Here is a 260,123-nt window from a genome sequence, read left to right on the forward strand (position 1 = left end):
TGAAATAAGAAATCACAGGAAGGACAAAAGTGCAGGCTGAATTCCCAAAGAACAAGTCCCCCTGTAGCAGATCAAGATGTGGAAAACTTAGCGATTACACTACATGTGAACAACATATAATCAATTTTTTTTCTTTCCTTTTAATCAGTTCTCATTTAAAAGATTCAATTTTGGCAGCACTAGATAGTATAGAAACAGGGAAATTCTAAGTTGCACTGAATTAAAATGTCTTTTTTTTTTAATTGCAGAGCATGCAAATCTAAATTGAAGCAAGACCCACTAAATAAAGAAAACCAAAAGCACTAAGTTATAAACCTATGGACTTGTTTATCATATCATAATTTTAGGTGCCTTTATTCAAAAGCTGTTTAGGATTCAGGGTCATGTTTTTTCTATAGCAAAGGAGCGTGGAATTATAGGCAAGCAGTCTCAGACAAGTCATTAATGTAAAACGACTTTGTTTGCTTTCCTATGCCAGAAGACATTACAAAATACAGCTGACACACGATACAATCATAGAATAAATAAATAACATGATTTTACAAAACAGCCTTAGATATATTCCTCTGTAAAATATAATTCAAAATTGAAAGAAGATTTTTTTTTAGTCTCATTGAGAAGTAGTTTCCCACTGATGTGACTTAGTTGACTCTATATACAATACAGGAACTGTACATGCACTTATAATAGAAACTTAACAAATAATCTTTTTTTAGTTGTGAGTATTTATTTTCCCAAATAGTCTAAACTTATTCTTGTTCACAGACTGCCACACTACCTTGGTGGATCAGTTAAACATCTTGCAGATTTAGCCAGAGATGAGACCTTCTGTGTGCATCATCTGCTTTTCAATTCAGATTTCATTTGCCTGAGTTGGATAAAAAAAAAATTTAATATTTATTGATAATACTGGGATAGCTGCCTCAGGCATTTAAAGCATACAGAGAAGCCAAAAATTATTTACAGCACCCAGAGATTTCATAAAAAGACTATTTACCACCTAAGCATTATAATCTACAAAATGTCCAGAAAGAGTAGTGCAGTTATTTTCATGCTTTAGGCTTATTCTGTTTCCAATAAAATCAACAAAATATTTTTGTAACTAATCAGAGAAATCCAACAGAGTATTAAGTCTCACATCCCAAAAAGCACATTATTCCTGGGCTATCCTCCTCAAATCCATGAAGTTACATAAAAGATCTGGCTCATTGAATTCCAGCTTAGAAGGGACCTCAGGGTCCCATCTTTATTTTGTACAAAATCCACATACCTATAATTTTCTGTTCAAACTGCATGATTCCTATCAAACTACCCACATCAGGGATCACAGTGGAGATCACAGTTCTCATTAAGGAAACTAGGGAAATACTTTCAAAGCACATTCAGAACTTCTAAAACCTGCATTTGAAAATCTTTTGAGCATTAGAGCAAAAAAGGCAGCTTCCAGGATTTTAAGCACGTAACAGCATTGCTTCTCTCAAGCCATTAGCAATAAAATTAACATTCAGGGGTTATTTATTGCAAGTGTCAAGCAGCAGCAGCAGTGATATCTCTTAGCCAGCAGGTTTGCAAAGTGCGTTCCTGTTCCAGCCAGCATTGAAAGTTCTTGACTAAGGAGCCCACCTGCCCATCAGAAGCATCATTTAACTCTCTCTTCAGGGTATGGCACAGAGTGCTTCCTCCTGCGGGAGGAAAGGATTCTCTAACGCAATATTCTTCATCACAACAAATATGTGAGCCTGAACAAATTTTCTCAGCCACAGCTGCTTCTAGGGTATCTTGGCATTTGAGTAGATGATTTGCAGAAATTCCACTGGGAAGGAGGTACTTTAAAGGCTGCCAGGGAGTGTGATAGGGCCAGAAGAAGAGTGAAGAGGCACAGCTGTGACAGCTGAAAGCAGGATAAGCTGCCACTGATCTGTTTCTATGCTTATCACAACACCCATTAATCAATTCCAATCACAGCAGGCCCACCAACTAAACTATACCGCACCTCTCAAAAACTGACTACTCAGCCTTGTAATCTTCCTGAAAAATTGTTCATCTGAAAAAATGTCACAGGAGTACTGTATTATTTATTTTCAAAAACCTATTATATTTACTTTTTTTTTAATTGAGCAACAGTCAAAACATCCACAGGCCTTGCTTATCAAAACGGTTCAAAATTTTACTTGCATTATTTTGGTGTGCAATTTTAAATTAAAATAATTTCCCTTTTGCTTTCTCTAAGTTATACCGTAGATGTGAATTTTAGTAAACTTGAGATCAACAGTAGACCTACAGTACTGTATCCTTAAAACAACCTAGAATATAACCAGTTTTTACCTTATCTTTTAAAAATAATCTCTTTGCATATATAGTTCTTCATGAAAAATAAAACAAAATTACATTAAAAATGCAGAATACATAAGTTGGTAGAATGTACCAAATTTCACTAATTGAAATATAAGTTTCTATATTTTGATTCATGGTAGATTTCCTATTATTTTTATAATTTGCTTTAATAAGTTTACTTCCCATTGACATTATTGCTACCATGAATTTGAGTTTTATTCTAAGTTGAGGCCTGAGGGGACCCCACTGACCACAGTTTGTAGATATCTCCAGTTCTGAGAGACCCGATGAGCAAATTCTGCAAGTTTTGAAGGAGTAGGGAGCAGTCTAGTTTGTTCAGTACCTAAATTGCAGTAATATTTGTTCACTAGACCAAGTGAGCAGGCAGTTCTCCAATTCGCTTGCTTGTTCACCCATTTTCTACTCCTTGCTGCATTTAGTTCGTGCTTTTGTCAGCCTCAGGCCTGTTCACACAAAAAGCTGCAGTTTCAGATGTCAAAACATCAGTGAATTAAAAGCAGAACAAGGAAAATTGCAAGTTCCCCACCATGTTAAAGGATAACAAAGGAGGACATTTCCACAGATTTTGGAAATCTCCCTGTGAAGGTGCTGATGAGAGCTGTGGGAGGAGGAGTGGCCGCAGCCCGCGGTGTCACACAGCCCGCGGTGACAGGCTGCAAGTGCTGAACTCGACTTTGCCTCAAAGCAAGCACTTCAGCACCAGCCTGCCTACTTCAAGTAACCACTTGGAAGGATTAAGTGCACTTTGTGTATCTCTTTGCAGTGACAGTTTCAACACTGCAAGGAAGTTTTCAGAATAAACAAATAGATTTAGGAGCCAGAGTCCCTTTACTATCTAATGGTATTTATGCACCCACAGAACATGGCAGGTTTTGCAAACCCTCCCATTATGATACACCATTTCAGCAGCTTTCATATTAATGCAGCTGTCACATCATTAAATATCTGTATTCTCTTATAAAGAGCTGTGTATTTTAATAGTGGTATGAGTTTACCAGAACTAGGTGTAAAATTTTCTAATTTCCACAGAATGGCACTGCTATTTCCAAGATTACATTACAAATGCATGTGGTTTATAGGGCTTCAAAATGTGTATTTGCCCAGAGTTACTGTTATTTACACAGCATCAACAGTTTTAAAGTTGATCCACAAGCAAAAGAAAGAGCTTAGCATAATTACTATATTACAATGCAGAACATCAAACAGCACAATTTATACTACTCATTTAAGTAGTAATTCACAATTACCACTGGCATGGAACTTGCTTTTTAATTCTACCCTTTATTTAATAGGACAACATCAACTATTGAAATGTCAAGGAAAGTCTTTCGTGCCCATTTAAAATCTCTTTTATTACCAGAATTCTGAGAGTTCCTATATGGTGTTTGCGTGACTCATGTTATCATGTTATATCATAAGATCTATTTTTAGGTTTGTTTGTTTAGGGTTTTTTTTGGCAAATAGATGGCTATGCTGTATTTTCATTACAGAATAGACAAAGTAACATGCTGTGAAAATTCTGAATTTAGAATAAAATCATGTAAATCCTATGATACTTTTAACTAAAATTGCTATTTATTTTAATATGCATTATCTTCCTACCTTTTGTCATATTCATCGTTTTGGAGATTTAAGGATTTTTTTTCCCTCCCTTCAAAACAGATAGAACTCATTCTTCTTCTAGATGGCATTTCTAGGAACAATAGCAATATTTAAAAATAGTATCTGTATAAATAAAAAAAATAATTCTCAGACCTTGAAATATTTTTCAAATTCAATCCCTCCTCTTCTCCCCTATGTTTTCAGTTCTTAAGTCCTTGGGAAATAAATTTCCTCTAAAATGGGAAACTGCCTACCAAATAATGAGCATTTATAAAATCTAAATAATAACAAATGTCTTTACCTAAGCAAATTCCTGATGCAGCCTCTGCATTAGTCAACTAAAAAAGCTTCACCTTCTTCAAACTCTTACAGTCTGATTTTGCATTTACATTATAATAGAAAAGTCAATACATTTCTCATGTAAAAATTAACAAGAAAGTCAAGGGGTAAAAATCAGCTTCCAGTGGATAAAGTACAGGTTAAGTACATACAGGCACCATCAACTTATAACAAAACATCCCATGAAGATGGAATATACTGGTGTGCTCTGGATATACTGACATTTAAGAATACAGAAATAACAGAAAACAAATATGTGCACACCCGTAAAAATGTGTTTACTGTTCATTTATAAAAGCATACTAGCACAGAAATCCATCACTGGCCATAGTTAGAAAAACAGAACGGGAAGCTAACAACTTGGTCCTAAACCACTGCTCTTAAATGAATATCATTTTAGTGACTTCTTTTGGTCATAAAAAGAGCACTAAGACTATCAAAAGAAATGGACATAACTCCCAATTTGTGCAAACAAATACTTAAATGTTACAATCAGTACATGTGACTGCCAAAACAAAGTTATCTTATTCAACACAAAAGCCAACTTTGTACATTCAAAGTTATATTTTCAATTCCACAGTGACAAAAGTACATCCTATTGTGACTGTACAGCCCACAAAGAAATGGGAAATGGACCTGGCACACTGCACTGCCTATGAATTAATTTCCTGTTGAAAATCCCTAGCAGATGCCTCCTTTCTTACAAAAGACATAGGCAATTAAGACATTTCATAATGGGAATTTCTGCAAAGCAGTAATCACGTCAAGTAACTGTAAAAGATATCAGCATTCTGCTACAATACATGGTTCCCACATTCTAATATTTAGACAAGGCAGAGAAATATTTCAGTCCCGTTACACCTTAGCCTCAAAGAAACTTTGCAATTTAAGCCACAAGAACATCTAGGCTTATCTGTTTATATTCAATGTTTGATGTTGCCAAAATACTGTGATGAATTTCAATACTGTTTACAAACCAGTTTTCTAGATACTGTGAACAACAAATTCTCTCAAGGATTTCTTTTTCCATATTTAGAATCCTATTTTCCTCTGAAAGCCCCAATGATCTGAGAGTTGAGAACTGTTGGCTGGATGCTGTTGGCTAACACACAGTGTTTGTGAAGAACATGTCACTGATGTCTTCACTTCTCTGAGCAGAGAATGCTGTAAATGCCCTCTCAGGACAGCAGCTCTGCCTTAAAGCACAGAGCAGAGAATGATCTTTATTCCCTGGACAGCAGAGCCTACAAATAGAGGGTTGCCAGTGCAATGTGTCAGAAATGTGTTTTATGTATTGTATATCTTAGTGAAGCCTCATCTTTCCTGGACCACAGCTGTAAACTAATAGCATGGAAGTCTAGTCTCAAGCACAGAGAAAAGAGACCATTAAATGTCAGATTCAAAAGCAGGTCCCACAAGAGTTCTAGGTACTGTAAGAACAGTCACACGTGTTCATCTAATGTTAATATTAAAAAGCATGGGCAGGCAAAACTGCAGGGCTGAGCTTAGGCAGCACTCCTAAGCTCAAGGGATAAAGCCTACTTTCCCTGTTACTTTATACCAGGATGTCTGTCTGTACCCAGGCTGTAGTTCACAAAGTTCCTTTACAGAGCTGCAACTCTGTATCTATGCCAAGGGTGCACTATATTTGAAGTCTTAAAACAACTTATACATAGTCTATTCCCTAGAAGTTAAAGAATACCACCTCAGCTAAGCAGATCTCCACAAATCTAAGAATCTATTTCTTCAATAAGATCTGTTCATAAGCAGATCACTCATTTGCTCGGCAACTGAGCAACAGGAACCACCAATTCAAACACTTTCTCCTCCATCTGTTGAATGACAAAAAGTTCCTCACCTTTTCAAAGCACTTTGATATCTACTAGATGAGGAACACTGTAGATTTTCATGCAGTTGCAGCTGCAGAACAGGAGATAGTTGTAGCATGACTCAATTGCATCAGAAGTGGAGAGGTCAAGCTGTAGCTATTATGGTCCAAGTATACTAATACTCTGCTAAGAGAAATCCTCTCTTTAAAATATATCTATTATGAAAAGTAGCTACTTCTGGCTTTCTAAAAATCAAAACCAAACAAAAACAAAATAAAAAAATTTCTAAAAAATCCCCCCCACAACTTGACTGCAAGATTTGATATATACATCAGGAGATGTATCCAATGTTGGTCTTACTAATCTGTCTGCAAAACACATCATATTTAATAATGCTTATTATTTGAAAAACAAATTGAGTTTTAGGTTGGTTGGTTTGGGTATCCTTTTAGAGATGAGACAGCTCTAAAACAATTGCTTTAATTCCACAGGTACTTGTGGAATGGGCTAACTCCTTTATTCCACTACAATGCCACTAAAATGCAGACAAAACAACTCTGGAAGAATTCTATGCTATTAAGACAAAGTTAATAAAATAGTTACTAAAGCTGTGGTCTAAGTTTTGTAAGGACAATAATTGTCAGGTTGGTCAATTTTTATGTTTTTATTGAAAAGGTGAGATTGCTCATTAAACAAAGACTCTTTCAAAAAAAAAAATTCCTCCTCTCCATCTGATTTACAATCTCATTCTCATAAGGTGCATAGTCAGGGCTGGAGGAAAGACAAGTACAATTTATCTCAGATCTTCTTAGACTTGCCAACAAGCACTGGGGATTATTTTAAACAGGGGACAGAAAAGTTAGTAAATAAATAATTCTTAAGTATTGAGTTTCTCTGCAGACATAAGAGGTTTTCCCAATAATACATCTCATTCTCAATGCAAACATAAACACTAAGAAACCTTGGTTTTGCAATTTGAACACATTTACAACAATTCTATTTACCAACCTTACCAGTTAAAACCAAAAAGATTTTAAGATATTTCTTACCTACCAATTACAACAGGAAATTGCAAGTCAGAATTTCCAAAATCATAATTTCGGAGTTCCCTTTTGAATTTCATTCTCGACCCATTATGTGACTTGTGGAAGGCACAAGGGGGAATAAAGGAATCGCCCAAGCCCCTCTATAGAAAAACATTAGTGTATTTATAGGCATTTTGGTAATTAGAAGTGGCTTCAGAATGAAGTTAAACTGGCATAAAAGTTGCTTTACTAGCCGCCATGTCTCCTAGCTTTACATATCCCAGTATTAAACCTGAGCTTTTTTTTTCTGTGTTATTCATGTAAACATGATGGGAAACACTATTCCTTAAGATTGCTTATAGAGTTAGGCACGCCATTTTCGAAATTTACTCCTGATTTTGATAAAAATTATTATTGTACTGTATTATGCACAAGCAAAATTAGATTTTTTTTTCCTTAACAGCAACTTTAAAAAAAAAGAAAATTCTAAACCAACAACATGAAAAATAAGTGTGAGATAACAGATATTTTTACATTCATTACAGCGATGCTTCAAGCTGTCAGCCAGTTAATTAAGGGGCTATATGCAGGGAAGTTGCTCTCGGGGGCGCAGGAGCGCTCGGCAGCGCGGGTTTCCCGCCCGGCGCCGGCAGCAGCGGCCTCGCCTTGGGCAGCAGCGCCATCCAGCGGCGCTGCGGGAACAGCGCAGCCCCGGCTCCATCCCAACCGCTCCTGCAGCTCCCGAGCCGGGCAGGGAAAAACCGCAGCAAATCCCATGCTTCCTGGGAAAGACACAAGGCATAGCCAGCAGAACTTTTCTAAACTAAAAGGGAAAAAATCCACACATTTTCTCTACCGTCCATGTTTTTCTGAGAATGTTGTTCAGGTACGGTGCTGGCAAGCCGCAGAATGAACATTGCCAAGAGAATTATAAAGTGTTAGTAAATGGGAAACGGTTGTGGATAGAGAGTTCCACAATCAGCCCTGGCAGTGGGACTTTCCCCAGTTGCTATGGGAGTATTTCATCAGCATCATCATCCTGGCTGGGTGCCCCAGCACAGAATCCCACTAGGACAGAGGTGAGCCACTCTAGCTCACTTTGAAGATACCTGAAGGAACATTTTTTTATGTTGTTTGTGGCACCTGCTGTTGATGAAGCATTAGCTCAGAAGATCTCCATTTTGTCCTGTTTTCACTGTAATAACCAAATCATATGAATATTGATTAGATTACATAAACTGTCTCCTGTCCTAGAAGCCAATGCTACTCATGAACATAAACATACTAAGACAACAAAACAAACAAACAAAACTGGGACAGGAAAAAAATTCAAGAACAACCAAATCTTGTTACATGTACCAATTCCAGGTCATAAAAAGAGCATAAAACAAAGAAAAGTTGGCAATTGTTGGGGTTTTTTTTAGTGCAGAAAAATTAAAAATCAAGACTTAAAAAAAAAAAAAGTACAGTTCTTTCTGGGGAAAGGGCATAAGCCTCTCAGACCCTACCAAAAGCTAGGAAGGGAATTAAAGTACTGTCCTAAAATAATAATATAAAAAACCTCAAAATTTAACAAAGCAAAAACCTACCTTGAAATCATAAGAGCTGCAAAACATACAAAAGTGACAGGACTCATCAAATCAGAGTATTTTCACATAAATGAAGAATGAGAAAAAATTTCCTGTCTGAAAATAACAGGTTGTCTTTGCAGAGGTAAAGCAGATGTAGTCTCCTCTTCTTCCTGCAGATGCCATTACTGGATCAAATTAAATCTAAACTGCAGCTTGCTGTTTTCATTCACCTAGAATTTTCAAGCAAGTACTAGAAGAGTTTATCCATCATTTCTAAGACTGATACACATTCTTTAAAAAGCATAGCTAGAGTGCACTTTCTTCTAAAAGCTCATTTACACACAATGTGTCTCAATAAAGATAGGCTAACACTGGTACTCTCAGAATCCTTATGCCTTTTTATTAATTAACACTGTTTTTAAAATAAAGTATGGAACTGAATAACTATTTCTTATTCATGTCTTAAAATGACTTCTATTGTAAACAGAATGTATTTAATTGGTTAGATTTTTCTTAGTTTTACATTTTCAAATTAAACTAAGGTACAGCAGTCTGTCCCGGTCTCCCCACTTTACATTCCAATTAAAACAAAACCCCCTTCCTTTTATGTCAGTCATTAAAACCCGTAGGTCAAGTACCTATAGTTCCAATTACTTTTTACCTGAAAGCTGACTGAAGAATAATTTCCTGAAGGAAAAAGAGAAGAAAAATCAACCAAAAAGAAAAAAAGAGAAAAAAAAATCAAAAAAGCAACCCAAACAAAACCCCCACACCAACACAGCAACACACCAATCACAGATTACATCAATACATTTAACAAAGTAAATTCATCACTACTGCAGAAAACAATACATCTCAGTCAGGTGTCTAAACATTTCTTCATAGCACTTCCCACTCCTCCCACGTTCCTGACTGTTCACTCACAGTTCCTTTCAGTGTCATGGAGCTAAAGGCTGTAGATTTGAGAACCCCAAAGCCTTTGGAGACCACATTCAGTGCTTTTAGAAAAGCCTGACTTCAGCTGCTGAGTAAGTTTCAGCCTGAACTATAAAAGTTCTGTCTGTGTAAGTGTGTGTGAATGGTTCTATGGGTACCTGTGGCTGTGGATGAAGAAGTGGTAGCTAGAACACAGCAGCCAAAAAGAGGCAATGTACATGGTGATGTGCCACCTCAGAGTCAGAAGCTCACAACTGTCACTCCAGCCTTGTAGCCATGAGTGATTTTTATGTGTGGCTGCAAGTGTGAAGGAGTAAGTGAATGTACTGTGTGAACAGTTACCTGCTGGAAGTAAACATATTAATTCCATCAATAACAGTGAATGAAAGGTGTTTGAATAAATATTGGTTGTGATGACAGTTCTTTGGCATTGATAGTTTCTAGGTACACCACCTACAGGTATAAATCCACCTTACCTTATGGTATGTCACATCCACAGCTGGCTGGGCCTCAGCCAGGTGTGCTGATGTGTTAATGCAGCACAGTGTGAGAGCTCTGGCTCACTGCTGATCTATGGGCACCGCATGGATCCTGAGAATGAGGCTCTTCAGCCATGTGTAACTGCAACACGGGCACCAAGCTGGAGAAAACACTTGCAGAAGTAGGTTTTGGCAACATCTTACTCTAAAATAGTGCATTAACAGTGGGAGTAAGAGAGGGATTGATTAGACAGGGTTGGTTAGCACAAAGATGAAAAAGCAAACAAAAAAAAAAGAAACAAAACCCCAAAACAACAAACCCCAACTGAGCAGAGGGAAGCTATTGGCACATTGTCATTTATCCTGCAAAAGCTAAATTTCATTATTAAGATGGCTTTCCAATACTTCAGTTAAAAGTCTATCAAAAACACACTAATTTTCATGGTCACTTCCCGAGTTTCCAAAATGCAAAAAACTCAAAGTAATTTTGAGCTTTAAGTTTGAAAGTGAAAAACTTGGTTTTCAGTTATAGAAAGGGGAAAAAAATCTCATAACAATACACAGAGCTACAAATCTTAATGTTTTCTGAGCAATGCTTCTCATTAAATGCAAGAACAAAAGCTAACATGATTAATCATGTGAGCAGGTGGAATATCACTAACACTTGAATATAATTTTGCAATGAACACTTGACACAATACCACAATCTTGACAAGCAGATATTGAAAGGAATTGACATTAATAGGCATAGATTAGTTCATGAGCACTCAGTCAATGGACGTGTGCTGTTAGTTGAGGGAAGTTAATGTGTCTTGGCAGAAGAAAGAAATTTTACATAAGTGAAGAAATTTTCTGGCTTGTTTCTCTTGTGAGCTACAGAAAAAGCCTCTTACTAATATTTAATATTTTGACACTACAATATTATGAGTGAGAAAGCAATACTCTCGGTGACAAAGGAAGGTCTCAAAATCAACTGAAGAAAATAAACAAGAAATTTACATTTGAAGTTGTAAAAATCAGTGATCAGGTACATGATGTAGTTTTACTCTTTACATTTCCCATGCTTAGATACACAACACAAAAGAACCAGTTACATTTTAAAACCTTCAGGCAAATACAAAATAACACTTTTACACAAATAGAAATATATCAGGCTTCTCTTCATTTTTAAAGCATAAAAATCTGAACAACTGAATATAAATTCTTAACCCTTGAGCAAAATTTGCAAGGGCCTTTACAGTAAGAAAGCAATTAAGCATCACACTTCACGTGAGAGAGAAATTATTAGCCACAAAAAAAAGTGCTGTGTGTTTTTGGTGGCAGGACTGCACTGCTAGACATTTTCTGGGAAAGTACTACAGTGTACTAGTCTTTAGGAAATACAAATGTGGGTTACTGGAGCAGCATAATTACCTTCCCCATTTCCTCTGCATCATATCACTGAATAACAGCATCAATTATAACTAAAATTTTCAAAAGAAAATGACAAATAATTCTACTGCAGTCTTTTCATATAAGAGTTCCAAGAGCCTGACTTGTCCTCAAAGACTGAAAGTCTCAAGATGTTGAACATTTTCCTCCTGAAGGAGAGATTACAGCCATGAATATCCACCTTGGAAGCTGCACTGGTTTTGGCTTAGGTAAGGTTAGTTTTTTTCAAGATAGCTTGTATAGGACAATTGTTTGGATTTGTGCTGAACACAATGATGATAAAATAGAGGGTTTTTTTGTTGTTTTTTTTTTTAATTGCTGAGCAGAAGTTACAAAAGCCAAGGCCTTTTCTGCTTCTTGTACTGCCATACTGAGGAAGAAGCTGGAGGTGCTTGGGAAGTGGGGAGGACGGACCATGTGACATCGTGTTCAGTATACAGAGGGGAAGAAGGAGGAATGTGGGAACATTTGGAATGATGGCATTTGCTTTCCCAAGTAACCAATACATGTGATGGTGCCCTGCTTTCCTGGGGATGGCTGAACACCTGTCTGGTCAAGGGAAGTAGTGAATTGATTTCTTGTTTTGTTTGGCATGCATGCATAATTTTTTGGTTTTCCTATTAAACTATCTTTATCTCAGCCCCTGATTTTTTCCCGTTTTTACTCTTCCAATTCTCTCCCAAATCCCACTAGGAGGCAGTGAGCATGCAGCTGTGTAGGGCTGAGTTACCACCTCAGGTTAAACCACAACAGCTCCTTTTGATGCCCAAAAGAGCTCAGAAGGTTCAAGATAAGAGCTTTGATTGGAATGTGTTAGATGGAATTTATAGCTGTTGTTGCTCTTTGGCTGCGCCTGTGCTTGCCCTGGGCTTGATGCCTTACAGTACATCAGTGCAGTGCTCATCTGTGGCTGCTTTTTGCTTTCCCTCTGTGGTGCTGCTGATCCCCTCACTCTGCTGTGCTTGAGGACATTTTGAGGACAGCCATGGTGCTGCACAGGGACTGGCACATGGCCAGGGCATCGCTGCTGTTTCTGTGCTGCTGCACTGGACGTGCTGGAAATCCAGAGTGAACACAAGTCAGAGACTGGGAACTGTGGGTGAACCCATGTGGAAGCAGAGATCCACAGGCATGGAGGAGCCCACACTGGCACAGGTGGGCCTGATGGAGGGAAAGCCAGGGCAGGCCAATGATGCCACAGGCTCCTAGCAGGGACTGTGGACACATGGAAAAAGGAGCCCATGGTGGAACAGGTTTGTTGGCAAGACTTGTAACTCTGAGGGGACCCAAACTGGAGCAGGCTGCTCCTGAAGGACTGCACCCCATGGAAGGGACCCACACTGGAGCAGTTCATGAGGAACTGCAGTCTGTGGGAAGGACCCACAACCCCATGCTGAAGTAGGGGAGATGCTCCAGGCATGGGAGCAGAGATTCCCCTGCAGCCCGTGGCAAAGACCATGGGAAGCAGTGAATGAATTCCTTGTTTTGCTTTGCTTGTGTGTGTGGCTTCTGCTTCCCCTATTAAACTGTTTATATTTCAAGCCAGGAATTTTCTCACTTTTGCCCTTCTGATTCTCCCCCACTGATGGGGGAGCAAGGAAGTGGCTTTGTGGTGCTTCCAGCTGGGCATAAACCACAACAGATGCATTGATGTATAGGAAAAAAACCTTAGCTTTTACCTTCTGAATTTCTCAACACTGTTGGCTTGTTTAGCAATGACTACAAGCTCAAGGAAATTGGGAAGCTCTCTACAACCTGGGATCATTTATATGTAGGAACAGATATGCTTCTATTACAATATGAATAGTAGAGAAAATTATTTCAGTAATCAAAAGATAACTCACCAGCAACAAACCCAACATAAACTTACTTCAGATTACTTTGAACAGCATCATTTATACTTTAAGTGCAGTTTCTTCAATGAACTAAAAACCACTTTAAAAAACGTTCATCAAATAAGGCTGTAAAGTAGTTTGACTAACTTGTATTTTCCTCTACATAAATAAATACAAAGTTTTTGCTCTGCTTAAAAAAGGCATAAAAGACACTTTCAAGTTGCAGTAGCATTACTAGATTATAATGCAGCTGAGGTGAAGCAAAAATTCAAAAAAATAAAATTATTTTTTATAAAATTAGGTAGTAATAGACTTCAATTAAAACAAAAGGAATAATATTTTGAAGTTTGACAGCCTCTTTAGGAATGTTTTTTCTCTTTGGTGAAATATAGGGTACTTAGACAAACATGGCATTTTACTGTCCCACCACTCACTCACTAATAATATTAGCAATAAATTGTAGCTTTTTCTGATATGTTGCAATAGGAAGGAGTTCTCTTTAATTTCTTGATAATAACATTTTATACCCATTCTATCCTACCAGCTGAAAGCTCTGGAGTCTGTGTGCATTCTGGAATCCCATCCTGTTTCCAAGCAAATTCAACCTGACCTGTTTCAACCTGTCCTCCTCGAGTCTCAGCAGTTTCATTACAAATAATTTGAGATTGCAGTGATGGCTGTCTTTGCTCAAGTTCAAAATTCATAATAAGGGAATCAACCAGGGAGTCCAATTCATCCAGGTTCGTAAAAGGCACGTGCATTTTCTGGATAGGGTTGTTCGCAGAAGACAAGGCAAATAAACTGAAATAGTTGTTAAAATATCCAGCAATGACAGAAATATTTTCTGCAAAGCTCCTGAGAGGGCTGGTGTTTCTGTATAAACCTATAAGAAATAGAAACAAAAAGAATCAACTGCAGCATTTTGCAGGTACCAAAGAGCCCTCTCCCTTTGCAAGTCTCCTGTAGCCTGTAGGTTACAGGTGGTAACTCAGCCAATACCTTGGAACATGGAAGACACAATTTGACAGACTTCAGTCAGGCACTGCTCCAATTCCAAATACTTCACTGCAATCTTAGTGCTCTTCCTTATTTCTCGGTATAGAGACTCTTCTTCTGGCAGCTGAGATTCTGTTTCCTTCTGTATTAATAAAGAGCAATTTCAATAGAATCAAATACAACACAGTGTATTAACTACTAAACATGCCTATTATGGTTTCAGTCACATAGATCAAGCCAATGCTGAAACACAAAATCAAATCAGTGTCATGTCATATAAGACAGCACTGAAAAGAATGCACAACTGCACATGGTTGACAGGGTTAGGAAAAGAAGAAAAGAGCAAATGACATGAAAATCCAGGAATTGCTTAGCTCTGAGAGGCTAAATCATCTATACTGGCTTTTAATTCAAAATACCAGTAACTATGGAAATAAACTATGGCAGTAGTTATAAAATTACACCAGCAAAGTTGATCTTTCAACTTAAAAAAAACCACAACAGGTAGTTAGCCTGTTCAAGATCAGCACAAAAAGGAAGATACAAGTACCTCCAGAAATCCTTTATCTTAAGTAAAATTAAAATAAGTGAGTTTTGAGTGGAAATGCAGCAGCAAGGAAAGTTAGTTTTCCAGTCACAGGAATGCTGCTGTGACAGGAGGTGTTAGCATGCAATCAGAAATATACAGTATGCATGCATGTATATATATATATATATATATATATATATATATATATATACAGTCCTCTTCTTAGATAAATGCATCCTTAAAATTTAAATACCAGACTCAAAGCACACATTTTGGGAAAGATTTCTCTTACCTTTCTGCAGTAAGACATGTTATTCTCAAGGAATCTGGCTAATGCCACCACGTTATCCTTTATTCGATTTTGAATCTACAAAGAAACTTTTCATTATATTGTACACTTCATTCAAGTCAAGGTACATTAAAAGAAAAAGACCAAACACTGACATACTAAAGAGAGAAATACCCAAAGAAATAGAATTTTCTGCAACTTAACATGCAATTCTTCAAATAAAACATTACCTGGTAGAAAACATTAATTACATCTGCAGGGTTTTAAACCCCTTCCTAGGGGAAGATCAAATGAACATATTTAAATATTCACTACAGAAAGGTTGTCCTGTAACTTTGTATCTCTGTCATTCTAAGTGGCAGGGGTAGCTCTGGCATTTTCTTTCCATCCTTACAGTAGCTGCTCCAGAGACAGGCATGTACAGCAGATACTTCAGAATTAGCTGCAAGTGAACAGCATTATTTGGAAAGCAGAGTGCTCAGTTCCATTTGCTGGATACCCAAAGCATTTGGGAGTTAAGCAAAAGACATTGAAATAAAGTATATTGGATTTTTTCACTACTATCTGTAGGATTAAGAACGACAACAGTGTAAACCTGAGTAGGCAGAAAATTTTGCTGTCCTTGAGAGGAACAATTTATCACTCAGAAGATTTCACTCTTTCTCAAGTATTTTCTTGGAATTCAGCCAGGCTCTCTGTCAAAAGGGCTTACCCACTATGAAAGTGGTGTGCTCCAAGGGGTACCCAAACTTCCCTACTGGAATTTTCAAACAGCTGCAGAAATATTTTTACCTATGGTGCTTACTCTTTATACTTTATTCTCTACTTTGTGTAACTCCCTACAGCATCATCCTCATGACTTAAAATACAAGCACAAGAAACAAAACATGATCAAGTGCCTCCAAGATATAGTAGCAGTTTTTAATCTTCATTTCATCTCACCTCACTTTGTGGACATTGTTTCACAAGTTCTTTCTGTACTATTCTTGCTTTCTCCTGTACAGCATCAATGAGACACTCCAGTCCTGAGCCTACTCCATCATAAATGGCAAGTACAAATTCCTTTTAAAACAAAGGTTCCAAATGCAATGGTTAAAGAAACTAATGTGGTCTTGAATTAAAACAATTTTTCTACAGTAGACTAGAAATAAGTTTGTTTTGAGCAAATTATTCAGTGCAAGTCTATTCAGACACATCTTCCTTGGACCACAGGAGCTCAGGTCAGATTTTTGTATATTCAGTGTGGTACTTGGATACAGATTACTAAAATATAAGTAGTGAAACAGATAGACTTGTATCACCTCAATGTATCATCTCAGTGCAGGTACATTCCTAAAAGCACCATACTCTTATTTCTCTTCATAGGTTTAACTTAAACAGATTCCAAGGATGTGTTTTTTAAGGAAAAAAAATCAAGGGTATTAATACATGCATTTTCACCCTAAATTTGAAGTATTAGATAAACTCTAAATATACTTAATTTGGTTGATGAAGTTGCTATATGGGACAATTTGCTCCAGAGTTCAGTTACCAATAGTAAGTGTGACCTCAACACTAGAATTACTATTCATAATCAGTATTTCTAAGAAACATTTCTTCACCTGTAAACTAGAGGCAGGAATGTTGTTCTCTTCAGGAAATGAAATATCAGTTGTTGTGACTACTGCCAAGTGTCCTATGTACTTCATTGTTTGTTTCACTGTTTGGTTCACTTTGCTCCATGCTTCTGTTACCATCGAGGATATATCTGAATAACACCCCTGGGAAACAAAGGCACATTTTCACTGATGCCAGAAAGCACCTCTGGTCAAAGAATACACACCTTCTGTACAGCAAGAGTTCCTAGCACACAGTACTCAGGCATTTGCAGCTTTACACCTGCCTATTTCCAATGACTTATTTGGAACAGCTAAAAAATCATGCCTTGCAACCACAGAGAAACCATACCATTATACTACATAGTTTAAAAGGAATAGATTCATAAGGCGGTAGTGTGCACAAAAATAATATTCACTGGCCACTGGTTTATGAGGTTATAAACAGCAGCACTTCATAGCCTAAACTATCATTTGCTGTTATTGCATGTTTCATTTTACCATTTTATCAGTAAGAACCAAAGCTTTTGTCAGGGCCTGGGCACAGGAAATCTGCATTACTCTACACTAGCACATGGAACTACAAGCTTAGCCAGAAAAAAATGCAGCCTTGGCTATTTATCTTCCTTAGGTGCATTTTTTTGTAATTGCACACACTGGACATGTAAGTGCTTTTAGTAAGTCTATAATAAATACTACATTAATGCAGAGAAGTTTTCTATACACAGATGAATTCTTTAATATGCTTTACCTGCAACAGCAACTGTAAATAACCTCCCAAGTTCTTTATTTCCTGTTTCATTTCTTCATCAACTTTTCTAGATCCAGGACACTTTTGGACATTATTAAGCCAGAGTTTACTTATAACCACAATCTGGTCAAAAGCAGAGACAATTCTGATGCTGTAGGACTGAGCAGCACGATCAAAAGAGAAAACTACAAGAGAAAGAAATGAAAATTGAATTCCTGCAAATGAACAGAGGAACATTAATTCTTGTGACTGACAAACACATAAATGCTTGTGCATCTGAAAGACAAGTCATTAGAAATGTTTAAACCACTATGAAAATGAGACTTACAGTTTTCCTGACATTCTTCATCTTGCTGTTCATAGGCTTTGGAAATGGCAGATGCTCCAGAAAAAATTATTAACAAATTAGTAAGGAGACTATCTGCTATGCTTTTTCCTCCTTCATGATTCTGTTCCAGCAAATCTAAAGCTGAACTTAGAGATTCCTTGCAAATTCCAGGAAGAAACAATTCAGAAATGCTTGAGCACATGCTGGACTTGTTCAATGAACCTGTACAAGTTAAAAGCAAAAAATAAATGCATGAAACTCTTCATAGGAGTTTGCAGTCCATGTGTCTTTTTAATGACTTTTCTAAAGACATTGACTTACTCATGTGTAAAATGTTCTAACAGCTTATAAGTTCTGTTAGTACAAAGAGAAATTCCATAGTGAAATTCCTTAGCATGAATACATTTGTTTCAACAATCAAAGCTACAGAGAAATAAAAAAATAAAATCCAACCAACCTAAAATAACTGAATGCATTCAAATATTTGGAAGACTAAAGCATCTTATACTTCAGGAAAACAAAGGTTGTAAAACCTGGCCAAAAGCTTGGGGAAACCTTAGCAATTGAATTAATAACAACTCAAGCAAATGAAGTCTCTATATTACTGTTTCAGGATTCAGCCTCTTTCTCCAATTAACCCACACAGTTAAGCAAAGTAATGTTTTAGATAAATTTCTTAAATTAGGCCTATAAAGTGCTGGTCAGGAAGGTTTTGCCCTAAAAAAGGATTATGAAAAATACAGAGACCCCTACTGTGAACAGCTTGACATTACATATTTGAAGGTATCATAAACAGGATATTTTTTATTTTGCTTTCCAACCCATAATTTTCAAACAACCATCAGGAGCATCCACGATTTATGCATGTGGTAGGTTCAAATTCTGAGTATGAAATGAAATGTGTTCTGCTATTTAGAAAGTACCTGATACATAGGAAGTCTGTTTATTTTGAATAGATTGCAATTTTATCTCAGACAAACATCCAGAAATTCTCTTGTTCTTCATGAAGCTTCTACTTCTAGGAAAGGATGACAAAAGAACATGAAAAACCTTGAAAAGAAAAGCATTTCTCCTCATCAAGCATTTCCATGATGAGCTACAGATTGCACAAATGTGTGAGTCAGTTATAAATACTGTTATAAGGCTAAAACGTCAAATGCAAGGTCCCAGACCATATGCAATTTACTCCTTAAAAACACTGCTTTGACAGTATACAAGTGGGAAGGAAACATTAAAAACTACACATTTCACTCTGCACTGATGCTTTGGAAAGCTCTACATGCAACTTTTGCTCCTTTTATTTGTCCATGGAGGAAATCCAAGAGAATGAGTGAATACAAGAGAAGACTCACCAGATGAAAGTAAGACAGAGGAACAGAAGTATATTTATATATACACAATATATCTATACAAGATATATTTAGATAGCTACACAATTTTTTGCTTTGTTTTAAGCATAGCAGAGTAGCTACAAATTACTTTTACCTTCTTCTGGAAAGCGAGGAAATGGAGCTGTCTGAAAGGTCAGGTTCCCACTCATCAGCAGGATCATAAAACACATCAACAACAGCTTTATTTCTATCATTACTCTGAAAAAATAAAGGAAACACAGGAGTTAAACAGAAAAAGCGACAAAGTAGTCAACATATGGATAAATAGAACATAACATATGGATAAAAAGAACATAAATAGAACATAAATAGAACAAAGCAGTCCTTGCTTTACTGCTTCTTACTCTACTCAAAATGACCCAAATTAAGTAATTTGTTTTTATTGTATTCTTTTTGTTTAATAGACAAATGCATCTGCATGTTTTTAGTGAGAAGTAGTCATGTATCTTGCTGTTTAAAATATACAACCCAAAAAAATCACCAAGATTTTCCTCCTGTATGCATTATCAAAACCTTATCTTTGACAAAATATTACTGATTACTAGTGGTTCTTCTTCAATTGTTACTGACCTCATAGAGTTCTTTCATTGCTGCTAGTTTGCATTCAAATTTCTCTAGGCTCCAAAAAGTTGTTATTCCCAGTTTGATGTTACGAACCTGCACCTGAATAGAAGACATTGTTCCTGTTTTGTCATCTATTTTGTCATGCCTAAGAATTGGAGAAAGTTAAAAAAAAAAAGAAGACAAAAATCAAGACAAAAATTAATATTACAAAAATAAATAAGATACCGGTAGGTAGGATTATACAGAAACTAAAAACGTGACCCACACACAAAAATTTCTTCAGACATCATGCATCTCAGTTACTGTGCTTTAGGACCACTTTAATAAGTGAACCAAAGTAAGGTGGACATGGGCATCAAAAGATTCACCTCCAAAGCACACTAAATTCAAAGTCAATTGTCTATAGCATACCTTTAAAGTTTTGATCAAATTGGACATTCCCATTTCAAAATACCAAGGCTCAGCTACACACCTAACTAACAATAGTTTGGAAAAGAAATTTATCATGTTCAATTGCACAAGACTGTTAAAAGAAACACCAACAGCTCACTGCACATCCTGAATCCATCCCCAAATATATACATAAATATTACACAACTATTACATATACACATTATAATTAAGTAACTCAGATACTGACCTGCAGAAAACGGTGTTTTTCCCTAGTGCAGTGCTAATGGCATTAGCCTCTTTAATCATCACAGACAGCTTCAGAGACTTCCAGTTCAGTGGAACTAATAAAGAATATAGAACATACTGATTTTCTGAACCAAACAATGTGATGCAACAACTTTGGGGTTTAAAAACTAAAAGGCAGAAAAGAAACCACAATCCAAAAGCAAAAAAGTAATTTTCTTGGAACAATAGTTCCAAGAATTCTCAACACACTGGGAAAACATTACCCTTCCAGGCAAGATAACTCTTTTAAATGGTTGGGTAAAGGGTATTTCAGAAATAGAGGCATAAGACTAGACACTATATTATTATTATTATTATTAATCCAAGATAAGAAACTGAAGAAAATTAATTCTGTTACTCAGTTTCCCCAATGAATTAATGCCTGACCAGTGGAGACAGACAGGAAACAACTTTTAAGTAACTGGAATAAATACAGACTACAGGTATGTTCCCCTAACCACCCTGAGTGGGATTAAACAGAGCTTTTAAAGCAGTCCATACATACAGCTGATGAATAGAAAGGATTGCAGCAACCAGAAGGCTGTTCTTGGTCAGGATCACTGGAGAAGTATCAGTGGAACAGAAAAGGTTCCTGTATCAATACCCATCACCCATGCCCACTGAGAAAAGAGAAGCCAGCATTGCCTTTGTAGCACCATGCATTACATACCCATCACTGATTTATTCCCACTGCCATGGTTCTTCTGAAGGGCATGAATTTCCTCAGCAATCTTCTGCTTCTCAGCTTCCAGAGCTTCCACTATCTTTGCATGATGAATAGTGTGGTCTTCTAGAGCCTGGGGGAAAATGGGCAGTAGTAAAAAAAAAAAATCTCAACTCTTAATACTGTTTGTTGAAGCTAAATTTTCTGTTCCTGGCATTTTAAAGACTCACAAAATGAATTTTATACTGGACATCTGCTATGCTAATATAAAATAATTCATTTTCAAACTGACAGTTCTCTGGGTTTGCTTACACATTGCCATGCTCAAAAAAAACCCTGGAATTAAAGAGGAACAGCTTTTTTAAAAGGTTGTACTTGTTGCAGCAGTCAGATATATATAAACACCAGCCAAGACTCAGACATTACTTACATTAATGCCTGGAGTAATAACTTTTGGCAAAGGCAACAGTTGCTAAATTTTGGTGCAGGAACAAAACCATCCACATTATTTAAGAAATGAGGTCAGCATTAGCTAATCCCCAACATTAATACATTAGCATACTCAGGTTGCAAACAAAACATCAGTTCTTCTGCATAAAATCATTTCCTTTACAATAATTGATTTTCAAAAAAATAATTTTAAAAAGTGCCCCAACCAAACCAGAGTTTATTGCCTTAAAAGGTTTTTTTTTCAATCACCTGCTTGGTAGCTAAGGTCTCCATTTCTAAACGCTTCTTATTGAAGTGGAGTTCTAGCTCAAGGCTTTTCTTTGCCTTCTCCAGCTCCTGTATTTTGGTTGTGGCTTTTTGGTTATTCAGTTCTTGGATTTGCTTCTTACGAGATTCTTCTCTCTAATATCAAAAAGGAAAAGTAAAAGGAGGAATACTCCTACAGAATTTCTGACCCATCCTTCAGGCAGATATTCCATACATTTTAAATGTTCAGCCTCTGACCTACACAGCCCAAGGTCAGCAATGGTTTTATCCCAGTTCACAAGCATCACTTTAGGTCTTCTATAGACTATGTAAGATATGAGATACATCATTATTTTTTTACCACAATATACCAAATTTTATGTCAACTTATGCATGTTGCAACTGCACTGAAAAAAAACAATTACAAAGCAGCGTGCAAGCTTGGAAAGACAAAACTGTATTAATCAACCCAGTATAGTGAATTAAAAGCCTCATACAATAAAGGTAGATTCTGTAGGTATTTTTCTTTGCTTACAAGTTACAATTCCTGGAGTAACTCTGAAGAGGATAACAACTTTACAACTTCTTCTGTTACTAAGGCTGACTTTTTTTCAAGAATGAGGTTTTGCATTCTCTAACATGCTGCTAAAATATGCAAAAGAGAACCAAAGCCACACAAAGCAAGGCCAAGCAAGCACTGAAAAAACAGATACCACATGCTACAGTTTCTGGTTTACATGATTGATATATTTCATGTAATGATGCAATGACAACTTACCACCTCTGCTTCCAGGGATTTTATTTTGCTCTCATACGCTTCTTTTTGTGAGGTCAGTTCTTGCTGAACCATCTCTTTTGCTATCTGGACGCTTTGCATCATTTCTTCCTTGGCTTTGAGTCGTGCCTCTTCAATTTCTGATTCAAGCCTACAAGTGTCATACATTTAGATTGCTGCTGTTTGTCTCTTATAAGATGCATACAGATTATAATCTTTTTTTTCTCTCATAAGGGTTTAATTTTTTTTTAACAAAAAACTTACATACTTTACATGGTTTCAAATTCATGGACAAAATGTAGACACTTCCAAAGTAAATATGAAAGACATTCAAGACATTCCAGAATTTCAAATCCACTCAATTTCCACATTTATTTTATTACATCATTTTCACAAATTTAAAGACTGTGACGGAAATTCACTAAATCACATTCAGACACAAAATTAAATTTTAAATCAATGAGTCCTCTGGTTTAATAACACCCCATAATGAAGTAAGTACAAATAACATTTCACTGTCTCTCAAATTCTCCATCATAGAAGACCTAAGGCTATTACTTTGGGTTCTTCTCATTTTCCTAAGGCATTTACTTATCAGATTTTCCATCTCTTTAAAACATCAAAAGTCATTTTCAGACTCATCACATGCTTGGAGAGAAACATAATTAAAGAGATAAACAGTACTCTGAGGACCCCTGGAGCTCAGGGTTTCTCTAATAGTGGTCTAGATTGTTGGTATCTGGGTTAGCTTGTGGTGATTGAACCTTAGAGGTGTACATCATTCCAGGCAAGTCTGTGACTTCCATTACAAATGGAGTTGCTACTTCCCCCCTTGTGAAATAATCTTCAGTTACTTCTAAAACTAATTGCACAGTTGAATTAACAACTGAATTTATTTTCAGAACAAGAAGAATCAATACTTACTGTGTTCGCTGTGCAATCAGTAGCTCATTCTTTGCAAATTCAAAATCTTTTGGACCATCATGCAAAGACAAAGTCCCACAAGAAGGTGTTTTAACTTTCTGAACCTCTGCTGGATGATTAAACCTGAAATAATGGTCTCCCCCAAGAATCACTCGATCACCCTATTGGGAGAAAAAAAATTCTGCTGAAACTTTCAGATTTATAAGCAAATTTTCAGTTCTTAAAACATGCAGGTGAAGCTAGAAATCAAAGAGAAAAGACAAATATTTATGGTTACAAAGCATTCTCAGAAAACCTGCAGTCTGAAGCTGGGATATTAACAAAGCAAAGAAACCCACACATGCACAAATTACTATTACCAGATCAATTACTTACATGATGCAGAATTGTTGGGTCCAAAATGCATTTCCCATTTACATATGTCTTGGCTTCTCTAAGTGGAATAATACTTACTTTGCCAACAGTATTTTTAATAACACTGAAAACAAGAAACATTTGCAGTATTAGTAGCTCATGATAATTGCAAGTGATGCTTCTTAATAGACTAAAATTCAAGCTTTAGATGCTATTGTTTTCCTAGGTGTGTATTGTCTTCATACTACTTAGGTACAACACAACTACTGAATGACAACCTATATTTTGGTAGAGAACCTATATTTATATCTAGGAATCCACTGCTAGAAACTTACTGCAATACCCTGCCATCTGAGAATTTCTTTGATAATGTGACTTGCATGTTTTTAGTAACTGATTAGTTACATTTCTTACAGCATTTTTTGGGGGACCAGTTGCAGGGAATGCACTTTGAGCAATATTTCTCCAGAACAGCCAAGCTGCTGTTTTTTATTAAATTAAAACTGTCAAGGCATTTCACTTTTCCACTGAACTTAATGTAACATTTATCTATCACACAGCATCATTTGATCAGGTCTGATTCTATAGAAATGCTGCAGAAGAAACCTTTGCTACATGAATGCAATAAACAAAGAAACTAAACTACATCAGTTCACAGATTTCTAGAGGGAACAGAGGGTAGCTGCCTTAATCCTTGAGCAGTACAAAACATATCCCTACATAGTACTGTCTTGGCTAGAAGACTATATTTTGTTACTGCCAGAAGGAAGAGTGACTCCAAAAGAAAGGGAAGGGTAAGAAGAAATTTAAAATATAAAAACAACACTACAAACCAATGGTCATCAGCAATCAGCACTCCAGAAAGCTGGATGTCATGTTTTGAATTTGGTGTACACCTTCCAACTGTAGTTTCTCCTTCTTTGATCATATATAACAGCACCTCAGAAAGCTGAGGATCTTCATTGAGATTGACAAGGTTTGGTAAATAATTGTCCATTTTGAATGCAATTCCAGCTTTCTAGATAAAAAAGAGCTCTGCATTAAAAAACAATTTACTTTATGCATTCATAAAGCAACGAATATCTACATTAAATTTTTCAAACAAGTCACAGCAATCTGTTGCAAGGTGAGTATTAGGGAAACCAAATCTTACGCTGTTCTCATTCTTCCGCAAGGTTGCTGAGGTTATATTTTCTGCTTTATGTCCTATAGAAAAAAAAGTACCTGTAATTCTTTTATGTCTTCCAATTTCCTTTTTTCTGCTTGTTCAAGTTTTTCTTTCCAGGCCCTTAATATATGGAAAAAATAACATATTAAGAGAAAATTACAGCATACAAATTTTACCATTTTCATTTTAAATTAAGACATTAATGAGTGCCTGACCTTTGCATTTCTGCCATGTTTCTCTCCTGTTGGTGTAATTCTACCCTCAGAGATGTTATTTCCTGCAAATAACGCCGGTATTTTTCACGATCAGTGTTCAGAGCATTTTTCTGAGCTGCCCTCAGTTTTTCAATTTCAGCTTTTAATTCTACATGAGACAAACCAGACATACAGTACATGTAAAAAATAAAGGCAAAATACACTTCAGTACAACAGTACAAAATAAATCCTGTTATTTATTTTAAAAGAAAACATCTTTCTCTATTTCTGGTTCTCAAGTGTAGCCTAAGATCTCACTTGCATTTTGGAAAATAAAAAAGCTCACAAAGAACAATAATATTAAAAGGAAGACATCCAAAGCTGTATTAGTCTAGTTGACAAGAGATCAGTCAACACAACAGAATATTAGCAGTAACAACTCTTATAAGAAATAAGCTAAACACACATGCAAATGACAACCCTGAAAGACTGCTGAAAGGTCAGGCTCACCTCTGATTAGTTTGACATTGACATCTTCATTTACTTTAGCAATGTTGATAATTGAACAAGCCTGTTTGGCATAGCGAAGGGTGCTGAGCGTCTCCTCCGTGCTGCTGGCAGCTGGGCTCACTGTGGCTATCATGGTTGTTTGGGAATTGCCACCAAGACTCTCCTTTAGCAGCCTTCATTGGACAGGACAATACCAGTCAATCCCTGGCCCTCACACTGACAGAAAATTCAAAACTTCCCAATCGGAACAGATTAAATACAAAATACCCAGGGTTTTGCTACTTATTTGGAGGGACTGTTAGCTGCTTAAAACACAAACCAAGCTTCTGTTTGGTCTTTATCTGATGCAACAGGCAAATTCTGCCCTCCACAGGTCATAAGAGAAAGAGGGAGAGAAAGGATGGGAAGAGATGCATCATGAATAGATGAGAAAACCACAACCTGAGAGAGCCTTAATCGCTATAGAATGTACGTACCAGGTAAGGACAGATTCCCGGTAAGGAATGAAAGTTTTCTTTCCATTTTCAGACTGTTTGGACAGGGCAGAAATAACCCTTCCAAGGGTCAATAGTGATTTATTGATACTCACACCTTCCTACACAAAGCAAAAATACAAATATTTATGATACAGTTGCAGTTTCATGTGTGATGTTAACAACTATATTGTTGATTAATTATGTTTGTTCAACATATGCTACAGCTGTACCACGTTAAATGTCCCCAGTTATTAAAAAACAATAAGATGGAAGAGCATCTTCATTTTGAAAGAACAAAGACCCTGCCCTTAAAAACAAGTAGTGTTAAGAGTCATCAAACTTACAAAGGCAGCTTGAAATAAAGTCTCTTACTAGAAAAATCTAAGAAGGGGCAAGCATCAACTCCATGTGATATTGGTTTCATGATTTCCAAAGTCATATAAATAGTTCCCCCTCCCTCCTTCTGCAGGATCATTAGACCTACATAACATGAGGAGAGGTGTTCTAAGCAAGATCTGCCACATTGCACAGTTCAAGAGCTTCTTCAGGCCACCCACTCTCACTGGCAAAATGTGATGTAATACTGGCAAGCATAAGGGCTATATGCATCCTTTTATAGCTACAGTTCCTGCTCAGAAGTCCTGCTGAGCATGCTTTGGAGTTTAAGCATGTTCTTCCAAATCAAGCCTTTTCCACAGATTTTCACTCTTGATTTACCTTCAGCCTTTCTCCAGTGGTCTGAGCCTTTGTACAGCATTCACTGCCAGCTAGATCAATGAGATTTATGTAACTGGTGAGCCTGCGATCACACTGTTCTTCATTCACAAATTCTACCTGGAAAGAAAGGGAGAAGCTGGCATTCAAACCAAAATAAAAACCCTGAGGAGGAGCAGAAATCAGACAAGCTGTTCAAATTAAATACATAAAAATTCATGCTGCCATTTAATTTTTGACAGGATACTCTTGTGTATATCCCTTGAAGGAGATTAAGCTCAGATTTATAACCATAGTATCAGTTAGCTGGGGCTGAATAACTGCACAAGCATAAACTGCAAACCCAACAGATTACCAAACCAGGGGTTTGGCTCTGAAGTGTGCATGATAATTGCAGTCAATCCAATTGCAGTTATCCAATAAACATGCAAATCAGTAAGCTGTTACTGACTTAGACCAATGAAGATGAGTTAACGAGTCAGTGGAAAAACTCAGGAACAGCTGAGATAGAGAAAAATCAATAATAGTGGTGAGACTGGCAAGGGCATGAAGAAAGGAGAAAATTCAGGAAACTGGGACAAAATATTAAACCAATCAAGACCAGAATGCCCCAGCCAACAAGTCATTTGTCGATGGAGAAAACTGACAGTCTGTAAACTCCTGAGGAGCTCTACCTATTCCATTTCTGTCTTCAGGCTCATGTCACTAAGTCAGGTTTTGTCTTTTAAGCATGTGTAAATCAGATGAGCAGTTGTAGTCCCTATATCCTGGAGACACTTGGGGAAGAAGCATCCTGAAGCAAGAAAACATTTATTTAGTGAAGTGTGTTGAAACTGAGCAGAAATTGCATCTCCTACCAGTGCCCCAGTTTGTTGCCTGCAGGAACTCAGCACAGCCACATACCTCACACAGACCAACCTTCTTAGAAGCTAAGATGTGTTGGCAGCAGTGTGAAATTCAATCTAGCCTCAATTAGGATTCCTGTTACATCTCAAAACTCACACTGAGAAGCTTGGAACTACTCCTAGATCTGTCAGCCTAGACATATTTATACTGCTGCTATAAATATACTTAGCACAAAAGCATCAGAATCTACTCAAAGCATGTAAAATAAAACAAGTTCTGTGCTGTAGAAAGCCACGTTAAAATGTCCTGTGCTTTAACTCAAAGATCTTCAAGTATATTCTCACAATTTTGTAGGCTGTACACACAAAAGAACTTTCTACTACCAGATTTGAACAGATACACAAAACCCCCAGAATACCTTGGTTTGTGTCATGACAAGGGTGAAGACAGAATGAGATCTAGAGCTCTTGTCATTCATTACTGTAGCAGCTGTTGCTCTCTGCTTATTACCTAGTTCAAGCCAACTCTGTAAAAGAGAAAAATCAGGACATGAAACCAAACCCTACTTTGGATGGTTAACTGAAGATTAAAATTTTGCAAATACATTTATTAAGACAAATTATGACTATAAGAGAAGACTTAAAAGCTAAATTTTAGAAATAACAATGTGAACAGTGATACTTGACTGTACAAATCTATTCAGCTCCATTATACAGGACTAGTTTACATCACTTTTTCACAAAATCAGCTGAAATATCATAGACTACTGGACAGTCTGTTAAACATTTTCTTTCCATCCATGGAATTTATTTTTCAGCAGTAAGCAGAAAAGGAGAAGGCAAAAATATTTGTATTCCATTTTAGTAACCAAAAAACTCTTACCTGAATATCAGAGTAAGAACGGACAACGTTCCTAGAGCGGGGGGAAAAATTTAAAAGTTTGGGTTCAGTTTTCTTTCTATAGGTTTCCCTGCCTGAGTTCTGAACCATTTTCCCAGTTACAAACAAAATACAAATACATAATGAAAGCTGCAGTTGTCTTGGGACTTCTACACTTTTAGATTTCACTAAGGCAATTAAGAAAATATATCAAGCTATTCATGGGTATGCATTTCTCTAATACTACATAACACTAGGATCTTGCTTAATTTACTGGTGAGTACACAAGCTTTCATAGAGCCCTCAAGATATCCTTTTTCAGGATTACACCATACATCTGTTAAAATAAGTACAGATAACAAACAGTTAACAAATAAGTTCAGACTTACACTGTCAGGCCTTCCACATATGGTCCTAACACTGGATGTTCTCTTACACGAAGCTGATGAGAATAATTTCAAAATAAAAATTATTAGGAGTGCATTAGTTCGATCTAGTACTCAGGAATATCTTAATAAAAGATTCTACAACATAAATCTATTATGATTCTAAGTAGCTAACCCCAAAATCACCAACAAAACTCAGAGTGAAAGCACTTCTGCTTTAGACAAGACAGTAGTCTTCATTTCTTTATAAGAAGTCCATCTAAGCTTAGGCTAAAGGACTTACTTCAACAGCAAGGTGGATGTTGCATATCAACTTTTGCATACCATCTGTTTCATCTATTATAAACTAATATTTAATTTACACACAAGTGGCCAGGATAGTGCTCAATGTCAAAGCACAGAAAGTACTTTTTTTTGATAAATCAGACATAATAATTCCTTCCTTACATACACTACTTAAGACAAATTTCTTTAATTTACAGTTCTACATATTTTAATACACAACCACTAAACACTAGCTAAACTGGTTTAACTAGTGATACTTAACTAGTTAATCAGTCCAGTCTTGTTTCTTTCCCCCTCCTTCAGCTCCTTAAGAGACAACCAGGTTAAAAAAAAACCTCCATCTAAATTACAAGATTATAACTCAAGTTATATTGTACAGAAGATTGTTATTATAAGCTGGAGATTTAGATATATCCTAGGAGGCTTTTTATAAAGGCTTATAAGATCATCTTCATTTTGTATATAAGGGGAGATTTTAACTTTTTTGATGGATTCTACTGAATCATTTTGTTTGTATTTCAGCATTGCTCAGCATTTGTCCAGTGACAAGCTTTTTGCTTTAAGTCATCTGGTGATATTTTGATATTTTTATTTGTTTTTTTACTTGAATCCCATAGTTCACAACTAATGTACGTAGATTAAAGACAATGATCACTTGTCATTAGTGCATTTTTGTTTCAGAATAATTGTCACTCCTTAAAGGTTATGCAGATAACTTGATTCTGTGAGCAACTTACTTGTTGTTTCTTCTGTCCATTTTCAGCTTTAAAGACAAGCAAATCATGAATTTTCTCATTGTATACTTCAAAGAAGCTCATTTCAAGATGATACAAAACCTAATAAAATTAAAGATAGTCAGTCATTACAGACACAAACAACCACTCAAAAAATGAAAGTGAGGGTAGTTATTTTTGTTTCAGCTAGAATACTGAGCTGGAATACTAGAAGTGGAATACTATTACAGTGCATTTTGCTTTGATACATGATGTTTAACAATAAATTCATATTTTTGAGCTCTATTTTACAGCCTTCACTGAAAGTATGGAGCCCACTGGGATTTTGTTTTTGCCTTTCCTTACATATATCTTAAAATGTAAGACATGCAATACAGAGGAAAGAATCCTTGTCTAGTGACAACAAAAATATCATGCCCATATTTCTTCCTCACATTACTGCCATTAAGGAAGCAAAACAATGTTGATTTTAACTGTTTAGGGAACACCATGAATCAGAGCTATCAACACAAATAAGATTTGAATCAGCAGAAGAATATGAACACTAATAAAGGGATCAGCACTAAATATCACTTTCCCCACAGTCCAATGGCACAAGCATATCACCTGTTCCTTGTCCATTTGTGCTATTTGATTGAAAAGATCTTCACAAAGTCTTGGAATTATTCCTCGGTCTTCATCAAATCCCATCATCCTGCAGTCACAAAAATCCTGCTGGTTTAGTTTTGTGACTCTCCATAGACAGTTTTAACATTAACTGTACAGCTCTACAGTTGCCATGCCACTCACATCTAAGTTATACAACAACAAGCAACAGAAATTAACCTGATCTAAATTGGTGCTTGTCTAAGTCTGGAGTGGGACAAGGTGATATCCAGAGGTATTTTCTATTTCATCCATTGAGAAATAGTTTGAAAACCCAAGTAAAACTAAGACTCTACAGCAGCTGAAGAGTCTAAACCTACAGATGTCCAGTATCTCACCATGCCTCCATTTCATATTCTCTGCACACTTCCAGTGCAACTTAAGCCTGTCTCCAGCTCTGGTGCAGTTTGCTGCTGTTGAGTTTTGCCACAGCAGCACACCAGTGCACTGCACTAATCCCCTGCAGTCTGGAGACACACAGTGCTGCACAGCACAAATCTGTTGGGTAAACTCGACCAGAGGACCCCAATACTAATTTCAGTCTTGTTCAAAACACAAAGGTAAGTTATTGTTTAAGTAAAAGAAAAAAATCCAAATACAACACAACAAACCTACAAACAGGATAACAGCTGCAACCCTGAGTTTATCTTTCTTTTAGACCAAGGTAAAAACAGCAGTATAAGTAAAAACTGAGTTCATCGACTTAAAATCAAAGTTCACCCACTTGAGAGGGAACTTACTTCTGTCTAAGTTCTATATTTATTGTAAATTGAACAAAAACATTTCTGGTCCTCAACTACCTTTATAAAAAATCGATAGCACCTGATAGGAATTATAAAACTCAAACTAATTTTAATAGATGCATGTTTGGAAACCAAACAGCTCACTAGGCATTCTATTTCAAAAATATAAATAAGGTATACACAATTGGCTATAAACCCTAAAAATGTTACTTATCTGGGATTATTTTGTGCAAAGATTTGATTTCAAATAAGCAGCGCCACAAACATCTGGATTTATTTAAAGTTCTGAAGCATAAGGACCCTAATTATAATGATCTCTTAAATGTCTTTTCCAAAAAACTTGCTATACTTTACTATGCCACTTCATGCACAAAATAACAAACACTGGTGAAAAACACCACTGGGAGAGTCTGACAAGCTCTCTGCATTAATAAAGGGGTTTTTTCCCTAAAATCTCAGAAAAGTTTTTATTTTCTCCATTAAAAATAGAAAGAAGTCAGGGTCACATACACAAAAATATTCTAAAGTTAACTTTTGTTTAATTGCTATAAATACTGATATAATTATTTTTAAAATACACAATAACATTTTGACACAATTCATTCACTCTGAATTCTATTCCATTCCATCTCTTTCATGACTTAACACTGCATAACAATTGGCAGAATTTTAACAATTATTATTAGCAACTTACGTGTATGATTTTCCAGAGCCAGTCTGCCCATAAGCAAAAAGACAAGCATTGTATCCCTCAAAAGCTCTTTCAAGGAGTGGCAGTGCCAGAGTTTCATAAATCATAGCTTGGCTTGCAAAATTAGGATGACTCTTATCAAAAGACCAGAAGGAGAAGTCATAACTGAAACTGTAAACTTGGTTTGTGGATGGATTTTGTACAATTGTCTCTGAACCACTCATGGAGACCACAGGGAATGAGTCTTCAGTTTTCTCTCTGAATGGAAAAAGTGGGAAAATAAAAAAAAATATATAAGCTGTATGCTTTAAGTTAGTGATTTCACTGTCTAATGGAAAATTTAAAAATCAATGATCATTGCTAAAAACATCCATCAAATAAACATACAGAGTATTAAGGTTCAAAACACTTTTGTTAATGAATATGTAAAAAACAGACCCAAACACCAATAAAATCAATTCAGTTTCTCAATAAAATCTTAGTGTTACATGAAGTATCAGGTAATTACCAGGTATGTATTATATCCTTCTTGGATCAATGATGAAATAACTCAACAAGAACAAAGTAGAACTCAACACACAGCACCAGAAATAAGCCCAGCACACAAACCTGTTACTGAAGGGCCGCACCCGCACAGCTACAATCACTTTGCTGTTTTTCACCTTGAAAACATCTGCCCCGGCACTGCTGCTCTCAGCTAAACCTTCTGGGTTCCCTTTTGTTTCTGAACTGGTGCTCACAGGAAGAGAGCTGGAGACATTGGGGAATTTCTTGGCTAAAACTTGCAGATGAGGTTTTTGTTCATTTGAGGCCGGCTTGAGAGATGGTTGGTCTTGAGAAGTGCTGCTCTTTGGTGTAAGTGCAAATCTTTCTGTTAAAACCTTTGCTGGTGTCCTTGGTCTTTCCAAGCTGATGTGTTTTATCAAGTGCTGTACCTTTTGCTTTCCAGCCAGCTTATTTATATTGCCTTTTTCATTCAGCTGCTCTCCTGACAGACTATTAGCATATTTTGAGGTAATGAACCGTTCTGATTTAGGAGCTTCATCTTGAAACTTTATGTCAGCAGTGCTTGTCTTATCTTTTAAACACGTGTTGATAGCATTTTCACAGACACCACCAACTAAACCAAAGGCATCCTTGCTGTTCAGGTTGTGCTGCAACTTGGTACTTGACTGACCCTCAGTTAACTTTAGGTTTGGTTTAACACCATCTGTACCCTTAATATTTTGTGGAAGTGCAATCTTGTCATTTCCTTGTGCATCAAAGTCATCATTTCCTTTTCTAGGCACAATATTCTGATTAATTTTACTCCTCTCTGTGGAGCCAGTCCTCACACGCCTGCGCAGAGTCAGTCTTTTCTCTGTTTGGAGCTCCTCTGTACTCTGTGCTGTGTCACTACCAGACACTGATTTTTTGCTTGCTCCAGTTCTCCTCTGGAGTGTTAATCTGCCCTCCAGTTTAAAAGAAGTTGACACATCAGTCACTTTTGCACAAGCTGAAATCACATAGGTCCTATTTACTTCCTCAGTCTTCCTCTGAGGACATGAAGGCAGCCCATCCTTTTCTCCCAGTGCCTGTGACCTCAGCTGCTGCCCAGATGCTTTACTGCTGGCCAGGGTACTGTGTGAGGAAGGTTTCTGCAAGGTGGCTGTGCATCTTGGCCCAGCAGGGCTCCTGGCAGGAACTGTGTAAATAGGCATCTTCTCTTCCAGCTAATTAAAACCCAAATGTTGAAAAGTACAGCACTTTCCTAAAGGATTATTTCTAGTTGTTGCTTCATGAGGAATCTAGGGAGACAAAGCAAATAAATTTTTATGATGTTGATGTGCAGTGTAAGTGATGGTTTGCTGCATGGGGAGCTCCTTAGACACACTGCAGTACATGTTCCCAAACATTAAGAACAACTAGTATCCTGTTTTACCTCTGGTATTTAAAAAAAATAATTCTTTTATATCTGAATGACTGCTTCCAACAAAAGGCTATTTGACTTGATTTATTAACTTCTATGATTTGTTTCAGTAAGCAAACCAAGCATCAGAAAGAGCACCAGTTGGTAAAAAGAACAATCTAACTATTTAGCAAAAAGATGACCATGGATATTTCTTCCAAATGATCTACCATGATTTCCAAACTGAGGACATGCCAGATCATGTCTCCATTCACTCACATCTATTTACACTCTTTGTATTTCATAGCTAACAGACTCCAGCAGAACAACAAAATTAACATTGAATAGGAAGTCTGTAAACATGGAAGGAAGATTTTTACCAGGATTTTGATATGCAATATATAACCCAGTATCGGAACAGGAAATAAAGATGACTATTAGTAGTAACTTTGGACGTTATTTTAGTTCACTCTGGTACAAATAGCAAAACAAAAGATACCTGGCCTAGGGGATAAAAGAAAACTGTAAAGTATACTCCCCGTCCTTTCTACATGTAAATCTTTTCAAAGCTCTATATATATAATCTGTATAGGAAAGCATGTTCTCCCTGTTGCATCTGCATCATAGTTATTGGGTTGCATCAGGTTTGATATTAATACACACTGCAGACTTGTCAACTGCATTTAATGCATAGTTACAAGCCAACAAGAAGTCACCTACCTTTGATCCATTAAAAGCTGCAGTGTCATTAACAACAGCAGTAGATGGTCAGGAAAAAAAAAAAGGCAAGCGAGATGAGAGCAAGTGATGTAGAAGAAATCATTTAGCCACTGCTCCAACAGAAGTTTCCTTTAATGTTACACTTTAAGTAGTAGCTTTCAGAGTACTGTCAGAATTTATGCAATTACATCCACTTACACATGTCATGACTGTACAGTTTTCATAGCTCACAACTTTTGAGGACAATGTCAACGTTTCAGAGCAGTGTATTTATTGCTCAGTCCAGTTTCAGACAGGAAAGTATGTTACGTGACTAGTAAAATACAAGCTTTGTGGTTCCCTCTAGCAGTCAGTAAATAGAGAAACACGGATGTAAGCTATGAATGGTGTGTTTTCTGGAAAGACCATCCTTTAACATAAATCTTGTAAGTTCTCCCCTCCTCTCGCCACAGCTGTGCCTTATGAATAATAACAAAGTCTTTCTGGAGAAAAGTGAAACTCCCCATTAAAGCCTACTTCGTTCTACAATAATGAATGAGGTTCAGTTCTTGAGAACTGAACTCAGAATGAGAAATATGCTCATTCCCCTCTTTTAAAGAATTACAACCACTAACTAGATAGGAAACGCAAGCGCTCAAAGCTGGAGCAACCGGCAGCTCTGTTACCCCTCAGCAAAGCTCCCCTCCGTCCCTCCCTCCCTGGCCGAGCCCCGGCAGACGCCGCACGGCCACGGGCCCGCCCTCAGGGAGAGGGCGCGGAGGTGGCGGCAGCTGCACCTCCGGACGCGTCGCCGCCCCCCACGACCCACAGCCCCGCGGCTGCCCAGAGCACGGCCCGCGGAGGGGAAGCCCCGCCGGGACGCGGAAGGGTGGGTGGGTGGGTGGGTGGGTCGGTCCGTCCCTCACCTGAGCGCGCCCCTCCTCAACCGCCGCCCCGCAGCGCCCAACTCCGCTCGGGCCGCGGCGCCGCCCCCGCCCCGTTTGAACGTGCCGGGCGCGCTTGATTGGCTGCGCCAGGCTCCGCCCAGGCCCGGCCCCCGGCAGCGGCTGCGCCGCCAGAGGGCGCCCCGGCGGGCCGGGTGTGAGGGCCGGGGCGCGGAGCGGTGACCGAGCACAGCCCCGGCGGGCCGGGTGTGAGGGCCGGGGCGCGGAGCGGTGGCCGAGCACAGCCCCGGCGGGCCGGGTGTGAGGGCCGGGGCGCGGAGCGGTGACCGAGCACAGCCCCGGCGGGCCGGGTGTGAGGGCCGGGGCGCGGAGCGGTGACCGAACACAGTCCCGGTGCCCCGGGAGCGCTGCGGGCCCGCCCGCATTCCAGCCAGGGCCCCCCGATCCGAACGGGCACAGTGGGTACCGAGCCTGCACCGCACTGCCGTGTATAGCCAAAGCACCAGTGAAAAGGGGAGAAAAATTGGTGCGAAAGGAATTAAAAGAACACACGATGGCTGTGACGCTTCCGTAACTTTGGCACTCCAGCACCAGGGGAAGAAATAAAAACAGAGTGCTGGAATCAATGGATATATGCACCCATGAAAGACACATTGATAATAAAAATATATTATGCGAAACCATCTAAACCCAGTAACAATGAGAAAGCTTGCTTGAGAAAGCTTGCTACAAGCTTACTGAACCGGGTTGCTGATACAATTTTCCCTTGACACAACCTGTACTTGCACTTAGTTCCTGGGACAAACGTGGGGTTAATCTGTTGTTTGATTTCATGATTGTTTAACACGATTTGTGGGAGTTTGGTACAGCAGGGGTTCCCGTGCTTCTGAACATACCAATGCCTAAATTAGTCTGCAGGAGAGTTACACAAAAACATTTTATAGGCAGGAGTGGATTATTTCAAATTAACAAATTCCATCTCCACAGAAGACATCATTTTGATTAAATAAAATCAAAATTATAGGTTGTATCTTATTTCTCTTCCATAAACTTACACTAATAACAAACTATTTTTTTTATTGCAAAGTCCTTCAACAGAACTTGCAGCTGGTACACAGGCACTAATAGAGTTTCAGTATGTTTACAAACAAAACTTATATATGTTCTTAATAAACCCCAAGAGAGCATACTGAGGACTTGGAGAAACATTTTCCAGTGGGAGACTTTACTTAAGGTAATAGGAAAGGATTTTCAGAGGCTAATCTGCCATTAATTTTTTTTCCTTGCCAGCAAGACCAAGGACTACTGGTTTTGAAAAAGGGTTCCAGAGTACTTTTACTAGGTACTATAGTAATTCAAGCACACAATAGCCAGTATTTCAAAATAAAGATGAGATAAAAAGGAGACTTCTTAAAAACTGTACAAATTTCTTTTTAAAATGCAATATCCAAGACAACATTTCGTATTTATTTTTAATCATACTTTTATTGTAATTACATAAATATGCCTTTATTACCTCTGAGAATTATTTTTGTTGTGTTTTTTAATAATGTCCATAATATTGTCTCCTGTTACAAGGTTATTATGTAACTGTTTAAGTCTCTGTTGTTCCCTTCTCTTCTGGTCATGCAGATATGGGGAATTAAGCAGCTGTGGGGGAAGAATGGTGCCTGTGGGTTTCACTCTCTTCACAACATCCCAAAAGAGCTTCTTGCTGTTGTTATTGATAAAAGTAATTGCAGTTCCATTGTGACCCAATCTCCCTGCTCTTCCAACCTGAAAAAGCATATATTCATTTTAAGTTAGCAATATTACATGGAAGTCCTTCTAGTTGTCTCAGAAGTTTATTTTCTTATTATAGAACAGCAAGTAAACATAAGTGACAGGACCAAATCTCTCTCATCCTCTAAGCTTCCTGAATTCTCAGGATGTGTAGATCTGAAGATGTAGCTGAAATGCATTTAAAATTATGACTTGTTTATGTGACATACCAGAAGTCTGATATTGTATTGAGATATGAAGCAAAGGCTTACAGTAAATCTGATCCAAACAAAAGGTTTTAAAAAATACTAAAGATGCCAAATACTTATACTTCGTATCAAGCACAATATGTGTCAGCATGGCCACAAAAATGCCCTTTACTTTCAATGTCCTAGTAACTTTAAATTATTCACCAATATTCTCTAAAATGCTTGAAAAATTAGAATAGAGTCTACAACGACTCTCTATTCAGAAACAGCTAACATGTTGATATTGGTACAGTTTTGATGCTAGAAAAAGAGCATCTTTATTTACTTAATACATGCTTGAAACTTTAGCAGAAAGATATTTAAAAACAAGAGGGGAATTTTGCAGTTAACAACACAGGCTACTTGAGGAGTTCATGACAGTGGATAACTTCCAGAGGTCCTCCCCATCTGTTTGGAACCAGTTTTACTTCAAAGTCAGATCAGCTCCCTCAGGGCTTTGTTTCCAGTGTCTGAAGCACAAAGGATTTTCAGGCAGTATGGGACCTTTCTCCCTGCTATGAGGCCACAATTTCCCTTGCAGAAAGCTACAACTGCTGGCTCTTGTCCTTTCCCTGGGCATCCTCAAGGCCAGTCTGGCTCTGTCTCCTCTGTAATCACCCGAATGTAGACAGCAATTAAGTCTCCAGAGCAGCCCAAACAAGCCCAGTTGAGCCTGTCCTGAAGTGTCACGTGTGCCAGCCCCTGACTTCACCTGGACTGCCTCCAGTTTGCTGCCCTTTCCCACAGCTGATGTTCCCAGAACTGCACACAGTAGCACTGTGTCTTCCTCATGCCACAAAGAGGGCAAGAATGAGTTCTCTTGATGTGCCAGCTGAAGTAGGGCTGGGGACTGTGCACATAAACGCACACACACGTGAAACTCACGGGCCATCTCTTCTAAAGCACCGAAATCCATAGAAAAAAATATCTTGACTAGAAAGAGGGGAAGAAATCAAGTTCATGACTGCTGTCCTGACTATTAATGCATATCCCACACTGCAGATGAGCTGCACCTGCAAGAGGGGCATTTGGCCAATCTTCATACAATAAAAAAATGGTAAACTTTGTTTTCTATAGACACAAAATGATATAAGAGAGTACAAAACAGAAAGAAATACACTGCAAAAGTAAGTAAAGATATTCTTCTAGGTTTTAGTAACTTATATAGAAGATAATAGGAACAGTATTCTAGATTTGAGTAATTTACATAAGAGACTTACAGAAGAGACATCCAGCATCATTGTTCCTTTCCTATAAAAATAATTCTGAAGAGGAAAATTATCTTTCTGTTTATATTTACATTTCCATAGCTGGATGTCATATTTCAATATACTTTTCAAGTAAATCATTAGCAATTTATTTATTTATTTACCTGGTGTACATATTCATCCATACTTGAAGGCATATCAAAATTCACCACCAGTTTGACATTGACAAGGTCAAGCCCTCGTCCAAGGACTCCAGTACTTACTATAACTTCATACTTCTCTTGAAGTAATCCCTGGCAAGGAGGGAACAACCTACAATTAATTCTTCTTTCCTTATTTGTATTTTGAACCTTTCCAAGCATGGGTTAACATCTGGTGTAAGATCACACCCAGTGGGATTATTCTATTGTAGAAAAGAGAATGGCTCCCTGTATTCTTGATTTAAACAGGAATGTAATTCAGAGAGATAACCAAAGAGAGAACTAACCCACAATTTTAATTGCAAACATTATTTGAAATGGGAATTTAAATAAGCATTTAATTGTAACTGATAATCTGAGAAACAGTCTCTGTATTTATCTACATTTAAAACAGGATTATTATCTACAGTTTTGCTTAGTCCTGTCTGTCTCTATCTCCCCCAGCAATACCTCAGGTATTACTGCAGAAAAGCAGTCCATTATGACTTCAGTCATTCAAATGAAGCCACATTTTAAAAAAGGCCATTTGAAATTTACCAGACACCCTGAACTAGAGTAGGCACAAACCTGTAATATGTCTGTTCTTTCCACCTGAGACTTTTCAGAATGCATAGCTGTGCACTGCAATCCTGTAATCTTATGAACAGCATCACTCAACAGATCTGCTCCTAGTTTACAGTCCACAAACACCAACACTGGAGGCTTGAAGAGCTTGTTATCCTGTAAAATTAAAGTGTTTATTTAAAAAGGGATTACAACAACTGGCTGTTCATCATCAGCATGGATTCATTTTGTCCTGATCATGAGATGAAAACCTGACAGAGATTTGGAAAGATATGAATCATTTTATAAATTGCTCTTATGAGAAAAATATTAAACTTACATTTAGTATTTCAAACAGCTTTTTCTTTTTAGATGGTTCTTCTACCCACAAGATAATTTGCCGAACATTGGAACATGGCAGATTCTTGTCTCCAATTGTTATTCTGACAAAATTGTGCAGAAGCTGATTTGCCAAGTGCTCAATGCCCACTGGAATCGTGGCTGACACCAGGATGGTTTGATGATCATGAGAGATGTTTTCCAAAATATCCAACACCTGCTGCTGGAAACCCATTTTTAGCATGGTATCCACCTAAATGAAAAATATTACAGTTGTACCACTTTTTTTTCCATGAACAGCAGGATTCCAAACTTAAATTGACAAAAGAATCATAATGTAACATGTAACAATCCAAATGCAGGAGCATTTACAGTCAGAAGAAAAGCTAAGTCAGAAAATTAAAAACAAATGGTTCACACTGGCTCAACAGTATTATCCTGTACCTAACTTTACAGCAATAAAACTTTTGTTGTTTAAACACATTTCAAACTGTGTCAAAAAATAAAACTGTCTCTTAAGAAATATATTCTATTTTTATATAAAACACTCTGTATGTTTAATAAGTGAGATTAGCCACTCACATTACTCTGCCAGGACCCCTGTGTAGGTAATAGAGATCTGATAAATACTTACTTCATCCACCACTACAATTTTTATGCCATGCAGTTGAACAGAACTTTGCTTTAAAATCTCAAGAAGTCTTCCAGGTGTTGCTATTATCACCTGAAAAAAAAAAAAAAAGAGGGAGGAAAAAACCCCATGGGAGTAAGAAATTCCATGAAAGGACAGAGGATCATCCTAGAAAAACCATAAAATTCCATCACATACATAACAATGGCAGTAATGAATGAAATTACTTGCACTCAAGTAAGTAATAAAACTTCTAGAAAACTTATAAATTATGAAGCGCTAAGACGAAATGGACCTATCAAAACTTTAATGGAGATAAGTTACAAGAAATAAAATCTGCATGAAAAACAATTACAACTCCTTGTGTAAAATACTGGCATATTTCAGTCTTTGAAAGCAGCAATATCAGAATGTAACTTTTTAAAAACAAACAAACAAAAAAGCTATTAGATGTTTAACGAGAAGTGAAAAAGCTTTTTAAAAATTGTGCAACTAAATTTTCAGGCGGTAACAAATGTTTCAGTAGCTCAGGCTTAGGAGAAAGCCATCTCCGTGTGTTCATAGGTGCCAGCAGTAACATTTCTGTTTCCTGTGAATGTTGACAGCGTGGCTCTGCACTCTGGGTCAGAGCTCACCTTGACACTCTGCCTGAGGCGGTGCAGCTGCGGGGGCAGGGGCAAACCTCCCACCAGCAGAGCTGTCCTCATGTTGGGTAACCCGGCCATCAGCTCCTTCGCTTGGCGCTCAATCTGAATTGCCAACTCCCTCGTTGGTGCCAAAATAAGGGCACATGGAGTTTCTGTCTAGAAAGAAGAGGTAAAATCTGATTAATTTGGAATTGCTTTATTATTTAGATAAAAAGCTTTCAAATTTCCCGATCTTTTGCATTAAAAATGAGAATTATTTTAAGCAGCAAAATAAAATTACTTCTCAATATATACATTAACTTGTACAGTGACCTGAAGATGAAGCATGGAAAAGATTGTATACAGATGCATTTTTCACTGAGACCCCAATTTTGCACATATTGCTATAAACATGTATCTGTCTTGCAGACTTTAATGATAATCAGACAGAGGAACTGCTGGAGTGTATACACCTTTTCTTACCTACTTCTACATAATGCTTTTGTTCTTAAACTAGAGTTTAGGAGTTGCTAAAGTACTTCAAAGAATAAAAGAGTTACTTAAATAATCTTTCAATTATTCATTTGAAAAAAGTTATACACGTTTGTGTGTATATACATTCTGTAAAAGTATCTAAACAGTGCAAAGCATCAGTAGAATCATGTCCCAAATTCTCTAATACATCCAATATATATCCAATATATATGCATCCCTTTTTGAATAAATCCCGTAAAGCAGAAAACAGTTCTGAACCACACACAAGGTACAGAATACTCATTGCCATTGCTTCTAATCATACATTCATGTCCTTACAAAGCAGTTTTCTTGATTTTTTTTCCCACAGTATAAAAGTGGAGACTGTGTAACTACAGGATTTCAGAAATTTTTTTACCCCAATTTCCTGCAATTATCTGACAGTCAACCAAATATATTGCAAGAGAAATTACTCTGTGAAGCCATACAAATTCCAACAAATCCCTTTGAGCCATTTGATACATGAAGATACAGGAAGAACTTAGAGAGGACCTGGAGTTATTTTCACTTTCTATTTTAAGTAATTTAGGAAGTCTACCACAGAATTTAATTAACTTCTCAACAAGCAGGAACTGTGTAATAGGTAATATTGATAGAGTTGCTTCATCTCCTGACCAAAGTGAAAAAATATTCAATTTAATTAAAAATAATTAGCACCTCCCCCCTCCAAGAACCAAATGATTGACCAATCAAAAGTCAAATGATCACTGAATGTTAATGAAAAACACTGCAATCACATTCTCCATTACATTGGGAATCCAACAGACAAAGCTGCAAACTGCTTTCTCTAACTATCTGAAGTTTCATTACCTCTTTCAAAACCTTCATAATAACAGGAAGCAGGAAAGCTGCTGTTTTTCCAGAGCCCGTGTCAGCACTAGCCAGAATATCCCTCCCTGACAGTCCAACAGGGATCATTTGCATTTGAATGGGAGTTGGGACTTCATAGCCAGAATTCTTTAAATTATCGTTTAAAGTTTCAGGAAAACCACAGTGTTCAAACTCTACAATAGGTCTTGGAACTTGCTGGCCCTGGACAGCAATACCCAGCTGCAGTTTAAGGTTCTCAACCTGTTCCTCTTGCAAACCTAAAATAAAGGAATGGTCTTTGTAGAAATAAGGTGTATTAAGCAGATGAGCTTCTGCTTGAGAATCTGCAGCTTGATCAGATGTAAGCTGCTTTTCCTTTGCTTGAGTTTGTAGAAGGTGCTTGGCTTTACATTCCAAACTACAAACATCTTCATCTGTTTCATCGCAGATGTACTCCCCGTAGCGGCCACACACAACACACACGGGTTCTCCAGGCTCCGCCCAGCGCTGGGACTTGCTGAAGGATTTGATGGGTTCTTCCAGAGAGCCATCATCCTCGGTATTTTGGCTGTCCTGTGCCAATGGTGTATTAACAACACCAAGGTCTGCAGCTGCAGGTTCTGCGTGTTCTTGTACAATTTCACTTGAATTGTCTGTTGAAGCAGAAGTTTCTGTTCTAACTGACTTACAGTCCTGGAACTCTGTGGTCTCCTCTAGTGAAGATCCTCCAGAAGACAGTTTACTTTTCTTAGTTGTACAACTTTTGTCCTCATCAGCAGTCCTCTTGACTTTAACAGATCGTGGTAAAAACATGCTTCAGCAGGCTAGAAAGAAAATGGTTACAGTTGTTAGAAACTACTACTACTGAAAAAGGTACATTTTACTTTGTTACCACCAAAAAAAAAAATCTAGCAAGTATTGGCAAACACAGAAACCAACTGTCAATCTCTGAAAAGATCTATAATATGTCTTGTTTAAAAATTATCTTGATTGTGACAATGTTAATGCAAATGTGAAGAAGAATATATAGAATACAGTTAATTATTGTCAGTATTCAGCCTTTGCAGCTGAGTGAGAACTTTGCTTTTCATCATGCGGAAATTTATCAATTTTGCAAGCCAGTCATATTTAAATCCTTGGAGAGTTCACCTTTTTCTAAGATGAAACCACAGATGCAAACATTCTTCAAAGGTATGGAAAAAACCCACCCAACCTAAACTAAATAAAACTACCAGTTTTGGAAAGGATGTCAAATCCAATACAGGATCCATCCAAGATCACTCTTTTAATTGCTCTTTTTAAAGTCCACTTAAAATTAAGCGCAAACTTTTGAGATTTCTTTAGAGTTCAGCTCTGCTTGTTCAATGTCCAGAAACAAGCAAAGACTCACACCATCAGTTTGCCAAACATACACTGTAAGACATATTGTTAAAACATAACCATATTTTATATTCTGAAACTTTCAGTATTTGTCTTCAAAAGCATCAGATATGCTCACCAATCGTTTGCTATTGTACAATCAGTAAAAAACTACACAAAACACGGCAATTTTATTCTGAGAAAATTGCACTGTGCCTACTAATCTCTACGAACTTCTTCTCACACTATCTTTTTTAAGCACCCCAAGCTATGTCAGCGTGCACAGTCAGCTGTGTTTATGTAACCGGGAGCAGTCCGAGGACGCAGCAGCAGCGCCGGCCCGCAGAGCTCCGCGGCCGGACCGCGGTTCCGGGGCCGCAGATCCGCCGCGCTCCCGGACCAGAACCCAAATATCACCATTGGATTTTCGCGCCTAATGGGAATCTCCAGCAACGAACCTCTCCGCACGCCCAGCAGCCTCTCGGCGAGGGCAGCGCTGACGCAGAGTGCAGGGCTGGCGGACGCTGCTCGGGACCCGGGCAGCCTCTCCCAGCCCTGTTACCCGGCAAGCGCCACACACCGCACGGGAGAACAGAGCGGCGCGAGGGCTTTCCAGCCCGACAGCCGTGCCCGCTGCCGCGGGCGGAGTGCGGCCCCGGCCCCCCCGGCTCACGAACCGCTGCCGCCGGGCCGCGCGCCGCCTCCCGCACAAAATGGCGGCGGCCGCACGGGGCCGCTCCCGCCCACAGCTCCCGGCGGGCAGGGCAGGGCAGCGGCCGGGGCGGGTCCCGCGGCCGGGGCGGCCGGGCCTGCGCGCTCCGTCGGGCGGGGCCGGGCCGCGACTGCCGGGCTCGGCCTGCGATGGGGGCCGCAGGGGCGGTTGTTACCCACTAAAATCGCCTTCGCTGCCCAGCGTGCAGCAAGGCAATAATTACACATTCGAGACATTGATTATTTATCTCAGAGTTGCGCAAGCCTGTGTGCGCGGTGGTACTCCACAAACCAAGCGCGCCAATTATCGGAACTTTTTACTATTTATACATTCTAGCCGACAAAGAAATTCGTGTTCATTGGCTACAAGTTACACGGTTCTCTTAATTATCTGAATTCTATTTCTGTTATTAATGATTCCCTCATTTCTCGTGCTAATTAGTCTGCATGCTCAGTCTTTCTCTTTTGGGTTGGTGGGCCATGAGACTGTTAACTCAGCACAGTCCTGAGTTGTCTTTATTAGTTTCTTCCTTATCTTGGGAATTCTGGCGAATCCTGCATTCTTTGTGTCCAGTGTCAGTGAACATCCTTCTTCCCAGGCCTTGCCAGCCTTCCGATAGGTGTGAGGTCAGTGGAACATGTCAAGCCCTACCCCGTGACAAGGTAATTCTACCAACAAGTAATTTGTTTTTCTAACACCTGGACATCACTTAGAGCTTGTTTGTTAGCTGCTCTTTGTTCCATTAATTAAATTTCCCTTCTTGTTGATTAGGCTTGAAAGTATACAGAGATCAAACAAAGAATTGAAAAGAATTGAAAAGATTATTGAACATTTGGAAAGTGGGCATCACTAGACTTAAAAATTTGCAGGCACCTTCCACCCACACTCCATACATTCCTGTGAAAATCCCCACCTTTCTCTGATTCAGCCTTTGTCATTCCCCTTTGTTTGCACTAACTTTCTTTCCTTCATTTTCCCTCCCTAACAGAAGCAAATTTCCTTTTCTTACTTCCATTTTTACAAGGTCATTTCCTGGAATTCAAAACATCATTTGCTAAACAAAGACCAGTATTTCAACAATATTTAATAGTATAAGAGATGTTTCATACCCTATACAGTCCATGCACCAAAACGCAAACATCTTATATATATCAGCTTTTTCTAATTTTTTCAGTGTGCAACAGCAGTAAGAAAAAACTAAGGTAGGAAATTCTTCTCTTGAGTGAGAAAGACTACAGTAGAAATTGAAAAAATTTTTAGAAAAGCACTCTGTGGATATTCAAAAGCATGAAAGGGCTTCCATGCAAGAAACAACTATGTAGACTCAACAGTCTGAAAAAGAGATTACTAATAACAGGTAACAATAGAGCTACTGTGCCTTGAGTGGCTTGTAAAGGCTGGACAGCTATTGATAGTTCATTATTTCTTCTAACAAAAATTATAACATGCTTTATAAAAGGTGCTCACTGCTCACAGAATGTAGTAGGTTATTGTTTATTTACATGGAGAAGTTAATCAGTATAGATGTAACAAAACCTCTTCTGAAACAGATATTTTACTTTGTGAGCTCACTGAATAAATATTTTTTTCCTGGACTAAAGCATAAACATTCTGGTTCAGTCACTTGCCTAAGTTTTCTTTCAGAACGATGAAAAATGTAAGAGTAAGAGATGCCTTGGGGAATTTAATTCCCATCCTCTCAGCTCTTGATGCTGCTAATCAGATCTGAGGTGAATGGCATTTTAATAGGATTTTTGAATTCCAATTTTTGTACCTTTAGACTACATTACATGTCCCAGACAAGATGCTCTCAGATATGCTACAAAGGGGTTTGTCTTCGTATTTTTCCTCTTAAAAACTAGTTAGTTCAAGCACTGGCTGAATAAAGGTGGATTTAAGTCCTGCTAGAAATCCATGAGCAATTATGGACAGTAATTTTTGCTCATTCTGGACAATTTATCTGGGGGTGTCATAAAGGAAAGTGTTAAAGTTATTTAATTGAGTTGGTAAAACTCAAAGACTTTAAATATTCCCATCTTGCCCACACTCATGTGTACAATAGCTGCTCAGGAAGGTATCCCATATTGTTATTAGAAACCCCTGCACAAACATAGTCCTTATATAATTAAAGTGTCTCTTCAGAGTAACTTCTAAAGTAAATATTAAGAGCTACAGAAATGTAACAAAGCACACACAACCCCACATGTACAAAAAGACCCATACATACTGACAGATTTACTACATAAATATATAGCAACAGATTATTTCAATTTTATGCACATTTCTGTTAGAATAACGAAGACAGCAACTATTGATTAAAAGTCAAAAGAAATAATGAAAACCATAACAAAGATTATTAATAGTAAGTATCCCACTTCTATTTTAAATTATATAAAGATTTTTTCATGTTCACTCAAGGTTTGTGTATCAAATATACAGAAAGGATTCCTGCCCGCAGTTTAAAGACAGGCATTTGCCCTATAACATCTCACAGCCTTTCTTTTGAAGCATGAACCAATCTTTCCCAGCACTTGCAAATAATAAATAATTCAGTAAAACAAGACTGGATTAAAGCAGGAGACTGAAATCCCTCTACTCCCAGGCCAAGTAAATCCATAAGAAACAGGCATTCCATGCACTAATTCAGAGGCAGCATCAGAAGCACTGCAAAGAGCTGCCTGACCACAGCCATGCACCCCACAGCGATACCACCCACAGTGACCCCGTTAATTCCAACCTGAACCAAACTGCCCCAGAACCAAACCTCTGTGCACCTCCTCACATCTGCAGCCAAGGTCAAGTTCCACACAGGGGTTTGAGGAACAGATAAAACCATCCCAAAGGGGAACTGTCCAAAACATTTTAATACAGAGCATTTCAAGTTTCCTTTGTAGCCAAAATATCTTCACACAATGTGAGAGTTTTCCACCTTGAGTGAGCTCCCAGCACGTGCAAATCTGCTGAGAGTGGACTCAAACTGGAGTCCCACCAGCACCTGTGCATCACTCCCTCAAGTGGCAAGTGCCAGGACTGACAGATCTGACAATTAAAATGTGTCTAAAATCACATCCAGAGGAACAGCTTTGGGTTTTCTTTAAGCTATTAATTCCTTCAAATATCTCAATATGTATCCCATGTTACATTATTCTAAACTAGAAATTCCAGAGCCTTGCTGCTGCTGTTCAATAACATTATAACAAAGAACATTAAGTTTATGAAGACGTCAATTAAAGAATGAAAAAATTATTCTCTGTGGGTTTTTTTTTCAAGTATGCCACACTTCAATACATATAATTAGAGTTAACAAAATATCCACTGCTTGGGTGGAAAGGAGGGAGAATGTCTTTCCATTCAGGAGGCATGGAAGCCACAGTATGTTTACTTGGGAACTGGTGTCTGTGTCTGCTCCACCTGATGCCATAAAACTAAATATTGTTCTTGTTAAATATTTTTCTGTTTATTTAATGCTTGGGGATTTTGAAGCCACTCAGCATATTTTTTAGGTAGGTAATCAACTGCAGCTCTAACCCAAAGTGTATTTAATGAATAGTTCTTTGATTGAAGGAACCAGTGAGTGAATTACTCCACTGGTTTCTGAATTGTAGCTTTTAAGGAACCACACAGGAAAAATCCAGATAATCTAAAAACAAATAATTGTGGCTAACCATTAACTAGACAATTAATATTCTTGTGAAAATGTCCTGATTGTACAGGTATTACATGCAGTATTCTTATTCTGAGGCCTAGTTTTTCTAATTTCATTTAATCTAAACAGGCAAATCCTTCATTTTTGAAAGTAAATAATCAGTAAAAAAGTATTTGAACTAATTTTTTCAGGCTTCCTGAGCATTCTGTTTGAAGAGCCACATTCTAAGGAAACATTGGCCAATATTAAGTTTCTGCAGAAATCCACAGTGAAATTTGAACTTAAAAAATAATCTAATTAAATCTGAGTTCTTAAAGCATATTACTGAGAAGGTATAATTTTGTCGTTTCTAAAGAAAAAAAAAATATAAAACTGCAAATAACAGCAATCCTGCCCTGAAGCTTCAGCATTAAATGCCAATAGTCCATAGGGAAATAACTCTATAGGGCAATTTATGAAAAAATTATGAACATAATTAATGCATGTGATTATACGCTCAAGTACTGCACATAATATTTACTTTGAAAACTGTTGGACTTCCTAATTCAGTATCATCATATTGTTAGCACAGTTATAAAAACAACAGTGACTACAATTCCCAACCTTTGTGTACAAGATAGTCTAGCTTCTTGCAATTAAAAGGAATGATTTTAGGGTATGAGAATCATTTAAACTAATTTAAACTTATAAACCTCTGTTAGGTCTCTGAGACTTAGAGAGCAAGGATTTGATCAAAAGATTGCAAACACAATTGTCAGATTCCAGGGACTTCAGTAGGCAGCAAACTATAACCCAGACTGTTGGAGAATTCAGGTGGAAATTAACAAGATTAAATAAATCTTGAAATATAATGTAATTAGAATTAAGAATTAAAAGTTCTCTTCTTTTCTGTTAATCTGTTTTTCTTTCTGAGAGGATATATTTGTGTTCCAATTAGTAAGTCTGTTTGGAGGCAAAAGAGATTGGCATCTGTTCTAACAGTAAGATAACATTCACACAACATGCACTTACTGAAAGTAAACCTTTTTTTCCTCCTCCTTTGGGGTCTCACACAAAAGGATGGGAGAGAAAAAAAGAAATTCCACAAGAGACAAGAGGAATCATCCAGTTCCAGCTTGTCAGATGACCTGTGTCCAATGTGTGTTGCCACCTGCTCATCAATAAACTCTCATTTCAATTATGTAACTTAAGAGATTAGGACTTTTCTAATTAATCAGCAAGTATGACAAATATAATAGGTACATTGCATTCATAGGGAGTGAAGGAAACAGAGTCAAAATCCAATACTATGACAAACTGAAGACAAGATTAATGGCATAAACCTTTCGAGTAAATGGCTAACAAATTTTTCTTTCCACCACTAAAGCTCCTACCAGCACTGCTGGTTTTGGCAGCAGAAACCACTGCATGAAAGGCCTAGAATACATGCAAGAGAGCTGCTACAAACCAGACTTTTTATCAGTTCTCTTGTTAAAATTGATGCCAGTACTAACCAACTGGTTTAGCCTTCATGCTTCCCTACATTACATTTAGTGCTCCTTGTGTCTCAATTAAATTGCCCTAGTTGAATCCCTCACCAAAAAATCACTGAAGGGCACAGAAAGGCTGTAACTACAATTTTTTAATCACACACTCAAGGATCTCAGACTGCCAAAGTGAGACCAACAGGTTTGTCCTTCTGTAATTGTTACTTTCCTTAACTTTGTTTGTTTTGAGAACATGCAGATAATGCATTAGCTCAACTTGATAAAGCACAATGGCTATTAAAAACAAAATAAACCTGAAAAATGCAACATATTTCTCAGTATCATCCTTGAATAACTGCTTCCCATGCTTTTTATTAAGAAGATTCAAAGATGCCAGTAACCTTACAGCTGGTAACTGTAATAGCAGAGGGTAACAAGACAGAAATAATGAATGCCTCCTTGTTAAGCCGTGTTGTTTGTGCTGTTCCAAGAGAGATCTGCCAAGAACTTTTCATGCAAACCTTATTTTTCTGGGATCTGTAACTTGGCGGCAAAAAATTCCAGCATGATACCCTGTTCAAAAGAATTCAGATTACAAGCTTTAAAAGACATTTTTGAGTTTTGGACTAAATTAAATTTACACTAAACAAGGTAAACAATTTAGCACTGCATGTATTTCTCTTGCTTTATTGATAGAAAATTTGTGTTTATCAAGTTTGCACCCCAGATAATTTTATGTTTTCTAACTCTTGGATATTAAATAAGTCTCAAGTACTGCAGTGTGAAAGGAGACTTTATGCTGTATGGTCAAGATTTCACTGAAGTGTGTTTTCTTTTTAAGGAAGACTTTATGAAATACACATGAAACATTCCTTATTTTATATGCCAAACAATTCAGTGGAATAAATCTGTGCTAATTCTTAATACAACTCAGCTGACCTGGGTATAATGCCAGGTTGTGAAAAAACCTGGCTATTTAACATTTAGCCCAGAATTTAAATGTTAAATTATGTCAGGTTGTTTTTGTTTTGAACAAATGATTCAAAGCTTTGAGCCACACAAAAGTCTAATTTCAGCATACCCATTTCATTTTTGCCTCTTGACCCATTACAACCAGGTCATTTTGTAGAGTTCCTGACCAAAGCAATATTCTTTCCTGTGGCAACTAGCAAGATATACAGAAATTAGATTTCAGGCACAAAATAGATTTCAGCCCCAGCTAAGGAAGTTTTCTATCAGGTAATAGCCAGGTGTCAAGAAACAAGAAGGCTACAAGACTGATTTGACTGAGACTGGAAAGGAATTGGTGGCTTAGGCTTACACCTATGAGGAATAAACCTCCCAGCAATTCAAAACTAAAAGGAGATAATCAAAACATATAAATATAATCAATATCAATATATTATAAACTTTTCTTAATATATATGGTGAGGTCATTTCAAAAGAAACACTAGAAAGAACAGGGCCAGAAAAAAAACCAAGAGACAGTGTATCTTAAATAAGTTTCTGCTGATTTTCCTAACTTGGTTTTTTCTCCCCTAGATCACATTATCCCCCAAAATATCTCTACCTACCTTACAGTTCAAGACAAATCAAAACTACAGAAGTCTATGAAACCACAGTTGCTTTGAGATTATTTGCAATTCAGCTAACATGCTGGGTGTATAAAGACATTACCATTCTTGGAGCGTTTGCATGAACTGGAACTTGTCTAAAAAGGCAAGGCTGCCAAAAGGCTTCTGTCTTACTGCCACTGTCTGCTCTGCAAGGAGCCACAAAGGGAGGCAGCAGTTACAAGAGGGTGTTGGCCCTGGGAAGCATGATATGTCATCCTTTAATGATTAAAGAGCCAGCAGAAGCCCAGGCACACCATCTCCATTCAGATGGCTCCTAACCTGCTGGTGATACACAAGGAACTTGTTCTCTAGCTGCAGTGAGGATATTTCTGTGGGACTGGGCTCTCTTAGATAACAAAATCAGAGCAATTTAGTAATCAAAGCCTTTTTTTGTTATCCTTTGCCTAGTCTTACAATATCTAACACCTGTATTATTCTCACTCTGAACTACAATGGTTCATCAGTTTGTTCAGCATGTGCACCACGGTATCTTTGACTAGAAGTCCTATGATGTGCTACAACATAAATACCATGTGGTTTGGGTGTTTTTTCTGTTTCCACTGAACTATTGCATCTCCAGTTCATCTCTTTACACAAAAAAAGTCAAGTTTTATTCCTAATTATACCAGTACAATACCCCTTAGGACCTTGGTGGTAAAAGAGAATAAAGCCCTCTATGTGCCCTCTACCTTGAACACGCTTTCTTACTGAGACTGTTTTTGCTTCCCCAACACTTTGGGGACCATGACTTACTGCTTTTCCCACTTCTGAAAGTGCAGACTACCAACTGCAACAGAGACTTTCAAATACTCCATTTCAACAGTTGCCCAGTGCATAGCAAAATACTCACTCATCTGAACCAGCTGGATCTCTATCACACACTGGCACATTGCAGTGAAATCTGTTCTGTTGCCCTACATTCTCCAATCTGGCACTTGCTTCATTTCTGTTACGAACAAATAAAAAAGGAAGAAAGAGTTTGACACAAATACAGAGACTTGCCAGATCAAAGGTAATAGGTATAAATCCCAGCAAGTTTCCCTCCTTGTATAAAATCTCCAGGTGTTATTTTTGTTTTTTCATGGAATGATCCCTTGATTCAACCCAGTGCCTGCTAGCATCCTCTCCCCCAGGGTGATTCTCCACTCCTTTAGTAAATTACCATCCGTAAGAACTGAACTGTGGCTGTGAGAACAAACCCTGGATTAGGGGAGACTTTCTGACTGTGCTGAACTGGGGGTCCCAGGGGTACTTTGTCTGTCTCAGGCTGCTTCCAGGGCAGTGGCCATCACACCTGGGGCTCACACACACCCTGAGCAGCAAGGCCGGGGCCTCCTTCCTTCATCCACATTCAACCAGACTGGTGATCAGAGAGTTTCCAACAACCATGAAAATGATGGACATATCTTTTCTTTGTGCCACCAAGTGGAACAGAGACTGCCCCCTGCCCAGGTGAGATAGCAGAGATAACTCTCCAGGCTTTAATGGAGCCATGTGTATTGTAGGGCAAGAATACCACAGGAGGACAGAATAACCAGAGATGTGCAAATTTTTGTACTTCATTTCTCTTTTGAAACTTTCCACAAGAAAGAGACCACCTCGGTTGTTTTCTTCAATTACAAATAAACTGCATGACACCTTTAATCCAGAAAACCAATTATATATACACTTATATTTAATCATGTCTGTAGCACCAGTGATTTCAAATGGGAGCAACACATAGGATTAACCTGAACTTAAAATAAATCTTTGTTGGAGCCAAGATTTTATTGCTAAATATATATATACACACACATTTGGTTTAAGGCTAGTATTGAAATAATTGTTGTTCTTTCCATGTTTCTCATATATCTTAAAATTGGGGAGTATTGAAATGAAATTGTTCTGTACATGGCTTAGATATCCCATACATTTTTCTATCTTTAACATGTTTTCAAATGAATCATAAGGCAAACACTCTGTAAAGCTACTGAGAAAGTATTATAAACAAATTAAGTTATGCCAAAAGAGAATTAAATGTAACAGAGTTCTACACACTCAGGTTGTGATGACCTTACTGAGCATGCATAAATGGTTACAATAATAATCTTTGATATACACTTTCCAGGGCTGATTTTTAAACAGTTACCAGCCATGTACAGCAGCTCCCTAAAGTAACAAAAAAAATCCTCAATAACATGCAATTTCTTAGTAATTTAAGGGAAACGGAAACTCCCTAAAAGTATCAGAGAAAATTTGGATTATGATGTTTCAAAGACAAAAAAAAAAAAAAAACCAAACCAACTTCACTGGATAGTCTTCCATGCTATTCCCTTGCTTTCCCTTCCTCATTCATCTTCTTTAGCATCTCTTCGGGAAAAAGAAAGAATTTCAGTGCAATGAAATGATACCAGAAATTTACCGTTCAAACATAGCATTCTCTTTACTGCTGCTCTCCTTCAGACACACATGAGCTTCAGTGAAAACTGGAAGCAGGGCCAAAACATGGGAAACTGAAGTCTATTCATGTTCTTCTAATAAATTATGTATATGCTCAAAACAAATGAGCTTTTATGAATGTTCAGATCTTTCTTCACATGTGGAAGCAGCACAAAAGAAGCCAGTCACAGCACGAAGAAGTGCACAATTTTGTATTCACTCTCATTCAGACTTAGTGAAAAAGTTTTACTAACTGATTTAAACTTCTTTTACCTGAATGTACAGTTTGAAAACTAGAGTCATGTCCATTTTCCTCTAAACTGGGATGCAAATAAAGCATTACCTAACAACAATAATAACATAGTGCTTTATTTTTGTACAAAGTATTTTTCTGAACACAAGTTTCCCACCATACATCTATTTTACAGTGCAGCCAAGCCATTTAAAGATTATATTCATTAAAAATCACCCTCAGAATTTTCCATAGAAAACATGTCAGGCAGTAGGTGGTCATAAAGATATAGAGCAGATCTTTCACTTAATGAAGGAAGTAGGATCTTTTCCATATGTTTTAAAGTTTATAGTAAAAAATACAAGTTATAGCAGGGTATTTTTTTCATCACAGACAACCTGGCAATGGTGGAATGTCAAGAAGAAGAAAGCCCTGGAATTAGGGAGTATTGCACAGCATATGTGGGAAGACAGCTCATATAAAACCCCCTAGAACAAGAGCAATTCCACCAGATGGGAAGAACACAAAAGAAGCCAGTGGAAATCTGGAAATCAGATTTTAAAAATCAGAAGCAAAATTTAAAATCTCAGAAAAGAAGACACCAAAGTAAACAGAGAAAAAGACAAAAGAAACCAGGCAGTCCTGAGTGTTGAGGGAGATCAGAGGTTTTGAAGAGCTACATTAGGTCAAAGTCAGGTTGAGGAAATGAAACCAGTAGTGTCCAAGTAATAAGAGAAGTGACTGTTGGGTACCACACCTGATTTTCATTGAGCAGCTTTTTCATTGTGCAGATTTCAGTAGCAGTAATGTGCTAAAGTAGCTATTACTCCAATTTTCCTTCTTTTACTTTTAATTGTATCAAAAATCACAGATGATTCAAGTAAAATGTCATACAAACCTTTATTTTCCCTTTGGCTCATGACTACTGTAATGTATAAAGTTGGTAAACTGTTTTCTTCCCTCAGGACTTTCTGATCACAAAATAATAGAAGAATTTGAAAGACAGTAATTATGTAACTGTTCTTGTACTTTTGTTTCATCCTGAAACAGGAAGAGCACATTCCCTTCCAAAATATGCTCTGAGAAAACTCCTAGCTTGCAGAAACGGCATATATGCATGTTAGTAATAATGGCAAAGCACTTTAATCATTCAGCTAATCATTCAAATAATTATAACAAATAGCCTGGGTTGGATGGGACCTTAAAGATCATCTAGTTTTAAGAAAAATATTTTTAAGAGCTGCTGGCTCTGGTCAGCTTCTTTATCCCTATGGACAGTTTTCCAGGGAATCTTATTCACCAACTCCTAAACAACTGGAAGTCTGTTCCTTCAAAGTTTGGGGTCCCAATTTAGCTCCTTGCCAGGCTCACAGTCCTCACAATCTCCACCAGGGAGTGGTCACTGCAGTCCCGGCTTTCACCAATCTTGGCCCCTCTAATGAGCTCATCTGCATTGGTAAGCACCAGCACCCATAATCCTTCTCTTCTGTAATGCCTGGACCAGGAAAATGTCTCTACATACTCCAGGAGTCTCCTAGATTGCTTATAGCCACTGGATTGCTATTTAAAAATAAAATTTCTTAACTCTTACAGTTTTAACACTACCTGTAAATAAATATATTTAATGAAGAGGGTGGAATATCAATAGGTCTATTTCATAAGTCATCCTTTGGCTGTAATAATCTCACACAATGATTTATAGATTACCTGTTTAACTTCATATATGTAACACAAAACCTGCTGAAGTCAACAAGCACATTCCTCAGGGATCCCACTGGGACATGACTGGTTCTTGGTTTGCACACTGACAGCACCACATCAAGTCATGCACGCAGCCTCACTGCAGAGGTTACAGGCCACAGGGTGCACCCCTCCCCTCAGCCAAACCACTTTATCATGACTGATATCCTCTAAGCTCAGGAAAACAGATGGGATCATCTTAATTAGGCAAATTTGATAACAGCAATTAAAGATAATATGCCCACAGTGTTATTCCAAGTCTGTTTCCAACCTCAAAAGTGAAGCATTACTCAGCAGAATAGTTACTGTGAACTGCTGTGTTTGTGGATTTGCCCTAATATAGCTAAACTGAAGTGGGAATGTTTTTGCTATCCTCCATAGGCAGCCTGATAAACTGGCTGTTCACTAGCACCCAGTCAGGCTACAGACAGTGCCTCTGCAAAAACAGCCAAGGTATTTCTAACTTAACACATTTTACTTTGCCTTTATCATCAAGTGTTGCAAAGGAAGAAACTATGCATGAAATGTTATTCCAGACTGAACACTGGAATAACTCAGAGTTCAGTATAACTTCAGTACTCTAGTGCTGGCCTGAAATTAGCCTACAGGCTCTATTCTACACATAGCCTCTTGAGAAGCTAAGTGAATCTTAAAACAAGTGGAAAAAATGTATGAAATTGTTAGTCAGGACTCGTTCCACTATCTCCAAAGGTTAGAACTATTAGAACTTCCATCCACACCATTATTCACAGCTTCATGGTCATATTGGTTCCTTTGCCTGATGCTCACTTCAGGCTCGGTACACCCACTGTGAAAATGGCCAGACACATGACAGTGAACAATCAGGCTTATGATGTAATCACGGGCTAAAACGAGTCAAATGGGATTCTAATTCGGGGCAGAGGGAGGCGAAGGGAGAAAGAAGGTAAAAAATAAAAATCTCTGAGATGCTTGTTTTAATACTTTGCCTTTCTGCTCAGAATTAACGCTAAAGTATAGAACGCTGTGCAGCAGAAAGCTTGCATACAGGAAAGTATCACTATTTAAAATATTTCAAGATGTATAAACAGGATCAGAGCAGAAAGGGATGACTCCTCATTCAGTTTTCCTGTTTATTTACTCTGAGCAATTAGAGCAGTTTTTAATCATTTTCCATTTTGGCTGTTGATATCTTTGACAATGCAATAAGCAAGATGGCATTTTGGCATGTTCGCAAAAGTAGAAGAACTGGCACAGGCACTCCAGCAACTGGTGGTAATGTCTTCTTTTGCACTTATATTAGATTTTATATTCATGCATTCTCTTTTAAGAGAACTAAGCAAGTGAAACCCCACTTTGATTGCAGTTACTCCACTTTGATTGATGATGAAACTCTGAACAGGTTTCATCAGCACAAGTGCTGCACCCACAAAAAACTCCATTACAGCTAAATAATGGCCCTACAGTGTTTCTAAACATGTTTTCCTACAGACTGATCTAATTCTGAGGTATTTTCTCAGTCATACAACAAATTAATTTGGATCTGGAACATAATTATTTTTTTCTTCTTAGCACAAATCATTTGACATTTTAAAGCTTAAGAATTTCAGGTGTTTGTTATTAATTATGCGGAAGAATTTTTTTAAAATTTCTATTGGCAGTGTAAAAAATAGTTAAAATAATGTGAAGTGTCTAATGTTACTTGTTTCCAGAGTACGCATAAAAAATAATTTAGGAAAATGTGCAAATATTAATTGTTGAAAACTAAGCATATAATCTTTCTTAATAGAGAACCTTTTCCAAGTGCACCTGTATATTAATTTGGCATTATTATTACTATTTCTGCTGCAGAGGATCTGGGAATTTCAGTCCTTAGCCTGCTAAAGCAAGGATTTCTCAACTTTCCTCCTCCCCTCCATTCTGCTGAGTACTGCCCACAGCAGCTCCTGGTTTTGTAGCTAGGTATGCACCACTTATGAGTGGTATGCATGACAATTTGGGAATCCCATCCCAGAGAGTGTATGGGGAATACTCAGCTACAATTTCTTCAAATGTTGACCTCCACAACCCCTTCATTACTCATTACTAATTAATATAGCTACATGTCAGTAAAACTGTAAAGTATTCTTGTCTCATAATCCTGATGTTTGTCTCCCTGAGCACCCGAAGTGCTAGAAGCACACACAGACACAGACCAATGGAAAAATCTGTGCAGATCAATTCACAGTCCACTCGAACCACAAGAAATACAGTCTGGCCGGAATATTATTTGAAAACTTACAACGTCATGCTTAGACTTTGTCTAATTATTCTTTAGGGGAAGAAGGGCAGACTTAGACATTACTCCAAACCATACATATGGTTTTTATATACATATATACATGTAGATATACACATTTATACACACATACAATAACAATATATCCACAATAGGCTACAATAACTATTTGCTGCCCAGACGTGGCGATTCCGCCCTGTGGCGCCGCGGGTCACCGATGACACACACAATGCCCGTGCCGAGGCAGGCATAGCCTCCGCCGGGCTCCCGTCACAGCACGGCCGCACCCTCAGCCCCGCAGTCGGAAGCCGCCAACCCATCCAGTTCTGTTTGAGTCATTAATCACGCAGTCGCTGCTTCCTCCCGTGACTAATGTTCCCTCCACGCAGCCACTGTTACAGGGGTTCTGTGAGCGCCCCAAAAAAGCCCAGGTACGTGTGAGCCCAGGAGATGGTCTCTAGCGCAAATCGCTACTCTTGCTGCTATTACAGTGGTTACGTGACCAGGCCCTCAACAATTTTAAAGGCTTTGTCATTTTTTCACCCGAGTATTCTTAAAGTTATATATAGACCCGATTTAAAATTGGAGTGACAAATGCACGGGGCGGGAGATGCTCAGCCCGCCTCCTCGGCAGCGCTCCGTGCTCCGGTCATCGCGACCCCGGCCGGCGGGGCTCCCCTGCATGCGGGCGGCTCCTCAGCCCCCTCACAGACGAGACACGCGGAGCTGATCCCGACCTTCCCCAGCGACACCGCAGCGGGCCCGTCCGGCCACGCAGTGGAGAGCGGGGACGCCGGGGCGGGTGGACCCGCGGCCGAGGGACACCGCCCTTTCCCAGCCTTTCCCAGCGCCGCCGGCGCCCCCTGACCGCGGGAAACGCTCCCCCCCGCCTCCTCCTCCCGCTGCCGCCGGGCTAAGGCTGGGCTGGGCTGGGCCTGTCCGCGCTCCCGAGGCCGCCCCACCCCAGGCCGGACCCACCTCGAGCGACCCCGCCTGACGCGGCGCCCGCAGCCCCCGTGGGGAGGGGGCGGCCCGGGCCCGCCCCGGCGCTGCCCCTCGGGCTCCCGCCCCGCCCGGGCGGGGAGGCGCTGGCGGCACATGCGCAGCCGCCTTCGCCCATCCAGTGCGGCAGCCGCGGGTGGAGAACCGCAGCGGCATCGCCGAGCGGCGCGGGCAGCGGGGGCCGGCCGGGGGCCGCCGGGCAGCGTTAGGGAGCCGGCTCTGCTCCCGGCCCGCAGAGGCCGCCGCTGGGACGGTGCGGGGCCGTGCGGCGTTTTGGGGCTGGACCCCGGCATTTTGACATCCCGGCGCTGGGAAGGGCCGCGTCCCGGCCTGAGGCGGCTGCGGGGGCCCTGCCGGCGGCTCCCGCCCCGGGCCGGGGCACTGGCGGCCGCCTGGGGCGCCCAGCCCTGGCCGCGGGGTCTCCCCAGGGAACGCGGGGCCGGGGCCGCCGGGGGCATTTCTTCGGAGGCGGAGGGACGGCGGCGTGAGTGAATTGAGACAAAGAGCGAGGAGGAGGAGGAGGAAGAAGAGGACACTCGGACTCGGCTACATTCCTGTGCAGAGAAAGGCGGGAGGCGGTGTTAGCCCTTTACGGACAGCTGGGTCCGGCGCTGCTCTCAGCTGCTGTCGGCGTATTTACAGCCGGCTCTCCCGGCCGTGGGAGGAGGAGGAGGACGGAGAAACAACCATGTAAGTTCCCAATTGCCGGGGGTCCTGTGAGAAGATGGGGGATGCCGCAGACGCCAAGGAGATGAGGAAGACTTTCATTGTTCCTGCCATCAAACCCTTTGACCATTATGATTTCTCCCGAGCGAAAATCGCCTGTAATCTGGCCTGGCTGGTGGCCAAAGCCTTTGGGACAGGTAGGTGGCGTCTCCTTCTTCCCTTTCTTTGATGCTGGTTCCTGCTTGGTTGCTTCGCTACTGAGGACGTGAGAGCCATTCCCTGAGGAGCGGAGAAGGGGGGGAGATGTGTGGGAAATGCTTTTGGTCTGTTCCCTTATCCTTAAGATCTCTTACCCCTTGTGAGATGTTTTCTTTTTCCTTAATAACACTTAGTCTTTTTGGAATAGTCCCACTGTTTCCATCAGTAAGTAAATTTTGTGTATTGGCACTCATATTGTTTTCCTTGAGTGAATCGATCTCTGTAAATAGTATTTTATTTATTACTCTGGTCACATTTCTACAATGTGAAAAAAACCCAGCAATCCACGTCTGTCATCTTGAAAATTTTCCTGGTATTGCTTAGGAGCAGAATTGGGGACTAGCAATGGAAATGGGTTCTGACATGTGTGACAGTAGCCTGTAGCCATTTGAGTGGTTCAGCAATAAGAAGGGTTTCAGGGAAAAGAGCATTTAGTGCCAGGTTTCGGCCTGCACAATACAGAAGGCTCTCCTTGTCTGTAAGTGTAAATGGAATCGATTTGTAATGCCTCCAAAAGGCATCAGTGCTCTGTCGTTGAAAACCTTGGACCTTGAGGAATACCAGACCTATTATTCTGTGCCTGAAATATTATTGGGCCTTGAGGAATACCAGACTTGCAGAGGTCTTCTGAGGGAAGCATTTTGAAAATTTACTAAGCTGGGGGATTTTTGTTTGGGTTTTGTTTGTTTGTTTTGGATTTTTTTTTTTTTTAGTTTTTTTTTAATATATTTTTTTAGCTTTTGGGGGGGAGTTGGGGTTGTTTGCTTATTGTTTGTGGGTTTTGGCTTTAGTATAGCTGTAGTGTTGTAATAATTTAATATTCTGTTCATTAAAAATAATGGGGTTTTTTGAAAGGTAAGGTAGATATCAACAATCATTACTTTTGCCCTTGTTTATTTAAAAAATAACAGGAAAAGGTTCCTTCTTATGGAGTACTGCACCTTTTACATTTAGGGCCAGGGTGCTGTTATGTATTTAGCCAGGGTTAGGATGTATTTAGCATGTCTTTGTGGGACACATTTCTGGGAACTCATATTTGATGCAATGCTTCCAAAAAGTCACTTTTAAAGTGCTTGAATCTAGTGAAATTTCAGTGAGTGCATCACTTTAAAAAGAAAGAAAATATCAAAATATTGTTTCCATATAAAGATTTGTCAGTAAACTCTACTTGCTTTTCTTTGTGAAATCTGGACCAATAATATTTTGATATATGGCTTTATTAGCTATGCAGGTATGAGAGGTAAAACAGTAGGGAAAATTCTTGGAAGTACCTAATTGAACATTTTCAGAGATCATTATATTTTTAGGTAGCTTGGTTCCATAGGGTTTACTCATAGGATTCTGAGTGTACAATGCTTGTGCAATTATATAACCCAGCCTTCTAACCTGAAAACTTTTTTCTACTGGAGTTTGACAGATTCCCAACTTATGGTTGAAATGTCTTGATTCATACTGGTTGAGTTTCTATTGCATGTGTAAAGCCACTTGCAGGGAACTTTTCTGCTACTTTTTATAAGAAGTGTCATCCAAAACAAATTCCTTGACTCTTTCATGACTGGGATTGTTCTGAGATGCTCAAATAAAACATGATCAGGGGGAATAATTGCTCCATCTGCTCTCTAATCACTGCAGTAATGTAACAGTAGGAAGAGAGGTAAGCACACACATTTGTAGTGTGTGGTCCCAATTCATTGTAGTGTTTCTGGTCCCAGTTCTTCCACTAGGTTAATGTAACTAGAAATGTCAAAGAAAAGTTTGGCTGAAGTAGGGAAAGACAGTATTCAGGACTTGCATGTCTGCAGTACAAAAGCTTCCTTTATCCTTGGAGTGAAACAGAAGAACTGACCTTCACCTTTTCCAAGAAGGAAGGAAGTTTGGGTTGGTTAAATTATTTTATTTCTTAGGAATAAATCACAGCCTCAGTGATGTCTTCTAACTATTGCTATATACATTTGTACAGAGAAACACAAAGGATGATTAGTGTGTTTATGGGTGCCACATTTTATTTCTTTTTTTATGCTTGAAGTATTGAAGTTCCCTAAGCCTGCAGGGGAAGATGAAGGGTTTTTCCCTATGAAACAAAGTAATGCAGTTCACTTTCATTAAGGAAAAGCATAGGTTGTTACAATCATGTATCCATTAAAGAAATCCAACTCTATGTATCAAAGGGTGCATCTTTCAGTGGATGGCTTTCACAGTCTTAAAACCATATTTCAATACAATCAGAGTTGTGGATACAGCTTGACTATGTGTTGTGCATTTGCTTTGAAAAATACTTAGAATAGGTACTGTTCATTACCATTAATAATGACTTCTGGAGTTTCATTGATACCTGGGTCCAAAAACTCAGAGAAAAATTGTCTCTTGCTATTGTCCTTGGTTAAACTGCAAGTGTAGAGTTTGACCCACAACACAAGCAGGTCAAAAGAACTTGTCATATTAGTGAGGTGTCATAGGAGAGTAAGAATGTATTAACAGTCATGTTGGTGGCATCTTGTATGAAGAATTGGTTAAGAAATACTAATTGAAGAAGGAGTTCATATTTAAATGTTGAGGGTGTAGGATTTTATATCAGTGTTAGGACATGTCAGATTAAATGTTTTGTAATAATCAAATTGTTTAAGTGACACAACTTGCAGTAACTGAAAGGGAGAAAATTAACAAGTGTGAAGTATAAAAGGGGGAATGTTTGACTTTAGAAATTAAATCTGTAAATACTTAATTTCAGCCTTGTCTCCCAATGCTGGCAGTTAACTTTTTCAGTATAGAAAAATTTCTTCCCAAAGAACTGCGTGAACTGTATAGACACTATAACCTTCAACTTAAAACTATGATGGGACTTACTTCATAGAAATAAGTTGAAAAATGTCTTGATGTTGTGGTAGTCTGTGCTCTTTTTATTTCTAAAGGATGAGAATTGTGTTTCACTGTTTTGGAATGTGAAGTTTTTGCCTTCTCAGTCTGCTGTGGTAATAGAAAATGTGCCTGAAAAATTTGTTATTCATCCATGTTCCTAAAGACAGGCTGAACTAAATATACATCATTCCTGACAGATGTTTGTTTAGCCTGTTTTTTGAAAATCACTAATTATAGACTTTCAACGGCATGTCTTTTAGTCAGTTTGGACCTTATTTATTTTTAGATGTTTGAGCAGAATCTTGATGTCTTTTGCTCCCTTGTTAAGCCATTACTTGCCCTCTTCCTGGTGCTTTTGAGAATGGTGGGCATGTTACATTTTTATAACCCCTTTCATACAATAAAAGCAATGTCTGTTATATTGCTTAGACAAAACAGACTTTTTTTCTTTTTGGTAGGTCAAACTTTTTTTGCTCTCTGTGTTTATTAGGGGTTTGGGGTTGTTTGTTTTGGGTTTTTTTTTTGCTTGGTTGGTTTTTTGTATAATTTTTTCCTGTGGTTGGTTTACATGAGCTCTGTACTTAAATCTAGATCTGTTGGTCTAGCTAAACCGTTACTAATACAAGGTAAATTTGAAAAATTATTTCATGTTTCCAACCTATAATACTCTGATTTATTCACTAAAATATGATGTTTGCCATTTCTGCCTCAGCCTAGAATTGTTGACTCATGCAGTCTGTGATTCACTGTAGCTCTCTATCTTTCTCTGCAGAGCTGCTGCCTACTCAGTTGTTCCCATCTTATAATTGTACTGTTGTAGGTTCCTGCTTTGCAGCTATACTTACATAACTGCATCCTATTTCCAAACCACTCCTTCCACTTATCAAAATTATCTTGAATTATAATTTTGTCCTCCAAGGTGCTCCCAATCCTTCTGTAGCTTGGAATCACTTCTCCACAACCTTGTCTAGTGTGAAGAAAGATGTGAGCTCTTGAACCTGGAAGTACATGTTCTTCCCATTTGGTGGGAGACATCTGAGTACTCTTGGAAAATGGTTTTTCAAACAGCTTTTCATCCAACTTTTAATTACGAAGTTAAGAATATATCTGTGTCTGATTTTCAGAAAAATAGGGGAACAGTTTTAAATCAAGTTAAAGCTGTTGCTACTTTACTATCCATACAATATATTATTCTGTTTCAGTAATACATTTAACTGGTTAGCATGAGATTTTTATTTTTATTTTTAGACAAGAATAAACTAAAAGCAAAATAAAAACTACAAAAGTCTGAGCAATTGCCATAAACATTTTTGTGTTTTCTAAAGTAAAAATAAGATAGTCTGTATACCTTTAACCTTAAATTTAACATTAAATATATCCTTTATGGGTGTTTGAAGAAATAGCTTACAATTGCATAATCTGCAAGTAAATATTACCCAAGAAACCTAAAATAGCTTTCTCCTGATGATTAATGTTTTCAGGACTGGTATGTGGCTACTTACTGCTCTTTGCCCATGTTGCCAGCAGAGCCATGAAGGGAGGAAATGAACACTGTGTATCTGACAGAAACAAATTGTAGCTAAATACTCTCATCTGTTGGATGTTGCAGGCCAGAGCAAACTTTAATCTTTTTCTAGCAGAAGTAATTTCTTCACTTGTATTCAGTCTGGCAAAACCTTGTAGAAAGGTTTGAAGTTCAAAAACAAATGTTTGAGATTCTTGTGAGAGTTTTTTTATGTAGATTTCATTACCTTTCTGAAATAGTTGCTGACAAATTGATACTTCAGTCGGTCCTACTACAATCAGTGGATTAGACAGATCATCTACTGAGATCTTTTACTTGGAAGGTGGTTGTATCACTTCTTTCTGTAGAGCACATTTGTAATGTAGTTTGAGTGTAGATCACTTTTTTTGAAGTAAATACATAAAATTGTATGAACTTCTGGATCTGTTGGGTTTGACAGAGGCCTCTGAAGTTCTGTGCGTGTACAAGTGTAAAGGAAGGTGATCAGTGAGGGGACAGTTGCAGGATTGGCAGCTGACAATGGACCTCCTTTGGGGTATGGAATCTGTTCTTTCAATGAGCCTTTGAGCCTGTTTGCCTTTTCCACTCTGAGTGCTTGTCTGCAGAATGTAACAGATCTGACAGAGACTGTAGCCAAACACTCACTGATTTCAGGTGATGAGATTAAATATATTTCTTCTCCCTATACCTGATTTCTCTTTATATTTTTTGAACCACCATTGCACTTACTACTGAAAATATAGTTTAGAATTTTCCCCTTCACCCTATGATTTATGGTCATCTCTTGTGTTGCTTGATTGACTCCATGTTTGAGGGTGGCTCTCATTCATACTTGAAGAGTATTTGTATGCTGTTGATCAGGAATGTGTCACTTTTTCAATAAGATTTTTTAATGTAATTAATTTCCATTCTACAGTTAGCACAACTGGATACAATTCCAGTCCTGAAATGAGTAACTTTCAATACTTGCTCTGCTAAACTGAGAACTCTGAATGATTGTTTTTGCTGATCATTCTGGAAAATGAGGATATAAGTGAAAAATTCTCAAGACTTCATAAGAAAAGTAGAGTGAATTCTTCCTCCTCTCCCTTCCTTTTTATTTTGTGCAATTGGACAATACATTATTACTGCATCAGGTGGTAATAATAACCATTTCTGCTACAGAGTTGAAATGTAACGTTTGAAATCTATTTGCCAAATATTAGATTTGTATAGTTCTAGCTGTTTCCTGCATGTTTTCTTTTATTCAGTCAAAAGCAGTCTTACACTAAGAGAAGCTGTAAGCTACACACCAAAGATGGTGTGTCCATTCACATCTACTTATGGCTGGCAAAAACTTTTCTTTGGCTTAATGAAGTCTAGTAGTAAGTTAAGAAATGTTTTCTCTAATTTTCTGAAGCAGCTTTTTCCCTACTCCATAGGATATTTAAGTCATGACTTGTCTATAATAGTCAGCAAGGTGCTAGCTGGGTGAGATAGGATTATAATTATAGTATTATCTTTACATTTCTCATAACTTGCCTCTCCCAAAAATAAGTTCTGAAGGCATTTATGTTAATGAAAATTGATCCCCTTATTGGCAGGGTTAATTCTAAGTAATTCTTTTGTTTATTAAACCTGAATCAATACACAGGTTTTAGTAAATTAGATGCTAATCTTCCCATTTTAATAAGAAATGCCAGTACCAGACACATTCTGTAGGTTCTGTGAGGAGCACTTCCTGTTGTGCTGCTGAAGGCAGAATATTGGATGGGATAGGCACTTACTGTGACAATTAATAGAGCATTTCTTCTGTGATTTGCAGTGTTCAAAGAACAACTGAAGTCTGGTTAGGCTATGAAAGTAGAGCTGTGCTTGTTTATTCCTTGAATGTTTTGGGGTTGGTTTGTGTTTGGATTTTGGGGGATTCTTTAGGATTTTGTTTGGGTTTTGTTTTTTTATTGTTTTAGTTTGAGGGGTTTTTGTTTGTTTATTTTTTGTTTGTTTCCTTTTTTTGAATGAGGAATCTCTTTTAAGTGCAGAACAGCTGTTGAAGCAGTGGATAATGCTCTATTTTTGTAGCATCTAGAGGCAGGAGGGTAAGATCTGTTTATTCATAGTACTTCTGTGATGCTAAATTCAAGAATCTCTTGAGTTCATCTTAGCAAGGTGGACAAAGCTAAGAATGGTTATACTAAGGCTGAGTGTGCCATCAATTGAATGTTGGCCTTTCAGATACTTGTCTCTAGACAGAAGTACACCTGCAGCCTGCTAGCCAAGAGCAATGGAAGTGGCAGATTGATTGAACAAACCAAAAAATAAAAATTATTTTGTCATCTCTGCTCTCTCATTTTGTTTTCCGCTTCCTGATTAAGAGTCTTATTTCTTGATAGTGTCTCCAAAATAAAATAGTAAATTGAAATGTCTCCCTCTTCTATTGAGTCCACTAAAAAAAAACTCACTAGAAGTTGAATAATATAATTCTGTCTGCTCTGACCTGTTTTCAATTCTTGGACTCTTGACTTCTGTGCAAGCTCTGCTGTCTTGTGCCCAGATTGTGAATATGGCACCAGAATCCTCGTTGGCAAGTGGGAGTCTGAATGAGGTAACTTGACACAGCCATTTCCTGGCAAAAGCACACCTTTGCTGAGCTGCAGAACACCAGCAAGTCCATTAAGATTTGGCATACATTCATCTGCTGGTTTGCACTAGGAGATGGTTAAAGGTATTAGAATTTTCATTAAACAACTCTGTATTATATCTCAGTCTTCTACAAATATTTTTTTCTTCTCAATGTCTTTGTGCATTGATGTCAGTAACCTGTAGAGAGGAAGTTTTCTAGACTGAGGCTTAATGTGGCCTTGTGGTTCCCAAAAGTGATGGCATCATTTAAATAGAAAGCCCATGGCAAAATATTTTAACTTGTTTTATTGTCCTCAGGAATTAAAAAAAGGCAAAACAAACAAACAACATGGAGACCTTGTTGACAAAGACTTCTGAGCTTTTGGGCATTCTTAAGGGAAGCATTCATAAATCTGAAATTGTTCACTGGTATAAAGTTGAAAAACTCAATAGTTGTTCAAAGGATTGTATTCATCTCTGTGGAAGCATGGAAACTTTACAAAAAACCCAATTTGTTTTTAAAGAAAATGTAGACTTTTCATGTTAAGCAGTTTTTTTCCAAAGAACAAATTCACACTGTCTTCCAAGGAGTAATTCATACCTATCTGAGCAGGGAGGTTTTCTTATAAAGCAACTTTTAAAGGTAAATTAAGTAGTGTTATGCATGAATTAATTTTAGACCATTCCTTTCCTTTAAAATGGTCTGATGAAATGGAAAGTTAAGTTGCATTTCTGTCTCACAGTGGGGAGTTCTGGTTTTGTCTGGAATAGAGTGAATTTTCTTGCTGGTAGCTGGTGCAGGGCTGTGTTTTGGATTCAGAGTGGGGGCACTGTTGCTAACACTCTGGGGTTTCAGTGGTTGCTCACTGGTGCTGTCTCTAAGCCAAGGACTTCTCTGTGCTCGTGGCAGCCAGGAGGTGCAGGAGGAGCTGTGAGGGAGCGTGGCCAGGACAGCTGAGCTGAGCTGGCCCCAGGGCCAGGGCAAACCATGGCTGCTGTGCCCAGCATGGGCTGGGGGAGCTGCCTGGGAGGGGCTGGGAGCTGCTTGGAAATGGGCTGTCTCTCTTTTTCCCTTCCATTGTTATTATTGTTATAATGTTTTACTTTATTTCAGTTATTAAACTGTTTTTATCTCAGCCTGCAGGATCTACCTTTTTCCAGCTTTCCTCTCTATCCTCCCATCCCAGCAGGGAGAGTGGGGTAAAGAGCAAGCAGCTGGGCAGCTTAGTTGGAACTGGGGTTAAATCGCAACAGGGAGCAATGATTATCCTGCATTTGTTTTAAAACTTTGAATAAGCTCTTAAGTTTTTCTTTCTTCTCTAGAAAGAGCATTTACAGGACTTTTCATTCATTGATCATTTATGAAAAATCACCTGAAGATACATTGATTACTTTTTTGAAGTTAGCTTGGTGGTTAAATTTGAGTCACAGACTTGGGCTAATGTGGTATTATTTCTTTTTTGTTCTTTTCTCTGTGTCTTGAACTTGCCCATTAGCTGCATTTAGTCTCTTCATAGTACAATATTTACAAATTTCAAAATGTCAAAATGATTTCCAAAGCTGTGGTCCTGCTCACAATTCTAGGAAAAAATAGGGTGGTCATCTAGTTCAGCTTCCTTCTCCAGGAAGGGCCAGCCTCAAAGTTAGAGAGGTTTCCCAGGGCCTTGTTTTGAGAGTCCTTGTGGATGGCACTTTCACAGCTGGGTCCCCAGGCAACCTGCACCTATGCTCTTGGTCTCTTGAAAAGCTTTTCCCTTGCATGGGCCCATGAGCCCTGCCTTTATCCAGGTTTCCAAGGCCTGTTGGTACTGGCAGAGTGCAGGCAGATCCTGCCCCTTGTCTCCAGCACTGTCCCCCGTCTCCTGTGTCACCTGCATTGCTTGTGTTAGCACTCAGTGTCCCCATACACCCCTCTGACATAATTACCAGGCATTTCAAGGTCAGTTGGTGTTTTATGGCAATATGTGCAACAAGGTGTTTCTGTTAAAATGGGTCATTTGCCTTAGAGTTTAATCTTGAATGATTCTTCTTTTTCAGCTGGGCGAAGGAAGGCTGGTAAAATGCACGCATTGCAGATTAGTGTTAAGATTCTTCTCTGCCTAGCAGAGCCTGTGTAACAATCTCTAGTCCTGACAGAATTGTTAATAAAGGCTCTTGACCCTGCTGATTGTGCTGGTAATCTGCTGGGAACTGATGGAGCCTTGAAATTCCCTGCCACAGGACTCCAGAGGCAGCACATGCCAATTCTGGAAGGACTTCTATCTGAGATAGGTAACAGACAGAAAACTATCTGCTGTGGGGGTTTTTGTTTCCTTTTTCAACTCTAACATGAGAGCACAGCTTGAATCTTCTATCAAGAGCTATTCTGATATCAAACACTTTAATATATGTTCTGAAGTGGGGGAAAGTGCCATGTTTCTGCCTGTGCAGAGGGAAGTCTGACAGGAATTTTTGTAAATAATTCTGATCTTGTTGCACCAAAGATCTTGTTTGTGTGCTTTCACATTTTTTATACATTCAGAATATGCCTGTAGCCACAGCTTCTCTTCCTAGCCCTTTGTTTCCTTATTTTATTTTTCTAATAAATTTATTTTTCTGGTTTTATTTTTATGAAGACCAATAAGTTTCTTTTCCAGATTTATTTTTGTGTATGCCAATGAAGTAAAAGAAATGGCATACATGTCATTTTGTCTTTTTCTGTCTTTTCAGAAGCAGAACTAAGCTTTATAAATAATTCTATTTGCCTTTGCTAGTCATCATGTTGATTTTTTTTTTTTTAGCTCTATTGAGTTTTAATTACAAAATCCCAGCAGCGGATGTCATTCTTTAATGATAAATGTATTTATTGCATCTTGTCGCTTTTGTATGTGCTTCAGTGATACAGAAGAAGAGAATTAACAGGCATTGGGTTTGTTATTTACTGTCTTGAGATTTCTGGCTCAAATTTTCAGGCTTGAGATCTGTCTTTGTCTTCAGTGAATCTGAACCACAGAGTATGTGACTTCTGTTTGAGTGTAGCTAAGTACTCCTGCCTCAAGAGGGTTTTTTCATATAGGAATGAGGCTTTTTAAAGTCTTCTAAGAAATTAAATTTGTCTTTATCTGTTCCTCCCTGCTTCCCCTCATCCCCATTGAAATTGTCATCTGCTTCAAAAAAGGGTGTGTGGATTTTGGTTTGGGTTTTTATTTGGTTGGTTGGGTTGGGTTTTTGTTGTGGGTTTTTTTGTTTTTTTTTGTCTCTTTCAAAAGCAAAATCTGCTGCCTGTGCAATGTGAGATATTTACAAAAAATGTTTTCTAATCCTCTCTAGCTTGAAGAAGTAGCATAAAGAGAGCTGGCATTTGGAATTGTAGAGGGTAAAGTCCTGGTGAGAATTGAGCTCCTGATACTGGAGATGGATCATTAGGGACTTCAGAAATAACAAGTTTAATATTTAAATAGAGTGTAGTCAAACAGGGAAAAGAAAGAAGGTCAGGTAGAATTAAGATAGATGAAAACAATACCTGGGGAAACAGGTATCTAGCAGCTCTGAGATCCTCAATTAGAAATGCTTTGTGTTGGACTGGGTGACTCTGGATCATCATCCGGATCACAGTCAGCTGGGAAGTGGAAGAGAAGATGGAAATATCTCCTGACACCAGTAGATATTTTTGTTAGCAGTTTTATTATCATCTTGTAAAAAAGTAGGGCTTCTTTACAAGATGATAATAAAAGGATTAGATTTGTGTTTTAAAGGGCAGAGTAGTTGTGCTGATGGTATATTTTGGTCTCTATTCTAAAGCAGAGCTGTCAGTTTTCTTGCCAAATTTAGGTTCATGGTTTAAGCAAGTGACAAACTATGTCTCTTTCCCTTGATACTCTGATTTGGCAAAAGAAGCAGCAATATCTTACCCTCTCCTACCACCCTTCCAGCATTTAAAGCATGTGTTAATATTTCTTTCACTTCTTGCACTCTGCAAAGCATGTCTTCCCTCACAACTAGAAGGCAGCTGGCACCTTGCAGAGCCCATCATGGCAGCACATGAACTGCAATAGAATATGTATGAGGAAGAAGATAATCTGTCATTATCTTGTGATGGCATGTTCTGTTTTTTCTCTCTCTTCTCCTGCTCCACCCTCGCTGGGCTGTTTACTCCAGACTGATTCAAACCTTGCCTGTTTAGCCATTTATCCAGCTGAAGGCAAAGGGAATAGAAACTTGAGTTGCATCACTGCTTTCCTACGCACTTATTTTTTCTTCTAGCAATTAAATAGGGTTTTTACATTTGGACTCAGGAAAAGAATCACATGCTCTTTATCCCATAAATGTTGTTGGCTTAACTAATTTTACAACAATAGAGAATGAAATTCTTCCAGGAGGAAAATGAAGCATCTTGCAGTGTGTATGCCTGAAAATTTGAAAGTTATTTTCCACTTGACTCATGATTTAATTTAATTTCATCTAATACCATATTTAATTAATATATAGTTGCTACATTTGTGGTAGACAATTATAGTCTGCCTGTATTGTGTTGTGTACAGTCTTTGAAAAAATTGTTGATTGTCTTGGAATGATAATTTTGGAGTTAAAAATCTCAGCATAGATTTGCGTAGCTTTCTGTGGGTGCTAAGCCAGCTTGCTGAAAAAGGATTAAAACCAGAATTTTAAGGGAAGTCAGTAACATAACAAGGCAAATAAGAACTCAGTATTTTGTCAGAGAGAAAGTGATCATATTTTTTATTCTTTCTCCATTCCTCTGATTTCAGTCAAAAGCCCATATATTTATGCTTAACTGCTGAATTGTCATCATTCTGTGATGCATGACCTTTGAAATAAACAGTATAGTAATCAAAATTCTCCTGCATATACAGAAACTAGAAGGCTGCTGTTTGTCTTGAATTTTTCTGTGCTGAAACATAATGTTTCACTTCCATTTTGTTATTGTAATAGAGTCCAGGGTTTGTGTTTAAATGGTGTTGTTCTGCCTTTTTATGTCTGACCTATATAATATGATGCCAAAGGAAATGAGAATGTTTGGGCATGTATTTGGAGAAGCCAAGAAATTTTAATGTAATGATGATGTAAACCACAGGTTGGTCTTCTGTTGTGGCCTTTGCAATGGGAGACACTTTGAATTTTTCTCAAGTTTCTATTTATGGTTCAAATATTACCTTTGTATGAAATTTTCCCCAGAATTTTATAACATAATTGCTGACATAGACTTTGGCCTCTCCCCTGGGTTAAGCTTTTTTCAACATAATTTTGAGTTCACATATAGTTGTAAAAAATCCCTTAATAGTCTAACTGTCCTTTCTGATACTGACTTGTGCTCTGTTTTGTAGAGAATGTTCCAGAAGAGCTCCGAGAGCCGTTTTACACAGACCAGTATGACCAGGAGCACATTAAACCACCTGTTGTGAACTTGCTGCTGTCTGCCGAGCTCTACTGTCGTGCTGGAAGCCTTATTCTCAAGAGTGATGCTGCAAAACCACTTCTAGGTCATGATGCTGTTATACAAGCCCTGGCACAAAAAGGCCTTTATGTCACTGACCAAGAAAAGTTGGTGACCGAACGAGATCTTCACAAAAAACCAATTCAGATGGTGAGTGTTCCAAGCTTGTGTGTTCCATCTCTTCTCTCCATCTGTGTACTCCCAATACCTGCAGATCTGTATTTTAAAATGCATCATTATGTTGAAGTATTTTTCACGGGAGTTCAATGGGATTCATTACTGGGAAGTTTATAATTGTTTTGGTTTAGGAGTTTTTTTGTGTCATTAGCTGTCAGTGCAGGTGTATTTTTTCTGTATTAATGCTAGAATACACCCATTATCTTCCTACTTAGTTAAAATGTTACATTTTTAAATATAGCAGTGACAGTATGATCACCTGGATTTCAGATTTACAGTGCTGACTCTAAGTTAATATTTCTGTGTTGGAAAAGTTTGAAAACATTATTCTTGGGCAGAAATCTTTGGTTAAAAGCTTGAAAAAGAAGTTTTAATGGCAGGCAATTCAGCCTAATAACTTTGAAGAGTCACCTGTTGCACATTAAGTCAATGTAAAACACACAACAAAAATATGTCTTTGCTTTATATAACTGCTAATTAAAGCATTAGTTCAAGTGATGAATGATTCTATTAGTAGGCTTCTAAGTCATGGGGTTTCTGCTTGGTTTGGAGTCGAGTTATAAAAAATTACCTGTAAAAAGGATGTCTACAAATGTTTGTTTAGCAAATGGCAGTATGATAGAATAAGATGCTAATTCACTTAAAGTGAAATATTTAAAATGTTCACCTTTTTATATTTGTATTTAATATAGAGAATAAATTAAGTAAACAAAGTATTTGTGGTCAGTGACCTGTAGCTGCCTCTAGAATGAAGGTGTGTGGTAATGAGTATACTATGGTGATCTTGGAGGTGTTTTCCAATCTAAATAATTCCATGTTTCAAGTGATGAAAAAATTTGGAGGATACTTGCAATATTTGTGGGTAGTTAGGAGTGTTCCTGATGTTCACAGAAGTCAAAGTATTTAAGAAACAAACTTTTTGACTGTTTATGTTTTTGCAGAACTTAATTCTGTTCTTGCTTCTGAGGGAAAATAAGGTTAATGACTTGCCTTTATGAGCCTCTGGTTACTCCATTTGATTCTTTTAATGTGATCCCTGTCTAGAATAGTTGTAAGAGTCATTTCTTCCCAGAGTTCTCAGTTGAAAAAAAAGGTGTTAGTATTATCTAGTTTGGTTTGCTGATGTTTGATTTTGTAATTCATATTGCTTAAAATGCACTTCAGTAGTCATTTTCTATTTCCCCATGCCTATGGGGCTGTTTGTGTGTTTTCCCAGTGTTGTTCAGGTACAGTCAGCAGGAAGTTATTGACACATGAACATCATAAGAGTTGATGTCCCCAGGTTCCTGCTGTGCCCAGGGCACTGGTCCCCACTCCAGCACCAGGAACAGATGGGTTCACTGTTGCTGTTGTCAGTTCACAGCTGGGCTGTGGCAAGGACAGGGAACACAACTGGCTTGGGCAGAAACAGCCTTGTCCAAAACAACTGCTGCTAAAGAAGTGGCTGAGAAGTTGGAGTCTCCATACTAATGTCCCAAGCCCAGGAGTTTTACTTTGTTAAACCATGCTCTTGTTCCTATGCAAGTTCCTAGCAGCAGCATTCTATTTTAATTGGAAAGCCTCAACCTTTTTCCTTATTATGCTATTAGTAAAGTTGGCAGAGAACTTCAAATCTGGCTGTTGCAGTATTGACAGTCTTTTCCCTTGATGCATTCCAATACTCTTTCCTATTATTCCATATGTCAGTTTCTACAAGTCTTACAAATTTAAATGTATATCCTGTTTTAGAGCATGGGATATTTTTTCTTTTTCAATTATGTAGAACAGAAAGTTTTCATTTGTAATTAACACATATGTTCCTCTAGTAGACCAGATTGTGTTAAACGCATGTAAAATGTACTTTTGAGTAATTTAATAGAACATAGTATGGTTGTCATTCCTTTTGCTAGCCTGTCTTCCCCAGGAATAGGGGAAAGATGTTAGTGGATATTTCTTATCTTCTTAGATGTACTGTACTTTCTCTAGCTGAAAAGGGGTGAGCTACAATACAAAATGGAACTATGGAAAGAGATTGGAGTATGGAATGTTTTAATTTTGCACGTGTATTATACCGTGTGTAGCTGTGGCCAACAGACTTGGAATTCCTTGGGCTGGATGTTTGCACAGTGACGTCTGTGGGGATTAATTGTTGACTTAGTTCCCATGTGAGCCTTTAATGAAGCAGGCATTTTGGTCCTCTCTCTCTCTTAAGTGGAACTTTTCTTGGAAGGACCTTACATATTTAAGTTTGCAAAGTGTAGCAAATGGATGTGCTGCTTTTGCTGGGGTCAGCATAGATGACACTTGGCTCGTCAGTCCCAGCTGACTTGGCTGCATTAGTGTCTAACTTGAGAGGCTGCAGATGCCGTGTTTGTGTTCTCTGTGTGTGTACATACATGGTGTATGCATGTATACAAATCAGTGCCCTGGTGGAATGGGGTAGGAAAGAGGCACTGGTGAAATTAACCCATGGCAGCAAAGGCTTCTCTTAAAGCCTCCCCTCTGTGGTTTGATTCATTCTTTTACTATTTCTCATGTTTGCTTTGTTCACATCTCCTATTCCATTTCTGGTGAAACCAAAAGCTGGGTTATTCAGTGGTATCTCAATTTCTGTTCTCCATGTATTGCAAGATACTAAAATTTAATTCTATGTTTATTTTTGTTAACTCTGTGTTTCATAGGATCATCCTGTTTTTAATTTTGGTAGAGGAGCAAAAGAACCAAAGAGCACGTTATTTCTCTTCTGGTTGACATGTATGTGGTCTTGGCTCTGCTCTGCTAGACTTCAAACAGTGCAGAAATAGTCTGGAGCTTGGAACTGAAAGTGTTGAAGCAAGAAGCAGAGTATTTTTCTCCTGGAAATTATACTTCTGTATGAAAGGAATTATCTGATGTTTCAAAAGTTTACAGAAGCTACGCTGTAAGAAACTTTGCAAAGATATTTATGTCAGTTGGCAAGTTCCAACTGCATTAAAAGAAAAAAAAAAAATCTGTCTTCAGCAGGCGTCCCCATATGGAAATGCGAGATTTTTTGACCTGCTATAGAAATCAGAAATAGCATAAGAATTCAGCATGATTCTGATAATAATGCAGTAGTTTTCTAATGCTTATGCATAGATCAGTATTCAAGTGAAGCTTAACTTTGTTTTCCTCTGCTATTTATTTTTTAAAATTTTGTATTTCCTTCATAACCCAAATTGATGTAAGCCATCAAATATCAGATACACAAGAGGAAGGCAATTTGGATTTTTTTAATGTTTTTTCTCATATAAGCATTTTATCTCTTTGTTTTAAAAACATATATATATTGCAGGATAAGTCAGAGGAGACTTTTATACAAATTTATCCATTACAACAAGAATTTTGTATTAACTGAGTAATTTATTTTCCATGTCAAATCATTTTACAAGAATTCTGATTTTTAATCAGGCTGGTCACTTGGTATTCATATAGTCTCTTTCAATTTGCTTCAAGTGCAGGGAAGAATAAACTGATTGAGAGAGGAATTAAGAAATGCTTTCCTTCCCTTATATCCCTGCAATGCACTTCTGCCATGTGGGGAAAGGAATAAAAAAGTCAGCATCTCAGTTCACTTTGCAGGGAAACTGAAGTTGAATAACTACCCCAGCAGTTTCCTAATGTGACAGGGCCAAAACAATCTGATTTTCTAGCTTGAGGAGTAGTAATGTCAAATAATGAATACTTGTTTAAAACCATTGTTGTTAGGGGGCGTAGAGATACAGTGATATTACAGACTTTTTCCAAATTTGCATCAGAAAAATCTATTTGCCTAAGCTTATTATTGTATATTGATGAAACATTCTTAGCTGACTACAAAAAATAGTTATTAAATTGCAAGGCATTTGAAAATATTTAGTTCTTAAATAAAATTTAGTGACTCAAAAATGGTTGGTGAATACCCTGTGTATAAATATCCAAGAAAGTATGCCATACAAATATTTTTTATATTTTCAGTGCGGGAAAGTATAAAAGCCATGCTAAACCTAATATAATCAAAAAGCATTACTTTTGTCAAGAGTTGAATTCTCAATTTAGAAAAATAGTGTTGCAAGAAAGTCAACCAGCTGAGCAGCTAGTTTAAACTTACACCCATGTATAATTACTGTCATTAATCAAGTAACACCTAAATTCTTCGTAAAATTCTACCATTTTCAGCCAAGATAGAAAGGGAATGAGAGGCTCCTGCAAGACCCCAGCAGTAAGTCCATAATAGTTGATAGGAATAAAAATTGCTGCTTTCTTAATTCTGAGCTATTATTTGTGTGTATGGGGTTTAAATATAAAAAGTAGTGTGCTGTCATGCAAGTTGTATATCCATTTAGCTGCAAATTGCCTTCTTCCTTGAAGACATCTTGTGAGGAATTCTGGCAGTAATTTCTCTGTAGCAGTTTGTCAATCTGGACTGTAACTGAGGTGTAATTATGTGTGCCTGTATTAGCTGGTTAGTAGTCATCAGGAGTGCATGTTTGGGGCAAACACCTGTATTTCTTCCAGTCACTGCTCTCGTGGTTTGCAGTGTGGGGCTGTTTCAGAGAGCACAAATGCATTTTTTTGAGCTTGTAACCTGGAAGTTGGGCTCTAGGATCACACCTGTGGTAGCCCACTTGCCAAGCCCATTTCCCAGGACTGGAGCACAGCTGGCTGAAGTGAATCCCCTGAGGAGGGAGCAGAGGTGAGCCCAGGGACCTTTGCACCAGTTTTGTTTTTCTGTTGTGCAGAACTGATTGTGGAGTTAATCCAATCCAGTGAAACTGCTGTGGAAGGCAGAAGGAGTGGGGATTGATAGTGCTAGGTGTGTATGTACCACAGCCAGAGCCTGGCTCTCTTTCTGGATGAGATAACAGACAGTAAGTGGTTAACTCATCCTGCAATCCAGACTTTTGGTCTCCCTGGCAGACTGCATTCACTGGAAATGACAGTGCCTTTCATCAGCAGTGTGTTTCTCCTTGAGGAAGGGCTGCAGCAGCTCACCCTGTTACTTGCAGCTACATGCTGCAGTCTCTGCACTCCCAGGCTGTGCAGCTCCTTTAACTCTGCTCTGGAAAGCAGCACAACATGTACTAAGCACTTCACAGAACAAAGTAAGATGTGGTTTCTGCCCTGAAGAATATTTTTTTCTGGTTTTCAGCATGATGCAACAAGTTTCCATTCCATGCTATTGTAAATTAGGTATTAGATGAAGACATATAAAAAGAATTTGCAGTTACTTGACTTGAACCCGTAGTTACCATAATTTGTTAGTTAAAGCACCAGATTCTAACTGCCTTGTGATATATCTTTGATAGTAGTATGTTTTATAGAAGATTAAAATAATAAGCAAATGTAGTGGTGAAATAGAACCTGAGTTCAGTGAGTCTGATGTGCTGTGTAGAACCAGTCTGCGGGGAGTTTGGGCTGGGAAAATGTAATCTTTAGAGGTTCCATATTCTTTGTTCCATTTCTAGTCTCATCTCTTCACATGCATTCCTCATAAGGTTCTCATTTGCTTGAAAATAGGGATCCAGTATTTTTGCTGGATTTCCTGTGTCAAATACGCCATCCCACTCCAGTCAGCCCTGCACTAACTCCTGTTTGCCCCAGCAGTGTTGAACCAGGCTCCCTCACACACAGGGTGCCAGTGCACTCTGGGCCACAGGAACTGCTGCAGCTCTCCCAGAGTTCATTCAGCTTGTACCATTTTAACACAGGACTTCATGTCCTATTAGCTTTTTTTCAAGCAATTTTTGTAGACTCATAGCCTGGGTATTTTGTTTTGCTTGCTGCTTGTATTTAATTATGTTTTTCTTGTATGTAGAAAATGCTTTTTTTTGTGTCTTGGGCAGTGTCTTGGGATGTTCTCTGCAGTATGTTTGTCTAGAATTTAGTGAGTGCCAAACATGCTGGTTGTCAATATGAATTATAGTAGGGTTTGTTGTACGTCTGTATATCAGTATCAGAAATTTGTGGAAGACTTAGATAACCACAAAGGCCTCTGCAACATTCTTTGGGTGTTCATGGAATGCTGTCTGCTCAACTTGTGCACCAAATGTGGCAACTAATGTGGAAGGTAGCAAAGCTACTGACACCAAAGTTGTTTCTATAAAGAATACAAGGGAGGGATGCTTTCCTGGTCCTTTCCAGAAGCTCTAATGCTAAAAACCCTAAGGCTTTCTATGATTTCTCTATGTTTAGTTTTAGTTGTTGTTGTGTTGTGTGTGTGTGGTTTTGTTTTTGTTTTTTTTTTCCCAGCATCCTTAATTTCAGTACAAAAATCTTTGTAGTATTTTGATCTTAGGGTTCCAGCACTGTAGCTGGCATTTCAAACTTGGATTACTAAGAATTCTTGCCTAGAAGGTAACTAAATCTGATTGTTCTTTTTGACAGCTCTTGTAGGGTTTATTTCAGTTGTGCAGAGCTATTGAATAAACTATGCTCCTTGTATTGCCTTGAAAGTGCCTTCTCAGAGCCACCATAAAATCCCTGATGGATACAGATGTTTACAGAGCTGTCCTTATACTGGCCTTTGCCAGCTGAAAGTAGTAGGAAATATTTAGAAATAGCAGCACATCATGCTTAGTCTAATGTAAAACTGTGGTAACTACATTTAATCTTTTACTAAAATGAGAAGAGAATATTGCAATATTCTCTTCCAAACGAGATACATTATCTACTAAATCAAACTGCTGCTTTTGGAAATAATGACAGGAAATTAAATGAACCTCAAGAGAATGTAGTACCTCCCAAAGTCAAGCCTCATGCCTCTCATGAGAAAATAATGCAGTGCATTATTATTGTCTCTTGCCTATCTTGTTCACTTCCTTGCAAAATAGTTGTTCTTCTGCATTGAACAAACTCAAGATTTAAATCAAAGAGCTTCTGATTGTGTTCTTAGTTATTATTCCATCTTGTGACGCTTTTAACCTGCGGGAGAGGGAGAAGTGGAGAAGAAGGGGGTGATGGTGGTGATTTAATTTTAAAAACCCAAAGCAACCACCTGAGAGCATACCAAAATCCACTCCTGAAGCACAAAAAGAAAACCAGTTAAAAGGAGGAATAAATTATGAAAAAAATATGTCATGAATTAAGCCCATAAAGAAAGCCAGATACTATGTATAAAATGCTTTCTAAAAAGGTCAGGAAGTATTTTCATTAACCTTGAAAGAAGGTCTATTTTGTTAAACACAGTTTAAGAACATTTTCTTCCTGTTTCAATAGCACTGTTACGTAGTGTGGTTTGGTTTTTGGCTGTTGGTTTGCTGCTGTGAACTTTCTTTGTATCTTTAAATATGTGAAAAGGTTTATTTAAATAAATGTTTAGGAATGGTCTTACTTCTGCTGGGTTAAGTATATTTTGGAGCACACTAACTGAGCTATTAGGAAAAGATGTATCTGTGAATTGTTTTACAGACTACCTAGAAGGAATTTCTTCAACAGTTTGTTTGAATCATGGTAAGGAAGAGAAATCCCTTATACTGGCTAGCACAAAGCTAAAAATCTTACATGGTTGTAGCAGGCAGTGGAAGAGCACTGCTTTCTTCCTATTATGGAAAATAGTGAGCAGCTTTTAGCAGGAGGTGTGGGTCAGTCATGTAAACATAAGGAGAGCTTCACTACCAGCTCTGTGTAGTACATACACACAGCAACAAGGGGACAAAACCACACTGACTGTTGAAGGAATACAGTTTGTACTCCCCAAAATGCAGCAGCTGCTCCAGTCTAGTACAAAAGAACATAGAGAGTCTGCATTTGTTAATCTGCACACATAATCCTGGCAATCTGCCTGCCTTTATCAGCAGAGAACACACTCTGTCATCACAGTAGATGTATCATAACAAAATCTTTGTTCTTACAAACTCCATGGAATTTAACATTATGAGATTTTCTTTTCCTGAGGTTGAATGAACAAAATATCTTAAGGTCTCCATAGTATATCTATTCTTCTTGTGTGACAGTTAGGGAAATGCTGTAAATAGCCATGTATGTCCATTGTTTATAGGAACTGGTAGGTTTATATGAATAAGTAAAAAATTGTCTTGCCTTGCAGACACGTATCTCCCAATCAGCCAAAGCAAAATCCAGTAGAATTTGTCCTATGTAAATAAACAAGATTTACATTAAAAGGTTACCTGATAACTGGTTGAATAGTTTAAGTTTTTAATTGACTGTAATACTGCTCTGTAGGAAAATGACTATGTAGTATAAATGTAGGCGATGTTCATTTTTTTCCTCATGTATCAGATGATCATGAGGAAGGATATCTCCCAGTATACTTCTTTTCTTTCTCAAACCACGAATCTTAGACCAGTGGAAAAATTAGTAAAGTGTGTGTTAGAGAGAAATCCTGCAGCTTTATGATTTTAGAATAATGGAAAAAGTTATCTTTAGCACAATTTATATAATCATCTAGCAGTAGCCAGAGATCCAAATCATCAGCTGTCAAGACTGATGACATCCCTCTAAAGCTGAAATGGCAAGAGCTTTCATAAGATCTAAGTGGGGTGTTTGGAATACAATTTAGAAAACACAGCAATCAATATTTATAAGTATATATATAATGTGAAGTGTGTGTTGAAATTCTTTTAATTGTTTGGTTTCATGAAGTGGCAGGCTAAAAATATTTTGGCCTTTAAAAGAAGAAAATTACAAGAAAAGCAGAGAGAATATGTAGATATTGGGTAAGCATGTAATGGGCCAACAGATTAAGTTTACATGATGCAATTATTAAATATGTATAGTATGTAATATGCAATCTCATTATATAAAACATGTTTCTTAAATATGAAACTGATGTATCTGCTACATTATTAAAGGATACTCATATATTGAAGTACAGTGTAGTAAGTAGTATTTAGGCAACAAATCACTGCAGTAGGTGCCAATTAAGTGCTGTTGAAGGATAGATGGCATTTTCTCCCTGTTTGTCAACAGCATTTATTCAAAGGTGTAGTTACAGAAGTTGTACCACCTCAGCCTCTTTTTACTGATGCTGGCCTGCTGATGTGCAAATTATAAAGTAAATGGGGCTCTGGGGTAAGAGGGGCTTTATTTTGCCATATCAGCTGTCAGAAGAACTCTGCCATCAGAAAGAAATAGGAAAAGGAGACTTTCTAAAATCTATTATGTAGTATCAACTCCTTAATTTCTACTGTGCCTGTGTGAGCATGAGCAGTTTATTCCCTTCCTCCTCGTAGCAGCTCTTTTACGTGTGGGCAGGTAAAGTCTCTCAGGCCCTTTGTTCCCCAAACCTTTTCTTCATTCCAAGCACCCCCCATTTCATGGCTTTCTTGCCAGGTTGTGCTGGAAACTGGGCCCAGGATTCCAGCTGACCTTGTCAAGGCTTGTAGGGCACGTGGCTTGTGGGGTGTTTTTGTGAGCAGGAGCCTGCAGGTGACCTGTGTGTGTCAGCTGCCTGTCCTGCAGTGACATTGCCTGTTCAGGTGGTGACAATCTCTAACCTCAGACTGTGCCTACTGACCAGCAATTCACTTATGTGTTCTCTCCTCCAGTGCAAAAGGTTAATACACACTTTTTTCTGACTCTCCTCTCCGTCATCTGAAGATTAATTTGGAACTGATTATACCATATGTTGCTGAAACAGGCTTTGGTGGAAAATACCCTGCACTTGAGTTCCCTTCTTAAGGGCACTCTGTGAGGTAATAAACATTTGTAAAAGCTTCCTGGTCTATTACACAGACAGAATTGTGTAAATCCCACTGGTATGTTTCTGGGGCATTGTCTTGCCAAGACAGCCAATTCACTTTGAAGCCTGGACTGAAAAAAAAAGTTAGAGCAAATTACAGAAATTACAGGACTCTGCCAGTTACATCCTATTATATAAAAGGGAAACAGTGAAATGGACAGAAGGTTGATGGAAAGAAAATTCACTTAACAATTATAAATGTTTTACTTTTTTGTTTGTTTCTTTTCCTAACCCCTGTTCTTAACTTCCCTGCTCCCAAAAGCAAACCCAAACCATCTAGTGATACTTAGAATTCACTGTAAAGAGAGCTGTGTGTATGTGAGGTTAAAAATAATGATGTGACTGCCTATAGAAAGATTGGAAATTAATGTAGTTCAGTATATCATTTTGTCAGGGAAGTCTCATAACTTCTGTGTTGATAAATTCTTTATGATAAGATGTATCTTATAAGGTAGATAAATAATTGCAAAGGATGAACTCATTCCAACTCCTGCTTTTAGCTTTTCTCTAGCAACAGGAAGAAATACAAAGAACACTCAACTTATGCATAGCATGGTAATACTGAAGTGATAAAGAAATATGTATACATGCTACCAAAGAGCTGCTGGAGAGAAGCAAATCCTGATTCTCAAAGTATGATGCATATGTATGAAGATTCTTATTTTTCCAGGTCAAAGCTTTGGGAGAAAAAAACCCCAATCCTCCTGAAGTACTATGTCCTTTCAGCAACAGCAGCAAAAATACTCATATGCCTCTAAGCACTGAAGAATAACTTATCTGGTTTTCCCAGAACATTGGGAACTGAGAACTTATGTAACAGGCTACATGTACATAAGTATTACATGTACCTTGGTATTACTGGCTTGTACTGCTTGTGGGAGAAGGAGAAGGATAATGCAGCCTTGCTTGTTCTAACATCTAATGACTTAACACATTTATGCTCTTATCATATCTAGTGTCAATTAATTTAGGTTCCTTTTCTTTAACAACTTTAAAATTTCCTTTATTTCCTATTAGAGAAGGCAGTACCTTTCTGATTCTTGTAGCTTGCCTTTTTTGAGTTAAGGTGAGATCTGCCATTTCTGTGGGACTTATTTCTCTTCTTACCCTCCCAAATTTAGAGGAGGAACTGATTATTCCTGTCATTCATCATTGTCCCACAAATTTTGCCTTCTCTTTAACCCTGATCAGTGATGAGTTTTCCTTCCAGGCCACTGGTAAAAATATTAAGAGATGGTGAGCTGATAACTCATTCATGTGATGTTTCTTGAAAAATTCACCAATTCATCACTGATTCTATGCTCAGGGCTGCACTCTACATCAGTTTAATGTATCCAGCATTAAGAAGTCTCTTTAATCAGAATGCATTAGTATCAAGTTAGATGCCTTACACTCATAATAAGTCTTTCACTTTCCACTTATATTTATACGTGAATTTAGAGAGTGGATTATATTCTGTTAGTTCATGTTTAAATTGGCATGTGTTCATTTATCATACATAAATCAAGCTGCTTGTTGACTCTGAAATTATTTTACATGAGAAGTATTTGGGGCATTAAAATTATTTGTATTGTCTGTTGACTTTCAAAAAAAACCAATCTGTTGTTTCGTGTCTTCTAATCTTTTGGAATGTCCCCAGTGTTCTTACACTTATTGGAAGAATAGCTCAATGTGTACAGATTACTCCTCTTTAATCCTTTTGTAGTTTTAAAAGCATGGCATTTTTTCCTTTCCTTGTTTGCTCTACACTGAGATGAAGATTTAGGTTAAGCATGAAATTGGCAGACTTGCAGTTAATCCAAAGACTATAAAAAATTAACATATTTTCTAGAAGACTGAATTAGAACTCTTTTAAAAAAGGGAAATGCACAACTAGTGTGAGCTTGCAGGTCAGTATGTTAACTCCTAACAGAATTGAGATATTTCTCTGTAGGCCAGTATTTCCCACCTTGTCTTCAGTCATCAAAGAAAGGAGCTACAAGCTGGCTTTTTAAGGCTGAAACCTTGCACAGCAGCACAAAAGCCTGTCAGCACTTAGGTGGTTTAAAAATGTGCTGTGTTTAATGGTATAACTGCATGTCTCTCCTGCCACTTAGATCACTTTTTCCCTGTATGAACAAGCTCTTGGTTCATATTTACTTTTAACTAATGTAAGCTGCCATCTTGACTAAATTAAGGAATAAATCATGCAAGACTGCTTTCATATTACTCTAAAATATATTCTGTTTTGACCATATTGTCCCTTGTGTTGTCTTGTCCAAATCATAGTCTTCTAAATGGTGGTTTGTGGTTTTCTCCTGGCAGTTATTTTATCTGGAAAAATACCTACCATTTTTCCAGTTCAGGTTACATCCTATGAAACCTGGCTGATTTTTCCTGTTTAGTTTTCCTGATGGTATATACTGCTGATTTTTCATTTTTTGCATTGCTTCTGTACCTTTCCCAAATCTTCTTTGAAAAGAATTTAAACTATGATCTGAATTTGCAAGTTTAATCCTAATTCAATGACGTTTTGGTTTTGTCTTTTGTTCTGCTTGGGGATGGCCTATATCTCTCTTCAGCTGGTTATTTATTTTACAAATTCTTTTTTGTACAAGTTCTTACAAGCATATTGGAGATAGCTGCTGGACTAGAGGGGAGTGAGCCAAATTCACTCCTTTGCCAAAGGGAAGGCTGAAGTGCAGACCAAATAGCTGTGGACTCTGATGAGCTTCCTTCCTGAGGCATCACATACTGAGAATTGTTCAAGGAGGCCTTCAGGATGCAGGTCTGAGGAAAAAATGTGAGAGATTAGAGGGGGGAGGAACTGGATTTCAAGGGGACTTGGAGTGATGGCTGGGTGAGAGAGGAAGGAAGTTTCTCCAGAGGCTGGAGCTCAGAGTTCATCAATTCACAAAGCATCGCTGATACAGAGCAACTTTAGCTTCTTCCCACTCTGCACCTTCTTGTTACTAAAAGATAATCACAGCCAAGTGCTTGGAGGTGTTTCCCCAAAGTGCTTCTGTTATTCTTTAAAAAGGACATCATCAATCTGTGACAATCCCAACAAAGCAGAGACTTCCAGATCTGTGTGTAGGCAAGATGTGATAAAGCCTTATTGCTGGGAATATCTTCTTCCAGAATGGGGATAATTTTTTCTCCCACAGTGTAACTCCCACCACTCTTCCTCTGCTTCTTGCAACAGCATCAGGATACATGTGCTTTACAGATTAAAATAATACACTGTTAATTTGTTGGCAACTAGACATGCCATTATCTGCTACTTTTTTGTCAAAATTTCTGGGACCAAAATAATGGATTAATATTGGAGCAGGAAAAAACTGAAGAAAAGTATGGGAACAACACTGAACTTTTAATTGAACTTTTTATATGATTTCATTTCAGTACTTGCTGCTGTGAAAAAGCATGTTACAGTAGGCTTATATTTACAGAAATTGTTTTGCATTCTTTTACGTATTTCAGACGCCTTTTTAGTGGATGCAATTAATTGCATTTGCATAAGCAGTTTGAACATATATATATAAAGATTAATGAGGGTTTGAGGTGAAAGTCACTTGTTTTCCCCTGTCATGAGTGTCAGAATGCAGTACATAGTGCTTAAGGTAGGGTTGCTTACTATTTCAGTGAAATGTTTATTAAATTAATCAAATGCAGGATAAAATGTGGAGGCTGAGTGAGAAGACTATAAAACCAGGTCTATATATGTATCTATTAATTATTTATTTACATGAGAGAATTGTTTGTCTTTATCTCACCTAGCAGCATGTTTTATCATAAGTATATAGAATTATATTTGTATATATGAATGCATTCAGTACATTCTTTATCAGTAATTAGAAGGGAATTTAACTTGTTTCATCCAGTGTCTTATTGAAATACCAGGATGAAATGGCAACTTTTAATGTTGGATCAGGGCAACAGAGGAATGAAAAGATCATAATATATATACATAAAATATAAAGAGCTGAACAGGACTTGTTAAGCAAATGGCTGGTGTTTGTTAGGGTTGATTTTTCTATAAAACTGATCTGTTTAAAAACCTGATTTTTAATACTGATATTAGTATCTATAGAAACAGCATTGAAGATAATATATTTAACTGTGCATGAACAAAAGTTTTAAAAAATTACTGGTGGTGCCAAACACTGTAAAGCTAGGAAAAACTAAAGTGGCATCTTCATTTGGAGTCTTGGAACTCTGGCAAAAGCATGGCATTAGTCTCTAAATGTGACAGGCTGTCTTGTTCATATCTCAAAGGGATAATGCTGTTTGAATGACTGATTCATTCTCATTAGGGCCTGTTGCAAACATCATTTGCTGTGTGCATTGAAAGCCACTCTAACACCTCATTCCTATAGACATATTGGTGTGTAAATGTGGGTATGTAAACAAACGTGAACATTACTGAGCCAGACCTACAAGAAGGGAAATAAGACATTTACAATGTAGAGTTAAGATGAAGGCAGCATTCAAAATAACTTCTCTAGTCAGTCATTGATAAAGCTCACATTGCCAAAAGAATCTGTAGTTTATGTAAAGAGAATCCCAGTGTAGTCAGTTAGGGATTAATTCAGAAGTCATTGCAAAGGTCATGTTAATCAATGATAGAAGTATTTTAAAGAGTACCCAAGTAAAAGAAGAATCACTATTACCATGCCCTTTCTTTATTTTGCATAATTTCATCGTTGTGACTTTCAGGTAGTGTGGTATTCACATTCTTTGAGCACAGAGAGACATAATTCTCTCTCCCAGGATTTTCCCTGGGAAGGGCAGTGAGAACCTCAGAGAAGAAGAGAAAACAATTCTTACCTCTACTCGCTGCTCCTGTTGTTTGGCACATGTGGAATGTGTTATGGAGATTGTTTACTGAGAGTGATGTGTTAATTGGACAGGGTTGATTGGATTGATTGGGTCGAAGCTGTCCTGACTCTCCAGACAGTCATGGGTTTTTCAGTAGTATCTCTTTAGTATGGTTATAATTTAGTATTAGTGTGATATAATATAGCTTAATAAAGCATTTGTTCATCCTCCTGAATCACGGAGTCAGAGCACTGAGTTATTCCCAGGCTGGAGGTGCCCTGCATTGATAAGGTAGGTCAGTGTGGCTCTGGAATGGGGGTCTGAGCAGCCCCTCTCTTCCCAGGGCCTCTCCTCCCAGCAGCCTGTGCCAGCAGCCTGTGCTGCTCAGCCTGCCTGAGGCACGGAGCTGGGAGCCACCTTCCTGCTGGGGGCTGCACATCCTGCCGTGGCACACGGGGCTTGCAGGCTGTAATGGAAGGAAAGGAGTGAGGGGTGTTCATGTTCCTCTTGTCTGTAGTAGCTGCTCTGGTTGAGCCTCTCTGTGCTTCTCTCTGGACATGCAAAACTGATTTTGTTTTGTCTTCGTTTTTCTTCAGTATGGGTAACTTGTATTAAGCATTTCCTTTGGTTTGGATTTGATAATGCCTTTTGAACTATCCAAATGATGTAAGTATTACACCATACACTCTTTGGTTAGTATTTGTTTTGCATCCAAGTGCAAGGAGGATGAATGGGAAGAGTTCCAGACACAACAGAAAGTATGGGTACTAATGTGAATATTCTTGACAGTTTATCCTAATAGTTTTTGTATTTGTCCTTTTTCTTTGCAGCAATGTAAACATATAAAATTGTCTTTCTGAAGTGAAACTTTATTTAAGTGAGGATTACAGGTGCATGTGTGATTGTTCTCCGTGAATTACTATAAGATTGTGCAGTAGTTCTTCACTCATGAGATATCCCAGATCTATACCCACACCTTTAATCTGTCATGGGGTAATAAAATAATGAATTAAATCAATATATCCACTGTACCTGCGTTATATACACAGAGTACACATTATTTACTGGAAGCTAAAATACCACAGAGCCATTTGTTCAGGGAGAACCCATGTGTACATTCTCCTGTAGCCTTGGCAATCTTCTGGCCTGGGTTCATTCTTGGGCTTTTCTAGTACCTCTTGCCTTGCTTGATGTGTGTCCATATGTATCCAACACAGAACTTGAAATAATCATAATTTGGAATACATCGGAAAATAGCAACTGTTCTGTGTCTAAGTAGGAATAATTAACATTTCTAAGCAAACCCTAAATTATCTAATTTATGTTTTGAAGTGCATTTTAAAATATTGACAAATTTTCATGTTTAATATAAAGTTTTGCACGGTCTTTCATATCTGTAATGTGATAATGTGTACTGTAAGAATTTTCATTGGCAAAATTGCTTACTGATTTGGATCTGTCATATGTCTGGATGATCAGGTAGAAACTGAAATATATCCTGCCTGTTGGCTGTGACCAATAGTACATGTCTTGTGATATTTCTTCTTCAGTGAGAACTGCATACCAGCTTTTCTAATAGTGCCCATTCCATCTTGTTCTATCACAGTATTGATTTTCTTTTTCAAATACTACAGATTGACTTGCCTATTCAGACAGCCAACTTTTTATGTTTGATAAAATTTTCCTTTGGGTATTTTAGGTAACATAAGTTACAGATACTGCCTGCAATTCTGAAATAACACACTTGAAGCCAATGATTTTAAATTGATTGCTGAAATGTCCCATAATGTGTCTCACGTGTAGTTCAGCCAAGTTTCTCAGTAATCGTCCTTTCCCATTTACGGATTATGGGATTTCAGAGTTTGGATGCTTGAAAAGAAAGAACAGATGTCAAGCAATTTCTAATTTTACTGAGAAGGAGGTTTGGAAAAAACCCAAACAACCCACAGACATGAAACACAGAGCAAAATAAGGCATTTAGAAATTAAGAAAAAAATGGAAAACAACAATTTCTACTTTTCTTTGCTTTACTCAGTCCAGTCGGAAAAACCATCAATTAAGTCCTTGCAGCAGTACCTCTCCAGGGATTTTGGCCTGGCTTGATGTCATTCCTCAATCCTTATACCAGCTTCTTTTCCACCTCATCAAAAAAACCCCTGTTTTCAGTTCCTCCGAATGTTCAACAGCCAGACTGCCCAGCAGAGATATTTGTTCAGTGGTTTTACACATTTGGCTGATGAAACAATGCTGAGAATCAGTGGAACTGCCTGAATCTTGCACAGGGCCTGCACTGATCCTTGTGTGGCACGGTGGGTACTATTTATGTTTCTAGTTGGTGGTCTCTGAATCCATTGTTTAAGGACAGCTATAAAATACTTCGCAGCTCCTTCCCTCCATTCATCTTCTCCCTTCTTTCCAATTCACAAGGTGAGGTTCATGTATGGGGCTCACTGCTTTTGCCAAAGGAAAGGTTTCATCTTGTGAAGGGCTTGTGTGGTTTCTGGCCAGCATGCAATGACATATCTTGTGCTTGTAGCACAAGGTTTCAAATAATACTGTTGGTATTTATTGGTATTGTTGTTAGCAAAAAAAATACTTACCATCTAGTTATTGCCATCTTAAGTAATTATTTGGAAAATAAAAGGATAGGAGTTAGCAGTTTTCCCATTTCTGCCTTGTGATTTTCTCTTCAGCTGGTTTCTCTGTTTTGTTTCATTTATCACCATGCTCTTTTACTCAGCTTGTCTTAGTTGGGGAGAATAGGGGGAGGGATATTTTGCCTAAGAAAATGGTTGTTTACTACAATGTGAATAAGTTACTGCTGCAGCTGACTTCACTGTTTCAAGAGCTACTAATTATGCAACAGGTCCTGGAATAATAACATTATAAACCAAAAATGCATGAGGTATGAGAACATGATTGTGTGGTTTATTGCTTTAATCTTTTAAAAGACTTATGAACTGGCAGTTACTTCATTACCAAAGAGAGGTGGAGGAAGGAGACTTTCCAATTCATTTCCATACCCTGAAAAGTGCTGGTTCACAAACAGATGCTTGTGAAGGATGAGAGTGGGCACTGTTTTACCTTGCTCACCAGTTAACTAAGAAGTAGTTCACAGTGGTCTCCTGTTCTATCTTAATTCTTTAGGCAAAACATTTTCATATTTTCTGTGCATAGGCTAGAAGCTAATTTCCTATTTAATTTTTCAAAAGAAAGTTTTCTTTAAGAAATTGTACCTGAAGATGATATATTGATAACCACTTTTCATGCCTTTACCAAAGAAACTTTCAAGAAAAGCTTTAGTTACTATGTCATCAACCTTCCCAATTTTGTGAAGCACTGATAGAACGACAATCCACTGCCTTATTAGCATGCTGCTTGAATTCCAGATTTTTTTTAAAGTAGTGATAGTTGACAACTGCAGTCCTTCTTGTAGGTATGCTGTCCTCAACACAACTCTTTCCTGGGCACCAATCTGCTCCTGTTGGTCTGCAGCAGTTCCTGGTGCAGACAGAGCCTGGCTATGACCCTGTGCTTAGCAGAAGCTTATGTGATGGAGACTGCTGCCAGATGTCCTGCAAAAATCTGCTGCAGTAGATGAAGTGGACATCCTTGGCCCAAGTAATCTATTAAAAAGGATTATTGGTACAGCATGATCTCTATGAGGGCACACAGATTGCTCTTTCTTAAGAATCAGCTGTATTCCTTAGTACAGTTGCTTTGAATAATTAAAGAACAGATCTTAAAGTTTACAGTAAAGCAATTGTTTTACACCTGTGTGTGCATATGTAAGAATCTTTCTCTGAAGAACCCATACTCTACTTCAGAGGTTCAAAGTCTGACCTAAAGTTTGGTGTTTAGTCCAGATTAACCAAACAAGTGGAAATACTTTTGAATATGTTTATTGAAACAACCATGAAGTACCTTTCCTACTTCTGCTATAACATCACTGTAGGCCATATCCTTGTTTAGCAGCCACTGTTGGGGCTGGCCTGTCCTAATCCTTTAATAAGTAGATGAAAAAATGTTGGTCAGCTGTCTGATTTAGTAATGCTATTAGTCAGCCACTTGTCACTTGCAAGGTTTTACTACATTAACAGCTGTAGAGAAACAGATTTCTTGTGATCAGTATAATTTTGTGTGTCTGTTTTAATTATTTAACACTGCTGATAGGCTTCATTTAAAGGAGTAGACTAGGTAATTTCTTTTGACCTTGGCTGTTATTTTAGCAGAAAATTTTTGTCTGGGTCAGTTTCCCTCTCATGTCTTCTTGTGCTGTGTTATGGTCTATACATGTGGTATTCTTAAAAACCTTTGAAAAAAGGTTTGAAAAAAAAGCCAAATAACTCCTTTCCTTAATGTAATTGCCATTACAGTAATGAATGTGATGACCTTATTTCTTTGCCCTTGTATGGTCAATGAAGAAACAGCAAGGAAATTATCAGGAGCCTGTTCATATGCAAATGCAGGAAGATTTCATATTATGTTCTCACATAAAAATTGAAAGTAGTTTTTTTCTTTTTGAAGATAGCACGTTGAAATGAACATGCATGTTTTGATTTCTTAAGCCAATATTTTGCTAGATTACCAAAGAAAGCTAAGCCTAACAAAGATTCTAATGTTTAAAATAGATTTTTGTGTATCAGCAATTTAACAAAAACCACAGAAGCTTTTTGGAGGTTGGACAGCAGTTTTGTAAATATACGGTTGTATTTGACATGAGAGAATGAAGCTGTCCCTAGGTCTTGGATGCTTACATGTCAGAGGCATTAGGCCTCTTCAATACTACATTTTTTTTTTCTGTATCTAAGGTGAATAATACACATTTCCTCCATACATTATAACAATACAAATTTAGACCAAGAAGGATGGTAACTCTCAAAAACAAAGATGGTTTTTGCAACAAAACACCCCAAATATCTTGTTTATAACTGAAGTTGTTCTTAAAATGCCTTCCTGGAGAATTTAAGTCTGTATTTCCAGTTTTATATTGTGATAAGTCTCACACAAGTTCCAGCTGGGAGGCACATTTCCTGAGGAAACTGAGTAGAATGTGGCAGTTAAAAACATACCCTGGCCGGCCAGCCCCAGAACTGTGTGGAATTCAATTGGAGATTCACATTGATAATTTGGCCCTACTTTGATCCTCATTTAGTTTGAGAAATAAGGGAAGAACCCCAGATAACATCATCTCCTCTCTTGTAGAAAAGCAGTAATTTTTGTTTACCTTTTTTACAAGCATAATGATATTGAGAATTCAGTTTCTGAAACAGATTAATTGAACAAAACTGATTAATTGAACAAACCTGTATATTGTACTATTCATCACTGCAATTAAAGTATCATTAGTACTATATGCAGAAAAGCTCATTATTACCATTCAGTTCATCAGAAACCAAGGCTCTAGATTTAATAAATGTTGAGAATTATGTGAAATACCATGCTCTGTATTACTATAGGTGTTTTTTTAGTAAATTACTATTGTAGTATCTAGTTGATTGCATGCCTTTTATCAAATGGGCATTTTACATTCATTCAAGTCTTTAAACCTTCTAAGGATTGTGAGATAAAGGCTGTGGTATCAGTTACCTGGGCTAAAAAGCTGCCATTCAGAACTGGCTGTCAAACAGATGAACTAGCAGTGTGTGCTGTAAAGTTTCAGACAAAGTCCTTTCTGACCCCAGGCTGAGCTGTGGCACAGGGAGGCTTTGCCACTGGGGCTTGCAGGATGCTGAGGCTCAGGGCTTCATGCACTGGAGAAGACATCCCTGTTTCCATTTCCAGTCTCATCTCCATGGATTAATGCCTCAGCACTACACATTAATTTTATTTTGGGGCCTCTGCCTCTTTGTCTATTTGCCGAACTTCCCCTCTTACGTACTTCTATACAATAGAACCCAACCTGTCACCCAACCCTGAACCCTTCACCCCAAGTTCTATAGAAATCTGCCTTGTCTTACCACTCCTCCTTGTCCATGAGGCAGTGGTAGTTCTCCGGCACTCCTAGGGCTGGGTTCCTCCAGCAGATGTTCTGAGGTGAATGTGCTTTGATGCCTCCTGGTGATAAGTGCCCCTGCAGGTGTTAGCTGAGCTGCCAGAGAAGTCAAACCGGTGGTTTTAATGTTATTCCTATGCAGGTATGAGTGAGTCAGGAAGAGGGAACTACTTTTTTTTTTATATATGGGTAAGACAAAGCCTTGTTTTTCTTTTTTCCCACTTCTGTGTTCTTCAAAGAGTAGTGGAGCTTGCTGTGAAAATAAGAAATTCAGATTATATTTAATACAAATACTGCTTTTTCTTGGTTTGAACCAGCATAAGAGCAAGGAGACAATGCACATAAGTCATTTTTGTAAGAGATTTTTGAGTTGTTTTATCTGGACAGGATTTGACAATATGTTCTAGGAAAATCCCCAATTATCTGCAAAAACAAAGTCCTCTGGGAAATTTGAGGCTCTTGCTATTTACTTGTTGAAATGTGTATAACTGTCTTACCAGTTATACTGTGTTACTTTCTTACTTTAGTTTAAACTGTCTAACTATCAGTATTTATCTTTAAAACTTGGAGTACTTAGCATACACCGAAGTGCCTTTGTGGTTTTTACCATTAGACTCTTGGTTCTTCCAGTAAATAAGAACAGGCAACTTGCAATTGCTAAGTATATGTAAAAATTTGAAAGTAGGTCATGTGAAACTGTAAAATAAGTCAAAATTCAAATAATGAGATGAACACCATTTGCTGGTTCTTGATTCCAGTGTGTGTTGTGCAGGTACTTTGTTTCACTATGCCCTGGAGTAGGTCAAAGTCTTGTTTGGTTATGTCATCCAGAAAATCTGGGAATCTCTGTTAGGTGTTGAGATAGGATTGAGTTAGTAAATCAAATAGGAAGCTCCCTAACGAGCATTATGAGGAAATCTTAGGTCAAGCTTATAAGTGCTATCAAAATGCTTAGCACAGCCAATATCTGTACCTGAGAAATCCTTTTTCTATAAATGAATTATGTTTCCTGTGCCAGATGTGTATAGTCATCCCAACAATGATTTCTTAATATATATGTTCATATAATAGGTTACTAAATTTTAAAGGTTAACCAAATAGAGAAGGCTATAAAAATACTGAAAGCAAAAGCCATTCCTTCTGTGTTGCTGAACCTGTCTCAAGGAGCTTAGCATGACTCAGTAAAGCCTGTTCTTGCTGAGTAAGCATCCTGTGAGAGTCAAGCCCTTGTGGCAATGCAGCAAGGAGGTAATTCAGCATGATCATTCCCTTGCAGGACAAGACTAACTAGACAGTTCAGCTTATTTTAGGGTTGTGCTAAGTACTGTGTGAGGCTAGAGAAGAATTGTATCCAAAAATCATCAAACAGAGCAGAACTGACTACTTCAGACTACTCCATTTTGTTGTTTGAAATACTTTAGAACTTGTTTCCTTTTTAGTATCAAAATTGTCTTTGTTTTGTTGTAAAAATGATGGTCAAATGAAGTAATAACTTTGAAATTTGTAATAGAGTTATCACCTATTGGCGCTGCTCATTAATTCCTTCCTCACCTGCAGTATTTAGGCATTGGCCTCTACTTTCCCTGAGCTGGAATTCTGTGATTTTTAATTGAGATATATCCCTGTGGCAGCAGATTGATTTGAGATTTGGATTATCTGGGGGAGGGTCTCTGGGAAAGGGGCCTGGAGGCTTAAGCTAGCCAGGCTGCCCGAACTGTTGTTCACAGAACCTGCAAGGAAGCTGGGTGCACAGATGTGGGTCAGAGTGGTGTGTAGGGAGATCCTGGCAGTGCTTTGGGCACTGCTTTCCTGTGTGTTTTAGCTCATACTCACCTGCTATTACTCTCTTTCTTTTACCATGGATATGAGCAAGTCTTGTTTTTACCTTTTCTCCTAAAGTATGTGTCCTACAGTGATTATTCCATCTGTATTCTTGATAATCAGAGTAATTTCCATGAAGCCCTTGGAATTACTGTTTTTTTACTGGAATGTGAAAAGTACCTGGATCCAAAGCTCTGTTTTCAGAAGGCAGAAGAAGTTGGTTACATGCTAACTACTAATGCAAGGGAGATATCAGCTCTTTACATTTAGCTGGGAGAATTTTTATGTCTTGTGTTCTTTGCTCAAGTGCCTGATGCAGTTGAGGCAAAATCTTTAGTGAATTCAGCTAGAAATATATGTATTTGTTGTGCAATATGTATTTCTGTTTACAAAAGCCAGCCTGTCCAAGATCAAATCTCTTCTCCAAAGCATAGTGAGTGTAGGGGACTTGTATTACAAGAAAAATATCCAGAAAAGAGTGAACCAATTATTTATTTCTATTTAGCATGAGGGTAACAATTATATCCTCTGTTTTCTTTCTTCCTTCCCCTTTTTTCAAGTACTGTAGTGGGAAATGAGTTTGTCTATACCTTTTCTAAAGAGGGAGTTCAAAAGGGAGCTCCTGGCCTGAGTATCATTTAATGGAATATAAGAAATATCCTTAGTAGCAGGTAACAATGTAGGAGCTGTCTGTAATTTGTGTGTTTATCCCTAAGTATCTGTGTGTACAGTATCATATACACCTTTTGCTTATACACTTTTCATGAAGTTATTTTCAGTTCTTCAATGGAGGTGAAGAAAGCTGTCTAATCAAATGTTAGGCAGACAGGAAAGCATTAGCAGCCATGCTCAGAATAATTTTTCTTCTGCAGTTCAGTAAGCTTCTTATTGAACTATTTAGCAGTAGAATGAAAAGCTGTGGAACCTACATTACAGGTTAGAAACTAACCGGTAATTACATGAGATTGTTAAGATTAGTAAGTTAAAACTCTTGTGTTCTTTGCAGGCTGTAGCTGGGGAAGACAAAAGCACATTTGTGTCTTAGAAAATAAAATACCTCTAAGAATCTAGTATTTTGTATTCTTTAATGTATCTTTGTGTTCTATTTAAGGCTTTATTACTTTGCACCATTGTATTGAAGCAATCAAGGGAAAAAACGGTTTTTAGAATTGGCATAAACCAAATCTCTACATTACACTTTTCCCATAAGTGTATTATTTCCTGTATTGTTCACTGCTGCTGTGTTGATCATGACTTTTTAAAAATATATTTCTCTAATGGTTTTGTATAATTTTGTTACCGTGTGGGGGGTTTTAAAATTCTTTCTCTAAAATTATTTTTCTTTTTTGGAATTGTATATCTTTATTTATGCCTTGCTGCAATTCTGGATGTGGGAGGTATGTGACAGCATGAAAATCCTGCTTGGGTTTTTTAGGCTGTGTATCTGAATGGTACCACCTCAGAGAAAATACCAAAAATTAATGTACTGTGCTGATCCCAGTTGTCAGCTGCTCCTGGGCACTTCCTTCAGGCATCGTGTCCAGGTTTGTCTGGAGAAAGAGGACATTGCTGAGCGGGTGCTCCCAGTTTCTGCCCAGCTCAGAGTGGTTTCTGGTTCTCCCTCAGATATGAAATGTTGCCTCCTTGCATAATTCACTCATAAATGCAGATCTGACTAGCAAAAGTGAACTTTCCCTCTTGATTTTTTTAGCTCTACCTAAAATATGCTGTTCAGTGAGAGAGCCAAAAAAAAAAAAAATCAGAACATTTATTACTATCAACAGAATTTCTTAAAACTTGGTTATTTTTACAGCACTTCAGCAGTTATGTTAATAAAACCTGTATTTGGAAGAGCAGGATGCTATTTTTATAGAGCAGTTTTTAGTTTACTCTTTCTTATTGAGCACAGTGAACGATGATATGTAAAAGAATGCAGTTTGTCTGCTCTTCCCAGAATAAATGGAAGAAAACCAGTAGGGCTTTATGTGCAATTAAATAGTTTCGTTGTTCTTTTGGTAATTCCTTTAAAAAGCAACCCAGCAAACAAACCAAACTAAACAAACAGCTATTTTAGATATTAGTTATCCTATATGTTTATTTGGTTGCTTGCAATTTTCTAGGGGAACAAATCCATACATGTTACTAGTTTTAAATATTTTCAGTAGTAAAGAAACTATTTATTAAATCAAAAGTTTGATTTTTGCTAGCTAAAAAAAGTAGCAATTAATTGTTTGTTTCTCAGAATACTAGTCATTCTTCTTTTCATTATTTACTGGTTTTTAAAAGTCTTCTGAGTGTCCTGCCTGGATTATAAACAAAATAACTTGGAGTCACTTCTGAGACTGAAGATACTTGTATTTGATTGCTTGTATGTAAGCAATAAAGATTGTAACATGGATCACAGTGTTGCTAAAAGTTTATTACACTTAGTTTTGATAGTACAAATTATTATCTAAGGTCATTCTTCCCTCTGTTTGTTTAAGTAGTTTGCACTTCATTAATGATTCACTAGAAGCATTGAAAATGAGACCCAGTTAACTAATTGTAAATAATTTACTTTTTATAATGTATTTATAATGTATTGAGCATATTGTCAGTTCTAACAACACTTCAGTGGCTTTCTCTCTCCACTGGCAATCCACTTAGTAGGATTTTAGAGGAAAACACTTTGTGTTTTCCAGAGGAGCTGATGATCCAGCAGGGGAGGTGAAGGTTGCTAAGTTCCCTCAGGGGAGTTCAGTGCTGGTTTTTCCTGCAGGCTGGTCTCAGAGCACAGGTGTAGTAGCCAGGGCACTACTCATGGATCAACAGCTGGGCAGGAAGATGCTGCTTTCACACCTCTGCGAGCTCCCTTGGTTGTCAGAGCTCACATGGAAGGCAGTGTCGTTCCCACAGGCAGGGAGTAAAGGGTGGAAAGCATTCCCTTGTGCAGCAGGCAGTGATCAGCCTCAATGGCTCCTAGCAGTAGCATTCTCTATGAAGCACTCTCCTGTCTGGCTGGAAAACACATTTCTGTGCGCTACCTCCTCTTAAAAAGCAAATCCAGCATTTTCTTGCTGTTTTAATGTCTCCTTTTTATTTTTGGGGGAAGGCTCTGAAAATAGCACAAGGTTTTAACCAAGATGCCATTCAGACTAGACAAGCTGTAGCAAGGAAAGATTATTAGAGCAGGGACCCCAGGTGTCAGAGATGATCCAAATCTTCCTTTTGCTGTGTGTTGCTTATGCTGAAGTACCTTTCACCAATCTGCTGGGAGCTCCTACCAGAGCTGCATGGGTTTGTATGGCTGTTCCAAGCTCTGCAATCCCCCACAAGGATTTGGGGGGCTGTACTCACAGTTTGTGATGCTTGATTTGGAGCCCCCTCTTCACTGCACTGCACTGCTGGGCCAGCAGAGGAGCAGCTCCTGCATCCCTGTAGAGCATTGCTGCTCTGCACCCTGGGCTGCAGGCTCCTCATGAGGCTGCACACCCTTTCCCTTCTGAAATACTTGCAGTGGCAAGATTCAGCTGCCCAGCAAGTGCCCTCATTCACCTAGGAGCTTGTATCAGTGTTTGTCCATAAAGGCTGCAGATAAGCTCCTAAAGGCATAAAAGCAGTGGTGGAAGGAGTTTATTCAGTCCATCAGTGGTGGCAGCAGGGGGGAGGTGTGATTCCTTGCCCAGCTGTGCTGCTGCTGGGAGCAGAGATGGACTCTGTGGCAGACAGGGCTCTCAGGCCATACCCAGGGTCCAGGCTTGTCCCAGGAATGTTGGCTGTCAGCTTCAGTTTTGTGAATGTCTTATAAGTGTAGTTTGCCTTCTTTGTGAAACAAAGCAATTTACCTGCTGTAAAAAAAAGCAGTACATGCTGCTGCCTGCTTCTGAGGTCAGCATGATCACGTTCATTGGTGACAAAAACACTAAGAGCAGCACAGAGTCTGGATCTGTTCCTTCTGCTGGGAATTCTGGAATAAGTGATGTGCATGAGCTACCTTAACTGTGATGATTAGATAGCATATTGCTGTGACTCATGTTGTTCATTGCTGTTGCCGTGGCTGTTACAGCTACTTTGTGAGATGTTTATATGAATATTTTTTATAGTATTCAAGTGGTGGTGTTAACAAGTGTTGGGGATCTTTGTGAGCTTTGAAGAAAGTGTTTTAAAAATACTGTCTTTAGTAATTGTTCTGATCCATGGGAAATCTTGCTTAATACTTTGCTGTTTCTGTTTTTCTTATCATGAAGCAGAAGGAAATATGTTTAGCTGTAGGCACTGCCTCTAAAAGCCACCATCATTTTGTTATTCAATCACAAGAATCTAGTGTAAATCCTTGTTATCCTTTTTTTTTTTTTTTTTGGTTATTGTGTTGGGTTTGGGGGGGGATTCTTTGATTTTGAACTATTACAAACTGTGAAACAGCCATTGTCTTTCAATATATAACCCCAGAAGAAATGTAGCTTCTCTTTTATACAGCAGATACATTATTTTAAACCTAGCTGTGTACCTATAGCTGTGGCACCTACCTTACATCTGCATAACATAACTACTTTACTGGAAGAAAAAGAGATGTTTTTCTATCATTTTGTTGGGTTTTTACTAAAGATTAGTATAATCACATCTTCTTCCTGGATTAAGACTTTAAATATAGATGAACTTTCACATATTAATGCAGCATTTTCATGACAATGAAGATGGTTTAGCAATCCCCAAGTTCCAGCTTTTATTTCCAGTACAAATAACATTGATCAGACAGGGAGGTTTGGTTTTGCTATGGTGACAAATTTAAAAGATCTCTTTAGCTCTCTTAAAAGTGATGTGATGTTTGAATCATTCAATAAACTTCCTTATTCTGTTCACTTTTAATTCTTTAAGTTTGGTGGGGTTTTTTTACAGAAATTATTTTTATTTTCAATTTAATCTGTGTTCCCAAGTCTGTTATATATGTTTTAATTTGCTTTTCATTTAAAACTGAACAACCAGACAGAAAACTTATAGCATTCACAGTTTTGGTCTTTCCATGCATGTGGTTATGTTCAGAAGCAGTGCATAAGAAAGATGTGTTGATTTGCAGCCTGATCAGTGTTGGTGTTTGTCACTGCAGAGTGCTCACTTGGCCATGATCGACACGCTCATGATGGCCTACACTGTGGAGATGATCAGCGTGGAGAAAGTCATCGCATGCACCCAGCAGTACTCCACCTTCTTCCAGCCTGCAGAGGTACCCTATGACATTGAGGATGCTGTCATGTACTGGATAAACAAGGTATGAGTGCTGGAAAAGCAAGCTGGGGTTTTCTTTGTTATCTGTGTGATTCAATTAGAGATGAGAGGCCAGGATGTGTATTTGTGTATGTATATGTATATATACCTATCAGGACTGTTCTGATACAGACTGTTCCTACATCTGCTGTTTATGGACTAGAAAAAGAAAAGCATGCAGAAATAAGTTAAACATGTGTGGACCAAATAAATGGGAAGTCTAAATTAATGCTGGGATATATATACTACATGTGACATCTCAGGTGTCACTGTCATGTTGAGATGCCACAGTGCCTGCTCAAGGGTCTCTTTTTGGCTCTTTATAAGTTGTCATCTTATTGTGTACTTTGTCATGATTTAAACCCAAAGCTATTCTGTTTGTTTGAACACATCTTGCTTGAAGTGATCTACCTTCACTGCATAATCAAATCAGGTGACAAGGATACCCTGTTAATCAAATGTGACTGAGCATAATAAGGGACAGGTTATTTTGTACAATGTAGAGCTAACAGGCAGTGACCTTAGACTGCATCCAAGACTGACATTTGCTTCAGGGCTATAGTCTGAAATGTTTGGTTTATCTCTTTAGTTCTGTCTTCGTGATTTATAGACCTTTTGAAGAACTTCTAATTTCTGTGACTTGTTTCTTAGAACAGACAACTAAATGAACTATTTTGTCCCTAGGTAAATGAGCATTTGAAAGACATCATGGAACAGGAACAAAAACTAAAAGAGCATCACAGTGCAGAATCTGCAGGAGGTCAAAAGGTAGGTGGAGGAGTTAAAATGTTTTAAGCAAGAATGAGCATTTATCTGTAAACAGACATTGAACTATTCACTGCTTGTTATAGAAAGCAAACTTGTAGTATTAATTTTGTTATTATTTTATCACTTTCATGAAAATACACATTTGAAAATAAAACTAACAGAGTTGCACTTTTTATAGCCAGTTGTCCTTTCTGACAAATAAATCTTTGATAGTGGGGAAACATCTTTTACATTAGTGCTAAGGAATTTAAGAATAATGACTACTTTTGAGTGAATTAAAATCCCTGATAGATCTGATATGAAAAAGACCAGAACTTTTTTTCATGGTTTTTAATAGGTTTTTTCCTTGTGTGTTGCGTGAATGTCAAAAGAGAGATGTGTATGTGGTATCATGGGAAGGATTGCTCTGGCCATGATCCAAAATACTGGTTGATTACAGGTTTTATTACCTATAAAATAAAAACATATTATGCTTGCTTCCCTTTCCTAACAGGATTTTTTTTTTCTTTTATTTACATAGCTCAGTTAATTAAGTAGCATTATATGGCCATCCAAATACATAGGGATAGCAGACAGTTCCAGAGTATGTAAAATTCCTTGCTTCAGAAAGATCCTTTACCCTATTGTGATAGAACTATTACTGGAGAACTGGTAATCAGTGTGAACACCTTTGGTATTATCCCTGCCCATGAATGCAGAGCAGATTTCCAAGCTGCTGCAAGGCTGTAATCCTCCTTCCCAGCCTGGCCTGCTCTCACGTAAGCTGCTGCCTCCTTTTCAGTGCCACTCTGAGGGGGTGGCAGGTTACCAGCCTGGATTCAATGCTCAGCTTCAAAAAACATGAGGGTAGTGAAGATCTTAAGTAAGGAATGCCAATGAAGGCTAACGTGACTCAGCAAAAGAAATGGTGGTTGTAACAATAATAGTGTGACCCTGGTGCATATACCCTGCCATGGAAAATTTAAACTGTGTTCAGTAGTGATAGTAGCATAGAAATCTGGAGAATAAAATGTTCTTGGCAAGTTCATTTCTCAAATTTAGATAAAATAAAGTAAACAGAGGCTAGAGAGATAACCTGTGTTCCTCTGTCCTCTAGTGGTTTCTCTTTTTCCCGAAAATAATAGTAGGATGTTTTATGTGGTTTGTAGGTCACTTGGAAAGATGAGAGCAATTTTGAAAATCAAAACTGCATGAGAGTCTTAGTATGATAAACAAATATATATCAAAGTGAAAACTATTATCAGACCAATTCCATAAAATTATGTTTTTTAAAAATTCAGTAATATTTATTTTCACTTATAGTTTGCAACTTATATTAGGAGTAAAAGGATAAAATTTTTAGTTTATAATTTATCTTCACTGTCAACATTTTGAAATCAATTTTTGAAAGATTTATATAGTCTGTAACTGATCCCATAAATGGATGTAGGGGAATAACACATTTACCTAAAAACTGGTATTGTGGTGTTTTGGATGAATTGTGAAGCTGTAACAGAATAGAAGAGCCAGGTTTTGTTGGCCAAGGTACAAATGCATTGGCAAAATAACAAAATGAAACAGTTGCCCAGTCACTGAAAAAATGTATATTTAAAGCCTTCTCTTCTGTACACTGAATTTTCATACTATTCTCCCAGGTATATGTTATGTTTTTTGTCTCACTAGGGAATCAGCTGCATAAATCACTTTGTCAAGGAAGATATTCTGTGCTTGGGGGCTGTATTAGCATGAGGATTATTTAACTCCAGGTTTTCTTTTCAACTGATGGTTAATTTACTGCTCTGGTATCTCAGCTTTTCTTTTAGTCATGTCTCACAGTATTTTTCAGGTTTCCACTAAAGGTAATGGTCACTGCATGCATGCACACATCTGAGGTTTAGAAACACATGAAACATCCCAACTAAACCCTGAATATCTTAACTGAGGGTTGTACTGAATGCTGGCTTTACAAGGAAAACTAATGCAGATGCATTGGATGAGTCCATTGCATGCAATCAGATTTAAATTCTCAATGCCCCTTCTGCTGATTAGAGATGGCCAAGCAAACATGGGAATACATAATTTTAGTCAACAGGGAAGGCTCTTCTTTATGTTTAATATCTGGCCAAGAAGCAGGAAAATTAGGTACCTATAAGGTGAAACAAAGTTAACATGTAATTTAAAATAATTTCATAATTTCGTACAGTTACACATTTGTAAATTAATCAGTTGTGAAAAATAATTGAGTTGCCCTCAAGCCTGCCAAACTGTGTTACTGTGTTGTTACAGAACTGTGGTGAATCTTTTCAACAAAGAGTAAATTTCTACATTTACAAAAGGTTTAAACATCAAATACAGATTATTGGATACTCCAAGATATACCTGTTTTCTATGTCTGGATAGATAAAATCAGTGTTAACAGATTATCAGGTTGCTTTTGTTTTCTTTCCCTGTCTTCTGCTACTAGCTGTCTGTAGAAGATGAGAGAGGAAGGAGTGTGTATGATTTTTAGTTCCAGGTAGTCCTCTTTGGACCTTGATCAGCTGGTGATTTGTGGTAACCTCATCTTTTTCTGGTAGAGTCTCTGCATCTCTTTTCAGAATTAGGATTTCAAGTTTTGTAGTAAATAGCTTTGATTTTCAGGCTTCCACTGAATAATATGTAGTGAATGTACAGTTGCACTGGTTAAATTGCTGGTGTTCAGTGTAGTTGGAGCTTTCCCAAAAACATGTTGTTCTTCTGTCTGCTTCTGTGGTTTAGACTGAATCTGTCTTAACAGATTTAAGTCAAATGTAAATCCTGTGAGAGAAACAAATGCAACTTCAGTTAAGTACCTGAATTCTTCAAACTTTCTGTAAGATCGGTTTAAACAGTGCAACCTCTTGTGTGAAGGTAAACCACTAACACTGTAGTTCCACTTTCCACTAGAATTTAATGTTTCATAAATCCACACTGCTACCAAAAGCTAACCTGTCAAGAAGAAAAGTTTGCAGCAGAATCGGCTTCTTGATCCAATCAGTGCTCAGCTGCATGAACACAAATGATGGTGCAAGGAAGAGAGCAGAAACAAGCAGTTCATGAAAAGCATGACTATTGTGTTTTGGCACCATAAGATGAGTTTATGTGGAAATAAATTTATCATAGCCATGTTTCAAACTTTTTGTTAGGGGTGATAAATCATAGTCTAAAATCATAGGCTCTCAACCTGAGAGACAATTTTGTTCTTTCAGCTTTTTTTTTTTTTTTTTGGTTGGTTGGTTGTTTTGTGAGATTTTATTTTGGTGGTGGTGTTGTTTTTAACATTGGGAAGAAGTCAGCCAGGATTCTCTGCTTAGTTTGTTTCATAGTGACTGATTCTTGTGAAGTTCCAGGGCAAAAAAGTTTATTCTTGCTGATCTGAAGTGACAGTTCAACAGCCACTGAATTCCCAGGTTGTCCAAGAGACTTCAGCTTTTCTTTCATCTCTTTTCCTTTATGTGGCCTTAGAAAATGTATACTTATAAATCTTAGGGTATGTTTGAATTTAAATTTTAAAAGTCTTTTACCCCTTTGAAGCATATTCATAGTCATCTCAATCACAGTTTCAATCAGGTGAATAAATAAAAATATATATTGGATTACTAGTTTGAGGTGTTACTGTTAGGGAGATCTAGTCTTCAGAATTGAAACAAATGTGTGCTTTTTTCCAAAGAGTACTTCTTCACCCTAGCATTACATAGACATTGGTAGAGTTTTTGAGTTCCAGGTGTGAAATACACTGCACTTTGATAAATGCAACAACAATGTTCCTGTCAGTGTTAAATAGAATAAAAGGCAGCCTAGGTCTGATCTCAGCCAATTTAGCCAAAAGCTTGCTTTATAATAGGTTTTAGGATTCCTGATTGTAGTTGAAAATTAAGATAATTTGTTTTCAAATTTCCATGGTTTTCCACACACTGACTATTTTTCAGTGAGATTAAGAGAAACTGAATCCTGTGTAAAGGGTATAACAGAAATGTCCAGAGCCACACACTGACATGCATCTTGTAGTTGATTTCTTCTAAGTGCCTTTGGGATTCTTTCCTACTGCAATCCAGTGAAATGGAAGAGAGGGATGTTGAGAATAGCTGTGTTACTGCTGCACACCCATTAGTGGACAATAGCTTTTTTCCATAAAAGCTCTCTATCATTGCTAGTTGTCTTCAAGTTTTTGTAAAAGCACAGTATTTTAACAATAAAATAATAAAATAATTAGGTTCCATAGCAGTTTGTTCCATGGTAGTTTTAAACTGCATTTTTACCATTTCCAGAAAATATTTATCTTCATTAAAAACAAAATAAGTTGTTTCCTGCACTTTGGTAGTGGTTTTGATTTTTTTTTTAATTTTTCTGCAATGAAATTGATGAAGTGGTGACATTTTCTGTGTGTATTTATAGTACTGGTACATAATATTTTTTTTCTTAATACTAGAAGTATTATGCCAGAGTAGAAAAAATCAGTGTGCTTCAGATTTTTCTGGTTGTGTAGGAGTTTAGAGGTTTATGTATTAGTTCTGATAATTCCTCTGCCAGTAGTCAAAACTCCATCTACATTTCAGGTCATTGCACATCATGCAGCTGATGCTAATGTGATTTGTCATTGTAAAAATATAACTGCCTGTACCTCTTGTTGTCCTGAAAACTGTCATATGATTGTTTAAAAATATTGTTGAATGTTACTGTTTGGCTTGAAGAAACTAACACAAGCTTCACTGCAGTTGGGTGTACTGTACTACAGTGTGTTTATTCCTTTTTTCATTGCTTTAGCTTCCCTACTTCCCCATGTGTGCTGCTGGAGTTCATTTTGATACTTGTGATATCATGACTTCAAGTCTCAAATGAATTCTTCAGTCGGATTGCATATGTAGAGTACAATTAGATGTGTGAAAGCATTTCATAAAACTGCATTGATCTGACAATCTTAGCTGTTCACGTGGGAAAATTATAATGTTGATCTACAAAGAGTGCAGACATATTTCTCCAGTGTTATTGCTGCTAATTAGCTCAATATGCAGAGGTTACAGTGCACTTATGCTTGCCATTAAATTACAACTCACTGTTATACAAAACTGAGAATGTTAAAGAAAATTGCTTTATAAAAGTAATTTATGAAATCTGATAAAATGTTCCTTTTTTTTTTTTTTTTCCTTTGCTTTTTGCTTTTATCCTTTTTTCCTACTGCTTCCTCTGAAGTCTCCTACCAAATGGTTTTGGAAACTGGTTCCTGTAAGTTTGCCCAACTGCTTCACTTTGATCAATTGCTTATTTTGGGAATGGCTTTGTCCATGTCATGCTGGTCTAATCATTCATTTCATTTATCTGTGTGAGATAATTTTATGAGATTGCCCTGCAAAGGAGTGCATACCTGCAGAAGCCTGTTTTGCAAGGTAATCTGTGCAAAAGAAATGTGAGATATGATGATGGATAAGGAATTACTTTTCAAGCAGTCAATGGGTTTGTACAAGGCAGTGCTACCTGTTATTAACTCATGTCCAATGAACATTTATAAATTACTTTTTCATAAACTTTCAGTAAACACATGCTATTTGATATCAGTTGTCTTCTCAAAAGAGACTTGCAGAAGTAGCTTTTAATTGTTGATGCTACATGCAAGCTGAAATCTTATTTATTCTAAGCATATGCAATCATTACACCATTCATCTAGAATTCCCCATTTTTTCAGCTGATTTAAGACTGCTGTTAATTTCTCCCCACACAAAATGACCCAAAGCAGCCTACTTTTAGTGAAACTATAATTTCACTAAAAATAATAAAAAATACTTTTGCATATCTGCAGCAATATAAAGTTTGTTTTCTCTGTGCTGTGTCACCTTGGGGTTATCATTACTTTCCTCTATCATGTAGCAATTCACACTTGATGTGCATTCAGGTTGTTTATTTGGCTAGGTTTGGCTGGGAACAGCTCTTAAGGTATATGCAGAATTGCATACTTCTGATCTGAGTTCCAAAGAACTAATTCCCATCTATCATTGCTCTAAAGATTACCAAATAATTGATCTAGCTGTCCCTCAGATGTTTGTTGCCATAACTAATGAAACACTGTTCTTACATTGCAAAGAAATTGAAAATAACAAGGCAGTTGCATGTAGGCAGCAAGAAAAATTACTCTGTGTCTGGAAAAGTAATTTAAAGGTCCTGTCTCCAGCAGGCTGAGCAGTGTTCAGACTCCTGACAGTCTCTGTAAAGGTATCTATTACAGTTGTTACACACACAGATACTCTGCTCTTCACAGTACAGCCCATTAATTTTGTTTTGGAGTTAAGGGAGTGTAATTGGAGGGAATAATGCAGAAAAAAATATCAGATGGACCATGATATCACAAATTTTTTTCTTATTTTGTCAAAGTAAGGCTACTTGAAAACAGTTTCAGAATGTCTGTGTTCTGTTTTTGTCTGTGGTGTTGGTTTTACTAGTATCTTCCTTTGCATAAAAATGATATTCAACTCTAAAATACTCGATCTGTTGAGAAGCTAACTCCAGTTTGCCTGCCAGTTATCTGTAAACAACTTGAATTAGTGGTATTTATGTTACTTTGTGTTGTTAGCTCAGTAGAGATGCAGTTAAACCCCAAGTGCTACTGATAACACTCAGGCTGCTCTATCATTTGAGCCACTCTTCTGTCTCTCCCCTTTGGAACAGAGCACATTTCACAGTAACAGATATTCCTGAGCATAGAGGCAGCTAAAAACTCTGATAAGTACATTTATAACATGTTATCCACTGTATGGTAAATGTGTAAGAGCATTCATTCTTAATGATTAGCTCTGAATACACGCAAGCACTTATGAGAGAGTAGCTGGTGTGCTGTTCTTTAACTGACCTTGTTTCTAGGCAAGTGTCTTGACTACACCTAGACTAGGTTAAGTGAAATAAGCTCAAAGATGCTAAATCAGAATGATTTAGGATCTCAGAAACAAGATGCCTGTATTAGCATTTATGTTTCAATTGACTCTAGAGCTTTATAATGTAGAAGTTCATCTTTTGTATTATTGCATATATATATGTATTTAGTAGCAAACACTGCAGCTGATGAGAAGAGTTTCTTCAAATGGAAGTTTATTTAAAATGCAGTGCAATTACCAACTATTTCGTTTTTTCAGTATGATTTCTTTTATCTTTTCAACCAAAATGAAACATGATGCCTGCTATACAGTAATGAACCTAGCAGATCAGGTTTTATGAGTTTATCTTTCCTGAAGTAATGTGCCTGGCATTCTCTACAATGGCTTAAATCCTCTATGTCCACTTCAAAGATATGACACAGTTTCTAGCATGGGTGGGCACTGTTCATGAGGCCAGTGAAGGCATCATCAAAGTGCAGTGTACTTTTTCACAGGATTTACTGTGCAGCACCACTAGATTGTCAGTTTCAAATATTTTTGAATACTCCATTAAAAGATACTATTCAAAAGAATTTATGAATTAAACAGAGCTTGTAGAATCATGATGTTCAGTCCATCTATACCTGTATCTGTTACTATTATTGATGCTTAATCATAATTAAATTGTGGTATTTCATAGACTTAATTTCAGTCATGTTGAGGAGGACATACATGGACATTGTAACATGGAATTTGAAACTTAGAGCTTTTTCATCATAGTGGGTCACTGGATTGCCATAGAGTGAGAGAGATTAAACTTTCACTGCAATTATAATTGACCTATTTCATTATATATACTAGGGAGTATTAAGAACATGAAGAAAAGAATATGAATAATGCATAACAGGAACATGGTTTTTGTTTGGTGTTAATGTTTCCTCTAGCACACAGAAATGGGATTTTCATTTTTATAAAGCATATTTGGCACACAAATACGACTACACTAAAAGCATGAAGTGACAACTAAGTCTCAGGGGGTTTTTTTAAATATTAATTGGTTGAGGTATAAGTTCTCTGGGCCAAGCACAAGCCCTTTATTTTTCTAGAACTGATGTGGCTGCTGTTGCCAGACTAGGCTTTTAGTTCTTAGGCCAGTTAGAGGACACTGACATTCACTAAAATAATGCCATGTGATCCTTGACAGAAATCCAGTGACAGTAAGTACAGCCCTCAGGGTTAGTCTGGTTCCACAGACCTTTTTGCATGCACAAACAATTCCTGCCCCTCCATAAAACCTCCATCCCTGCTCATGCCCTCATTCACTGCAGAAACACAGGAGAAGGGAGTTGCTGTAGCTGGGGCAATGGTTTGGGTCCAGTCCCATCAGTAATTGCTCCAGCACAGCCAAAAGGAGGAGAGTGGGAGGTAAGAACAGTCAGTTTTAGCCTTGCCATGAAGAGTGATTTCCACAGACTTCTGAGAGTCCCTGCAGGGAGATTGCAGTTCAGTGGGTATAGATGCATTTAAATAGCATAAGATTAGCTCTGAAACACTCTGCTGCTTGTAGGTAGTTCTGTGGTGTGAGTACAGCAGTAACCCTTCACTACTGTTTTAAAAAGGTCTTGGTAAATAATACTAACAAATTAAAATCTATGCCACTTTCTTCCACCTCTGTTTGTTTTCCCAGGAAGAAGTGAAAAAAAATAGGAATGATGTTAAGTCCATTTTTTTCAGTAAGGCCTCCTCTCTTACAACAAAAAACACCCACAACCCATTGAAAATATATTCACTGCAGATAAATGCCATATTAACATTCTAACCCAAGGATCTCTTTATATGCTGACTGGATTTTTGAAATATTTCTATTTATTTCTGGATCACGGCATGGTCATAACTGTTGACCATTAATATTTCTCTATGTTTATGACTGCTTACACATGCTAGTAATAAAAATTGAGTTGATCAAAGGCAGATTTCCTTGTTTCTGAATTTGTCATTAAGTCAGTTGTATGAATAAGATTTTGGGCGAAATACTTAGGTGTGTTAACTTCAGAGCCATGTGACTTGCCACGAAACTGAAGTTGCAGTAGCTGAGGACTTGTCTCACTGTGTTTGCACACAGATCATTTTTGATTGTATAATAATGACTGTTAAATTTTAATTAAGGGATAGAATGTTATTTAGTTTAGTGTGCTATAGAGAGATCATCAAAACTTGGTAGTTTTGAAGGCTAAGCTCAGTATTAGCATTGTTCCTTTCCTCTTGGATATTATTAAGATAATTATTAGATATTAGAATATTAGATACTATATTATCCTGTTCAAAATTGTAGCATGGCATGAATAGTTGTAGGAAATAGAATACTGAGAATATTCAGCTATTTCTTGAATACTGCTTTTTCACTAACAGTGTAAAACCTACACTATGACTCTGTTTCTTCATATGTGTCAGAGCCTTTGTTTCTCTGAGTGTGTCCATTTCACATTGCAGGCTCGTTACCGGAAGGAGCAGACGTTGCTGAAGCAGCTGCCCTGCATTCCCTTGGTGGAGAATCTGCTGAAGGATGGTACAGATGGCTGTGCTCTGGCAGCCCTCATCCACTTCTACTGCCCAGATATCATTAAACTGGAGGGTATGTCTGGCCTGTTTCTCAACTTGTATACATGGCCATAAAAGTTTAAATGTTTGTGTTGGGAGCTGTGTGAAGCAAGGTGCTTAAATGCAGTATACAGCAGGCATCATTTGAATATGGTAGGTTTAATATAAATTTTCTTTTTCTAATATAAATGGCCATTTCTTTTTACATTTAAATAAAAGGAGCCCAGATGTCCTTCCTGGTGTGCTTGCTTTTATGCTGCTACACTAAAATAAACATACTTGAAACTACCTGCAAAACTCTTACTCTTGAAGCTGCATAAGTTCTTTTTTTCATCGGAGCAGTTACAGATATAAAACTTAGAGAAGTTTAGAGCTGGGCTCTGCACAGCTTCACTGCATGGCAAATAGTTGCTGTGTATTCTGAGCTTTTAGTTCACCTGGGACCTATCTGAATCATTTATAGAGTAACCAAAAATGTATAGTGTAGAATGTATTGCTGTCATGCTGTTCTATAATAGCAATTGTCTGTGATGATGAGCAGCTTCATCTCATTCTTTTGCTCAGAAGCCTGGTAAAGTTATACCTTCCTCTTGGCAACTAAGAGCTGTAGAATGTCTTGGCAGCTAACACCCATCATTTTCTGCCTGTGTTCTTTCTATGATACCTTTGATGTCGTGGGAACACTTAGACAGAAACATCCTGAGAAATTCAGGAATATGAAGAAGGGTTTAGAGCTTGCTAAGGACTGAAATCTGGAATTCATATTCACAACCACTTTATAGGGAGCTTTCAGCACAGGAGGCATTGAAGATAAAAGGCACAATGATGCATTCATTCACCTTTCTTCTGCAGCTTGAGAATTTTGATAAATAGAACTTACAATTTACATAAATATTGCAGCCAAATGCATACTATCATATGAGATTAGGGAAGAGTTAGAATTTGGGTGGGATTGACTGTGGTAACACCTGGTGCCTCTGTCCTGTTCCAGCAAGCTGAGATCCAAGATCCCACTCTGAAAGGCCTTGTGTGCCTTGCCTGACCAGCACCTTCCTCCAGCATCTACCTTTGAGCAGGGCAAGGCACATGTCAGCTTTGGAACTTCAGTTTTAATATTCTTTTAGGTGTCCTGACATCATCTTCCCTAAAGATACAAATGTGCATGTCATTGTCTCAGAAGTAAATTCAAAGGGACTCCAAAGCAACTGGAAACACTTTAATAAGATTTTGCTCATCTTCCCTGTATTTAGGTAATGCAGGTTTTGATGCATGTTGAATTTTACTGAGATTTGGTTCTGTACTGAAACTGAAGAAGGCAGGTAATAAAAATACATATGCAAAAATGCCTAAAAATGCATTAACAAAAAAGAAAATTGTATTCTAGGGTTCTCTGTAGTCTGAAATAGATAAATTCTTCTCATTAAGTCTTCATTTCACTTTCAAATCTAGGTTTCCTTGAAGGAATAGAGAACTAGAAAGGACTCCCACTGAGTCATGAAGTTGACTTATACAAAATTATATAATCCCTTTCTTGAATTTATCTTGTTCTATCTTAAAACTGCCAAACTGTTTAAAACATGTACTCTTCTTACCCACTGTTCCTTTTTTTTACATGATTTTAAATTTCATTCTTGGTTTTTACCAACCTATTCTTGGTTTTTACGTAAGCTGTCTTATGTGCCTTTGTTGTTCCTGCAGCAGTATCCTTAGGTTTGAATAGTTTCTAATCTGATGTTCACATTTCTGATTTGTTTTCTTCCTCTTGGTTTAGCCCAGGCTACTGAACCAAGCCTTTTCATCCTCCCTTGCTGAAGTGGATTTCCATTCTCATTGTTATCCTCAATAGTCTTCCTCTGCAGCTTGTCTAGTTTGGGTTTACTGTTCTTGACTGTAGAGGGTTGTAATCATATAGCAAAATCCAGACTGACATCCCATTCCTGCTTTGTTTAGTGCTCCTCTGTCACTGCTGGAAATGAATTTTCTGATAGTTTTTAGCATCATGTTTGTTTTTTTCATCACTGCATGATGCCAAAGGCACACACTGGCTAATGTGTGATATGTAATATGTGCTAACTCCCTGCTCCGTATCACCTTCAGTCAGTGAATCACATTAGAATTTTATTAGATTCAAATGTGTGACTTCACATTAATCTCATTTCAGTCAGTTTAGTCAAACATTTTTTCCTATTGATCATCATCTGTGGATTTGGAATTATGGACTATGTCTGATTTTCTTCAGTGTGGGAGTCCTTATCCTGCTGGGATCAAAGTAGATTTCTTTTATGAAGAAACCTTTTATCCTTAACAATTCAAAACTTATGTGGACTTCTGTCATACATTGTTGCTTTAGCAATAAAATCTGATGCATGCTCTGGAAGTATATTTAATTATTTTCTTCAGTCCTTTTTTTTAAGAGGACTGTGTTTTTTTCATGGGACTTATTATTCCAAGCAGCAATTATAAAAAGAACAACAGAGAGTATCTGGGCTTAAATACTAGTCAGAGAATACTACACAAGTGTGCTCACAACCACCATTTCTTTGCCTTTAAATAGCACTTTTAGAGAGTGATAATTTATATAACAGTCTTCAGCTCCTTGGAAAATCTCATCTCAAACATCTCAATCCACAGACATGAATACCTAAGACCAGGCTGGTTGTTTGTGAAGATTCAGGCTTATTGATGCTAAAATGTGTTCTTGTTTAAAGACAAAGAACTAATATGTACAGAGAAATAGGCAAAAACGTGCCTATTTCTTACTGCCTTTGTTTTATAGAAAACCTAATTATAAAAAAAAAATTAAATTAGTGATTAGATATATTTTTTTCATTACATGGAAATAGTTGGGTTGAGAGAATAACTTAGATTTTCACAAAAGGCAAAACAGAAACAAATTAACTTTGCAACAGTGAAAAACAAAATTAATTTTTACAAAAGATCTAAATATTTAGAAATTCAAAGATAAAATGTAAATTAATAATTTATTTCATTTCTGAATTAGAAAAATAAAAGTTTCTAGTGGGGAGGAGTGGGGCAGAAATGATATCTGAAATTATTCAGTAAATGCTCCTGAATCAGTAAAAGCCAAAATGCTATTTTTGGGAATTTGGAGTTGTATCTAATCTTTGCTTATTTTCTTCCTTTTTAGATATTTGTTTGAAAGATACAATGTCTTTGGCTGACAGCCTGTATAATCTACAGCTGATCCAAGAATTTTGTCAGGAATACCTCAACCAGTGTTGCCATTTCAGTCTTGAGGATATGCTCTATGCAGCTTCTTCAATAAAGGTAAAAATAAAATAATTAAACAAAAATGCAAGCAACTATTTTGTTAATGATATGTTTAGTCTTTTACAGTCTGCTGCTGTATGGCTTCTCTTGTGGCATAGCATGCAAGACACAAATTTCAGCAGAATGAAAAACCACCTTCTTTTGGCCATTATGTTTTCCTAGTAATTTCCAAGTATTTTTTTAAAAGCCTTTGTGAAAGGCTTTGTAAAAACTTTGATTTTGTGCAAAACTATTTCCCACTTTAGCTTCTTTCTTATTAATTAATAGTTGAAGTCTGTAATCTGCAATATTTCTGTTGAAATGTAATAGTGATCTGCATTAGTTTAAATGTATCAAGGCCTTAACAAAGGGTGGAAATATTGAGGACTTGTTTATGGAATTACTACTCACTGTTCTTACTCATTTCTGTATACATAATTTCTTGGGATTTAATCTTAAAGCTCTTTTACTTTTGTAAAAGTATAAATTTCTGAGTTAAATTTTTTGAACAACCAATGACTTGATGCCCCAAATACAAGCAGCAGCACAATTCCAACAAATACAGTTGTTTGAATAAGCAATTAAGTGTATTCCATCAATCTAAGATTTTGCTGTTTTAGAAAGAGGAAAATAAAACATTATTCTGTAATTCTTTAAGCCTATGCAGAAAGAAAAGGAGCAACTGAATGATTTCTTGCCTAATTTTAATTTTAATTTTTCATTATTATGTTTCACCAAGACTTTCTTCTATATAAAACACACTTCATTTGCTTAAGATTCTTATTGGCTTGCCTTTAGGGAATGAAATACTATTTTTCTGAAGTCAGCATATCCATTGCAGATGGGATGTAATTGGTTTCTAAATATCTGGGTCATTTCACTGCTTTTATGATTTTCTAGCAATCTCACAAGCAGAGTCACAGAGGCCAGAGCTTGAATACAGCTTTGTTGTCTCCTGTAGGGTTGAACCCAACCCTTTCCAAATAAGTAATGAGCTGCCAGGGTGAGTAAGGGCAGCAGGACCTAAGTCTAGACTCCTTGGCTGTTGATGGTTTATTTTGTGTATGCAGAGCTGTGCAGTGAGTGCTTTCAGGCAGCGTTTTGGTGCTGTTAAATTTCACATGCAGTGCTCTACCTCTGCTGCATTGCAGTCTGCCTTGGCTGCACTCCTGTCCTATAGCCACACTCAGGGGGCTCCAGCAGGACTCCTGCACTGCACTTTGATGGTTTCTCTCTGCTTACAGATATATGAAATATATGTATCTGTAAGCAGGGAGAATTAGTTATTCTTGTTTTGATTCCTGACAATTAGTCATACCGTTTTTATAGTAATGGCTTGAATTATTTCTCAAACCAGTATGCACTAGGAAGCTTCAATTACAAAAAACCTAACTATAGTAAATATTTTGTCAATATCCCAATGCATCAGACTTTACACTTAGTGATTTTGCTATTTCTGAACACTGATTTTAGACAGGATTTAGAGTTCTTTCAAAGAGTTAGAGTATTTCTAGATCTGAGAGAGCCCTTTTGTGATCATGTTTTTACAAGTTGTTGTGGCATGGATGCTTATTTAGATGTAAATGCTACAAAGCAAGCCTGCCAAGTTTTTCTTCTAAAACTTGGCATGGAAACTTCAGCTAGTGCTGTAAACTCTGTTTTTCCAGTGTTAAGAGCTAATTTGCTTGGAAAATAAATTCATTGTTAAAAGAGTTCCTCCTTAGTTTTCCAGTGCATCTGAGTAGAGTAAGTTTTAATAAATGCTTTTATTCTCCAATGAATTTTATTGTCACTTAAAAAAAACTTGTATTGTGAATGGATATTTTAAATATTGCACATTGAGTTACACTGGTTTGTGGAAGCTACTCATCTCAGCCTACAAAATGGACATAGTATGAAGTCTTACTATTTGTAAAGGTTTGTGTTTGTTAATCAGCAGAAATTCCTGTCTGTTTTCAGAGGAGCTCATACTGCACAGTAGGTGCCACTGTGCTTTTGGCTTACAAACCTCTTACCTACATAGTAGTGACAGAAAAAGTAAAAAATACCAACTGCTGATATCTTACTGGAAAAAGCCTCAAGAAAGAAATATGTGCAGAGTTTTTGGAATTACAGTGCTGTGCCTTGTGTGGTCCTAGAAATTCTAGTAGGTATCCTGGCTTGCTGCTGGTTCTTGAGAAGGAAGAGAGCAGAACCTCTCCTTAAGAGATCCAGCACAAACCACATACCTTACATTCTTCCCAGGGCACCCTGCACTGTCCTGGTACATTAAATCAAGGGAAGTTAGAGATAGAATATGATGCAGAAATTTAGTGCAGCACTTGACCAAGGTGATTTCAGTTTTCCCATCAAAATGCACAGAAACACTGACTTCACTTAAGCATCCTAAGTCTTTGATAGAGACTCTGAGATTTCCCAGCAGATGAAACTGTTGGCTTAATTCTGGTTTAGCACAGAGCAGAAATAAGCTCTGTCTGGATTTCTGGACAGCTTTAATATGTCATAATCAAAGGAAGCAGAAAGTTTTGTTGCTCTTTATTGCCCATTTCTTCTCCTCTAAGAAAAATACATTTGTAAAGTTCTTCATAAGATGTTTACTAATGCAGGGCTACTGATATTAAAGAAAAAATATTTCAATACATTCCATGGATGCTTGAGGCACCAACAGGGGACCATACTGGTTCCTGGTTGTTATCCTTTGAGACAGACAAACACAAGTCAAGAGCGATTACATAAAAATAATCACAAAGTTTTCTGAATCCTCCCTGCATATTTAACAAGCAGAAATAATAGAAATCTTGAGTCTGTCTTCTCTGGCTGCTCTGTGCTGAGATCTGGAGAGTCTGCTCACCCAAGCTCATGCAGAAGGCATATTTGTTGGAATGAAAGCTTTCAGAATGTGAAATGACGCAAATGTGAGAGATGATTGCTGTGTCTTGGCTGAAAGGGCGTTCCTCTGACCTAGATGTGGGCCACACTCCAAACTCTGCAGATTCACAACTAAGCACATAGAATAGGTACCTTATTTTTGCACCTGATTACTAACCAGAGTGGCAGAAAAAACATTTGCACTGTCAAATCTTTTTTGATTCAGATACAGAACTTCTTTTTTTTTTTCCTGCTGCTGAACTGAACAGGAGTATATGATATCTGAAGTGTTGATGATCTTGAAGGTCTCTTCCAACCTAGTCATTCTGTGATTTATATTAAAAGATATTTATTGCACTTGAGCAGTTTTGAATACTTGTACTTTCTGATGTAATATTGATGGTGTTTATTTGTAAATAACATAAGCAGAATAGTGTTCAAGTATATTGCATAGATAAATCCTGGAAATTCAGGGCTGCACAATGTCCACACATGTTGCACAGCTTCCCCTCCCACTGCCAGCCAGGCTGCTCACCTAAGCCTGAACTGGCAACTGGAACCCCTTAAGGACCTGGGAGAGCAGCTGGCTCTGCTTGGTGAGGCACTTATTATGTATGGTGGGAGTCAGTTCAGCCATTTCATTCCCATCTGGCTGGGTTAAAACGATTGAGGATCAGGAATTAAAAGTAAGATTCAACCAGGGAACAGTTTTTTGAGGCAGTTTCTCCCTGAGAGGGACCAAATGTTCCTGACTCATTATTTAAAGAGAAGCAGTGTGGTTTGCTTTCACTGATGTTAATCGGCCTCTCTTCCCTCTCAGTTCTGGTCTGAAACAAGGCAGAGTGGATTTGAAAACTGACTTGTTGTGGCATTTATTAGCCTGTGGCAGGACAGAGGACAAACTGGTAGTGCTTAGATCATACACAGCTGTAGTCTGGCCTTCTCAAGACAGTTTGTGACACTCCAGTTTCTGCAGTCTTGAAGCATTTACCTTGGCACTTGTATGACAGAAAAGCTGTGGATTTGCACTGGACAGGACCTTTCCTGACCCACTGAACAGAGATTTGAATGTGCATCATGGCAAAAATTTCACAGTGTATTTTATGTTCATTTTGAAAAAAATTCTAAAAGCATTCTAAAAGAATTCTAAAAGCTTCTGCGGCTGCTCTCACATCCAATTTTAGTGGATGCAAGCCTGGTGACAAATTATATGTATCATTTGTATGTATGACATTGTGGTTATTCTCTAAATATGCAGATCTAAAACCTGTAGGTGTTAGGAGGGTATAATTTATTTGAAGTATTCGAAATTAAATGAGATTAAATGAAATGAAATTAAATGAGAATGTTTAGCTAACAATGATCTCTGAAGCTGCAAGTCTGCCATCTGCTGTTCAGGGGGCTTGAGCCAGCCTGGACTGCTCAGAGCTTCCTTAGTTTTTAATAACTGTTAAAATATTGTTGTGTGTAAGTGCATCTGATAATCATATGGCAAGCTGTTAGAATTTCTGGCACCATAATTAAGGCAGAAATCTATGGAAATCATATGTACATTCTTTTGAGTTCTGAATAGCAACATTACTACAGACCCACTGCTAGTTTTTCCAAAAAAAATTGTTACTGATCATCAGTCTTTCCCTTCGATCGTTCTGACTAAAAATAACCTGTGAGAAAACGTGATTTCCATCCTGATGGCTCACCATCAGACATCTAAATAGCCTCTGTTCTCAGTGGGCTGTGCAGCACTTTCATTTTTAGTTCAGTAAATACTGCTTTGGTGGCTTTAGAAAAACAAACTGTCTTGCAGCAGTTCAGCACTGCATAGAAGATATTCTCAGAAGGAATATTTGTCCTTCATAAAATAGTCACACTGTTGTGTGTCTATTTTTTGTTGAAATGCAGCATTTCAACATAAACATGAGAAATTGGAGTATCTAAATGCAATATTATTTTGGATGGAGACAAAGCTATGATTAGAATATTTTATGATTTAAGTTTTTACTTAAAATCAAGTAAAAAATATGAAAGTTTAAGGAGAGGGAAGGGAAAGGGGAAGATATTCAGAGAGAATTCATAATATTTTGAAATTGTAGTATTAAAAATCATATTCATCTGAGAAGTACATCTGGTTTTTTCTTGGTCTAAGCTTCCTAATGAATTCAGTGTGTGGTACTGAAATGCTGTGCTTGACATGAACTTGAATGGAAAAGATTCTGCTATGCACTTTTCCTCATTCAGTTCTGTCAAGCTGAATAAACAGCGATGGGGTTTTTCCTATTCTATTTATAACTTGTGTGTAATAGCTGTGCTACGTCTGCCTGATCCCTTCACCACATAGTGCAGTGTAGGAGTAGCTTTTGGTCTGAATATCCCTTTGCTGAAGTATAGGCTTATCAATGTTAGAAATCTTCAGGAAAAAGAAATATGAAGCAAAAGTGTGAAACAGATACTCAAAATTATATTTTCAAATATACTGATGCAGAATTTAAATTATCTCATTTATTATCAAAGGTTTTTTAGTAAATATTTTGTTTATTTTAAAATTACTTTCTTACCCTTAATGCCTGTGGTTTGTTTTTGAATTAGAATGACATTTTTGTCTCAAATTTTTGAAAGAAACTCTTTGAAACAAAAAGTTGTTTAATTGTAGCTTCCCAGTTTAATGTATAAGCATTGTTTACATCTTCAGACTTTGTAAGACTGTGGCAAAGGTCTGTGCACCTGTTTGAGCCAGCTCAGACCCGGATATTTGCTGATCTCCTTCAGCTGATGTTTCTAGATATGAAGTGGTACTGAAGATGCAGAACCTTTGGCCTCTGAATTCTTTGGCCTCCACAGTCAACAATCTTCTGGGCTTTTTGCACTCCTCATATGTTCTTGCAGCAGAAACAACTGCTCCTGCCTGGCTTTCCTCTATTGATTTTTGTTGTTGTTGTTGTTGATGCAGTTTGTCACCAGTTGTTTTTTTTTTCCTTTTTGTCTGTTTTTCCCCTCGTGTTTTATCTGGGGCTCCCACACTGTGTGTTTCATAGCTGTGTAATGGGAACATACAGTAGGGACATAAATATCAGCAGTGCATAAACCTTTGGAGCTAAAACCTTGTTCTAACCTGCAGCCAAGAAACTCTGCTGATGTTTTTTGATTTGTATTAAAGGCTTGTAAATTTGGGTAGAACTTCACAAGTATGACAAATGCACATACTTAACACAAAAGCCAAAATCAGTTTCTAACTTCTAAAACAAGGGACTACCATGCTTTTTAATATTAAAAATCTCTGGAAAAAGTGTTATCTGCCCTTGCAGTGGGCTTTTCAGTGCTATTTTTTAATGGAAATGGCTGATCTTTGGCAGGCATTTTTTTCCACCCATCCTGCTCCTCTCTGCCCTCCCTGCAAGACATCAGGCTTGAGCATATGCTTGTTATGAAACATTTCAACCCAATTGGTTGCAATCTGGTCAAGTTATGTATTGGTGCTTCAGATCAGTTGTACTGGTCTCTATTTCTGAAAAATACAGTGGGGATTCTATAAAATAAATGGAGATTGTAAACTGGCTGAAACACAGAGTCATCTCCCAAATGCTGCTTAATGTGTTTACTTGCAGGCTTGTGTTCTAACATCAATTTCTCTCCATCTTTTTTTTTATTTCATGTAGAGCAATTACATGGTGTTCATGGCAGAATTGTTCTGGTGGTTTGAAGTGGTGAAGCCATCATTTGTACAGCCCCGTGTTGTTGTGCATCCCCAAGGTAATTATGTTATGGATTGGCCTTAATATGCATGTTTTGATATGTATGTGTACAGATTGCCATTGTGTTCACAGATGCAGTGAACATTTTACTTAACAGGATTTGGCAGTGTACAACCCCCTTAAAGAAGGAAAAGAGTTCTCTTTCTTAATTGTAAATCTTCATCTCATCTCATAAATCATAATTAGATTTTCTTTCTGTTACCAAAAACTCATTTAAATTGTTGTGGTATAATCACTTGCAAATTTTCCTGACCTAAACAAGCCTTGAATCCATTTATGCCCATGCAAGAATTACAAACATAATAAGAAACCAAGAACAGAATTTAGCCTGAAGAGCTTGTGTTGCTGAGAAGATACCAACAGAAAGAATCATAAATCTGGGCAAAGTGAATAGAGAGCTAATTGTAAAATTTCATTTTGTACCAAGTGCAAAGGCACCATCTTCCATCAGCAATTCTCAAATTTAAAAATGCACCTTTCAGATAGATCTAGACATCTGTTAATGACTACTTTCAGGTAAATAACATTTCAGGTAACTGACATGTTCACACAGCACTGCTGTGGTTGGCTTTCCATGCACTAGGAAGAGATTTTCATTGGGTGGCTGTTATACCTTTTCTTCATTTTTATGCTTTACAGCACATACAAACCTGACATAAATCTTTAAATGCTAACTGGTTTAGGGTGGGACAAAAAGCCTTTTTTCTAGTCGGTCTAAGGGTTGGGGGAGAAATTGTATCAGAAACACTTCTTTAAGAATAACTTTTACTAAAACTGTTTCCTTTTAATTTTGTGGCTCTTTTTTAGTTTGTTTTTCTGTATTTTTACTTTCCTTGATTTTTCTAGTCTATTTTGTCAGTCTCCATTTCTGTAATTAGTGCCAGTACAGGAGCTTTGGAGGACATAAAGATGAAAAGGAAGTGACAGTTTTACTCTAAATCATGGAATCAATGAAAATTCTTTAAATCTTTGAAAATAATTTTTTCATATTATTTTGGACAGCTTTTCTACTATGTACTGAATACTAAACTATAATAACTTAAACTTTTTCTTCCTGGCAGCTGAACCTGCAAAAGATGCAGCTTCTGCTCACAGCTTGAATGCTAACAGAAGAAATTATGTGGATGGTCCCTCTGGTTCTGACTTTGTAGCCAGGTAATGTCAGAGAATCACTAGCATTGTTTCACAATCTCCTTCTCTCTGTTCAAAATCAAACAAATTTTTTAATTTTTTTTTGCCTTTTTGTAAACTCAGTGATTGAGTTACCAGATACAATTTGGAATTTTGTGCAATAACCCATAGTTCAGCCCTCTCTCCCTGCTGCATGGCAGGCTGCTTGTTCATGTTTGTACACTTGGACAGTGCTGTTCTCTTAGCAGTGTCCAAAACAAGCCTCAGCATTCAGCACAGAAGTGTCACATGGCCTTGTCCTCTTCAATTTCCAGTGCAGCTGCTGACCAGGTCTGCTCTGGAGAAGCTGCTTTTCTGGAATCCACAGCAAATTTTCCAAAAGTTATAACAAAACTAAACTGAGGTAACAGCAAGGAAAACCCTGAGTGATGGATTTAGTTTGATTTGGTTATGTTAGTATAGTACCATAAAATTCAAATAGGTAAAAATAAATACTTATGGTGTGATTAATTTCCCCACCCCAACTGCCTCCTGATGAGGAGGAGAATTGGAAAGAAAGTGTAAACCTCACAAGATAAGAACAATAAGAACAGTTTAATAATTTGAAACAAAATAAAATATGATGATGATAATAATTATAATTGTAATGAAAAGGCGGGGGGGGGAGTAACCCCCAGAAGAACAAGTGCAGCACAGTGCAATTGCTGCCTCCAGCAGCTCCCAGCCCCTCCCAGGCAGCTCCCCCAGCCCATGCTGGGCACAGCAGCCATGGTTTGCCCTGGCCCTGGGGCCAGCTCAGCTCAGCTGTCCTGGCCACGCTCCCTCACAGCTCCTCCTGCACCTCCTGGCTGCCACGAGCACAGAGAAGTCCTTGGCTTAGAGACAGCACCAGTGAGCAACCACTGAAACCCCAGAGTGTTAGCAACAGTGCCCCCACTCTGAATCCAAAACACAGCCCTGCACCAGCTACCAGCAGGAAAATTCACTCTATTCCAGACAAAACCAAGACCATGTCAAACATTATTTTTGTTGTTACTGGTACAGATTTGGAAGCAATATAGAAACATCCTGTTTGTCTAATGTTCTGTAGCTGCTCATACATTAATTTCTCAAGGGAGACCTAATCACTCTCCACAACTACCTGAAAGAAGGCTGTAGACAGGTGGACATTGGTCTCCTATCCCAAGGAAAAAGTGATAGGAGAAGAGGAAACAGCCTCCATTTCCACTAGAAAAGGTTTAGATTGCATATTAGCAAAACTTTTGTCACCAAAACCAGCTGTCAAGCATTGGAACGGGCTGCCTGGAGAGTGATGGAGCCTCCATCCCTGGAAGTATTTAAGATGTGTACATGTGGCACTTATGAACATGGTTTAGTGGTGGCCTTGGCAGGGTTAACAGCTGGATTTCATGATCTTAAAAGTCTTTTCCCACCTATTCTTTCTGTGATAAGGGACATAAATTGTACTTTAGGCCTTCTTATTAATCTTTCTTTTGTCAAGGTAAAGAAAGCCTTCCAGTGGTCTGATCTGGACCTAGTGAATGAGCATTACAGTACATTAATAATTTTGGGGGTTTTATTTTGGTTTATTGAATGTCTCTAAACTGGCACAGAGGAGAAGGATAAAATTAGCATTTTAACTGGATATTTAGCAAATGTTTGATTTCCAACCCAGATAATCCTTCAGGGTCTTTTGGAGAGAGAGGTGAGGGTTTGGTTGGGTTTGAGATTTAAGGTTCCTAAGTATATTTTTGGGTGTTTCAGAAGCTATGCTGACTTTAATAACAGAGTAATATTTCCTACTACCATTAAATGCTGGGATTCCAAATCCTTTTCCTGTATGTGTCCAAAGCATGTTCCTCTTGTAGACAATGATTTTATTTTCATGTAGACTGAGCATATAAACCAGGAGAACAAGAGCCAGTATTTTTGAATATATCCTTTGAAGCAGGGGTTCCCAAGGCCATTTGCTGTAACTCTCCTCATAAACCAGGGTAATTCATCCAACCTGATGACACATCACTGCAGGACAAAGGAGGGGCTCAAAAAGCATTTCAGATGGTTGGAATCCCATACACAGGCTGCAGGTTCCCTGACTGCAGGATGTTGTGTCCTGGCCTTCCTCCCTGTGCATTCCTGTCCTCTTCAGTGTTTGAGTTCCATTTCAGCATACAAAGACAGAAAAAAGGACCCCAGTTGGAAAAAGTGAATGTTCTGCTGCCTTAGCCTGGTGGAGTGACTCAGAGCATGGGCTGGAGAGGCAGAGCCAGCACAGAGGAGGGAGTGGGACTGTGGCAGTGTTACAGTGTCTGAGGTTGCCATGGAGCCCAGGCTTGGTGCCAGAATCAGTCTCTTTCCTAAGCAAAATTAAGTGTATAGATTCTCTTCATGGTAGCAAATTTTCACAGGCTGTGGGGTTAAATTTGGAAAGTATGCTTTTCTTTTAACATAACTTACAGACATTAGGATTTTATAATTTTCACAGAAATCTTGAATGCCATTTAAAACAGACATGTCATGTAGCTAGCATGTAGTGTTATTGACACAAAAAAATCAGGAATTTAAGGGAACCTATATTGAATAATTTAATAAATAGTTGTGAAAGATGCTCTTGTAGATGGTGTGTTTCTTAAATTGATGTGAGTATCCTTCTTGCAAATATTATTTAGAAACATTTCTACACTATACAGTATATATAATAACACTAGACAAATATTCTGAAAAATGTGAGTTTGGGAGTGTCCTATTCAATTCAGTGGACAAAATTCAAACCATGAAAGGATTTAATCCAGCTTGTGTTTGAAGTCTGGCTTCTCTAGAAGTGTTTTACATACAAATCCATCTGTCTTTATGCATGTGTCTTTGTTCTGATCATGAAAAAGCACCTTGATCAAAACATTGAATTATGTTAATCCCATCCTGGATTAACACAGCTACTCAATTACAGACCTTCTCTCTAAACCAAATAAAGTATCTGTATAAGTAGAAACAGAGGAAATCTCTATAATTACTCCTTTAGTAGTGAATGTATTTTTTTATTTATAAAGTCATGTCTATCACAAAGTCTTCTTTATCCACTTCTAGTGCATGTTGGAGTCCAGACACAAAGCAGAAGTTTTGAACTAAGCAACTGAAAATAGAAATGTATGGAAAGTATGTGATATTGGCTGCAGTCACTCAGTTTTGAGGCCAGTAGAAGCTGCCTCATTTTGCTCATGTCTGTTTTGACTTTTTACTGAAATCAAGCCTAAAAAATGGAACCTTCTAATAGAGGCATTTACATGAAATAAATCAGGAGACAAGTACATTAACAAAACTTATGCTGCAGGTCTGTACAGCTGTCTGTGTACAAAAAATACCTTTTTGACTTTTTGGTCCACCTGCATTAGTCCCAGTCCAAAGTTATTACTGTGTTCTCTTTTTAATTGATAAATTAATATTTCCGGAAGAGAACTACACCTCACTTTCCTTCTCATCACAAAAAAATAAAAAAGAATCTTGTCTTTGTCTTGGCCAACAACAGGGTGACTGGTTGGCCTTTGTATTGTGGCTTTTGATGTATTAATTCTAAGTTAATGTCTCTTGCTTTATAGATTGGGAAGTCCAGCTTACACACCCCCTCACCAACTGCATACACCCCAGCAGCCTTATTCATCTGTTCCAGGTAACAATTCACAAAGGGCTGGGAGAGGCAGTGAGACAGGTGTCATCTTCTGAGTAAATTGCTATCCTGCTTGTATTTATTCAAACATCATTTATGCAGAAATAGGGGGACACCTTTACATGGAAAAGTAATTCATTTACATAATTGACTTCTGTAATTTATAAAATGTACAAGTGGGAAGATTGTGTTTGTACCAAATGCATTGTGTGTGGTTTTTTAATTTGACTTCTGTTTTGATTATGTGGAAGATGGCTTACAACAAGTATTTGTGGCATATTTTAGTAGGATTTGTATAATATTTTGCACATTAGTAAGTTCTTTGAGGGATGAGGGGTAAAATATATATTCAGGATGAAATTGGTTTTAGTTGTGTTTTCAATATATAAACACTTTTCTGCCATTGCCTGTTCTGAGTAGGTAAGCAGATCAATTTCTTAAAGCAACAGAAAGTGATGTTAAAATCATTTTTCACAGTAGTTACAGTGGGTCCTGTTTTTGTTTCACTTAGGAGTCATCAGAAGGTCCACATCAATGTCTTATGTAGATGGGCAAGTAGGGACGTGGCCTAAAGAGAAAAGGTAAGGAGTCTTACAAGCCAGTTACAAAATACTGGGGTTTGGTTATGAGTAGTAGTAAATGCTCCATTGTAGTTTGGATTTTCAGTCCTATAATGAGAATTCTTGTAAGCTGCTTGAAAAAGTAGAAAAAGAAACATAAAACCATATCATGGATTAAAAACTGGTTAATATGAAACAATCTTCAGAAGTAAATAATTTATTCTTTACACTAAAAGAGGTATACTTCAGATATATGAATTGTTAGTGTTAAATATGTTCATATTTACTCATCACACTGAACTAAATGTGGGTAACAGTAACATGGCTAATGATCTCAATAGCATTTAAGCTTGTATTATTTTGGGAATGCTAAGAACAATCAGCCTGAATGTTTTAGTTTTCAGTTAGACCAGTCATAAACTCTTAATCTGTGGGGTATAAACCAAAGTTAAAATGGTAAGAGTTATAGTGGTGTGTAAACTGTGTCTTTTCACACCTTCCTTCTGATCTATGGTGGCCATTCCTATACTCCTAAAATGCCCAGAATTTATTCCAAAGTAGTAAAAAGCATTGTCTGAGTGTGAAGAAAATCTTGTTATATTCTATTCTATTGTGCTTTTAAAAAAATTATTAAACTTACAGCTATTTATCCATCTAAAAAATCTATCTAAAAATATATGCTTGTTTATTATATTTGAAGGTAGGCAAAAATACAGTACACCTAACAGTGCCTTTAATACTTCTAATTAAAATAATTTTAAAACCAAATACAAAGATTTTGTTATTTTTATTAATAATCATGAGTTGCTCAGTTATTTTCTTTATTCTGATCTCTATTAGGTCATCATTACATGGAGTTTCATTTGACATTCCTTTTGACAAAGAGAAAAGCATTCCAGCATCTGCTCCAAGCAGAGGAATTCCTAGATCTGTGAGCAATGAAGGCCTTACAGGAAACATCAACCGCGTGCCGAAGCATCCTAGAAAAAATCTATCCTTCAAACCAGTAAATGGAGAAGAGGAGAATCAAGACATTGAAGAGGAAAAGATCATGACAAAGGCCAATCAGTCTCTTAATGCAAATCAGAGAAATGCCAACGAGAGCAGACACTACAGGTTTCCAAATGGAGCTCTGCAAAACAGGGCAGTTCTGGATGATTTTGGCAATCAGATTGAGACTCCGAGCATTGAGGAGGCTTTGCAGATAATTCATGACACTGAAAAATCTCCCAGACTTCTCCAAACAGACCAAATTACAAATGGGTTCTTCCTTCACAATCGGGAAATGAGCATCTTGAATTCAAACATTAAACCCAATCAGACTACCCCAGATATAATCACAGACACTAAGGGTGCTCTGAGCCCTGTGACTGACAACACAGAAGTAGATACTGGAATACATGTCCCATCAGAAGATATCCCAGAGACAATGGATGAGGATTCTTCTCTGAGAGATTACACTGTAAGCATGGACTCTGACATGGAGGAACCATCTAAATTTCTCCAGGATTACGACATGCGGGCTAGCAATCACAGAGATCAATTAAGTCCCTGTCCCAGCTCAGTAAGTACTAAATCACAGGCAGGCAGCAGTGCTTCTTCCAGCTCAGGGGTTAAAATGACCAGCTTTGCTGAGCAGAAATTCAGGAAGCTGAATCACACAGATAGTAAAAGCAGTGGAAGCAGTTCTCAGAAAACCACACCAGAAGGTTCTGAGCTGAACATCCCTCATATGGTTGCTTGGGCTCACATTCCTGAGGAGGCATCTGTTCCTCAAGGAAGAGACACTACACAGTTACTGGCTTCTGAAATGGTACAGCTGAGGATGAAGCTAGAGGAAAAGAGGCGAGCCATTGAAGCACAGAAGAAGAAAGTTGAAGCTGCATTCACAAAGCAGCGGCAGAAAATGGGAAGAACAGCATTTCTCAATGTTGTGAAAAAGAAAGGGGACGGGGTATCGCCTCTCAGAGAGGAAGCAGCGGGAGCTGAAGATGAGAAGGTATTCACTGACAGCAATCGGTTGAAAGAAAAAGAAACTCAAAAATCAGATGACCAAACTAGTAAGACTTCAGAATTAATAAAAGAAAACCCAGAAAATTCTCATAGCAAATGGTTAAAATCTCCTGCTACTTCTGGAGATGCTGAAAAGCAATGGAATTTAGCAAGCCCCTCAGAAGAAAATCTTAATGATGGAGATCTCTTAGAATATACAAAATCCATTGAAAAACTGAACTCTTCCCTACACTTTCTACAACAAGAAATGCAACGTCTGTCCCTTCAGCAGGAGATGCTGATGCAGATGAGAGAGCAACAGGCTTGGGTTATTTCTCCTCCTCAACCTTCTCCTCAGAAGCAGATTCGGGACTTTAAGTCTTCTTCGAGGCAAGGAGGAACTCCAGCTCCTGTTGCTCCTTTCTCACAGGAATCTCCTCGCTCTACACATCAATCTCCACAATCTTCCAACAAGAAGAATGCCTCTTTTCACATTAAAATGCAAAGGACTCCTAGGCCAAATGAACTGAAAATAACGCCTCTAAACCGTACCTTGACTGCCCCACGCTCTGTGGACAGCCTTCCCCGTTTGAGGAGGTTTTCCCCCAGTCAGGTTCCCATTCAGACCAGATCATTTGTTTGCTTTGGAGATGATGGTGAACATGTAAGTGAACCTCAGTTAAAGGGAAATCTTTCAAAGGAAGTCAAGCCTACAGAAGAGGCAGCAAAAGAAGAAGGACCAAAATTGCCAAAACAGGGTGAGCAGAAGTTGGAGGAAAAGGAGATTAAGCCTTTTGAATCTAATGTTTCTGAAGTGTTATCTCAGCCTATCACAGAAACAGTCTGCCTCACCCCAAATGATGATCAGCTAAACCAACCCATTTTACCACCTCCAGCTCCCAAAACAGCTAACTTAATTGAAGTTTCCCTATCAGATTTGAAGCCACCAGAAAAAAGCGAGGTGTCTGTTGAGAAATATGAAGGTGAGAGTGATAGAGAACAGTTTGAAGATGACCAGAAAGTATGTTGTGGATTCTTTTTTAAGGTAAGAGAACTAGTGGATGTGTGTGTCAGCTTTAAGCTTTGTTTAAATCTTTAAGTGAAACATGGATGTTTCTGATGATTGAAGTAAAAGCAGATAGTACTGCAACTCTAAATGTGCAGGCTTGTCTTCTGGACTTGATTAATTTGGCATCATAAGAGCGGTGAGATTCTACCATATTGCAGTTCTGAGCATGTCAGAGTATCCCTTTCCATGCATAGTTATGGAAGAGTGCTTGGAGGTCTTGGTGAGGAAGATTCATGCTGAATGTAGATTTTTTTTTTTTTAACCTGTTTTTGGTGATCTTGATTAAGCGTGCTCACATCTCACCCTCACTTCCTCACCTCACTCCCAAATTTAACTAAAAGTTTTTGAACTACATAACAGCCTGCATTTTTTTTAATTATTCACATTTTTTAATTGCACTTTGGAGAGCCTTTTTTCCTCTCTAAGCTGGCTAAGGAAGTGTAAGTCTGCTGAGACTCCCTTTTGAAGTTTGTATTTGGGAGCACTTCTTGGAGACTTTTTATTAAAGAACTGTATTCAGACAGGCTTTTAACTATAATGCCTATTGTAAGACAGTGGTCTAGACTTAGCCATCTTAGAATACCCCAACATTTTGTATCGTGTATCTAGATGGACCTAGCTTGTCTGGAAACATTCCTCAGTTTTAACAAAACACCTGGCTTGCTCAGAAGTTACTTTTATATGGTGCATAATTATTGGGGTTTGTGATAATTACCTTCATGTTCATACATGTAGACTCTTCCAAAGCTGAAAGAAGAAGTTTATGCTCTGTGGGATCTTACTCAAAACTAAAATATGTCACTTAGCAAGTTTTCTCATATCAGTGTTGAATTTTGTTTGACTCAGGAAAGAAAAATTCCTATATGAAGTTTTTAAGAGTCTTAAGAAAAATCTTCATAAATAAACTTATTCCAAATACTGCAAGACTATGTTAGGATACCCAGTGTACAGAATTAAGTGTCTAATGACTTGGCAAAGTCAGTTGCTGAATTTAGAGGTATTCATATTTTTGGTCCTTTTCCTTCACAAACGGTTGCTAGGATGATCAAAAGGCAGAAAATGATATGGCAATGAAACGAGCAGCGTTGTTGGAGAAGCGTTTGAGAAGGGAAAGAGAGACCTTGCTTCGAAAGCAGCAGCTGGAAGCAGAACTAGAACATAAGAAGGAAGAGACAAGGTAAAACTACATGTCCTTATTCAAATGATCAGTAATGGTGAACATAAAAATGTCTTTAGTTAAAAGTGTAACCTGCATGGCAAAGAATTGCATCTTAATATCCAAGTTATTCGCTGCTAGAGCCAGATGTGCAGAGGAGGACAGCAGGTGGCATCAGTCTGTAGCTCTCTCAGGCTGGGACCTGTGCTGGCCTGAGCACAGCTCCTCAGAGCACAGTTCTGAGGGAGCCTGTATCCCTCAGGGTTCCTTCTGCACAAATGCACAAGGTTCACTCAGTTACAGTTATAAACCTGTGTTCGGTTTTATTAGCAGCAATATCCCCAAAAGTTTGAACTCTCTGAAAATTGCAAAAAAATTTAAAAGCAATTGTCTTTTACTGGTGTTTGAGAACATTGAAATTCCAAAAATCTGCTGCCTGTGTTGTCCTCATTGTGCTAGCTGAAATCCCTTATTTGGAAAGCTTCTAGTGCTGAAATTTTTTGGTCATTTTTAGACGCAAAACAGAAGAAGAACGTCAGAAGAAGGAGGATGAACGAGCACGGCGAGAATTTATTAAGCAGGAATACATGAGAAGGAAACAACTAAAGCTTATGGAAGACATGGATACTGTCATAAAGCCACGTTCCCTCTCAATCAAACAGAAAAAGCCACGTCCAAAATCTATTCACAGAGATCATATTGAATCACCTAAGACACCAATCAAAGGTCCACCAGGTAACAAATGTTTACATGGAAAAAGAGTCTGTTCATGCTGAAACACCAGCTTGGGTTTTGGTCCTAACAAGCACGGGCATTTATGAGTCTTGTGCTACATTAAAACTGCACGTGTCCAAACTGGAAAGCAAAATCTGGCATAGAAATGGAAAGATGAATGTCACTTACCTGCTATGCATGCATGCATATATAAACAAACAAAAATGTTAGCTCTGAAACCCCAATGGAGGGATGAATATGTGTTGCAAGTTTCATGCACACCTATGTTTTCTTCACTAATCTCTTCTTGCACCTGTAGAGCTAAGAATGAATAAAAGTTGGGAGATAAGGGATCAATAAATAAAATGGTGACCATAAGGTAAGAATACTTAAACTCACACAATATGGACAAAATTAAAACTTGACAGTTACTTTTAAATTTCATGGTTTTTTTCTATTTTGCTCACCAGCTGCATGTATAGTTAAGAACATAGCAACACTAACCATGTGGAATAACTTAGCATTCTTTTAGATACAACAGAACTTGCAGTAGTGGGCTGGAAGAAGTATTATCGATTTACAATTAGAAAATAATAACCAGATTGCTCAGTGATCCCTTTTGTTACAGACTCCTCTACCCTTGTTGTTGTGCTGCGTTTTCTCTGGCTGCTTCCGTCTGTCTTCCAGTGTAATTTAAAGTATTTCCTTAAGACCTTCCAAGAATCCATCCCAAGCTTTAAATTAAGTCTCTTAAGCTTTCTTTCAAGAGGACTTATTAACTCTAATTGCATCCTTTGATTTGCATAGTGCCAATATTCCCATGTTCGTGCTTCCCATTAGTGCTTAGGCTGAGCCCATCCCCAGTGCTCCCCAAGGCTGGGTAGGAGCAGGTGTTTACAGGAAGTGCAGCACATATGCATGCAGGTATATCATGTAGAAAAGCCCTTACTGACTTTCAGATGCTGGTGTTGGTCTGATGAACAGACTCTCCTACTTGCATAGGTTTATAAGCTTTAACTTTGTTTTTATCCAGGTTCACAGCTTTATCGTGTTTTTTCAGTATCTAGTCTTTCACTGGCATCGCTGAATACAGGGGACAATGAGAGTGTGCAGTCAGGCAAGAGAACACCAAGGTAAAGCTAAAATAACCATTTCATGTAATAAAATTTTGTAATCAGCTATGTAAAACTAGCATGAATTTTTTAGAGGTCATGTATATATTGTGTACTCCGAGAACAGGTATGTTTTCCTCATTTGAGACATGGATGGTTTCTACTGTCAGACATTCGGGAACCAAGCCATCATCATTTGTTTTGCAAATTGCACCAAGTGAACCAGTTGGGCAGGTATAAATGAGGTCAAAGCAAAATGCTGTTCACACAGCCTCTTTAATTCACCTGCTTGTATCTAAGTCTCAGCCTATGGGTATTTTGCTAAACCTGCATGCTACATGCAACTACATAGCTGCTTTTCTTTTTTTAACATAGAAGCGTATTTTCTGTTTGGTTTTTTTTCTTTAGCAGTTGTACGGGGAATTATTGAATGCTCACAAGGACTTCAGCCTTTTCCAAACACCAGAATTTATTTTGCCTTAAAAACCACCTGAAAATAATAGAAAAAAAAATTTAATACAAACCCCATATTGTCATCAGAGGAAAATCACCATTTCTGTGAACTATTTGATAATATTCAGACAATTACGATTTTCTTTGTATAAAAAAAGAAAAAAGTGAAGAAAAGTAAACTAGGAGAAGGAGTTGATAAGGAGTACTACAATTTCTGCTATTGCCTGTTGTGTCTTCATGGCCACTACACATTATTCATCAGCTCTGACAAACCTGCAGCTGGCTTCAGTTGACTTCTCAATTACCTTGATGTCTCAAGAACTGACTTTCCAGTTATTACATAAGAAACTTTCATAAATGATTCAATTAGCCTAATATCTCTTGTCATCTCTTAAAAATTAGCCGTTTTAATTGAGAGGGGGATTTCTTCCAGCTATATTAGCTATTACAAAAGACTTGATGTTGCTCATCTACACGGGCTTTGCAGGAGATAACCCCTGTGTATGGAGCTGGAGTTGTGCAGTGCTGTACTGTGCTTTCAATGAGCAGCACATCTTCCTCAGGCTTTGGATTTGTTTAGGGGATTGAAACTTTTAAAACATTTTAAAAGCAACAGAGTTGAAAGAATTTTCAGTAACTTTCTAAATGCATATTGTCACCTTGTCCTCACATCACCATTGTTTTTGATGATCCCACTGAGAGATTCTCAGTGATACATTTGTCACCTTCTTCATGGAGGTGCTAATCACAGGATATATTATAAATTTAATTTTCATCTGCTGCTGATTTTACTGAAAATGAGCATGCACACAAATTTTGATGTGATACCACTTTTTTTCCTTATTCTGTGCCTTTTTCTCACTTAGCAAACTTTCATTCCGAGCTGCAAATTTGAATGGCTTTTGCAGTGGCCACAATCAAAAAATTTTAAATATCTTGTAATAATTTAAGAAAACGTGACAATCTTGTTTAAACCTTTAAATGCAAAATTATCCACATTTGAGTGCAGCCTGAAGAATTACAGCACCAGAAGCTATTGTATGTGAAAACAATTGTTTTGCTGTCTTAAATACAGCAGTTCTCACTGCCAGTTGTTGCAGTCATAAGTGTAAATGAACTAAATTTTTACTTCATATTCATTATTCTATCAAGAACTGGTTTGTTCACTACATGAGATAACATTGGTTTGCCAGTACATGTTAAAAGTAACACAAATTTCCACTTAGTAATTCTGTTTCACAACCAAGAACATCTATTAGGTCTCTGTCCCTCAGATGTAGCCCAAAAATTAACATATCCTCACCTAAAGACCAACTTCTTGCATCACTCAAAACACACTAAATTTTGTGCATTTAGGTTTATAGTTTGTAATTCAAGTCATTGTGTTCTATCTTGCCTTCTTTTCGTATCAGAAGGCTTCCCAGCTGAACATTGTGAATTTTTTAATAGATTTTAAAACTAATGTTTAGGTCTGAATCTGTGGAAGGATTTTTATCCCCAAGTCGCTGCGGGAGTCGTAATGGAGAAAAGGATTGGGAAAATGCATCTACAACTTCTTCAGTCGCCTCTGCTACAGAATACACAGGTCAGTGGCAACAAGGATCAGAAAAGTACCTGCCATAGAACATAGTGGTTCTATGCATGAAAAGTTTTCAGTTACCTTGATTTAGTTTCCTAAAACTTGACTGAGTTTTACCCTTCAAAGTAGAGGATGATAATACAAGATTAACATTTTTAATCCAAAATAAAGGCACTGACTCAATAGCATTTGTGATAACCACAATAAACTGCAGTCAGGCTCAGAACAGCACATGAGCTCACACACCATTCTGTACTTCAGAGTGTCTCTAGCAAAGCACAAAGTGTTGATATTTCAACTCAATTTATTAAGAACTTTATGATCAGACTACTCATTCTTTATTATATTATGAATCAAATATTTTCTCTATTCCACACATGATACTGCCAAGACCTTGCATCATCAGCCTTATAAAAGCTCCACTTTTGCCAACCTAATATCATTTTGTTTGTGAGAAGAGTAGCATAAGGTTAGGTATTTTCTAGGGTTTTTTCCCCCAAAGCTTAGACAAACAGATTTAATCTTAAATTTAATTGATGCTTGCACATTATTTTCCTAATTGGTACTCATGTGTTGAGTTTTCTTAAATGGACTTGACCCAAGTACACAGACATTTCAGAAATCAACCAGAAGATTTTTACTTCAGCCAGATGAATCATTTTACAGACAGAATAACCTGTCAAGTGTAAAGCCAGATCTTTTAATCCCTGATTCTGGGTAAAACATTTATGGAATTCCAAAGAGAACAGGCAACAGTTACTCTAAGCACTGCATATGCCTCATTGTTATACCTCATAACCTTGAAATCACAGGTGAAGGAAAAGAAAAAGACTTTGCTCTCTCCTGGACAACTGAAATTTTGTTTAGAAAAAGCAAAAGAAAAGGTCCTCTGAGAGAGAAAAAAATTACCAAGGCTGCCAATAATAATGACTTAATAATGAAAGACACATTTGTAAGTAAATTCAGTGACAGCTGAATGACATTTTACTTGTTCATGAAATTTGTGGTCCCTAACCTTATTCTGTATTATTCCTGCATTTGTGTTTCTATGCATGCAAAAGTTCCACACCAGAAGTGCTTCACAGCATTCAAAGTAATTTTTTGTTGGCTTATTGATTAATTTACTTTATTTGTTGTTCCTTTTGCATAGGACCAAAGCTCTTCAAAGAACCCAGTGCTAAATCTAATAAGTATATAATTCAGAATGCACTGGCACATTGCTGCCTGGCTGGAAAAGTGAATGAAGGTCAAAAGAAAAAGATTCTGGAGGTAAGAATATTTTTCCCCTAAAAGCACAAACACCTATGTCAAACCAAAGTCAAGCATTATGGAGACTCTGAATGATAAATGCAGACACTGAAAGGAAACCTTAGAGATGATGGCAGGAGTCACTGAAGGGATTAACTTCTGTGACTTCCTTCCCGTGTAGGCAGAAAGGTTCTCCAGTGCTGTAGGAACAAGAGCTGGTACTTTGTACATGCAGCACAGGGAGCTGAATTAATTCACATGTTTAATTAATAGTTATTGGTTGTTTTATGGAGGAACTTCAATATCTAGGCTTTCATAATTTGCTCATTAAGTTGTTTTCTCTGATACATGGAGATCCTCAGGTTGGGAACTTTAGAACTAACGCACAGGGCCCTCATGAACAGAAAGAATTGAAATACAGATGAACAGAAAGAATTGAAATACATCCCTTCTAGGCTCTTCTCCAGTTTCCAAGCAGTAGGGCAAATTCAGGACTTTGTACTATAGGAAGGTGCCTTCCAGTCTTCTCTCTTACATTGCTATAAACCTTTCTGAAAATGCAGATATTGTAAAAATGCAGGGACAGTGTGTTCCCAGGCAAAAGTAGTAACACAGAATCTGAGCCTTGAGAGTAACAGGACTGTTCCATTTACCAAGTATCACAAATACAACAGATTAACTGATGTCAAACCTCACAGACACTTGGAATCCAGACTGAATTTCATTTCTGGAATAAACTTCACAGTAGTATTTCTTGCCCCTTCTTCTCTTCGTAATCCTGCATCCATGTCTAGATGCTCCTTTCTCTGCCTTTCCAGACACTTTTTGGAAATACCAAGTCAGGAATCAGCACACACTCCTGCAGTTTAAGTAACTGGGAGCAAAATGACCCTCAGAATGACCCAGAAAAAAATAGGTGCACAAATGTCATGCTTACCTCTACGATGAAGCATACATCACTTGATAGAAGCTGTGAGTTTCAAGGCATGTGTCCCACAGGAGGTCTGTAGGTGGAATAGGAATCTGAAGATTTCAGCTAATTAAGAACTTCTGTTCAATACATTCCAACTGACTTCATGGTTTGACCAAGCTTGAGTGGATTTAGGGATGACTGAAATTCCATTTTAGCACCAGAGGATCTTCCAGACATACAGAGACACATTTCAAGTTTCCTGTTCCCAAACTTGCAAGTATTAAATCAACTTGATGAAATGGATGATGAAAAGAATTTTTATTTGGTCTACAAAAAGACTTTTGGGATGTCTGTTCTTGAGGTACAACTAAACAAGTATAGCTGAAATTGTCTAAATAAATTAGGTTTTGGTTAACATGAATATCTACCCTATCAAAATTCAGATGGGTGAAGCTTAGCAAATTCTAATGATTGAAAATAAGGTCTTTTAGTGGACAGAGTTAGACATAAGTTTCAGCTCTAGTAGAAAACTGATTCAAAATGAAATCTAATGAATTGAAATGTTTTCTAATTACAATGCAAAATTCATATTCTGAATGTTTTTCTTTTTTTCTTTCTTTCTTTTAAAGGAAATGGAAAAATCTGATGCCAATAATTTCTTAATCTTGTTCCGGGATTCAGGCTGCCAGTTCAGATCTCTGTACACATACTGCCCTGATACTGAAGAAATCAATAAATTAACAGGAATAGGTCCCAAGTCTATCACAAAGAAAATGATAGAGGGACTATATAAATACAACTCTGATAGAAAGCAATTTAGCCACATACCTGCCAAAACTTTGTCTGCCAGTGTTGATGCAATTACCATTCACAGCCATTTGTGGCAAACCAAGAGACCAGTAACTCCTAAGAAACTCTTACCCACCAAGGCATAGTAGATGGGAAAAAATTTGCTTGAGACAATTATGATAAACTTGCACTTCATCTTTACTGCCTATAGGAAATAGATTTCTAGTTGCCAACAAGACTCTTAGAACTTAAAACTGGACACCAAGTTCTATTATCATGTCCAACTGGAATGTAAACACAGTGTTTAGGAGTGCAGAAGATAACTCTTAGGTGAATAATTATGAGTGATTACAGAAATGTTTGACTTGTGTGGAGATTTGTATGTGCTAATGCAACATATAGAGTATATTTGCTCTGTATTTTGATTAGATACACTGAAGCACTGAATGTTCCTCTTTAGTGACTCAAACTACATTTTTTACATCTGTTGCCTTATATGTTTGTATTTGTGCTTGTCTTGAAATATTTTTCTTTCACTAAAGAAAAACTTCTTAATATTCTCAATACCATTGATCTTTGCATATTGACTTACAGTAAAGACTAAATGATAAATTATATGTCACTGAATAACAGCTGAATGGGTCTGTTCTCCAAGATCCTTACTGCGTGCTGTAACAAAATCAAGATTCCTTCCCCTGTGCATTTATAATTCTTTTTCAATTCAATAGTACTGATTTGCTTATAAACTAAACAGTAAAGGAAAAACCTTTGAACTGCTTGAAGTTCTCTTCAAATGAATTATTTAACAACTCAGGGTAAAGGTGATGCAATTATTTATGTTTCAGTCAGTTGCCATCTGAGATGTAATGACTGACCATGTGCATGTTCATAACATCAGTAACACTCAAAGTAAAAAGATTGGGTAGGTCTCTGAAATGGTTTAAGCAGTGTGCATTCATTGCTTTGCACTGTTCCAGCTGGAGAGAGAGCACACGGTCAGGTCCTGCTTCTTCAAGGAAGGAACAGGAACTCATGAAACATTCAGAACTAAATCCCTGACGTTGCCTAACAGAGCACTATATAGTCAGAAGAATCACAGAATTCACTAAGTCACAGATCTTTGAGAAGTCGTGTATCTAATTCCCATTGATTTTAAGATTCAGGCCACTTCCTGCCTTCAATCTGCCAACTCAGACTTGAATCAGACATCTGATAATTTTCAGTGTGTCTTTGTAAATTGTTTTCTTGACACTAACAGGTGATGTCTTGTGACACAGCAATTTTTAAGTACGTATGGCAAAAAAGCCTAACTGACATTTCAGTAAATCTGTTACATGACCATTTGCAAAACCAAACTCTAGGCATATTTCAGTATTATTTATAAAGGGCTGCATTTTATTTCAAAACAGTGTTTGATTATTTTATAAATCACTACCCCGTTTCAGCGTTTGTTTCTCTTATAATTTGCTTTTAACATAGCAGTGTTCTGAAAAAAAAAAGAAAACACAAACTTGAAGCCTCCCCTAAATCTGTGGCTATTTTGATAACATCGTACACCAGAGAATTTGTTGGGGGGAGGGAAATCTCATTCTCAGGAAAAGACTTGAATGATTTGTGATTCTGTTCTGTTTCAGTGTTGTGACAACTCCATTCACATAAGACAGTATTGTGCTATGAGTGTGTAGTCCATTCAGTTTCATGGGAGACTAAAATGATGTTCGTATTTCTCTCATTAAACTGCTTTGAGAGAAACTGCCTCACTACTACGATGTGCTCATTTACTTAAAGATGCACAGGAATGAGATGTCATTAGCAGTTTAGAACAGTACTTTTTTAAATTAATCTAAGGCCTTAGGCATCAGTGCATCTGGATTATAAACATTTTCTCAAAAATGCTGTCAGTTTACTGTAATTTATGTTCTTATATTTATGTATATTTGTTAAAACTGTAAAAAAAAAAGAAAAAAACACTTTAAAATACATGTTTAATATGTATGTGGCTCAAAACTATTTGTGGTTAGCTGATTCCTACTGTTTGCATGTATATCACCAGGATATGTAACTCTTATAATTCAAGTGTATACATATTGTGTATATAGGATATAAATAATATTAAAAAGAGGGGGAAAGAGGGTTTGCACATTCTGCCTGTTAGACACTTCCTACAGATACCATTGTAGGAACATCTTGAATAACAATATGAAACTGTGTATAATATACAGTGATTCAAGAAACCAGGAGGTTGGAATTAACTGACACACATATGGTGAATAACTTCAAAAGAAGTTTTATCATGGGAGGCTTTTTATTTCTAAAATCTGTTCTATGATTTAACTGAAGATTTGCAACACCATAAAGACACATGCATCAACCTAATCAAAGTGAGCTTAAATACGTGACAGGAATTCTTTGAGTAATTTAAAATATATCTGAATGTATTATGAAATTTGCATTTGTCAACAGGTTAAAGATTTGTGCAATGTCTAAAAGTAGAATGTGAATAATGCAGTTGAAAATTTCATTGCTCGCAGTATAAGGTTTTACTTAATACAGGAAAAGTAAAGCTAGAGATGCTTTTCCTTTTTAAGCCTGCAAATTTTCTAATTACAGTGGATCTTTGGTTGGGATCATGTTTAAAAAAAAAAAGAAAAAGAAAAAAAAAAGAAAGCTTTCCATAAAGGCCAGTATTTATCACTGACCTTTCCAGAACACACTGGTGCTTTCATCAGGGGTATTATTATTGTTGCTACGACTGAATTGCCAAACTCTCGTCTTAGTTTTTGGAGCAGAATTTCATCTTCTAACAGTCATAATAGCTACTGAATTTTATTTTTTTTTTTTTAATGTTAGTATGACTGTTAGTTTTTATTATTTGGCTGTTTAAAGCCAAATTCAGCTATTTAATTCTGATTTATTGGGCACTGTTGAAAATTGTACAGTGTATTGTGTGCTTACTTGTCCACTTCTATGGAGCATAGCTTCCATATTTTTTCAAATGCTGTGCTGTAAAATATTGTCATTGCTACTTATGTGGTACAGTGTAGTTTTTTCCTTTCATTTAAATAAAAGCATGGCACCAAAATAACATTTTTTTGTTTTCTTGCTTACCTCTAAATAGAAACTAAAATTATTAAATGTTGACATTAAAGTTTAAAGCTTGTTTCTTCTCATATTTCAGCAATGTGGAAATTGTTAGAAATATTATGCATCATTACAATTTCTTCTTTGGTTTACCATCTTTGGCCATACTTCCATAGATAATCTAGATTTCTGATGTTATCAGAGGAAGGCTACTGAATAATTGAATAGGTTTCATATTTCATTTGTGAGGACAACAAGGTGTTACCCTGTTCTCTTCAGAAGTGAATTTCAAAATTTTAAGTCATTTATAAACTTTGAGGCTCTGGTTAGCTTCCATTTTTCCAAAGCCACACAAACATACTGGTCAGGTAAAAAGATTTGCTTCAGACTGAAAGGTTGTCAAGGTGAAGTCTTACCTTTGTCAAGGTACTGTATAAAGCCTGTGTGTGACTTCTAGTGCAACAGTTTGTGCTTGCTAGTGAGTCTGTCTTGAACAGAACACTATCAAAAAATGAGGAGCTTTTTCCAGATTTGTAAACTAGTAATTTTTCCAGTCCAAATCATGCCTTGTTTGGAGCTTTGTGTTGTTCTGCTGGGTTGCAGAGTAAGAGCAAGGACTTGCTGAAAGTGGCCATGACATCCCTGCACTGTCACCAGGCAGACTGAGCTGCTGGGCTAACTTACACAGATAAAGAATCTCAGAATTGCAGAGCTGGGTGAAGGATAACTTCAAGAATACCAGCAATCTGACAGTAGTGCTTTTAATGCTGAATTGAAAGCTACTGTGGAAGAAAATTAATAGCTTTCCCTCCTCCCCCTGAAAACTGATCCTTTTTCAGGCAGCTCAGTGAGTTCCCTGTACAGCATCACAACAAGGCTGATACAAGCAAGGAATTATATTGGGACACAAACACACAGTTGCACCCAGTAAAGCTATTTTTTCAGTGGTGAGCCCAGCTCAAAATTTTCATCTAAAACCAGCCTTTGTACAGATCTGCTTTAAAACAGACTTTGGGTTTTTTTCTATCTTTTGGCAAATAACACCGTCCCTGAGAAACTTCAGCTCATGCCCTGGTTAATTTGACATAATATGACTGTGCTGTGTGCCTGAATTTGTACAGAATTTCTGATTCAAAATTTGTGCTGCTGTGGGATCCAGTGTAGAGAATTATGCTTGGAACAGAAGGTTTTGGATCGATTGCCATACAAATATGATGAAAAAAATAGCTTTGTTTCTCAAATCCAACTGTACTGATCAGATCAATGTCAGATGTCTTTTTTCTAATTTATTAAAAAAGACTAAACTTTAAATATTTAGATCTCTTCAAATAGCAAATTAACATTTCTTTGCTGCCTTGCTACTAATTTAATGAGCTGAATAAGCAGCTTGGAGAATTGTGGCTATAGAGATATATCTTGACAGTCACAGCCCTTTACAGTTGCTTTTACATTTTTTGGTCAAATAAATGAAAAACAACAAAAGAACAAGGTTCCCTATAAACTCTTTTTCCAGGTGTAGATGGCAGGGGAAAATATATATTTTTAACTTGTACATTTATAAGAAATTTATTTTTTAAAGCAATCTGTTCCATTAGGTAAAAATATATTTTATGTGTGTTTGCATACATACAAATGCACATTTACCCTCAGATTTACTTGCTTACATACAGAAAAAAAGAATACATGTTTTATTTAGACAACTGCAGCAATGAGTCAAACATGGTAGGGAAGTTGCTCCAGTTTATTTCCTTCTACCCAGAAATAAAAGCAGCTCTTACACTCGAAATCACTGCTGTAAGAGGTAAGGAAATCATCTACAACATGCACATTTCAGTACAAAGTCTTTAGGAGAGAGAGTCCTTTAATCAAATTTCTGAATTCAAGGATAACGCTTATGGATGCTAGACAGAACTGCTACTGATCAGAAGAGCTATTCACCATCAGGATTCAAGAAAGGGCAGAAAACAGCACAAATAAGGTAAGCATTCACTAAAAAAAGTTACTTTAAACTTTCTTCAGACTCCTATTCAACATTACAAACAACTTGATGTGTAAAATGCCTAGGGGTAAATAAGCATTTCAGTATCCACTGACAAATTGTTTAAGTAAGATATCGAAAGATTTTTTTCACGTGTTAAAGTTTGCAGTTAATGGCATGTGAACTTCATGGAGATGTACTAAGTAATATCTTTATGTACTTTTATGTCACAGTTAATGGAGCTTTGCAGAAAGACTGAAAGCTAATATAGAGCTTTCCATCACAGCAGCTCTGTCTTATTATTTCTTCATCATCGCTGATCTAAATGTCTGCAGTACAAGACCTGGCAAGGCCCCACAAGCCTGCAATTATTTAAATTACTTGAAGCCAGATTATAGTTTGGCTCAGTATTTTTCTTATTTAAGCTACCTGAAACTGGAGCTATGGTGCTGACATAAAAAATTCTATAGATTATGCAAGAATTCTGCTGAATTGTCACCTCAAAGTTGTGGAATTTCTTTCTTGAAATTAGTAAAAACTGTTTCAGAATAGAGTTTTGAACAGATTTTTTTTTCTGTTTTTACAAAAACATGTAAATATAAAATGTAAGGAGTTGAATGGTTCTGTTACAAGTACAGAAAATCGAGATTGGCCCATTTTCAGGGCCAACACACAGAATCAGCTGAACTGGAGGGGACTTGCAAGGATCCCTGAGTCCAGCTCCTGGCCCTGCACAGGACTGTCCCCAAGGATCACAGGCTGTGCCTGAGGGCATTGTCCAAACACTCGCTGGGCTCTGTCAGGCTGCTGCTGTGACCACTGTCCTGCCCAGCCACCCTCTGGGTTAAAAACCTTTTCCTGATACATAACCCAAACCTCCCTGATGCAAATTCAGGCCAATCCCTCAGGTCCTGCCACTGTCACCCCGGAGCAGATGTCAGTGCCTGTCCCTCCTGTTCCCTCACAGGGTAGCTGTGACTGCAGTGAGGTCTCCCCTCAGCCTTCTCTCCTCCAGGCCGAACAGCCCAAGTGCCCTCAGCCACCCCTCATGGCTTCCCCTCAGGGCCCTTCCCCATCCTCGGGGCCTCCTTTGGGCGCTCTCTGATGGGCTCAATGTCTGCTTCACGTTGTGGCACCCAGAGCTGCCCCAGCGCTCGAGGTGAGGCTGTCCCAGCCCAGAGCACAGCAGGACAATCCCTCCCTTCCTGGCTGGCTGTGCTGTCCCTGGTGCCCCATGACAGGGATGTCCCTCCTGGCTGCCAGGGCACTGCTGGTTCGTGTCCAGCTTGCCACTGACCAGGACCCCCAGGGCTCTTTCCACAGTGCTGCTCTCCAGCATCTCATTTCTCACCTGCAACACTTGTAAAGCAGTCACACAATTACTGTTTTCTTTCCTGAGGTGCTCCAAGCACAGACTGCAGCGCCCTGATTTGTCACTAGGCAATGCAGATCTCCTCCTCCACGAATCCTGATTTTCAAGCTCTCTAACACCCACACCCAAAAGCTTTGCTGTTCGTGGGTGTTACCTTCTCTGCAGCAATGAGCAGGGAGTTCAAAGCAAGCTGAGACCATCCCAAACACGTTTCTGTGCTTAAGTAAAGACTTGCAAACAACCAGAGAACAAGACCTTCCATCAGCTCTCTTCCTATAGAATGCTACTACACGTATCTTCACCAAAACTTAATAACAGTATGATTGTCCCCCAAAGCAGGGCCACCAACTACTGCTACCTATTCTTCCATATTTCTTCCTGATAGTTCTTGAAATCTCTTTCCAGAGTATAGGAATTTGCTGCTTACTTGTGAAAGATCTAACATTCTGAGCAGGAAACAGAATAATTTAAAATTAATAATTTTCTTTTCAGGTCCATAGTGGGAAGAGCCTTTATTTTTCTAGCCATCCAGAGATGGTCTCACAGATTTGTCTCAGGACCTCCATTGAAAACAAAGCAACTTCACAAAAGATTAGTAAACTACGGTAAAACCACTCTAAAATCAAGATTAAATTTAAAAGCCTATGTGTATTTACCTAGAATTTTGTAGGTTAAACAAAGTTTTAAATGGACTTTTTGTATCTATGCTCAGTAAAGTTAAACACACCTCTCAGTTTAGACATCTTGTTATTCCACACTACCCCAAGTTTATCATCTCTGCTGTATCATATGTATTGGAAAACAATTTCATTTCTATCATTATTAAAATTTTCTCTTAAGCAGTACCTCCAAAGGCAACTAAGCAACAAATAGGTTGAAGGTAAATAGAAGTATTCAGTGTTTTGCCAGCAAATCTATATTCCTGGGAAGTGAAGCTGGGACTTGAACAAAAGGAACCATCAAGTTCCATGTGCACATGTGGAACAGTCTGCACATGCCTGGGAGAGTCACTGCTGTGTAACCAGGCACACTCCTCTCTGGACAGCCTTTGGGACATTTGTTTGTATTCCTCTTCAGAAAGAAGAGACAAAAAATAACACAGTTCCCCTCTGCCCTTCAGCAGATCCTCAGCAAAACAGTTAGTACATAGACTTGACCTCACTGGTATTTTGTGAATGTGACAGAGAATCCTGTCCAGCTTTAATCAACAAATCCCTGACAACCTTTCATGGATCTCTGATGCATAGTACACATGCCTAATTTTAAAAAAGCCAATAAATTAAAAAATCACGCATCAGATTGTCAGAAAATTGACACATCTCCATTTTGGCCGGGCCTGCCAGTGCACTGCAGTGTATTCACAAGCACTCTGTCCAAGTGCTGTACTTGCATTTTAACATCTCACCACTACATATAAACACAGAGCAAGTCACCGTAATGACTCTGAGGTGCCATAATCTTTTGACAATTACAAAAATGTAAGTCAAATTATACATGAATACATCTTCATAAAACGCAGGTATCCCACAGTATACATAAGATTTCTGTAGAGAATGTGTGCTTCGCTCAACACCTCAAGAAGCAGATGACAGCATAAGCACACTTCTACGATCCCTGGCGGACCTGAAACACTGCAGCACCTCACGCAGTACCGAGAGGTGCTGCTAACAAGCTTTAAGCCCACGCCGCAAGAGCAGAAACCCGGTGACGGACGGGCAGTGCCGCTCCTGCCCTGCCCGTGTGCTGTGAGGGCTGGGTGCCTCGGGGATGTCGGAGGGCAGGTGAGGGATCGGAAAGCCCTGGGAACACGGCCTGGCCCACTTTGTGCAGTAGTGTCTCCTGCAAACTGGCATCAGGGACCTGGACTGGCGAGTTTTGTTTTCCAGGGAAAAGGGTTTTGTGTTCAGGGGCCTGAGGTCCTCAGTGGGCAGCCGCCTGCTGAAATTCCACACGGCGCAGGATGTGTCCCAGACCCAAGGTGCCACCACTTCCAACTCGAGCTGCCTTGACAGTCCCAAATGCCTCCCGCAAGCTGACATCAGGAACCGGGACTGGCGCTCCCGTAGGCAGGAGCACCGCGGGGCGGTCGGGCTGCAAGTGGCGCGGGGGCCTCCGCCCTTGCCGGGCTGCAGCTGCGGCCCCGCCCCGCGTTCCCTCAGCGCGGGGCGCGGCCCTGCCGCCGGGCGGGCGGGTTCACCCCGCCGCGAACAAAGCGGCCCCGCCCAGCGCGCCCGTCGCCGCCATCTGTCCCTCCCTGCCTCCCGCCCCCGCGGCGGGGCGGCTCCGACCCGCCCCTTTCGCTTTTCACTTCAGCAGCGGCGCCGGGAGGGCCCCGGGGCGCCTCCGGGCGGGCAGCGGTGCGGGCGGGAGGCAAGCGGAGCGACAGCGGCACCAGACAGAGTGCGGTACTGGGCCGGGTCCGCCCGCCGTACAGCCGGGCCCGTCGCCATCTTCCTCCCCCGCCCCGCCGGTGCCGGCGCGCACGGGCCGCGGGGCCCCGCAGGTGAGCGCCGGGACGGAGGGCGGGGGCCGGCGGGGCTGCGGGCGGGGACCGCAGCCTCTGCGGCGCCGGGTGGGCGCTGCCCGGCGTCTTCCGCGGCCCCGGGGCCCGCCCGTGTCTCCCCCGCGGGGGGCGCATCGCCCCGGCTGCCGGCGACGCCCGAGCGCCGCCGCCCCTTTGTTGTGGCCCGGCCGGGGCAGCCCGGGCGCGGTGCGGGCCGGGGCAGCGCTCTGTGCCCCGCGGGACCTGCGCCGGGGCCGTGCGGCCCTGCCCGCCGCTGGTGCTGAGCTCACGCTCCCGAAATGCTGCTGCGGGCTCGGCGCGGCGCCGCTGACCGGGGCGGCTGCTGTAAACCCGGCAGAGCCGGCTTTCCTATGGATCCGCGCGTGGAGGGGGAGAAAATGTTGGAGCAACGCGGGATATTACAGTCAAAAGGCGTTAATATATAGTCTTTGGAAGTTGTTTGGCGTTTCTTATTTTTCTGCCGTAGATTTTCCCTGTGATGTGAAGCATTGCATAATTTAATGTCACCTTTTTGTCATTCGCGGTGCGGAATGCGCTGGGCAAGGCGTGTGCGTGCTGTTACAGGGGCTGGTGAACGCTGAGGGCTCTGCGGTCACCTCCCAAGCGTGGTGAGACAGGAATTACCGGGTGGCTCGAGAGCAACAGCTGATCGAAGCTGGGGAACAAAATGGATTACTGGATGGCAAGCCAGTGAAAAATCTGTGTGAGGCAGGAAAGGCTGGTGTGTGAGAGGACACCGATTTGCTGTATATTGGAGTAAAAAAGGTCTCAGAGTTCAGCTGTGCAAAGTTTACTGAAGGTTTTCTATTAAGGCCTTACTCAGGATGCTCAGTGCATTTCATTTGAGATAATGAATTGTGTGATTTAGGGTGAAATAGATGTCAGCAAGCTCTGCTGGGGAATCAGTTGTGATAAAAAATGGGCCTATAGTCCTAGAGTCTTCTTCTTCCTTTTTTTTTTTTTTTTTTTTTTTTGGTAAATTCTTCTGATCTAGAAAACTGGAAGATGATTGGGGGCACTTCAGAAATGGAGCCACCAGGGCCTGGCTGGACCCTAAGGGCCCTGTGGGCTCTGTGTAGCCAGAAGTCTGGAGTGGCCTCTGGGAGGGCAGCAGAGTCAAATGTGACTGTGGGGTGGCTTGAAAGGTGAAATAGCTTAATGCAAACTAGCCAGCTTTTAAAATATGTATGACTTGCTCACACTGAGGTTTTGTGTGATAGCTCACCAGGATACTGGGTCTGCATCGCAGCTGTCAGTGAACCAAGGTTCCTAATTTGGCATTGAGTGTCCCTTTAAATGTGTCACTGCTTTCACAGCATGACACTTAAGATTTGAACTATAATATTTTTTTCTTGTATATCAGAATAGCTAGGGACTTTATATTCCTTGCCTGGTTTTCCAAATGTATATTCTATGCTGTTGGTGAGTGATCTGTTTCAGTTGATAAATAACATATGAATAATGCTTACTGTAGAATTTAACTTTTTTTTCAATATTGAACTTTACTTTTTATTTTTATCATATGAATGCATATGCATTTTAAACTTCTTCTAAGAAAGCACTAGATAGTCTCTCTTTAAGTTACCTGTCTTTAGATGCTTCTACTTTATAAACATTTTCCTGAAATAGTACACTTATATGCATAAGTGGCTATAAATATGTTTAATGTTTTAAGAGTTATTTTCTTATGCTTTTAACACCATGAGAGGGTTCTTGCTGTTGACATGTTCTTAGAACATGAGCAAGAACAGAACAAGGGCGAAGCCTCTAGCTGGGAGATTTAGCATTAGGTGTTATGTTCCAAAGAGCTTGTTGAAACAACATCTTCTTCACTAAAGTTAAAGGGAAAGATGTGTCAGTTTTGTGGCAAGAAGTTTTTTTTGTTTTCTTGATGTAGAAAAATAAGTACAGAAATAGCAGAAGACAAGAGGGAGTGGACAGAAGGAAGGAAGATGTGGAGAAGTGCCGTTCTGAAAAGACTGGGCAAGATTAAAAGGTTGTATAGGAATGTGGTTAATACAAGGCACCTGAAATATTTAGGTCTAATTCTCATTTGCTTTCATTTATACCTCAAGCTAATGCTGTGCTTCAATCATTCTTGAGTATTAGAGCTTGAGCTGATCAGATTGTGACGTTGTGTGCCATATGTGCCTGCAGAAAGCAATACAGGGGGATGGACCAAAGATGCAGCGTGAGCTCTAATCTTGAGTTTCCCTGCTGTTCTTTGGTTTTTAATTATTATTATTTTTATTTATACACATACTGACATATCACTGAATGTCAGAGAACCTCATAGGTTTTATAGAGGGTGATGTGTAAGCCTGTGTATATTTATAATTTCATGATAAAATGCTGCTTATTATTTTGACAGCATAATGCTTTAAGAGAAGTCTGAGCTCATCAGACTAAAAACCATCAGCTGTGTGAAAATCTTCTCTAGAAGGTTTACTGTTCTTTTGTAGCTATTTGTGTTGCACTGATAGGCAATGCACACTGAATATTATCATAATACTGTTAATGGAGGAGCTCATCAGTGTACTTCAGAAGTACATCAGTGTACTTCTGAAAAACTGTACTTTTTCAGAAGTTCAGTATCCAAACTAAGTCTGGATGTTGTAATACACTTTACTGTACCCCAAAAGTGCTGTTACTTGTCCTATATCAAATATGGAGGGTGCAACCATTCTTTACCCTGATTTATGAAAATGAAGTAAGTGAAGTGTTCAAATTGACAGAGGTTTTATGTTCAGGACAAACCTTATTTTTTTAAAAACTACAATGGAAAATGGAAGACAGCTCAGAGATGCTGGATTTTGCATGTAGATGCACTTTTAATCAAAGTACTGAATAATATGCTTGTTTTGTCATCAGTATAATATATAAATAATTAAGATAATCTTTGAGACTGTGTAGGGTGGCTTCCTGTTTACACTTGTGTCCAGCAGAGCCTGTTGAAGAGAAAGTTGGACTTGGTGTTCCTTTCTTCAAAGGAATTCTTAGTCTGATTTTTTTTTTTCTGATGGGGAGTCTCAGTATAGCTTTGCCTAAGCCTTAATTTGTCTTTTGACAAGAAGGTTAATTAGTTTATATAAAAACCACCAGTGTCATGAAGCATAATAAAAAAGAAGTGTAAATGCTTTATATTTTTTTAGAGGATGTGAATTAAGATGTTAATGCTAAACTGCTGGTTAAATCTCTATTGATTCCCCCCCCCTTCAGTGTCTAAGAGTAGGGTTGAATTTTTTCTCTGGGGCCAAAAATCCATATCCAGTTGCCAAAAGGGGAAGTTTAAATAGGGTTAAAACATAAGGGAAAAGCATCTTTCTACAAGTTCTGGATTTTGATTTGTGGGTGTGTGTATCTTTCTTTCAGGAGAATTTTCTGCAATCCGGTTTAATTTCTTCTTTTACCTTTACTAGCTGCGAGTGTGCTTATGGTCTCTGGGTGTGTCTTTCATGAAACCCATCAAAATAGGTGGTGATTGGAGTCTTCTGTGACTAAAATGAGAATCAGACCCAGGCATTTTAAGAAGTTAGGCCATTTCATCTGGCACAACTAGGTCTCTGTTGTTCCAAAATAAACTGTGCTGCTATAATCAAATGCTTTGCTAGTCAAATGTTCTGGCAAAAACTTAGGTGGAAAAAATTGGCATACAGTTGTGAGGAAGATGGAAAATTTGGGGGTTTAGACAGTAGTGCAATAAACCATGTTATTAAGGCCTAGGGTTTTGTATCCCTTCAAGTTCACTGGCATTGGTTTACAGTGATCAATGAGGAGTTTCATGGAATAATTGTCTCTTCCTTTCCTCTCTGGTAAATAACTAATTTCTTGTTAATACTCTGAGTGTTTGTGTTATTTGGCTTATTCAGACTTACTCAGATTCTGTGCATCTTTCCCTAGTAGGAGGTAGATGGATTGTTAACATCAGTTCCAGGCATGAGATACATGAAGGCTGCATAATTTTTTAAGTTGTCTTGGAAGATGGGTTGCCCACAGCTGGCTGTGTTTCAGTTGCTGGATCTGCATAAGTGAATGATTTCATGAGGGAATTAAGAACAAATCTGATGTCCCCTTTTGAATTATAAGGGAGAGACCCTGGGAACTATAGCCTGTTGCTGTGGCTGTCTTGCTCTGTGTCATCTCCTCCCACCTTTATTCATTTTCACTGTGCTCCAGTGTCTCTCCTCCTTCCTGGGGCTGGTGCCTCCTGCTGAGGGTTCCTCACTGGTACTGGTTTCTTCTGTGGTCTTAAACTGATGATGGGAGTGCACTGAAGTCAGTGCAGCCTTTGCTGCTGCCAGAGAGCAAAGCTGTGCTGGTTCCTTGTGCCAGGACAAGTGCCCGTGTGCTGTGGGCCTGTGCCCATGTGGGGCGGGCCGGTGCCCGTGTGCCGTGGGCCAGTGCTCGTGTGCCGGTGCCCGTGTGCCGTGGGTGAGTCAATGCCCGAGCTGCCCCGGGCTCAGCACAGCCCAGCTCGGGGGCTGGGAGTGCCTGAGTGAGTGCGGAGGTGAGAAGAGGCACTGCCCCTTTTTGCAGTGGTAACATGGGATTGAACTGAAATTTTCCTGTTGTTAAATCCTATTCTTGTAGTTACAGGAGTGCTGCTAGGTGTGGGGGGATTTGGTTCGAGTTTTTTAGGGCTCCTGATATTGGCTGCGTTAGTGGGTTTGTCCCCTCATCCCCAGTTCTTTCTCAGCAGATCAGTTTAGGAGTTACTTCTAAAGTCTTTGTACCATTTGAAAAATAAAGTTCAACAGCTTCTATTTTGTCATACTTAGTCTCGCCTGATTCCACTTAGCCAGAAGAAGAATTGAATTTAGGTTTCCCAAGAGGAGTGAGTACATGCTGCAGTTCTCATCTCCTTGGAGGAATGGTGTTGCAAAGGAGCTTGGACCTTGTATCTGTGGGAGCTTTAAACAAGCAGCCTATTTGCCCCAGCTACCTCTGCCCACTTTGTCTAGCTGGCTGGACAGCTCATGAGAACCCTGAGCCAGCTCCATGAGCTGGTGGAAAAGCTCCTGCAGTGGCACAAGTGAGGAGGGCTGAGGAAGGGCCAGGAGCACACAGCTGGGGGCAAGGGAGCGTGTAGAGTCTGGCAGCCAGCAGGCCCTGTCCTAGGCCACCTTGGGCTGGCAGCTTTAGATCCTTCAGGAGGGGAATAGACAGAAATAGTCATCCTTAGGAAGGAATAATAGAAACCCCTGGCCTAGCTGTCATGGGCTACTTCAAAGCCAAGGGAAGTAGAGGTGGCATTTTTAGTGTGCTGTGCTTTTTATATGTGTTAGAAATATTTGAGTTCATATGTGAGAGCTCTAGATGATGACATAATAAGTGACTCTTATGCTCTTTGAACTTCACTGTTTGCATTTCAGAGAGGAAAATTTTACATATTGCAGACTTAGTAAGCACAATATTTTCACACTGCTAGAAGATTGATTTCTTGGTAGATTTGTTTATCTGGGCCCCTATTTATGCATAGGACAGAAATGGAAAAGTTGCAGGTGCATTTGTAGATCTATCTTAATTATGGCTTAACAGTCAACCTCAAAATCAATTACTTAATCTTGTTTAATTTTTGTAATGCCACTATGTTCTGTCCTATAAATCTGCATTTTTATTTTTGTTGGTAGCCAGCATTTGCTAACCAAGCAGAAAATAAGATATTGATAACAGCTAAAGTTTTTTCTCTCCTTTTAGGCTGCCATCATGACGGCTGAAGAAACAGTGAACGTTAAAGAAGCTGAAATAATTAAGCTAATACTAGATTTTCTGAACTCAAGGAAGCTTCACATCAGCATGCTGGCACTTGAGAAAGAGAGTGGGGTCATTAATGGCTTGTTTTCAGATGACATGCTCTTCCTAAGGTAGGACTTCTGTTTCTGGTGCTTAAATACCACATTTATGAAAACCAGGAGTTGGACTGTGATTCAGTCACCAGCCCTGTGCCACTAAACAAGAGATCTTACCTTGTGCCCTCATCTTACCCTGCTTTTTCATGATCCCATTCTGTGGCCCAGCCCTGCAGTATGTTCCAGCTCTGGAGTCACTGACGTCCTTCTGTGAGCCACTCGCAGTCACTGACCGGGCAGCAGTAGCATGCATTGACACAGATTTTTTTTGTTTGCTTGTTCAGTTTAACTTTGTTATTTTTCTGACACATCAATGAATTCAAGTGGGAAGGAGCCTTAACAAGTGCCAGTGCAGATTAAATTGGGGGAAATTATAGGCATGAATTAGAAGGGAAAGCAAGGGCTGTTTGCATCTATGATGGGCCATTATCTGCTTACCCATCACATGGCCCCAAAGGTGTGGTTTATTGACTTGTAAAATGTTTTTATAGTATTTTAGTGCTAAGATCAAGGATAAATGGTTTCTAGAGCTTTTCCCTAAAAATATTAGGTACATTTCAAAATAACACGTAGATTTATCTTAAATTTATCAACATGAAAGGAGTATATATTATCATCAAGACATGAGGGTTGGTGCAATTTACCATAGAGGATATTGCCCTCAATATTATTAAAAACAATCAGTATACAGTCACAGTAGTTTTTTTGATGTTTTCTGTTTTTTGATGTTTTCTGTTCATGCCAAAGGTACTTAATAATATTGAAGCATGAGAAAGTAACTTATCCAGCTGATCTTGAAACATTTAAAATTACATTTTATGACTGAACAAACCTCACCTCTCTTCCCTTTTCATTAAAATTACAAATACTGGACTAAAATGAAATTAAAGAAGAATTGCAGAAAGGATCAAGTTATTAATCCAACTTTTTTTTTGTTTCATTGTTAGCTTAGTTGTAGAAACTCATCTTTCCCTTGTAGGCCTGGGCCTTTAATAAGAGCTCTGTGTGATAGGAGGGCGTGAGCTGCTCTACCTCTGCAGTCCAGCCCACTGATCCTGGAGTTGGAGCTCCTGTGCTGGCACCCTTCCTTTCCTGCCAAGCTCTTCCTTTTACATGCTTAATATGGGAGTTTTTCGTTTTCCCATTCCCTTCATAAAATAGCCCCAGCAGTATTTATACAATTCAAATGAACTCATTTCTGAGTTCTCTTTCATTAACTTGGATGTATTCATTGAAATGATGCCTTTATTCAAACTCTTCAAGGAAGGCCCTTTGTTGTTTTTTTTTTTAATAAGAATAACAGGTAAAGCAGGAGACACAGGACCATTTTGTCTTTTTTTTATGTGCCTTTAAAAGTGCTTAATATTTGTCCTTGTAGTATGCAGTTATTTTTTTTCAAAATATTGAGAACAGACTTGGATTATGCTCTTAGTGTTACTAAAAATTTATTTTGATACCTATGCAAAACCTTGACTTTTCAAAGCAGATTGATGACCTGTTGTGTATTTAAATTATTGTTTTGTATTTAAATGAGCATCTTACTTGGAAAAGGGATGTTCTTGTCCAGTGACATTCAAGGAATGATCCTTTCTTTTACTAGGCAATTGATTCTTGATGGCCAGTGGGATGAGGTTCTTCAGTTTATTCAGCCCCTTGAATGTATGGAAAAATTCGACAAGAAAAGGTAAAATGGAATGTATGTCAGAATTCAGTTTTTTGAGTTTTGGAAAACACGTGGATTTCTGAGTATTGTCTATGATAATGGTGGTGATGAGTTTTTCACGTTAGTTTTCAGTGGGTTTTTTTCTAGCCTGTGTGCTGTGCCTGTGTTTTTAAACTTGTACTTAAAATACATGCACACATTCTGTAATGGGTTGTCATGTGCCATACACTTTAGGAAGATGATGCATGTTGCACAACCTTTTAATAGATGCTCTGTCATACTTCTATTCAAGAAATAATATGATTACTATACTTGTTTTTTTTTTCTAATTAGCCCTCTGATAGTTGTAATAGAGTATTTCTGAAAGCACTTATGGAAAAAAAAAATTCCTGTTTAAAAAAAATGTTGTGGTTACCAATTTTTTAAAATTCATATCAGAGTTCCTTGTCATGACAATAGCTGTGCCTAACTCAGAAATTCAATGTAAAACAGCCTGCTTGTCTCTAGAATAATGTTTAACTACTCTGGAGCAAGATATATGTAGTATTTCTCTTCTCACCTGCAGGTTTCGTTACATTATTATGAAGCAGAAGTTCTTGGAAGCCTTATGTGTGAACAATGCAATGTCAGCAGAAGATGAGCCTCAGCATGTAAGAATTGCCTCTGGTTTGGGGATTTTTTTGTAGTCAGAAAATCTCTTGAGATCAGTCTGATTAAAGGCAGGACAGAAGCTCCCACAATTAAATACACAAATTTTAGCTATTACCAAATGGTTTCATAAATACTGGATAAAGTAATTAGTATTCTTTGCAAGTGAGTGTGGCTCCCTGATGTCAAATACAGTTGTACATAAAAGGGTTGCTTGAAGCTTTGCAGATAGATCAATGACCATATGCTGTGTCTGTAGTCCTGACCCTCACATTTACTTTAGGCCGTTGTGCTAAAGTACGGGGCTCTTCTTTTTAATACTTTTTTCCCCCCAGAAATATTCTGAAGCAGGTCTCAGAATCACAGCAATTTATTGTGGTAATTTCAGTCAGATGAAAGTTTGAATGAATTATATGCTTAATTTTGGTTTGTTTTGGAGAGAAAGGTCAGAATTGGTTTTTTGAGGGAGCAGATGTGTTCACAAAGGACTCCTTATGTTAAATTGCAAACAGCAGGAGTTGTGGACTTAAGGTTTTTATATGGAAAGAGACATTAATTCAAGCTGGCAAAGAAGGTGTGCAGATTGGGTAATTAGTTACAGTTTTTCATTCACGCTGACAGCACAATAATACCAAATTTCTAAGACAAAAATGTTATGAAATTAAAAATTAAGAACGATAGTAGTTTTAAGACAAGTGATTTTGTTTTCCAGACTGAATTGATTTTAATTCTGTCCCATTATGTTTACAATGTACTTCAGGGTTTTTTCTTGACAGAGTAGAGAAAGTTAGAAGTAAATCTATTTTTCTGGTTGTAAATGGGAGGAGTACTAGTCCTTTGATCTCTTGATCCATATACTGTTACTGGGATAGCAGTGGAGGGGAAAAATCAGATTAGTGTTCCTTATTTTGTTGTTACCAAATATGTTGGTGTGGTGTGGGTCAAAGTATTGCAGTGTCTAGGTAACATGGGTAAGTGGGTATTTTTACTGGTTTTTAAATCTATGTAACTAAAAATGTCTGGTTTTGTGTATTTAACCTGGTTCTTGGCTCTTAGCTATCAACAGGCTTTGTAATAAAGCCCTCTATTCATTTGGAGGTCTTGTCTTCTGAGAGCTCTTTGAACTTTTTAACATTTTTGATAGAAGAAGAGAAAATCTCAGTATAAAAGCTGCTAATCACTGGAAACTAGAGCAATCTACAAGGCTTTTATTAAAAGCTACTGGCATAGGTTATAGAAATAAAGAGGAAAATAAGTCAGCTGGCTTTGAGAATGGAAGTAACCTTTTGTGCTACAATAGAATTTGAGCTGCTCAGTCACAGATTTGAAATTTTAAGCCCATCAAATCTGCAGTGACATGAAAACATTCCATAAATCTGTAAAAAATGGGACTGGATGGGGGATTGTAGGAAGTCAAAGCATCTAGGAATTTGTCTCTCTCTGTACACTTGGATCAGCAATTTCAGACTCTTTGCTTTTTAAATTAACATGTAAGCAGTAATAAATAAGTGATAGCAGAGGAATTCTGTTGCTGCCTGTTCTTGAAGGGTTTTTCCCTTGTTTGTGTTATTTCTCCCTAGCTGGAATTCACCATGCGAGAGGCCGTGCAGTGCCTGCACGCGCTGGAGGAGTATTGTCCCTCTAAGGAAGACTACAGCAAACTGTGCCTGCTGCTGACGCTGCCCCGCCTCACCAACCACGCCGAGTTCAAGGACTGGAATCCCAGCACGGCTCGGGTGCACTGCTTTGAAGAAGCCTGTGTCATGGTGGCAGAGTTCATCCCAGCAGACAGGAAACTGAGCGAGGCCGGCTTCAAAGCAAGCAACAATCGCTTGTTTCAGCTTGTGATGAAGGGATTGCTTTACGAATGTTGTGTGGAATTCTGTCAGAGTAAAGCTACAGGAGAAGAAATCACAGAAAGTGAAGTATTGCTGGGCATTGATCTCTTGTGTGGTAATGGCTGTGATGACTTGGACCTCAGCTTATTATCGTGGCTGCAGAATCTGCCAGCTACAGTGTTTTCTTGTGCTTTTGAACAAAAGATGCTTAATATTCACGTTGATAAACTCCTCAAGCCCACAAAAGCTGCCTATGCTGACCTTCTGACACCTCTTATCAGCAAACTGTCTCCTTATCCATCATCCCCCATGCGCCGGCCTCAGTCAGCGGACGCTTACATGACGCGCTCCTTAAACCCTGCCCTGGATGGGCTCTCGTGTGGGCTGACCAACCATGACAAGCGGGTCACCGACCTCGGGACCAAAACTTCTCCCATGTCACACTCCTTCGCTAACTTCCATTACCCTGGAGTACAGAATCTCAGCAGGAGTCTCATGCTTGAGAATACTGAATGTCACAGCATTTTTGAGGAGTCCCCAGAGCGGTAAGTGCAGCTAGAGCTCTGTTTGTACCTTGGCTTATGTTGCACTGTTGCTGTGTGCTTACCTGCACTGTAACTCTGAACATAATTGTAACATTGAAACATAATTTGGTTGTTTAAATTCTGTTGTAATTAAACTCTGTATAGAGGTCATTTTCTTCCTTGTGCTTTTATGTTCTAAATAGATTTTCGTATTTGGGTTTGAGCCTTATGTATTCCGTTTGGGCCTTCTTAAAGTTTCCTAGCACAGAGCACAGATATGCTCTGAGTATGTAATGAGGTCCAGCTAGAGTTTGTGTTCAGTATTACTGTGTTCTTCCATTCCAGATAAGTCAGTGGACACAGTGAAATAGCTCTAACTCCCATCTTTCTCCATTGCGTTCTGTCCTCAAGTCTTGATAAATAATTTTGGTCCTGACACTGTAAATTAGTTACTTAAGTATACTTGAGCAATTTCCATATCCCAGTGAAGTTGGGGGAAATGACAATATGCTATTGTTGTAGCATTCCTGTATCACTTAAATTCTTACAATAGTAGCTCAGCTGTAATATTTACTTCCTGGTTTTTAAACCAAAGATGAGTAAGGCAGCTGAATGGTTTTTCTATTATGTTTTTGTATTGGACTTTGAGATAGTTATGCTATTAATAAGTTCTTTAATGAAATGTAGACTTGTAAACTGGCTTTTGAAAGAATGTCCTGATAACTGGGAAAAATGGTACTTATCAGCTGAGTTTATCTTCATGTTTCTGCCTGGCCTTTCTTTTGATCAGCAGTTCTGTCCCTTTCTAATGGTTGTACTCAAACTTCCCCAGAAAGCAGCTGCCAGCTTTTTTGGCCTCTTAGAGGACCAGATGGGTAACTGGCCCTGCACTTGGGTGCAGTGGCCAGCAGATGACATTTGGGGCTGTGGGGATCAATCCAGGCCACAGCTGGTGTCTCTATTAGTTTTGCCTTGGAGCAATATTCCGTATGTTGTGTTATGGTAAAGAGCAGCTGTAATTAAACTTGGTAAAAAGGAAACAAACACTGCCAAACTGATGTCAATTCCAGTGATAATGGAAATATAGTAATGTAAGTACCTCCAGAAGATACTAGTTTATGGTGAACCCTCTAAGATTACTGATCTATGGCAAACCTTATCAGTGTGAGTAGACCAAGGTCCAGTGTTAAAACTGATTCTTGAGAGGTTTTTAATTCCCTTTTCAATATTGGAGTACTGGATTAATTCTGCACAAATAACATCATTGTGCAGGCTAAAGAAGATGATTAATTGCTGCAGCTCTTTATGTAGGTCTTTTCATGTGATATTTATAGTTTGTAACATGTTTTTTTATTAATAATACATCTCTTGAAAGCTAGGATTAGAGGTCAGAATTAAAGGATTAGAACTATAGAGCCAGACCCGTAGTTTTCAAGAAGGCATTACATTTTTCAGACAAAAATCCAACTTCAGGTGAAGTGTCCAGCCTAAATGGTAGTATTTGCAAGGGTGGAAGCTGAGCTTTCTGTAACTCTGGCTCTTGCTTCCTCTTGCACATGACAGAAATGTTGTATTTCTTTTATAATTGAGTTCATTAAGCAATTGTCTTTCTGTCAGCTGAGTTACTTCTGTTATTGTACAGAGGTACCAAAAAAGTTTAAAATAACTTCTAAAAAACCTTTGCTCCAAGTCACTTAGTAGAGGACTTTAAGTTGACAAAACTGAAGATGGGCATCCTAGGCTTCTAATGTGTTCTGCACATCTGCTGATTGATTGCCAAACCATTTAGGAAAGAGTGTCATGCAGAAATACTTGCAACACAAGAAAAGCAAAAGCAATATAAACATTTTCTACCTTGCACTTTCAGGAATGTTCAAGTGGATGGGTGTTAAGCATCCATGGATATTAGGTTCAGTTTAGATTGGTAGTGGTGATTAAGCTCATACCTTTGGGAAGAGTTTAGTCTCATATCAGATGCATTTTGTGCATATAATTGTTTTGAAATTGAAAATTTTGAGTAACTTATTTAAATGATGCAGAATTCAAATGTAGGGATAAAAAATGAAATTGGGGTGTGCTATGGCAGTAAGGCTTTTTGGAAACTGACTGTACTTGTTGTTTGTCAGGGAGTTCATTTTCTTTAGTGTAACACATTGCAAGTGGCATTTTTTTCCTAAGCAGTATCTTCAGTTTGCTGTGACTTAAGTAGTTTGCATGCTTGTGTTACCAGATCTTACTCTAGAATATTATCTTTCTGCACTTGATTTTCTACTGTGAATTTTTCTCAGTTAAGCATGTGTTCTTTTCCATGTTGCTGCGAGAAGTGATACTCCTGTGGAGCCCCAGCATCCCATTGGCAGTGAGACCTCGTGCCAGAGCTCAGCTCCAGAGAATGAACCTCTCAATGCAGCACAGAGTCAGGGATCAGCCAAACAAGAGAAAAATGAGGTAGTGCTTGTTTGTTTAAAAATAATGAGGCCCTTTCAGCTGGGTTCTGATCACTTCATAATGATTTGCCTTTGTGTTGAGAACTTCATGCATGACAATGAGTTGCTTTGAATCTTGTTTTTACTATAGTAAAAATGCCATATTGCATCTTGTAAAATAAACTACTACTTTTTGTCCCCCTATTGTATAAAGTCCTGCTGTCATTGGAGTTTGTAATGCAGCTGATTAGAGTGCCTTGTCACATCAGCAGTCCAGCTAAACTGTTGTGTATATCTTTAAAAGGAAGGGAGAAAAAAAGCCAACAATGTTAGATTGTGTTAAACAGTGCTTAAGCCTCCTCTTCATGTTCAAGTGAGAAATCCTGCATGTACCTTGTAATTTTAGGTGTTAACACTACGTTTTGTAGGTCATCCTGCATTGGTTGTTGTCTAGAACATAGAGAAATTAAAATTGGGCAATTCCCATCTTTGCTATTCAGAATCCAATAGCATTTTTTGAATTCATCTTTGAAGGCCTGTGCCTTGACTATCTTTTTTCTCTTTTTTTTCCTTAATAGCAATATGGGGTAAGTGAAGGAAGCAATTAAAACAGTTACCTATTCTATTATTTTTGCACTTAAATACCAGTCTCTGTATTTGGTAGTGAAAAATGGCATTGAGTGTGCTGTCTGTTCTGTTTACATATTCAAGTTTGAATCGTAGGTAAACTTTGCATTAGCTTATTGAACCTCTATGTGGGACTGAAAACCAGCCTAGCTTTGCCAGGACTGTGTTCTGGTAGGCTCTGGGTACTTGAGTGAGGCAGTGGGGTCTGTAAGATTAACAAAGTCCTCCACATTTGAGGACTTCACTCCCCTCAAGGACTTGGAGCCACTTCTGCTGCAGTGCTGTTTTGTATGCATGCTGGAAGGGAAGGAAGAGCTTAGCTGGGTATAGAACAGGGCAGGCTTCAGGAGGGGAAAAAACAGTAAAACAGATGAAGAATTTGTAGGAGAGAATGAGGACAGGAGGTGCTGTGGTGAAGATGTTGGCCAGGCTGTTACACACAAGTAGAAATAAATGCAGTACCTGGTGCAATTTCATCTTGTGTTGTTTTCTACATCATAGTGGTGTATGTATATACCTGTAGGCGTAAGAAATTAAAGTTTCTTTTCAGAGCTTTGTTTTTGATGTGTTCCTGTAGAGGCTGATTCAGAAGCCAGAGTTTATAGAATAGAGCTTCTAAGCAATATATTTTAGTTTTGTATGTTAGTTGGGAAATAGTGGCACAGAACACAAAAGATCAAAAGATTGAATAAAATTGTAACACATAAGTATCAGTCGTGGAAAGAAGAATAGACAAGAATATACTTGTTTAGGATGATAACCCAAGGAATGGGGAATAGTTAATGAATTTCAAGTAGAGAAAAGAAATACTTTTGACTTCTGTCAATAATTTGGAGTTTCTGAATTGTAAGTATTCACCATGGGAAACCTAAGGTGGTAAATATTTTGCAAATGCAGCAGTACTAGGAAATCCATTATATGTTTAAAAAATTGTCAGAGAACAAAAAATCATAATGCAAGTGCTGTTAATAATTGTTAGTAGAAGAAATACAAAGGCTGTTACAAAGACAGAATGTGTATGAATTGTCTGAACTAATGCAAAGTTATGAGAATGCCCTTGTATAATTTTAAATCATGGATGACAAAGCTGTCACTCCAGAAAACAAACAAAAAACCCATGCAAGGTTTTTTTTTACTATTGCTATTTTTTCCTATCAGTATTTTTATGTTTTTTTCTATTATGTAAATATGCAGTTTGTTTTTTTTCTTTAGAAAACATAGGGCAGTTCAGTGTAGATAATCTGGCCTTGGACTAAAGTGTTTTTAGTCTTCTGTTTGTTCATTTTTATCTTGTTCTCAGCTGTTAGCAGAAAAGCAAAAGAAAAATGAGGTTTAGGAATGCAGAAGGCAGCAAGTCCTAGACAGCTGGCAGTGTGGGAAGCTAAAGACAGCATGTAAAGGAGGAAAAGCTATGAAAAAGGAAGTTCAAGTGTTGGCTTGGTCCAGAAAGTAAAGAATTTTTAGAGTTAAAACAGGCTCCAGTTTCAAAAGTAAAATGTAACACTTGGATAGACCCCTGCTGCAGGGAGAGGTAAAATGGGTCTGCAGATTCATGGTGGGGAGGTATCAACATGGCAGAAGATACTAAATTTGTAATGAGAGTATGATTTACATAGTTTTCTGGGTTTTCAATTTTCAATCACTTTTTTGATCTTAAGTGATACTTTTAAAATGTTGTAGGAAAGAGCAGTCTCCTTCAGAGCTATAAGGACTGCTATAAAGGCAGGACTGCTTCAGCAGTGAAGTGCTTTCTCTTTTTAATATGTAAATTGTGTCTGACTTTAAGGAAGAATAAAATCATCACTCCTCAGAGATGAATCTCCTGGCTTTTTGATACCTGTGTTGAAATACTGAAGCAGAAAGTAAATATTTATGTTAAATACCACAAGTAGCTATTTCAGTTCCATCTGTGACTCCCATTTCTTTTTAGCTCCGTGACTCCACAGAGCAGTTCCAGGAGTACTACAGGCAGAGACTGCGGTACCAGCAGCACTTGGAGCAGAAGGAGCAGCAGAGACAGTTGTACCAGCAGATGTTGTTGGAGGGAGGAGTCCATCAAGAAGATGGAGCTGACCAGCAACAAAACCTTACTGAACAGTTTCTTAACAGGTTGGGGGAGTTTCATTCTTCTACTCACCCATATCCCTCTGTGAGCTCTCTTTATGACCTTGGGTTTTTTAACTTGTCATTTGTTATCAGATCTATCCAGAAACTAGGAGAATTAAATATGGGTATGGACAGTCTTGGAAATGATGTACAAACACTCAGCCAGCAATGTAATGGGAGCAAAGGGATTGCATCTACCAATGCAGCCAGTAACTTCACATCAGCACCTTCAGATGGCAGCCAGAGGATAGCTGACAGCCCAAACCTGAATACCAGCACTCCTCGCAAGTGTGGGTCAGCTAATCAGATTCCCTTTCCTGAAGAGTCACCTGTACAGGGGAGTCAAAGGTGAGCTGCTGGAGAGCATTCAGGGCTGGAAATACCCTTCTGCTTGCATTGTGGGAGAGCTGTTTGCATTTATCTAGCTATCAGGTTAATTTGTCATTGAATAGGGGTATGATCAGTGTTTTCTAAATATTTATGTAGGGTTATGAAGTATTTTTTTTTTTTTTTAGCAGCATTCATGAGGAATAGTGGTTATTATTGCTTACATTTTATCCTTGTTTTTAATTTTGGACTTTTTATTCCATCTTAGGTGTTTAGTTCTTGTTTGTTTCTGAAACTCTAAGTTTCTAGGAGCTTTTTTTATGAAATACAAACTAGATGAAGGGGGAAGTAGGGCAGAATGGGAACTGAATTTGTTCTGTTAACTAAAAGTAGTGCTGACCTGAAAGAAACAGTAATTCTTCCACCTCTCTTGTGTACATGTTGTATCTATACATATGTATGTTATAGAATGAAAAATATTTTTAACTCGAGTTTACTTGTTCAGTGCTTGCAGCCTTTGCTGCAAAAAGGGCTGTCCCTTGTAATAGTTTAATGGTAATGATTCAGACTGTATAACACTTCACACAAATTAATCAGTTCTGGGAATGACTGAAACTCTGACTTTAGTCTGAATAATACTTACCAAAAAATCTGTCCCTGCTCTTGTTGTTTTGTCGTGTGATGTTAAACACTTCACCAAATCCCAGTGCATCAGAGCATGCCGTCTCTCAGCCACAGTCAGAAGACTCTTCAGGGAATTTATCCCGGACACGAGGTGATGAGGTGAGTTTTCATGTCTTTTACCATTTGTGTTATCAAAAGATTCAGTACCTAATCCTCAGTGTGACATCCTCTTACTGTTGAGAGATATTTAGAATGAATTTTGGTTGGTGCAGTGCCTACAGTCACAGAACCATTGAGATGGGAAGGGACATCTGGAGATTGAATCCAAATGCACTTCTCAGAAGAGGGTCAATAGAGCAGGATGCTTGGGGCTGGGTGCAGTTGGGCTTTGAGTCTCTCCAAGGATGGAGGATGTTTTCCAGCCTTTGTGGGCTACCTCATCCTGTGTCTGACCACCCTCACAGTGTTTTTAAAACGCCAAAAAAGTTGAAGTGGAATTTGTTTTACTTTATTTGGTGGACATTGCCTCTGGCCCTTTCACTGGGTACCACTGAGAAGAGTCCTGCTCTGTCTTCTTCACTCCCCCAGTCCCATATTTGTGTGCACTGGTGAGATGTACACATGCACACCCTGAAAACCTCTTCTGATCTCAAGGCCAAGCAATACCAGTTCTTTCAGCTTCTCCTTGTACAGCAGATGTTACAACCATTGTTTTGTGTTTTCCAGGTTACAACTTTGAGTGTTGTACTGCAGTCAGTATGGTCTGGAAAACCAGGGGAATAGTTAATAGGAAAATAACTGCAATAAGTACATTCTAAAGTTTCTGCATTAATAAAAATCCTAATCTTAGAAAATTGGTCATAAAAGTCACTAAGAGGATGATGTAATAAAGCTTAGCATAATCTAATGATAACTTTGTGATACAGGGTGAAAATCTGATTCTATGTTTAATATTAATGTTTGGTTTAGACACTGTTTGATTTGGACTGTTTTCGGTAAAAAGGCAGCTTTGTTCCCCTCACAAGTTTTACACAGATCAAATGGTTTACACAGAAATAAACTAGTATTGCCCATCTGAGGTGGGCTGTTTAGAAAAACAAAAGCAGGTGGAAGTCTGGAGGGAGGATGAGAAATACTAATTAATGTTATCTGTAAAAGTCAGTTGAAGAAAAGAGCTTCAAGAGCATTCTTGGACTTGGAGTAGACATTGCTTACAGAACTGTGCTTTGAGTGATCCAGCCTGCTGTGCTGCTACTTGTTAATACTTGGCTACAGTAGCTTTACATTATTCCACAAAGCAGCCACACCTAGTTTAAATGTCCAGTTTTACACAGAAGAACCTAATTTTACTGTTATCCTTCTACACAGGATGACAAATCAAAAAAGCAGTTTATTTGCATTAATACTCTAGAAGACACACAAGCTGTCAGAGCTGTAGCCTTTCATCCCAGTGGGAGTTTATATGCTGTTGGTTCCAACTCTAAAACTTTGAGAGTTTGTGCCTATCCAGAAGTAATTGACCCAAGGTAAGAAAGCTAATATAATAATTTATTTTTCTGTATCATAGCACTTCTTTCTTCGGCAGCTACTGATACCTGTACATTTAATATCTTTATTTTATTGTCATAAATACAGCAGTGCTGTCCTTGGAATCCTGAACTGCTAAGCAAAAATAAGATAATGTGCTGAAGTATTTGTATATTTGTGGGCTGCTTCTTTGCTCTCTATTATTTACAAGATGTATTGTCACAAGACCATGCTTTTCCTTATAAAATATTTTTTTTTTGTCCCAGCAGCTGAGCTTTTTTGAGTTTGCTGGTTGGCCTGTGGTGTTGATATTCCAGCTGTAGCAGTGGGAGAAGGCATGTGTCAGTTCCCAAGCCAGCACAAGCTGAGCTTCACAAGATTCAGTTTCTGGCAGGAGGACAGACTTTACAGTAGAGAAAGTTGTATCTTCCTGACTTCTACAGGAAAACTTGCCAGAGCGTGTCTGTTGGCCTGCTTTTACTCTAAACATTGTTTTCTACGTATATTGGTTCCTTGACTGAAAAAGCACCATTTGTGGTTTACTGTGAACCTGTATTTTAGTTTCCACCCATTTTTAATAGAATGGGGAAAACATAAATGAAAAGAAATATCACATCAATTAACAGTCTCCTTAATTCTGCTTCACTTACGTTATTTTCTTGGAGGAGGGGAGAAGTGCAAGCATCTAAAACTTTTTTATAAGGAGTACACACAGTGATTTTATCTGGAATATCTTCCCACTTTAGGACTGATGTTCAGGCTTCCAAAGTGTTCAAAAAGTAATCTGATTTTTTCTTTTTCTCAAATATCATCAGTAAGGTACCCTTTGAAGTTTAATTTCAAAATATTTATGAGCAATGTTTGACACAACAAAAAAAAAAAGGAATTTCTATTACCTAATACAAGGCAGCTTACTGGGCTTGAAGCCCAAACAGCCTCTTGACTGGTAAGCAGTGCAAAGCATGTTGGCTCCTGCACAGCTGCTTATTCTGCTTGTTGGGAAAGGCTGGAGCAACTCAGCAGCCTTAGTCTGTACTGGCAGTGCATGATCGGATGTGACAAGAGACACAGGGCATCTGGACATGAAAGGAATACTGAGATTTCCTTGATTCTGAACTTGTATTTCTTCCACTTATTGTTGATTTCAACTGTGCTTACACTTTGCCTAAAATACTTCATCATGGGAATTACAAGTCAGCAAAGAGATTACATTATCTTAAAGATATTCTAATCCTTGTAACAACATGGGTCTAGACAGCATTCAAAATTATGTACTTTGCTAAGAGGTTGTGTAGAATAGTTCTTCTTTGAAGCTCTGTTGGGCCTCTTAAATTTTTTTTTACTTGTCCTTCAAACTGATGAATTATTCAAGATAGGTTGGTTTGGAGTTGGATTTTTTCTGTTCTCTAAAGGTGTAATAGTAGTGTGGGGGTTTTTGCACACCTTAAAGTTAAACACTGATAAATACATGTTACAGTTCTGCAAATGTTGCTCAAATAATCACGGTGCTTCCATGCAGTGGATTGGCAACATGTGATCTCTGACCTGAGTAGGTGCTCCCATGTCCTGGGAGAGTCAGTGATCCTCTGTGAGATCAGGCATTAGGCCATTTAGGGAGCTCTGCAGTGTGTTGAATGATCCTGATTTATACTAATCTGTAATGGATTTCCTCTCTGGCAAAATAAAATTAGCTGCCATGTGGGTTTACTTTAGTATTCTTTACTAAAGTGATGTTAATCATCCAAGCTTCTTGAAAAACTTTGGAGATTGTCTTCTGTCTTTTCTCTCTGCCTCTTCTGTTCAAGTATTTATTATAAAGTTTATGAACTTTTTCAATACCAATTTAATTTGTTGAATTTCTCCTGTTGATGTTACTGGACTGATATGGAGATGGATACTGCAATACTTTATGTTAAGTACTTGATTTCTTCCTGCTGTGAGAGCAGAAAAAGAGCATTGTAGGAAGGTAATTGATTGCAATCAAGGAAATATAAATTACTGGGACTGTTGCTTTTATTTCAGCAGTGTGTAAAGCTGATATGGTTCTACAAATAATTATCTATGATATATTTAGATGCTGTCAGGGTTTTTACATTTATGTAGAGTGGTAAATCTGTTTTTCTTGCACAGGCTTGGCCTACAGCTGCTTAATTGAACTTGTGCATATTCAAAAGTGGTCATAGAATTAAGTTGTTCACATATGAAGGATGTAGAGAAAATTCACACCAGTTTTGGACTCTGGGGATAATGCTTTGTTGTCCTATTTTTGCTGTTGTCCTATTTTTAGCTGGTAATTACTATAGTTTATCTGTATCGACCCTTTACAGATGAACAGACTGGGTGAGTTCTTTTTGCATGTTCAGCCACAGATAGAATGGGAAGATGAGGGAAAATTTGGAAAATGAGGAGAAGATCCTTTTGTCTTTGATCACATGCATATGTTTCAGTGCAAGTAGTCATATGAATTTCATATTACCCAAAATAACAGAAAAATAATATCTTCATTTTAAAATACTTTGTTTCCCTTATAAATAAAAAGAAATATGATGTTTGGGGTTTTTTTTCTTTTGCCAGTGCTTATAATACTCCTAAACAACCTGTAGTTCGCTTCAAGAGGAATAAGCATCATAAAGGATCAATCTACTGTGTAGCCTGGAGTCCCTGTGGACAGCTGTTAGCTACTGGTTCTAATGATAAATATGTGAAAGTGCTGCCTTTTAATGCAGAAACTTGTAATGCAACAGGTACTGTGTTGTATATTCAGTTGTATATTATTCCAATATTTTAATGCAGTCTCTTTTCCTTTTTACTGTAGTCTCTATCCAGCAATGAACCACTGAGAGGTTTAAAATTATCTTTGGGCTTTTGTTTGGGTTGGGTGACTGTGTTTTGGTTTCATTTTGCAGGACTCTGCTATTGTTCTATCTCTTGGCAAATTCCTCCCCACAGTAAAACAGTAAAACAACCAGATGTTCTTACCCACTTCTAGAGCATGGTTGTCACTAAGAATTTATTTCCACTCCTAGTTCCCTTTTCTCTTACCTACTTCTCTCTTCTCATCTATCTTAAAAAGGTTTCTGTCCTAGCAAAAGCTAACATTCCATGCCCACCCCTTCCAATCAATATGTTGCATGTGGCTCTTTCCTTTTCTGTTTTGAACTTAGTCTGCCTTGTCCTTTGTAGTGCAGTGCTCTCAATGATCTTTTCCTCCTGGCAAAGAAAACCTTTTGAGTACACCAGAGTTTACAAAAAGAAATAAATGTACTCTGTAAGAAACCTTGCCTGCAGTTGGCAGTGGTGATGGTTGATCAATGTACATTTTGCCAAAGCTTTAGAATGTAGGAAGCTCAAGCCAAACCCAAGATTCTTGGAGATTTCATTTGAACTGTAGTAACTGAAATGGTGTGTTCTGTACTGAAGTGCACAGCTATGTGTTCACTCTTGCTTAAAATACTCTGTATGATCTCTGTAGCTGCTTTAAAGAGCACAGCACTAACAAACAATGTATGCCTTACTTTGTTCCTTGATTTTTAATTTATTTTAGGACCAGATTTGGAATTCAGCATGCACGATGGGACAATCAGAGACCTTGCTTTTATGGAAGGCCCAGAAAGTGGTGGTGCTATTTTAATAAGTGCTGGAGCAGGGGACTGTAACATTTACACAACAGATTGTCAGCGTGGACAAGGCCTGCATGCCCTGAGTGGTCACACTGGTAGGTACAGTGTGGCTTCTGTCACACTTTTCAGTCTGTATTGTATTCTAATAAAGTGTTTGTTGTTAAATATGTTTGCTGTTCATTTAATGGTGAGAGTGCACACCTCTTTCCAGAGAAGACACAAAGCTGGGTATTGCCATACACTGGTGCAATGGATCATGTAAAATGCAGGTTTTCCATGGGATTGTAGGTCTCTGAATGCAAAAAATAGTCCCAACTATAATGTTTCAGTGTTGGGTTAATGATGCTTAATCAAATTAAGAAGTCTTCTTGTTCACAGGACATATTTTGGCACTTTATACATGGAGTGGCTGGATGATTGCATCTGGATCCCAAGACAAGACTGTAAGATTTTGGGATTTGAGAGTGCCAAGCTGTGTTCGTGTTGTGGGAACAACGTTTCATGGAACAGGCAAGACTTGCTATCATTCTTCTAACCATCCTGGCATGAAAATAGACTTTGAAGATGTCCAGGTCACATAGAGTGAATGTCAGGGGAGGCTGTGGCACAGAAGGGCAGCTTAACTTAAAGAAAGAGCCTGTGAGGGTATCTATAGCTGTGGGGTTGGTTTGTTTGTCTGTTCCTAAAGTAGTATTTCCTTTCAGAAGATGGGTAGTACTTTTGCCTTATGACTTTCAAACAGACACTTATAAGTGCATTCAAATACAGCAACCTATCTAAAGTCCTTGAAACTTTTGGGGCCGGGGTGAATTCCTTGCAGTATTGCACATTATTTCATAAGACTGATTTTTTTTTTTTTCCTGTGATGGAACAGATACTTTCTCATGCAGCTTTAATACTGATTCAAGTGTGAATTATGGCTTATGGGGTTTTAGTGCTGAACCATAAAATCTTTATTATTTTTAGCTGGGTATGTTCATCTGTCTTGGTTTGAAAGACAGATTGTCCACTAGGCAAGAGCTTCCCTTGGAATGGAGAATGTAAACTCCCTCCCTCCGAATTATTACAATTTTGAAATAAAGGGCCTCTCAGGATAGGAATAACAGTTCTTTACTAGCATGTATAACAAGGCAAACATCAACACTCTGTCGTTAGCAGCATCCAGAGCCAGGGACCCAGGGCCGCGTCTCTGACTGCGCTTTCCCGTGGTGCAGTTCCGGCCGCCGCCGGCAGGGGCGCTGCTGCTCCCGGTGCGCTGACCCACCGCGGCTGCAGGGGGCGCTGTGACCGGGCTCGGGCAGCGCGCGGTGATGGCGGCTCGGCCCACACCGGCAGGGGTGCATGGAGGAGAGGCTTCGCTCCACAAACCCCGGGTGCATGGAGGAGAGGCTTCGCTCCACAAACCCCGGGCAGCCGATCCCGCTGCCCCAGTAGGGCTCTGAGGAGCACCGAGCTGGGACGGCAGGGATGGGCAGAAATCCCAGGGTGGCGGACAAGATGTATCCGAAGCTCTGCAGCAGCTTCCAGTAGCTGGAACTGCGGGACGTCCCGGCAGGGCAAGGGATACGGAAAAGCGAGGCAGCTCCCGGCTGGGTTATGGCGGAGGCAGCCAATTCCTTTCCCCAAGCCGCAGGCCCCACTGGCCTCCTCCGAAACACAGAGAGAGACCGCAGCCAGCACCGTCCTTTACCTGCCCCAAATCCCGCTGTATCCCTCCCCTCCGAGAGAAACTCCCAGAGAAAAAGAAGTGTAGCCAGATGCTGCACTCCTCTCCCCACCTTGGCCACTTCTTTTGTTTTTCTTAAGTACCCATAAGTACCCAGTAGTTAATTTCCTAGCAACTTACGGGAAAAAGTTCTCTAAGTAAAGAAGAAAGAAACCCAACCGCCAGCATCACCTTAAATTTGAGGCCAGCTTTCGGTGTTGTTTTGCAATGCATGTTCTTGTGTTAAAAAAAAAAAAAAAGAAATGTGGCAGTTTGCAGCTCACTGTGCCGTGGGGTGTCTGTGGGCCTGCAGGCAGTGCGGTGGCCTCGGTGGCGGTGGATCCCAGCGGCAGGCTGCTGGCCACGGGCCAGGAGGACTCGAGCTGCATGCTGTACGACATCCGCGGCGGCCGCATGGTGCAGAGCTACCACCCGCACGGCAGCGACGTGCGCTCCGTCCGCTTCTCGCCCGGCGCGCACTACCTGCTCACCGGCTCCTACGACATGAAGATCAAGGTGACAGACCTGCAAGGTAACGCAGCCACAGCGTCACAGGCTGGTTCCTGTTCTTTTCACGCTGGAGTTGAGGACTTGGCTCAAGGATCAGGTTTTACTTGGAAAGGGGGAAAAATGGTAGAGCTTTGAAAGGTTGGGTGTGTATGTATGTGGTTGTGTCTGGTGGAAATGGGCTGAGTTGTGTGGCTGTGAACTGAATCTTGGTTTGGGGTGACGGTCTCATTACAGTAAAACCACTGATTAACACTCTTGCCTGGTGTTAATAGCCATTGCTTTCAGACAGTATTCATAAGATTGACCCTTTTAAAAAGCCCTAACAAGTATAGTGATTCTCATTTTTATCGGGATAACTTAAGAATAGGAAAGATATCGGGTATGTCTAATTGACTTGATTCTCTTGGACCATTAAATTTTAATCACCTTGTGTAAAAACGGTGGAGATCTGTATTTTTAAGTTGTACTTCATCCAGTGAGGCCTAAAAATTGAAACACTGGAGCCTTTTGTTATGCTCAACGTGTGTGTGAGAGAAAAGGGACTCAAGTGGGCTTCATAAGGTGAAATACAGATGCAAGCTTTAAGTAAGCAAAGTGGTTTAAAAAAGACCCTCCACCCGAGGGCTGGGATATGGATTCATGGCATGAGTAATGATTTCTGTTCCTCTTCACAGGGGACCTGACGAAGCAGCTTCCTCTGATGGTGGTAGGGGAGCACAAGGACAAAGTTATTCAGTGCAGGTGGCACACACAAGATCTTTCCTTCTTGTCATCTTCTGCAGACAGAACTGTAACCCTTTGGACCTACAATGGTTAGAGTGCAAACAAAGGCAACTATGCAGCTAAAGCACAGAGACCGAGACTATGGAACTGTCCAAACAAGTAATAATAATGAGCCTTTGAGAGAGCAGCAGTTGAGCAGGAGAGTGTCTTACCAAGAGGAGGGACACCTGTCACTGATTTTTCTGGTTTCTAGGAGGTCTTGGTGTTTTTAGTATATTCTTTTGCAGTGCTTCCAGTCTTCCATGTTGAACTCATGCTGCTGTGACCTATTGTAGTCTTGTTGCCAAAGTCTATGAGGAGAACTCTTCTGTTGTTGATGTGCACTCAGAGTAACATGAATGATGTGTTTACAGTTTGGTATTAATTGCATTCCTTGTTCTTTGCCTCAATGAGAATTTTGTATAGAAACTTAAGTTGAGGAACACTTTAATCAAGTCTGTATGTAACTAGTTACACACACACATGAAAGAAAAACTACTTCCACTGTTTTTTCAGGTTTATTGTATTCATCACTTTTAAACAAGAGCTCATACCTTGATAACATCTCCATAGTTTCAACGTTTTTAGTAAAAAAAAATAAAAATCTGAACTTTAAAGGTTGGCTAAGTAGTAACCACTTCTTGATTATGGTCCATTATATAGTGGGGGTTTTTCTTTCTTTTCATCTAACCTGGCAAAAATGTTGCTGTTTTTACTACATGACATTATTTTGAACCAGCTAACATGTTGGAGGGGGAAAAGTAAAATATTGACTTTTTTCAGTAGAAACATGTAATATTTTACTTTTTGAATGCAACAGAATACCTCTGTGTATAATGTACTGTAGAAAAGAGTGGATTGGCAGAAGTTGTCACAGTGAGCTTAATGGCTATCAATTTTTCAAGTAAAAGGGATACCATTAATGCTGTAATACAAACCAGCATGGCTTAAAATGCTATGTCTGCATGATAATTTAAGAATTGTTTAAATTCCCAGTTCAGAAGCTTATCTGAATTTTATTTCTTGCACTGTTTATGTATGGGAGATTGCAGTTTATTTCTACAAAACTTTAGAATCTAATGTTTATGTATTGTTATATTTTCATATTGTACAGTTCCTTTTACTTTTTGAAATATAAACCTTAAACTTTAGGTTATTTATTTATTTGAACTGCAGTTACATTTTGGATTCTCTTGGTTACTAAATTATATGTGCACTGTAGCAAGCATTTTTAACTATCGTATAAAAGTGGAAAGGTAACTATAGAAGTGTATCTGTGCTATAATCTCAATAAAGACCTCCAACACCTGCACCTCTTTCATCTGTTATTTTTAATTCTTGATTTATAATTCCTCAAAGCAACTATGATACAGCAGTGTGACGTATGATTTAATTATAAGATACTTAAGAGCTTTGATACTGCTTCCAAGTATTGGAAGTTGCCGTGCAGTAAGTAATAATACAGAGGTGTAGAGCTGAAAATCTTATTTTTTTTAATTTATTAGATACATATGCAACAACAGGTATGTATGATACAATGATGCATACATAAAGCTATGTTGGAGAAAATAGCGTTTCTCTAGCTGTCAGTCTATTTAAATTAGTAGATCTATAGCAATAGTGATTTCCTGACATTAATTTCATTCCCAGTTGTGTCTTTACAGGGCGGGTCTGGTTGCACATCCATCATTTTACACCGCGCCTGCATTGCCTTTAGCGCCGGTTCGTCTCTCCGGCCGGGGCCCGCTCTCCGCTGCTCCCTCGGGGCGGGGCCCGTTCGCAGGCGGGGCCGCTGCTCCCGGGGCGGGGCCCGCAGCCCGAACGGCGCCTCGGGCCCGGGTGGCGCTGCCGCGGCCGCTGCTCCGCGGCGCTTCCTGGGCGGAGCCGCGCCCGGCTGGGCAGCGGCAGCGCCGGGCGGAGCGGCTGGCGGGGCGGCCCCGCAGCGGGTAAACACCGGGTGAGCGCCGGGAGCCCCGCGGCCCCTCAGGTACCGCGGGCGGCGAGCGGGGCTGCGGGCGGGCGGGCGCCGCTGGCCGGGGCCTGCGCGGTGCCGGGGCGGGGAGGGGTTGAGGGCTGCGTAAGGCGGCGGAGCCCCGTGTCGGGTGCGATGAGAAGGCGGGGGAGAAGCGTGCGGAGCCGCTTCTCTGTGGCCCTGGCGGTTCCTGCAGCTCGGGCGGCAGTGCCGGCCTGCGCCGGGCCGGAGCGGGGCCCGCGGCCTGCGGAGCCGCACCGGGGAGACCAGGCCGTGGCGCCGGACAGGGCTGGGATGTCCCTGCAGGGCTGGCCGAGGTGAGTTCTGCCTGACGGGCATGCTGGCCCCTTCATGAAGGAATGCTGGAAACCAAAGTTCATCAAGGAGGAATGGTAGCGTTGGCAGTGGTTCTCCAAGGGCAAGCTGCCTGCGCCCTTAGGAGCAGGATCTCTGAGGTAGCGCGGGGCATCGCTCTCTGAGGGAAACAAAGGAGGTGGAACGGCAGGAGGTGGTGTGGCCTTGCTCTTAAAACAATGCGGCCAAGGGGAACTAATCCAAAAGGTGACCCAAAACCTGAACTTGCTCCGTTAACTGGAAAATACCTATCACTTTCCGCACTCCAACGTGTGTTAATGAAGCAAGACGTGTACATACTTTACATGCATGACTAAAGTCACTCAAACTGCGCCTAAATACGAAATGTCATCAACTGAAACACTCTGCCTTTTACCCTCCCTCAAAAAACCAATATAAGTATAGGTTAAGAGGGGCGGAGGTCGGAGGAGACTCCGCCTTTGTATCGTGGCTCTGTCGGCGGGCTGTGCCTCTTTCCTCCCCCATAGGAATGCCTGTTGGGTAAGGCTCGGACACCGAGTGCTCCTCAGGGAATTCAGAGCTCCAGCTGCTGTTTGCGATTGTGCTTTTAGTCGTGTCCCACTGTAACGTATTTTATGTCGGTTTATCGCTCATATTGTTTGTGTTCATGTGCTCCTGCAGACGGTGTGTTTATCACTGACAGTCAGCGTTTCTGTTGCTCAGCAAATGACAGTGTTTTTCACCTGAGGGTTGTTGAGCGTTTCCAGGCTGTGGTCTGGCCAGGAGAGTTTGTTGGACACACGGTGTGTCTGTCACGCTGTTTGTGCATCTGTGATTGTGGTGGTTCGTACTGAATGTGACTGGAGCCACAGTGCTGTGGCTGAAGCACAGGGCTCTGTGCTTCCCTTTTTAGTGCTCAATTGGCCATCCCTCAAAGCACAGCCACTCCCAGCCCCTCTGGTATCCAAGGAACGGCTGAAATGTCAAGGACAGTTTTTCTGCCAAGTCTTCCTATTAATGTGACAGTAAAATTTGCTTTACTGTTAACACAGTGCCCTTGTGGTGAAGCGTGCTGGAGTTCTGCACCATTTTATCATATTTAGCAATACTGAACTCTGTGCTGCACCTGCTGATAACAAAGTCAGGGGTATTGATCCACTCATATAATACAGTTTAATTGTGCATATTATTGTCAGCATTTTCCTTGGGAAAAAATAGGGAAGTGAGTTTAAACCTTCTTAATGGAGAACTGAGTTTTTTAAAAGCTCCACTTTTAGTTTTTTTCTTGTGAGATTGTTTCATTTTTTGATACAGCATGTTGCACCCTGACCTAAATACTGAATTTCTTGTTGTATTCAGTGATACAGGATGCTGTTTCCTTTGGTGTTGTGTGCAGTGATGCTGACAGGGAGCTGTAAAGCTCAAGAAGATGAATGGATTGACCCCACAGATATGCTCAATTATGATGCAGCATCAGGAACAATGAGAAGACCTTATAAGGTAGAGAAAGAAAGGGTGTGTGTCTCTCCCAAAAAGCTAAAGGCTGTTGGAAGATTGCTTTTAAACTGTGACAGTAAATAATGATATCAGCATGGTGTTTTTAAGGGCTTATTATCTTGTATCTGAATCCATACACAGAAAAGTCTTTGTGTCCATGGTTAAAATTGCAAGGGAAAAAATAGTGTAATTGGCTCAGGACCTCTCCCTGGTGAGCTTCTGTTGCACTCAGATAAGTCACATCAAGCAGGCTTTTTGTATTTTTACAGGTGGTGCTTGATTTATGCAGGTTGTGGCACCACAGGTTACTGCTCTGAGAAGTACTGGGTTAAGCAGCTCTTGCTGGTTTCTCAAGTATAGTGTTAAATATCTTGAAAATCAAGTTCCTAACTGATAAAATTTGGGGGAGTTAAAGTTAATTATTGTATTTTATTTTAGTCCACCAGTTTCCCAGCAACAGGAACCAGCTTCCCATTTCTTGTGTGGGACTATTGTGAATTTTAATGGTGTTTTGTAATGCTGGGCCTCAGTTTTCAGAAGGTCAGACTGGGGATTGAGTGCTGTACTTTTAATGAATCATTAACGCTGAAGAGAAGATGAACTAGGAAAAAGATCAGTTCTAACAAGATGAATTTTCTCTGTCTTGTATGAGGAGTGGATCCTGAATACCGTGAGGTGCATGTTGATTATCTTGTGCACACATGGCACTGTAAAGTGGAGGTGGTTATGAGGGTGCCCTTGATTTTTGCCATTATTCAGCTTTCAAGTTTGGTTTTGCAGTCTTGAGTAATACTGTTTAAACACTACAGAGCATAATTTTCTGAAGCTTAAAAGATGCAGAGTGTGTTATTGCTCTCCACAGCTTTCCTCATCAACCTCCAACTTCTCCACATCCACCTGATAGTCATTAACATCTTTAAGGTCCAGCAGCAGGCTTTGGAGCCCAACTGCTTCAGTTTTATATAAAACTAGTAGCTTTATTGTTGTCTCCCACAAAAGTAGAACTACATCTTAAACTAAAAAATTACTACTTTGTGTTAGTCCATCTTCTCAGGATTTCTTTTGTGCTCTGCAGAGTTTTTAGGTGGGCATGCTCAAGCCCTCAGAACCAAACTTTGTTTCAGCATGAGTTCACTGGTTCAGGTGCTGTTGTGCTTCCTCTTGGAGGCCTCCCTGGGTGAGCACACGTGGTTGGAAGCAGCCCTGCTCTGTGTCTGAGTAATGAGCAGAGGGCACAGAGAGCTCTGCAGTAGATAGGGGCAGGCAGCCAGAGTGGGGTTTGTGTTTGCCTGCAGTCTGGCTGCTGCTGTGGCCAGCTGGGCTGGGAATTCACCTGGCTCAAAGCTGCCCCTTTGCCTGCTGAGTCAGTTTTCAGCCAGTGCCATTATCTAATCTGATGCACTCTGTGGGTCACCAGCTCTCAAAGGAGGGGAAAGGGCAAGTGGGGGAGGACAGGCAGGACCTCACCTTTTGCATTTAGATAAACTCAAAGCAATTGTCCATCTGGAGCCTAAAATAACAGCAGAGAGGTAACTGCAATGTCACTGGGAGGGTACTAGCAGCAAAGATCTGTACTCAGCTTTTAGCTCCTTTGCTCATTCTAAAGTGATGTGGCTGTAGAAGTGTAACAGGGCTTGTTGGTCAAATTCTTGGATTCTAAACATATGGTTTTCTTCTGTAATTTTAGCCAAACTATCATGACTCTGAGGAAGAGGCTGTGGATGCAGTCAGTACTGAAATCTCACGTTGTTCCAGGGTAGTAGATTCCTTGCAACACAAGGTTTGTTCTTCAGAATATTTTCCTGTGTTTTATAGCGCTTATAAATATGCTTATATATTTTAGTGCTTATAGTTTTGTGCTTGCTGCTGATGCTCTTCTGGATAGTACCAAACAGGTGCATTGCTGGCATAATTTATTCTTTATGGAAGGGGAACCTCTAGGCAGAGGAGAGACTGGAAGTGGTTTGAATTCATGTTCAGGTTGTTGTTCTGCCTACAAAGGTCTGTTTTCTGACATGTTTTATAGGGGAACAAAATCAATAGGAGCTAGGTGCTTCTGCCCAGTGTCAGCAGTGTGGAGGTGTGGTGCTGAGTACCCCGTGCTGTTCTCAAGCTGTCAGTCCTGTCAGATTTTAAGGGGTGGTTGTGGGCACAGAGACCAGGGCCATGTGCAGTGCTGCAGCTCTCAGGTGCTGCTGTCAGACTCCCAGGGTGTGGGGATGCCTCTGTGGCTCCTGGGGCCCTTCCTGCCCTCAGCCATTTGGATCCCCAATGGGATATGTGTCATTTTAATGTTGTTTAGTTACTTTGATTTTTTGGCAGTTCCCTCTTTTTTTTCCTGATGCAAACTTAAAATGTAAGGAGATCCACATGTTTACATTTGTTTCTAGACTTACTGAAGTCAGGATTTGAATATTACTAGCAGATGTGAAATCTCTAGTACTGGCCAGTTCTATGGAAAGCAGTATGTTCAGTAGCTGCATATGCTTTTTATCTGGCAAACTAACCAGGGAGTGATTGCTAAACTAAAGAAATGTGCCCCTGTTAATCCAGAGCTAAATGTGTTGGTATATTTGGGGTTTTTCTCTCCTGTGAAGAAGCTCAAAGTGAATAAAAGTATCTTTTGCACAATTGCAGATTGCAGAGTGTGAGAAGAGGAATGCCAAATCACAGGAGAGCCGCAGCTTTTATATTTTTAAGCGATTCTTGAATAAGATTTTAAATGAAGCTGGAAAACTTGGCCTTGTAAGTATTTGAACACTCATTTAAAAACACTTAATTAAAATGAATTCATATTACTGCTTTAGGTAGTTTTCACAGTTACCAAGCATTGAGTAATTATGCTGATGTACTTTAAATGCAATGAAGGGAACTGAATGGCAAAGGAAAAATGACAGAAGTGTGTGCATCCTGTACTGCTGAGGAGACACAGTTGTTTGATCTGTAAAGCATCCGAAGGAAGGGTTTGTGAATTCAGTGTATCTTAGCATCTGTTAGCTTAGCAGTCTGAGAGAGCTGAGGCTGTTCAGCCTGGGGAGGAGAAGGCTCTGGAGAGACCTTAGAGACCCTTTGAGTACCTGAACGGGGCCCTATAAGAGGGAACTTTACTCCTAGTGCTAGGACAAGGGGAATGGCTTTGAACTGAAAGAGAGGAGGTTTAGAATAGATACTGGGAAGAAATTAATTGTACTGATGGTTGTGAGGCACTGGAAGAAGTTGTCCAGAGAAGTTGTGGATGCCCCATCCCTGGAAGCATTCAAGGCCAGGCTGGATGGGGCTTTCAGCAATGTGGTCTAGTGGGAGGTGTACCTGACCATGAGGGTTGGAACCAGATTGTCTTTAAGGTCCCTTCCAACCCAAACCATTCTGTGATTCTGACCATCAAGGAATAGCAGCTTATTAGAGTTCCCATGTAAGAATCACCTTGTTACTTTCTTTATGCAGTGATTTCAGCTGGAATAGAGTGAATTTTCCTGCTGGTAGCTGGTGCAGGGCTGTGTTTTGGATTCAGAGTGGGGGCACTGTTGCTAACACTCTGGGGTTTCAGTGGTTGCTCACTGGTGCTGTCTCTAAGCCAAGGACTTCTCTGTGCTCGTGGCAGCCAGGAGGTGCAGGAGGAGCTGTGAGGGAGCGTGGCCAGGACAGCTGAGCTGAGCTGGCCCCAGGGCCAGGGCAAACCATGGCTGCTGTGCCCAGCATGGGCTGGGGGAGCTGCCTGGAAGGGGCTGGGAGCTGCTGGAGGCAGCAATTGCACTGTGCTGCACTTGTTCTTCTGGGGGTTATTTCCTTCTTTCTCTCTTTTCATGACTGGTAGTATTACTACCATCACATTTTATTTTGTTTGCTGTTCTTGCCTCAGCTCATGAAGTTTACCTTTTTGCTCATTCTCCTCCCCACCAGGAGGGATGTTGGAGGGAGTGAGTGGCTGCTTGATACTTTAGTTGTTGGCTGGGCACTTTATTATATTGTCTTTGGAGATTTTGTTTATTCAGAGGTAGAAGAATTTATTAATAAGCAAAATTATTGTTAAATAAGGAACATTACATTTAGCAGTGTAAAACTTCTTATTTTAGTGTTTAATAGTTTCTATCTGTTTTATCCAGCTTTGACTGAGGCACACACGTAGTGTATATGTAATTATTACTTGTTAATGAGCCCTGGTCCTGAAATCTTAGTAACAAGTGAGATAGTTTATTTTTTTAGGATTTGTTTCTTTAGAATTGAAAGATTACAAACCAACTGAATTTGTTTGGTGTAGTTTAGATGAACAAAAAGGTTACAGAATCATAATGTCCATGTCCCACGTTTTCATCCTGCAGCCTGCTTCAGAAGGGCAGCCACACAATGAATATGATCAGTTTTGGCCTATGGATGCATTTGTATTTCCAAATCAGCAGCTTTTAACCCTGGTTTTGCTTTGCTTGGAATGCAGCCTGGGGAAGATGTGGGCCATGTCCACTACGATGCTGAGATCATTCTCACCAGGCAGACGTATCTGGAGATCCTCAGGTTTGTCAGTGAGGAGGCCTGGCAGCCAGGAGCCCTGGATGAGGCACTCAATGATATTTTGGTCAATTTTAAGCACCATGATGAGGAAGCTTGGCGGTGGAGATTTGAAGACACCTTTGGAATTGATCTATATCATTTGTTTTGGGTAAGAGAATAAAGGTTGATTATTGCTTTTAATTGCTGTTTTCTTCAGTTTCTCTGTGCTAATCAATATTACCATCTTAACTCCACAGATAAAGCAATTCCTTCCATCATATTTCAAGTCAATCTTTTTTTTTTTTTGTGATTGCTGAAGGATGTATTTACTTTAATAAGGAATTCAAGTTTTTTATTCCTGTGGTCATCTGTTCTCTATTGTAGCTTTGGTTTGGGGCTTTTTTCCTGGTGTGCTTTTTCTTTTCTTGTCTTTTTTATCTGTGCTGCCAGACTCATTGTGCTCTAGCACTTTCTTACCTTGAGAACTGACACCTCATGCATTGTAGATCTTCCATGTTGGTCTCTTGTTCATGTAGTTGTTGAAGCTGTTGGCTTCTCCAAGAGTTGGAATATATACTGAGACAAGTATATGTTTAAACCCCTATAGGTCAGAGGCTTTTGCAAATTTTGTGGAAAAAATTGTATAGTGTTGGAGAGGAGAGAGGAGAGTTGGGAATTATAAAATGCTAAGCTGAGGATCTCTAATAAAGATGACGCTTTCTGAATAAATCTTTACAATTAAGAATATGCCAGTGTTTTGTGCTGACATAATCTTGCAAGTAGCCTGTCTAGATTTGAGGGGTCCCTGGAAGCCAGCTGACAAAAGCAGGCTGTCAGTAACCTCTGAGAGGGGTCCTTGGGTGGAAAGACACTGTGGAGTCCTTTGAAGTCTTGCTGCTGATACCCAAACTGTAACTTTGTCTCTCTCTGTGCGGGAGTTGGCAGCAATTGTTCTGTGTTTCGGAGCAGGCACAAACTGCTCAAGCACTGGCTGACACCAATTTGATCATTTAGAAGTGTGGTTGCTAATGTAACAAATATCCTGAGAAATAACTAAATATCACAAGAAACAAATGAGCAGCTGCAATGTCAGGCTGTGACAGGGATGAATATTGGTACTGCCACAAAACTGTCCTGCCTTGTGCTGCTCAGATGGGCTGTGGAAGCAAGGAAAAACTCAGCTATTCTGTGTAAATGGCATTAGTAAAAACAAAAGTTGGAAGTTTCTTCATCTGTACTGTCAGAAGAGATGAAAGGTCCAAATATGGGTCATAATGTTTTCCTCTTTTCTTTTGCAGCTGCTCTTGTGCGTAGCGTGCATTGTGATTGTAATGGCTACAGAACTGAGGACGTATGTGTCCCGCTTTGTTCAGCTGAAATATGTTTTATTTATGACTTTCCTCGTCAGTTTTGTGTGGAATTGGTTTTACTTGTACACGGTAAGTTCTGGAATCGTAATGGCTTTCTGGCTTAGAACTGTACAGCTATGAGGGAGTTAAGGTTGTTTAGTTCCTTTGGTTAGTTTCCATACAGCTTTTAATTAACTGCAAAATAAAAAAGGGATAAGCATTTTTCTTTTGCATGTTGATAGGTGTGTTAGGTGTAAAGAACAAAAGAAACCCTGACAACTGTATTGTGCTGTAGAGGTGCACAAAATTCAGAGAGCACTAAACTCTGATTTCACTACATGGGCAAGGCAGATGTAACCTCTGACTGAAGCAGCTTGGTAGAAAAGTTATACAGAAATATATTCAGTTTTTTTTTCTTAAGATTCCCTGGTAGAAACTGTTTCATGTGATAGACCAGATAAATGCCTCATTAATGGTGATTAAGTGGCTGATGGTACAATCAGATGAGTTTTATTGAGGAGGAATGTAGGACACCAGATCAAAGCCCAGCCACAAAATCTGCCCTCACACCTTGTCAATGAGGATTGAACTGCAGCGTGTCAGAGCCTGGGACAGCAGAGTGCTGGAGAGTGGCATGGCTCTGGTGGGCTTGGAATGCCATGCAGATGGCTTGGGTTGAGGCAGTGAACAATGTCAGTTTTGCAACAGATAATTTGACTGACTTTTTATGTTTTGATTATCAGTTGCAATCAGTAAGGCAAAACTATAATAAATACAGGTATTTCTTATGCAAATTATTTGAAAAAGAAAAGAAGAAGTTTTAACTAGTAATTGCATGACTGCTGTGTCTCTATTCCAGAAACATGTTAAGAAAAGATGTCATCAGTTTACTTTTGCCTTGAACTTGTATCTTTGAATATTGGAGTCTGATCCTTTGACAATTCAGATTCCTTTTGGAGAATAACTTGCAGGTAGCCTTTATCTCAGGGGTTTTGTCCATTCCTAGGAAGTTCTTAGAATTTAACTCCATGAAATTGTTTAGGTAGTAAACTTTTCTAAATACATATTACATGGGGAATTGTCATTACAAGGGGACAATGTGGAAATTCCCATTTATGTGGGGAGCTATCCCCAGGCTGCAGAGAGCAAGCAGGGCTGCTGAGGAGCAGCACTCCTGGCTGCAGCACTCAGTGTGTGTCTCCCTGCAGCTGGCCTTCGCTCAGCACCAGGCAGAGATGGCCAAGATGGGGCAGTTTGACAAGGTCTGTGCCGAGAAGCTGGAGTGGTATGGAAGTCTCATGGGTAAGCTCTTGTCTTGGTACTTTGAAGTGGTTAAGATCACAAAATATCCATCCATAGTATCCCAGGATACTCGGATTTCTTCATGGGTAGTACAGGGAATTCTCCTCAATACATGATTACATGGTTTTACCTTTTTCCCATCCCATAAGACTTTGTTTTCTAGGCCTGGGGAGGAGAGCTGATCACAGCACTGTACATGGGGTATGTCATGGTGTTACTTCTTTTTCTTGTAACTTACCTGTTTCCCCAGTACCATTCAGTGCCCTTTACTAAAGACAGGCAGGCAGAGTTCAGGGCAAGAATTTTTTTTTCATGTATTACACCTGTGAGTGCAATGGAATTGGATCTATAATTGGATCTATAATTGTTTATTCAGGTGATAATGTTTTACAGAGAAAGCTGCTTTTTTTTATTAGCTGTTATTTCTGTCCAGTGCCATAGCAGGTAGATGAAGGGTGGCAGCTCTTAAAGTGCTTGTTATGGTCTTCCCTGTGTAATTTCTTGACTCTGTTGTTTTTGATTGCATGTCAATGATTTATGTGCTGTAAAACTACAGACTACAGAAACACTGATGTCATGAATCACTTGTTTATAATGTAAAGGTTCCCTTAGAAGTAAGACTTCCTGCTTGTAACTAAAACAGACCCTTGAATCCAGCAAGCAAAAGGAGACAATTTCAGTCTCCCTGCAGACTGGCAGATGGGCAATAACACAGAATGATGCTGTGTCACTAGCTGTGGACACAGTGTTCACAGCAAGTTCATAGTTTCCACAGATGAGACTTTTTTCCCTGAGGCTTCTGGGAACTGATCTCACCCAAAGAGCTTTCTTGATTATACACAGGAAAATTTCGGGTTCTTCTCTTTTTTCCAGCCTTCCCTCCCCTTCCTGCATCCCCTTGACTGGATAAACTATACTTCCAGCCAATCTCAGATGTGTAAAAATAAATCTGTTTTGAACCATGTCTAGAAGAGTTCTCTTCCATCTGTAACTGAAATGCTGCTTTCTGTATTGCTGCTGTGTCACAAAATATCTTTTTAAGAAGTAGTAATAATATGTCTGCTTTGATTTCAGAATGGCTTAGAAGCACATGGACGTTTCAGGATGATCCCTGTAAGAAGTATTATGAAATTCTGCTTGTAAATCCTGTTTATATGGTTCCACCATCAAAGGTATGTGCCAAGCCTGAGGGGACTGCCAAGGCCCAGGTTGGTGTTTGTGTGACAACACTGGTTTTCTGCTTCTTTTCTAGGCCTTGGCAGTAACTTTCACCAACTTTGTAACTGAGCCTTTGAAGGACATAGGACAAGGTATTGGTGAATTCATCAAGGCACTTATGAAGGAGATACCATTAATTCTGCAGGTTCCAGTGCTCATTACCATGGCTCTGGGTGTCCTGGTTTGTATACATTCATCTTACATTTAGAAGCTCAGCTTTATTTTTTAAATATTAAATGTGTTTATATTTAAGTATTATCTATTATATTATGTATTTCTCACTTGTAAACTAAACAGATTTCTTAGCACAAAGAAGTGACTTCTGCAAGGGAATTTTTTCTTGACAAAGGCTTCATACTACAGTTGGTCTAGGAATTAAAAGAGCCGAGTTTTGCGTTCAAACTGTATTCCTCTCCCACTCCCCAAGTGGGATACAGTAGCATAAAACTGCTCCAAATCTTAGGCTCTGTGACAGTTTATTGCACCTTAGGTCCCATTTCTTCTTTGAGTCATTACATTGTGATGTGTGTGGCTGGCATTTAACACAAAGGCATGGAGTTAGAGCCTTAAACATCTTTAATGTAGCACTACTAACAATGCATCCAGCCTGGCAGTTCCTGCAGAAAAGCTTGAGCTGTTCTCTTCACCTGACCTTTTCCTTCGGGGTCTTTCAGATATATGACAAGAAGTCTGTGTGAAAACCATAGGCTGCAGATATTTGGTGTTTTGCTCAGTTTTGGTTTTTTCCTCTCCCCCAGACTTTTTGCTATGGTGCAGGATCATCAGTGTCTGCATTAAGATACTTAAGGTCTTCTCAGAAGAAGAGTCTGCCTCTGCCTGCTGGTGGGCAGGAGCCCATAGCCTTTGGGCAGTACGATGGGAGGACAGCAGATGAGTACTACCTGCAGCAGCAGCCCTACGTGCACAGAGGCCACCAGGACAGAGGGGACGCTGCCAGCAGGCCCCTGCTCCGGCTGAGAGCGGGCAATGGCAGCAGGAGCCCGGACACGGCACACACCGGCGACCAGCCGGATGCACAGCAGGTACCAGAGCCCCACAGGGACCAGAGGCACCTCCTGGGGCTCTGGGAGCTGGCATTAAACTGAGCAGATTGCAGTGGCACCTGCTGAAACACATTCAAACAACGTAATGAAACCCAGATCTGGGGGAGAGAGGAGCTAAGGAACTACACGTTCCCCTATGGAACAGTTTGATAGAGGTGTCTTGGATGTGTTTCTTCTGGAAAAATATCTTGCAGTGGCTAACTCTGGCAAGAAACTACTGAATTAAAATGCTTTATGTTAAAGACAACTTCAGTTTTGAGAGATCAGTATGTGGGTCAGCCTGGGCAGTCATGATAACCTACAGAAGAAATGTGGAGGAAAGAAGCAGTGCTGACTTCCCTGTAAACTACAGAAAATTCAAACCAGATTTATACTCTATATTGGGCTTGTTTACATGTTCTGTTTCCCGAGGGGAAAAAAAATAGCCATCGTGCTTTGGGTGAGCCCTGCCCCTTGAGCTGGGATGCACTTGGAACAATAGATGCTGTCACTTTTGATTGCTTAATTAATAGGTTATTATTGATTTTTTTGCAGAACAGGTTGTACACTGAATCTGAAGTTCATAGACTTGAAACTCTCAAAGCTGAAAATCTTACTGCAGAAGCTGCACTTGAGCAGCAAAAACAAGAGACAAGCAAAGTAGAGGGAGAGACTGGAGAAAACTGTGTCCCCAGTAAAAACCTAGAACAGAAGAGTTCTGCCACAGAACCGTGCGAAGAGAAGAAAGAGAGCATTTTACATGACTCCAGGAAAGAGACTAAGGAAGACCCAGACTCTACTGTAAGTTTTGTCTGATCTTTACTTGTCATATACTTGTTAATTCTGCTCTCATTCTCAAGTGTAGAAGAGACAAGACCATCAAGGTGGGAATGTAAAATCTGGGAGAGGGTACTCTGTCTGGAGTCAGAAATAAAGGTGGTAAGTAAGATGATGTACCTCTAAGTGGCCAGAAAAACCCAGGCATCTGGAGTGCTGCTGCTTGTTGGAAATCAGGTTTGTGTCATAAGTTTTGAGTAATTGCCATAATGATAATTCCCAGCTCAGATGTCTCAGGTCTGTCTTTGGGTTTATGTTCTTTAAAATCAGTTTGCTTCTTGTCAGCTCAGTTTTAGGGCCGCTGATGGATTTGCTGCTGGTGTAATGATCTGCAGAGAGTGAGCACCTGATGTTGTAGCAGGCGGTTTTAGGCAGCTCAGAGCTGAACGGGGCCAGGAGCAGGAGCTGCCCTGGGGATGGACAGTCCAGTGCTTGTTCCCCAGAGCTCCCCCAGCCCAGCTCGTCCTTAGCCAGAGCCAGTGAGCAGCTGAGGTCAGGCACAGGCAGCAGCAGCTGTGCATTTCTGTGGGTGCCACTGGAAACTGGGGTGCTGCAGGCACTGCCCCACGCCCATGGCAGGTGGTGCCCAGTGCCCACCACCCCTGTGATTCCCTGGTGCATGGGCACGTTTCACACAAGCTGTAGAGCAGCATGAGCAGCTGTTTCTTGAAATAAGTACTTCTTGAAAACTTCTGCTGATTGCAGAACTGTTCTGAATTAATGTGGGAAACAGTTAGCTAAATATTACCAAAAAACCATAATGCTTGAAAAAACTATTTTTTATTAAACAGAATTAAAACTAGGGTTTAATTTTTTAATAGAAATTGTTTCTTCCAAACTGTGTTTCTGCAAAGAGACTAAATACTAAAGCTATTTATTCTCTTTTTTTAAATTATTTTTTTAAAAAAAGTATAAAAGAAAACAGAACTTTTTTTCAGGAAGTACAAATCAGGGGAAAAAAATTAAATTTTCTTTAAAAAGAACATAAAAATTTAAGTCTTTCACTAGATTGAGACAGTGGTAGAATCCACTAATGAGCAATGAGAGAATGGACAGAGAAAAAAAAGTCATAATAATTTTGACAGACTAGAGGCAAATAAGAGGGAGACACAGGACCAGTACCTCAGACACTGCTCTGAAGGCAGCTGCCAAATGCAAGAGCAGGGGCAGCTCTGTAACTGCTGCTCACCAGTGATGCTGCTGCTGTTTCTGTGAAAAATCAGGAGAAAGGAGACAGAGCTACTGATTGTAGTAATCGAAAAAAGGCAAGTGTGCTTTTCCAGCAAACCAGAATGATCCCTAGGATGCTGCTGTACATACTGCTGGGGTCTTCAGCTGGAATTGGGTCCCTTTATAGCTGAGGGCAGGTGGACTCTCTGCTCGTCCATTCTCTTGGCTTGTGAGCGCAAAATCAGGCTGAAAAAATCCTCATCTGGTACAGTGGGGCCTTTGGCAGCTCCTGGAGGAGCACATCTCTGATCATCCAGTCTGGAGCCCTACAGACACACCAAGCAATACAAGCTGCATATTTACAGGAAGATATGGAGTAAGTGAACAATATTAAGTGAAAAAGCTACTTTAAAACCTTTTGCTGGCAGATTTAAAGCTCGTAGAGAGATTTAATTTATAAATTTTGTGTCAAGTTAAACTTGCTAAATGAAATTATTGAGTCCAAGTGTAACTAAAATGGTTCCTCTGCCCCACTTGTCCCATGTGTCTAAAAGTGACCCCCCCGCCCCAGTTCAGTTCTTCGACATATTGCAAAATGAGATTTCTTAGCATTAGTACAGGGTGTTTCTGGTCTCATACACCAGGAAGTATGGTTGTCTTCCTTTCCTTACACAGGGACTACAAGATTGCTGCAGTGCTGTGAGATTTGGGAAGGCACTCCTTGAGGGCCCCTTGCCTCTGCTCTGTACAGCTGGGTACAATTTAGTGCCAAGCTTCCAGAGCAGGTGGCAAACCCTGCTGGGCTGGGCTCTGCTCCCCAGCTGGGGAGTGGTGTTCCCACAGGAACAGGCTGCTCCTGCAGGGCAGTGGGGGCACAGGAGGAAAAGCACAGCTCTCAGTGGTGGCTGGACCTGGGACAGGCACCCTTTGCACAAAAAGGCTCAAAGGCAGCAACCCTTCTGTGCTCATTTACTGATCAGTCCATACTGATCAGAGGAGATGAAATATTTTTCCAGTCCTAAAAGAGAATGTTTCTAGATTCTTTGCTTGACTCACAGAAGGAAACAGACAAGCTTCTATAACAAAACATAGTTTTTTCAGCAGGCTGATGAGAACTGTCATGTAGACTCAATTCTCAGCCAGGCTGCCATACTTACTGGCCTTTGGAGAACTCAGCATCTGAATCTCATATTTTTGGCTGCTTGTCAACCCATCAGACAAACCAGCAAGTCTTTTTAATTCTTTTTGGTTTAATTGGTATATGCACATGCTCTAATTGAAAATCAGTCACCTCACTGGTATATTACTATAAACTGTCATTTAAACTTGATCTCGTGGAAATGATGACCACTCTTACCACCAAAACCTGGATACTGAATTCTTTCAGTTGATAAATTAGGATTGGTGGTGTATCAAGTGTCCTCCTTAGCAAGCCAGGTCTAAACACTTAAAACCATTTTACATACTCCTTGCAATAGCCTCACTTGTTTTTCTTCACTTTCTAAGCATTTCTTACTTTTAATAGTTACTATGGTACAAATACCAAAATTATACTTTCTAGAATGGATAATTAACAACACCCCAACCCTCACCTTCTGTTCTCTTATGTTCCTCCTTATCTGTCAGATCAATACATATCTTAAACCGCAGTGGCTTCCTTACAGAATGCAGTAGGGGAGGCCCAGTTGCAGTCCCCAGAGGCAGAAGCTGAGGAGGTGTTAAGCCCTTACCTGGCATTTGATCAATATGTCGAAGAAGTCGTCATCCAGGTCGCCGTTGGCGCTGGCCCCGAGCTGGCCCAGCAGGGCGTGGCTGCGGTGCTGCTGCTGCCTCAGCCCGGGCAGCTGGCTCTGGCTCTGGCTCTGGCTCTGGCTCTGGCTCTGGCTCTGGCTCTGGCTCTGGCTCTGGTTCTGGCTCTGCCTCAGCCCAGGCAGGTGGCTCAGGCTGGCGCGCTGCTCATCCAGGCGCCGGCTCTGCGAGCTCGCCAGCAGCTCCAGGAACTCGTCCGTGTGCGGGGACACCGCTGACGTGGAAAAGGCTGCCCGGGACACACAGAGTAATTAGAGTTAGCCTGGGAGTAAATCCTTTGCTGTACTGAGTCTTGTCTGCAAATACATTCTGAAAATAGTATTTGGCAAAAACTCGAGTCAAATATGGATTTTGCTTTTAAAAAATTACATTTTATCATCGTTTTAGGTGGAGTAGAGGATGTTGCCACTGAAGGAGCTGGGAGTCTGTTCTTCTCCTGGAAGCAGCACCTCTGATCATCCATCCTGTTACTCTGGAACCGACTCAGCAGATCAAAGAACCCTTCGTCTGCCATTGTCTCACGGCTGCTTTTCTGAAAAGGAGAAAATTTGGGGTATTTGACCTTAGAGTGCCTACAGCTGGGACAACTGCATCAGAGTTTCAGTCCAGTGATATGCTTGATATTTACATATCTGAAATTTATTAAATAAATTTTTTTTAGTCAACCTTTTCTATAGCCAGAGATCTATCCAAAGAGGAGATGCTAACACTAGGGCAGCATTTTGGAGAGTGAAATATATTAGAAATGTCTCATTCTCTGAAATGGAAAGAAACTGCACTCTGATCATGGTAAAATGGGAGTTATTCCTCCTCAGCCATTAATCCAACAAAACCCCAAATGCCCATGAGAAGAAAAAGAAACAAGACCAGCAAAGAACAGTTGCCATTGTCTCCTCAGATCTATGACCAAATGCCTCAGTTCTTTTATTTTGAACTGACTTCTCTCAAGACTTTAATAACCTAAAAAGTATGTCCAAAATATCTCCCACTGCCTGAATCAGGAAAATAGATTTTGCTAAGTTTGGAGAAGTAGGGTCTAAAAGAGACTTAGACCTCAGCTTGCAAATAAATTTCATTTCTAACTTCAAAAAAACCACCACAAATAAAATGTTTCAGTAGTAGGAAAATCTTAAAGCTGGCACCACCCCTGAGGGAGCTGTAGAATAACAGTTTAGAGCCACAGTGTTTAAATCAAGTTAAACTGAACAGGACAGCTGCAGGAAGGTGTTTTCCACAACTCTGATCACACAAAGATGAGTTAAGGCCATAGGCTCACCACACCTACCCTCTGAGAGTTTGGAAGTCGATGATCAATGGAATTACTGGCATCCTGCAAAACTTTGGAGGTGGTGCCATTTTTGTACTTTTTGCCTTTTAGTCGATTTACAAAATGAAGTTTTGCTGAAGTTTTGGCAACCAGTGGTTTCTGTTTAACAAGAATCTCACTGTTCCAGTTTGGAACCTAAGAAAACAAGAGTCAGGAAATTAAGCCTTCTGATTTTACTTACCAGTACTGTTACCTCTTACTTGCTGCTGCTTTTCCTCCCCAAGATGAGGCAGCTTTACACTATTTTGTTCTTGCAGCCACAAGGATGTACCCAGAGGCTCTTGAGTGCCAGTGCTGACTTCAGCTGTACTGACTACACATGCTTTGACATTTCATTGATTAACATAACAGGCTTTGCCTTACCTGAAGAGACTGCAATTAGATATCCCAGTGTGGAGGGAAAAATAGCAATTTCAGTCTGCCACTGGAATCATTTATGCAGAACTGCCAGCCCAGTATTGAAAGGCAGAACGTAGAAGAAATCTCTCATAGACTGACACAAGGATTTTAAGTGGGAACTCCCATTACCAAAAGATTTCTGAGCCTGGGGGGGGGGGGAGAGAAGTTGTTTTGCCTATGACTCAGCTGTAACATTTCTGAAATAGCATCCTTACTCCAGATGGAGGCTGAAGCTTCTGATGGTTTGCAAGTTGGTTGAAATCTCAAAGTGAAAAATGGAGCATGTATTTTAAGTCCCTGTAAAATGACTGTAACCAAAGAAAAAGTGTTCAGAAGAGCTAAGCTAAAGCTCAGGAATTTTATTCTGAATTACTTTCATGCTGCAACCTCAACCCATCTCTATAAAGAGATGAAAATTCCTTTGATGCTCATTACAGAACCCCATTCTTTCTCACTCATGCAGGGAATAAAGCAGGCGTCCCACAAGCCACTACAGCCATCACCTGTCATGTGCTGTTACCTCATGACAGAAGTATTTTTTGTTAGTATTGTTAGACATGGTGTTATGGAGCTCCTGTGATCAACTAAATTAAAAAGGGAGGCAAAAGGCACATCAGCACACCCTCAGAAAGGTTTCACTGCAATATCAGCAGCAGAACAGAAAGAAGCAAAGTGCCAACCTTTTCTGGTGTTAACTTCATAAGTTCCATGTTCTCCATGCTGTAACGGCGTCCTCTTGGTCTGCCACCTTCAAGAGACAAATTCATCTTTTTATTATTAAAATTTATGGTGGCACTTGACAAGCTGTGGCTGTACTCCTCTAAGGTCCAAGGTTCAAGCCACAGACACAATTAGAACACACAAAGAAACTAAGCAGTACCCTGGGATTCACAATATAAATCCTGCAGAAAAGGAGGTGCTGAGGGGGTCCAATACGTCAAGAACCTTTTTTAGCTGCTGGGGAGAAAACCAAGCAAACTTCCCTAGTCAACCCCAACTCATTAAAGAACTCAAATGAGATTCTTTTTTAAGTTCTCTGTTGGGAAACTACTTCAGAAAGAGGCACATACCATTCAAACTGTTTTCCACTGCGTGGCTTTCTGCCATCATGGAGTTGTTTGTGCTGTAGCTTAATCCAAGAACCATTTGAAGATCTGAGAGATTAAGTCTGGCAGTGAGTTCTCCACTTCTGTCTCCTACCTTCAAGCAAATAAAATAAGCAGTTGTATTACCTTAACAAATACTCACATGTGTAACTGTAAAGCAATCCTTGTCCCATGACTTTTGAGAGAAAAAGGCTGAAAAGGTTTTCCTGCTTGAAGACTGAGAACATCTTTTTAAAGAAGTAACAACTAACAGGTAACATAGAAAAGCCTAAAATAATTTCTGCTTGGCCACTAACTTGGGAGTCCATGACACCATTGTGAGTGGTGACACTAGGACAAAGGAGCTGACTGGCTGAAATAACGTGGAATCAGCTGTCTGTAGAATAATTGAAAATGCATTCCATCACTCAAACTCACACCTCCATAAAACCTCTGGGAGCAAGAGCAAAAACCAAGAGCCAGCACAGTGGGAGTATGAAAATCATACCTCTCTTGAAATCTCCAGGTGCCTTTCTGCAAAATGGATGGCTTGGTCATGATTTCCCAGGGCAGTGTAAGCATTCCCTAAACTCCAGCATGCTCTTCCTTCCCCAATTCTGAAAACAACACACACTTCAATTACACCTCTACCTGCTGAACACCAGAGGTCAGGTTTTCATAGTACTGCCAAAGTAATTTGCTGGGCTAAAAAAATGGAGGCAATTATCAGAGACCATGCTACCCCCAATATATTAAATATTGTATTTAAGGAGTGTGATCTGGTTATAAATAAATATGAACAAATTTAATTTTTTTTTAAATTTTTAAGCTCACAGCAAACAAGTTAGTTTTGTAAGCATGGGACATTGTATAACCTACTTTGTTCCTCCTCAGTTTGCATGACTTATTAGTCCTCTGTATTCTTAGTGACTTAAGAACAGGTACATTTAAATGTCGCAAAAAATTATGGTTGCACCCAACACTATAAAAAAGGCCTCAGAAATCAGTACTGTAATACAAACATTACTTGCTGCTGTGTTACTCTTTCCCCCATCCCTTCCTGGATTATTACCTTGTGGACAAGTAGAACACAGATTCTTATGAAAGTAGGGTGAATTATTATAATGAACTCATGAAAGAAAGATCTGCTTTTCCCTAATTTACACAGACTTGCTGACAGGAGATGATGTAGAAAGAGTCATTCATCAATTTGTCTTTCATCTCAGGCTCATTAGCTGCAATACCTTTATGAGTAATTTTGGTTTTCCATATGAAAACCAAAGCCCAGCACTGGGGGAATTCACATGAATGCAGCTGTCACATGGGGAACAATGCCAGTGGAGCTGAAGGTAACAGGATTTGCTCTGAGTGTCACACACACATGAAACAATCTCTTAGGGCTTACTTGTCATGTAGCTCCTGAGCAATCACAAGGTGTTTGAGGTGATAATCAATGGCTCTCTCATAGTCCTGCAGCAGAGTGTAGGTGTTCCCCAGGCTGTAGCAGGCCTGTGCTTCCACAGCTCTGTCCTTCAGCTGCCGAGCCAGCTGCAGCGTCCTCCTGCAGGAGAGGTCAGAAACCACCACAAGGAAAAGCTTTCAGAAGTGCACTTGCACAACTGAAAATCTGTTACACAACTTCAACAAATTGGGGCAGCAGGCAGCAAATTATTGACTATTAAATTACTATCTTGTAAACCCTTACAATCTCACACTTCTAAAGTCCTCCCTCCACTGCAACCTACTTCATTAGAGAGCAGGCTGATTCCTCAAACAGCATCATTTAATTTACTTCTCCATTAATAATTTGTAGGAGTTTCCCTGAGGTCGCACTGTTACAATACCTACTTTCCTACTTTCCATCAGAATGGGCAGGACAAGCCTGTACTCGCCAAGCCAGCTGAGCTGTGCTGGGCAAGAAGAATTTGAGGGCTCAGAGGGATCTGCTCAGTACAGAGGCATTTCTCCCTAAGAAATGCTGTGCTCTGAAATCCCAGTCAGATGCTAATAACACCTATACTGTATCTTTGCCAAGCTTTTACTTTCCCAGGTACAGCAGTAACTGCTTAGTGGTGCAGAGATCAAGACAAGTCTGGCTTGAAAATACAGACTAAAGATGTAAACTGATGTTGCTGTGCACCAGCTCTCTCAGCTGGTGAGCACACCTGAGGCAGCCACCCATCTCAGGGTAGGAAAGCTGCTCACATCATTCCAGCACTCACTAAGAGCTCAGACAGTAATGCCTGCTTCTAGAATAATGGCAATAAATGCCTAGCAGTGAAAGATGTCCGTCTACAGCACTGCAAAGAAACTCTTTAAAATAGCAAAAGAGTTAAAAAAATAAAAAGCATTAATGCTGCCCCTCCCTTAAGAGAACCAGAACAGTTAAACAACAAAGGAAAAATTTCTTTGCTAAACAAATGGAAATTTTTCTAAAGTATGTGTTGAAGCAGTGGCTGTTCCACAGTGAGCTACAGTATCAGGCACGACAGAAGTAAACTGTACAAGAGATATAAATTGTGTTTGTCAGCAGTCACTCACCTGTAGTATTCAGCAGCAGTTTCAAATTCCCCCAGGAATATGTAGGCATTTCCAAGGTTGCTGTATGCTCTTCTTTCTGCTGATCTATCACCAAATTCTTTTGCAATGAGGAGACGCTTAAAAATGTGAAATAGCTGCATTAGTTACTCCACTTTATACTTTGTAACATACACTTGCATGAAGAAATGCAAGAAAAAATTGCATTCTTAAGGTCAACAACAATGCTATGATAATATAAGAACAGCCAAACTTGAAGTTTATGCCATTAAGATTTAAAACCTGCATTAAAAAGCTTGCAACAAGATCCAGCACACAACACATGCACTAAAAGTCAGGAGCAACCTGATATTCTGCTAGAACAGAATTCATTACTAGCACATCGTTGTACCTGTTCATGGGCTAAAACTGCACTCCTGAAGTTGCCCAGAAGATAGTGTGTGTTTCCCAAATTTCCAAAGGCACGTCCTTGTGCTGCTCTGTCACCCAGCTCTGTTACTATTGACAGGTTTTCCCTGTTTTGAGGGAGAGTGAGAAGGAGAATAGTGACTTTTAAATGGTTTGGGTTTTTTCTCACAGTCATTTAAATACTAATTCTAAAAATTCTTATATAAAGGAAAAGGCAGAGATATTCTACTTTGGCCTATTTTAATGGCCTTTAAATAACCATGAATCTGAGTAAGGAATACTTTCAGTGAGCTACCAAACTCCCCTGCATTCTAACTCAAGCCAGTGTGCTCTCCTCTAGTTACACAGGTGTAACAAGGTCCTGTTGTCTCAGCCTGGTTTCTAACTAAGGGTTGTCAGGTACAGTACAAGTGAGGGCAGGATAAAAACCAGTGCATGTTGAAAACACCAAACTGACAGGTACCTCAGTTCTGCAGAGAAGCATTCCATAGCTCATGGCCCTGCAGATCTCCCACATTCTCATGAACTACATGATCACATCCTCCCAGCCCCCAACACTTAAAGCTCCTACTTACTCATAGTACTTTGCAGCTTTCTGTAAAGCATTTTTCACATCCTCTGGAAGTTCCCCTGGATCATGGGTCCCAGCATTAGCTACATTTTTCCCTTTAGAGTGATATACATTTCCCAGATTATACAGTGCTCTTGCTTCTCCAACCTGAACCAGAAATAAAAGAAGGCATTAAAATTTCATGCTTCAAAGTTTTCTGTCACAACAACTATTTGTACAATCCATAGATGGGAAAAAAGTTCCTTAACTACTTGTCAATAACTACTCTGCTCATTCTGAACATATTATCACCTACCCAGTCATAGCCCCCAATCCAATTGTTTTGCATACTACTTCTTTTTGAAGAGCAAGACACATTCTTGAGGTCAATTACCATTAAAATCTAAATTTAAAACAAACAAAACCACCACAAAATAGAGTAATATTTAACTTGGACCTATAGTCTTCCAGGTACAAACAACTGTATTCCAACTAATAGATTTGTGCTGCCTAGAGGAAAAATTTGAATATTCACTATTTCCCTCTGAAAGGTGCAGATTCCTTACCAGTACCACCGGGTTCAGGAATGTGTGTTAGCACTTTCCATCCAAATTCCTGCACAATTCTTACCTTATCATTAAGTTCTCTGGAAATATCCAGATGTCTCTGACAGCAAACGATAGCTTCTTCAAAATTCCCAAGGACCTTTAAGGTGTTGCCCAGGTTCCCACTGGCTTTAGCTTCTCCCAGTTGATCTCCAATCGTCCTAAAATAGCAGCAATTAAGTACCAGAAAACAGTGGATCATTTAAACCAATGTATGGGAGAGAATGACATGAATTTGTGAAGAGACAACAACTATGTAAATGTAAATGTGTTCAGTTCATTTTATAGCTGAAATGCAATCAAACGTTGTTCAGTCTGTGGTTACAGACATCTTCTGTCAGTGCTGTTTAGCCAGCTACGGGTATTGATCATCTGCTCAACATTTATTTCTTAAATTCACATCTTTTAAGAAGAGAACAGAGAGAAAATTCTTGAAAGATGATTTAGAAAGACAGTTCCAACATTAGAAAGAGAGGTTAAACTGCATTTGTGTTTTACTTGACCATCTCCTTTTAAGTAAAAATCTCCTTTAACTTAACAAGACACTTAACTGTAAGGCTTAAGACTTACAGTCTCCTCTGCAGCTCGCGGCACTGCTTCATTTCTACATTTTAAATGAGACTAAGGCAAGAGACTGCCACTGAAACACTCACACTGTCATACCTGGGCAACAACACAACAAAACAAATGCCCCAAGATCACAGCACAGGAGCGAGGTAAGGCAGGAGGAAGAATAGATTTATGCCAATTTGAGGTTAAGTATGCCTGTGCCTTTCACTGGACCTATACAAATCAGTAAAAGTCAGATACATAAACAGCATATGAAAGGTATAGGGTTTAGATTTCACAGTATTACATTATGAGTTTTACACAGATAAACATTAGGGAGTTCTGTCTAGTAAACAAGAGAGCAGCTCAACAATATGGAGAACTAGAAGCACTGAGTTTTAGAAACATGAAAGGGTAAAGAAAGGGTGGATTTAAAGCAGCCATTTAATTATCCAGAAACCTGGTGAGGCCTCAGTCAGTTGTGGGATTATGGTGCTAGACCAAGTATTAGCTGCCAGGTTAGAGGGCACCCAAGTGACCTGCCAGGCCCCCAGCCCCGTGCCACACCACGTTCACTCATTAGCCAGTATTAGTGCAGGGTTTGGCAGGACAGTGAGCAGGCAGCTGCTCGTGTCTCCCAGAATGGGATGGCACCAGGAACAATTACCTTGCAAGAGTTAAATCGTGGTGATGATATTCCAAGGCCTTTGCATATTCCTGCAGGTAGAAATAGGCATTGCCCAGCTGGCTGTAAATAGCACTCAGGGTTCGTAAATCTTCAGTCCCAACCTGCACAGCAGCTTCAAAGAAAGAGACCCCGGCCCGGCAATCTCCTGCCTTGCACAGGCGCTCGCCCTCCAGAGCCAGCTCCAGGCAGGAAGCCTCCATCCTGCACAGGGACAAAAGGCCAGCAGTCACTCCAAGTGTCACACTGTGCAGCACCTGAGCTCTGGACATGGCATTATTTTATCAGAAGGCCTCTATCTGTTTAGGAGAGGGAATCCTAAACACACCACAACCAATGAGCTTTGCTTTAGAGTAATATAGAAACCAAGGCTGAAATGGAAATGACAATTTCGATGGTGAGGAGCAAAATAACATTTGAACAAACAGCTACAATTTGTTATTTTTTCAGTCTGAGAGAGGAAACCAGACACTGCTTTGTCCATAGGCAGCACTTGAAGGGTTCAAAAACTGTTTTCACCATCTAGATAATTTCAGAAAAGTTACCTAGAAATCAAGCTATTACTGACAAATACTGATTCTGACAAATGGAAGCACTTCAGATTTTTAGGGTGATGCCACAGTAACCTGCAAAATGATTCACAGGAAAAAATCAAATTAGAATATTCTGTGTATCAAAGACTGACTAATTTTCTGCAAGTTGTTGCTTCTGTAATTTGATGCTCTTTGGCACCTAGTTTCTTATACTACCACTGCTGTGAAAATCCTCAGTGTAAGAAAAAATATCTAGATTCAATTAATGACAAAATGTATGTAAATTCAAGGTACTTCACCGATACACCATTGTTCCAGAACCCACTGGAATAGTTTTTAATTTTATGAACAAGTAATTGTGCAATTATACAGGTACAAAATACAGCAATCATTAATGAATTTGTAGAATAATACATTTTGAACATGAACAAAGAAGCTGATAGAAAACTACAGTGGCATTTACGTGCCTCTTTGCCCCAGTGAGCTCAGGAGTACAAAACATAACGTATCAGTAAGTATTAACAATTTTAGCCAAACATTTCCTACTTTCTGGTTCTGAGATGCGAGGGAGGCAGGGGAGAGGAAGATGAGAAAGACAACAGCTCCAGGTCCCAATCTTGAAGCACTATGGTTCTCCAGCTTTTCCAGGATACATGCATTTTAAAAAGCTTGCAAAAATGTCAGCATTTTACTTTTTAAAGATTTTTTTCAAAATTAAAACCCAGTAAGAGACATTCTGTAATAGCTGAAAAAGTACATGCTAATGTTGCCAAAGAGTGGACAATCAAATGCTGGCTTTTGCAGAAGTTATTTTAGTGGAAACACCAGACGAAACCTCTTTTGACTTGACATAGTGATGAAGTTTTTAACATAACTACAATACATTTCTTTATTTTCTTAAACTAGAAAAAAAAAAAGATTATACAAACTTTTACTCAAATCTGAACAGGAAGGAAATATTTTTGAAAAATCTTATGACTTCCAAAGCGCTAGAAGAGTTGGGATCACAAGTACAATACAAAACACAAAACACTACCATACCTGCTGGTCTTTGAGGTGCCACAGCTTAAGCACAGCGAGATGACTGACATGGTTACCTTTTGCAACAAAAAGCACTCTCTGTTTGGTAGCTGCTAAAGATGCTGACAGCAAAAGATAACTCCAGCATGAAGCTCTTGCCAAGCCCAACTTTCCAGGCTGGAGATCCATAACACACGCAGGATTTTTAGGTTTGCAAACTCTCCTCAGAGAAGTTAGAGCATTCCTGTTAGCTACAACACACCCCCTGGCTCTCATGACATTGTTCATGTGTGGAATGTAAGACAGAAGAAGGCAGAAATGATTAAGTACAATTAAGTACAAGGCAGAAATGATGACACCATCAGCAACTGAAGGTTTAAGACTTAAAACACTTCATTGGGTAATCTTAATCCTATCCCAAGAGGTTCTCTCCGGGCACCTCATGTTAACTGACATGTCCAATTAGAGTGACAGCTGGAAAATGTGCTGCTTCTCAGTGCAGACTGGGACCACTACACAGCCACACTCCTTGGATTTTTGCTTGAATGGCTAAAAAGAGCAGAACTTCCAGCAAAATGTGTGTGTGACATAACAATGAAATTGTTACACTGGACTCTGCTTCTGTAAGTGAATTTATTCTATTAAAAAAAAAATTAACTGTGGGACATCAGCCACAAAATCTGTGAAGAAAAAGCAGGTAAAAATCTACAAGGGCAATATCAGAGTGCTGCAGTATGGCAGCCCCCCTTGAGAGACTACATTCATCTGATTTCACACCACACCTAAAAATGCCAAATGCCAAGACAGCATTACCGTTTCATCAGGGAATCTGAAATACAATCATTTGACTTTACAACCCTAGATTTAGTATAACTTATAAAAATGAAAGATGTGGGGTCTTTCATACAGAACACAACTAAGAAGCAAATGGCTTATACTCAGACTGATGAAAATCAGCTGTTACTACAGTGTTTAAATTCAACCAGAACTACAGGAAGTAAATGAAAATGAGAATTAATAATTGCTTGAGTAAAAAAAGAACGCAAAAATTACACAACTCTTGAGAGGCTGTGTAAAGAGGTTGCTAGAATCTATACAGCAAATTAAAACTTTAATTCCATCTGGATCCATTCCTTCTGACCTACCATTTCAAAATCTAAATAAGCTACACCAAAATAGAACAGAGAAAATTAAATATTTATTTCCACAGTTGCCTGCACTCAATATTTTATTCAGGTTATGTAAGAGCTATGAAATCACTCAGTTATTTTAAAAGTTTCTGAGGCTTTTCCATTGAGTACCAAAACTGGATTCAGAAGAGGTTTGGTTTTGGTTTGTATTTGTTTTTTTCCCCTCTCTGCTACTTAAAGGACTCTTATGCAAATTAACACTTTTTTTTTGTTTTGGTTTGGTGGGTTTCTTTAGGATTTACGTAGGTGTTCTCCAGCTGTCACTGCTAATGGTTAAACAGCACTTTGGCAGACTAGACAGGGCCAGCTTATCAATGTTTTAGGAAGTCATTAAATAGTTATAAGGAGAATATGACATTACTTTCTCTGTTCCCTGGGCTGAACGGAATTATTTACTCAACACCCAGTGGCCCAACAAGAGATACATTGAATCTGCAGAGAGGAGAAGAGAGCAAGCCCCATTCATCTGTGCACTTCTAAGGCAATTCTGTTCCTGCTGAACAGCATAGGGTTCTCTCAGACATTACTTGAAAATGCTCACACAGGGCTTCATTTTGCTATGCTGTCTATAACTGCCTGGCATCTCCTGAATAATTTCTCATTTGTAAAATTACCTCATCCTTATCTGGCCCTCAAAGCTTTTCCTCCTGCCTGGCTCCCCAGTATTTTTATTTTTCTTCTTCCCACCCCCACCTCCTTCTTCTCTGACCTTTTTTCACATTCTATTTTTAACCTTTATTATTTCTATGAATATAAACCCTAAGCAAATTGCCTCCTTGGTTTTGTCTCCCTCGCTTCAGCTGTTCTCATCTCACAATAAGAACAAGAAAAGGGGTAAGAATTAAGTCAGTGGAAGAAGGTAGTAACACTCCCTGATTACTACAATCTCTAAACACAATTTAGTTTTACTCAGTACAATTCCTACTAAGAGAGCTTGTTGCTTTTGAGGGGATACACAGCTGTCATCAATTTGCCATGAAACATGTTGGTACAAATAACACACCTAGAGACAAAACATCCCCATGACATGTCTTTAGTTTGGATGCACAGCACCAGCAGTGCCACAGCATCCTGTAATGAAGCTGGCTGTAATGAAGCACACTGCAATAAAGCTGACTCACCACTCCTGACTCCTGCCCTTACTCTGGCCTTCTCCCCCTGAGCAGAAACCTCCACACCACCACTGCAAACAGCTCAGCACAGCCCCACTGCAGCACTGCTTCTTCAAACTTAGAAACAAACAGCTCACACACAAACCACACCCTGAATTCTGTCTTCTCTTGCTCCAGTCAGGATAAAAGCACTTACAAGGTTTTGGTGTATGAATTTAGCAGACCAAAAGAAGGAAGTTCTACAAATATTCACCCATTTACTCATACAAATCAAGTAACATTAGCATTTTATTTTCAGTCACTAAAAAAAAAAAACAAACAAAAAAAAACCCGCCTTCCGTCAGCATGAACATTTTTATAACTGCCAAAGTGATACTGATGAACCACTGTGGGGAGAAAGAAACACTTGCACAGTCAGAAACAGACCCACAGTAAAGCCTTTCCTTAGGAGTGGGCTCCAACTTCTTTAAAATCAGTTCTAATGGAATGCCAGAGCAGTCACAGCCAAACAAGCCTGGGATAATACCTGCAAGTCATTTTTAAAAAAAACTGGTAACTCCTTCCCCAATAATTTATGACCTTTTATTTCCTGCACTAAATTTTAAACTCCAACAAAATAAAATATTTCCACATTATAGCTATCAATATCACCATAAAGTTCCAGGTCAGTATACTGAATTAATTGTTAATTTCTCAAAGTCTTAGGAAAGTTTAGTATTTTTTTAAATTAAAAGTATTTTGCCATCATGTTTTTTAAATGTGAATCAGATTATAGTTCTTGCAAAAGTTTAATAAGGTCATGAATATTGTTGTTGTTGATATTTTTAATTGGTCTCATTCAAACCTGTACTGAAATACAGCATAAAGCAGTAAGGCATTGTGCCCTGACTGTGCTTGCCAAATTTTTTGAAGTTTTTTTTGGCTTGTCAGTTTATACCAGTCAATTGGCCCTGACCTATTTTTCATCCATTTACTTCTATAATAGTACCCTGAACAGCTCCTGCTTTTATTAAAGAGTGAGCAAGGATATACTGCAATTGTCTGGGGAGGACCAAGAGCACCAGCACCAGTGTGGGGAAATGTGGTAGAGGAATGCTGGGCAGTAGGTCCCTTCAGGAAACACTCAGCACAGAGTTATCATGCTTACACAGTGAGGGTCAAAGCCACAGGATAAAGATTTTAGCCAAATAAAGAGAGAAAACAGCAAATTACAGCTTATTTGCTAATTTTTCTCCTTACTGACCATGAGACAGCTTCTCCAGCTGGCTGCACTGCCACCCAGGACACTGGACTTGTATGAAGTGAAATTAAGGACTTCTATTCTATGAAATGGAAGAGGAGACCACCCCAACAGCAATCTAACATTGTCAGAAGGTTGAAAGGATTAATTTTAAGACATAGCACATGTAAGACATGTGCTGTCTTACAAATACAGGTTAAAAGCCTTATTGCTGTTAGCTAGTGAGGAAAAGGCCTCCAAAGAAAGGATGATCAGGGTAGGGGTGGGGGGAGCACACAAGAACCACATTTTTTATTTCTTTTTAAACAATCATTTCAGTCTTCCAGTGTCCTTTCCTACTGAATGAACTGCAAGATTTACCCTTCCAAACACCATGCACTACACAATGCTCCTGTAGTTCAGCTCCATTAGAGCGAGTCTGAAATGCTAACACATTGTCCCAGGTCTGTAAAGGGGATTCAGAAGAAAAGTTATAAAAGTTCTCAGAAGGGAAATCCCATATCCTCTTCACTTGCAAGAACAGTACTTCTGAGTGCAAGGCACCACAGCAGTTTCCATCTATCAATCAAACCTCTTTACTTTAAGCAAGGAAAATACTTTGTCATTCAGAAAAAAAACAATAATGGGCCAAGTACAGAGAACTTTAGCAGACAAAAGTCAGCATTTTGCATAGGTAGCCCAACAGCTAAAAGAGGGAGCAGTTATTACCATACTTCATATCATTCTACCCCAACTACAAAGAAATGCAGGCAATAATGTACTATTCTGTTACCATGCAAGTTCCAATACTATACAATCATTTAATCATACTAATATAATCTGCTACATAGCAAAAGTGAATTTTCATTGTTCAAAAATGAAGAAAAAAAAGGGTTTAATTTTAAATTTCAATAACACTATTAGCAGAGATATCAAGCTATTTGTTGCAACTTGTTTAGCTTTCTATTATTGACAGCACTTACTAATTTACAGCAAAATTACCAGAGTAAGTCTTACCTGTATCTCACGTGAAAGGAGCGATCCTCAGGCATGCTTATCAAAACATTCTTTTCCGCCATGGAGTTACATTATCAGTAGAGAAAGAAATGCTGTTCTGTAGCAGGGTAAGTGCTTTATTATGGGGAATTGCTGTCAGAGCACCATTCCAGTTAGTATATTACGAAGCTGGAGTAAAGATATCCTAAGCTCCCGTAGAAAAACTCTTCTTTATAACTGAGGTAAGGAGGTCATTGCCAGACACATCTCACACCTTCAGAAATGTTCATGTTCTTTCTTTCATCTGTGGCCCTTTAAGCTCCATTCAGCCTCGATTCTGCAAAGGGAACACAAGATGCTTGCCTTGAAGTCTCATGGTTAATAACTCATCAGCATTTGCAGCTGATGTAAAAGCATAACACTGCTCCTACGAAGCAGGAAACGTCATTCGAAGAACTTAAAGGCAGAGCCAAAGCCTTCCACACAGACATGGCAATTGCTGTAGGCAAGTGAGAAAGCCAAAGAGGTTTAACAAAAACCAACACTCTCTTGGACACTTTGAAGAATTTACCCTTTTTAGTATTTTCTGGTCTCATGAAGTTCCAGGCAAAAACCTTAAAGGATGAAAACTACAGAATGAAAGGCATAATACAGAACAGATCACAAAGTGCTTTACATGTAAACACTGCCCCTGAAACCCTGACCATCAGCTGAGGGCCCACAGCAGTCAGAACTGGTGGGCACAATCCCATCTGCAGATCATCCACTCTGGAGACTGTCCCACCTGTAATACTGTAAGCACAGCAGCCAGCAAAGGTTTAAGCTCTGTATTTGCTTTTCTTCTCTCTGCTCCCAAAAGAAAAGGGGGGAGGTATATGAGTTTGGAGGGCAAGTGGTGTTAACACTGGCTCCCTATTCAAAAATTCTGCAGCACTGCAACGTGAGCTACAAACTCTGCTTCAAAGGGATTGCAGAAGCCAGCATATAAATATTGGACATGTTTGGGCTGGCTGGGAAAAATTAACAGAAAAGCAAAAGTTTACCCACTTTTAAACATATTTTTAGTAGAGACGGTGACATATTTACACCTCAGTACTAATATTACCTTCCTCTGCAAGTAAACATAGAGTTGTGTAATTCACAAATGCATATTTCATCAAGAGACTGCAGAGGTGTCAAAAAGACAGGAACAGAGCTCAGGCTCAAAGCTGTCATCAGAAGAATATGCAAACTTGCATATTTAATTGTCGATATAGTCCATGCCTTTTCCTCTCATTAGCTTTATCAAGTCCCAGCTGTGAAGATTCATGCTTCCCATCCTACTCTACCTTGATAGCAGCCCTCAAACAGACTACCCACATTCTTCCAATTAAACAAGTATTTTGCCCTTCCATGCTCATCACTGGAATTATTTGGCATCAACAAGAGGGTGTGGGTGTATTTTTGCAATTAAGAAGCATGACACCCAGAGGTTACAATAGCCCTGCAGCCCACACACTGGGCAGGCTGTGTCCCAGGTATTCACTCTGCAGAAGTCTGTCCAGCCTCAGCCCAGGTAACTCATACAGGCAGATGGCCCTAAGCCACCCAGGCTATAGCAGCCCTCCAGCACTCCTGCTGCTCAGTAAATCCAAGGGATTTGGAAGCTCTCTTCCACAGAGGAACGCACCACAAAGTAAAAAGTGTGTACTCTGGTACACGCACATCATGAGATGATGACTGTAGTAATTTTTTTGTATATTTTTACTGTAATGGTAATTAACTGAATAATTTTAAAAGCTTTTTAAAAAATAAAAAGCCAACTTTAATTTAAAAAAAAAAGTTACACTTAAAAGTACATCAAAACATCTGTGTTTATTTAAGTATCAGTTATTTTTAGCAGTACATTTTACATCAGTTGTTTATAGCTTCACTGTATTTGAGCTACACATCTGTCCTCATCGTCTGACTGATGCCACCAAGAGCTGGAACCACTGCTCCTGTTTATTTCCCTCCTTAATGGCCATACAGCACATTCCTGATCTTGGGAGGGTGCTACAGACACACCCACATTGGCCAACATATCATCATCATCATCACAGATCAACCCAAATTACTGGGCCTGCTCTCCCTACCTGCCTTCTCCACCTGTAAGTCATTAGATGTCAATTACGCCTTCAGCCACGCCAGCGTGTAATCAGTAACCAAACCTAAATCACGTTAAGTAGAGTGGGGAATGCACACAACCTTTACATGCACAATTTTACTTGATACAGGAAGTCCTAAGGGTTTCTGTTATTTTGAAGTAGGAGCAAAAAGACCACAGAGAAAAGGCTGGGTCTCCTTCAGAAGAGGGAAATTAAACTGGTGTGACTGATTACAAAGTTGTTTGATACCAAAACAGAAACAAACATCAGCCTCACCACCCCAAATCACATGAAGCAAGGCAGAGGTTTGGCAATCAAATGTACAGCCCCTCACAGCCTACAACAGACAAAACATGCACTGTATCAATTCTTTATTAGAGAAAATGGTGAGCCATAATTACTCACCATGGCTAAAAACAGCTAAAGGATATTCAATTAAGCCATCAATAAAAGCCAATTTGCCTCAATTCAATGCTCTGTCTAAAAAAGTGTGCTTATTGCATCCAGAAAGTCACTTTTCATTTTTTTCCTGTTAAATCACAGATTTATATAGAAGCTATATGAATATAGATAGGGTTTGCATGATGAAAGTGCATCTCAACCTTCCATTAACATCCCTGCACTGAATCAGTGATACAAATGCTAAGACTGGAATAAGGCTCACTCTCTCTCAAAAAAAATTACAGAAGAAACCAAGGCTCCCTATTTTTAATTCCTATCAGTATGTTTCAAGTTCCTGACAGTGATAAAACAGAAGTTGCTATTTCTTTCCCCAAAGCCTGTATGCAAGCCAGTAGTTCTAGCTATAACAGCTTCCAGCTAGGTGTTTCATTTTCTTTTAAGGCATTTTCCACTTCAGCAATGATTTGATTACATACTATTAATTTTATCTCAATGGCAGACAATAAATTTAATCAGTTTGCAATTCTTAGTTACACTGAATGTCTACAATAGATTTTTTTATTTTCATTTTGACAGAAAACCACATTTCTGCACAGGTGAAAATTCATCAGAATTTTCAGAAAGTCAATGCTGTGATTTATTTGCAGTACACAGAACTGATGATCACAATACAGCTGGAGAAGATGGTTTTAATCTCCTTCATCACCTCAAAATGGTACATTTTAAGCAGCTTCATTTGCTCCTTTCCTCAACCCACACCTTCTTTTTTGGAGCCTGTCAGATGATGAGAAGTTTGATTTGTTTGCTGTGCAGTCACAGGGCCGGGCAGCTGACAGAGTGGTCCCCGGGGGGCTGCTGGAATATCAAACAGCTCCCTCCTTCTGCCTTTCCCTAAAGGAGATGATCAAGGGATGCCTTTTCTCCCCATCTGCTACTCCTCACAAATCTGTGGGAAAGGAGCATCTGCCAAGCGAAGTCATCACCGACAGAGAGACTCAAAAGCTAGTACAGGAAAGTACAGATAAAGGCAGGTCTACTGCACCAACTGCATGTCCTGAGAAAAACTGGTGACAGAGACTTCTTGTTTCAAGATTAAGATAAATTTCCCAATGGTGAACTGAGTTTGAATTTTCTTTCAGAAAGATGCTACAGAATGGGTAGGAGTTAAAAAAAAAGAAAAAAAGAAGAGAAGCTTGAACTGGATCATCTAAAAATAAAACAGAGCTGTGCATACCCTGTGAATGAAGAACCAGACTGCACAACAATAAAAAATATACCAACAGTCCAATTACTGAAATACAGAGATCAGCTTGGCTTCAGACCTTCAAAATATAAAAGAGCATGTAAACACAAATAGCACATGGAACACTCAGAAGTAAAGCATTCTCTATTTTAGTCTTCAATGCCATTCAAGGATATTTTAAAAATTTATCTGAATTAATGGATAAGCCTAAAATAAGCCACCAAAAGGCCTTAAAATTTCCCATCAAGTGTAATATTGTATTTACTATTAACATAGTAAACAGCATCATCATTAGCATTTCTGCAGTAATATATATTCCCCTGTCAATGAGCCTTTAAGTAAACGTGTGCCATGCTGGGCAAAAGCTAATTTTCCCAAACCTTGAGCACAGTACAAGCGACTAGTCATGAGAACGGATCCTGCAAACACAAGAAACAACTGTAGTAAGACCACTGTGGTTGCTCTTGGCAGCTCAATTTTAAACTCCTCTCTGCACCACTTCTGACAGCTGTTCAAGAGCTGATTAGCTGAGTGCACACAGAAACCACCCTCACTGATGAGGTGAATTTGAGGTTTTATTCAGGACCATGATGATGTGGAGCAATGCCTGCTCTGAAATACTGCCTTTATCTCCTGATGGATTTCTCTGCTGAGCACAAAACCCCAGAATAAACCACAGGGATTCTCTTATAGGACTGGCTTAGCAGCATGCAAGGCCCTTTGCAGCTCACATCACACATTAATGGACACAAGAGGAAAGCTGAAGTTCATACACAGCTCCTGAGCTGCTCCTCCCAGGTGCGAGTGACAGAGCTCATGCTGCAGAGTCTGTATCACTACAGAGCAGGGCAGAGACCCCACCTAAACATCCCATGCCATCAGGCTCATCAGTCAAACTGCAAATAAATCAAACCACTATCTCATGTTCTTGGTTCAGATGCTTCCTCCTCCACCCCACCTATATTTACCATGCTGACTTATAAATATGGGCCCACACAAATCTTAGACACATTGCTGAATATTGCAGCCAGCCCTGAAATGGCTGGAAGGGGTGGGTTTGCACTGGCTTTGGCCCAGAGGTGATGTTGACTTGTAACCCTATCAACCCACTGCTCCACAAGCCTGGAATTTCACTTATTCCAATAGAAAATGGAATATGAGGGTTCCTCTCCTTTGCCCAAATGAGGTGCACAGAGCTATCTTTTATATAGAAAACCATCATTTCCTTGCTAGAAAGAGAATCACCAAATTGTAACTGAGAGCATAAGGCCAGACAGGCATTTTGTAACCAGAACTGACAGGTGCAGAGCTAACTGCCTTTTGTGAATCAAAAGAAAAGAATTACTAGAGTGAGGGAGGGAAACTTGACTCCATTATCTCTGAAATTATTCCATCTCCCTTTTTAGCCACTTAATGCCCAACACCCAATGACTTCAGTAACCAGCAGTCTTTCCAGATGGTCAGCAAAACACAAGAGGTTATAAAAGACCAGAAAAATACCAATAATAGAAGTTCAGATACTCATGGCAACTCTCCTCAAAAATTAAAATAATTGCTAAATGTGTAGTTACACAAATACTATCATTGTCTGTCACAAACTCCTGAGCAATCTGATTCTTTTCTTCACTCCTTTCCCTAATTTCTTTCTAGCACTGTACATAAACCCAAATCTAAAAAAGGGTTTCTGTTCAATTATTTTAATTTAATCATCAGTTTACTCCAACTTAGTCACAATTATGACTACAAAAAGAGAACCCCCCGAGTGACAAAGGAGAACAAGTATCCCCAAAACAGTCCCAAAGAGTCCCAAGTAGGTACACAAAATTTTCTTGAAAATATGAATAACTGTATGAAACAAGGTAAAGAAAATATTGCATAAACCCCCAAAACTACCTTACAGGATATAAATACACTAGCTCTATTTGTATTTTTAAAAAAACTTTAAAACCATCCTAACAATGAGACAGTCATCTCCATATTTAAAATTAATTTTAAAAAGACAAACAACCCCCCCACAACAATGACAGGCATCAAGAATTTCTGAGATAAATTTTGCTCAAATGAAGTGAGGCTCTCAACACACCCACAGCTGGAAATGAAATCATGGATTTGAAACTAGAGGAACACTGCTCCAGAGCAGAGTCCAACATCCATTACCTAATTGCTAATGTGGCCCTGCGTTATGACAGACATGGCAACAATAGAGATATTGAATTTATCACTCTGTCTGCACCAATTTTTGTTTGGGGTTTTCTTTATTTCACTGGTTGCCTAAACCCAGCAGACCCTGCTCGTGGTAGGTTCTAATCAGGGGTAAGAGAAGGTTCGTGTCCTTCATTTCCCAGGTGAACTCCTGGTGGCACAGCTGCAGGTGCCCGGCTCACACAGCTCTGGCAAAGGCGAACACGAGCCTCCAATGCAGGAGCATTTCCACCTGCCCTCTGCCATTTCCTGTGTGCACTTTCCCCCTATTCAGGAGAACAGGAGGATTTTTCCTCTGTTTGTCGAGTACCTGGCTGAATGGAGGGTTTGGGACTTTAAATAAAGCTAAAGGTCTGCAACATGCCAAGCCTTTCAAACTCTGTATATCCTGCTTATTCCTTTTTCTAAGAGAACCAGTATTTAACTGGCAAACAGCTTGCTACTGAATGTACATAATTACTGTCAGTGTGCAGGTTAAAGAAGCCAGTGCAGTTAACACAAGTAACCACAAGTATTTTATTATACAGACACTCCTGCAGATACTTAATGTGAGCCATCTACTGAAATCCTGAACGAGGGGAATCCCACACTATGATAAAATAAGAAAGGAGAACATGAAGTGCAAGCAAAACATAACTAATATACCCATCATAAAACTAACCAGGCAACTGAAAACTAATTCCACAAGCAGCAAGATTAAGATTTCAGATACAAGAACGATACAGAATAAGATCACAGTCAAAACAGGTCAGAATTTTTCCATATGTTTGAAACATCAAGGTATAGGATTCCTTATCCTTTTCATTTTCTTATTCCAGATCCAGGTTTATTTACAAATTGTCATTCACAGACTGAAAACAAACATTGCACTGCCTTCTTTCCAACATCTCCCTCAATTGGGGATGAGATTTGCACTCAAGCACTCTAAGTGCACAAGTGCCACAACAGACTGCAATAAGAGTTCACAACACAGCAGTATGCAATCCTTTTATTCACAGTGGAAGTTGAAATCATTCCCAATAAATCAGTTTTGTTACCAAGTTCTGAAGGTAAATTTGAACCCTGCTCCTTTGGGACAATCTCATCATGCAAATGAACATATACAAGGTCTCTCCCAGGCAACCAGACACTCTGCTACCTTCAGTTTGGGAACTGGAGCATGTTATCCAGCATAAAAGAGCCCCACACAGGAAGGGTTCAGCACAAAAGGCTGGCTATTTGCACTGAGCTGATAGAGCAAGTTGATCACAAAGCTCTCCAATAACATGTTCCACCTAGCTTAGCTCCTTCTTAGCCTATGAAATCTCTTAAAAAGGGACCCTGGTATGTAAAAGAAAGAAGACAAATATTGTACAAGCATCTTACAAAGAAATGGAAGAAGGTACCTTATAATTCTATAAATTAAATAATAATAATAATCCTTAGAATCACTGGCAGTAAGACACAGTAGCAGCAATACAGCTGCTGTTTCAAAATCCCTAGCTGGCACTGAGGTGCTCATTCAGAGCCAAAGCAGCCACTGAGCACAGCCAATCCTCACCAGTCCAGCACGGCTTTACCTGGCAGGGAGCAGATGCAGCTCTGGTAGAAGCTCTGCTACACAACTGCAATGATCCATGGCAGTCACTGCCAGCAGCACTGTGGTGATCCCCTGTGCCCCTCAGCCCCCATTAACATCCTCTCTGATGAGCCTACAGCCACAGCCTGCAACAGCTGAGGTGCAGGATGAACACACAACCCTGAGAAGGCAATGCGTTGCTTTTTCACACTGTTTGCTTCTTACAGACAGGTACAGTGCATTTATAGCACATCGCCTATGGAGATTAGGGAAAACAGTACTTCTTGAGGTGCCAAGTTATAAATTGCTTTGCATATTCATTCCAACACTTGGGATGCAGCTGCAAATCTATTCAGAATCTCCTCAGTGCAGTTTCTTCCATCAGTGTGATGACTACTGGACTGCAGCCCACTTGGCCCCCACTGCCAGTTTATCCACTCTGCACAGGCAGTATTGCACTGATAGAATTGGTCACAGTAGCACATCCTGTTCTCTAACAAACCAGCTAGATAAGGTCCAGGCTCCAAAGTGCTGCAGGCAAGGAACAAAACTCCTAAGAGTATACTAACGTGGCAATGGGAGGAAAATTAATATAGCAAACAGAAATAAAGAAGAAATAATAGATTTAGAGAGCCTTCTTTATAAATTACATGTGGCTTATATTGCCTGTAACCCAGCTGAATGAAAGCTTTCTTTCCTATAACACAAATAAGTTTTATTATATGAACAAGTAAAATATTCCTCAAACACGGCCAAATTTGAGTCCCAAGAAACCATTTGACATTAATCATCTGTTCAACACTGTATGTGTTTCAGACCATCTCTTGCCAGTCCTTCCACTTCTGCTTTTCCTGTATTTTGCATTCCTAATATTGTGGTCTTCCACAAAATAATACCTTCTTTTCCTTTTTGGATATTATCCCTTGTATAGCTGACTTGCTACTAAATGGCTAAAGAAAAGTTTAAGATTTTTTCTGGCACCGGGTACCTCTCTCTGCTTTTATTTGCAGGAGCAGTGATAACAGTAACAGGCTGATCCCTCAGAAAGTCGTAAGATAATCACTCATTCCTCAAACAAAACCAAGTTCATGAAGACGTTAACCTACTGATCTGGGCAGGACTAATTGTGGGAAGTGAAACTGACCACACAAAGGCTACAATAAACCTGGAGGACAACAAGTAGAAATATGTTGCCCATTAAACTTTAAAAGTGGTAGATGAGGAGAAACTAAAAAATTATAAATGCAAAAAAAAAAATCCCCTTATGTTCAGTAGTTAAAACTATGGACAAGGAGCATTTCTTAGAAAAAAGCTTTTCAAAACTTAGACTGACCTTTGAACCATCACTTTATGAAGTAATTCTGCAGCAAGAGTAGCAGCAATGTACAACCCTAAGCAGGTTTAAGATGCTTGAAAGAGTTACAAGAGTGTTTAAACAACAGTGTATTAAATAAAGCAACTGATAACACACAGGTTTCTTTTAGTCCAGTGAAGCTGTCTTAGATTTCAGGTTAAGTTTTGTCCCAGCTTTATAAGGAAGTAATTGGAAGTACAAAGTCCTTCCTACTGAAGAAGGATGCACAGTCCAGAAGACTTGCTAACCATTAATTAAACTAGTAAGAAGGAACGCTTGGACAGGCCTATAAATTAGTTTTAACACACTATAAATATATATAAGCAATTAATTTAGAAGGACTGTATTATGAGGAGGTCTTTTTGCTAGCATTTTCAGGTCTAATCGAATTATCACCTTAAAAAGAGGCACAAAGTTTCCAGACAAAATTTAAGCAGGGACTAGAATCTCTTAACTGATCTTTCTGAGATGCAAGACTCAGCACGTTCTTCCAAATTCTGAGATGGTTGCACAGCTCTCCATGGCAACCCAGGATACATGAGCCCTGCAGTCACTGGCAAGAACCTAACAGGAACAACATTTGGCTGAAACAGCTTCTAAAGCAGAAGAAAGGCCACAGCTTCAGGGTGGGGTAAAATTTGTGTCTTGGCAATCAGGTGAATAAAGGGACAGACAGCAGCTTCTGATTTACCGTCTCCTCCATTGAAAAAGTGAAAAAGCAACAGAAGGGCAGGAATTACACTAGCAAAACCTGCAGTCTATACAGGTTTGGTACAATCCGAGTTTAGATATGCCACAACACAACGCCTAACTCAAACTCTCGAACACGAGTTTAGAGCTTGCTCCCTGTGTACCTCACTCCTCGCGTTATGCTCGCAGATTCTTTGGTTCCGGTTCTCTCACCAGCCTGTTTCGCTCCTGCCCTTATGCTTTCATTTTATTTTTCCATCTCGTTAGCACGACACAAGTGCCCGAAGGCGGCCGATGCACAGCCCTCCTGGCACCGGCTCCCTTCAGAACCTCCGGGGCGATCGCGGCACACAGCCCGCCCGCGCCGGGCACCGGCACCTCCTGCCTTTGTTGGCCACGGGCGCTCGGCGGCCGCCGGCACACGGCACCGGGCTCGCCCAGGGCCGCACCGCCGCTCCATTCCCCAACACACCGCCCCGCTCGGGGCCGCCTTCAGAGCCCCCGTTCTGCCACCCAGCGCTCCCCGCCGCACCGCTCACCTGTGTGTCGGGCCGGCGGGGCTGCGGGAGGCCAGCTGGGCTGCGAGGGGCCGGCGCGGTGCGAGCCGGGCTGGCGGGGCCGAGCGGGGCCGTGAGGGGCGGCGAGCCCCGCCCGCCCACGCGCAGCCGCTCCTCGAACCCGCCAATCGCCGCCGCGCGCGCCCGGCCCCAGGGGCGCGGCCGCCAACGGCCGGCGCGGGCGCATCATCCGCACGGACCAATGGGCGGGCGGCGCGCACGGGCCGGGGCGGAGCGTTCGGCAGCGGCCCCGCGGCGCCGTCACGCTGTGCCCCGGCCGGGAACGGCACCGCCGGTGCCCGTAGGAAAGACAGGCTGCGAGCTCGCCAGTGCCGCCCCGAGCCACTGCAGATAAGGTGAAACAATGCAGTTTCTGATGCTGAGCTGCTGATTAATTGCATTGTGTTTGATACACGGGGACGAAGAGTAAATTGGGAAAAAAGTTTGTGATCTTTCTCTAGAGCATAAGCTAAAGAAACGCTTTAGAGTGACAAGGGAAAGGGGTTGGGGGATTTGTTTGGGTTTTTCCAGCCTGCGATTGAACTCTAGTACCACTCGTGGCTCTGTTACCAAGTTTTTTTTGTCTTGGCTACTGCAGCGGGACTGCTACACTGGCAGCAGCTGCTGTTCCCGATGCTTTTGTCATTTGTGTCTTATTTCCTCCAGCAGACTTCCACTAGTGCAAATAGGGAAGCATTCATGTCAGTACGATTGTTCCAAAAAAGCTGCAGTAGGGAGAGAATGAAATATTAATTATATAGATAACTAGGTATTATTGTCATGTGTATTTGAGTATAAAATAACTATTAATCATACATTTCAGATTTTGATCCATGCACTAATAAAAGCTCTGTCCACAACCGGCAAAGCAATGGCAGTGATATTCTATATAAACTGGATATGGAGACTACAACAAAGTGCAAACTGCCAGACTGGATGAAAGCCCAAATGAATAATTCATTTGCAGATGCATTAGGCTGTAGCACAGATGCAACTGAAGAGGAAGAAGATTACTTAGTTTATGATGGAGATGTAGGAATAGGCTGTAAATACAACAATAACTCAGAGAATTTGAATGCCTGTAGTTGTACAAGAGATATTTCTGGTATTTTAAACTTAGCCTGTTCTGAAGATAACAAAAACATAAAAGCAGCAGCCAATTATGAAACTCCTCTACAGCCTGAAGAATTCTCCAGTCATCACAGAGGCACCAGAGGAACAACTGCAGTTCCAATTGAAATGCCTGGAAGCGAAGCTTCCTTTCAGCAGGAATTACCTGTTGGCAGTGCCAGTAAAGCAGGCAGCAGAGAACATGGAACTACCTCCAAGATGTCCACGGTCCTCCTGCGTCATTTTTCTAGGGGAGAATTACTAAGCACATGCCCCTTAATTGAATGTGAGACAATACCGGAGGTGTCCTTTACTGAAAGTATCGATGACACCGGGAGCAAACCTGAGCCTTCAGAGCACAGCAGAGGCTCTTTAGTGTATGAACAATGGGCAGCCAGCTCTGAGGAGTATCCCTTAGAAAAGCACAAAGAAGTACAGGCTCATGACAAAAATGGAAACTCATTTAATGGGAATAGATCTGTTTCAAAGAAATCTATTTTTTCTTCTGGACAATGTGGGTGCAGACAAGAATTTTCAGAAGTGGTTAATGAGGCTGGAGATACACACACCTTTCAAAACATGAAAGATGAGAGAGCCCTGTTTAAGAGAACAGTTTCACCTTGTGAGCTCAAATATGGCCAAGGGCAAGCTCACTATTGCCTTCCTGACTTCTCTGACGCTGCTTCAGAAGTTCAAGTACCAAAAAAACCTGACAATATTACCTCAGTTCCTTCAACTGCAAGAGAAAAACCCTTTCCTATTTTGCAAAGTAAATCAGTACCTGTGAACAACATTTTGGAAAATAAGAATCACTTCAATTCTGCTGAAGTAGAGAACCAAGAAGAAAGGAGTATTTCAGAACTGCTGCAACAGCTACAGGTAATTAGGATGCTTGAAGAAATTCTCCATACTGGTAAGAGTGGTTTATTGTAAGGAGATATTCTTATCCCATAAAATCTAACATGACTAGCTCTATAGGCACTCTGTAAGTATCAATGAGTACATCATCTGACTCAAAAACTACTTTCACAAATAAAGTTCTGTGGGACTGACTTTATACAGAACTGTCATTACCATTATTTAAAGGCTGAGTATTATTTAATACACCAGTATTTAACAGTGGAGCATTGTTTGGGATGATAAAGCATCCTATCAAATCATTAGGAAATCCACTATAAAGTGTTATTTCTAGTGTTATATTTAAATATTTAAATTCACAAAAATACTTCAAATACATTTTTAAGAACAGCATTTTATTTTTTACTGTACCCACGTTAAGACATCTTTGCCTTTTTTCACATCTAACACACTTCAGCTACTGAGACTGGTATTTATTGACAAAGGATTTTTTCGGCAGTATTTCTCTTACTGTTGTGAGTTTATTTTAAAGCTTGTTAGTAATTAGATAACTGCTGCTCAATTTCATGCCCTGACATGGAGCTCACTCACTGAGCTTTACAGGTTCTTAATTCTGTTCCTAGATTTACATCTTAGTAAATTGCTTGAGATACAACAAGTTTTAATAGTTTTCCCTATTATTTCCTGGCTGCAAATGAGATGCTGACACAGCATGCTGACATCCAGAATCATATTGACCATCTGAGATTTAATGCTAAGGTAAATCTCTCAAAATACTTTTTTTAAGTCATTCTTTACCTCTAGCACTATGACTATCCCCCTAAAACTATTTCACCACCTTCATATTGTATTTCCCATTTATACAAATCCTCTGTATTTTCACAACACAGAGAAGTTTTTTAAGTATTTATACAATGAGACACTTTACACATCTGTCAACTCAGAAAATATATATATATTTCATTAATATTTTGTATTTTGAGTTAAAGTTTTTTGTCCAGCTCCATAAGTGTTCTATACATTGTATCTATAATGAAGGTTCTCATTTTAACAGATACTTCCTCAGTCAGACTTTGCAAATGCCAACATTGCCATTTCCTCAGGACACACTGGGACACCACCTGATGTCATCACATTACGTGCTCCTGTCCCTGTACAACCTACACATGGTTTGCTTAAAGCAAGTAAATAAAATTACAGTAGCTATGCAAATAACTAATGTAATTTGATTACATTTTTAGGCCAAATTTGCAATTGACCAATCTTCCCTTGTATTCCATAGGACTGCAGCCTGGAACAGCAGCATCAGCACTACCAGCAGCTGGGACAGTAAAAGCACAGTGTCTGAATCCTTCTGATTCACTGCCAGAACTAACACTAGGAGAAAAGATGTCTCAAATACTGAAGGATCAGACAGAGCAACTGACTAAGAAAGTAAGAGCTCTCGTTCAATATCCACTTTGCACTGATGCTCAAATTCCATACTCTCTTGGCAAATTGGTTTAAACATAATAATTAGGTCTAATATTTTGTCTTGAAGGTGGAAGACTTCTCTAAACATATGATCCAGGAAACACTCTTTTTACAAGACAAATATCTGGTAAATTAATTTATGTATTTTGAGCTATCTGAAATACACTTGAAATGGCTGTAGAATTATAATTTCTTGATGTTTACCTGAAATGGATATGTACTCTTCTCAATTCAGACTGAAGGTATGAGATTAGGAAGCAAAAATGAAGGTGTTCAATTCTTAAATCTTTTAAGGATTCTGACTTTAAACTATTAATAAAAGGCCTAAAGATGCCATATAAGTTAGGAATTTTGACATGTGGGGCATCAGTTCAGAAATAATTTTTATTATTTTACTTGGACATAATAGAGCAGCACAGAGTATTAGGTGAATATAAAATATGCAGTCCTGTTTCAATTCAGAGAACTACCAAAATTCTTACCAACAGCACTGCAAATAACATCTGGCTTACATAGCAAGACATAGTGACAGCTACTTATGCTAAGTTATCATGACATTTTGTATTGAAATATTTCTTATTGATGAAGGCATTAAATCAACTGAAAAGATACCTTGATGCCTTGGAAAGAAATTATTTAAAAGCTAGAGAAGAGCACCACAACTTACACCTGCAGAACTACAAGGACAAGCCTATCAACCTTGGAGAGTTTGATCCTGAGAGGTTAGAAGAAAAGTGCTAAGTAGTACATCAGTCTGTTTTCTTTGACTGTCTTACAGATTTTTGCTTCATTTATCCATTAGTTTTCCTGAAGTGAAAATGTTATCTTAATGTGGTAAGCTGTAAGTTGTTTGGCCAAAATTCACCTTAGGCTTTCTATGTCCTACTTGTAACTGGATATCTATTTGATTAATTCAAATACTTAAAAGGTACTCTGACAACTCCATACATTTTTTTTTAATGGGAAATGTACTGTGATGTCCACTATGTTTATCATGGTAAGAATAAAAGATCACTTTAGAGAGTTTTAAGTAACTGAGTTGTGATTGGATTTAGAAGGGTGGAAGGAGGAATATTCAGACTTGGCATGCTGCTTGAAGACATTGAGGAACAAATGGAAGGCAGCAAAGGCAGCCTGTCATCGTTACTGACTTCCTATGAATCTGCCCAGTCTTTCTGTGAGGTAACTGAGTTTATTGAACACTACAATGATTCTGTTTTATTGATGCAAGTCTTGAGAACCTAAGTGCAGTTGTGTGATTGTATGTTCTCCTCTAGTAAGAGCATGATGCTTTTAGCTAGCACGTTACTTCAAAAGAAAATATTTTTAATGAAATACTAACTTCATAATATGTAATTAACTGTAACAGAAACCTAAGTATAAAAACAAAACTATACTGAATGTCCTTAGTTCCAGTTTCAAAAGCATTTATTTCACAGTAAGAAAATATGAGTAGCTAATTTAACTTCTGCAAAGCTGTTTGGGGAATTAATCACTATCATTTTGTGGGAGGAAAAATTACTTTGTCCAAGATTACTTTGTCCATGATCTTAAGCTGCAGAATTACTAAAAGACCAAACAGTATTGTACTACAGAAAATTGAGTTTACTCCTAAGAATGGTAATATTTTCTCCCAGATCATAAATACACATACACACTCCCCCCCCTCAAAAAAAAAAATCTTACTGTCTTCTATAAATCTATAGGTAAATCTCAACAAATCCTTCCATAACCAATGTTTTAGGTAACTTGAGCTTCAGAGAAAAATGATAAGAGAGCCTGAGCAGATGCTGTTTGGTAGGAGTCATTCCTTGCAATGCAAGGCCCATGTACTCCTGTGTCTGTGCTTTGTTACTTTGTACAGAGCCTCACAGTTTCAAGCACCGCTGATCTCCCACAAACAAGAGGTACTGAAACTCCATCTTTTCACAAGAAGCATGAGGGAGAAAGAAGTCAGACAACTGATGTAATCCCACCAGCAAATCAACTTTCTTTAGAAGGCAAAAAGTGCAATCTTTGTCTGCACATGTAAGTGAAAACTTGGAAACAGCCGTTGAAATATTAATAAAAACATACATAAGATTAATTGCTGAATAAGAAAATTAGGATGACTGAAATCTGAAAAGCAACATGAATATTTCCAGAATAAAAAATCTGCAGAATTCTATAACTGCATATCCAAGAATTCCTCCTAGCCTGGTCTTCCTACCTTTCTCAGTCTGCAAGTATTTCCTGAAGCCAAAACACCACCATCACTTGTACCTAGGAGTTAAATCATCTGTATAAAATTCATGACAGCCACACAAATTCAGGATGTGAATAACTAGTCAGAGTACAGTGCCAGTAAAAGATAACTTGCCAATATTTGTGTGGTATTTTTAATTAAACAATAAAAGGGAGGGATGCAGATCCTTACAAAATTAACAATCAAAACCTTGTGAAAACTCTAAATACCATCTCCACCCTCCTGGGAAGCATTTGATAGCTGTTAAACACCTCAATGAGATTAGAAAAATAAAATAAGTGGTCCCCCCTTAACCAAGCTAAGGTTAAAAAAGAGAACTGAAGTAAGTTCCAGTAGAGAAGCAGAGCTTTTGGGAAAAAAATGCAGCACAGAGCACAGTCATATTAACCTAATTCTGTCAGATTATTTTGTAGGGTAGGTGTTAATAGTTCTCTAGTAAAATTCACCTAGCTTCCACTTTTTCCTCTGTCATTGAAAGACTATTAGTTCAATCTTCTGATCATTATGTTCATGAACAGGCAGAAAATATTCCAAATAAACTTGGTGATTCCATACACCCTAAGTTAAAAATACACATCAGGTAACTCAAATGAGGAACCTTGTTCTTTTTCTTTCAGAGGGTGCATCTCATATATTCCTCTAATTATCTAAAGGCATTAAATTAAAGCCTTAATAACAGTTCAAAGTTACTAAGATACCAAATCATATTTAATGTATGTTGTATCAAAACACTATCAGTGGTAACAGATGGATGTAGCTAAGATTTCATACTACTTTATTATTCCAATGCAGGATTATCAAGATCTCTACTTTTAAGCATTTTTAACACTTGTGGGAAGTCAGGGTGCTTTTGTCAGAATGTGTCCTTTAACTAAAGGGTTAATTATTTTTCAACTAGTTAATTATTAAACTTCTGCTTACCACCTTTTCAGATAACTGATACAAGTTATTTCTGTGAATAAATATGATTTATTCTTAGTTAAGAAATCAATCATTAGTATGATGTGTTAGAGATGTTTGTAAGTCTCATCATAGAAATATTAATATACAATAAAAATATTCTGTTTTCATGCTCAAAGAAATACAAATATCCAAGAAGAAAAAACTGGGACATCTCCACTCTTCATGCAGAGAAAACCAACTGATTTATCAGATACCAACCTGAGTAAGTCATGAGAGCATATAAAGGTGGGAACCACGCTTAAACCTGCTAGAGAATCCTGGGAATACATTCCTTTTATGTCTCAACATGAAAATTGTGGTTTTAACAGATGTTACTGCTTAGCAGAGCACAAAACACAGAATAAAAAGGAAACTGAAAAGAACACCAGGTCAAATTCACTGTGGAATTCTCAGTGACAGACCAAGAGGCAACAGACACATTGCAGTGCAATTTTCAGTTAGATATGAATGAAAGATTTTTAACTTGCTCAAGCATTGAAGCAGTTTGCTCTAGGGAGGCTGTGGCATATCCACTCTCAGAGACATTCAGAACTCAACTGGACAGGGTTCTAAGCAACTTCCTTTAAGTTGGGCCTGCTTTGGTAGGGGAGAAAATCAGATGACCTCCAGAAGTCCTTCCCAACCTGAATTACTCTATAAATCTAATTCAGCTTCCTAGATAAGTTTCCAAATATTGCCACTGCTCATACTTTCAAGAGCATGATAGTGACGTGCACACAATGCTTTGATTTTGCTTTTTCTTCTGATCTGCATTTATTTAGTGTTCTAGAAGATGATTCCAAGCTTGACAACTGAGACACTTCATATCAGCACTTCCACTTTCAGTTTTTGGAGTCAGCTTCATTTTTCTGCTTAAAAACAATTTGACCTTTCCACTGCAGAATATTCTGAAGCTTTTAGTGACTAGCATCTAAAGCAAAACAGCATGAGCTGTCCTACATTCAGTTTTAAGTCTGAATATCCAAGTTTTCTTACCTTTTGTCTATCAGTTCTCCTTGACCTTTTTGTGATATCCTCTTAATTTAACATAGCATCCTAGGATTATTGTTTGTACTGGTTGGTGCAATAGTTAAAGCAGTGCCATACTAGAGCTGCTCAAATTCTCATCCCATTCCTATTATGCTGCACTGTTCCCATAACACTGTGGACAAGGACATGGAGAACATCATTAAAGAAAAAAAGCTAACAATTCTTGGTCTGAAAATAAGCACCACCAGAAAATTACATTCAAAGCTTGCAGACAGGGCTGAAACCTAATCTTTAACTCAATCCTCACTCTCCTGGGGGTGAAAAGTACTTCCTCAAATTGCAGTAGTATTAATGGCAGCAAAAGGCTCTGAAATTACAGTGCTGAAAGCCAAATAATTACCTGAGTACATTAGCCAAAGCTTCTCATATTTCAGACCCTTTTAACTTATTTTTTGAATTTTAGGCAGTGATTCAGAAGACTTCTCAGCCTGTGATTCTTATAATGACTCACAAAGCAAGAACCTTGGCAACTGTGACACTCTAAGTTACAAATCATTAAATGTGAGATTATGTGGAGAGAAACAAGGTACAGTGATTGCAAAAGTATGAACATCTACAAGGAAACACTGCTTGTAGTTTTATTTTTCTAAACCACTCATCTCTTGGTTTCCAGGACTTAGATGCAGATGCCCCAGGGGAAGCAGAGATCAAGTAAAACTCAGGAATTATAAAGAGTCTGTTCAGTCTTGTACCCTGTGTAGAAGAAGGAGCTCTGGTTCATCCTGTAAGTGTGATGGGTAATTAACAAACACAGGCTAGCTTTTTAGGGGCAGAAAGCCACACTGCACACACCAGGCCACATTTAATTTAGTATAAGCACTCATTAGCACTGTAAATCCAACTTTTACACACCTGGTCAAGCTTAATCTCCATGCACAACAGATTGAACTTTCCCTGGTTCTTTATGAGTGGAAGCCCTTTCATCTTTCATTTATGACAGGAATATCTCATTTTGCAGAGCCATATGAAAGGATATGAAAATTAGGCATTACTGTGCCAAATTTTATAGTACCAGCCATTACCTAACGTAGTATAAACAAGTACTAAAGAACATTCCAGCTCTATCCTCACATTGTGTGACATGCAGCAAAGTCATGATTTAAAGAAAATAAATCATCTGAACATAAACCTTTTCAAGTCACTTAGACTCTCTCTAGCATAAGAAAAAATTGCTTAAAGAAAAATATAAAATTTCATCAAGAAGAAAGCATAAATTAACTATTTGTCTCTAGGAAGCCTGTGATACTACAAATCAAAGTAGTATTCATTATTAGGATTATGACACTGATGATTCTACACTTCCCCACTGCAGTCTTTCACTGCATAAAATTGAATATAAATCTGCATTCCATTTGCCAACCAAATTCAAGAGCAAACACAAAAAGGTAATCTGTCCTCATTTACAAAAAACTTGAAACATATTCAAGTTTTATTCAGCAGTGATAGTTACTTGGTCTTTAATTTATGCTAAAGAGAAAAAATATAAAGTACACAGAAAATTACCTTTTTTTTGTTTTAAACATGGCCTCAACTCCAGCTTATTCACAGAAGAGAATCTCCACTCAAAAGGCTCAAAAACCCAGTCAGCCAGATGAAGTTGTAACCAGACTTCATGAAAGGTAAGCTGTAGTAATAACTATGTAGTACAATAGAAAACCCCATTGTTGAAGACTCAGCATGGAAAAAACACCAGGTATCATAAGCAGGAATAATATTTTATCTTTTGCAGTACATGTTGTATATTAGAATTTCACTCCTTAATGAAATTAAAATATTTGCTTGAAGAACATGTGTAAACAATTCTTAGATTAGTTCTTCACTCCTAATGTAATGAAGAGTAAAAATGTAACTTCCTTAGCTGACACATTTAATAATGAAAAAAGAATTCACTTTAAGAGGATGTTCTCCCATTCAAAGATTCAAAAGCAGGCCTGTATTATTAGGATGCAGCTCTGTTTGCTACCAACTATTGCTCTATAAGTAATAATCCTACTTTTAATTGTTCTTAATATTAAATTACACCATGAGACAGAAACAAGCTGGATTCCTAACAGTAGCACAGACTAGACTGAAATGCAAACAAGTTCTGTCACAATATTTTGACAGCCTTACTCATTAGCAGAAATTGCCTGGAAGTTCAGCAGCTGTAATTGAGAGCTGCACAGTGGCAGAGAACACTGTGAGAGGAAGTTACAGCAGCAGCAGAGTGCTTCTATGATGAGAAACTTTTTCTTACTCTGCATCCTAGAACATTTTTTGTTTTATTGCAATGCAGATAGAATACAAATAATGATGGACTGTGCTTTACAATTGCATGGAAAATTCTACTTACCGTAAAATTAACTTGCGACCAAGTGCTGTCGAGGTGTATGTATGTGATTCATAGTTTAGAAGTTCTTTTTCTTACTTAAATGGTATTTTATTTATATATCATATCTTTAGGAAATCCTTTGTGGCTGCCAAAACCTGCTGCTCAAGCACATATGATAAAATTATCCTTCCACAGCAATACACACCCAGTAAGAAATCTGCCCAAAGAAAATCTGCAATCAACATCAGAGACAGAAATGCCAGTGATTCCTATTCAAATGTAAGACTTTTGAGTGAAAATTAAAAGCCACACATCTTTCTTGGAAGGATTACCTCCATACCTCATGGCACTGTAGAACATCCCATTCTTAGCAAGCTGATTCCTACAGTCTAGGCATGTGTAGTGCATTTGAGGGTAAGACAAGAGGGAGTTCAAACCCCAAGCATTTTGGCTTATATGTTACTATATTTCTTCATATAGATACATACATGTTTGTTGTGCAACTCAGTCCCTGTATAAAAAGTGAAATAGACAAAAAAATAGCACTGGATCTCATCTCTAGAATTGTGTTTCATATACTGAAACAAAGCCTAGCTAGACAACCACTATCAAAACCTCAAGAAAGCCTTCTCAGAAAGCCAAAAACATTCACCACACTGGAGCTGATACGTTAGAAAGGTGTAAATATCCCTCAGTTCAAATGAATACACAAAGAGAAACAATTAACAGATACTTCCAACTTGAATCCTCGATAGAATCCTAGTCTATCATGTGACAATTTTTACTTCTCAACATACATTCAGAGTGAAAATCATGGACAAAACCTTAAACATGATCTTTTTCCAGTACCCTGGAACGCATTTGCCTTCACTATTAACAAGGCCACATTTTATTATTTCCAACAGGTTTTAAGTTCTACTCTGGATCATGCCATAGAGACAGCAAACAGTTTGAAGGAAGCTACAGAGCGGATGGTACAAGCAGTTTCAGAAGATCTAGCTAAAGTTAAGAGAAAACAGTTTTAATTTATCTAGTTCAAATGCAGTATTGTTCTGCTGGTTCAGACTGAAGTGTTAGTATCTCTGCAAAAATCAAATGATGAACACAAACATGAAAAAGTCAGCTAGATAACTTAAGTTAGCTGTTCTGTACCCATTGGTACTAAACCAAACCAGAGCACAAAGGTATTCCACATTTACACTCAGTCTTACAACTGCAAAACAAATTATTAATTCTACTGAAAGTCTTTATTAGGCTGGCTAATCCATTATTGTGTACAGATACCTTCTGTAAGTACTCACATAAGACAGCTTCATAAAAATTGGCTTAAAGAAGCAAAATTAACTGACTTGGATTTTCCCCAGTCCCAAATGTGAGAAGAAATCTCAGTCATTATTACATGTCATTTCTTCTCACACTTCAACTGCAGCTGCTTAATCACACCAAGAGAAAACAGCCTCTGTACCTGAGACATCTAGAAGCAAACATCATGTTAACATAGCAAGTCACAGTCAATATTTGGAATTACTTTAGAGTGCCCTATATTGAGAGTTGTTTGTTTTTAAGAAACATCCTTGTATGTTGCAATGACTGAATTACACTGTTTGTTGTTTATGTATTTTGTAACAATTAAATTGGTTCCTTCGATTTGATGTCCTTAATTTGTCAGATATATCTGGCTTTCACATTTTAGCTGATGCTAAGTAGGTTGGAAAATTTTAAAATACTGTAGAAATTCAGTGAGGCAAGAAAAGTCATCTATTATTTTCCTTCTAACATCCATTTAACTGCAGTGATTAAAGGCAAGCAGCTAACAGCCTTGTTTATCAGATCAGGGCTGCTACTCACTGAAGCCAAAGGACATAAGGACTGATGAAAACCAAGTTAGAAATGCCAGTACATTCCTTAAAAAGGACAGCCATTCTCAGGCAAACCCGAGCAATTTCATCAGTGGAGGACACAGAAATAACCCAGACTCTGTTCATACAAGCAGAGATTGCTAAACTCACTGCCATGTGCCACTTGCTCATAGCCTGAGTCATTGGCTTTTTTCAGGGCTTCTTTTCCTCCTTAGCCTTACTATATATCCTTAGAACTTCATTTGCCTCTCCTTATTGTCCCTGGTTTTGCTTTTAGTTTAGTGTTTGGAATGTCCCCATTCCATTTGATGAACCAGTTGATTTAAAAGTGTTGCTTCTGTAGTCCTATTGAAAAAAGATTCAATGTAGATTCAATTCCAAATTTGAAAGCTACAGACACTTATTCTCATCACATCCCATGTCCTGCAACATTTTAGAATCATTATGTCATGTCCTCCCCTTTCATTCCTCTGAGAACTTGACCTTTTTCCTCCTTTTAATTAACTCTGAATGAAGTCATCTAACAAATATGTTCTCTTAAAGTATTGGTTAACCTGAGAGCAAAAATAAAGGGAAAAAACTCAAAATCACAAAAAAATAATAAATACTCATTATTGGGAAAAGGTAAATATAAGGACACAAGCAATCTATTATTTTTCATGATAACATTTCTCTTGGATTCTACATACAACAATCTAACATTTCAAGGCACATAAATACAACATCCCATTAAAAGTTCAGTAATTTTAATTAAGTAATTTTTAAAGAGAAATCTAAACATTACCAGTATTACAGAATTCTTACAATTTGATTTTTTTTATTCTCTTCAATGCAAATTTAAGTATATCTTTCTTAATATGTAACACCATTTTTAAAAAGTCAATTCTTTTGAGTGCATCAGGTTTTGTGTGCTTTGTGCTTTTCTTTTTCAAGTTACCAAACCCTTTGAAAGACTGAGCTGCTTCCCTTTTTGTCCTGTCCTTTCCCCATGCCTCCACTTCCTCAGAGACATGCTTCATTTTGGAATTTCTGTATCACAGGCAATTCAACTTCTGAAACAGAGAGACTGTGTGGACAATCATAAGGAATTTGCTAAGAAACTAAATTTTAAAAAAGCTTCAGTAATAATTTCTGTATATACTTAAATATAAAGTGTACATCAGTGCACAGTTGACAGCATTTCTCCAAAGTTGTTTACTGTGATTGGAACTGCTCAATAATTCTGTGATGAACAATCTACCTTACCCAGCACCATCTAAAAAGCCTTTAGATTTTTCACAATTATACATATTTAAAGAATTTTCAGCAAGTTATTTTTACAGAAAACATTACACTTTATGACACTGAACTTGTATTAAACATTTTTACCATAAACCCGTATTTACAACTTTTCTCTTGAAGTCCCTACCCAAGAGCCTAGGCCCTTTTTAATTCAATCACCTTTAGAAATAAATGCCATTATAGAAGGTTTTCACAGTTCTCAAAGACAATTCCAGTTTTTATATAATTACAATACTTTTTTAGCATAATTAGTTAGGAACAAACATGCCCTTGTGAAAAAGTAATTGCAGTGCAATACTAAACAGAACCTAAGAAACACACGTGTTTATCTTCTCATCTCTCTGCCTTCTACTCCCCCAAAAGCAGCAAATTTAAATTATGATATGACCTCCATTAGGAAACATGTAGTATTGAAGTGCAGTATTTGGAAAAGTCAGTTCCATTAGAATATGTACATACTGTTTGTGTTTTTAATGCATCACAAACATCACCATATCTATTCATCCTTCATCCAGACCATGTCCTTGGGTTTACTAAGGCTCTTCACATCCTCTAGTAGTTTTCTAGGTGTCAAAATATGAGTAGAACCTGACAAAAGAACATAAGTATGAACTGTATCAGTCAAATTCTGACTTTCCCTCTTTAAACCGCCAGTTACATGCCAGTGTTTTTTACTGCACCTGGAAAACTGACAAGTGCAACACTTCAAAGTGTTTTCATGGAAAGCACCATCATGTAAGTGTCACCGTTATGTGGGCAATGTCCCTCTTCCCACACTCAGACATCCAGATCAGGACTCATACTTTGAACACAAGTTTCAGGTCCTGCTCTGCCCTGTTTGAAAGACAGGACTGAACCTGGGCACTTGTCCCAGCCTGCAAGAAACCTGACTTTCTGTGAAAGGGTGAGTTAATGAGAGGCATTGCCCTAGAATCAGTAAAGTATCTGGATTCAAGATTATCACAAACAGTAGTGTTCCACAGAAATACCAGTTGGAGAAAATTGGCTTTAACTAACATTTCCTTGGAAAAACAAAATTCAAGTGTTGAGCAGCAAAGAAAATCCTTATTATTCTTCAATGCACAACTTCCTCTCTTATTCTCAGAGAGTGATTATAACTTCTGGCACAAAGAGTCACCCTGCAGTTCTGAAGGCAACAAGTAGTGTCACTGTGAATGGGCTAATATTCCTGGAGTTCTGAATCAGGAACACAGACAAATGTTAATTTTTCAGTAATCCATATGGAAATTTGGCAACTATCACCTTCCCTCAGAAATCAGGATTACAAACAAAACCACAAGAATAATCTCTAAACAAAAGGGAAGATGGTGCTGTGGTGAGTGCCAGATACCCCAGTAAAGAGTCACCTACTCTAAACATGGTATTGTAAACAAGTTTCAGATGAGGAAATAATCTGGTTAAACTACATTCTGGTTAAACTACATTCCTGTTGTCCTGGTCTTTCCATTACTACTCAGAACTAGAACCAGCACTAAACCTACCTCAACCACCACCAGGGAAACCAGCAAATAAAAAATAAAACCAACCACACACAAATACACGTACAATACCCCTGAATATTTTGAGGTAACAGACTCTAGATTTCAGAATCAAGGTTGGCATTGTCTTAGGGAAGAGTATTTATTTAAAAGCATGGTAGATGGTAAACAGATTCAATCGGAATCTCAAGACTAAATTTAAATGCCAGATGTTGACCTCTCAAGTAATTTAGAATGCTTTAGATGACCCTGCACCCAGCCATCAGCCAGCCCTGCAGATGGACACAGGTCTGTGATAAGATTCTGTCTCTAGGAGCTGTTCCTATATATTATATATATGTACAAGTTTTAGCACCTAATTATTTCCTGTAATGCTATTTAAAATTCATTTGAAGCACAGCAGCTGATGGAACAAGCATTTACTACTTCCAAAATGCTGAGAGATTACTACACCAGCTGCCAATTGCCAAATCTTAAGCAGGGGAGTTTTCAGGACTCAAGCGGTTAATCATTGTGTGGTTTATGCAAAGCTTCCAAGTACTCACAAAAGAAACTAGAAAATATTGCAAAGTCAACTGAACTACACTGAAAAAGGGGTTTGGAGTTTATTTGTTTAGTTTTTTAGAATGTTGATTAGGATTGTTGGGCTTTCTTAATACTCATCTTCCTTCCAAAGTGAGCAATTTTGCACTAGTCTGTCAGCTTTCCTACTTCCAAAAGCGATTAGAGTAGCAAGTGCCACTGAAGGTAAAGCACAGGCAGATGCAAAAGTTTGTGAGGAAACCGTAATGCAAAATAGAGGTCTCATGAAATCATGTAGGCTATACACGGACATGTCTGTGACATAATTCTTCTGTAGGGCATAACTGTTTTGTCCTTAATGTCTTGTTGCAAAAAAAATCCCTCCAAACATCAATCACTTGAGATAACTTGCAGAGATCCTTTTAAGTGCATAGTTTTAAGAAATACACTGGCTATGGTATTAGTGTGGTGAACCAAGAGAGGAGATCTAAGCAAAGTGATTCTTACATTTTCCAGAGCCACATGGAGTACATCACACCCCACCCTTTCCCATGGCAAACTCACCAATGACAACCTCACAGGACGCGTAGGCCTCGGACACCTGGTAGGCGCAGCGCGTCTCTGAGTAGGTGACGCCGCCAATGACAAACACGATCAGCCTGGCGCTGCTCCTGCGCTCCTCCCTCTGACTCGCTCGGGGCTTCTGGCGGGCGCTGCAAGAGAGTTCATCACAATACACTTACACAGCTTGCCTGATTCATTTTTGGCTAAAATTACACAGTCAACAAGCAGTAGCAATTTTTGTCATGCAGTTCAGGGCTTGATTATAATTTCAGCAAAAGTATTTAGATAAATTGATAAGTTGTTTTTATTAAATTTTGTAAATTATCACATTACTCTAACTGTTTAGGTATCACTGGGGGAAAATTAATACAAAACAAAAACCTTGTTTTACACACAGCTAACATGCCAAGGACTCCTGCCAAGCAGCTTAACTGCATGCTCCCAATTCCAGTGGCATTTTTCATGAGAGGTTCATTTGAAAAAGCTGGAGTAGTAGGTTTTCCTACCTCTGAACACAAACAGACTCTCTAAAGAAAACATTTGTCTGTTATCAAATCAGATTCAGATACCTAGGGAAAAACAAAAGCAGCCTGAAGTGCTTAGAATCTAATACACAAGTTAAGTCATCTGCAGTCCTGATTTCCCTGCTAGAGTGCCTTCAAGATTCCTACATTTCAGCCTGTAAGACAGAGATCCAGTTCCAGTGTGCAGGGACTTGCTCTGATCCCTGGCACTGATCATCCTAGTGCATATCCAGGAATAGAAGGATACACCACAAATAGTTTAATTAGAAGTGGATGTAAAAAACCTATTTTCCTAAGGCTGTGTATCTCCACTTTTTGGGTTTTTTTTATTTAGAAAGGTACCAATTCCAATTCAAGTGTGTCTTTCACATTTAGGATATATTTAATGTTTCCCTCCCTGAATTCCAGCATCCCATTAGTGCAGTGAGCATTCCTGAGAGAGGAACACTCATAGTTAGCATTCCTGTGATAGAAACACTCTTGGGAGTCTTGATTCCTTTGTCTCTCCTTTTAAATAACACTATAAAAAGTGATAAAGCCCTCAAATTGGCATGTATTGGTCGTGAGGTTCAAGAGCTAGGTGAATTAAAAGGAGAAAGAAGGAACAGTACAGGTGAGCTAAAAAAAAAAAAAAAAAAAAAAAAAAAGACATTCTAAAAATCACCTCACAGTGATAATCATTAAATATGCAAACACTCATTTCACATTCATTAGCAGAGAATTCATTTCAAGATCTCCAACTGCCCTGGACTTGCCTAAACCACTCCGTGGCAACAAGGGTCAAATGCCTAACAGGCCCATATTTCCTAATGAGAGAGACTATAGAAGATTAATTTAATTTCCTGAGGTAATTAATCCCAATGTCACCACCACTAACACAGCAGAGACAACTTCCAGAAGTAAAACATTCTTTTTACCTAAGTCACAGTACTGAACATTTATTGCTGAAACTACTTCACACTCAATGGTTTAAACTTCTCATTATGCAAATATGAAACGTTATTTCTAACCTTGAAGCAAAAGGGAGATACTACAAATAAAAAAAGCTATACATTACTAAGAATTATTAAAATAACAACCAAGTTGAGTATGTTTTAGATTAAATAAAAATACAGGCTTGGCACATGAACATTACCTTACATGTGTTATTCCACTGTTCAGTAAGCACACTTCTGTAAGGCTTTAGAAAGTAAACGACAGGAATACTGAGATCTGGGTAAACTGTGCTTCAGGAAATGAAACCATTTACCTTACTGCTCCTGAACCATTCCAGGTGGGAGGGCAGCGGGAACAATAAGGCCAGTCTTTTGAATCTAATTTGTTTTCTATAGCATCCTGAAGTGAAAATAAAGACACACCTTAAACAGGCATACAGACCTTAACTCCACCAAGTTTCAGCTTTCAGAAAGGATATCTAACTGGCATTTCATGCCAACACATCCAGCCCAACAAATAATTGCAAGTAGCATCTCATGAATAACACTCCTATGTAACAAAATGCTAGACCACATAATGCTAAAATATATTAAAAGTGTTTTGTGTATGACAGGGAATTGTGAGTATATGTGCTTTTTTTATAAACATAGACTGATTTAACTGTTCAGATTTCACTAGCAGCTTTTCATCTGTAAAAACCTTAATGTATTTAATTTCTATATGGCAATGTATGAGAGAAGTCAGAGTCCCGTAAAAACATAAATGAACATGAGAAAGCCATCAAGAATGAATGAATGACAACACTGGATCAGACTAACACCAGTGAATTCACTATCCTGTGTGACATCAGTCACTGACTGATGCTTAGGAAGAGGTTTAAGAACAATGAAATTACACTTCTGGCATGTAACACCTTCCAGGCTCTACCACAATACAGTTTAGATTGGAATTGCAGTTTAAAGACCCATTGGAGTTAAACCAAGAAGATACAGATCTCTAAATTACACCAAACACTGCCAATCCCAGGACAAACTGTTCTAAAAGACTTCTTGCTTTCACTTTCATTTGCTTCACCTTGAAAATTACCTCTAATAAGGAGTATTACTAACAAGCAGTCTAATGTTCTATATTGCAGACAGACTAGAAGTGATCAATTTGCCCACCAGATGTATTTAACAAAATTAACTCAAAATACTGTGGAACTCAAAAGATGGGCTACAACAGCTCACTCGGGTAAATTTCTGCACTGCACCCATGAATTAATTAGTTGGTGAAATTTACCTCCATAACATCTTTGATAACAGGTGTCCACCTAGAAAGCTGAAAGGTTTCTTCTTTAGAACGGTCCCTTCTTATGTATTTATTCTGCTGAGAAACAAACTGAAAAGATTTTCAAAATATGGTTGTATTATTTACTGTTTGGATTTTTGAAACTTATTAGCAGTCAGCAGCAGAAGAAGGGGGAATAAGTATGAGATTTTAAAGAAATAATAAAAAACATAAAGAACAATAATTAATATCTCTAGAATTCAGAATACATTAGAAATACTAACTTCAGAGAGAAGGAACTGAGTAAGTTGGCAGTTTCCAAAATCAACTAGCTGAAGCCACCACCTGATAATTGCAGAGGGAGCATTATGGGTATCTTACTTTAAACAACTAACATGAATAATTTTCAAATTTTTTTTTTGTAATGTGTTTAAGTAGTAAAAGAAATCCTAGCAATTATCTGCTTCCAAACCCAGACCTGGATAATATTGCTAAGAGTTGCTGAAAGAACTGTAGGTCCTTGGACAGTAAGAAATCACAAAATAAATAAATACATTCTTACTGAAGAGATAACAGGAACATCAAGGTATTTCCAATTTCTTATCATATCACTATCACTTTCTATGTGTACATTCTGGATCAGCTTGTCCAAGTTCTCCTGGGTAGTTCCTTTAATATATGGAAAAGAGACAACAATTACCAAGTGACTGTAAGACCAGTTTTGTCTCACAGGCTATTATTTAGTGCAGAATTTCTGTTTGTTCTGTGTGACCAGTCTAAGTTTTACATAATACTATATTTCAGATAAAACTTTGTTAAGGTCCATTCTTGAGACCTAAACTCAGTACTGTTACAGATTCCTCAGACCAACATTTTGCCAATTTGCTCCTTTTCTACAAGAAATTTTTCCCCACTGACTTAATTTTCAGGTTGCCACAAATATGGAACTCCCCTTTAAGAGCTTCAATACCATGTGAAAATAAGAGAACAAACTATAATGCAAGGATAAGAATGGTATTAAAACCCTCTATGAATCTACATTTGAATTACATCTCTTAACTCCTTGCTAGTAGTATCTTTGCTGCTAATGTGAGAGAAAATACAGAGGATAGACAGGATTTCTTTCAAACCCAGATCTCCAATGCAGAGACTTAGTACAGTGGTTGTAGTTAACCTATCTTAAAACTTGAGTTCAAGTTGATAGCACTGAGGAAAAAATGGGGCAACTTGTCATACCATTTGTGCTAAAGATATACAGGAGAATAGCTCTGATTTTGTCATAGCTGTCATGACTTTTGTTGAGCAGAACTGGAAGTAGGACCCTCATAGAGTCTTTTACTTTTTCACCTTCTGCATCAGTTCCAAGAGCCAAGTCCTAAATTAATAAAAATAAAAACAGACACCATGGTTAAAATCATTGAAGTAATTTAAATCAATGTTGTTCTGTGTGTTTTGAAAGGCATTTTTATGAAACCAAAGGTTTCAGGAAACAATCAAGCTGCATCAATTAAACTCAGTATAACAAGTCTGACATTGATTTCAATAGTTACAGCATTAAAATAACACTACATAACACTTAAACATTTCAAACTATGATATCTAGAATTCTTAAAAATGCAAATTAGAGTCACAATGTAATGCATCACCCTAAAAGGTGCTTTTCCCAGACATGTAAAAAGGGCTTCCCTCTGCACAACATATTAAAGCAACCACATAGGAATTTCGAGCCCTGAAAACAAAGTTGATCCTTATACAAATTAGCCAGATTTCAAGACCAAAAAACCTCCAAAACTCTTAGGAACACTTCCTTATTGGGAGATTAAGAGCCTTGTATATTAGATTTAGTTTTAATACTACCACCTCAAAAACTGATTACAAAATAAAGGCAAGAGACATAGTAGCTTAGTCAGTTAAAGCAAGCTTCTATTCCTGCAAACAAAAAAGTGGTGCTTGCAATACTTGCAAAGTTGCTCTTTGTGGCTTTTTTTAAACATACCTGTTCAGTTTTACAGAGCCTTTCTATGTTAGATTTGAACTTGCTCATGCAATCTTCTGCTATGCTAAGATGAACAACTTGCTATAAGACAGAAAGAACAAAAAAAAAAAAAAAAAAGAAAATCACAAGCTGTCATAGCTTGAATTTTTTCCAAGCATATCCATCATTTTTACTGGTTACAAGAGTCAATCCTTCAGTACCATCATATTCCCATAATACTTTGTAAAACACTAAACTGTTATGACATCTTCAATCCTCAAAGCACACAAATTGTTTCATTCTTTTACATGGTAAAATGAAACACATGGAAACAAATTTTCTTTGCTAAATTTTACAGAAGGTGAAAACATGAATTTGGAGAAGAGCTATATAGCACACTACAGGAAAATGACAGACTAAAACTACATTTCAACAAAAAGTCAAGTGCACAGAATTATTTCCTGTGAAGTTGTGATTACAAAAGACCCCTTACCTTACTAATCTCTTTACGATAGAGTGGCATCTTCTTCATTAACTGGGACAGAGCAGATATGGATAACTGGAAAGAAATGCCACAAGTTGAAAATCTGTTACCCCAGTAAATGACGTGCTTTTTTCTCTTCCCATTGCAGCCTGCTTCCCCCACAACCCTTGAAAATTCCAGTTGAGAAGTCTTAATTTCTCTAGTAGATCCATAGGTTACATGAATGTGATCAGCTGAAAAAACTAAATTACCAGGAAAAACAATATCTAAACTTAAACAACTTACTTTTCCTTCTGTTGCCTTTGTTTTTGATGAAGCGTCTTTCAAAAGTTTTGGTATTTCCCTGAAGAAAAGAGGAAAATAATGAAAGGCAACAGCACATGAGTGCTTAAATTTTTTCTTAAAAATCTTAAAAGAACTGTGCAACAAGAACTTTTGAATGAAAGTAAAAGCTGAAATACAGGTCTGGCTTCAGAGAAATGAGTGCTTTTATACAAAGGAAATATTAAACATTCTGTTTGCAATATCTTCATAATATCATTTGATGCAGCAGCTTGGCAGCACTGCATGCAAAATAATCCCTTCAGATTTAAAATATTTGAAAACACTTGCCAGGAAATGACTTGATTTCCATTTACCTCAACAACTGCAGGTAGCATTAGTATAACTGCATACCTGGGTACATACTGTATTTTTAAAGCACAATTTCTTCCTGGCATTGATTACTTAACTGAATCCAGTCTGTCTTGCAAACCATGTTCATTACTGCCTGTATTCCCACTGAACAGCTCTGACACCCTCCCTGTCACAGAAACCAAGAGCTGGCTTTGTTATTTATGCACATACTCTATCACATCTGCAATATGCTTGTGCCGCATCTTCACCCACAGGTCATCATCTTCCTCCAAAATCGCCTCCTTTTCCTTCCCACCAGAGCCTTCTGTTTTGTATCTTCCAGGAGAAAATTCAGACAATTATTTGGGGTTTGGGTTCCCCCCAGTTCTTATCACTTATTACAGTATTATTTGTAACAGTTTAATCAACATAAATGGTAACAGCAGTAATTGACAAAAATTTTAATTTCTAAGCCAAGCCAGTGCCTGAGAAAATATAATTTACAGGATTTTACAGATTACATATTTTAACACAGAAGTAGCAGATAAATTTTAGAATGATTCTTTGGGGCAAGAGCTTCTGGACATTCTTTTAAACGAACAGTGACTGGAGTTTTAAATACACATTTACATGCACCTCAATTTCTCTTCAGTTTTGGTTTCAAGTGTAAATGGCACAAAATAATACACACTGCAATTGCCAAGTGCAGCTTTCTTTCTGTATTATAAGACTTTATAACTAAAGGAAAATGAAATTACATTCACCAACACACTGCTAAGCAGGACAAACTACTAAAAAAAAAAAAGCAACTGTTGCACAGCATCACAGAGCAGCTATTACATGACTATAAGCAGCAATAAACCTAAAACAAGACCACAATCACGCCACATAATATTTTCACATTTATAGAAACTCACACAGTGCAGATTGCCAGAAAGCAAAAGAATGAAAAAAATTCCAAGATTAATGATGAAAGTCAGATGGTGACTACCTAGAAAATATTCTGGTACATTTTCATACCCAGCAATCAAACCCAGGCTCAGAGTCTACACTTTCTATTAAAATCTTCACTCAGTCCTTCTGACTAAAGATACACATTCCTCTTTGCTTGGCTACACAATGAGGTCAGCAGGTCTCTTTTGCTGAAGTGGATCATCAGAAAGCAAAGTCCTACCAAAACCATTGCTGTCAGAACAATCAGACAGCAAAGCACATAACTTATGCAAATTAACATTACACTCAGTGCTTATAAACTGAACATGACTGATTTAAATGTGTATTTACAATAAAACATTTCAACAACTACAGAAATTAAATTATTGGAGCTATAAAAGTGAGCATACCTGAGAAAGACCCTAGCTTTTTCTTATCATTCAGTTAGTTGTATTGCTGGTCTCGTTATGCCAAAAAAAATGGAGAATATGAAAGAAAATCTAGAGAATCTCAATGTGCACTCCCAAGGCTTTACTTCAAGAGTAGTACAAGGTTCTTAGTTCTTAAAAAATGCAATTTGGTGGACTCAAAACTTAACAATGACAACTAGATCCTACCTAACATCAGCTAAGGGAAGAAGTTAAGAAAATGATGAAGTTACAAATACAGGAGGAAAGACTAACAATAAGTGAAGCAACCATTATGCAATATAAGCAGCTAATATTGCCATGGTGCAATTGAGCTAAACAATTTCAGGGATTTTATAATCAAGAATAAACTATTTAGGTTGGTTTTTTTTTAAGTACTTGCTTGTAAGTATCATTTTCAATGGGTAGCAGATCATATGCCATTGCCTGGAAGGTGAGCTCATGGAGTACAGTTGATACTGGGTCAAAACCACGATCAATTATTATTAGTTGGGAGTGGGTTTTAGCCTAGAAAGCCATCAAACAAACACAAAGTTAAGACATAAAGGAGAAAGTTAATGCATGTTAAATCTATTTGCATTAAGTCACAGCACTGCAGGTATTTTTAGAAAAATAACTGAAAAGCACTGCACTACAGTCCAAGTGTCTGTTTGAACATTTGAATTCTATACCATGGTTTTAAATACTAAGTTTAAGGCAATACTCTTAGCTCACTGCAATACACTCAGAAATATGAATTTTATTAGTCTAGTGAACAAAAAAGGTAAAAGAAAAACAAACAAAACCCCAAAAATGCTGCCCAGAGATTTAATAGATAACTTCATTGTTTGTATTGCAGATCAGATAGTGCTGCAATACAGGAAAACACCTTCAAACATTCAACTGAAAGTTTCATTTGGGGATTTAGTGAAGTGGCAGTAGCAACAGGAACATTTATTTCTGCAGCAAAGTGCAAAGTCAAAATCAGAATGGTTTACCCCATGGTTTTGTGTTTAAGCAGCTGCCCTAATCAGGCCTGATTTGTAGTTACAAATCAAAACCAATATTTATGTGAACAGTTGTATCTTTGTAGACAGTAAGTCCCTTCAGGGGAAACATTTCAGTTCTGGAGTAAGCTCCTTCTACACATGGTGTTATGGAAGGTGATATTAAAACAAAATCTATCCACTGGTCTTCAGGTTTGTAGCATCCCCCTGTATTATCAAAGGGCTAATTTTTCAAATAAAATCAGTTTGATCACACAAATACAGCTTTACCCCAACAGTATTGCCTCTACATGGCTTTCATACACAAGAACAACTAAACGGCAACAAGCTGCCTTTATTATTAAATAATATCTATATTTGTAGAACTTAATTGTTGAAGAATATTTCAAAGATTTCTTTTCACCAGACATACAAAAAAGTTTAAAAAAGAAATCAAACATTTTAGTTCACTGTCTACCTTTATTTGGCTTCTCTCATCTGTTTTGTAGTAGTTTTCAAGACTTTTTTCAACAAGCTGTGCAAGTTTTCTGGCTCTATCAGATGGTCCACTGGGAAAAAAGGAAGCATGCAAAAATAACTTACATTTCTTCATCAGAACACTAAAATGCTACCTTTAAAACAGAAAACTCCCTAGGATTGATGCTCTGCTTTCATGAGTTTCCAAACTCCATTCTCAGTATTTCCAATATGTCTTCAGTTTTACCTTATGATTTTATCTTTGAATGCTCCAGGTATTTTACACAGCAGAAACAGCTTCAGCCAAAAGGCTGGCATTAGCTGGAACATGGTCCAGCACAAAGTTTCACTCAGAGGTGGCAAACAAGAAAGAAAAACAAGAAAAAGAGAAAGAAGAGGGAAAAAACAAAACAGTCAAGCAACTGCTTGTTACCTTTGCAGAGAATAAGACACTACTTCACATTACACCACAGAATGCAGTCCTTGAATACAATTTCAGAAGCCCACTGTGACTTCAAAGACAGTAAATCCCTTTCAAAGTTCAAAAGAGGCATTCTTCTCAATATCTGTACTACAAGAAATCCTGATCTCATGTACCACAGTAATTTCTGAATTCCTTGGTGCCAAGCAGAGCTGCAATTGGCTGAACAGCAGCAGCTCTGTTACAGGATTATGCATGTGGCAGACAAGAATGCAGCATATCAGTGTCACCCCCCTGACCAGACAGAAACAAAGCATTCAGAACAAGACAGGGTATAGCAAGAGCTGTTACATGCATTACACAGAAAAACACTGCTCTACCTACACTTCACAAATTACTATCATTGCATATTTCAGACTTGTGGATTAAAAACAAATCATCCACAACCACAAGGGGGGGAAAAAACCCCAAAAAAAACTATGCTGCAGCCTCGAGCTATGACGAAATAATGTGGTGGGTCCTGGAAGTGAACACAATTACTATAAAACACAATTTTGTCCCACCTTTTATATCGCACTCCTGGATTCTCATCTAGTGTGGCACACAAGGTAACAATTTGTTCAGCCATGACTTGCAGTACAGCATCTTTCTCCTTGGTCTTTTCCAGAGTGGGACTGTAGCAGCGGTAGAAGGCATCTGGGATGTTGAGAGTAAACACCTGCATAAAGCACAAGCAAAATAAAAGAGCCTAACTTGCAGATTGCCAAAACACCTGGTAAAAAGTTTGCTAATAATTTAAAACTGCAAGAAAAAGTCATATATAGGACACTTAAGAAAAAACCCAAACAAACCCACACTTCATTCCTCTATCCCTGCTGAGCTCATCTTCTTGTTCTCAGACTTCTTCCCTATTACTCTCCCATGTAAATTACTCTATTTTTCAAATTATGAAAGGAAGGACAGACGGAAGGAAGGAAGGAACTAAACACCTGTCAGTGCCTTGTACAGAGCCATACAATGCAATATCAGAGTGATCGTAGAAAGCATCAAGGTTAAATTGGTTTAAAATAAAAATTTACATATTCTATCTGCTTTTAATATGAAGAATTTACCTTGAATAGCTGAAATTCTTTAAATGCATTAAATCTCGATTAAAGCAACTTAGTACTACAGAGATGAAAGGCTTTTTCAACAGTTTTGTAAATGGAATGCAAACATGGGTACAATCCCATTGTCAGTAAATGGATTTCCTCCAGCTTCAGATGGACTCTGTAACTACAGAGACATCTAGATAAAGGTGTTTGCTTCACTCGAGTAGATAATCACCTGGACTTTGCCCAGAGCTCAGCCTGATCATTTACTCCTAGCATCCCAGGAAGCAGGCACACCAGTTAACATGGTTCCTCTGCTAAGGACTGAAAAGGTTCTCACAACCCCAGATACTGAGAATACAAAACTCCAGTAAAAACAAGAAGAGTGCGGCCCAGCCTTAGTGTTGCTTATTTTCAACTACAGAAAAGTAGTCTTAATTTCTGCTTTCACAGTGAGTCCTCCAGAGAACCAGGACCACAACATTTTCATAGGCTTTATTTGATACTGAAAAGCAGCTTTGGCAGGGCTCCCAAAACCAGCTTGAAACAAAACTTGTCAACATCAACCTCACTGGAAAGCAATCAAACAGGGCACCATGCTCATTATCCCCTGATGGATTCTCAACCAAAATAATAAAGAGCCCTTTATAATGAAAAGGAATGTGTCTTCAAACCAGAACACTGCCCCACAGTGAGACAGGGGTAGCAGCAATCCCTCCTATATCCACCTGCCATTTGGTACACATAAGAGTTGTCCCTTTGACAGGTTGGTAACATTTGACATGGGAAGCATTTGTGGTTAGTTCTGGTTAGTTCTCCAGCTCCCAGAACTGGGCAGAGCTTGGAGGCTTCACTGTCTTAGTGAGCATCAGTGTGCCCTCTGTGTCTCATGAAGGGCATGAGCAGCAAATTACTTTTCAACACAACACCCACTGTGTGGCTGCACATGGAAAACACCCATTCCTTTCTACTGGTAGTATGGACATTTAATTGAGAATACAGAATTTCCATACTCTCCTCTCACTGAAAAGACTGTCAAGTGGTAATAGTTTTTGTTCCACTCCTCTTAGTCCATTTGTTGTCCTTTCCTGACTTTCACCAAGTCCTACTTTACTCCTATGCACCAACCTATCAAAGTAAAACTTCAGCATCAGCAGTAAAAAACTCTTACCAAAAACGAGCCAGAATACTTGCTTGCTCTTAGGGAACAGATTCCTTCTTTAACCTCCCCATTGCAACTGACACCAAGTCTTGCAAAGAGTAAAACTTGGAGTACAAGAGCATTTGTTTTCATCTGAAAAGCATAAGCAAGCACTGGAAATGTGCCCAAATGGAAATATCTCACAGAGTTTGTCAATCAAAAGCTACACTCTATTTCATTGTTTTCTAAAAGGTCAGCACCACTTGAGAATAATCCTCCAGACTACTGTTAAGGTTAAGAATTAAACTTACCTGAGATTCATAAGGGAAGAATGAAATGTTGATCTCCTTGCATTTCTTTATTGATTTTGCACATGAAGCCTTAATTTTATTGAAGAGGCTGTCAGGACAAACTAGGGGAAAAAAAGAGACTCTAAATACAACTAATTTGTACTATTCCAGCTGTCAGCTCACTTATACAGTATTCAGAGCAGACAATTCTATATTAAGACCCAATTAACCATAAAATACAAAAAAAAAAAAAAAGCCTACTCTTCTTAAAGTGAAATAGATTATATAATCAATATTTTGTTAAGGAAATCTTTTTTGAGAAGCACCACTGCTCAATTTATACTGGCTTTTTGCAAGCAAAACATTGTTGAACACTCATTAGCAGTCTGCTAGGATGTTGATTTTATCAAAGTAAAGGGTTCTGCTATTTCTTCTCATGTTGGAGAGAAAAAAACATTTCACAAGCTACAAAAAGAAATCATGTGTATATATCTGAGAGCAAAACAGAGATATGGAATTTAATTAGATCTCTAAGGTGTTCCACCACACTTCCAGGCTACATTGGATCCCAGTCTAGAAATTGAATTTAAGGAATACTTAGATGACATGAATACTACACAAACTTGGAAGTGACAGAGTTATTTCTCTAACTCAGGAGCTATTCCTCTCAACAGGAAAAGTTTTGGCAAGTATTCAAACTGAAAGCTTGCCCACTTGCAACCAAGGAACATACAGCAAGACAGCAGTACTTTTCCACAACAATAACTGTTGCTTCAGCATGAAATTAAAGAAGAAACCAAGAATTTGGATAGTGATTTAAAACTGCTTTGAGAACATCCAGTAGCAGATACAGTCCACAAAGAGGCATGTCTCAGTCTCTGCCTTCAGCAGCACATTTGGGTTTTTTGTTTTCCCCTCTTTAGAGCCATTTTAGTCACGCTGACTGACTGCAGGGCCATGTGCAACCACATGAACCCTGCTCCCAGTAATTGCCTCTGCTGCACAATTAATGTCATGCATGCAAGGACTAAGTAGGGCCCTTCTTTCAGGGAAGGGGAAAAGCTGGCTCACAGCTCTGAAGGAACTCCCTGAAGCAACCAATTACTGACCCAGCTCTTGCACAAAACTCTCATGCAGTTATGTTTTTGGTACTCTTGTTTATGTAGAGATACATAGTGTGACTTGAATTGTTCTTCCTCCACACTCCAACACAGGAGAAGACTGGAATACTTAAAAATAAAACTACATTACCTAAATTAAAAGCAGAGGTGGAGAACAATCAAGACTGTTTGGTAATTATGAAAGAAATTACTATTGCCACATAGCATGGCAACTATAGCCTGGCAACCCAGATATATGCTTAATGACTTGAGTCTCAAACCTTCTAGCAAGAAACAGGGTCCAAATTTTTCATTTACTCAGCTACAGACAAGAGAAGGGAGCAGCTTACTTAGTTACCCATATAAAGTTACCAAACCACAGCCCAAAAGCTTACTTACAGTCAGTGAAATACACGTATGCTGCTTTGTATCTGCTGGATGATTTATTGATGAAGTCATCAATCAGTCCATCTACAGACTTATGGGGGCAAGGAAAATAAGGAAATAAAATCAAAAAACATCATGCCAGTGTTTTGCCTTTCTACACATACCAGACAAAGCTTCTCCCTCCTCTCCTCCTGCTCTATTACCAAGTCCCACTTAGGAATACTACATTTCAACATATAAGAAAATACTGAAGTTTAAGATTTTTAATTCCAGATGAAGAATAACAAGCAATTACAGATGGTCAGTCATGCACCAGGCTCATTTCAGGAAGCACACACATCACAGCATTCGCATCATTTTCCAGCTGTAAAAGTGCTGAGATTTATTGTCTCAAGAATTTTTAGGAAGTAACAGTAATCTCTTATTAGAGCCATTACTTTGAATTCTATTTTTCAATGTCTTGCATCATTATGTGATACAACATGTCTTTCAGTGGGGTTACAATTGCTAAGCAATGATACAGTGCCTACGCTGACCACAAGGGGCACGTTCGCAACATATTCCATGGTGGCACTACTTTGTCTTTTCGTCTTGGGAAATCAGGCATCACGGAGGACTATCACAGAAAATGCAGAGGTAAAGTACTGCATAGCTGTACAGAGTAAATAAACATTTTAAAATAAAGGTTTTTTCATTTTGCAACACTTTAAAATACTAACCTTTTTGGTGGGAGTTATTAAATATATTGCCTTCATGTGTGGGACAGGCTCACGGGTTTTATATACATTCTCCACCACTATAAAGTAAGAAATATTACATGTTTATAATTAGGAACATCATGCATCTTTAAGGAAAACATTGCACATATTTTACTTCATTTTTATCAACTCTATGTTATATATATATTTTTATCAACTCTATATATATATGCAATCAAGTTGTCCACAATATTAGAGGTAAGGATGTACCTTCTGCCAAGAGTCTTGATTTATTTCTAGTGACAACTGAAGTTGTAGGATTAAATCCTTCCTAGGTACTCTACACTTGTACAACAGAATGGCAATGCAAACATGCTCCAGCTATGGGGCCCAGCAGGAACTCTCTTGGCAAGAGAGCTCTTTGCCCAGCACAGTGCAGGAGAGGGACAGAGAAACTGCAGGGCATCATCTTGGACTACAGCCTCCTCTGTCCTTTGTTTGCCTGTGTCCTGGGCAATTACTCTGTTTCAACATAATTGCAGGCACAAATTAAGACATTTTTCAGCAAATCAGCTTCGCTCATCTCTTGTTTTTCTCTGTTTAATAAAGTCATTACTGTATAGTTTTACAACACACTAGCTTGAGAATGCAGAGATATTCTTGTGGCTCAGAAATTTTGTGGGGGAGGAACAAGGAAGATAAGTAATGTCAGACATCTGCATGTGGAAAGACAGGTTCCTTTCAGCAGTGTGCTCACTAAAAAGAAAAGGTTTCTTCTTGATGAAAAGGATACATGTTCACCAAAAGTTTCTCACAAAGGATAAGTAGCACTTAAGAGTTAAAATACACACCAAAAAGCAAAACTGATACAGCTACAATTACATTTTCAGAATAATCACATTGTGCTGAATAGCTGGAATAAGAAGAGTATTGCGGAATAAATAATCAAGTCTAAACAATGTCTTCTTACACAAGCATATCTAAAAAGCTACTCCTAAAGTTAATTAAAACTAGTTAATTTACAACTTGGGAATTTATTTCCATTTCAAAAATAGGTGCCAGCAAACAAACATGCATTCCTACCTCACAAAAAAACCCACCAAAAACCCCAAATCAAAAACCACCACAACAACAACAACAACAAAAAAAGGTAAAAATACAAGAAACACCAAAAACCCCCAAACAAACAAACAAATAAACAAAAAAAAAAAAAAAAACACAAACCCTTAGAGCAATCTTTAGGGAAAAAAAGGGAGATCTGAGCTCTCAGGCAGAGAAATATTTGGTTTTTTCCTTAAAACAAACAAACAAAACAAAACACACAATTTACTAATTACTGTAGAAGCCTAAAAGTCCACTATTTTAATATCCCATAACTACTTGCCTTCATCAACCAAATAAAGACCATTTCTCCAAGGGTACTATCAATTTCAGTCTTGCCCTTTTTCTTACCAGGATATTGCCATTGGTGTATCAATAAGAGTTATGCTTACCTGTGACACCCTCTGCCAGCAGATCAGTCATTTTGCAGCACAGTGACAGTAATTTAGTAGTGTAATCATCTAAGAGCATTACCTAAACATATTTTAAGAAAAACACACACAAGTATTTAGATACATTAATCGGCTATATTAAATCCATGTCATTTCCTCAATAACTTGCCATAAAAGTTTGAAGCTAAAACTATTTTATCACTCTATTTTTTCATTACCTGCATACACCAACATTGTAGGGGGAAATTAATTTCATAAGGCAGCTCCTAATGGACAAGATTTCCAAAGACAAGCTCAATCTTAAATTTGAGCTTTGTTCCCCCTACTCATACTAGAAAGTACTTTGAAAGTTTCCTTGGACACAAGTCTTTTGAATTCCTGCTGATTTACCCATGACCTACTCAAATATACCTGTATTTATTTTAAAACTGTTTGATAGCTTAAGCAGTTCTACAGGTATCATACTGCTGAATCCTGCTATACATGCACTGCAGTACAGTGTAATTTTTGAAATTAATAAAGTACAAGTATTTCAAAAGGAAAATGAAGATTAACACAAACTGTTTCTAATTTTTTGTCACACCTAATTTAAAAAAAAGAGACTACTAGCCATTTGTTCTTCCTGTAGTAGCCTCTAGATTTTTTGTATTATACAGCAATCTGAGTTCCCAAAAGTAAAGTCTATTACTTGGGCAGAAAACAATCTTGAGTGAAAACACCAGACATTCATTTTATGTATTTGTTCTCTACTCAGTGATACAGATTTCTTGTTCAAGTGATGACAGAATTCTTATAAAAATTTTAACAAAATTGTACCTTCCATTCTTCCTCTTTGGTGAAGTCATCAAATACTGCTGATTTCAGCTCTGTAAGAAGAAACAGTTTACCAGTTAGAGGAATCAAATTGTTACTAAGAAAGAAAATAATAATTCACTCATTTAGACTCATATGTTCAGAGCCCTAAATAGAAAAATTTACAAAAAAATCCATACTGATAAATACTTGCACAGAATTCTTCACCACAAACTGTCCCTGCCTGTTTCTAGGACTGTACACAGGTGTAATAACAAATTTGTAACCACATGAAAATTTAATAACATTCTGACAACACTTGTCAGTTAATTAGTCTTTAGCATTACATAGAATTCCTTTTAATAAACTGCGTGCCCAACAGCCTTGTCCAAAATCTCAAACATTATATTTTTCTACAATATTTGCCTATAAAAGACACCAGAACATATAAATGGATAATTCAGTTGTCTTGAGCCTCATTTCTGCTGTTAAAAAAATAGAAGTCAGTTTTCTCCCATAATAAAATGAAAGTGCCCCTGCACTATTCCAACTGTTATTGATTTTGCCCTCAACCTGCAGCTGCTTCACCCAAATAATTGACCTACATTGGTTTACAGGCTCTCAAAATCATTTTTCTCCTGCAAGCATTCTGGACACACAAAAACCAAACCCAGGTTAGTGCTCCATTTTTGTCCAGGCTTCATTTTCTTCTCACAGATTTTATACCAACCATATACCCTAACTACCTTTTCAGATTTTGTCTTCTCTGAGTAGATTTAATTAGTTGACAAAGGCTTTTTTTCTTCTACCTTTACTTCACAATCTAGGAAAGAACTATACACAACACTGACAGAACAGCAGGCTGCCAAATTCCTGTGTGGAAAAAAAAAGCAGCAAACCACACCTTGGCAAAATTAATGACCCGTTTACAACACACTTCCTGAAGAAAGGACTGCTAAGCAAGTGCTGTAAAAAACAGAATTGCTAAAATGCTGAATCACTTACAAAAATTATTTTAGCTATCTATGGCTAGGCTAGAATTCCTTATACAAGTCTACAAAACAATTTAAAGTTGAGAAAAAGGAAATTAAAAGACAGAATTCCTTAAAGAAAGGACTTGATTTAGAGATTAACTATATGCAACAGGTCTCTGTATTTCACAGTTTTATCCATGGGAACTACTGTCCCCTAAATACAGGTAGCTTTCTCTGTCCTCACAACTGTGAACTTAACTGAGGACAAACTTGTGTGAATTAACTTCTCCACACACTTCTGCTTCAATTCCACACACCACATGTGTAATTTCTATGCCTATTTACAGAGCAGGAACAAGATACACATGGATACAAGCTGCTACATAAAGCATCAGCATCACTATTTTGGACAAATCAGCCTTAATAAAAACTCCCTAATGTTTTGCTAAAACATTAGGAAGCAGCAGTTTACAGCCTTCAATTACCCATTTAAAAAGTGCCAGACAATGTCTAAAACTTAGTTCATCAATTTTCATTGTTGTTGTAGTTTTGGAAAGGCAACAGAAACTAGATGACTAACAAAGCATTTATTTCAGAAGTTCCTCTTAACTAAGCTTGTAACATAAATGTTTTATTATTCACACTGCTTTACTGTCACTCTAATCTTTGTTCCTCACACTGGCAACACAATTTTCAAACGTCTTTATGACACACTTAATGACACACTTATGGTTTGATCAAATTACTCCCTTTTAAGGTCCAAGACTTTTATAAAATATCTCAGGACAAAACATTGGCCTTACAGTCATCGGCACGAAGAACAAGACAGCAGGATAAACAGAGCAGCAAAAGTGGGGATTTCTAAGGGTTAAGTTTTAAACAAAGGTATCAAATTCATACAAGCAGGGTACAGGTGCCAGCAACGAGGACTGAACTCCAGAGGGACAGTCTGCTTTTCACTTCTAGTGACACAAACGAACAGCCTTCAGGTGGAAGCAGAGGAGGAAAACGAAAACAAGGCGGCAGCAGGACCTTCCCACTTCAGCGGCAGCCGCCGGGCTGGCTGAGCAGCTCACGGAGTCACAAGCTCAGTACAATTAGGGTCGGGATGAGGTGGCTGCCTGTGCCTTTTCCCCAAAGGTCTCTCACTACCTGCAATACTATCAGCCTTTCTGCTCCGGCAATGAAAGGAGCACTTACAACTTCATTTTCCGTAACAAACACCAGCAGAACCGGCTCCAAAACACGGAGATAAAAATCTGCAGTTCACTTGTAAGCCTACCAGGGAACACCTTCAACTTATTCTACCAAAAAGTAAAGCCAAACACAAAGAGAGAGAGCAGAGCCCCTTCTGGGGTCGGAGCATTCTCCAAAAGTAGCAGTTCGGAGCTTACAGAGAAGTGCCTAAAGAGCTGACTTGGGTTTAGGCGCTGCAAGAGCCCGTCCGGCAGGCTGTAGCCTGCAGAGCTCACCCTTATCTCGGAAAAGGCACAAGCGTCTCTTTGCAGCGCTGTCACTGCGGACACCCGTGGCACCGCCGCAAGCCGGGGCAGCCGCCTCCCAGCAGCGCGCCGAGTCACACCTGGAACAGCCGGCACCCACAGCCCCCGCCGGACAGCGGCTGCCCACAGAGCCACCGGGCCCGGGCCCGACCCCAACCCCGCTCGGCCGCCTCAGCTCCGACACGCAGCGCGGCTCCGGCCGCGTCGGGAGCGGCCCCGGACCTCACCTCGGCGGGCACCCCCGACCCCACACACGGAGCTACGCGGAGCCGGCGCCTCAGAGGCGGAGGCTCCCGGCCAGTCCGCGCCCACCGAACGGCCCCAGAGCGCTCTGGCCGCGGGGCCGGGGAAGGAGCCCCACAGTCACTCACTCTGCCACACGAAGCTCTTCAGCCCCCGCACCGCCGGCGCCATCTTGCTGCCAGCCCCGCCTGGCAGCGCTGCCTTCCCCTCCCTCTTCAAGGGCGGCGGCGGAGGGCGCAGCCCGATCCCGGGCGGGGCGGCTCCTGCCGGCCGGGGTCAGCCCCTCAGGAGCCCGGCCCACCCCGCCGGGAGCCGGGCTCTCTTCCCCGGCCACCATAGGGTCAGAAATTCCCACTGGGGAAGTGCCCGGTGACGAGGGCTCGCCCCTGAGGAAGGAGCTTCCTGCTCAGGTGAGCCCGGGACGGCGGGAGCCGCTCCCACCGCCGAGGCGGCCCTGGCGAGCTGCGGGGAGCAGAGGGAGCTGGAGACCGCCTGGCCGGGGCGGCTCCCGAAACCTGCCCTGGTCCCGGGTCCTCTCGGGGGCAAACCGGGGCTCCCTTACGGAAACGGCCCCCAGGTTCCCGCTGACGTGCGTGTAAACCACCAAGGAAAACACTGTCGGATCATAGAACGAAAGCGGCTGTTGACCCCTATAATCGTCTCTCAGAAGTTATAGTTTGAACATATAAAGTTGTGTTCTCAAAGGGGAACCAACACCGGCCACTAATACGAAGGAATGCGAGGAAAAATTCTTTCCACAGCGCCAGGTATGAAGAAGAATAGTTAGTTCCCAGTCTCTATGGCGGTGTGCCACTCAAAGGGGAGTACAATGAGGGCATCATTCCCGACAGAAAATAAGATCCTTGTGAGCCGGCAAAAATGCAATAGACAATAAACCGAAGACCTTTAGTTTAATTATTTTGTGAGTCTTGTATAAACCATACAGACTCCTCCCTATAACAGGACGGAAAAGACCCCCACCAGCCATGCGGCCACAAGCCGATGCTGTGGTGGCCCCGTGTCACCGGGCTTGGTGGTGTCACCGTGTTTGGTGGTGTCACCGTGTTTGGTGGTGTCACCGGGCTTGGTGGTGTCACCGGGCTTGGTGGTGTCACTGGGCTTGGTGGTGTCACTGGGCTTGGTGGCCGCTGTCCAGCTGTGATCCCGCAGGGAGGAGCGGCCGGCCCAACGCCACCTCCTCTGCCCCGGGCAGTGCCAGCCTGCAGTGACAGCGCCGCGGGGGAACAGCGCTGGCATCGGCCTCCGCTCGCCCCGTGTGAAGCTGGAACCAAGCTCTGACAAGATGCGCGGTGCGGAAAGTAAATCGTTAGCCTTTACTGGAGTGCTTCTCGGCTGCCTGGAAATGGTGAGTGCGACTTACCTCCTGTAAAGCCATTTGAGCGATGATGCTATATTCTTCGGGAAAGTAAACTAAAAGTTAGGGTGGAGCCCTATCAGACATCCGCTTCCACATTGGTATTCCGATACTATCACAGTGTTGCACTGTTTACATACAATTGAAAAATACTTTAAAAGTGTGTCAACAACTGCAAACAGGATTAATAGGCAGGTTCAGAGGGGGAAATGCAGAAGCAGTACAATCTGCATACCTGTACCAAATCTCATTGGTTGTGTACTCTTTCCATGCTTAAAGAATCTGAGCAAATACATAATATCAGTAAAATGTGTTAATAAACAAAATATTTTGGGTTATTGTTACTAACATTCTTAGATTTTTAATTTTCCAAATAAAGTATGTCACACTGTATTTCTAATTTTGTTATATCTTCGTTTCCAGGTATTTTCAGCAAACACAGGTAAATACTCAAAATGGTTATTTGTTTTTTCCTGCCTATTTTTGAATGGGTCTGAAGAGAATACCCATTTGTGCTTTTTAACAAAATATTCTGTAAGTTCTAGCAGCTTTGCAAACAAAAAATGTTTTCATGTTTGATTTAGGCTTATAAAATTTCATTGATGTCTTTATAAATTTTAAATCTCATTTTTAAGAGTCACAATTCTGTTGGACACTCATGCAAATATTCAGACTTGTGCCTTAATACTAGTTTAAACCAGGGAGAACACTCTGATGAACAAATTCTGCTGTTCATTATATAGCTGTGGTACAAATGGAATTCACACTGTCCCATATTTACAACCAATTGTTGTATATTTTGATAATTAAAAAAACAAAAAAAACCAAAAGAAATATGAAAACTCCATCACACTCCCTCAAAAAAACCAACCAACCAACCAAACAAACAAACAAACAAAAAAACAAAATAAAAACCACACCAGAAGAAACACAATCTCCTATGGACAAATATTTCCAAGGTTTTGGAATTTAATACACAGCTACTCAGCTAACAATTAACATCTGCTCTTAGTCTCAAGCACGTTCTTATCAGTTACAGTCAGACACCCTCTTTTGCCCCATTTGTAGAAATGGTCCCAGATGTTCTGTCTGACCATGCCTATGGAGCATTTGCAGATGGGTCTTTCACAAGTGTGGAGCAAAATACTGCACTGTAATTTTTTTAGTTTGTTTTATAATATTGTCTTTCGTAACAATTCATAAAAATTTCTGTGCAGGAAATCCTCACCCAGGTCTAAGTCTTGCTCACAGTCCAGGACAGAAAAAAAAAAAAAAAAAAAAAAATATATATATAACAGCATATAGATGTTAGCACTTAGCTGAGCAGCTGTGTATAAAACTTGCTCAGGTCTCCCAAATCCCCCATGAGCTGCCTTCCTATGAACAAGTTTGCCACAAATACCTACTTCACCCCAAATACCTCTACATTTCTTTTCTTAATTTTATCTGGTATGTACCTTCATTTTATCTTTTTTCTCTTCTAGTGAGTGTTTTGCAGCCTTGCAACATGTGTAATTGCTTTGTAAATGCTTGTTTTAGTGTGAAAATCCTGATTTCTGAACTTAAATTACTTGTGGTTAAGAAATACGCTGGTGTAGTTAGTTTTGTGTCTGCAGTACACACGAGGTCTTTTTGAATGGTAGAGCATAACACCAAAGCATTGTTACAATATTTGATTTGCCAAAATCAAATATTTTCAAAATCAGATATTGCCCTCTGAGCAGGGGGTTAGGTGAGTTCCTGTGATCCCTTCCAGACTAGATTATTGTATGTTGCTTTAATATGGAAATGCCTATGGTTCAGTGTCCTATTTCAGACTGCTTTGTATAAATATATACATCTTTTTATATATTGCTTTGTATATCACTTTAGTTAGTAATATAGTTAATTTGCTCTAAAGGAGACCCTCTCAGTGAAACCTAGGTTAAATAATGGTTTTGCAATAGTGATTTCAGAGTATTGGAGTATTTTTATGGAAAGATGAAATTTGATCTAGAATATCACAAGACTCTGTATTTTGTTAATGTTCACTGAAAGTCCATTTAACTCAAATTTTAATCATTCATAGAAAGTGTAGACTATTTTTCCTACATTTTTGTCTTTGTGAAACATTCCACAGGACTGTGTTTTCCCACTTCAGTATGTCTCTCATTATTTCCATTTTAGCTCCAGATATACCTGTTATTGACCAAGCCTATTCAAAACTTAGCAACAGTATCACAGTGGAATGGAGAGCAGTACCTGGGGCTACTAGTTACATGCTGACTGCACACGATGGAGATTCCTTTGTTGAAGCTATAGTGAAAAATTCTCCAGGCACAGTGACGGGACTGAAGCCTGCCACCTTGTACCGAATCACTGTCAGATCTATCAGTGCTGGAGGAAAAAGCCTGCCTTCACCTTTCAGAAAAGTAAAAACAGGTCAGCTTTCAAAATCTTATGTCAAATTCTGTCTGTTATTATAACATAAAGCATTTATGCATGTACCAGTCCTGAATTATTATAATCTTTTTTAAAATTGTACTGATCACATTCTTCTTTCAGTTTTTGAAGACTAGAATTCAGCCATCTGATTTAATGACCAGGACAAAAGTCTGAATTAATGGTTTACTTTATGATGGTACAGTAAGTTAAAAGTTCAGCTGGGAGTTTCACTAGAATTTGTATGAATATATGTATTTTACTTTAACAAAAGGCATAACTTGAAGGAAGAGAAGAAATAAAGAAACAACCAAAAGTATAAGATAGGAAGACAATGTGAAACTTAGAGGAGAGGAAATGCAGTATCTTCTTGGTGATCTTCATTCTTCAACACATGCAGCCCTTCCCACTTTCTGTATAACTTTTGTTCATTTCACAAAACATGCAATACAATAATTGATGCACCAAATCACTTTCCAAATTTGTTCTGTTGATCTTGCATTAATTTATTTTTTCTGGTTTTGTTGTCACTGAATTTGTCTCTCAGGGTTAGTGGTTGTTTTTTTCTGTACATTCATTTTAAATTTGGCCTTTTCAAGCTGTCCTACTGAAAAACCAAAAGCATAATTTTGTTTTTTCTTAACAGTCCTGGCTGCTCCGGTCCTGTCTGTTCGTTCTCCGAGCTGTGACTCCATTGCAGTGAGCTGGAAAGCTGTGCCTATGGCAGCTGGCTTCTCTGTGTCACTCATGAGATCAGATGGCTTGGGCAGAGTGCTGAAGCAGAACACCACCAACACCTCCCTGATATTTACAAATCTACATCCAGGAACTCTGTATACTATCAAGGCTTATGCCTGGAATGCCAATGGGATGCCTGGAGATGATTTCACATATAACCAAAGAACAAGTAAGAAATTTTCTTTTCTGAAACCAAGTCAGCATTTGAAGAACAACACAGCAACAATATACCAGAAAGTATTTGTGTGTATTTGTGATTGTACTATGTTTTTCAAAGATACATTGAGTAGATTTTTCAGATTATATTTTTGCCCCATCTCAAAGTTTATGAAAGCTCAGGTGACATGGCTATGTTTAGTGAACAGAGGCAAAGATAGCAATTACTGTCACTAAAGTACACTAAAGTACAACTAAAGTTGTACTTAGGACAGGTCTGGGTAAGGGTTACACAAGCTCAGACTGATTTTGAGGATTTTTCTAATTGAGAGAAGCAAATATTCAAATAAGCAGGGAGTTTCAGCCATGGTCAACTAGAACTACTTCTTTTTTAAAATCTAATTTTAACATAAATGAGGGTAAAGTTTGCACTCAAAAAAATGCATTTAGTTCACAAGTTGAGAAAGAGATCATGTCTGTAGGCTATAATCTAAGTTATATTTATGTGTTCCAAATTGATATACCATAGGTCCTAATGCACCAGTGGATGTTAAAGTAGCTTTCAATAGTGGTGCTTTAAGAGCTGTTGTCTCCTGGATGCCAGCAGAAGGAGCTCTAACTTACAGTGTCACAGTCTCCAGTGGACTCCTGAAACTGAGGTGTAACACATCTTCTGCCTCCTGCATGGTGCCATCCCTGCAGTGCAGCTCTGAATATGATGTGTCTGTCACAGCACACAATGAGGCTGGATCCAGTGAACCTACTGATGCAGTGAGCTTAAAAACGAGTATGTGTCACTGATTATTATGTAGCTTATGGCATTTTAACATCTATTTCTTTAATTTCAAATGTAAACGAGTCCACTGCAATTCACAGGTGATTCTCAAATAGTTCTGCTTCTGACCTTTGTTCATGAATTATGTCATATACTTTTCTCTTGCAGGGGTAAGAGCCTAAGCATTTTTCATATTTCTATGACAAAAACTTGCAGTGGTGGAACCACTTTGTGAGGAAATGACATAAAGAACTGCCTCTGAGCATAGAACTGTTCTGGGTCACATCAAGTTGTTAGTTAGAAAGGGATCAACAAAAGCACCTTTAGCCAAAGTAACACCACTAGACTAAATTAAGAAACCATCAACCATATTCAGGACAATAGCTTGCTCAGTGCAGCTACAGCACGACTGCCATGTCAGAGATTGTTGTTTCCTGACCTGTTAGATGAACTGCCCATGTAATCAAAATCTAAACAATTTCTTCATATTATATGCTACTTGAAATGCACAACATTATGTACTTAGTTATTTGATATAATCTGCCTCATTTTGACTTTTGATAGGAGATCAATCATGGGAGCAACTCTGTGGTGCATCTAACAGGATGAGAGAGCCTTATGCCAGATAGCTATGAAGCTGTGGGCTGTAATCTCAGCCAACACTGCTGCAGCTAGATCACATATATTCATTCTAATAGCAGCAAGCTGCACTTTACTGAACTAGAAAGAAAGTAAATATTATTTAAACAAAAGCCATGGAGTTTGCAATTCAATGTGGCATTTTGGAATGCCAACAGAAAGGAAACCTAAGCAAAGGACAGTTCTACTCAGCCACAGCCAGTAAATTTTATAAAAAGTATAAAGGGTTTCCACACAGAGAGGCTTTTGGATGCCAACTGCTATTCATGCTAGTATTCCAATTATCATCCAAACCTACTATTTGTGAGCACACACTGTGCCAGTTTCTTTTGAAATATTGCCTGGCGTCACTTTTTGTTCAGAGGGCTCCTTAAACAAATGTCTCTGTAAAACATGATGGTAGTATCTATTTTGTTGTGTAAAAATCATATCCACTTGTCATCTAAATATAAGCACCAACCTCTGTAAAGGCAGCTAAATTGCTGCTTTCTTGATCAAGACAGAGCAACTGTTCAAGCTGAGTAGAATAATTCTATATTCTGTATGATTCAATATATCACTGATTTTCCTTTATTCCCCAAGAGTATAACTTCAAGAAAGAAAAAAATAATTGTATTGAGAATTTTTTTTCATTTTTTTTCAGTTCCTTGTGCACCAGTACACATATCAATTGAGGAGGATGAACCTGGGCACTTGCTGGTATCATGGTCTAGTGTCAGTTTGGGTCATTATTACGTGGTTTTTGTGAAGAGTGATGATGGCTTGGAAGTGCACTGCAACACATCACACACTCAGTGCCATTTCCAGTCAGACTGTGGTTTCACTTATTTCATCAGTGTCTTTGCATATAACAAGGCAGGACAGAGTCCTTTAGGTGATGTACTCAATTACACTACTGGTAAGTAGCCATGTATTCCTGCAAATTCATTTGGATCCTTTAACTGTATTTATGGTTGAGCTGTTTGGACATTTTTATGGGAAGATAATGACTTAAAGTTCTATTTTTATTCAGGTTTTGGGCATAACACACAAAGGTTGGCAGAGAAAAAGAAACAGTTCACATTGCAATTAAACTTAACTTGCATAGTCAAGTGCAACAACATAACATGCATACAAATTTGAAAACAGTTTAACAATTCACAATCATCAGGCAAGGACATATGAATAACACACAGACCTGGCATAACATTTGAATTCTAGTCCTGTCTGGGTTTTTGGTTCTTTTTGGTTTTACCTCAGGAAGGGTGTACCAAAGTCTTCAACTTCCTCATACTTGGAGGGAGTTTTCATACTTGGAAAATGAAAAAAATAGTAAGTTCAACATTGAAAAGAACATTGTTATTTAATCTCTAGACCTTTAAAATTTTAAACCAAAGATATGTATAATTCCTGTGTCTGACCTAAACACTAGTATGTCCTCTGTCGATTTGGAAGGAGCGGCACTGAATTAATTTAAGAAGTAAATCTGGGATTCATTGGGCTGTTTGCACAGTACTGGTCAACTTTGGAGAAGGCATGAAGCACATAGATAAATGAAACAAGGTTTTTATTAGCACCAGTTTTCCACTCCCGTTCGGGTTTCCCTGTCTGCCTTTCTGTCCGCAGCTCCTTGTTGCCCAGGTGACTTCAGGGCCGTGTTCGTATCAAGCGACACGGTGCGGGTGGCCTGGGCTCCCGTGCGAGGCGCGGACCTGTACGAGACGCGGGCGGCCGGCGGCAGCGGCGTGCTGCTGTGCAGGGACACGGCCACGGCCTGCACGCTGTCGGCCCTGCAGTGCAGCACCCCCTACAACATCACCGTGCGCTCCTTCAGCGAGGCCCGCGGCGGCAGCGCCTCGTGTGCGCCTCACTGCGTGCCAACAGGTACTGATCGCTCATGCTGCCCTAGCTGAGCAAATCATTATTATACAGCTCAGTGATTCGTGCATAAAAACGTTACTGGAGAGCTAAGTTGCTGTTTAACTAAATAAAATTTTTTAAATTTTAAAAAATTTATAAATTTTAAAAAATTTATAAAATTTTTTTAAAAAACAGCAACTCCAAAACTGAAAGTCCGTAAGAATACACTATAAGAGGGGGAACTTATGTCAAATTTGTATTGAAAGCTTCTGATAGCTTCAGTATTTTGAAAATCAGAATTACAATTTATACACAAAATCCTTACATTGTCTGTTCTGTTACAATTTCTAAATTCTCACCAGGAGTAAAGCATATAAAGATCATATACTTTTCTGAAGTAACTTAATTTTCACATGTAACTTATGTAGTATGCATAAATAATCTGTTTAAATAGTACTAATATTAAATATTTCAGCTCCCTGCAGTCCTGAAATTAAAAATATCTCAAAGGAGGGTCCATCTGTAATCAGTGTGCAGTGGCAAGCTAACAATGAAGAAGCTATGTATGTTGTCACTGCCAGAGGAGAGGCTGGACTTTGGCATTGCACAAGCACCAGGAATTCCTGTTCCCTAATGGATCTTCCCTGTGGATCTGCTTTCTCTGTAAGTGCTATAGCAAGATCAGCAGCAGGACAGAGCTTACCAAGCTACAGTATCCCTTTAGAGACAGGTATGAGGAATTGTATATAGTTCAACATACTTAGCAGCATAATATTAAATAGTTCTATGACTCTATGGTTTTGGCTATTTTTAATTTACAATATATGCACATTGTACTATGTATTGCTGGATGCTGTTTTTGTAAACCTGTCTGTATCTTTGTGTGTGACAAGGAAGGGTCATTTGGCAGTTGCCTCAGACTGAGAGGCCTTAGTGCAACCAATTATCTTCTGGCACAGCTAACTAAAATGCAATAACATATGCCACTAATGTAATGCATAATTCTTGTCAGCATTTTGATATTTAGTACTACCAGGAGAGGCAATGAGGTCATGTCCATGTCAACAAATAAACAGTTGTAAAGAACAAATTAAAGAACATCCTACCCACTATTCCTGCCATTAATTTAACAGGTTTTGTTTTCTACCACCTCTCCAGGCAGAGATTAATATACACCAGGATCTAGTTTTAACATGCAGTTTGGCTGCAGTCATTTTACATTGTAGAGAAAGAGACTTTAAACAGAGACAGAGCTGGAATGAGATATATGACTTGAGGGGTAGAGACAGACCCTGCTTAATTAAACTACAGATGTACTCTGATATTCTGATGAAAAATCTTAATAACTTTTAGAATCTTGGTGAACAATCATTTTATAATAATTCCAGGGTTCTAACCCATAGTTAGAGACAAATTGATCTTACATTAACATTCTATGTATTAGAGGCTTGCCAGCAGAGTCAACTATTTTTAAGCATGCCTGAAAAATATGCACTTCTTAATTCCTTTAATCTTAAACATGTACTATTCTACCTGCAACCCTCCAAACAACTTCCATTTTCCAGGTACAAAACAGAATTAACTTCTCTGTTTTTGTTCTCTTTCAGCTCCTTGTTGCCCTAGTGACCTGATACTAACTCAAGTGACACAGTCAGTAACCAACATCAGCTGGTCTATTGGGAGGGGTGCACAGACATATGTAACAACACTGGAGTCTCCAAAAGGACAGGCAAAGTGTCACACACTTCAGACCTACTGTCTCCTGGGATGTATCACATGTGGCACCAACTATACAGTGTCCCTGAAAGCCATCAGTGAGACGGGTTTGACATCCAGCTGCACCTATCAGGGATATTCTTCCAGTACGTCAAGTGTAAATGCAATTGGGAAGAAAAACTTTGTGTGGTGTTCCTCTCATAAGAATAGCAAAGCTGAAATTCAACACACAGCTAATACACCTGCAGTTCCCTCTTTAAATGAATGCATTTCAGATTATTTTCCTATAATCAAGACTTGTTCTTTCAACAGCCATCAGCTGTGGCATAATTAAATTTTAGAGAACTCAAAAGGATTCTGGGCATTCCAAAGTAGGTCTTATGCCAGGTGAGAGCAACAACATTCCAACATGTAAAAAAATGACAGAATTCCTGCTCCATAAAATGACACTAAATAAAACTTTTCTCTCCTAGTTCAGTTTAAGAATTATTTTGGCTTTGTGAGAGAATAAATTTCTCTTTGAAATGCTGGTAATCATAGTAATCTGATTTAAACTGCAGTCTAGAAATTTATAATACATTGTGAGTTCACAAAATTTGCTCATTAATGTTTTTTACTTTCTTAGGTGCTTGCTGCCCTTCTGGGGTGAAGCTCTATAGACTCAGCAACAACGGCATCAGGGTGTTCTGGCAAGCTTCTGATGAAACAATAAACTACAATGCTGATTTACATGGCTCAAAGGGCAACTTCAGCTGTACCCCCAGCTCGGGTCTGAGTCACTGTGATATCACCAGGATACCCTGTGGGGATGTCTACACTGTGCTGGTAGCTCCAGTGACCAACAAGGGGCCAAAGCTCACATTCTGTCCTAAGAAAATATATTCAGGTAGAATTTAATTTTTTTTTTTTTAAATGCTAGATGGCTACAATGTAATCCAAAGTTATGCAGGTAAAGGTGGCATGGAATAAACCTTTCTGCTCTAGTGTTGACTGCAGAGTAAACTTCATGAGTGCAGTCTTGCAATATCTGCAATGGGAATTTCACAGCAGCATTTAGGTCTGGGCACACCTATCTGCACAGGTGCCTCCAACTAGATCACCCATATCCTGGTGAATATAGAAAACTTAATGTTCAGTTGGGAGGTTAGGAATGGTTAGAATATACAAGCAAATAAATGAGCATTTTGTTTCATGTATTTTTTAAAATAAAGAAACAAATCAATAACTGCAATGAATCACTCCTAATCACATTTTTTAAAGTAAAAATTTTTTTAAAGGGGAAGAAATTACTTTGCTATTCCCAAGGCATGGATTTAATCCATTATAAAACTACTGCTATCTGATGGGGTTGCCTAGTAGTACAGATGGACTACATACTGTAGACTAATAATATTTTGCAGCTTACAACCTGACATCTAACACTTTCCCTGTTTCATGTCATTTCAGTCACCTGTTCTGGAAGCTCTGTTGGAATGGGTAAGAGCAATACATTCATTAAAAATTCATAAAGTTTATAGAATATTTTTGCATCATCTTCATATAAGATGTATATAACATATAGACTTGATAGTCAAGGTTTCTGGTAGTGTTACACAGGTTTATCTCATTTCATAATGTATAATTTAAAAAAAAACCCCAAAACTTTACCTATATTGTGGCCTGTATATAATCAAGCATGGTCACAACACTTACTGCTAATTTGATTGCACACAATAAAAGGCAGGATTCTCTTTTATAGCCTTCCCATATTCCATTACAAATGAAACTAGGTGGCACTTCTGCTTTCTGTTTTCAAAAAGGTAAACAAAAAAAAAGTGTGGCTTACCTCAATCTATTCTACCTTATTTCTTCTGGGTTTCTACAAGATAATGTTTTATTTGCCTCTGTAAACTGCTAGAAACAACTTCAAAAGCAGCCACTGAAATAAAAATTTCTCAAGACAGTTGCTTTTCCCTAACTGGAATTGTCTTAATTTCCAAATTCTTTTATAGTTATTTATAGAGGAAAGAGCAATGCAAAACACATCTAGATGAAATTCTGGTTCAGATAAGGAGGTAAGTTATAAGAATCACAATTCATATTAGAATGTATGAATCCAACTTTTCCTGCTGATTAAATCTTTGGGATTGGAGGGAAATGTGTCACCAGCCCCGTATATCGCAAGTGGTTTGTTAAAATCCATCATATTTACCTCTGAAATCTCTTGTCATTTATTTATACTAAAACTACTGATTTGTCCTCTCCTCCATTTGTAACAACCTTCTTTTACTTCATTAAGCCTTCACTTCACTATGCTGTAATTTCCCAGAAAAGCCCTTAAATCCAAACAGATAAAAATATTCTTCAGCACTCATTTACTTTCTCCTGCTGTTCTGGACTACTTTCTGCTCCTGTCTCAGAGGAATGACAAGAAATGACTGCTGACTTTCTCCCCTAAGGCTGATCTCCTTTTTGCTGCTGTTCACCTACTGCTATCCTGGATGTTAAGATTGTTCATAACACCATTCTCCCTAAATGTTATTTTCAGTCTTTTTCCCCTGAAGCTGGAAAGACACATCTGTGCTTAAGTGCAACGTTCACAGCTGCTTGAGGACTGGGAGTAGGAAAGCTGAACACCCAGCCATATCTGAGACCTAATCCATAATCATACTCCACAGTGGTTACTTTTTCAGCCAACTTTGAAAGCAAAGTTTAAAGTCAATGGTTCTACAAACACGTGTCATTTAACAGAGTTTTTGGAAGCTCATGTGTACAAAGGTATCCAAAGACAACAGGGTTTCTAGCACTATTTTCAGCTTATAAAAACAGACACTATCCATTCTGGAAATTTTCTTTCTTCAGGGAACACATGTTAAGTATCTCAGCCAATGCTTCTGATCACTTGTGCAAAATCTCAAGGGAATCTCAGCTTCAGTAAGTTGCTTGTAGATGGCCCAAGAATTGCATGCTGCTTCTTAAAACATGATCTGCATTTAGTCACGATCAAACATTTAAAACTGCTCTGCATTAGTTAATAGAAAGTTGGTTTTCTCACTTAATTAAAAAAAAAAAATAAAAAGCCTTCTTTCTTGAGGGTTCTATGTCAGTATTTGTTCTTTACAGACATCATTGCCAAACACTGTCACCACAGTGTTAAGTGTTTAACTGGGTTTTTAAAGATCTAAAGCAATTGGTTTCTTTTGGAACCAAATTCAAGCCCTGAGCTACTTCTTTTCACCTGAGCAATTCGGATAATTCCATGCTCTAATACTAACTCTAATGTACTTAAAGCCATTCTAAACTGTTGGGGTATGTTTTCTTATTTTCCCTGAGAATTAATTAACACCTCAATTACACACTACTACAATTACTACAAACAACGTTGTAGTGCTATTTTCATCAGCTCCTCTCTCTTTTGTCACTGAAGTGTAATTGTATCAGAATGTATTATTTGTATGTCTGTTGGGGAAAAAAAAGCAAAAAGCTGGAGTCATGATTTCAAGAAAAAACATTGATTCAGCTCTAAAATGTGTAGGAGATACATATTTAGCAAAACAGGGAGGAAAAGCAACACAATGAAACTGAGCCACATATACACCTCCTACTATGGCAGTGTGTAACCTCAAGGTGTTTTTCAGGCATTAGACATTGCCTAGTAACAATTGTCTAATAGTTAACATTGCTGATATGTGAAACAGCACTTGGAATTCACTGAGCTGATTAAAAAATTTGATTTGGTCAGGATTGGTTGCAGGTTCTCTCCAGACTGAGGTAAACACACTTTTATGGGTCATGCTGGCTTCAGATCACAGGAAAGGACAACTAAATGTCATATTTTTGTAGACACTGTTTCTGTACTCACATGAAGCTCTGGACTTCATGAAGCAAAAAAATCCCAAGCAATAAAATTCTCAATTGAACAAACAACAAAAATCTTACCAAAAAACCCCAAACAACCCAACCCCACTGTCTCTTGAAAGAAGACTAGAGAACAAGAAAATTCCTGTTGAAGGCTTGGAGGTAGGCAGCATATGGATATGCTAAAATGGATGCTTTGAGAGCAGTATCTGTGAAATCACGTGCACTAACAAATGAGGTGATTAAAACTACCTAGGTTCATAGTAGATGACTTCATTATTGCTTACTTAATAAAAAATTTAAATTCAATGCATAATAGTAAATATGTATTTAGTTGGAATTACACAAATATGAACACTTGCAAAAAAATTTGTATATATTATTTAAAATATACACTGTTTTAAGTTTCATATGACACAGAATAATAGCTCCAAACTTAGATTTCAATCCACTGAAAGAAGTCGCAAAAATCTACCCTTCAGCTGATTTCAGACTCCATCCAGATTTACTGAGATTTAGTGTTCTACCACATCTAACTACTGCTGGTGAAGAGTAA

General features: G+C 38.8%; 9 protein-coding genes across 20 annotated transcripts; 5 read left to right on the top strand and 4 right to left on the bottom strand.

The window, feature by feature from the left end:
* Positions 1–12,830: 12,830 nt before the first annotated feature.
* On the bottom strand, positions 12,831–35,756 carry KIF14 (kinesin family member 14). Of its 2 annotated transcripts, none has more exons than XM_059478227.1 (30): positions 35,721–35,756; positions 32,817–33,994; positions 32,211–32,465; positions 30,735–30,822; positions 30,132–30,230; positions 29,113–29,165; positions 28,727–28,757; positions 28,263–28,370; positions 27,002–27,118; positions 26,285–26,403; positions 25,809–25,981; positions 25,320–25,467; positions 25,161–25,224; positions 24,770–24,954; positions 23,958–24,060; positions 23,583–23,743; positions 22,662–22,809; positions 21,887–22,039; positions 21,194–21,320; positions 20,486–20,579; positions 19,852–19,990; positions 19,376–19,479; positions 18,814–18,908; positions 17,891–18,112; positions 17,563–17,747; positions 16,818–16,976; positions 16,159–16,278; positions 15,220–15,294; positions 14,402–14,540; positions 12,831–14,275 (listed from the first exon to the last, which is right to left on the bottom strand). In XM_059478227.1, the coding sequence occupies exons 2-30, from the start codon at positions 33,905–33,907 to the stop codon at positions 14,103–14,105; spliced, it is 4,728 nt and encodes a 1,575-aa protein (XP_059334210.1). In that variant the 5' UTR covers positions 33,908–33,994; positions 35,721–35,756; the 3' UTR covers positions 12,831–14,102. The 2 variants fall into 2 exon arrangements, with proteins under 2 accessions (XP_059334210.1, XP_059334209.1); XM_059478226.1 differs by having other exon boundaries at positions 12,831–14,285.
* Positions 35,757–37,157: 1,401 nt separating this feature from the next.
* Positions 37,158–59,131, bottom strand: DDX59 (DEAD-box helicase 59). 2 transcript variants are annotated; one of them, XM_059478667.1, is made up of 9 exons: positions 59,024–59,131; positions 52,249–52,344; positions 42,600–43,423; positions 41,265–41,432; positions 40,633–40,722; positions 40,000–40,251; positions 39,684–39,836; positions 39,081–39,209; positions 37,158–37,475 (listed from the first exon to the last, which is right to left on the bottom strand). In XM_059478667.1, exons 3-9 carry the CDS (start codon positions 43,410–43,412, stop codon positions 37,212–37,214), a joined length of 1,869 nt encoding a protein of 622 aa, XP_059334650.1. In that variant the 5' UTR covers positions 43,413–43,423; positions 52,249–52,344; positions 59,024–59,131; the 3' UTR covers positions 37,158–37,211. The 2 variants fall into 2 exon arrangements, with proteins under 2 accessions (XP_059334650.1, XP_059334649.1); XM_059478666.1 differs by lacking the exons at positions 52,249–52,344; positions 59,024–59,131 and adding an exon at positions 44,417–44,675.
* A 50-nt stretch (positions 59,132–59,181) lies between these two features.
* CAMSAP2 (calmodulin regulated spectrin associated protein family member 2) lies at positions 59,182–139,648 on the top strand. Of its 4 annotated transcripts, none has more exons than XM_059478807.1 (18): positions 59,182–59,910; positions 72,275–72,534; positions 99,940–100,101; positions 100,782–100,865; positions 106,053–106,085; positions 110,192–110,333; positions 113,448–113,587; positions 120,091–120,184; positions 121,248–121,341; positions 124,911–124,981; positions 125,490–125,559; positions 126,379–128,575; positions 129,640–129,776; positions 130,270–130,490; positions 131,503–131,602; positions 133,504–133,619; positions 134,764–134,882; positions 136,404–139,648. In XM_059478807.1, exons 1-18 carry the CDS (start codon positions 59,772–59,774, stop codon positions 136,707–136,709), a joined length of 4,485 nt encoding a protein of 1,494 aa, XP_059334790.1. In that variant the 5' UTR covers positions 59,182–59,771; the 3' UTR covers positions 136,710–139,648. The 4 variants fall into 4 exon arrangements, with proteins under 4 accessions (XP_059334790.1, XP_059334791.1, XP_059334792.1 ...); XM_059478808.1 differs by having other exon boundaries at positions 131,530–131,602; XM_059478809.1 differs by lacking the exon at positions 106,053–106,085.
* Positions 139,649–145,302: 5,654 nt separating this feature from the next.
* On the top strand, positions 145,303–171,586 carry WDR47 (WD repeat domain 47). Its single transcript, XM_059478541.1, has 15 exons — positions 145,303–145,497; positions 151,216–151,382; positions 152,968–153,051; positions 153,596–153,680; positions 155,259–156,061; positions 158,365–158,488; positions 161,024–161,202; positions 161,293–161,547; positions 162,234–162,309; positions 163,519–163,676; positions 166,252–166,421; positions 167,222–167,392; positions 167,676–167,807; positions 169,316–169,534; positions 170,187–171,586. The coding sequence occupies exons 2-15, from the start codon at positions 151,225–151,227 to the stop codon at positions 170,327–170,329; spliced, it is 2,757 nt and encodes a 918-aa protein (XP_059334524.1). The 5' UTR covers positions 145,303–145,497; positions 151,216–151,224; the 3' UTR covers positions 170,330–171,586.
* A 532-nt stretch (positions 171,587–172,118) lies between these two features.
* Positions 172,119–187,936, top strand: CLCC1 (chloride channel CLIC like 1). 4 transcript variants are annotated; one of them, XM_059478218.1, is made up of 12 exons: positions 172,119–172,261; positions 173,921–174,076; positions 175,746–175,838; positions 176,696–176,803; positions 178,491–178,712; positions 179,842–179,982; positions 181,101–181,194; positions 182,269–182,366; positions 182,447–182,593; positions 183,171–183,455; positions 184,011–184,256; positions 187,659–187,936. In XM_059478218.1, the coding sequence occupies exons 2-12, from the start codon at positions 173,930–173,932 to the stop codon at positions 187,665–187,667; spliced, it is 1,590 nt and encodes a 529-aa protein (XP_059334201.1). In that variant the 5' UTR covers positions 172,119–172,261; positions 173,921–173,929; the 3' UTR covers positions 187,668–187,936. The 4 variants fall into 4 exon arrangements, with proteins under 4 accessions (XP_059334201.1, XP_059334202.1, XP_059334205.1 ...); XM_059478219.1 differs by having other exon boundaries at positions 173,921–174,061; XM_059478221.1 differs by having other exon boundaries at positions 172,193–172,231; positions 173,921–174,061.
* On the bottom strand, positions 185,054–211,738 carry GPSM2 (G protein signaling modulator 2). Its single transcript, XM_059478217.1, has 15 exons — positions 211,602–211,738; positions 201,509–201,824; positions 195,400–195,621; positions 194,209–194,344; positions 193,604–193,746; positions 193,012–193,135; positions 192,624–192,739; positions 191,488–191,643; positions 190,591–190,699; positions 190,068–190,197; positions 189,678–189,745; positions 188,557–188,733; positions 187,641–187,803; positions 187,193–187,500; positions 185,054–185,788 (listed from the first exon to the last, which is right to left on the bottom strand). Exons 2-15 carry the CDS (start codon positions 201,568–201,570, stop codon positions 185,624–185,626), a joined length of 2,079 nt encoding a protein of 692 aa, XP_059334200.1. The 5' UTR covers positions 201,571–201,824; positions 211,602–211,738; the 3' UTR covers positions 185,054–185,623.
* Positions 211,739–212,519: 781 nt separating this feature from the next.
* On the top strand, positions 212,520–222,778 carry AKNAD1 (AKNA domain containing 1). The gene is given in 17 exon segments (XM_059478091.1): positions 212,520–213,608; positions 214,287–214,346; positions 214,642–214,771; positions 214,870–215,021; positions 215,128–215,187; positions 215,649–215,782; positions 216,116–216,242; positions 216,925–217,088; positions 218,385–218,470; positions 219,701–219,823; positions 219,911–220,018; positions 220,823–220,916; positions 221,573–221,592; positions 221,595–221,632; positions 221,634–221,668; positions 221,740–221,887; positions 222,514–222,778. Coding segments are annotated over 17 exon segments (2,688 nt in total). The 3' UTR covers positions 222,634–222,778.
* Positions 222,779–222,833: 55 nt separating this feature from the next.
* STXBP3 (syntaxin binding protein 3) lies at positions 222,834–246,269 on the bottom strand. Of its 4 annotated transcripts, XM_059478093.1 has the most exons (21): positions 246,200–246,252; positions 243,377–243,426; positions 242,561–242,642; positions 242,292–242,360; positions 241,089–241,165; positions 240,382–240,460; positions 238,904–239,004; positions 236,924–237,078; positions 235,941–236,031; positions 234,880–235,004; positions 233,368–233,472; positions 232,807–232,864; positions 232,531–232,596; positions 232,059–232,139; positions 231,299–231,437; positions 230,625–230,731; positions 230,075–230,173; positions 229,107–229,192; positions 227,334–227,482; positions 225,208–225,336; positions 222,834–224,533 (listed from the first exon to the last, which is right to left on the bottom strand). In XM_059478093.1, the coding sequence occupies exons 1-20, from the start codon at positions 246,240–246,242 to the stop codon at positions 225,245–225,247; spliced, it is 1,854 nt and encodes a 617-aa protein (XP_059334076.1). In that variant the 5' UTR covers positions 246,243–246,252; the 3' UTR covers positions 222,834–224,533; positions 225,208–225,244. The 4 variants fall into 4 exon arrangements, with proteins under 4 accessions (XP_059334076.1, XP_059334075.1, XP_059334077.1 ...); XM_059478092.1 differs by having other exon boundaries at positions 222,834–225,336; XM_059478094.1 differs by lacking the exon at positions 242,292–242,360 and having other exon boundaries at positions 222,834–225,336; positions 246,200–246,269.
* Positions 246,270–247,374: 1,105 nt separating this feature from the next.
* On the top strand, positions 247,375–257,759 carry FNDC7 (fibronectin type III domain containing 7). Its single transcript, XM_059477697.1, has 14 exons — positions 247,375–247,437; positions 247,870–247,888; positions 248,515–248,599; positions 248,795–248,895; positions 249,613–249,867; positions 250,514–250,774; positions 251,291–251,548; positions 252,819–253,073; positions 253,781–254,038; positions 254,490–254,744; positions 255,622–255,876; positions 256,356–256,616; positions 257,177–257,206; positions 257,722–257,759. Exons 1-14 carry the CDS (start codon positions 247,375–247,377, stop codon positions 257,757–257,759), a joined length of 2,394 nt encoding a protein of 797 aa, XP_059333680.1.
* The last annotated feature ends 2,364 nt before the right edge of the window (positions 257,760–260,123 follow it).

This window comes from Ammospiza nelsoni, chromosome 9 (genome assembly GCF_027579445.1).
Source record: "Ammospiza nelsoni isolate bAmmNel1 chromosome 9, bAmmNel1.pri, whole genome shotgun sequence".
Lineage (NCBI taxonomy): Eukaryota > Metazoa > Chordata > Aves > Passeriformes > Passerellidae > Ammospiza > Ammospiza nelsoni.

What these genes read in the sequence shown, in the direction of transcription:
- CAMSAP2 (XM_059478807.1), top strand. Translation starts at nt 59,772, where the DNA reads ATGGGGGATGCCGCAGACGCCAAGGAGATGAGGAAGACTTTCATTGTT. An exon ending in ACAAAAAACCAATTCAGATG is followed by an intron (nt 72,535 to 99,939) that starts GTGAGTGTTCCA and finishes TTGTCACTGCAG; the next exon opens with AGTGCTCACTTGGCCATGAT. An exon ending in GGTTCTGACTTTGTAGCCAG is followed by an intron (nt 121,342 to 124,910) that starts GTAATGTCAGAG and finishes CTTGCTTTATAG; the next exon opens with ATTGGGAAGTCCAGCTTACA.
- FNDC7 (XM_059477697.1), top strand. Translation starts at nt 247,375, where the DNA reads ATGCGCGGTGCGGAAAGTAAATCGTTAGCCTTTACTGGAGTGCTTCTC. An exon ending in TGTACTCAATTACACTACTG is followed by an intron (nt 253,074 to 253,780) that starts GTAAGTAGCCAT and finishes TTCTGTCCGCAG; the next exon opens with CTCCTTGTTGCCCAGGTGAC. An exon ending in GCCTCACTGCGTGCCAACAG is followed by an intron (nt 254,039 to 254,489) that starts GTACTGATCGCT and finishes TAAATATTTCAG; the next exon opens with CTCCCTGCAGTCCTGAAATT.
- CLCC1 (XM_059478218.1), top strand. Translation starts at nt 173,930, where the DNA reads ATGCTGTTTCCTTTGGTGTTGTGTGCAGTGATGCTGACAGGGAGCTGT. An exon ending in CCATGGCTCTGGGTGTCCTG is followed by an intron (nt 182,594 to 183,170) that starts GTTTGTATACAT and finishes CCTCTCCCCCAG; the next exon opens with ACTTTTTGCTATGGTGCAGG. An exon ending in ACCAGCCGGATGCACAGCAG is followed by an intron (nt 183,456 to 184,010) that starts GTACCAGAGCCC and finishes ATTTTTTTGCAG; the next exon opens with AACAGGTTGTACACTGAATC.
- DDX59 (XM_059478667.1), bottom strand. Translation starts at nt 43,412, where the DNA reads ATGTTTTTACCACGATCTGTTAAAGTCAAGAGGACTGCTGATGAGGAC. An exon ending in AGCTGTTTGAAATACTAAAT is followed by an intron (nt 39,837 to 39,999) that starts GTAAGTTTAATA and finishes TTAATTTTACAG; the next exon opens with GATAACAAGCTCTTCAAGCC. An exon ending in AAAGAACAGACATATTACAG is followed by an intron (nt 39,210 to 39,683) that starts GTTTGTGCCTAC and finishes CCTCCTTGCCAG; the next exon opens with GGATTACTTCAAGAGAAGTA.
- STXBP3 (XM_059478093.1), bottom strand. Translation starts at nt 246,242, where the DNA reads ATGGCGCCGGCGGTGCGGGGGCTGAAGAGCTTCGTGTGGCAGA. An exon ending in CAAAGGCAACAGAAGGAAAA is followed by an intron (nt 232,597 to 232,806) that starts GTAAGTTGTTTA and finishes ATTTCTTTCCAG; the next exon opens with TTATCCATATCTGCTCTGTC. An exon ending in GGCTCTGTAAAACTGAACAG is followed by an intron (nt 231,438 to 232,058) that starts GTATGTTTAAAA and finishes TTATTAATTTAG; the next exon opens with GACTTGGCTCTTGGAACTGA.
- WDR47 (XM_059478541.1), top strand. Translation starts at nt 151,225, where the DNA reads ATGACGGCTGAAGAAACAGTGAACGTTAAAGAAGCTGAAATAATTAAG. An exon ending in CCAGAAGTAATTGACCCAAG is followed by an intron (nt 163,677 to 166,251) that starts GTAAGAAAGCTA and finishes TTCTTTTGCCAG; the next exon opens with TGCTTATAATACTCCTAAAC. An exon ending in CAAGGTGACAGACCTGCAAG is followed by an intron (nt 169,535 to 170,186) that starts GTAACGCAGCCA and finishes TCCTCTTCACAG; the next exon opens with GGGACCTGACGAAGCAGCTT.
- KIF14 (XM_059478226.1), bottom strand. Translation starts at nt 33,907, where the DNA reads ATGCCTATTTACACAGTTCCTGCCAGGAGCCCTGCTGGGCCAAGATGC. An exon ending in CAATGTCAAACTAATCAGAG is followed by an intron (nt 25,468 to 25,808) that starts GTGAGCCTGACC and finishes TGTCTCATGTAG; the next exon opens with AATTAAAAGCTGAAATTGAA. An exon ending in ATTTACAGTTGCTGTTGCAG is followed by an intron (nt 16,977 to 17,562) that starts GTAAAGCATATT and finishes TTTGTTTCCCAG; the next exon opens with GGGTGTTATTCAGATATATC.
- GPSM2 (XM_059478217.1), bottom strand. Translation starts at nt 201,570, where the DNA reads ATGGCGGAAAAGAATGTTTTGATAAGCATGCCTGAGGATCGCTCCTTT. An exon ending in TCCTTTCACGTGAGATACAG is followed by an intron (nt 195,622 to 201,508) that starts GTAAGACTTACT and finishes GTCCCTGTGCAG; the next exon opens with GATGGAGGCTTCCTGCCTGG. An exon ending in CAGTTTTAGCCCATGAACAG is followed by an intron (nt 192,740 to 193,011) that starts GTACAACGATGT and finishes CACATTTTTAAG; the next exon opens with CGTCTCCTCATTGCAAAAGA.